The 205,645-nt window shown below is 41.3% G+C and overlaps 10 protein-coding genes and 1 long non-coding RNA gene across 20 annotated transcripts; 7 read left to right on the plus strand and 4 right to left on the minus strand.

The window, feature by feature from the left end:
• Positions 1–2,268: 2,268 nt before the first annotated feature.
• On the minus strand, positions 2,269–32,103 carry prdm5 (PR domain containing 5). Its single transcript, XM_026305113.1, has 16 exons — positions 31,845–32,103; positions 31,129–31,212; positions 30,327–30,449; positions 28,871–29,039; positions 28,546–28,723; positions 28,047–28,139; positions 27,753–27,874; positions 27,027–27,106; positions 25,013–25,097; positions 24,766–24,923; positions 24,149–24,242; positions 20,687–20,847; positions 18,001–18,094; positions 10,066–10,151; positions 5,706–5,810; positions 2,269–3,484 (listed from the first exon to the last, which is right to left on the minus strand). The coding sequence occupies exons 1-16, from the start codon at positions 31,941–31,943 to the stop codon at positions 3,320–3,322; spliced, it is 1,896 nt and encodes a 631-aa protein (XP_026160898.1). The 5' UTR covers positions 31,944–32,103; the 3' UTR covers positions 2,269–3,319.
• A 7,833-nt stretch (positions 32,104–39,936) lies between these two features.
• Positions 39,937–50,350, minus strand: ndnf (neuron-derived neurotrophic factor). Its single transcript, XM_026304602.1, has 4 exons — positions 49,951–50,350; positions 44,164–44,358; positions 43,651–43,775; positions 39,937–42,468 (listed from the first exon to the last, which is right to left on the minus strand). The coding sequence occupies exons 2-4, from the start codon at positions 44,355–44,357 to the stop codon at positions 41,072–41,074; spliced, it is 1,716 nt and encodes a 571-aa protein (XP_026160387.1). The 5' UTR covers position 44,358; positions 49,951–50,350; the 3' UTR covers positions 39,937–41,071.
• A 12,072-nt stretch (positions 50,351–62,422) lies between these two features.
• On the plus strand, positions 62,423–78,165 carry cpeb2 (cytoplasmic polyadenylation element binding protein 2). Of its 2 annotated transcripts, XM_026305059.1 has the most exons (11): positions 62,423–63,779; positions 65,145–65,414; positions 68,283–68,373; positions 70,301–70,351; positions 71,682–71,705; positions 72,699–72,872; positions 72,983–73,072; positions 73,292–73,410; positions 73,499–73,613; positions 73,740–73,921; positions 74,384–78,165. In XM_026305059.1, exons 1-11 carry the CDS (start codon positions 62,859–62,861, stop codon positions 74,609–74,611), a joined length of 2,265 nt encoding a protein of 754 aa, XP_026160844.1. In that variant the 5' UTR covers positions 62,423–62,858; the 3' UTR covers positions 74,612–78,165. The 2 variants fall into 2 exon arrangements, with proteins under 2 accessions (XP_026160844.1, XP_026160845.1); XM_026305060.1 differs by lacking the exon at positions 70,301–70,351.
• Positions 78,166–78,885: 720 nt separating this feature from the next.
• c1qtnf7 (C1q and TNF related 7) lies at positions 78,886–83,338 on the plus strand. The gene is made up of 3 exons (XM_026304817.1): positions 78,886–79,104; positions 81,050–81,286; positions 82,472–83,338. Exons 2-3 carry the CDS (start codon positions 81,058–81,060, stop codon positions 83,098–83,100), a joined length of 858 nt encoding a protein of 285 aa, XP_026160602.1. The 5' UTR covers positions 78,886–79,104; positions 81,050–81,057; the 3' UTR covers positions 83,101–83,338.
• Positions 83,339–83,550: 212 nt separating this feature from the next.
• Positions 83,551–97,905, plus strand: cc2d2a (coiled-coil and C2 domain containing 2A). Of its 5 annotated transcripts, XM_026304811.1 has the most exons (39): positions 83,551–83,619; positions 83,997–84,078; positions 84,309–84,362; positions 84,571–84,651; positions 84,761–84,914; positions 85,125–85,213; positions 85,364–85,465; positions 85,546–85,626; positions 85,705–85,914; positions 86,168–86,327; positions 86,462–86,598; positions 86,686–86,817; positions 88,394–88,603; positions 88,744–88,850; positions 88,942–89,082; positions 89,191–89,347; positions 89,509–89,777; positions 89,960–90,137; positions 90,288–90,441; positions 90,558–90,705; positions 91,079–91,217; positions 91,296–91,499; positions 91,614–91,706; positions 91,792–91,883; positions 93,195–93,362; positions 93,493–93,550; positions 93,647–93,756; positions 94,094–94,190; positions 94,294–94,392; positions 94,497–94,673; positions 95,035–95,238; positions 95,318–95,407; positions 95,493–95,606; positions 95,721–95,855; positions 95,965–96,087; positions 96,174–96,232; positions 96,318–96,495; positions 96,636–96,855; positions 97,136–97,905. In XM_026304811.1, the coding sequence occupies exons 1-38, from the start codon at positions 83,597–83,599 to the stop codon at positions 96,819–96,821; spliced, it is 4,995 nt and encodes a 1,664-aa protein (XP_026160596.1). In that variant the 5' UTR covers positions 83,551–83,596; the 3' UTR covers positions 96,822–96,855; positions 97,136–97,905. The 5 variants fall into 5 exon arrangements, with proteins under 5 accessions (XP_026160596.1, XP_026160594.1, XP_026160598.1 ...); XM_026304809.1 differs by lacking the exon at positions 97,136–97,905 and having other exon boundaries at positions 96,636–97,028; XM_026304814.1 differs by lacking the exons at positions 83,551–83,619; positions 97,136–97,905 and adding an exon at positions 83,632–83,848 and having other exon boundaries at positions 96,636–97,028.
• Positions 97,601–104,965, minus strand: fbxl5 (F-box and leucine-rich repeat protein 5). 2 transcript variants are annotated; one of them, XM_026304816.1, is made up of 11 exons: positions 104,834–104,965; positions 103,929–104,144; positions 102,883–102,978; positions 102,510–102,705; positions 102,007–102,192; positions 101,734–101,859; positions 100,951–101,105; positions 100,757–100,839; positions 99,938–100,607; positions 98,607–98,755; positions 97,601–98,290 (listed from the first exon to the last, which is right to left on the minus strand). In XM_026304816.1, the coding sequence occupies exons 1-10, from the start codon at positions 104,915–104,917 to the stop codon at positions 98,639–98,641; spliced, it is 1,929 nt and encodes a 642-aa protein (XP_026160601.1). In that variant the 5' UTR covers positions 104,918–104,965; the 3' UTR covers positions 97,601–98,290; positions 98,607–98,638. The 2 variants fall into 2 exon arrangements, with proteins under 2 accessions (XP_026160601.1, XP_026160600.1); XM_026304815.1 differs by having other exon boundaries at positions 99,873–100,607.
• A 704-nt stretch (positions 104,966–105,669) lies between these two features.
• Positions 105,670–121,325, plus strand: nek1 (NIMA-related kinase 1). Its single transcript, XM_026305330.1, has 36 exons — positions 105,670–105,732; positions 106,117–106,265; positions 106,367–106,463; positions 106,584–106,681; positions 106,904–106,987; positions 107,081–107,148; positions 107,249–107,335; positions 107,786–107,840; positions 108,121–108,321; positions 108,418–108,487; positions 108,747–108,895; positions 109,143–109,202; positions 109,481–109,540; positions 109,623–109,670; positions 109,817–109,897; positions 110,009–110,202; positions 110,309–110,428; positions 110,522–110,624; positions 111,401–111,487; positions 112,125–112,208; positions 112,314–112,391; positions 112,820–112,915; positions 113,028–113,255; positions 113,352–113,402; positions 113,509–113,749; positions 113,995–114,120; positions 114,226–114,399; positions 114,831–115,034; positions 115,153–115,258; positions 115,460–115,536; positions 115,624–115,841; positions 116,434–116,591; positions 117,148–117,530; positions 117,832–117,965; positions 118,079–118,211; positions 120,496–121,325. Exons 2-36 carry the CDS (start codon positions 106,149–106,151, stop codon positions 120,507–120,509), a joined length of 4,284 nt encoding a protein of 1,427 aa, XP_026161115.1. The 5' UTR covers positions 105,670–105,732; positions 106,117–106,148; the 3' UTR covers positions 120,510–121,325.
• Positions 121,326–125,023: 3,698 nt separating this feature from the next.
• sh3rf1 (SH3 domain containing ring finger 1) lies at positions 125,024–152,648 on the plus strand. Its single transcript, XM_026305234.1, has 12 exons — positions 125,024–125,286; positions 126,088–126,590; positions 141,024–141,299; positions 141,748–141,843; positions 142,839–143,144; positions 145,499–145,609; positions 147,005–147,132; positions 147,848–148,018; positions 148,492–148,775; positions 148,875–149,179; positions 149,596–149,960; positions 150,105–152,648. Exons 2-12 carry the CDS (start codon positions 126,210–126,212, stop codon positions 150,271–150,273), a joined length of 2,592 nt encoding a protein of 863 aa, XP_026161019.1. The 5' UTR covers positions 125,024–125,286; positions 126,088–126,209; the 3' UTR covers positions 150,274–152,648.
• Positions 152,649–155,292: 2,644 nt separating this feature from the next.
• On the plus strand, positions 155,293–158,482 carry cbr4 (carbonyl reductase 4). The gene is made up of 6 exons (XM_026304682.1): positions 155,293–155,411; positions 155,544–155,692; positions 156,183–156,303; positions 156,407–156,543; positions 157,008–157,142; positions 157,269–158,482. The coding sequence occupies exons 2-6, from the start codon at positions 155,548–155,550 to the stop codon at positions 157,436–157,438; spliced, it is 708 nt and encodes a 235-aa protein (XP_026160467.1). The 5' UTR covers positions 155,293–155,411; positions 155,544–155,547; the 3' UTR covers positions 157,439–158,482.
• Positions 158,483–158,810: 328 nt separating this feature from the next.
• On the minus strand, positions 158,811–204,695 carry palld (palladin, cytoskeletal associated protein). 4 transcript variants are annotated; one of them, XM_026304678.2, is made up of 21 exons: positions 204,525–204,695; positions 202,257–203,213; positions 186,379–186,554; positions 186,079–186,145; positions 185,249–185,366; positions 185,062–185,124; positions 183,064–183,205; positions 182,910–182,933; positions 182,178–182,297; positions 181,073–181,547; positions 168,412–169,089; positions 167,497–167,641; positions 167,085–167,186; positions 164,819–165,040; positions 164,284–164,433; positions 163,825–163,913; positions 162,841–162,973; positions 161,219–161,426; positions 160,516–160,681; positions 160,295–160,428; positions 158,811–160,210 (listed from the first exon to the last, which is right to left on the minus strand). In XM_026304678.2, exons 2-21 carry the CDS (start codon positions 203,210–203,212, stop codon positions 160,050–160,052), a joined length of 4,329 nt encoding a protein of 1,442 aa, XP_026160463.1. In that variant the 5' UTR covers position 203,213; positions 204,525–204,695; the 3' UTR covers positions 158,811–160,049. The 4 variants fall into 4 exon arrangements, with proteins under 4 accessions (XP_026160463.1, XP_026160464.1, XP_026160465.1 ...); XM_026304679.1 differs by lacking the exon at positions 167,085–167,186 and having other exon boundaries at positions 160,050–160,210; XM_026304680.1 differs by lacking the exons at positions 202,257–203,213; positions 204,525–204,695 and adding an exon at positions 192,429–192,578 and having other exon boundaries at positions 160,050–160,210.
• Positions 174,168–174,750, plus strand: LOC113129015 (uncharacterized). The gene is made up of 2 exons (XR_003295567.2): positions 174,168–174,290; positions 174,492–174,750. It is a non-coding gene; the product is annotated as an uncharacterized LOC113129015 (long non-coding RNA).
• Positions 204,696–205,645: the final 950 nt, after the last annotated feature.

A 205,645-nucleotide genomic window follows, 5' to 3' on the forward strand; every position in this document is an offset into this window, starting at 1 on the left:
CTTTATACATAGATATTTGCATATAGACGCACTGCAACATTAGCATTCAATTAGAGTCAGGTTTTTGGCCATCTTGTAAATCTAAGCTCAATAGTTATTCTCTTTTAGCTCTGTTTTTGGTCTCTACCAGCTGCAGAAGGAAAACTCTGTCTCTTTAGCTGCTAAATGCTCCACTGCTCCCACTAGCAGAGCAGTGAGAGGGAAACTATATACAATATGTAGTCATGTTAAAAATAAAAATACTAATTACAGTAACCGTAAAATTTGAATTTTGAACCATAAGGCTAAACTGTCATTACAAGCAAATCAGTTTTGTTAATTTTCTCTTAAAAATTTGTATATACAGGATGTTTTGGGCTGTGACTAGGTGGAACCGAGGCATATCTACGTGCACTTTAATGTTCCTCTCCAAATTTCCTTCTGATAAAATGTCTACTACACCTGATACATTGCTCTCTTCCCAAGAGTGGAGTCTCAAGATTAAATTAGAACCACCTTATAAATCAACAAGCAGGGCAGAAATATTGTGACAATAATGTGCGAGTGTGTGTGTGTGTGTGTGTGTTTTCTTCACACCCGTGAATTTTTGGCTCAAGCCCCATAGCCTTGTACTCAGTATTTGACCTTTTGCTGGCCGAGTGGTTTTGGTACCCAAGTGCCACAGTCTGTTTCCATGGAAATGTGGCTTTTAGAGAATGTCCATCACAGCTGAAAGGGTGACCCAGAATATCCACACACCCTGCCCCACTTGTATTAAAGTTCTCCCGGTGGACCTCTTCTCTAGGCACACACATTCCACGGTACTCTGGTCAAGGGAAGTAATAGGGAAGACTACCTGTTGCTATGACAACACCGGCCAAACACCAAGGTCAGACAAGCGTGTCCATGTCATTCCTAACGTGTCAGTGGTTTGCCATAAATCTGGGCCAGTGTGGTAATGATACTCCTGCTTGGTGGGCGGGGCTGGCGTTCAGCTCTGTGGACGCTAGTCGGGGCCCAGTCTGGCCACACTCACAAATGGGGAGGCAACACAGGAAACTGGGGCTTCCAGTAAAAACATGTAATTAGAAACACATTGACTGGGAGCTTTGGCATGATACACCCAGCAGGAAGGGAGAGACACATGCAGGCAGGGATGCACACAGAGGGGAAAAAAAAAAATTGATTGAAGTGGAGGACAAGATCAGTGGGTCACTGGGAAAGTCCCATGAGGAAATCAGATGTTATGAGACAAAAATGGAAAAGCCAGAGGTATGGATGGTGACAGGCAGGACACATTGTTACAGACTGCAGAAAGCAGAGTGGGAAACAGAATCAACACCCCTTCTGGCCTGTTTAGAACATACAAGACATGTGGCAGATAATCATACTACTATTACTACTACTACCTCTAGTACTGTTTACAAGATGCAGTATAAAGGCTGCTATACTCAAGAGAGCATTGGTGTGTCCTGGAAGTCTTGGTAAGAAAGAGCAGGCAGCAGGAGCCCAACTGGCAGCACGTGTAAGGTGGCAAAGGTCATGTGATGCACCAAGCACAAAAACAGTAAGCCAGGGAGGAGCTGACAGGAGTGCTGAGATATCATGGCATTGTTGATTTCTATTATGCTGAAATGTAATCTTACATAAATACCAGTAATAAGTTAATTGCTATACAAACAGCACACGCTCAAAGACACAAAGATAGACATACTGCAATGGTTATGTGTTTTTAGGAAGCCAGAACCACACATGGCAAGATTTACTGATTTTGAACAGCCGCCCGTTTGACAAACATCAGGGAACGGCGCAGCTCTCCCACTTCACCCCACGACTGGTTGAGATTCTCACACAGTTAAATGCTGAGATACTCTGTAGGGGACGGACGTGAGAAAGAGTCCCACAATCCACAGAGAGAAACCATCAGAGGAACTCTTTGGTGTGTGGCTGTATAGATCAGGCGAGTGGTGAATGTGGCCTCCAAAAAAAAAAAAAACAACAAAACAAAAAAAAAAAAAAAACGCTTAATTAGCCTTCACTCCCAGCACACTGCCAACCCAAGAATAGGGGTTAGATTAACAACGAGAACTGAACACTCTTAATCAAAAGAGTTTCCTTGTGCCCCACAACATCAACAGTTCACAAACATAATTAGACTGAGCAGAGGAAGTTGGTGTTTGGTAGGTGAGGAGGTTTTATACATTTCTACGCACAGAAGTGTGAAGTGACAGATGCAGAATAAACAGCTGGAATAATGAATCTAACTAACAGCAAATGGTGAAAAAACAGGACAGAACTGAACTTCTACTGAAATTCTGTTTTGAACATAGATTAATAAAGTAAAATGTAAACAATTGCAGTAATGACACAATAACCCTGCGCCAGTCATATGAAAACATACTCAACAATTCATCACAAAAGTCAACAAACAGTACTTTGGATTTTCTCTTTGTCCTTAATTTGGGACCCATTTATCCACAAATCTGCGACAGAAACAGTAACACACCACTGGTTTCCATACACCAGGTCATGAGAAAGGAAGCAACAGTTGAACCCACTCATTTGAAGTTTAATGATGTAGCTCCAACATTCAACTGTCAAATATTACCTAAAACAGAACTAAGGTCTTGTACAACAAAAACCGTGCAGCAATTTTTCTTCGGGCCATTCATAACTTTTCAAACATGAGGGAGTAGGTAGTGCTGGAAAATGAACCCAGAAGACTAAAGAAACCATGTTTATACTCTGTGGCTATCATGTAAATTGTGTTTAATGCTTCAAGAAAATGATAATTTGAAATTGTGAATTGTATTTAGAAATAAACACTGTGGCTTAAAAGAGAAGAAAAACAGCTTGGGCACAAAGAACAGGTGTCACATCAACATGTAGCAGGAGAAGAACAACAGGCCACAGTTTTACAGTACAGTATTCATATGGTTGGTCAGTAAATACTACAGTGGAAGATGTCAGGCAGTGACATTTCAAACAGTAACACTGGTTTAGAAGTCAGAAATGACTGAAATGTCATTTCTGCCATTCGGTGGCCCTGTGAGCAGACACAGCGGCTCTGGAGGCAGATCAAAAATATCTGGATTTTTGTTTGTTTGAACTTCCAAAACAATATCTAAACAGTATGACAAAAAATGACAAATGTATAGCCAATGTTTCAATTCCGAAACACTTCCCCTAATCTTTTCCATATTCTACATGTATCTATTATAACAACATCACTCCTATCTATCCATCTGTGTATGTAACGGCCATACTGGATGCATGAAGCATGACACTGAACTTTATCTAGGGAATCAGATATTTTCAGCCTGCACTTCCATAACTGGCTCTAGCTCTCTGTTTCCCCGTGGACGTTCTCCATGTGTACTTTGAGGTAGTCGTTCCTGGTGAACTTCTTATGGCACAGCTGGCACTCTGCCATGGGCCGGTTAGGGTTGTGCGTCAGCTTATGTCTGCTGAGCATCTTCTTCAAGCTGAATGACAGGTCACACACCTACAAACCCCAACAATTACAAGATTTTAATATCCAGAGTCAAAACAAATAAACACACTTAACCTCTGGTCTTGTTTAAGACACTCTTTAGCTGACTGCAGGGTTTGGTCTTATCACAGGCACAGCCGGAGCAACAGGGACTGATTTGTAAATCGCACACTTGGCGACAGAACAGCCTTTTTTCTCACCAGCAATGACAGGGAATGCGCACAACTTAACATCCATCATAAATGAGCCATTTTACACTGCACAAATGACTCCATCATCCTCTATCAATCACGCTAATCCGCCACTGGCTGGTGTTCAGCTGCAGTTTAACATAGTGTTTCGAGAATCACAGCGTGCGGCCCACTCACTCCGTCTGTGAAGATCTTCAGTGCCATGAATTACATTCAGAAAATCTGACAGTTTACATCTGCTGCAAAGAACTGCAAAGTAGGAATGCAGGCAGTAAAATGAGAAAATCACATCTGGTGTATTGATCTGCTGTAAAATATTTTGAATTGTATGAAATGAAACGGTGTCAGCGGCTGATGAGAGTGGGGCCTCTATGGCTCATTGTAACCCAGAAGTTCCTGGATGCTTGTACAACATTTTTAATACTGTTATGACAGACACATATAGAGGACCCAGAGCTTGTCTGGAAAATGTCCTTGGAACTGCGAGATCCTTTTGTCTGATTTAAGACCCACCCCAAAACACAATCCACATGTTATTTCCATTATCTTTAATAGTTTAGCATAGGATTATTAACATGAAAATGTCTCTCCCAAAGCTGGAGAAAAAGAATCCAGATGAATGTAGGATGTCACTGAGAGACACTTTCTGGTAATGCTTCACTGACAGTGAATGGGATGCTAATTCTGTGGTCTTGAACAACAACTACAAACGATTCTCTGGGGATATGAGCACATTTTCTGTTTCAGAACTCAAGGCGATGCCACGGATCGAGGCTTATTAGGATGAGAACCAGGGCTAGGCGATGGATTAGACCCAAGATGGTTTTTTGATGTTCACCAAAGAATTAAGAGATATTTGGATAATAGACCGACAGTCTGAGAGTCTGTGACTGGACTGTTAAGAACATAGGTCAAGTCTACTGGTGCAGAGGTTCTCAGGCAAGTTCTGAAGTCATAAAGAGCTTATTTTTCCTATGACTTCTAAGCAGATTAATGGACTTTTAATCATGATATTAATAATCTGGGAAACTGTAGATCACTTTGAATCTGAAAATACAGCGTGTCTATGTTTTCACATTTCATTGTTCTATTGTAGCCTAAACATTATTATTTGCCTGATTGTGCTGGTGACTGTATATTTGACTGCTAATTTAAATGAAATTATATATTAATAATTATATTGTATTATTAGATTACTGTTTACTGTGACCGTAGACCATTTATCGTGCAGAAAAACATTAAGATCACACTGTCATAGCAAAATATTTAAATAATGAATGGAGTCACCACAGTGAAAACTGCACACAGCTCATCAGTCAGTGTGGAGAAAATATCTACCTGCTGCTGTTTGACAGTCACAGCTTTTTATATAAAGGGAGTTACAGTCAAATTTGTGCAGCATTAGACAATGTCTGAAAGTGGATGTTTTAACCCAGAAGTGTGTGCTAGAGCTGTGATGTTGAACGAGATGGAGCTGAGCTCTGGCAGGGTGCCATTTGGATGTCAGGAGGTGGAGCTCAGCCCTGGTGAGCTCCGACCCAATTTAAACCCTGCTCACATCCCATAACCCTTTGTAGTTGCCTACAGCGACTGATCTTTAGGGTTTCTATTTATCCTTCAAATTGCTTTGAGTGTTGTGTGAATCTCACAGAAGAAAAATCAGAAAATATAAATATAAAGCAAATATATAGTTATTGTCCCTTTTTTAATAATTAAAACAGAACAATCAAAAGGTCTGTTCCAAACATGGGCACCATCTTCTGTCACATGTTCCCTCCCCAGTGTCTGAGAATAATTATTACTAGTACAGTTTTATAAGTGGAGGGTAATTTCTTCCTCTGATCCTCTCAGTCTGTTTATGTGAGATCAGCCCCCCCTGGCCCCTCCAGAGAAGCAGAAGATCACTATCTGGTTCTTAGTGAGCTTCCCCCAGATCTTCTCCATGTCTGGCTCCTGCCCGAGCACCATCATATATAAACAGATAAATACAAACAAGAATCAAAAAGGGAGGCGGGTTGGTGTAGAGACCAATAGATACTTACATCACATTGGAAAGGTTTCTCTCCTGTGTGGGTCCTCATGTGCTCATCTAGCCCTCTTTTCTGGCTGAAGGCCTTGTTACACTCATTGCATTTATACGGCTTCTCCTGCAATGAAGCACAAATATACACACACACTTTATCCGTCAGTGTGCAGCAGAACAATACAGAGAACAATACTTCCCCAGTTCAATCACATATGGACAAAACCTGGAGAAGACAGTGTAATGAAACACACGTGCGCACACACACACACACACACACACCCACACCCACACACACACCCACACACAAGGAAAAACAAACATGCACCACACAGTAGAAACACAAGAAGATGTGGAAATATTCCTGTAACACACACTCTCATTATCACACACTGATAGCCGCTCCCTTCACACCCTGATGTTCTCCCTTTGAGTTTATGACGATATGTAATGAAAGATTGCACAGCCCCTGCAGCAGGGAGGAAATGACTGGTGTAAGTGGCCATCAAAAACACATGGATTCCTCAAAAGAGCAAGGAAAACACAGCACAGAAAATCTCTTTGAACGTGTATCAGGGCTGTAGAGTATCAGTCCCCTGTCTCCACACCTCACCAGCTTACCAAAGAACATTTCCTGTGTGCCTTTTGGAGGCCTGTCTCAGTGTCAGTCAAAGCAGCTATGTTGCCGTGGGTGTGTTTTTAGAAAAACGCATAGTATGTGTGTGTGTGCATGCATATGTGTTGAAGGGGGTGGACAGTAGGTGTGTCCTACAGGCAGAGGGGAAATGGTGGTGACACCTAAAACACTGGAGGAGAAATAAGAAGCGCTGAGATAGTGGGAGCTGGTTCCCAGTGTCACTCTTTGCGAAGCTGTTTTTGACAAGTCTGGCTGATAGCAAAGGCTCTACCCATTTAAAGCTTAGTTGTCATGGGAACAGGGTGAATGCAGGAAGTTAGGGTCCTGGGAAAGGCGCTATCAAGTGGGCGGGGCAAGGAGTGCCCAGTGACAGAGGATACAAAAGGAGGTAAAGATCAGGTTCACTGCATGTGCACGTGTGAGCGGGAGCATGTGTGTGAGCCGCTTTAAGCATGCAACTGTTTGTGTGCATGCGACAGAATGAAGGGAACAATGGAAATAAAGCTGTGTGTGAGAGAGAAACCCAGCAGAGGAAACGGACACTGTGAAGATCTGTGTAATGCAAATTTCCACTTAAATCTCCTGCTTCAATGAGGAGCACTTCTTTTTCCACACGGAACAAAGGCTCTTGTATGACAGAGGAAAAAAGAAAACAAAAGGTCAAAAGTCAAGAAACACATGCATGGACTTAGGTGATGTGGCGTACTCAGAATGCATCACTATGACCCGGGTAACTTTGAACAGCTGTACCTGGTGACCTTCACTCTTCTGCAGCTGTTCAACCTCTCACCTTTGACCTGATCTTTCCACTGGACCTGACCACTCTCTGCAAAAAGCACATCTTATACACGCAAGGATGGACTTTGGCGTATTTACTCCAAAAGAGCCTCATGTCTCATGTGTCATGTCAGATATGTGGGAATTTGTAAAGCAGCATCCAAACAGGAAGGCACTGCGCTATTCAGCTTGAGGGCAAAGTTAAAAATCAACAGACGAGAAGGGTCTTTCATATCTAATTACGCAAAGAGAGGGCTGGGCAGCATTTTTGAATTATTGTTCAACTCTATCTGCATTGCTCTGTGTGGGAGCCAAAGTTTTTCTCTTTGTTGTAGATCTGATTTGGCGGTTACAATACTTCCTACGTTCCATGTACGTCATCACGTTATGTAAAAAAAATGTCTTTATTTGTTGTGGTTTATTGCACTTTTTAGCATTTTATTTAGTTAGTATGTAGTTTATGTTGTTAGTACATATCCTTAAAATTGCCCCTGCCTTTTACCCAGAGAGAGCTGGGATAGGTTCCAGCAGATCCTCATGACCCAAAATAGGAATAAGCAGGTATAGATAATGGATGGATGGATTTCAGAAGGTATTTGTCAAAGCTTTTAGATTTTACAAAATCGCCACATGAATTGCAGATAAATCTTAAGTGTGTATAAAGTAGTATTGTAAAGCTGAATTATTTCAATAGATTAGGCATGCACATATCTGATCCAGCAACAGTACTGACCTCATTAAGCAGATGAGATATCAGCCAGATGTGACTGTTCCCCATTAAGTCAAGTACTCTTTGCCCTTTTCTGTTATCAAGCTACGTCCTATAAATTAGACCATTTACTCCATTTAGTGTTTTTAGGCTATATTTGGGCATTTACTGCACTTTCTGTGATCAAATCAAATCACGGATAGAACAGTTTTCCATGTTTAACAAAATATATTTGATGGTGGTGCAGAAAACAAGGAGGTACAGAAGCATATGATCATGTTCAACGATGCCTTTTCTTTTACCTGCTATTTATATGGAGGGGACAGCAAGCTCTGATTGGTCTTGTTAGTGAAGTGCATCAGAAATCATACAACAGGACTGTGCATTCAAGGTTTTAGCATGATGGTGTTCAAGCATCGTCCCAAAGTCATTTCCTAAACAATCTAAATAAGTGCGGGTGTACAGATTTTCTACTTCTCCATGTTCTCTTACACAAAGAGGAATGATCTTTATCAACGTCCTTTATGATTCCTGAACACATTAAGTCCCCACGCATCCATCTCTAATTCTCTGTACATTTACAGCAAGCTGCACCTCCTTTGGCCAAATGACATTTGTTTTGCTCAGCAGTGACTTCATCCGACTCTGTTGTTTGTAACTGTTCAGCCCATATTTCACTGTGAGCAAAGGCAGATCTGGGAACATTAGGAACAAAAAAATCAGTCAGTTTAATCAGCAGCTCACTTATAACTTAAATTATACCTGCCTTTTTCTACTGAAAGAGGCTGAGCCGAGCAGGGTACCTCCATTATCAGCACAGTGTAACAGCAGAGCGCTGTGCTCTGGACAGCATTAAAACAGAACAAATCTTTGAAATTAACAGTGCTGACAGGCCCCGACTGTCACAGTCATAGCTGCATAAATTGATGATGGAAATCTATGATGAAAAACATATTAAGTCTCATTTATCAAAAGTGACACTAAAACATAAGCCCAGATGCTCTCAAAGAGCTCATGGAAAGTGTTGCTTTGGTGGAGGATTTCAGTGGGTCGAGACGTGACGCAGGAAAATGAATGGTGCCCCACCCCTGGAAATGACCTCATGATATCCAGTACCTTTCCCTTTCTTCACCATTTCCGGGCCTTAAAAGTGTCCTCCAGCTGCGTCTCAATGCCTGCATTGCCACAGTCAACAGCTGTCTGTAGAGTTCTCGGTTTCTAATAAAAATCAAACTGGTAATGTGAGCCGCCAGCTTGATGTGAGCAAATTGTATCTAATTTTCTCATCTGTCTGGATCTACACTATCTGTGTTTTGTGTCAGCAGGTATTATTAGATGATTTATGAATGAATGAGCAAGTGTGGGCATTACCTCATGATTAAATTGGTAGGGAGTGTCCCAAATGTTAGACACAGAGGAGACAGGACTTTTTTCACCAGGCGAGGTATGTGAGAATTTTTTTTATGCACCTTTTGCAATTCAGACAAAGGCTAAACAAAACAAAAAAACTGAAGCACCAGATTGAATGATAAATGTCAATGAGACACCTGGGACTGAGTAGGCATCCTTTTCACGCTTTTTCTGTCTTATCTCTTAATCTGATCTGTTTGCTTTTGTCTGAACGATCATAATATCTAGAAAGAAGACATTGTGGATGTTGCTTTCACATATCCTGTTTACTGTGGCCGAAAATAAGTTTCTGGAGGACATTAAACATCACTGTGACTTCATTTCTTCAGAGTAACCAAAGATTGATGCCGACTAACGCTGACAACAAGCCTGCAATTGACTAAATTATATCAACAACTTGTTTTTGAATTGTATGATTGAGGATCAGGCTGTGCTCATTTCCTATGATGGTATGTGGAAAAAAAAACTGTAAAAAAAACAGTGCAATTAGGTTTTAATAGTCTTTTTTCACTGGAGAAATTTTGACTTGTCTGTAGCTACGCCCTTGTCTCGAGAAGCAGAGACTGGCTAATCATGTTGATGCTGATTGATGACCAGTGATTAGGGAGCCCTCGAGGTGATGCACCAGAGCAAATACTCCATATATATATATAAAAACAATCAATATGCAACTGATTATGTTTAACTAATAAAATTGTGCTTGTTATTGTACTAATGATACAATATACATCTGAGAAGTATCTGACAGTATGTACAGAGCAGCAGTTAGTACCACAGTCAGAGCCCAGACTGAGCAGGAGCTATCGATTCTTTACTCACAGGAGAACAGAAATCCTAAAAACTTACGCGAGTGTGTGTGCGAATGTGCATCTTCAGGCCGTCGTTCTTGCTGAACGCTTTGTCACAGTAGGGGCACTGGTATGGACGCTCACCTAGGGAACAAAAAACCATGAGTGTGCAAGAGGCAATGTTGTTCGCAGACAAGTTTAAAAAAAAAAAACTACAGTTTAAACTTGAACTCAAACAGGAGGAAAAGCTTTGTAGGAACAAAAAAAGCTTTTCTGTGATTACACGATGCATATGTATGACACACATACATACACAGATGAAAAACATGGCTGTGCTAAAAAGAGTGATATCCTGTATCACAGATGGTTTCGGTGTGTGTGTGTGTGTATGTGTGTGTGCTGCTACACTAACCTACAGTACCTTTCTGTATTTCTGTATTTATAACACACATTTGACCTAGCTACTGGTAAACCACACACAGTATCATTCACCCGTTCATTTCTGCTGCCCACTGACTTTCCACTACAGAGCAAAAGCTTGTGTTGGCTGCAATTCATGAACCACTATCTGAGCTGCAACTGGCCAACAGTTTGGGAGCACATCAGAGGCAATGGGGCTTATCCTAGTTGGATCAAAAGCAGCCGAGCCAAGCTCCTACAGATCCTATCAGAGCACACATCGCTGATGACAAAGAGAAAGTGACAGGCTGTCAATCAAACAGTTCACTGACACATGGATCCGTTTACACTGTGCCGATCCACGGGCCAGATAGGAGCACCAGAGTTGATTACTAATCTATAAAAGGGCTATGAAGGAACCTATAGAACCGCACTGAAATGAAAGTTTCAGACACAAAAATACATATATCTGACAAAAAACAAATTCAGGATCCATGATTTGCTTATTTTTTTCACAGCTGTACCCTTCTGAGTCCAGAAAACTAAAAATAGAGCAGGGAATCAAATGATACTAGAAATTACTCTCTTCTGAATTTCTATATATGCCTGCAAGTGTACACAGTACAATTTAATGAAACACTGCCACTGCTAGACATCTGTGTATATTCCTTCAGTACAACGATCTAATTTCTTATCTGCGTCATAGTAATCTCTCTTCAGTGACTAATTGTTGAACAGGCAAGCAAGTAATTTTATTGATGGGGGAGATGTTTTGCCCCTTTAAGTAATAAGGTTAATTAGCTGTGTTTCCTTGGGATTCAAATGCAAAGATGCTTATTAAATCAGAAAATCCATCCAGGGAATCTATGAGGAGAGTAATATTATCCCACTGCTATAAACACGACCGTGTCAGTGGAATCTTTCGCTTCTGTTTCTTACAGTAAGTCCAAGTCTAGTTAAGCAACCGAGATGTGAAGGCTTGATTAAGGTGTTAAGAAAATATTTAATTTTTAAATATTTGATTAAAAGTTAAGTTCCAAAAACAAATGTTCAGGATAATTCAGTCATTTGTCTTGACAGAAATGAATTCTTCTTTCAAAACTCTAATTTAGAGATATTTTCCTTTTAAATGGGTTCATTTGAATATTGCTGCTCTTAGATTACTGACTAGATGAGACTGGCCAAATAAACTCATGTATTTCTTGGAGCTTTTTTATACATGTCCTGTAATCCAGCTTTCAATTGTCAAACACTTACAAAGGTTATTTTTAAAAGATTTACATCCCAAGAAGCCTATGTCTTTCAACAGAAGAAGCTGTGACAGCTGTCACGTAGCAGATATATCAGTGTAAATCCATGATGACAACCCCCCCCCCCCCCAACAAGAGGGTTTTAGAGGAGCACCAGGAGGAGTGCTGTGACACAAGAGTAATAAAACATGCACCTCATGTTGTTGTGGAGAGCGTAAGTGTAACATATGTGGACTGATTACACATACTGATACATGTGCTCAGCATTCTGTCCCAAAATCCCCTTCTGTTCAGTTTCAGGTTTTAGGAGGTCCTGTGTTGACAAACAGGAAAATCTGAATCCCAGATGTGTTTTGAGACAGGGGAGAGCGAATCCTATGTTTTATGTAGCATGTGTGGTATCAGGTTAAGGTCCAGCATTAGCCTTGGGGAGTCCTGGGGAAGGCATTAGTTTGCTAATAGCACCAGAGCACAGTGTGTACTTCTGTGGTTTGGATCACATCCCTCCCAGGAGCTGGCTATTGTCAGTTACTGCACAGCCCAGACAACCACACCCTGCTAAGTGTACACCAGTTCGCCAACTTAACCTATACACTCCCTTGTTCTGGACATGGTTGCCTCATAAACATGGTAACTTCACATACACACAGATTATATACCATGATCATGGCTTCCACTGGTTCAACCTGCTCAGAAAGAAACTACAACTCAATCACTTAGCTAAGCAGGAAATAAACAAATGCTACTTGGAAACTGATGGTCTCAGAAGATTGTTGTTCGTGTGAGAGGCTTAGTGTCTGTTCTGCTGAGTGTTACTGTAACTAAAAACCCTCCACTTATTTGCCAGATTGGGGCAGATTGTTTGGGGATTATGAGGGATGGCTGCAGCACTGAGCCAGGGCTTTATGTGTGTGGAGATGGTAACTGATTTAGCATGTGCTGAAACAGTACACCATCTCTTTGACCCTGGGTGTCTCCCCCGCCCCCTGCTGTGGCCCTCACACTCCTTGTCTGCTAATCGATCCGTTTGGCACCCCTTGTGTGTTGTAAATGTGCGCGTACAGCCGTGTGTCTGGTTAGCAGATGGTCGGCTTTGTCGCCGCTCCGCGTTCATGTTATGGAGAACGCTTTGTAGCTTCAGGGCTGTGGTCTGAAAGACATTAGTGCTGTCCGTCAGAAATTAATTCCTGGCTTCCTCCAGTTCAGCCCAGACACTGGCCCTACACTGTCCTTCCCCGTGCCCTGTGCCACATGCCGACAGGGGCCACAGAGGTAATGTGATATCAGCGCATTGGAGATGATAAGAGATTGGCTTTGATGAGTCGTGGGAACGCCCAACAACTTTTACACTTGACCTTTCCATTATAGCCCAGGTCTCAGTAGATTTCTCCATTTCCTCAAACAATTCACTTAAACTCGCCCATGTGAAGGTGCCTGTATCACCCAAGTCTATGCCCGAGCCTTGCCACACATGTAGCATATCTGAACCTGAAACGTCAGGAAACACAGTCCTCGATCCAAATGAAGCATCTGTACAGTAGCCAATAAAACGTAAAGCTGCGTTAACGAGGCAACGTTGGTCACAGGGACAGAGAATAAATCAGCACATGGTGATTTTGCTTTACTAAATTGTAACCATGACCACAGTCAAGACAAACAACATCATCTGTACATAAATAGGTTTAGTGATTCCAGAGCTCTTCCAGATGTCCATTTGAGGCCAGTTGTTCTGTCGTGAGACCACTTAAAACTGTAATATGCAGCTTTTTAAAACATTAAAATATGGCTGTGTATAATTACCATAATAAATTACACCATGATCCAGACAATTAGTATCCTCTCTCTAGTGGCAGACAGTTTGTGCATTTCTTTACTGAAGATGAAAAAAAAAACAATCTTAGTCATAAAGACCCACATATCAAATATCTCATTGGAAAACATCATTTTTGCAACATTGGTACTGTTCTCAACATCAATCTCTATTACAGAAATTTAAGGTAAAACACACTACAGAAAATGCACAAAAACAGCTACCTTGTGTTAGCGGAATACTGATGTTGAAATCGTTCACACACCACAGCACTGTAACACAAGCCTTTAATTCAGTGAGGTAGATCTATTTTACTTGTCATGTGCAGTTCAAAAGTTACAAAACCCCTCCTTATACTACATCACTGAGGAAAACCAGACACCAGATTTTAGCTTGTAAGTATAGTTTTTACTGTATTTGACCTTATATTAACAGAGTAAAGGGTATGTAAAATAATGGCCAAATTCTGTGAGAACCTTGACTTGTTCATTTATATGATGGTAATATAATATATTTTCCAAATTAAATGAACATTGATGATTCAGTCTTTCAGTTACTTAGTCATTTTTGACATCATCCGTATCATTTTTCCATTTTTAATTTTTCAAGGTTCCAGATTTGAATCCCTGGGGCTTTTCTGTGTGGAGTCTCCATTTTTTCTGTGGGTTTTCTCTGGGTACTCTGGCTTCGTCCTATAGTGTAGTCAAAGGCATGCAGTTTGGTGTTAGGGTAATTGATGACTCTAAATCCTCCATAGGTGTGAATATGAGTGTTTGTCTGTTTCTCTGTGACAGACTGGTGATCTGTCCAGGGTGCGCCCCACCTCTCACCCAGTGTCAGCTGGTATTGACTCCAGCCCTCACTGACCCCTGGATGTGGTAGATAATGAATGGAAGGATGAAAAAGAAAGAACTTGTCACTGGCTCATTCTGTTGTACCTTTAAGTGCAGTACATAAAAGAGGCTCCATTCCTTTTATAATATTTAAAGAGCTAGTTTTTGCTTTCTGAGGCTTTTTTCTAAGCTTTCAGTCATTTTAAAAATACCCTAATAACGTCAGGATTATCTCAATTTGATGATTACATTCATTTAGCAGAATGGCCCTGGGAAAAAAAAAATACATTTTTGAGTTGCAATATGGGAAATCTAGGCTCCAGGAAGTGTGTTTCTATCCATGTTTTACTCAGCATTTGTGCAGAAGAAAATGTGAGTGGAAACCAAAGGAAAAGGAAAAATGCTGATGAGTATCTCTTTAAACTAATGTCATGTTTTAGAAAAGAATAATGGTAGAAGAATAATGTGAAAGAGGCAATATATGAAGCACATGACTTCAGCTTCAATTAAAGCTTCTGCCACACGGAAGAGATAGTGGCAGATAAAAACATCAGATCTATATATTTCCATCATTTGTTTGCTGTGTCCCTGGTGCTGTTAATTACACCATCTCTGTAATTATGAAAGGGCATCCAACTGAAGGATTAGTGCCAACAACTGTTTATGTAGATGTGGCCAACCCCTAATACACATAACATTTATTTTTGCAGATTTTCTGCAAATTTGGTTAAAAATGGCCAACTTTATGGAAATGCAATTATTATGTGTGTGTGTCTCATTTTATATATATATATATATATATATATATATGCTTTATTTTGTTCCATGGTTCAGATTGTGAAATTTACAGCATTCCTGTGTTGGTTATGAGGACTGTTATGAACAATTAAGTAAAATTTATGTTCCATTCTTGACTAATGAACATGTACGAACACACTGGAGATCAACTGGGTAGACTGCATGTGGAAAATTTTATATGCATAAACACTAAATCAACCTTTTTAAGGGTCACAATGCCCCAGTTTGCTGTAAGGTAGTTAATGATGTTACACTGTTGACTATACCCAAACAGGGCACTTCCTATGATGTCAGAATGACAGCGAGACGCTGTGTTCTGTCGACATTTCCCTTGGCACAAAATTTTCATGTCCCCCCCTTCTGCTATTTACCACGTCATGGCACACATGGTGGAAAAATCTGCTCTCACTGAGCTGTGATGTGGAGAAGGACACATTTGCTCCATCATGGAGCCAAAAAGAATATTTCAGAAAATGACAGGAACATCCATCATGACTACTGAGTTCCACAATGTCTTCAACATCCTTGTCCAAGTTTTTTGACAGCTCTCATTTTATGGGTTGTCGGTGATCTCATAAAGGCTGCTCTTTGAGAAGATGCCTGCCTCTGTGGCACTACAACTAATTTGTCTGAGCTCAGCGTGACGTTCTAACCAAATAAAATGAAAACATAATCCAAACCAAGTATACAGTATGTCTTTTCAGCTACTTAATATTCTCAGGTTAATGCTGGTTTTCTCATCTCTCTTTATCTATTTTGTCTGATCTAGATAATCTATCTGACTGCACTTTAATCTGTTTCGTACTTATGTTTGATCTCCAGTGAATCCTTACGGTTATCAGAGTGTAACGGGTAAATAATCAATGCTGACTTATTCCTGCAAAACAGGAAGACAAACAAGTTCAAGCGTTTCTGTTTCCAGTAAAAGTGTTACTCTGTCTTTACCTCAGCTCATGGCCTTCACTACCACTGATAGAAAAATTTATGAATACCACATTTATCACATAATTTACATATCCACAGATGATATACATGTGCTGTGTGTCCACAAAAATACTCTTCACAGTTTGAGAACAAGATGAGTCTTGTCAGCATTATCGCTCATACACTGTCCCCCAAAGCTTATTTTTCCCCCTCACACAAAAACACAACAAACAAAACAAAAACCAGCCTATAGAATGAGGGGACAGATTTACAGCCAGTCAGGGTCAAGGGTCATCCGGCTAGATGCTTTCTTAGAGTGGCCTTTTCTCCCTTCAGTCCTTTCTTTCTTTGAGGTGTCCCCTCGGCTCCCACCCCTCCCCCAGCATTCCTCTCTTTTGTTTATTCTATATAAATACAATCAGACTGGGCCGCGGCCCACACTGGTATACATTCTCTCTTTCTGCTGGTTTGTCCTTCACACGTACACATATAAAGAAAACACACATACACAGCCCGCACACACAGATACAACGACGTGGTGGGCCTCTGCTCAAATATATTTTATTAAACTAATCTTATCTACAGCCGAAGGAACGTTTGAGGGGCTCTAGATATGAAGCTGAAATCCGTTTTATCCATATGATGTGTGGAAAAAGGTGATGCTGACAAGAGGGTCATTAAACACTGACCGTATGAGGCAACTCACTAATTAGGGTGCTCTTTGTGGGTTGATAATGAGGACATGGATCTACGTGAATTCAGTAGGAAGATCAGAAGATCAAAACGTGAGGAGGGCTGCTACTGCCATTTTTGATAAATCTACTCAGGTTAAGTGCCTTTCAGGAGGCGAGTCAAAACAAATATGAAGAGAAGACATGGGAGAGAAAAACTAAAGAGACATGTAGTTTAAGTATGACTGAGAAAAAGAGGGAGACAGCCAGGAGCAGTCAGAGAGACAGTGAAAAAGAGCGAGTGGGTGAGTGAAGGAATTTAGAGGCCAAGAAGTGTGTGTGTGTGGCTGTGCCAGGTCTCTGCACCAGTGTGTTGGTAAGGAGACGCACAGGAATGTGTAGCTTTCCAGTTTAAGGCAGTTTAATGAACATCCAGGGCTCTATTTTGTGGCTGCATCCAAAGACTGGCACAAGCAGTACTGACCACGTTGGAATGGTCTGACATTAAAAACAGTGTAATGGTGGCAGGAGAGGTGCATTAGGATAGAATTCAAGGCCAATGTATTAGCAATTAGGGGATTTGGGATTTTTGATATTGTGTAGACAACAGATGTCCAGATGTGACTTTTTCTGATGCAAGCTCATGTTGATAATATTTACCCTTTTATACACTTAATATTGGTTGTTTCCCTGTCAGTCAGTCAGGAAGCTCAGACAGCTCCCTGTCTGCTTAGGAAGATGGCTGACAGAGGGAGTACTAGTCGGGAGGGACTTCTGTGCCTCATACAAAGACTGCAGCGCAACTTGGGTTTGCCCTGCCTTTTGTTTCTCCTGTTCAAGTCTGTGTGCATACTAATTACCAGTAAGCAGCACAAGACACTGGTAGCTGCATTACCCATCATTTGATGTTAACTCAGCCGGTATCATGCAGCTCATCCGGTAGATCGTTGTTTGGTGGTCATTAATGGTTGATGCCTTAGTTATGGAAAATCATGTCTGTGTGATCTTTGCACACACTAACTACACATTCACAATCATTTATTCACACTCCCATATTTGGAATATTCCTGCAATAAACCCCAGGATTGCACTCTCAAAAATACTTTAAACTGTATATTATATTTAATTAGTACAAAAGCAAGAGGTTTTGAAAACAAGAGGTTTGTGAAGATTGTGTTGTGTGCCAAAGTCAAAATATCACAATGCTTCCATATGAGATATAACATGTTAATCAGAGAGCTCCAGAGCTCCTGGCAGATGGATTTTGTTACCTTTGCACAGGCTATTGAACTGTGGATGGCCACTGACCTGTATGGCTGCGGATGTGAACCCTTAGCGTGCCGTTGCTGGCAAACTTTTGTCCACAGTATGGGCAGATCTTCTCCTTCTCTCCTGTGTGTGTCTGGCAGAGAAATGATAAAACAGACATATGGTTGATGTTATGAAAAACATTTGTTACATTCAAGGTAGAATGTGATAGCTGGAATTCAATGTTAGAACATATGCTCATCAGAAAAGGATCAGAAAGAACCCATTTATTCTACTTTATCTTCAAACAACCATTTATACAAATCTAAAATGATGTTGGTCCTTGTTTTGTTGGGTAAAATAACTCCAGATTCTACATGCAGCACAGATCAGTAAAAGAGACAGTGAATGGAGATGCACATGTTCAAATGACAGTGGATCCACTGAGCTGCCCTGAAGGCCAGATCAAAGAACACACACAATGCAGATTTGCCAGGGTCCAAAGCTCTGGAGAGTAAAGGCCAGGGTTCATGTGCACATTCGTCTCCTCATCCTCCTCCTCCCTCTTCTTCCTCTGCCTTCCCCTCCCAACAATCCAACAGTATAAAGCGCTGGGCTGCACATGCAAAAACAGGGAAGAAGAGCATGTGGAAAGAGTGTACCACCTCCTCTACTGCTGCCCTTGCCATTTACCCCCCTCGCCCCTTTCCTTCCCACTCCCCTTGTTGAAAAGTATGCTCTGAATTCCACCTCCTGGCCTGCTGTAAATTCCCGAGAATAATCATGAGCATGAAAAGCTCAAACTCAGAGCGACAGTTTCAACAGGAGTACAACAATACAGGAACACCTCCTCACTAGGCCCTCATCCTTCTCTCCATCACCCCACTGAGTCCCTCTGACACCTCGGGTGTTTAGTTACAAAGAGTCCATCCATCCACACACACACACACACACACACATTAAGAAACACATGCATACACAAACAAATCCACATATATGAACATGTGTGTCACAGATGGAGCACGGGTGCATTATTTAGTAAGTTGTTTGTGCAACAGAGAAAACAGTATTTTACCTTCAGAAGCAGATAGCCAGGAGGAACACTAGTGACTTGTATGTAATTATCCAAGGTTTCTTCACTATCTGTGCCTGTAAATACTTAAAGCCAACCGTGTAATTTTCATTCATTGTGAATTTTGCCAGGCCAGCACTGACAGAAATTAGAATACCTTGTACAAACAAAACATACAACGCATGCACATGCATGTTGTCACACACATATAACAATCCAGTCTCCCTGAGGAGATGCACTTCACTGTAACACAATAACACAGGCTTGTTCTGCAAGGTATGCGCAGCTTTATCATTCATTTACACAAGCAACAGATGTAGTGACACATTTCCACATATGAGTCAGGATTAGAGAATCAGACATAAATATCCATTCTGCTTTTGCTTTCCCTTGTCATATGTCATCCTACATTTAATATCTTTGTGTTTTGGACTTTTGGGTGGATAAAACAAACCATATGTCACTGTAGTTTTTTCCCCCACTATTTTTCAAACTATAATTGTGATTTAAAAACTGAAAAACAAAACAGAAAATGAGTCAGCAAAGCGGCCGTATTTTAAAAAAAATCATAATGTTAGATTAATGGAAGTAAGCTTATACTGTTATCACTTGAAAGTTGGATCATATGGTTAGCTTTCATGATGTTAAAAAAGTTTACTCTTGAAACATTTACTTTTGATGTACATCATATGTGTAACATCTGCCATTGTGCACAGAGCTACGGTTAGGTACTAAAGAACATCACTGTGATCGATTTTTTTTTTTTTTTTTTTTTTTTTTTCCAGCCAGGATGGATGAAAAAACAATTGCAGAATATCTAAAGTCTACACTAAATAATATTGTCATTATAGTATGGCCAAATACTGAGTTACTCTGCACGTGTAAACACCGCCAGCAAGTTGTCGTCTCCTCGGCGACCTGACTTTGATCAAGGCCAGATCTCTCAGCGGCCTCCAGACCCCGCAAGCAGTGAGACAGTTCAACATGCCTGTCTTCAGCCCCACTGTTCCAAGACAACCTCTTAGACGTTTTCTTTTGCCGTGTGCCAAAAAGCTGTTTGGTTTCAATCTCGATCCTTAACCACACCGGACGTTGTCAGATTTAGGGCTCATAATCTGCAGCGAGATCTGTTTGGGGTTCTAAAACCCTGCGGAGCTAATGGCCTAACTGCCATTTCTAATCAACAGAGGAATTGATTTCCAAGGCTTCAGCAGGGCAGCAACGGTCAAGATAGATGTCTGTGCCAGCTTTGGCAGTCCAAGATGATGGTACACTTAGCTACCTCACTTTGTTGAGATGAAGAGGACAGGATGTGAAACAGTGGAAACATTTTGGTAAAGAAATGTCGAACTGTCATCTACTTCTTTTTAAATTTACTTTGATAGAAGAATATTGATGATGGAAAATGCTTTAGTGGAATGTCCCCCTTACTTTTACCTTTAATTCAAAATCTAGAGGTTGTACTGTATATTCCTGGTAACTATCTGAAGCTGCATGCCATATTTCAAGATCATTTTGTCATTCAAGATGATCCGTTATTTTCAATGTCTGCATTTCAAATGAATACATCCACAGCTGCGACTGAACTCAATTCCAGGACAAAGTGACAGCCCTAGCAGACGTGCAATCACTTTTTATGATTGAGGTCGTCTGGCTTAAACTCTTTTCATTTACCTTTTTGTGGCTCTTGAGGACAGAAGGAGTGACAAAGGCCTTCTCACACAGGTCGCACTTGTACTTTTTATGTCCATCATGCACCACCTGGATGTGGACGTTGAGTGTGTCCTTCCTCTTGAAGGTGGCGTCACACTGGTCACACTTGAATGTCCTCTCACCTGTAGCAAGGACAGACGTCTGTTTGTAAGAGCCATTTCCAGTTATCTATTGTTGTGACTCCAAACACACAGTCATCACGCACAGCAAGGGGAGACCCAATTTCACTGGGACAATTTTGTAGACAAAAAAAAACTATAAAGAAATATGTTCTGCTGCAGCTACAATCCTAAACAATCGTCTTTAGAGAAGTCTGTTTCTGTTTTTTTTTGGGGTTTTTTTGTCATGTTTTATCGTACATCTGTAGCTGAACACATCCCAGGGGAAACCGTAAAACAAACTGCTCTGCCATATGTTCCGAACGTCCAATGGCTTTGTTTTATTTTCTTGTAGTGCAAAAAAAAAAAAAAAAAAAAAAACATGCTCTATTTTATTAATCACGCCACTGAAAAGCACTAAAATGCCAGACAGACAGTACTTAGGCAGTAAGTTAGGGCACAGTCTCAGCTGTTCGCAGAATGAAGCCTGACGTTTTCCTTCACACCTCTGCTCCCTGCCTCCATACAACAGCCTCTATTGTTTTAGAGTAGCTGTTTCAATTATATGGAGATCATTCAATTTCCACAGAGTAGTTGGGAGAGAGAGAGAGAGAGAGAGAGTGTGTGTGTGTGTGTGTGTGTGTGTGTGTGTGCATGTTTGGCAAGAGCAAGTGGTTACAAGCTGGTGCTCATTCTTCTATTACCAAGGTCGATGATGGTCAGCTCAATAAAATGAACACCAGTGAAAGCTGAGGTCCATTGTGTCTTTCATCAAACTGAAACGTCACTTGATGATAATTAATGTCAACAGCACCCTCACATGAAGATTTCATTATTACTTGGAACAGGGTTCAGTTTGGTATTAAACTGTGCATGTACGCGCATATACTAATTTATACATACACACACAGAGTTATACTGTCCACAGCTGATCTCTGACCTCACATTAATATGCTGTACATGTTTTCATGGGATTGCAGACCTGTTGCACAAGTCATGTATAGGTAGCCTGCCTCTCCTCATGTTGGGAAAACACTCATCCGAACTACAATACCGTAAAAAGAATTAATTCAAAGTCTAAATGTGACACAGAAACTAAATACAACAAAAATGTTAAAAACTAACAGGGCTTGCCATTTTAGCAAGTGTTTTTTTTTTTTAGATCATTTGATTTGATTGTCTTATTCATGGAGACTTATAGTAGTTACAGTAGTTATCTTACTTTGTTATGACACATGACTGTGCCACCACCACCTACTGTAAATTAACTGACTACTTGATTGAACAAGATATTTGTCTGCATCTAAGATAATGTCAAATTATTCTGCCCATGTCACTGGCAGCTGTATATTTAATTAGCACCTAATTGTCTCAGGCCTCTTAATATGATTATTGACTGTGTTATGTTAAGAATGATTTACTCCTGGTGACATTCTTGTGAATGTAACTCCACAAACAGAGCAGAGAAGCCTTGTATAGAGATTTGCGTGCACCCATTTTTCTAATGAGTGAAGCTCACGAACACGCACTTCCACAGGAACAGGTGGCATTCATCAAGACATCAGACAAGATAGTGCAGTTTGGTGAAACTCATTTGGAGCACTGGTACAAACAAACCCTCCAGAATAAAGTAAGAGGCATTTAGAATAAAGATACAAAAATGTTCTTGCATGAGGGCCACTGAGTTTGAAAAGCAACTTGGTTTCATCTGAAAATGCTTCGACAGCTGTGCTTCATTTTCTCTGTGCGGACAAATCACCAGAGAGCTTAATCTAGGCCTGTAGCATTAACTCATAAAGACAGACACATTTATACAATAGCATGTTTATTCTGTCACCTACAGTGCAGTGAAGTTACACACTGGATCCCCCCCTCCTTGCATACTGTCTAGAACTTTATACATGGTATTATATAGCCTGCCTCTTGAGACAGCAGCAGGAAATGCCTTGAGCTTTTCAATCTCTTTGTTATCTGGCTCAATTTGAGGCCTAAAGCTACATCCTGCCAAGGCTCGACTGCAGTTCAACTGTCCGGGGCGAAAGGTTTCAGTAAGACTAGAGCACCCAGGGAAGACTTTCCACCCAGAATAAACTTCCCTTTCGTGAGATGTTTGATGGAGTTATGATGTTATGTTGTTAATAGAAATATCTACAGGGATGAACTGAAGGCCAGTGATATAGGATGACATATGACTACACCCTAAATAATACTCTAGGCTACTTTTAACTTCAAAATATTTCTTGTAAAACAGATTAAAGGTTTAGATCGAAGTACAGGAAGGATAAAATCATCTTTTTCAAGGTAATTTCTCCTCAAAAACAACTCCATATTTTTCATGGCTGATTTATTTATCCAAATGTATGAGAATAACTGCATGTTTAGAATAGTTTCAGATCTAAAATTTGAAAAACTAATTTGGAAACTAAACTAAATTAAATTCAAAAAACAGAGAAAAAACAATTACAGCTATAGTATGTTGTTTTTATTAATATTTCTTAGTTGAAATATGCTGCAAAATATCATTATGTGGATATTATTGTAAAGATATTCCATCCTGAAATATCTCTTCTCACATCATGGCTTTCAGCAAGTATTAGCCGCTGTAAAACGTCGCTCTGACTCACAAGCAAGTAAGCTCCCGATGAGTAAGTTGAGACGGTGAACCCAACGAATATGTAGGTGAAGGGCAGGGTGGAACAGAACAGGGAGAGGGAGCAGTTGCAGCAGTGGAGTAATTTGTTATGCTAGTGCTTGGTTAATCTCCAGAACGTGCATATTGTAGCTTTAACTTCATTCTGATACCTCCTAACTAAGTAACCTATCTGCTAATTACATTGTGACTGACTTCATTTATCATATAGACAATGAAAAACTTCCCATAGTTCAAAGCGACATCTTCAAATATCTTGTTTTGTTTCACCAACAGACAAAAACGCAAAGATATTCAATTCACACAGATATAAAGCATGAAATAATGACGTCAGGGAACGTGAAACACACACATAATTACACACACCATAACTCAATACAGTGTTGCTGCTATAATACGATCTTACTTGGTCTGGTATGACCAGTAGCTTATGTTGGCTAACATTAGCAAACCTTAGGTATATATTGCTGTATAATACTCATTACTGAGTCACTTTGCAGACTTACGGCTCCTTAACACTTGCGCTACTGATACATTGGTTTAGCATCACTATTACTTGTGGCCACAGCTGCTGCTGTTCAGTAAAGGTTAGTTATCAGAATAGACAATGAACTAATCTTTGCAGCCTTACTCAACAGCTGTATATGTATTTCCCAAGAACAAATTCATACTTACTGTTGTGGATGAGTAGATGCCGTTGTAAAGAGAAAGGGGTTCTGAACAGCGCTTTGCACTCCTCACACTGGAAGGGTCTTTCCTCAGAGTGGGTCTGCAGGGACAGCAGAGCAGCATCAGCAGGTTTATAATGTGTAAGAAGAGCTGCTGTATGCTTTACTCCAGATGAGGCCTCTTCATTTAATATGAGAGGATCATGTGTAATGCTCCAAGACCAATTTGGTTTGTTGACTTGATGAAGACATGATACTTGAGGGGCTTTACGTTCAAAGTGATTCTGTTTTTCTGTTGCCCCCCCCCCCCCCCCCCCCCCCCCAAATCCACCTACCACCTATCTATCAGAGTGACACCAAAAGTAAACATGGGGAACCTCAGGGGTGGAGTGGCCCAGTGACCCCCCAGATAACAGCCACCAACAAGACTGTGATTGATTACATCCTCACTAATCACTCTGGCTTAGCAGTGACTCTGCTTTTCAGTGAATATCTCTGCTCAGCAAGCAGCAATCAGCTGGATATACTGCTGCAATGAAAATAATTACTACACTTGTGTAGGCCAAAACATTGTAACTATGAACTCACCAGTTGATTATTCTGAGTGATAGCACATCTGCTCACCTTCTTATGATTCTTGTAGACGTTGCGGTGAGCAAACTCCTTCCCACAGAGCTTACATTTGTACGGTTTGTCCTCGCTGTGGATGATCTTATGAGCCGTCACCTGGTCCAGACGCTTGAATGACCGACTACAGATCTCACAGGTGTACGGTCGCTTCTCTAGAAAAAGATTAAAAGACAACACATTCAGGAAAAGGGGGTTGACTGAAGTGGAAAAGTGATTTTTTTGAAATGCAGTATTTTCTTACCTGAATGTGTTATCATATGGCGTTTTAACTGATTAGTAGAAATGAACTTCTTATCGCATGCGTGACAATCAAAGATTTCATGTATCTAAAACAAAAGAGCACATTTATGTTTTTAGTCTTGCTGATCATTTTTTTAAAAACCCAGGGTGAAGTGCCTGATAAAGTTCGATTGTTTTCTGCAAACGGACAACAGAACCTAAATCTTGTCCGTTTTCAATAGACTGATGTCTACAGACAGAAAAGCAATTAAAGTGATGAAAAGTTTCAATCCCTTTTCTGCTTCAGAGCATAGCTCCAATAATTGCACACTTAATGGTTCCCCGGCATACAGCTACAATAGCATATGCTAATGCAAAGCAGCTCCTCTACTGCAAAAGCTTGTTCAGCTAAATGACGATAATGGCAGTTTTAAGCTGCTTTGGACATGTCATTATGGAAAGTTTGATTGCTCTTTTGGAATAATACTTAATGCCCCAGTGTCTTTGATTGGAAAAAAAAAGAATACACTAGATTATATTTGCCAGAAATGTGCCATATTTATATAACACTTGTTTAAGTAGGACTTGGTTATTGAAAATCTATTGCTGACCTAAATTTATAGAGACATATGGTACGTTTCAAGTCTCCAATTTTATAACTGATAATGGTTAAGACAAACATTTCTGCTTTTATTAGCCCTATAATAGTAAAAGTGGCACATAGACACATAAGGAGGCCACACAGAAATATGACATATGTCTATTTTAAAACACCCTAGAGATCTGAAACTGGAGAACACAGACTCATAGACAGGTGAATTAGGTTAAATGATGCACGGCAGAAACTGTGTCACAACTTTCAGGTGACTTTAAAATGTTGAACAGTTTGAAAGTGGCTTAATGATGAATAAGCTGACAGGGATGAATTCATATCTGTTGATTAATGAGGATGATAGATGTTGACAGGGGAAAATGAAATGTCACAATTACCCGCTGGTATAATGAATGAACGAATGTTAGTTAGGGTATGACAACCAATAAGACAAACTGTTACAGACAGCCTGAACACTAATCTAATGCTCAGCATAACTGAAAGGGCTGTGCTGACATGAAGCACAGCTGAAAGTAAACTGAGGACCAGCAAAAATGTGGGCTTCAATAGAAGTGAATGGTGATGGAGGAAATATTCATATATGTAAAAAGTAATGTGACCATGCTTTTACTTTACCAACAATAATGGTGTCATTCTACAATATACTTCTTAACTAAAGAAAAAAATGAGCTAACTTGGAAAATCCTGTCTGAGTACTACAAACTGTTGTGCCGCATTCAGGTGTCTGGCAGGCCTTTAAACACATTCTGTGGTTTCAGCTGGACTTCCTGGATCATTTTTCATTGTCTCATTGGAGAGCACCCATGCAACCTCTTTTCTTCTGAGCTCACTGCTTATGCAGGCTGGTTATTAAAGTAATAGCAATTATTAGATTAACAGCATTTAATTGCATTAAAGTTACATCTTTGTGCACAATGGAGGATTGGAAATAGATGTAAAAGCTTTCACGAACTACACATAGGGTGACACCCGCAAAACAGCATCAAATCTAATAATTATTTGCATGAACATTTTTCTTTAAATAAACAAGCCCATTCACTAGGAGAGAATCTTGACACTGAGGCAAAAACCTTATTTTCTGCCAACAGAGCCTCTTAAATTTCACAAGACCTGTGGGATGTGCACGTGAAAGAAGAACCAACCCCCTGCTCTGTGACTCCCAGAATAAATTTGTAACAACCTCATCATAATGACACCCTCACGTGCAGAGGGAATAGCCGAACAGAGTGAACTCAGAAGCACAGAGAGCAAAGGCAGATGTAGAAGCAGTTGACCGTGATAGAGCCCAAGCACAAAAGAGACATGAGTGTAAAAATGAACCATGCAAAACCTCCTAAGCTGAATGAATCCTCTCACATCCAATGCAAAGTATTTGACTGGGATAATTTGAGCTGTGCATTAGAGGTTTTTTTTGTAGACTCACCTTTCTATGTTCTTGTAGATTCAGAGAAGAGGAGCATTTCCGGTTGCAAATAGTGCATGTGAGTTTCCGTCGCGCGCTCCCTATAAAAAAAAGAACTTAAGATGAAAAATAACAAACCTGATCTGCAGGACTGAAAAGAAAAGCGCTCAATTGTCACAGCAATTTCATGACAATCATCACACAGCAACAGAAAAATACCAAAAGTTTTACAGGACCTTTTGTTGTAGGGCCAGTGATCCCACCAACCTGACCCCTCCCCTTATCCCCGTCTGATTCACATGACCCACATCTGTCGTGCCTGATCCACCCCCTCCCACCCCCACCCTCGCCCATACACACACACCCCTCTGCCTTGACCACACAAACATGAAGGCCCAGATCTCAGCTCCATCAGCCTCTGAGATGGATGTCTTAATCTTTGGTGCTTGATTCATGTAAGGCAGCACAGATCCCCACTGGAAGTCCAATTATCTAAAAGACCGAGCTACCTCGTAACACACAGGTCAGCAATTATCGTGTGCAAGTAATTAGAGATGTGTCGCAACATTGCCACAGCTTCAAACTCATCAAGGTCAAGTACTGTTACTACTATTCCTCGAGTACCGAGACTGATAATGGGCAATTAACTTCATTAGATGACATGTAGAAAAAAGAAAAATGCTATGCATGTGAGTATATGAACACAGAAAGAAAATGACACATTCAGGGAGAGACAGCGATGCCCACCTGTATGAACATTTCCTTTATGCTTCTTCAGGGCGTCTTTGCTCTTGAATCTTTTGCCACAGCTTTCTGCTTTACAGATAAATCTGGCATCTCCTTTACACGCTTCTTTATGCTGCTCAAAGCTGTTCATAAAAGATACAGAGGAAGATGAAGAGGAGGAAATAGCTCTTGGTGAAACAAAGTCATACAATATTTTTTATATTACAGCTGTATGTATTAAGAAATAGGCACCACATGTGCATAGTGCACTATATTGCACAAAGATTATATTTCCCCATGAACAATGTCTGGTACCTGGATTCTGAGCTGAACGTGTTGTGGCAGAGGGAGCACTGGTGAGCTTTAGAGTCTCCTGATGCATCGAACGACTCAGAACAATGCAAAACACTGAAGGAGGATTCAAAATAAAAACAAATTAGGCACCAAGTAGGAAATGAAAAATGTCATGATAATGACTTGTCAGTATTAAAGGGAGAACGTTAATAATGGATTGTGAAGAGCAGATAAACAGGATAAATTCATTTCAGTCATTTCTACTTATCGTCAATGTATCATTTACAGCACCTTAAACTACTTCTGTATATTTCAATTATGTGAATATAATCTTGATTGAAAGCTACAGTCGGTAACAGTACAGTAACAGCTTCTCTAAGACTCACTAATATCCACTAGTCTTGGTTTTTGCAAGACCAGAATTTTTTGTTTTGTATTAGAAGTAAACAAATTAATACCTGTTTTCAGACATTTTAATGACCTGCAGATTAAAGTTATATGAAAGTAAAAATCAACCCACTGGCGCTGCAGAGCCTGTTTGATGGGGAACTTCTTGCCACAGTTTCTACATTTGAACTCCTTCTCCTCTGTGCTGGGCCGTTGATGCAGACTCTGAAGGTGGGCCGCCAGGATCTCCTCACTGGGAAAACTGCTCTCACACAGCAAGCAGGGGTAGTCCTCCTTTTTTATTACTAGTTCTACCGATACAACGAACATGTTAGCTCACATAGCAGAGATGAAACACGTAACTATAATTCCTGTGCTGTGTTGTGTTTGTGTGTATCATAAGGTCCATTATTATGATTAGCTGGGGTAACATATAAGAAAAAATCTTTTTGCCATACCCATTTCAACAAGATGCTTGGATTCTTTACTGTTTTCATCCTCGTCTTTAATGACCTCCTCCTCTTCTTCCTCATCCTCTTCCTCCATATCACTGTCCAGGTAGCCTATTAGAAGCTCTGTGTCCGTCTCTATGTCATCCACAGCCAGGTAGAAGATGTTTTCTCCATCCTAACACACAACAGCTCTTGGTTAATCACATAATTTGAGGTGCAATATTTGGTGCGGTTCTACCACTGCCCAATACATTTGAGGAGAATTTAGCTTATAAGAAAAAATACAGTTACAGCCAGTCATGGCAATGCACAGTGAGTGACTGCTGAGCCTGGCTGAAGACTGAGCTCATTACTCTCAGACAGCAGTGTGTTAAGGTCTGATTGAGGCCACAGGTCAAAAGCTCGAACCCTTAAGAATGCTGTTATTAACTTCCCTGTCCTTAGATGTCATGCTAATAAAATCAAAGCGTCACTTTGTTTTAACTATAGGATTCTAAATATACATAAATAACGATTAAGAAGAGGAAAACCAGACAATAAATGTCAGTGATGATGAAACACAGAGTTTAAACACACATGGATGACCTTTAAATGACCAATGACTTTGGGCATTTGTCTAATAGTGGCAGGAACTTGGCCCTAAGACAAGAAATACTCATCTTTTCTTCATTCCATTTCTATTTTTTTTTCCCCAGTAGAGAACGATCTTTTTTTTGTCTTTTGCACAGGAGTGCAAGGAGGTGACATTTCCCAGATACAGTAGACTAAGGATGCTGTGTTTTTGTGCTTTAAGAGGTTGTGTTTACACAATTCTGTGTATGTTTTGGTATTTGGTTGCTGTCAGTGCATTATTAGTCACTATAATAAGTAAAACGTGCTCTTGGAAATAACTCATTGAGGGTAAAAATCAGGTGGCTGTGGGTCCTGAAGGCTGAACAATCCCAAAAACCCCAATAAATATATGGATCCTAAAACACTGAGATGATTAGGAGAGCAGAAAGAAGTATGCTTCTCTCCTTGTCCAAATGCATATGCAGTTTGTTTAGAACTCTGATTACAAAGGGATCTGTGAAATGATTTGTAATGTATATGAGCAACATGCGCTATTTGGTGTGCAGTTTTGTCAGATTGATTTTATGATCATATTACAACATATTTATTATTTATGTCATCTGTAACACTAAACTCACGTGGTCATCTGGGCCGGCTCTCAGAACAAACACAATAAAATGCTGCCATCTTTGACCTACACAAAGTGACTTTTCAGCTCTTACTTTGAAGGTTTTCCAGAGTTTATCTGTCCAATTCTAAGACTTTAAATGCTAAAAATAAACTTCTACAAATACTATCTCTCATACAGGTCTCTTAGCGGTCACATTAAAAAAAAATCATTAGCAAATACTACTGCCTGCAAAATGTATCGCTGTCTTTCGTCTATGTAAGTCTGAGAGGAGAAATATACCTGTATCGCTGCCAGGTTCTTCTGCTCTTGTGAAGGTGCCTGATGGACAAACCGCAGCCAGTTGGCATAGCGTGGATTACTCGCATCCAGAATATAAAGCACATCTCCTTTACTGCCACGGACCTGGGGGGTGGAGAGGGACGGGGGACGGGGGAAGAAATGACAGCATGAGTTGTTAGAAGTCAATGATGATGATTTTTCTCTTGTTGGTTTGTTGTTCGTCTTCTGTACATCAGAGTGGGCTGGCCTTTATATGAACGCTTCATCATGTGCTTTGGCCTGTTCATCACAATCTGGCAGCTCCAGATAACTCCAGCATTTATTTCAATGCTTAGCATCAGTGTCTTCTCCACACATATGACAGTCAGTTTAAATCAGCAACTATGTTTAATTGATCTGCAATATAATTACACATCCTGTATCGCAGAAAAGCTGAGAGTGAAGCTTGGACAGGCGTGCAAGCAGCTGTGTCTCTCCCGGCAACACTGAAGGATGTGCTTTGTGCAACTCCAACTTAAGCTGCAAGGAAGCTACTGAGTTTAATTAACATCTCACATGACTGATACAGCTTTCATGGGTGTCAGAGCAGCGTTATGAGAACCATTTAGGTATGTGCTTCTCATCTAAAATAAACATAAAAGTCACATTTTAATGGCCACTGCCAAAAGTCAAGACAAACTCTTGATTCAACCTTTTTTTTTTTTTTTTTTTTTTTTTACCATTTACAGCTTTGAAACCTGAAACATGGTGTGTAGCATGTGTACACGACTGTAGGAACAAGGCAGGATGTGTGTGCATTCACCTCCCACATCAACCTGGTGTCCGAGCTTTCATCCAGCTCACTGGGCAGTTTTTTCTCACCTGCAAAGGGGCCAAACTTTTCTCCCTTAAAACACACACACACACACACACACACACATAGAGGGATCATTGGTTAAACAATGCGCCACTGGAACAAACAATGGACAGAATATATTAAAAACATTATTCACCCCAACCGAGAGCCCGAACTACAGTTTTTGCACAGTGGATATAAGTTGTTTATTGTTTAACGTGACATGAACTCATCCCTGACTATACAGGATTTTTTTTTTCCTTTGGACTTTCCAGAAGCGCCACAGAAAGGCTGGGGGCGTGGTGCTCGTTTTATTTCCATGTTCAACCTCAACCCACGGAGCCCCACGGATTTCAGTGACAGTATCCCCCCGAATGCGCACACACATCCCCACTGAAACATGACCCCCCGCATCCTCTGAAACCAGGTTTAACGTTGACGCACAGTTCGTGTGCGTCGGAGCCTACTGGCCGACATGACTGCGCCGAGTTACGGCTGGAGGTACTGTAGCTACGTGGCACTACACGTCACAGCTGCTTTGGGCTGAGACCGAGACTCTGACAGCGACTAAAAGGAATAAGACGAACAAAAACGCGTCTGCACCGCTTACAGTATTTGTTTAAAAAGTAAGACTAAACGCGTGTAACCCCAGCTACAAAGTTGTCCAGGCAGAAACAACAAACCTTTTTCACTCGCCTCGCCGTGTAAAGACCGATTCCATCCTGGACCTTTGACGATTTCAGAGAAAATCTGTCTGGCACATACATACCCAGCATTGTCATTACTCGGAAATGTTTCCTTCATTGACAATTAGTTGTCTATCGGATGTGTCAGTGAAGTGAATAAGAACTGTCGGTCTGGTTTTAAAGCAGGTAGTTTCTTCGTGAAGCGGTCCAGGTTGAACTTCTGTGACTCCTGCTGCAGGAAAGCAAAGCGGCGTCCTGATTGGTCCAAAGTTTGTAACCAGAAGCTACCTTTGCTGTCGCAGCCTGCCCGGAATCACAACACTGGAACCACACTAGCGCTGTAGTGATGGCAAGCGTTAGATCCCAAGACTCGAGAGCAGGTTCAGCATCATAACAGACTGGTTGGTTTATATTAAAACAAGGGAAAACCCACATATACAATGAAAGACTTCACCTACCCCAGGAGCTACTCCTGAGTCTTGGGATCTAACAATAACCTTGTAGTAGGCTACTACTTGAAGTTTCCATCCATCTTTTATATATATATATAGATATTCCTAATTAGGGTCATAGGGATCTTCTGGAGCCTATCCCAGCTCTCTTTGGGTGAAAGGCAGGGGTACACCCTGGACAGATCACCAGTCCATCACAGGGCCACATAGAGACACACTCACACTCACTCCTATGGGTTTTTGGACTATGAGAGGAAACCGGAGTACCACAAACATGGGGGAGAACATGTTTGTCACAAAAGACTGTGCTGGTTTTCGAACCAGGGACCTTCTTGCTGTGAGGCAATAGTTCTAGCCTCTCATCCACCATGCTGCCCTTGTCGTTTTCCTTATACACAAATTCATAGATCTTAGTAACCTAAGGCAAGAGACATCAAATCAGTAGTCAAAACCTCAGCTGAAACACCCACATGTCTCAAAGCCATCCTCTGACCACACTGAGAGCTTGGATTTGATTTGGTGAAAATATAAAGGAATTACATGTTAACTGCAATATGCCACTTTCAGAGTCAGTGATAATCTGAATAATCTGGGTAATTATTTCCATAGGTATCTGATGAAAAAACTTTAAATTGCCCACTCAGAAAATTAAATGCACTTTTTGTTAGTCCTCATGTTAGAAAATATGCATTCCGGTTTGTTTAATTTAGCCAAACAGATCCATTAATACTCCCATGCTATTTCACATTTGTCGTTTGTTTTGCAGGAGCTACACTTCCTACACTACAGTGATAATGCATGCATTTCACATAACTCTGAAAAACACTCACCATTAACCTCAAAAACCTCAGAATATTCTGATGTTCTGCAGTTTGGTTCAAATGTATCTGTTCGGCTGTTCTGTCCACTGTACCAATCAGCAGTAGAGCAGAGGTCTGACTGACTCTTTCAGCCTGAAGCAGTCGGCACAGCAGGTCGGAAACCACAATTTACCATCAGTCAAAGGCTGCTGGAGCAGACAGTTCTTCTGTTTGCCCACAGAAAACCCGAACCAAACCTTCCAGTGTGTAACAGCAAGTCAAGACTGGGATCATACCAGCCACCATTACTGCTGTCTGGTACCAGGTTAATTACATAATTATTACTTTGACATTACTGCTATACAAACTCATACAGGGCACCATATAAATTATAGGTCAAAACTTCAAAGTGTAAGCACTGCCAAACCTTCTGTGTGTGTGTGTGTGTGTGTGTGTGTGTGTGTGCGTGTGTGTGTGATTATAAAAGAAATCCTTGTACCGTTTCTTTTCCAGTGTTTCTTATTATATTTTCCATTAAAATAGTCACAACATGTTCACATTACATTTCAGTTCATGGTTTTCATAACTTTTAGATTTTTTGGGAATACACTTTTAGAAAACTTTATTATAGAAGTGTGCAATGGATATTGTTGCATAAGTATAACAATGTGTATTTCTATAAACAGATTAGGCCTGTTTTCCTACTACATCGTTTAAAAGGGAAAATGTCAAATTTCCAAATAAAAGTACCAAAGTAAAACCAGATGACCTAATTTTTTGTTTTTGTCTTAGCTGATTAAACTGTTGACTCTAAATTCTCAAGCATAGATGAGGTTTCAACTGCGTTGACGAATACAGCTTATGGATGTGAATAATCAGCCCACGATCAGACTTCACATTATCTAGAGTATATTCTTCTCTGACTGCATTCACCTTTATTTGCTGATTTTCAGCGTGCACAGAGATGCACGTCATCTCTAACCACTCTTTGTGTATATTCTGCTTTTGAACACCTCTTCAGCGAACGTCTTCCCTCTTTAATCAGACCTGTGCCAGTATTGCGTTGCTTTTGTTTACTGTTTCTGGCTCGTGTTTATGCCAATGGCTTCCAGTTGTGCTGTGGCTCTACGCTGAACTGCTTCATAATTGGTCCAGATGACCAGTGTTGGTTGATATTTGTTGAAAAGACTCAATCGTGATGTGCATGTTTACCTCAGAGTCAATGAAGTGGTGTGCTTTACTGTCTTTGTCAGACTTTCCTGACTGCTGTTTCTAAAGGGTTTTACATTTCAAAATAAACATGTCCTTCAGCAGGGATTTTTCCCCCTAGATCGCTGCTGTAGATGAGATGCTGTCATCATCACTGGCCGGGAGTCATATTCCAGGTGTATTTCAGAGAGTTAAGCCACAGGAGAGGGTTACAGGGAGACTTATTGGGTGACAAGCCTGATCACTGCTCTGAGAGGTCCTTTGTGTGTGTCTGCCCCACCCATGTCCTCCTTGGTCCATTTCTGTCTCCCCCGACCTCTCTGTCAGTGCCTTGGCCTGTCAGGGCAGGACGATTAAATGTCACGACCCCTTTCTTCCTCTGTGCCCTCTGAGGACCCTCCAACCCATTAACTTTCACTCAGCTTTCACTAAGATCTCTGGGTTATCTTCACTACCTCTGATCCCCAACACCTGCACAAAAGACACAGAAACACAGATGCATAGCAGTCCTCTACTAAACTAGAGACCCCTTTACAAGGCAAGATCACCTGGTCTGCACAGGTAACTCACTATCTTTGGTGATGTGTGGGGGGATGTAGGACTTATCGCAGGGTTGAAATGTGGTGTTACACTTGATTTGGAAGAAACTGTAGTTTGAGCTTGTTATCGAAACACGTTTTATAAATCTGAGAGAAGTTGTCATTAATTTGCGGTTGGACCAGGGGATTAGGGTTCTACAGTCATTAGGTTGGACGGGTTTCAAGTGACTACAGCATGGTGACTGTATGACGCTGTACTTGCTAAAGATGTAGTGGTGATTTAAGCTAAATGCTCAGCCTCAACATGTGAACATACTGATACAAATTTGGTAAAAAAAAAAAAGTTGAAAATAATTTTATAGTACTTTAGTATGTTCACATGTTAATATTTGGAAACTATATTCATTCTTATGGGCGCTCAGGACCAAGACGTTGAACCTGAAAGTACACAGCCATGGAAATGAGCCGCTCAGTGACTGGACTGCCAGTGGAGTCTCTGAGGGCCAAAAACTACAGAAACCACATTTAGGACATGGCAAAGGAAAGGATTGCACTGAAATAAATACTTTCAGAGTTGCTTTTTTTTTTCTAAGTAAATATTTTCACTGGAGGAAAACCTCAGTTTGGCAAACATACAAATGGTTCCATACAAGATTTTCCAAATGGAAGTGTGCATTTTTCTGAAATCTCCCAAACTTGATACTGTAGATTGAGGGGCCAGACCACCTTTTGTTTCATGTTTCACAAACCCCCACAGTCCTTCACCACAGCTCCCTATTTCAAGGCTGTTGCTGAATGGCCAACAAACCATTTCCTGAAGTTCCGAGGTCACTGGATAAATGATGTTTTTATTTGACAATCTCAGGTCGCCACTAAAGGAGGGTCTTCAGAGGGAGCCTTTTGAAATTACAGTGCTGATGAAGCATGAGAAATTACAGGCACTTAGAAGTGATTTTATGAGCACAAGAGAGCGAGGGGACCACCCCTAAGAAGCTGTGTAATAGGGAGTGATGGCAGTGAGTACACAAATAGAAAAACACACAGGCTTAACGTGTGCAAAGAGCTCATACATACACACACTCACACACAGAAGACATATAAGAGCAGACATTTCAGCATGATAACAGGAGCGTTATGTCTATATATCAGACATACAAGATACTTTTCTCTGTGTATAATAACAAAACTGACCTTGTAGTTTAACAAAATGCAGGATTAAATGAAAGTCAGATTTAGGAGTCTGTCATTGTTTTTTGCTCTGCTTGAGTTATCCTAATGGAGATCGGCTGAGACGGGCAATGCCCAAGGGCCCCTGGTCCCTCTCCACCCTTCCTGGGAATGGGCTGTTGGTCAGGATGGGTTTGGAAGGAAGCCTCTGATTTCTGCCTGCAAAATCAGAGCTATGTAGATCTGGTTTGGACCTGAAACTCAACATTGATCTATCCCTGGAATCATTTCCATCATGGTTTACTTCTCTTTAGTTCCCAGCTGGGGCTCTCCCTCTGTGTGCATGTGTGAGATTTCAAAGTGTCATAATTTCATTTCCCGCTGTTTACTTTGGAGATTTCTGAGACAGCACCACCAGTTCAAGAATGAATGATTTCATTTTACCGCCCTCGAGGACAGTGCCCACCCCATTGATGGCAGGAGCCCTTCATTCAGTGCTGAGCTTTTTAAACACAACAGTGTTTCGCTGCCTTTCTCTGCCACAGGAGTTACACTCGGAGCCCTCCCAGTGTGTCCTTCTGTTTGCTGTCTGTCTCTGTTTGGATTCTGTTTGAGCCTCTGCTCCCTTTTCACGATCTGTGTCCAAATGTGTCACTCAGTTCCAAGTTGAGCATTCACGCACACAGACACAAAACACGCTCACAAATGCCAAGTCCTAAAGCCCTTTGCAAAGACAGCATGGTGGCAGGACTCTTATTTCTGCAACTAATTACAACCGTTAAGTTTCACCAAAAGTTATTTTGTTCTGTGATCCACATCTATTTTAATGTATCTTGCTGTGTGAAAGTGATTAACTTAATGGAATAGTTTGATGTTTGTGAAAATACATGTTATATGAGAAGACTGATATCCCCCTCATATCTCTCCATTAGATTTGAAGCTGTAGCCAAGAGATAATCAGCTTAACTTAGCATAAAGACTGGAACATGGGAAACAGCTAACTTGGCTCCATTTAAATTTAAAAAAATAAAAGCTCTGAAGCTCACTAGTTAAAGAAAAACATACAAAAACTAAACTATAAAAGGACAAAATTAAACAAACAAGGTATAACATATCAGTTAATGATCTTCAGGGAGCTGGACATGGATTTTTTCTTTTTTTTTTTTTTTTACCTTTGACATAGTTATTCTAGCTGTTTCCCTGTTTCTAAGCTAATTGATTCCTTGCGTACAAAGTAGACATGAAAGTGATCTTTTCAGCTCACTCTGCAAAAAACGAGCGGGTACGCATATTTCCCTAAATGTTTAACTATTCCATTAATGACTGCAGTGTTCACATGCCACCATGTCAATTAGTTGGCTCTATCACTGGTCCCACATATTTTCCCTAACAAAAAAACTGTTTCTCAACCGCAGATCATTGCTCAGGGCATATACTGATTCTCAGTGGTATTTTATTACATAACAAAATTAGTTCAACAGTGAGGAAAACTATTTCTTCAACAAATAGTTCAATATTTTGGGAAATAGAGTGGTTCACTGTCATGACAAGAGTTATTTGATTGATACTGCTTTCATGTCTGTATACTAAATATGCTATGAGGCCAGAGCTTAGCATAAAGACTGGAAACAGAGTCGAACAGCTAGGTTCTGTCCAAAGGTCCCCCTGCAACCCTCTCTGTAGGATAAATGGAATAGATCACATATGGATGTTATATCTTGCTTATTTAAATAAATAAATAAATAAATAAATAATGTATAAAAAAAAACAACAATATTGTAAGCATTCACGATGCCAGCTTAATTGAGGCGTTATAATTAGCATGAATTTGATTTATTTGTTAGGTTGTTCCTAAATAACAGCTGTGCTCACATCAGGCTGAATCTAATCCAGCGGCAGGTCAGACTAACCAAACCAGGAATGAGAGCCAGGTCTTCCCTGTGCTGCCGTGATTACTCTACCACTTACCCAAGCATTACATATCTGTCTCCACTCCGTACTCTGCTCCATGTACACACTTATATACAGAACTCATATATCAAAGTTCTGTGTTCATTACCATGCAAAACATAAACACAGACAGCCCTGCAGATGGTTAGGTCTCGGGTAGAGGTCTCTCTGTGTATGTATGTTTGAGTGAGTGTTTGTGAAATGATGTCTGTAAATGTCTGTACATTTTGTTGAAGCTAGACTTCTTGAGATGACCAGCGAGCAAGAGAGATTCCAAAGAAATCAAGATGTTTGCAGGAGATTTTATTCACATATGCAGGATAACATTTTAGAGAGCTGAATGTAGCGGTTTATAGGGACATTCATGACACTCCCACAGCTCTGTGGAAGCTCTTCCACATTATTCTAGGGCAATGGCAGGTTAATGGAAGCCAGGTGGAGCCTCCCTACATTTCCTATGACCAGAAGCACTTGATTGACGTGGAGTTTCAATGATGAATCGGAGCACAGCTACACAGAATCAGGGTTGGGATGGAAACATGGCAATTCACAAGCAACAGCTGCTTTTCTTGGCCACAACAGAGGGAGCATTTCCATTCACCTGAGACTACTCTTAATTGGAACGTGTGGATATGTGCACTGATGTGTGTCTGGCTTTTCTCTTTGCTTATTTGTGGTTAACTGTGTCTAATGGTTAAATAGTATTGCAAGTCACCCAATTCTCCCAGATTTGGAGCCTGTGTGTTTTTTTAAGTGTATGCAGTTAAAAAAAAAAAACTTAAGGATTGGAGAGCAGAATGATTGCTGTAGAGATTGTGGCCTGCTCAGTATCACATTTTAGTTTTGAAATGGTATCCAAACCCGAAGTGCAAAAATGTGCTGTTTTTATTACTCTTGCTCTAATGCTTTAAAGTGAGACTGTGTGACTTTTGAAAGAAGAAATAACTCAGCCTCCTTTTACATGTAAAAAGCTGAACCATTGCACCACTGTGCCATTTTACTGCCAATAGCATATGGTGGTTAAGTTAGCAAACTTTGGGTTGCTATTGCTGTAATGATTTTGTTAATATTCCTAAATTCCAATTTCAGTGGTTCTGCCACAAACATCAAAACAATAAGTAAATTTTGTGTGTATTGTTAAGTTTATCTGTGAAATGTTTATCTAGGCTAAAACATGGTGTGGCAGCAGCACATGTGCAGAAATATTGCAGCAAACTGGTATATATGTCTGAAATCAGCTGCAAATAAGATTATTGAGTATACAGCCATGAACTAGGGTTTGTTTAGTTGAATAGGGATGAAAATAGTAACCCTGCAATGGACTGGTGACCTGTCTAGGGTGTACCCCTGCCTTTCACCCAAAGAGAGCTGGGATAGGCTCCAGCAGATCCCTGTGACCCTAAATAGGAATAAGCAGGTAGAGATAATGGATGGATGAAAAATTTGAATTTCAAAAGGAGGATTTCTTAAAAATCAAATAATTAAAAACCAAAAAAAGGACTTGTTTGTATATTTGATATAAAGTATATAAACAGACCATGGTAAGAGTATTGTTGGTCCTGAATCTTAGTTTGGACACATCTGACTTTTGTCAGACCTGTGCCTCCAGCCATTATGATGCTGAGATCATACATTATTTTATGTATGAAATGCAAATTCCCTGATCTGTAACATCCTTTGTAGCAACGTTTGTATTTCATCATTGAGGAGATAAGCGTATAGAGCATAAAGATCATATAACTACTAGTGACGCTTTTATACAAACCAAAGATTACAAGAGGACCCTGTGAAACAGATGCACTATCCTCTCACAGCTAACAAGATAAACATATCCTGAGCTTCTTGTATGAAAGCGGGTCTAAGTGTGCCATCTAAAAAAAACTCCTCACCATAAAAAAATACTTGTTTTCCAGCAAACAAAGAAATGCATACAAACATATACTAAGATGCACTGATTTATTTCTGTACACCTATAAAAATGCATATCAATGAGACAGTGATTTCATTGCAAAGGATGATGTAAAGAGGTAATATTTTACTAGTGGAACTTGAGCACAACTTATGTGAGCTGGAAAAAGAAAAGTTATTTCCAGCCAATATTTTATCCTCTATTGGTCTTTTCAATCCACAAATCATTTTTAGGATCAAGTCATCACTTCGATTCACTCCAAGTATCAGGTTTTGCTTATGCGACCATAATGTAGGCATCTGAGTCTATAAACACAATACGCCATGTGTTCTTTCATCTCCGAGTCACGATTGTGATGTTAACTACTTGGCAAAAGAACATGACACCCAGGGTGACACAGGGATTACTTTTTCTATATTTAGCGTTTATGTACATGAATATTGGCAGGACAGCTATGTACATGTGACACACACTCACACACACACGCGCACACTCACACACACACGCACACACACACACACACACACACACACACACACACACAGACAGAGTGATACAGTGATAATAACACAGATCTCCAGCACAGAACACATTTACAAGATGGGCTCTATAGCAAACACTGGCTGAGATACATAAAGGAATGTCTATAACAACTTCCTCTTAAAACTGGAATTTCCTTGTAACAGTTATTGTCAATAAAAACAAGCAATCAAAAACAGAGACAAACAGTATAAAATAATTTAAATTCCTCCTAAAACGTGTGTGTCATGAATATGGGGTGAGATCTACACAATACGGACGACTACTGTATCTCCTCTGGACGATGTGATTTGGAAATGAAGCAACAGACAAATCTGACAACAGACAAAAGCAAATGCCATGCAGCAACGAAGAAACATACGAGATGAAAGATGCTCTTCTTTGAAGTTCTGCCTCCTCAAGTGGCAATATGATGTCATGAGGACAAGCCTGGCAACAAAGCAGCTCACACTATGGGCCACCCGGACGTGCCACAATGAAATGTAAACATAAATATACAGGTTGATATCTCTCTCTACAAACAGTTCAGTCACTGCCACAGGCCCACGAGCTGTGTGAGTAGTCAGTCTGTATACACTCCTTAGTAGAATATCACTTAGAGTTAAATAAACTTATTTAATATATATATTTATAATAGATTTATTCTTTGCAGAGTCATTTAGCAGTATTTCCTTGTTTTGACCAGTTTGCTCTGATATTTCACTGAGTGACCACTATGTCCCACTACATAAACGTCCAGCAGGTAGGTCTTGCCTGGCACCAGCCCTGTGACGGTCTCTGTGGTTACAGCTTTCTGCAGGTTCGGGCTGTGGAAGTACTTGCACAGGACCTTTTCTGACTTCCTGCGGGTCTCTGGTCCGGTACACTGGTTTTGTTCCCGGCGGCGCTGCTCCTCGCCATAGTTGTCAGCCACCTCCTTACGGTAAATGCAGTATTTGTTGCGGTCCTGCGTGCCCAGCCAGGCCACAGTGACGGAGGAGCATGTGCGCAGCTTGTCAAAGGCCTTGATGCGAGTGTCATCTGGAAGCGAAGGGAAGGGCTGCTTGCTGCTGGGTCGTGTGGTGGCTAGCACTTTCAAAGTGGAGGCTCCCTTCCTGCTACCCCTCAAGCGGATCATGTACTTGGCTTTGGGTTTTCCCCGCAGCTGGAACTGTCGTACACCCTCCACATTCTGGGAGAGCAGCAACTTCCCATCCCGCCTCACTTGCACCTGCACGGCGTCCAGGCATGCGTGGACAAACAGAGTGACCCTCTGGTGGGAAGACACAGGAGCGAAACGCAGAAATTTGCTTCCTTTTCTCTTAATGAAAACATCTGAGACTTTGCCGTCCTTCAGCTCTACTGTCTTCTGACGAGCTTCCTCTTTAGTGCGAGCAAAAGTTCCCACATATGCTGTGCTGGTGTTGGTGGCAGAGTTCACAGCAAACACATCAAAGTAGTACTGAGTGTCTGGTTTAAGCTCTGACACAGTGAAAATGTTTTTATTGCCAATGCACACCTTCTGAATGTCTGATGCTCTGTGCTTGCTTGTGTATGCCCGTGAGATCTTGTTACTTGTGAGCCCTCTGTCCTTCCCAAAGCCATTGTCAGAGGGACCAAAGCCAAAGTGTGCAAAATCAAAAGGGCTGAAATCTCTGCCAGGCTTTGGAGCCAGCATGAAGGCGTCATCAGTGCTGATTTTAGCTTCCGCAGCACACATGCTCTTGAAATTGTGCTCCTTGTTAATCACTACACAATATTGGACGGGCTGGCCCATCAAAGAGCCCGTGGGCGTAGGTTTCCAGGCCAGGGTGACAGTGGTACGGCCCAGAGCGGTCACATCCACACGGGGGTCATAGGGTAGCTCTGGGTAGGGCTGGTCAGATTCTGGGGTTGTGGTGGCGTACGCTTTGAAGTTGCTGTCTTTCTCTGTGGACAGCAGCTCCAGCTGGTAGAGGCCGGAGGGCGTGCTGGTGGCCACATAGGACTCCACATCATTACCCTTGTAGGTAAATAGCTCGGTCCCTTCGTCTGCTGTCACCTGCTGTTTCTGCTGGTCCAAAGGTTCAGGCTCTCCTGGAAAATATTAACAAATGCACATGATGTGAGTTCTGTGCTTGAAACCACATCCGAATGGGCATTGTTATTACAAACTCTGAACATGTCAACAGAGATGTTTAATCATGACCTTTACAATCCTTGTATTCTTTTATTTTTGGCTTTGATGAAAAATCATTTCCACCCACACAAAAAAACATGTTTCGTGTGTTGTTGTGGTGAAGTCATGATGAGGCTCTGCAAGCCTCATGGACGATTAGCCCCTCACATGGCAGCCATGTTTTCAATCCAAACATCCCCAAAGATCACAGGGCGGCATTTACTCAACCTTTCCGGCACTGCTGTGCTACAAAGAGGAGCCTTGTAGCTTCTATTTGAGAGAGACAGTTCAAGCTCTTACTCCGGCTTGAGCATGAAAAGCTAATATTATGTTTGTCAGCCAGAGAGTGTGCTCGGTGGTGTACTAAAAATTTATGCTCAAAGATCTACTCCCACCAGAGGCAGTTAGCAAAAAGAGCTGCGAGGACAAAAAGGTATTTGTTGGCTCGACTATTGTTAGAAGTCAGACTTATACTAATCACAATGTGCGTGTTTTATTCAAATGTGTCATTATTCTTCCAGTTCAGGATGAATTCTTTGCTCTTTATGCATAATGCAAGTCTTCTGTGATGTAACGACCCAATTACTCATTTTGCAATATTTGACCTGACGAGGGCACGCCCAAAGAATTGACATTCAAATATATGCTCACATCACACATCCACTCTCTAAACCAGTGCTAGTCATCTTGGCTAGATCTCCTGTGTGGAACGGACTCCCTCCAGATGGAGAAAGTTTTAATGTAGGACAAAAAAAAAAAAAAAAAAAAGGAAGGAAAGTAATAGAGGAAGGAAGACAGACAGACAGAGTGCAGCAGGATTTACCTTAAGAAAACCAAGACAGCCTAAGTAGAGGGATGTAATGGCTTTGATTCAGTAGGCTGACTAGAGTAGAGCCATTCTCTAAAATTAAAGATGTCAGCTTTAGCCGAGTCAGACATCATAAGTGGTCAGACTAGACACAACGATGGTGACTTAATTGAAACCCACCAAAACACAAAAGCCTAACATCACTGTGTAGGTTAATTGCATGTGGGGAATAGTGATATTTCCACATAACGTGTCATTAACCTCTTCCACTGCAGCCTGATGTCAATTATACCTGATCCCTCTCCGCTGGCCTCTTCTGGCAGCTCCTGCAGAGTGAGTTTCCACTCCAGAGGAGCGTCACAAGGTGTCACGGTCACGGACAAGGGCGTGTTGTCTTCTTCCACCACAAAGTAGTACCTGTGAAAATAACAGGCCTGATATGAATACCAGCATTCATGTTTCATCATAGTCTGATCTTATCCTAAATAATGTGTGGGGTAAATATATAAGCAAACCATTTGAGACTGAAACGCTCAGAGCACTAAGCCACTGCCCATGGTCTTGGTCCTTCTGAGCTGACAGACATTCAATTACTCAGACACTCATCTATTATTTAGTTTTTGCATCAGCATAATAGATTCAGTTGCAGGAGAATGTCTGATGTTTCCTGTCTTTTTAGAGTCGGTGGCCATAAACAAGTTTAATATTTAGCAACAGAAGATGGACTTGTCTCTGTTTTGCATTTAACGTGAACAGTTTTTAATGACTAGGTTTGTGGAATTTATTCAGAGTGAGGAGCGCTTACCTTTTTGGTGTGTCCCTGAAAAGGTAGCCACTGATCTCAGCTCCATCCGGTATGACGGAGGAGTCATGGAACAGCGACTTGTCACTGATCTGCATCTGGAAAAGCCCCTCGTCTCTAGTGGGCAGTTTCTGGGCCAAAGCTCCCAGTCCTACCAGCACGAGCAGCATCAAGCTCCAGCCTTTACACTGCCTCATTCTGAAAGACAGAACCCCACGAAAATGGCTCCAGTTACATTTAGAGCACAATATACTTTGTAGAAACAGAAACAACCCTTGCACTGGCTGTTAATTTGACTTTAAATGATGGTTGCCAAAGGATTTCAGTCTCAGTTACTGAGATGATATTTTCTTTTATCATAGAATAATGTTTAGGAACTCTTTCTTGCAGAGATAGATTGAGATGATTAATACCACATGAATACGAGTCTAGCCATCAGCTGGCCAGCTTAGCTTGGCTTAGCTTAGCATAAATACTGGAAACAGGTGAAACAACTAACTGTTCTCATTCAAAGGTTAAAACAAGCTACACATAACAGCACCTCTAAAGCAACAAGTAATAAATTACAGCTCATTTTCACAACAAAAAAAAACAGTGTAAAATGACAACTTGCGGTTTTTTAAAGGGAGTCAAATGTTAGGGGGTAAAAAATAACTTCATATTTAGTATGCAGATGTGAGAGTGGGCTTAAATAACGCTCAACAAGATTATTTTGCAGTAAGACCAAACATCACTTTGATTAAAGAAGCCTTTAGGGGTTCTGGTAGGTGAATTGTTTTAACCTTTGGACAGAAGCAACAGACCTGTTTCCTCCTGGTTCCGGTCTTTATGCCAAGCTAAACTTACCGGCCACTGGTTGTAGGTTCGTATTTCCATATGACCAGGAGTGGTATCGGTTTTCTCAAATCACAAGAAAGATAAAAAATAGAAAACACTTCCTAAAATATCTACAATTAACTCTTCCTTTACTACATCATCAATGTGATTCATATCAGTGACAATGTGTCCAATATGACCATTTTTGCCATGGAGGTTGTAAATTGCTCTTTCCTGTCTTTCCTTTCATTCTGGCAGGACTCTTCTTAATGAGTTGTATTTGGCATCAATTTTGGCAACAGACATTACAGTGGTTTTAGAAGTGTTCTGCTTTAATTCTTTTCAACCACATATTTTATTTCATGTCAAAATGTGTTCGCTGGTCCTATTTTTCTTTCCCTTTTAGTTTTAGCTCTAATTAACGTTTAACATTAAACCTGGGTGACAACACAGACACCATCTGCGAGTTAATCAGTGAGCAAGAGACAAAAAGTAAGGGGAGAGTGAAGGCCACAGGGAGGGTGGGGGGATTAGATTTAAACACAGACGTGTGAAGGAAAAGACATTGCTCGCAGCTCCAGGGAACCATGCTATTTCATAAAACGCTTAATATAAAAATCCCCAAATCCATGTCGTTTAAGTTTTATTGACACTAATATAAAACGGTTTGGTGGTTGAGCTCACAGATGGAGACTGTGGCTCAGGACGAGGTGCAGCTGACCATGGCTGAGAGCCTCTTACGTATCCCCTGTCTATTGATTTTGCCCCATTGATTGCAGCTGATGGAAACGGCAAATCCCTGGTGATTTAATCAGTGTAATGATGGCAGATTAGCCAGATACTTTACTGCCATTTACTGCAAGCTAGATGGTGTCCTTTTAATGACCCTTCTCCCTCTCCCTTTCTCTGCTCACCCTCCCTCATCTGTCTCTTTCCCTTGATCATGGTTTTTTCATCAACAAATAATCCCTTTCTATTTCACACTTGTACACATATAGCTTTCCCTCTCTGTCCCTCATTAGAGTTAGATAAGTAAAACCAGAGGAGTCAGGGCTGGATGAATATCTTCATCTCTGCATTATGGGTCTTTAAAACCACGAGCAGGGGGAAAAGCCACTGACAGCTCCTGTCAGTAGCTCCGTCTCTGCCGTTGTCTGAGCCCAGCCTGCCATCGTACCACCAGACTTCAGAGAGCAAAAAGAAAGCCGCCTAAGTGGCACTTTGAGGTTTGACTCACACAGAGAGTGGAGATCCTTATCGCCCCAGCTTGCCTCAGAAGCGTGTCAGTCAGAACAAAGACATGTCCTATTAATACTCAAGACTGCGCTGAGGTGGTATGTACTGAGCTGTTCAGAGCCGCCTTTCATTCCAACATCCCCAAACAACGCACAGACACAGCGAGGGCCCCGTTCCACAGCCGCCTCTGTCCACCACACTGATTTCATCACACATAATGTCTGCTATCATTCATACAGTAAGGGTTTATCACCACTGCCATTAGCACATTTGATGTCTGCATTCAATGTGTTCCTCACATGTGACACCGCTGATTTAAACCGTATGACTGAGTCTAACAGGACCTCAACTTCTCCCACATGCACCGAATCACCCGGTCTTTATTCACAATGCGCTGCAGAGAAATGACATCTGAATATTAGAGCAGTTGTGACGGGTCACTGAGGTTTCATAGACCAGCACGTCGTCAATACAGTCACACAGCTTGCATGGCTCTGCTTTTCTCATGCAGACCTGCACTATTCTCTCCCCACAGCTCCCTTCCCCACCAAAATAACACATAAGAAAAACCGCATCAGGAGCAATTAAAGTCTAACTTTTAATTAAAATGGAGAAGAATGTAAAAATAAGGCAAGTTCACCCATAATCTTGTCAACTTTGTTTTGCTTTGGCTTTTTATCTATTTATTAACTTAGAGTTTTTTGTTTTACTTTTAGTGAAATTTGCCAAGTGTTTGCTTGGAAAATATCCTACATTTTCTCATTGGTAAGACGTGGACTGTATAAAGCTGTGTAATGGGATTAAAGACAAATGCTGCAGTTTGCAAAGTGTTTTGTCTTTAGAGGAAAGAGCGATGATCTTCTTTCCCATGGCTGTCAATAAGACATCTAGTACAAATCTTAAAATAAATAAATAAATCAAGCAAAAGAGCCCCACACCCTCCAGATGCCTGTGTGATCTGGGGAATGGTATGCCAACATTTAAATTTCAAGTCTAACAGCTTTGGCCCTGTTCTAATTCCAGGTCATACTAAGCAAATCATGTACAAAGCCAAAACAAAATGTTCACACTATTGTCTTTATATCTCCCAGATGGATGCAATCTTTTCAATGACATCAATCAACTGCAAAATTAAAATCATTCACCATGCACTGATGATTAAAGCCCAAAATACCAATTACTTGCAACAATTCAACGACAATCTTCAGCCACCTGATCGACCCTATATGTCAGTGTATTTGCAGCGAGAACACACTGATTAGAAGTGCATATTTCCATGCATGGAGGTGGAGCAGAAGACTTGGATGTATCCCCAGCGCCATCATATGTGTTGTGCACATTTATGGTCGTGCATGTGTGCACCAAACTGCCCCTGACCTCCCCTTTCTCCCCTCACTTTGTTTAATCGGGCTCCCTCTCCTTCCCTCCAGCTCCTTGTCAAGACGCATAAGGCTCCTGCCTGCTGCCACATGGAGCTCATTAACGGAACGGGAAGGAATAAAAGACAGTTTAATTTCAACACAAATAAAGAGACATTTCGGATTCCACCCAACAAGACGCCTGGCAGGAACTCGTAAGACCCGAATCCTGTGTGTGTTTTCTTTAAGGAAGTCTGAAAGCAGATTTATGGTGGGTCTTCAGTAGCGAGCTCCATCACTGCTGTCAATTCAGGGCCAATGTGGGGATTGGAGTGAGTGGAGTATATCAGGGCCAGGGAGCCAGAGATGGAACAACACAGGATCTGGACCTGTTCTATAGGCAGGCCAAACCAAAGCAGGTTTGGTTCTCTTGGACAGCTAAGCAGCTCATTAATGAATTGGTAGAGACTGTGGGGAGGGCGCAGATCCAAGAATGGAGATTTCTATCTGTTGTGTGCGCGTTAATATGTGTATGGGTGCATGCGTCCAAACCATCAAATTCCTGCTCTGTATTCAGTGTGTAAGTCTAAATCATCACTCAGGGCCTGCCTCCTCGCCATCCACAACATCAGCCACAGTATAAGTTTCTGAACTATCCACATCATCAGAACCACGAAAGCTGGCACAATACCGTGATGGGGAGGAGAGCCCAGTTTCCTTTCCTTCCCACCCGCCCCATCCCGTTTCTTTACAGTTCATCTCTGGAACTTGCATTTAGCACTGCATCCTGGAATGCCTCTATGAGGAGGGTCTGATGGCACGGGGTCATTCAAATGGAATCGCGGGTGGGGGAGCGGTGGTGGCTCTGACTGATGTGCTGGCATTGTGGCTCCAAGGGTGATTATAGATTACAAGAGCAAATGCCCCTTGGGAAAGTCATGCACCCACTGCCCGTCATCCAGGGGCACACACACGCACGGGCCTCGGTCGCTTCGTGGGAAATGAGTCAATCATGATCCGTTATGTTGTGCTTGCTTTTCAGCGGCCAGTGTGAGCAGGCTCTGCCTCTGCTTGTGTCCGTCTGAGGGTGCATAATGAGAGGCTTTGCAGGAAAAAAAAAATCATGAATGCGCCCGGGAACTGAGAGCGCATGGGGTGTGGATATGATGAATAATTTAACAAGGAAATAAAAAACGTGCGTGTGTAATCTTCCACCAGTGACTCTGGTGTGTGTGTGTGTGTGTGTGACAAAAGGCGGCGCAGAGGAGACTGACTGTATATACACCGCTGAAGCCTGTCACTTCTCCAGACGCAAACGCCTATAGCAACACTGGCGGAATTCATTCAGCCGCAGAGTTTTCATATGCAAATCACGGTTTAGTTACGGTATGCGACGCAGACCTTCCCATTTTAAGACTTTTTTGTTCATGATTCATTCTCCTGAGAAAGTACAAGGGAGACAGTGTGGTTTCACCCCGCTACTAAATACAGTTATTCAAATCCCCTAGTCCGGGTATGTCTCTCATTAAGCACTGACTGAGAGGAAAAACACGGCTCTCACATGGGCCGGATGAGGAAAACAACCCCCAACGTGAGCTATACTGTCATTAATCGGCCTTGAACTGTTTTAATTAAAACAACCGAGGCATCGATAAGTCAACCTTTCACTGGAAACGTATCCTCATTAAGCGCACCACTCCTATCCGCCTATAGGCTCTTACAGGTGCGTAAAAGCGCCCACGGCTGACGCGGCGGAACATTTAACAAATATTGTACTTCTTGTGAAAAACCCTGTGTTTCCTACATTTTGAAGTTAAAATCATCCCGCATGTGGAAGGTACCGCACACAGGCTGTTAGAAATAATGCGCGTATTGATAAATCGCTCTTGTTTGGGTGCCGTGTCACCCCTGGGAGCATGGGAACTCTCGGGAGGCACAAAAGCAAGAGGATTTGCTAAAGTCCATCAGTTTAACGGTCCTCACCAGCACAGTGCCATGTGCTGCGATATGCAGCACAAACCAAAATGATACGCAATTAAAAGAGCGTGCGAGTTCGGGCGTGATTGAAATGTGTTTGAAAAAAAAACTTTTAACTTCCCGGAGTTGTAAACCACAAAACCGACTCCCTCTCCTTCTCTCTCTCTCTCTGTCTGTCTGGCAGACTTTTAAGCGGCACTACTTTACTCGTGGAGCCCAGCTCTGAATTTTATATGGAGCTTTTATGTACATAAAAAAATAAAAGCAACAAAAAAAGTTAAAGAAACGCATCGGTGAAGTTTTTTTTTTTTTTTTTTTACTGATCAAAGAATTCCCTAAAAACTGGATCAGACGCACAAGAAGGCTCATGCCAATAAATACATTTTCCAGGAGACAGTCTTACCTTTTGGAAAATAATGAAAGGGCGAGGTGATCTGAAGGATGGCTCTTCTTGTTCTCAAAACCACTCTGATCACCAAGGTTTTTAAAAAAGTGCTTTACAACTAAAGCGGTTTAAAAGAAAAATCAAAACACAAGTTGTCCTCCGTAGTCTCCAGTAGTTCCCCTCAGTTTTCACTGCTATTGTTGGTGCCTATCAATCGGATTAGCCGACTGCTCTGGTGCGTGTTTGCAGTTTTCCTGCGGATTTAACTGGTCTCTAGTGGGCAGGAGTGTGTGTGTGAGAGTGTGTGTGTGAATGTGTATGAGTGGGTATCCTGAGTGCTGGCAGTGCGTCCCTCCCCTGCCGCGCCGCTGCTATTGAAACCTCCACTGGATTGGAGGCAAAACTGGTGCGAAACTTCGTCTTCCCTCTGTAGGACGACTCCAAGACACAGAACCAGCCCACTCCTTCAGCAGCAGCACAGCAGGAAAAAAAATCAAACAGGGACCAGACAGAGTTCCTCTGGCCCTCAGACTCTAAGCATAGACAACACTATAGGGGGGAAAAAACTGCCACACACTTGACTTGAATAGTTTATAAGTCTATGTCAAATCACGCATTGAACTTTTCTTTACATCACTGTGTGGGGGCCAGGCTTAGTGTTGCTGAAAACAGTTAGATGTCACAAAAGCATCGGTTTGAAGACAGCGGGGGTTCCCCTCATACTTTTTATTTCCATGCTGTTTACTCTGATGCGCCCAGGAAATTATTACTTTGGGCAGTAGCTCCCTGTCGAAGTCACGCAACCCCTCGGGGCTTTAGTGTGGAGGCATGTTTTATGATGGACCCTGATAAGTGGATATGCAAACCATGATCACTATGCAGCATTCATTGTTGCAAGAAATGCAAAGAAATGTCTCCTTAAGTTTGACAACATGCACAGTCGATCAACCGTGGAAAGTCCCGGGGAGGCATTAACGTAGCCTGTTCCCGGGTCGAAACCCAGGGAAGCAAATATTTATCCAAGATAAGATCCACTGAGTGTCTCGGAACTGAATAGCCCCAAATTTATGGCTCGACGGGGGTTCGTGTGTGATGAGTGGCCAATCTAGATTCAGGCGATTCAGGGGCCGTTTCCTTCCGTTTTCTCACCGAAGAGGGCCATCTCTCCTGTCGCGTAGCTGCCCATCTTTACGCATGAGGTTACACTCAGGTTCCTGGAGGGTCGATGACAAATTCATCCCCATGTTAACCTGATTAATTACTTATCACATATGATAAAGCCAGTCCACATTTGCACAGATGAAAACTTCACAAAAACTGAGACAGCATTTTGAAAATGTGACACCCACTGTTTTAAAAAACAATCTACATTTCAGGACATATCTAATTTGATTTGAAAAACGCTTTGATTACACAAGTTCATCTTCATTCATTATCAATAGCAGCTCTTTTGAATCGCGGACTGCTGGCACTGAGAAGCTGGACAAAGTGTTGGTACAACAGCGTCATCTAGCGTCAGCTCTAACAGCGCCACAGCTAACAGGGTATTCACAGAATAGACAGGATGAATGAATCAATGAATGATTTTATTCCAGACTCACAGTCCAGAAAAACAAAAAACATACACAGACAATAAAGAAGCATAAGTAGGCTACAATAAAAGATACCCACTTATTTAGTAGAGACACCTATACAGTATCTCCAAAACTGGGACTGGGTGAGTTTGATGGGATTGAACCCAGTGAAGCAATGATCAATGGTTCACTATTAGTGTGAAAGGATGACGTGTTTTTCTTTTGCCAACCATTTCAATCACCTTGTTTCCTGTTGTGATTTTGCACTTATAACATTAGCTCTGATCAAAATATCAGCAGTCTTTTGCATTTCCAGTTGTTGTATCAGATTAGTGTTGTATAATAAAACAGTATCTAAGTGAGTTTATGATTTATGAGAATATGTAGGATTTCTTGGCTTGAAGATGTTTGTAGATCACCTCAGCGCAGCAGATGCATGGTGAAAGATTATGTGCCGGCCTCAGCCTGTTTACTTTGGGGGATAACTCTGTTGGGGACTGTGGCCTCACCTAACTGATCTCATTACACTTCCCCAAAGGCTCAGGTATAATCCATTAATGCAGGGAGGCTGGAAAGTAATATCTTACTGGACCGAAAACACATTCACACGATGCTGAGCAGAGCTCAGAAGGTGCAATCTGCATCGCTCATCTCACATCCATTTAACGTCATCTGAGAGGCTGTTCATCACAGCTGCAGGAAAAGAGGAGGAGGTCTGCCTTTTAGCAGTCAATCCACCTAAAGCTGAGTTCATCATTAACTCAGCTAAGCTAAGAGCCTTCTGCAGGGAAACATCCACTCTGTAAACATTTCTCCCATCACTTTTACCCTCTTGTTTCTTCCTGAGGGGGGCAGGGAGGGGAAACAATGGATGGACTCTGACCTAGAGAAAGATGGTCCACTCTCACCATCTTTTGTGATAGACCCACTGGTCAAAATATGACGTACACATACTGAGTGACATGGAAGGCATCATGCCTTATGAGAAGTGCAAGATAGAGTGGGAGGAGAGTCAGGAGTTTATAGTTCAAAGGAAAGAATGAGGGAGGGAAGGATGGTGATGGGAAAGCAGGCTGTGTTAAGGACATCCAGTGCGAGTTTTACCCTATTGTGTACCCACCTGGCCTTCAGCAGATACCCCTGTCAGCTATTACAAAATGAACCTGTGAGTGGAGATAAGGCACGCCTGCAGGCTTTGTTACTTCAGGAAGGTTTCTGCTGTTTTGTTGATTTTGTGTGGCAGACAGATCTATTATATTGTAGAGATAAATGCAGATAAACACAGGCCATTCTGGTGATATGAGTGGTGCAGCATTTCTAAAATAAGCCCATAGGCGATCCTCTAACACACTCATCCTCTCTTTTTTCTTGAAAAGCTCTTTTGCCTCTTGACAGGAAAAAAAAAACCAGCCACAATTGAAACCAGATGAAAGAGAACACAAGTGAAGAGCACATGTCGTGTCAGCGTCTAACTTCCTCTCATTATCCAATAACAGAGCAGAAGTTGTCAGCCTCCAACTTCATCCTATTATTTAGCAAAGGAGCAGCATGTCAGCGGTGCCCGAAATACTCAGGGGACAGGGAGACATAAACAAGAAGCAAAGTTTAGATTCACAGTTACATAGACACACACAGAGGTGGATTCAAACAGGAGCCTTTTTAGTGAAACTCTAGAGCGCTGCAGCTCCAGGCATGGTATGCCGATTGTAAACACAGCCGTGAGGAGGCAGAGACAAGTGGAGGAGGCTCTCCTCTCCCCACTCTGTTTTCTGTCTGCTTGTTGAAGGAGGACAATCTAAAAGAAAGGCTTCATCATGTGTAACATATTACACAACTGACATTCACATGTTTATTATAAAAACAGAACTTTAAAGTGATAATTTTCAAGATTTACTTAAAATCAAAACCCCATTTTCGGTTGTTTTTTTTTTTTTAAGCAAGAGCCACTCAGTGTATTTATCTTAATATAGAGTAAAGTAATACATGATTGTTTTCATCTTAGGTGTTGGGATTTGCTTTTCCTGCCCTGGATTCAAAGTGTGTACCTGTGCACTTCTGTAGCATGAGGTTTTTGGCTGCACTGTGAACAGATACACCAGCTGCTCTGCTGCTGTATTTCTGACTATGTGGCTGCTCAGGCTCTGTCGGTTTTATCATTAAACCCTATTAGATGTTACCACGGTAACTACAGGTGTTGCTAAATATTCCAGGACTGAAAAAAAATGCATTAACTGTATGATATTACAATTTGTTGTTGTATTGACAGCCAAAACTAATGGCTGCATAAAACTGTAAAGTGCTAAAGAGGCCTGTCAGTTTTATAATGTGACTTGAGGCCGACAACTTGTCCTATTATGAGACAGTGACGTGAACTGCCCGATGTAACAGCTGCACCCACTTCACACTGTATGTGAGTGTAACAAATGGTCCCAACACATGCTTATCAGGCCTGGACAGTTAGAAATATGTTGGTGCTTTGGCAGATGTAGCATAGCAGCATCCTGTTAAACCCTGAGCTGTGTGTAAAAAAAAAAAAAAAAAAAAGTTTGGCATCTGCTTGTTTGGTTATTTCAGATGTGAGTATAACTAAATGTGAAGTTTAAAGTTCATTTTAAAGGGTACGTGTTAAAAAGGAATGCTGTATGGGTGTGCAGTTGCTAGTGAAATATCTCCTCTATCTCACTCAGCACTCTATTGATGGTAAATGGTTTGACATGCAATCACCAAAATCAACAGTATTTAAACTGGTTATATTCAGCTACTTATATTTGTTTTGAACACAGATTGGTTACTTTTGGAGTGCAGAGACAACCTTAGACAACTCCTTCTATGTCTTTTGCATTTGCATATACAATACAAAATATGATAGCTGTATGTCTGTGTATGTAACTACAGGATATCCACAAATATACACGTCAACATTTTCAACTCATCCTACCCAGTTTCATAGAGGACAGGGCTGCTGGATTATTGACAGCTACTTAAAACAGGAGTCAAATCCTCACATCCAAACACAACTAGCCAAAAACATTCTGATGTTATGTCACACATTAGATATAAATGGCCCATATTTTATTCTTTTTAAAATTAATATTACTATTTATTTTATATTATAATTACATAAACTTACACTTCAAACTGTTCTGTTTTAACAATTATGCCAGTATGAACATGAGTTAAAAATTTTCTATAACTTTCCTACTGCAACCTTATCTTATCTCTAATTAATAAGTTAACTAGTTTTGAAATGACAGCATTTTTGGGCTGTTCTATAACAAGCCTTCTATAAAACCAATATATAATATATTAAATATTTAACAGGATTTCATTTGTACAATAAATTTAGCTTGTAGTGGAAAACAGAGTTCCTCACCTCTTTCCCTGTAAATCAATGTATTTTTCCCTAACAGTGACAGCGGGTGTTGTCTAAACTACTCCTACTTATATTCAGGCATGCAGTATGTGCAAGCTGAACCTTTGGCTCAAAATACTTACCAATACGAACTTGCTGAGATGTCACACATCATACATGCACATATAGATTCAGCCAATGCACTAGATTTACATGTCCAACTCTAAGTTTCTCAAATAAGCTCATAAATAAGTACTGTAGATTATTCTTTTTACTGGATTCCTGTGTGATAGTCTGTGTTTCTGACTTCTCTGCCAGAGGATTTACTTTCATATTTTATGGTACAGCAAACCGAAACTTTTATTTAAAGTAAATTGCAAATGTAAATAGCAAAAATGTATATATGCACTTTGTAACATGCCATAATGTTGAAGTAAATAACGATAAGGCAAAAGGTCCACCAATGCACGATCCGCAGTGTCTCACAGATTTAGAGTTTCTATCGTGTAGGGAGAGAGTGTTGCAATCATCACAGAGGCCTGAGAAAGCCCAATGAGGTGCTCAAACTTTATTAGATTTGTTCTGTGGTTGTCAGGGGGAATTTCTACAAAAATACTGAAGGTCCTGACTGTTTCTTGAGGAGGATTTTCAGTCGGTCCCAAAAGAGACTTTACAGGAAAAGACCATAAAATGCTTTCAGAGAACATTCCAGCAACAATATCACAGTCTACTGGAGCAAGTCACGTTTATAACTCTGATATGAAATGTTAGACATGAATGAATGTATCCAGCACACACACTCACAGAGCCCTGGAGAAAAATGCATAGACATTAAAAGTTCAGTTTACTGGACTGAAAAACTTATAAATTAAATATATTATAAAAAATATGTTTTTCTGACTTTAATATGGGCACATTAAAAGTCAGTATGGTATTAGTGAGCCTCCAAGTATCCAGTCCCCCACTCCCAAGTGTTATGTCTGTTAAGGCAATATCTGGGGTTGGCTTTCAGACATGTGAACCATTAGGAATGGAAACACTACTCCCTCGTGGCCAGAGAGGCACACTGCAGCCATTTTGGTTGCATCACATTAAAATAAGCCTGAGTGTATTTCATATCTGGCTTTTCAATAAACCTCTTCCTCATAGAGTCATTTACACACATTAATCAACAAACTAAGATTTGGATATGTGTGCGCAACAACACCTATCAAAATGTCCAATGCCGAAAATGTTACTGTATCCAGTTTGCATGAAATATCCCAAATAATACCAACATGTATAAATATAAACACTGGATTGAGTTCTAATGCCTGTAACCTCCATCTTGTCCATTCTCTCCATGCTAATTCTGTATATTATAAAACAAAACCACGTCAGTAGGAATAAAATGGAAAATATAATCTATCTTTTTAAACAGAGATAAGACGTAAATTATAATCCACAATTTCTCCACAGTTCTATTCTATTATAATGATAATTGTTGCTAAATATGAGTTGCACTGTATGTTTTTATATAGACATTACATCATTTGCCAATACATGCTTTTCTGGCAATAACATGATTTCTGGAAAATGGAGCCAGTTTTCACTTGCTTTATCGAGGCATCTTAAACAAATGCTTCTATAAACCTGCTCTGGGCACCATCTGGACCAGCTGCCTGCCTCCATTCACCTTCTCCAACCATCTCTGAGCTGTCAAGCTGAGCTGCAGATGAGTCAACAAAGGCCACAAAAGTGTGTATCGGGGGAAGGGACTGTTTACTATATAGGATAAAGCCTGTTTCTTTTGTTTGATCTTCCATGGCTGCCATGTGGGTGGAGGATATTGATGCTTGTATATTTAAGAATATTAAATTAATGGGAGTTTGCCGGTATGAGCGAGATTCTCATGTTTGCAAATAATATCTACTTCTTTAGGGCTTATGAACATGATGGTTAAGTATAAAGTTAACCTTATATTTCATCTCAGGTTTGTTAATTTATCAAGATTCTATAATATGTGAGTGACAGCAGTCAAGCTCATGAATGGAGGAGGTCTAGTTGGGGTGAGACATATTACTGTTTACCTGTTTTCCAAAACAATAAGACAAAGAAGATTATTAGTTCCCATTTACACTCTCAGGAGATCTAAACACTTCAATAATGAGCTCATGTTGTACAGTATGATAATCGTGTCTTTTTTGAAAATGGATTTCCACTTGTAATCTTAGATCACAGGACACTTATCTGCTGTGTGTTTCTACTGTTCTGACAGAAATGGGGGGGAAAAAAAGCTTTTATGTTTTCTGCTCCAGCCATTTGGAACAGTTAGCAGAGGGAAATTAAATTAACATATTTGGTATCATGTGACTTGCCCAGCAATTACTCCAATAAACACTGGAGTAGAGACATGACATTTTGTGTCAGAGAATTATAAAGCAGTTCGATTTTGCTTAAGCTAATATATGACATGAAGTCTTTCAAAACCCAAAATGTTGACTTAGACCATTTTAAATGTCATTACAATATAACTTTAAGAATATTGAGATAAAAAAAAAAAAACATGCACCTTGTATCATCAATGCGTCATTCAGCCGTCATTCTTACCACTGGGTGGCAATACTGTGTAAAGTTTATTGTTCTAACCACCACCACAGCTGAAGTAAGGAAGAACACAGAACTCTATGCTATCAGTATTTATGGTAAAAAGCTACTTAGATGAACTATAATTATGTCCATTTGAATAAGCAAAACCTCATTACAACCAGCTCATATTTATCCACTTTGGATTTCAGTTGAATAGTTTGGTGTCATCTGGGCTGTAAATTAAATTAAGAAGATTGTAGTTCTCTGAGCATATTTGGATCTACACTAAATTATGTATATCAATGAGCAATTTTAGTGAAGGAAAATTATGAAGCTACAAAGAATCATCCTGTTTTCATTAATATCTATGCTCTTCCTACACCTGCTGGCCTCCCACAAGGCATCTGGAGACACCTGTCATTGTTGACCTCTGGCCCCAGCTGCAGTTCTGTTCTGTGGACATTTGAGATGCCCTCTGACAATACATGGAGGACATACGCAGATGTACACACATACACACGTGTGTATTTTCATTCTTTATGGGGACTTTACATTGACTTACATTTATTTTCTGGGGATGGTTAATTGTAACCATTACTTGCCTAATCTTAACCCTAACGCTCACCCTAACCTTTCCCTAACCCTACACCAAGTCATAGTCAAAATTCAGTGATTAACACTGTAGGGTCCATCTGGTCCTCATGAGGAAGGCCAAGTCCCCATAATGTGAGTATGTAAGCAGGTTTTGGTTCCCACAATGTGAGTATAACCAGGTGCACATGCACACACACACACACACACACACACACACACACACACACACATGCACACCTAATTGCATTACCTGCAATAATGCAATACACTGTGGGGCAGGTGCTTTCATAGATTAAATCAGAAACACACTGCCTGTACGTGTGCATGTGTGTGTTTCCTCTTTGTTTTCCTTCAAACAGCAACAGACATCAGACCCTACGTCTGAGACCCCTGCTGATACCTGACATTATGGTCTGTGAGTGTGCAATTCATGTTTCATATTTGTGTGCAAATAAGAAGCCTATTGAAAGCAGAAGACTGGAGCTTGTTATCTGGTCATGTGAATGTTTGCTGTCACAACAGAGCTCTGGCTTCTCTGCAACAACCAAAGGCAATTTACTCTGACATTAAGATAACACCATCTCTTTCCCTCACACACATGCACAGGCTAAAGCCTAAAGAGTAGACAGATGTGATGCTGACACAATCAGAGCACTCATGGGAATAATCAGGATAGGATTAACAACAAGAGCAGGAGAGTGCTAAGACAAAGAAAATGGGATAAAGTTGATCAAAGATGATGAAAGCTATTGTAAACTGAGCAGAGGATTGATCTTTTCAGTTAACTATCCTGCTTTGAGATCATATCCAGCCTAATCTAATGAAGCAGGATCACACCCTTGCAGACTTTTAATATGTGTGTGGAGTGTGACAGATGTGCCTGCATGGTCTCAGTCCTCCAGCCTCACAGAGACAACCACCTAATCAGTCCCACAAGCCTTCTGCAGTGGGCCATAAAATGTAAATATCTGCCACTCTGATACCAACCCACTGCTCGTTCAGTTTCACAGAATAATACCAGTTATAGATGGAAAGGTCCTTTCAATTGATTCTTGAAGTGGCTTGAAGTGGGGATGACAGGTATCAATGCTGGGGACAAGCTCCAGTTTGGATAAGAGGTTTATCCAGCCATCTGCTTTCACACTGTATGTCACTCCGTTTGTACGTCTGTGATCTAATGCGGACGTAACATCGTTACCGACACCTCTGGTTGTGCCTCTGTGTTCGTGTGTGTGCATGTGTGTGAGCAAGATGACTGTTTGGCAAAGCTTTATCAGTCAGCAACACAAAGAGCTATTCAGTGCCCACAGAGACACAACAAAGGGACAATTTACTGCAACAAAGACAGAGGCCATGCTGGGTGCATATCAGAAGAAAAACCCTCTCATGAACTAGCATTAAAACCGCACACTACCATAATCTCAGGAAGACAGAGCTCAGTGTCCCCAAGCCTTTAGAAATAGGAATGTTAAGGGGTCAGATTAAAACAATAAAATATTTTAGAAAATATTTTATTATCATGACTGGTGTCTAGCCATGCAGGTTGTTTTGGTTGTACATGCCCAGGTTTGGACACATAAGTTGTCAAACTGCACTTAAAATTCAATTAATTTTCCACATTGATTGACCAATGTCCCTTTTCCCCATTTTCATAGGGACCATTTCTACTATGGAAAGCAGTTCCAATGAAAAGCGCTCACAGCAAGGTCTGCTGATTCTCCAGGGGACACTTACACTAAAAAACGGTGCTGCAACACAAACTAAACTCTGCATGATATCATTACAAATACAGGTTGCTGGGTGAACTAACCTTTTTCTGTATGGTGGTACAAACCTGATTTTATTATAACCATTTGAATCTTGTAGGTCTCACTACAAAACTAGGTCAACCGCACCTCTGCCCACTGACATCTCTGAAACCCGACCCCAGTGTTGAGTGGCACACAGGAGGCACACTTCCTGTATGCTAAAATAGGATTATGAAGGATGGAACAAACCCCATCAATCCCAGAATAGAGTCATCACGGCTGATGGATAGGTCTGTCAGAGAGGATGTGCTGCTCAATGCCCTCCACCCAACCCTTCAAACATACAGAGTGAGCCAGGGAGAGCGTCCTGAGTCAAAACAGAGCAATCATCTGCACAAAAGGAAATGCAGATTACCTGTTGCTATGACGACTGCAGCTGCAGTGTGACAGCCATCCGCTCTGACAGAGACCTAAATAGGGCTAGTTTTACACACACTATGAAATTTGATAGTGCTTAGTGAGCCAGGTTCATCTAATAGCCATCAGCAGCAGTACACACTAACCTAGTTCAAATAAAGGGTGGTGCTGTATCATTTCTTATGCATCTACTTAATTTCACGTTGATATTTGTTCCCCATGTGTGCTATGTACAGTCGTTGTTTCCAGAGCGAGAATACGAGAAGATCCAAAAGTGAATAGAAACATGCAAAGCTATGCTCACGTCAGGCTTTATGATTGATGTGTCACATTCTGTATGTGCTAGGGCAGCTCTGAGTCAAAGAAGAGACCTAGCCCCTCTTCCTCTTAGCACCACCCCCACCTCCACCCCAACCACCCTGATTGACCCCCTCCCCCAGTCCATTACCATCAGACACCAGCAGCTGGCAGCCTGCCCCATTTAACTCCCTCCAGCACTTACTGGGTCTGGGTAATCACTGGTGTTCACCACCAACCATGGCCACCACACCTGCCCCCTCACTGGTGGGACTGTCCCATATGGGACCTTATGATGGGGAATTTCTCAGGGGGGTGTCTTCTTACTTCCCAAAACAGCTCAAGGTGGTGTGAAAGGGGAAAAGAAAATCAAGACATGCAGTGACTGGAGTCAGATCCGGTCACTGGTGAGTTTAATGTCGTGTTAAAACCATGGGAATGTAAATTTCTCATTGCCAAAACATTTGCACACGCAGGAAATGCTTTGCACTAAAGAATAACAACCTAACAATGGAAATGCTAATACATGTGATCCAAAGCAGAAACCTTCCTGTGCACACACTTGGCAGACTGCCAGCAGTCACAACAACAAACTTCACAACATTTGGTCTAAAAATATTCTCTGATTATTGGGTGAAGTTATGAAGTTGCCAGTGTTTTTGTAATCAGACTAAAAACGCCATTGTATAGGTGACAATGGAGGGTGGAAAGCTGTGTGTAGTTTGCGCTGAGATAAGCCATCATCATTAGCAGCGACCAGATGGCAGGTTGATCATGCACATTGCTCCGCTACTCTGGTATCTATCTTTCTCATTAGAAAGCACGTTTACACGCAGAGAGTGCGATGATTTATCCAACTTCAATCCGGAGACAGAACTGAGCTGTGTGTGCTTGTGTGTGTGTGTGTGTGTGTGTGTGTGTTATACAACAGATAAGCCTCTGTGTTCGCACCATGGCACCGGACAAACACATTAACAAACAAAAAAAAAAAAAAAAGTGAAACTGAAGTGTTGTTAATTTGCATCCTCCCTGCTGAAACCTGTTGCGCGGACAATTTTAAAGTGAATAAAAAGCTCCTATTTCTCAAACGCAGTCAGGATGGTGGCACCCTCAGGACTTACACTAACAATTCTTCTCCTTAGTCACACAGAAATATGATTTGCCAGGAGCCATGCTGCCTTGGTGGTGGCCGCTCATGAGCCAGGTCGTATGGTAGAGCTGCTTGTCAGCTCTTGAGTCCAGAGTGATGGAGATTCATCTCCCTTGACACGCGCTGACATACAAAACTATATTTAGCTGTTGGCGTCCGTGCGTAAAGTGACGCCGGCGCAGACGTATACGCACAATGGTTGTGGGTTGAATACTGATAGGTACAAACCAAGCCAGATTGTACCACAGCGTAGCAGTTATGGTACGATTGTCCTCATGATGCGACACATCAGGATCACATGTTTATTCATTCAGATCTGGGTCGGCTTCCAATGAGAAATCCTCCAGTCTCTTCTAGACTCTGCATGAGGCTGATGGGAAAATCAAATGAAAGCATCGCCTCTAGGATTAGGCGCTGCGTGTATGCCACGTCAGAATGAAACGTTTACCATTACGCTCATTCTACGGACTTTACAATGCAAATATGACCAAACCACCACAGGGTTGTATCCCACAGAATAAACCTCATTATAACCCTAATGAGAAACACAAACACTACCCGGGAATAGTAATGACCTTTCCTCTGTGATGAGGCTCGCAGTGTATACAGTAGGCTACTTTCTGAGGGTGTAGGCCTACTGCACTTTATGAATAATGAAAAAATGACGTAAACAATGCGGTCCTCTTTGCAGCTCGGGCTCGAGGCTCTGGGCGGGCGCACCGACGCGTGATGCGGTGGTGACGTAGGTTCAGTCGGGGATCTTTAATCCTCTGCCGCAGCAGCGCAGCCGGTAACCAGAGGAGGGGGTAGCACGGTCGGACAGGAATGGTCCGCGCAGGCTAGGATAGCCTACTACAAGGCCGGAATAGCTCGGTCTTTAGATAAAGGACAATATCGCCGAGTAAAACTGAGATTACGACTAGAACGAGTCGAGTATTTGCGTAGGCCAGACCCCCTCCTCTGCGACTCTGCCGTTTAGCCTACAGCCTATTCACAGACATCCTCCTAATAAAGAGACCTCATTTAGAAACGCTGCTTACATATATATTTTTTAAAACGTATACAGACCCGTTTGCTCCATTGAAAAGCCGAATTCGGTGTTGGTTATCCGGCTGACGGATACCAGGTCTCGTCCTGCCGGTTTCCTGCGGCCACTTTACTCTTCGCCCTTCAGCCGCGTCGCCGCGTCCCCGCTGTTCCTGTCAGCTGCTGCGCATCAGCAAAACATGCAGGATGAGCCTGTGGGGGTGACAACTACGAAACTGCCCCAGTCGACCGAGGAAAAGGACAGCGACAGCAAATCCGGGAAGCGACCGAACCAAACCGATCCCGTTCTCGACAGCCTGACGGCGGATTCTAACCGTCTGAACCAGAAGACAGCTTTCGTCTATTTTCACCGAGATCGCTTTTGCCCGACGCAGTCCATCTGTGACCTTCAGCACAGCCGAAAAATACAACAGCAGTTAAGTCAGCACACTGAGTTTAGCCCCACACAGTCGCCCCCACCCCAGGGAGGTTTCAGTCACCTGCCGCAGAGGCAGCCCTTCTCCAAGCCCGACCCCAGCGCCGCTGACCCCTGCGGCTCGCCAGTGGAAGAGGCTGAAGCCGATGCTGCGACGCCGTCGCCCACTTCCGTAAATCCAAACAAGATCCAAATGGACTCCCCTATCTCCCACCATATAAATAACGGCAATGGCACTAGCAGCACCGGCAACATGTTGGCCGGAGGTCTCGGCGCCGCTTTCCCGAACCTCCCCACCCAAGAGATGCAGAGCGCCAGCGGGGGCTCGACCTCAACTTCCCTCCCTGGGTTCGGCACCCCTTGGTCCGTGCAGACCAGCTCATCGCCACCACCCGCACCTAACTCCATCAACCCCATCCACGCGAACGCCATTAACCAGATGCCCAACACGGACTCTGACAACAGCTTCTACCCAGGTATCCCCTCCTCCATCAACCCGGCCTTCTTCCAGAGTTTTTCACCTAATCCGTGCGCCGGGATTAACGTGCAGGGCTTCAGCGGTCCTTTCTCGCCCCAGATAAATGTCCCTCAGCAGCCCCAGAGTCGCAGATCCCCAGTCAGCCCCCAGATGCATCCCCAGCAAGGCGCCTTCCTGCAGCAGAGGAACAACTACAACCAACATCAGGTGAGTTGTCTAAATCACATGTAGGTGACACAGGATGGTAGTGGGCTCTCCTGTTTTTCATGACCAAATATAGCTCCCACAACTACGTTTTTTGTCAATCCAGATGTTAGGGTCCCATAAATTTTAAGTGAAAACCACTACCAGGAGTTAAGGGGCATCTTGTGATACTGCTGAGATAAAAACATAGCCTTAAATATTCAGTGTGTGTAGACATTTTTGCAGCCATAGTTCTTGAAAGATAAATAGTCTTTTTTTTTCTTCTTCATAATGCATTTGCCATGTTCTCTGAAAGGGCTGAAGTCTCTACTCTTGAGGCTAAGGGAGGGAGGGGTGAACAGGGGATCAAGAGAGCATCTCTGAATCTAGCTGTTGTTCTCTCCTGGAAGCTGGCAGTAGGAGGCAGTCACATGGGTCTGGACCGTCCCTGTCTTGTGGTTCAGTCACTGTGAATACAAAGGCCTGCAGGGTTGGGTGTCCTAAATGGACGCTTATTTGGGTGAAATGAAGACATCTAGTCAATTGGTGGTGTGTGTATGTGTGTGTGTGAGAAGAAAGACAAACAACATCAATAAAAGCTTACGTGAAGGTTTAGATTATGCGGTAATCTTTGGCCTGTGTGTTATTCGACTTCAGCTTCAGGTTTCTAATGTGATTTGCACATTGGGCCTGTGTGTGTGTGTGTGTGTGTGTGTGTGTAAGTGTGCGTGTGACTGGGTGTGCTTAAGTGCATCTGAGCTGTGGCTGTTTTGCCGGCCTTTAACCCCTTGCTTTGATTGCCAGAGCTACAGTATGCAAATCGTTTGTTTTTTTAAAAATTAACCTTCAAAGATCAACCAACCACAATTGTCCCACCATCATAAATGGAAAGATTTTGAAGGAAATGCACCAAGAACCAGTGGGATAACCTGTTTATTATGATTTATTATTTAAAAGACTTTTGTACAAGAGTAAAAAAAACTTTTTTTTTTTATAGATTCATGTAGTATCTGGATGCACGTAGTTGTGTGCAGTAGAGCCAAGGCAGAAAGGATTTTAGATTGTATTACATTTGTGCACAAAACAGAAAGCTGATTGTCCCCTGCAAAAGATTTTCACGTGAAAGCACGCAAGATTAAGCATGATATGATTCTATGTATGATTAAGAGTAGACACAAGGTAGAGAGAGTGTGGTGGTGTTGCAGCTCACAGGGTACTTAGTTTAAGTCTTAAAGCTCTAAATCTTCTTATCTACCCACCCGTTACAGGAGCAGATCAAGCAAGGCTGTGGCGTACTGAAAGAAACTAAGCAAATGTAAATATTATATAGATACTGAAAAATGTCCAACGTGTTCATCTAACCATACCCTCTCCCTGGTCTGTGTACAGCCTATGGTGAAGCCATCTCCCTGGGGAAGTCATCAGGGGAACGGCTGGGGCTCCGGGGGGATGTCGTGGGGCCGGGACCACCGCAGAGGGAGCGGCATGAGTGTACCTGGCTCAGTCAGCCACGTCTCGCCCCTGAAGAAGCCCTTCTCCAGCAACGTCATCGCTCCTCCCAAGTTCCCACGCTCCGGAGGGTCAATGGGGCCGAAGTCTTGGATAGAGGAGAACATGTTTCGCACAGACAGCAACAGTAACACCCTGTTGCCCCTGCAGGTATGTGTTTTCGGATTGTTCATGCATTGGCTGGTGTTGCTGCTGTTGTAGGATAATTGGTTAGGTGTGTGTTGGTGAGTAGGTGGATTTTGTCTTTGTGTTGCAGTCTAAGAATTAGTGTAAAGGTAAAAATAGAAGAGGGTGTACTCACTATTTTAATTTCAGGTTACACAAAGCTAATGATGAGATGCCTTTGACATAGAAATGAAATGAGGAAGATATATTTTTTTATCAATAGGGAAACTGAAAGCAAAGACTTGTTTATACATATCTGTGTGTAGGTGTAAACTGATATAAGAGGCACAACATGGTTAGCATTTCAGTCAGATGGGAGGAGTTGTAAATTATTTGCTCCACAGGTTTGCTGAAGGTGTAACAAAGTGGGGGCTGGGCAGTAATCATTTTCAGGTTGCTAAGATCTTGTAGGTGAGATCTGTTTCAGGTACCAGGGACAGTAGAAATAAAGGTTTTTATGTGTATGACTAAAGGAACCAGAAGCTCGTTCCCTCTTACCTTTACTAATAAAAATGCTAAAGTCTAACAGGTCTGTCAGTGGTTCTAATATAATATTCTAATTGATGACTGCAAAAGAGGGAGTAGATGATAATTTATTAGCATATCAATTACCATGTTGTGTATGTATATATGCCATATATAAAATTAGTTTCATATTTTTTGCTTGGAAAGAATTGTAGTGATTTAAATAACTAGCTGGCTGATGCTTTCTGTCTGTGGCTTTTTTGGTATTCATGTATTTAATCAATACATGGGATACAGTTTACAAATGGCCATTCTGACGTGTGCCTTGTGTGCAAAAAGACTTTCACTCAACCAAGTGCATTTGATTTCTGAAGGTTTTGAATCATACGCAGTGTAATACAGCTAGCACATGTTTTATAGGAATCTAACTGGATTGTTGTATTTAACGATAATGTGGCATTATCTCCTTACGGCGCACAGTGTCATTGTCATTGTTTAATTTATCAGTAGTTTCTAATCGCCTTCAGTGCTGGCAATTAGACTAAAATGGGGTTGTAATTCTCTTGTAATAACAGTCAGTCACAGACTGGTGAGCCTGTATGTAAGAGGCTTTCGCTGCTTTAGCTCTTCTGTGTATCTCTTCATTAAAAGAGACTGTGCCATCGAGTACAGTTTATAATGCAGTGTCCCCTAAGGACCTGCCCTATACATATTTAATAGATAGTAAACTCCTTAAAATGACAAACATCGATTACTTTACCATGTATGCCGGCATAGTCTCTGCTTGTTATTTATAGACGCTAAGATAATAGCAACTTTTAATAACTTCCAGCAGAATATATATATATAGTCATTACGGTGACTCATTCAAACTAAAATAATGATATCACCTAAATATTGGTGTCTAAATAATTCCTGTTGCTATGAGCTAAGATTATTAGTGATATCAGTGCCAAGAAGTACAACACTTCCTATTCCAGGAAACAGGCCTGACTCCATGGATTGTTAATTTCCATAAACAGTGTCAGACACAGAATTTTTCAGATTCCAAGCCTTTTCCTTCCTTCCTTTCTGTTTAATGTTTGGCAGTCAGTGACGTACTGTATCTCTGCTGTGTCATGTTTTTAACATCACCAGAGGTAGACTGAGGAAGACGGGAGATAGTCTGGTTACGTGACATTTCTTTGATTTGTTCTGTAATACATTTTTTTTTTTATTAATGCACATTATCACCTTTAAACACTATGTTTTTAAACTAAAAGAGAATATTCACCTAACTCCAAGAACACCATCCATCATAAGATGATTTATTTGCCCAGTTTTTAAGATATTTTATTTAAGATTTCTGCTGTTAACAACTTAGGGTTTCAAATTACATTTCAAAAAGCGGTGTCTTTTTTTTCTTTTCAACATCATCACACTGGATGTTCCACAGACCTCTCAGTTTTTATTGGAAGAACTTTTACTAAAGATATGACAAGGATGACAGTGTGTTTACCTAGAGTAAAACGCACACCGTCACTGGAAAGCATCACACATGACATTGTGTTCACCTCCACGGTATTGACAAGATGGAAGAAATATCGGAATAGCTAAGACATAGCTAAGACAAAAGGATTCTGTTAGAAGTAAATGCAAAAATAATTCTTTGTGCATTGGTTAAACTAACTAAAATACCATCCAATTAAATTCTTCACTCTCCATTTTTTTTACTAAAAATAAACATGAATACAACACATATGCAGACTACAACCCTTCACTATCTAAGTGTACTGAACAGCTGTTAACCTGCTATTATGTTGGGTGTGATAGGTTAGGTTAGATGCTTTGTGGTATGCTTGTCATCAGAACAAAACCATATGAGTGTGTCATAGTTGGTCATTAAGGATAGGAAGAGCTGATGAGCTCATAACCTCCATCTCAGCTCTCCAGCTAAAGGCCTCTCCTGGTTTTGGTTCCCATTCTCTCTCTCTCTCTCTCTCTCTCTCTCTCTCTCTCTCTCTCTCTCTCTCTCTCTCTCTCTCTCTGTCTCTGTCTCTGTGAGCAGGTTGAAATATCCTGGGGAGTCTTCTCTATAGGCCAGTCACTCACATACCTTCAAACTCTTGAAGTGAATAAATATGGAAAGAATGTTAATCCAAGTGTGAGCAGCTCACACTGTTAAATTTCTTACATGTTAAGCCAAACACACATGCTTCAGCGGCTTTGTTATTGCTAAGCTAAATCATGAAAATCTGTTAGAAATATGAGAAATTAGATATACATTATGACTTGGATTTGTTTTTTCAGATCCAACTGTGGATGATATAAAACCTAACATCTGTTCGTGTGTGTGTGTGTGTGTGTGTGTGTGTGTGTGTGTGTGTGTGTGTGTTTTTTTTTTCATAGGATCGGTCCAGAATGTACGACAGCCTGAACATGCACTCCCTGGAGAGCTCTCTGATTGACATCATGCGAGCTGAGCAGGATCCGATGAAAGGTAAGATTGCCTTTCCCTTTCTCTTGTATCTTTCTACGCTGTCAGTGGGAGGGTGATCATGTTCGGAGAGGAGGCCCAGCATCGTGCAGGAAAGTGACAGGCCCATTGCTCCCAGAGCTGTGTTGTTTTTCCACCCACCATCTTATGTTCTCCCTGCTGAGAGCTTAATACTTCTGCCACCAGCTGCACATTTACATGACCTTCCAGCTCTGATCGCGTTGCTACTTAACCTGGGCAGCTGAGCTGAGTAAGGAGTGGAGAGGAGAGAGAGAGGGAGACGAGGAACCGTGCTACTTTTCTATACAACGCCTCTAATTAGTTACAGATGTTTTCTGACAGATCAGGCGCACACTTATCACACATGACGTGATGCGTAAATAGTTCTCGCTTTCTTTGCATTTATTCCTCGTAGCAGTGGAGAGGAGAGAACGTCCTGTAGTGTGACACTGTCCTGGCCTCCTGGGCTCAGCTGCTGGACATCAGAGGAGCAGTGTCAAATGACTGCACCTCTCCTGGTGACGGCTGCTTGTAGCTCATTTACAGCCTGCCAGTCAAGCTGCGCTATGAGTTTAAAATATAGGCCAGAGCTAACAAGACTGGTAAAAACCAAACCATGCATGTAACTGTTGCATGTGTGTAGGTCTACCAGAAGGCTTCAGTTGGTCGGGTTGTTAGTAGTATTCATTAAGACCCTGCCGAAAACAGGACCCAACCTGCGCCCTCCTTTCTTGGGCAAGTTTCTTGTTTTTCCTGCTGAAGCAGATGGAGAGGACATGGGCCAGTGTGCACAGCAGAGAGAGGGGGATCTCGACTAATTTTAGATGTGATCACACTTTCACACACTGTGCATGACAGCCAAGAGAGGAGACGAGAGAGAAGGAGGGCTCGCAAGGGTCAGCGCTGCCATTTATAGCATTGCCACATCTAACACAACGGTGTATTCTGGCTAGCAATTCCCAAATATAGCACATAATACACAGTAGTAATTATAATACAAGTGGAAATTTAATGCAATGACAAACACTTGTTTAAAAAAAAAAAAAAAAGCTAACAAGGGTTGCAACTTTAACATCTTTATATCCATGTGTATTTTTAATATCTTTTGTAGCTTCTTTTGCACAGTACCTGCTTGTGCTAAATAACATTTAAAGTTACGGTGCAAAATTTTTGAATTTCAGACTTTAGCACCACCCAGTGTTAGTATGAAAGAAGTCACTGTGCTAGAACACACCACAAGTTCATTTTGGGGATATTTGCTTAAAAATGACTTATATTGATTATCAGTTATCAAATTTGTTTTCGCTTTTGTTGTTTCAGCAACAGTTGACATGGAAATGTTTAAATAGAAAACTGCAAGTCAATGTGACATTTCACTGAATCTGAACTACCCCGACCTCTCTGGTAAACATGTGATTCCTCATGACTGACTGGCAGCTTCAACCCCGGCCAGTAACAAGATCGTGTCATGTTTCTGGTAGAGAAGTCTTTCACGGTTCTCTTCTTAGAGCTGAAAAGGAAATGACCCATTTTGTTTAAATAATCTCATCTTAGTGTTGATCAGAACACAGTTTCTGGAGTGTGTCAACTCAGGGATTTTTTTTTTTGTAGATAAAAAGAGCTTTTGTTTCTCCTTGTGCTGACCGTGATGCTCAGAACAGACACGTGACAAGGCTGATATAACACATTCATAGGCACAGTAGTTGCATATGTGTGTGTGTTTTGTGTGTTCTCACTCCCTTTTCCCTTGCATTGGCCTCGCCCTGTCGTCTCCATCTGCTCTGTTTCATCCCTACTTGTGTGTGTGTGTGTGTGTGTGTGTGTGTGTGTGTGTGTGTGTGTGTGTGTGTGTGTGTGTGTGTGTGTGTGTGTGTGTGTGTGTTTGTGCGCGCGTGCGTGTGTTTGTGTATGTGTCTGTTTCTCATGTCAGGCCGTGTGGGATGCCCTAACCCCGGGGCTGACGGCCTACTCATGCTCAATGGTAATTATCTCTTAGCACCATCATCTCCCTCTGTGTCTCCAGCTCTCATGATGTTTCCACTCTTGCTCTTTAGCAGTTTGTATTTGTTACATTTAGATCCATGTAGTACATTTTGCATAAAGTATCATTTGTCATAAGAATGCCTGTGTAATTCCTCTGTGCTCTCTACAAGTATCATTAAATATTTTATGTTCTGCCACTTTACCATCAGTGTGGTAGTTCCAATGCTCCAAACTGCCAAATGTTACTGTGTCCTGAGATTTCTTAATTAAAAGTCAGACTCCATCTACTAATACTAATGTTATCTGATGGCACTCACATGATGAGGGGTGTTTCCATTGTTATAGTGACTTACACTAAGGGACTTTGAAACAGTTGTTTGTTACATCCTCTCATTAAGATGTACATTTTTGGTGCCACTTATTGTAATTGTAGCCCTGCAGACCTTTTTTTTTTTTTTTTTTGGACACACCACATGTTGGTGTCAAAAATAAAATCTTGTTTTATAACAATCTCCACGGGACACAAATCTGGGTCAGGCAACATTTGCAAATAATTACAAGCATTTCTTTATTATTTCTGGTGTCGTTTGGTGTTTGCCGTTTCCTCCTGAGAGCCAGCAGTGAGAAATGAGAAATTTTTCATCCTCTCTTGGAGTCTGTTTTTGGCTTGTGTTACAGAGTCCCTGCATGTTGCTGTGATGAGGCTTGTTGTTGCTGATAGAGGACATGCAGGGCTTTTCAATGATGTAACATATGTGGAGTTCGACCTCAACAAGTTTATTTTTTCTAGTCCTCCACCTGGCTCCCTTTTTTTGGAAAAGAGGAAAGATTTTAGGATCACTAGATTATTTTCGGGGTAGTGAATTAAAGGCGACATACCGTTATTTGTATGTGTCGTCTGTGGCACCATCAGTAATTTCTCTATCTTTGTTTTATGCTTTAGTATAAAATGTTGTAGATGACAGGCTATGAATCGCAACCTCGAATGCCTTTTATATGTCCCCAACAAGGGACATATGCTGGGTTTTGTGGTTTTACTATATATTTATTTATACAAAGATGTAATTTACGAAAAGGAAAAAAACATATAAATCTGGATCACAGGAGGATGTAAGCAAAGCTGTTGTTTAAAGTCAATTTTTTTGTGTATTTTTTTGGGGTCTGACAGTTTATTTAACAGTGGCCAACCTGATGTAATTATCATATCTAATTTGGATAAAAGGGATGATAAGGTAAATGCAGATTTTTAGGTTTGTAGATGTTAAAAACAGCCTTTGAGAAATGTTCACACAGCTGAAACTTGTTCTCTGTACTTTTTCTACATGCAGCCAGGAGCTATGGAAGACGTCGAGGTAAAGTCAGCTTTCTACAACATGTCTTTTTCTTTGTGGTTTATTCTGTTGTGACATGCTTGCCTGCTTAAATGGAAACCATACTAGTGAGGCCTTCAGTTTGGAATAGTAGATCATGTAGCAACACTTTTTATACAGTTGTTATACAATTATTAATGAATTATGAAGGCCATTGATTATCAAAAACAAGAGTTGCATTGTCTTAGTATCCAGACATGTATGACGTCAAAGGTTTCAGGTTTGGTCACGTTTAGCTGAAACACTCTGGCTGTTGTGACTTTGCTCGGTGGAACTCAAGGTGATCAGAATTTAATTTATTAAAATACATTATGTGTACATGAATTGCATAAAATACATAAATGAATCCACAATTTGTGAAAATATTGAAGAGAAATTCAGCTCTAATATAAAATGTTAATTCATCAGTAATTTTTGTTTGTTTTTGTAAATGCGTAAACATGTTGAAACGTTAAATTATCGATTATTCAGCTCTGTGGATTTATTTTTATTGGGCATATTGTTTCATATGACCATTTTATGTATTTGTTTTTGTGTATTGAATATTTAATATTGAACACTCTGGGGTTCCACCTTCTCAGAGATATCATTCCCAGCTTTGTTCCACACAGCCTGCCTTTCCACACTTGCTTTATCTGCCACAGCACTCAGAGCAAGCACACAGGATTGCGTGCCCCGGGTGTCAGACCTGTAAAAACTAAATTGGACATAATCCTCATTTTAAGCTGGTGCTCTCACAGGCCCTCACTGTGGAACTGCAATACAAGCAGATGTGTTATTTTATGGACAGCCTCTGCTCTGACTGTGCGTTTTGTCATAGCAGAAATACAAAATTCCATACAGGAGAGGCAGGTTCTGTATTTAGGCCAGGCTTAAGACATGTGTTACTGAGTTTATACTTGTGAGTAGATAAAATAGATTAGATAATAGATTACATTCGCTGTAGCTGCAGATCCCTTTTTTTCTCTCTACCAGGCCGATCCTCCCTGTTCCCTATTGATGACAATCTCCTTGATGATGGCCACGGCAACCAGGGCGTCCCAGGAGTCCTTGGCTCCCCCAACTGCTACCCCCACCAAAATGGGGAACGCATTGAGCGCTTTTCCCGTAAGGTGTTTGTGGGAGGTTTGCCCCCTGACATTGATGAAGGTGAGGAAAACTATCATTTTATGACTGCATGTAACTCTGGTACATGTTCTGTCAACCATCTCTCCCTCTCTCTTCACCTGTGTTTTGTTGATTATCTCCTATTGCCTCAGATGAAATAACCTCAAGCTTTCGCCGCTTTGGTCACCTGGTGGTAGACTGGCCTCACAAAGCAGAAAGCAAATCCTACTTTCCACCTAAAGGTACTGGCAAAAGCAGGAAGCCCATAGTAAACACACGTTTATGGCCGTTGAGCATTATTTACATTGAGCTTGGATGGTGAAGCTGTGATGAAAACGAATGAGGCATCATTTGAATAAATCAAGGCGAGAACATATGTTGTGTGTTTAATGCTCACTGTGTGTGTGTGTGTGTGTGTGTGCGCGCGCGCGCGCGTGTGTATGTGTGTGTGTGTTTCCTAGGATACGCGTTCTTGCTGTTCCAGGAGGAGAGCTCAGTGCAGGCTCTGATTGAGGCCTGCATGGAGGAAGATGGGAAGCTCTACCTGTGTGTCTCCAGCCCCACTATTAAGGACAAACCCGTGAGTTCAACAGGACCAGCTCACACAAAACGAGACAGTTTTTACACTGAAATGTTTCTGATTTAATTTAGCTTAACTCTGACTCCAGGTGCAAATACGACCTTGGAACCTGAGTGACAGTGATTTTGTGATGGACGGATCTCAGCCCCTCGATCCCCGCAAAACCATCTTTGTGGGAGGCGTCCCTCGTCCCCTGAGAGCAAGTAATTATACTCACTCTCACTGCCGCAGTCTTGACACTTTCTCCCCCACTCTTTCACATCTTGTTGTGTGACTTCCCTCAGTTAAAAATTCTTCGACTTTTCTTCTTCTGTTCACGCTCTGACTAGTTGAGCTCGCCATGATTATGGATCGTCTTTACGGTGGAGTGTGCTACGCAGGAATTGACACCGATCCAGAGCTCAAGTACCCAAAAGGTGCAGGACGAGTGGCCTTCTCCAATCAGCAGAGTTACATTGCTGCCATCAGTGCGAGATTTGTCCAGCTGCAGCATGGAGACATTGACAAGCGGGTACACCCTCCCCTTCATGACTAATTCTCAGTTGCCCTATTTACTAAAGTATATATGATTCAGTCATCATATAATGGATGTGTCTTTCACAAAATATGTGAGTACATGTTTTGAGTGTGTGTGTAAACTTTGTGAAGACCATTTTGAGCATTTCTCTATCAGAGTGAGGACATTTTGGCTGGTGCTCACATTTTCAGGATTAAGGTTATAGGGGTTATATAGGGTTAGGGAGAAAATGAAGAGAGTGTGTGTTTGTGTTTGTGTGTGTGTGTTTGTGTGTGTGTGTGCGCATGTGTGCATGTGTGCATGTGGTGATGAGTCAAAGGTTATTAGGTTGATTGAATTACCTTCTTTTACCGTTCCTGCTGCTGTAAGTGTTGACTTTCTGCGAACATACACATTATACTTTGGCACTATGTTTTTATGCACTTTCCATGTGTTCTCCAAAATGTGTGTATGCAGGTTGAGGTAAAGCCTTATGTCCTGGATGATCAGCTGTGCGATGAGTGCCAGGGGGCACGCTGCGGAGGGAAATTTGCTCCCTTTTTCTGTGCAAATGTCACCTGCCTGCAGTACTACTGTGAGTTCTGCTGGGCCAACATTCACTCCCGCGCTGGACGAGAGTTTCACAAGCCCCTGGTCAAAGAGGGAGCCGACCGCCCGCGCCAGATTCACTTCCGCTGGAACTAGAAATGCGACCACAGCCACGCTGACACAGTCAGAGGGAAGGGAAATGAAACACCGGCTAACAGGAAAAAGAGCATCGCTCTGCCTCTCCTGCTCTCCTAAGCAGTATAATCAAGTACATAACACTAAACAGTATATACTATATATATCTATATATCTTTTGTAGCAGCCAAACACCACAAGCCTCAGTTTTTCACCAAAACCCCGCTCACATCTCAGGCTCTGACAACTCTACAACTTTTTTGTGGTACTTTCATCTTTTCTAAGAGGAGATTTAAAAAGAGATTGATTTTTGTAGGTTTTTTTATTATTATTATTTTTGTATGTGAGATTAAAAGTAGATATGGGAATGTTTTTGCATGGGGGCAGCTCGTCTGTCTGTCTGCTGCTAGCCACCCCACAGTGCGTGTAGTTCACGCTTCTTTCTGGGAAAACCTTGATTCTCTAATGTTGATGCCTGCCCCAGGTCATTAACCAAAGGTAGCAAAAAGATAGGAAGCATAAAATTAATACATTACTGCTGCAAAACAAACAGCTGTTCTTGGTTTTTTTTTTTTTTGGGCCATGGGCTCTTTCTTCTTGTTAGAGAGTTTATTAAAAAAAAAAAAAAACAGATGATAGGGTTATCTCTGTGCTCATACTGGTCCATAAAGTAATACCTCAAAATACAAAATCTGGTCTCTGCTAACTGTATTCAACATTTGTACTTAAGCTATTTTAGAAGCTTTGCTGCTATATATACATATATATGAATAGATGTGTAGGTATTCTATTTAATGCTGATTTATAAACCAGAATCATGTAAAAGGAAATGCAGTATGCACTCAACCACTAATGGCCCCCATTGCTGTGGAAAGAGTTAAAGTGCATGTTATGAAATAGCTCCACAGCTAGCATGCAGATTAGATGTGAGGAAAAAAAAAATACAAAAATAATAAAAAACAAACCACTGAAATCATAATTAAAGACATGAAATTCTCTAGTGAGTAGCATGACCATCTATTACAGATGCCTAAGAGGGAAAAGATCAGATGAAGCTAAATAACTAAGAAAACCATATTTAAACTTGCATGCATTGACGTTTCTCTGTTGTTTGATCTGTTTACATACTTAACGATACAAAAAGTGATAACTGGTTCTAATGTAGACTTAGTGGATGCCATCATTTTGTGACATGGTGGCCTGTATGGCAAAAAAAAAACAAAAAAAAACAAACAAACAAAAAAAAAACAACTCCTGAAGCAGAGAAGCAGAGTGGTGTTCAGTGGTTTGTGTTTGTGTGCCGTCCCTGTGCTGTGTGACTGTTGTTAGTGTAGACTGAGGCTCTAGTTTAGTTACCGACAGATCATATAGAGGACAATTACAACATCCACATGACTCTGCCTTCACCCTTCCTATCCCATATCTTTGTATGGTTCCAAAGGTTAATTAAGGTTAGCATCATCACTCCGGCAGACCAAATGCAAACAAAATACTTGGTCAGTTGGGAGATTTTACTGGGAGAAATGGGCCGTAGTAATAAACATCCTTGGAACATGTTCACTTCACTAGTCTGCTTATTTTGTAAAGACTAGTTGAAGCAGTAACGCTGTGTGGCTGCAGCTACATGAAACTCTGGCCCACTTACTGGAAGATGAAGTATCTCGGAATTAAGCTTTTATAATGAATATGATAACACTTGGTCTTTTGGTGTGCTAAAGATGAAACTCTCTTCTCTTTGTTTCTAGTGTATGTCTGTTGGATTTCCACCGTGACCCTTGAAATACTTAAAACGCTTAATACTTTAAAAAAAGCTATTTAGGGACAATCTTTCTGTGAGGATGGCGGTACCAGCCGTCCGTTCGGTACTGTACAATTGTGTCGCTTTCGTGTCGTCGTGGTTTTTGTGTTCTATGCCCTGGTGTTTGCTCCTCGGTATCAGTGTTCAGGTGTGTACTGTTACAAAACCTTAATGAAACTGATTATTTATAGTCGAGTCATATGATTATAATTCATTTGTGTCAACTACTTACCCATCACTGGTCCTTCAATATGTTTTTGTAATATATATTATGCACTACTTTTCTATATCCTCGCTTTTTTTCCTGCTTATTCAGCCCCGATATCAGTGCAGATGTGGACTCTGAAACCTCCACCTATTTATAATTCTACAGAGGATTTATTAAATTTTATTTTTTCATAATTACTTATTTAAGATGTAGTGTGAAGCAGTGGTCTTAAGTTATGTTCCGTATGAGTAGAGCAGGAATCCAATATTTTCTAATATATTCTATTGTAGTGTGGTTGCTGTGAGGGCAGGGAGTCAGAACGGCGTTGCAGTTGCAGTCAAAGAAAGAGCTCCCCGTCGTCCCCCTGTGGCTTTAGTTCTCATGGTGTCCGATGCGAACATGTTTGAATATCATCACCTGTAACACTTGACTCGTGCTGTTTTTGTGAGGTTCTCTTTTCTATGTTGAACACTGTTACTTTGTTCTGTATGTGTCTTTGTTTTTGTAAAAATCATATTTATTTCACTATTTTTGTAGACAAAAAAAAATACTATTTGATTTTGATTGTATTTTTCTATTTAAATAGGACTATTATACAATTTATTTCCCCACTCCCAGTGCTAATTTTCTCCAAACGTTTTGTTCAAAGACGAGCAATCATGTCATTAATACCAACATCAAAATTTTTGATATACATTTGATTCTTATTTTGATACACGACCCATTTTCTTTTGAAGGAAGGAAACGTGAAGGTTTTATCATATTCTTAGAAGACACTTGAGATTCTCCCCGTTGCATCGAGGCCCCAGCTGCCTGTCCTCGTAGATGCTCTGAAACTTGAATATTAACACATTTTGAAAGGCTGACTAACCTCGAATCTGTGTTGTGATGTGCAATACTGTTTCTAATGTTTGTATAAAAGTAAGAACAACAGTGTAAACCTTTTTAATGCAGATTTATTTTTTTCATTGCATATTTTGCAGATTTCTGATCCACAGTGTCATTTTTTACTGTCAGAAAAATAAACCCCGTTTTTTCATTGCAACTATTTTTAAATCCAGATATCTTTGTACTGATGTAAATGATTGTAGTTATTTTGGATAGTGTTTTGCTAACAAAAGGAGAGACTTTTTCATGCATATTTCTATTTCATTTCATCTTGTTTTATCCCACGTTTTTATTTAATTTAACAGTAGCAGAATTGTTGGAATAATTTTTCATATTTAAATGTCATTGGTATTATTTTGTATTTTTATGTGGAAATACACTATATATAATTTTAAGATGCTAATTGCTAAGATATTATTTTGAGTTTATTTTTAAAGCTAAATATTTGTAATTTTATTGTTAAAGTGACTAATTTCTAAATCACAGCTCGTGTATAGATTCACAAAAGTGGTTTAGGAGGTGTTTGGATTGTAATTATTACTGAATGGTTCTTTGATATGCAAAATGAATATCATTTTTATGTTTATTTTTGTTGGTTTTGTATTTAAATGGGGTGTTGATTACAATCTTTTTTTTTTCCCTTTCACTTCCTGAATAAAGACCCATTCTGTTTGGACACAACATGGCTGCCACTTCATATATGTTCTCTTACTCTAATGTCATCAGGTGCAGCCTCCTTAATACTTACTTAATACTCTCTTAAAACTTAATACTTACACAAGATATTGGCCATACTCAAAAAATAAATATGTATGTATATGTGTGTGTATATATATATATATATATATATATATATATATATATATATATATATTCATATATATTACTGTGATTGTGACGTGAAAAAGTTCACCTTCAAAAAGTAACCGGTAGTTTCTTTTTTGACATGCAGCCTTGCACAAAAAAAACAAAACTGTGTTCCAGATGTATTTTTACACTCTGGTACTGCTCCATTCCTAGTTCATTTGATTTACTTTTCACACAGTACCTATAAAAATGACCAATGGGACAGAACAAGTCCAAGAAGCCCCGTCACTGAATCACTTTTGGCGCCACCTATGGACGAGTGTCAGAAATACACCTAAGATCAACACGGAGGTCAACATGTCATTTCTTAATCTGATCTGATAATCTTTCTGTTAATCTGATGATGATCCAAGCTATTGAGTTCACCCCAAACTGAAAGAGACTTGATCCATGACATAATGGAGCTGATTCTCCATGCACATACTGGGCTTGCCTGGATGATAGCTGTTTGCCTTTGGACATTCAGGAGGCAGGGAGAAGGGAGTGGATAAGGGGTAGAAGGGGAAGGAGGAAGAAGGAGGGTTAGATGGAGTGAGTTCATTCTGCTCCTGCTCCTGCACTACAACACACTTTTTGCAGCAAGGGCAGCTGAACTCTGCACACAGACGTCTAACAGCACAGCAGAAAAAGGCGAGTAACATGTTTACTAAGGACTCTCAACATGAAGAAGACTGGAATCTGAGCAGATAGGACCAAGACACTCAGCAGTGCCCCTTTAATCAGTGTCGAAGTTGAACAGCTGGAAACTGTTGGGTAAGAACACTGGTTGCATACTCCTGTCTGCACTGTTTGTTGACTGTCAATGATCATCCTTCATTCAGAATATTAACTAAAGGGAGTGATGTCATGCAAATGCAGCTGTCTTTAAATTTTCAGGATTTCAAAGTAGAACTTTCTGAACAAATACTGTGAATATACAAATACCTGTGCGAGCCAGTGTGTGTGTAGAGTTGTACCCACATGTGTGCACACATGGCCGATTCTGATTTGTGTGTGTATAATTATATGTATCACAACACTTGAGGTAAATGATCTCCCTAAACGAATTTAGTTGATTTAAAATATATAACTGGGAGACTTGTGTCTGGCATAAATTAGAAACACCTTAGGGGCCACTAGAGAAGCTGACATAGCTCAAAATGGACCAGGCATTTTCAGTGAAGAATATACATATACAGTATTTTAATTATATCCACTTTCGCCTCATCTTCACAGGAAAAAAAAAAAATACAATGAGAACCATGAGTTCATTAGGTACATAAACATGCTTATACTGTCACTGTTTCCAAAGATGACCTGCAAACTCTTTATTAAAAGTGTAGCTTGCAGCGTACTGATTGTGCATAACAGCATGTTTGTTTGTGAGGTAGGGAGTGCATTTACTGTATGTCTTCATGCACACGCACTTGTGTGTTTAAAAAGAGGACCATGTCTTTAATAGATGCTGCTTTACTAATGCTGACATCATTGCTGCAGAGGGAAATTGGCGGGCGGGGTTTCTCTCTCACAGGACCTTACACTGGCTCTGTGACCATTTTAATTCCCCTCAAAATCAAAAACATGCTACTCCAACGGTGCAGCTTGTTCACATCGTGCGTGTGTGTGCAGAAGCGATAGAGTGTCCTTCCTGTTTATGTCATTACGTTTACAATCTTGTAGCTAATACGTTCTTCTTATGTGCAGCCATCTCCCAATGTGTCCATGGCAAGTACAACATGTCGCAATAAAAAGTTATTTTTATAGACAGACAAGGGGATGATCCTTCTCTGTAAACCTGACACACATGTTCCAACACCCCCACCTACCAGGGACAGCCAGCCAAAGAGCAGATTCAAAACTCATATTCTCACACCCACATGGGCAAATATGGAAAGAACGAGCATGCGTATCAGTCAAATCCCCAAATCTCACTCTGAGCTCTCAGTCACACTGCCAAAAGACAAAAGATGTTCCTGTAGAAGAACTGTGTCAGTGTGTGTCTATATGATTCAGTTATTAGTTCATGTTTATTATCCAGCATCTGAAAGATTGGATTTAAGTTGCCAAATTGCATTTGTGTAGTCCCTGATTCACCACTGCTGGATCCAAATCAGTGTTATTCCTTTTGATCTTATGGTTACGTTCTATTAGTAAAATACATGATGAGATCATGTCTCAGTCTTTCCCTCTGTTAAACACAAACGTCTAATGACTGTGTCTGTGCAAGTGTCACTGCTTTTGTGATTAGCTCCCCTGACAGAAAATGTTCTGGATGTTATGTCATAACTTGGGAATGTTTTGGCAAAAAAACAGAAGACTTGGAACAGAGACAAAGGTTTCGTTTGAGGTCTCACATGCAATCCTGTGGTGAAAGAGGGATTTCACTGTGTGAGACAGAGGCAAATAGCAATTGCCTTTCATTAACCGAATCACATCTGGCTTCATGCTGTACATGATCACTATGACCATGACAATACCACTGTAAGTGTTTTCTATTATTATGAAAAATGAGAACAGGTTTTCATTTCTGGTCAGAGCCCATTTAAGAATCTGGCAACACAACTATCCATGTATGTTTTATTACTTCCCTCTGGCTCTATCTATCTGCAAATGCAAAAAAACATTACATGTTCTGGTCACTGGTGGGCGCACACTAGAGATGTCCCTAAAAGGATGTTAGAAGTTAATGAAGTTCTTTTAAAACTGTTTGTATTCACAGATTTGAAGATGTGGGTGTTGATGGGAGTAGTCTGTATATGCCACTGTGTCTTTGGACAGCTGTTTGAGACCAGGCTCAAAGGAGCACCACGTCTGATCTGTAGTGTTCCCGGGTCACCAGGCCTGCCTGGCAAACCCGGTCCCAGAGGGGCTCCAGGAGCAGATGGGAATGTGGGTATACCAGGAAGAGATGGCAGAGACGGCAGGAAGGGTGAAAAAGGAGAAAAGGGAGACACAGGTATAATATTAAATCTAAATGACTACAACATCAGTTTTTGTGTGCCATTAAATAAACACTACCCACTCTGTGCATGAACAAAGCTGGCATAGCAAAGTTTTCTAATTTAACAGCTGGCTTACATGGGCGAGAGGATTAACTGAAGAATTCCGCTGAACAAAAAAACTAATAGTGTTGTGAAAGAAATGAAAGAAGGAAATGTCAGACAAACTATGTAGCACCTGTTTGAAATAGCACCCACTATTCTAAACAGAAATGACAAGGCGACGTAAACACACCTCGGGTCATCGACTCCTCCTAAGGAAGATGTTCTGTAGTGATGATCACCATGAAAGAATTGACAGACAAAAAAATTTTGTTGTGTAGGAGAAAACATCATATTTACATTTCACATTTACCCTCAGCTAAAAATATCAGCATTTGTACTGCTTCTTTCCATTTGGCAGCTGCTCTGTCATATTTTATACTACACACTCACTATTACTGGGGGAGGTGGTGTTGGCTACATTTTTGTAAGTAGTGGGAAGGGTTTTTACCTTAGGTGCATTTGAATGTTGTTTTATAGCCATCTTACTAAGTTATCAGATGTGATCCACAGCTAAGGTGACTGTTTCTATATGCAAATGTCATCACTGTGTTCTCCCAAACTTCACACTTTATACATCGTTTATCATAGCTGTTCATAGTCTGGTTCTGATTTCTTTTCTAGTTTAGACAATTCAGAAGATAAACATTTTATGTGGATAAAGCTGTCAAAGTTGCAAAAATATTTAGAAGGACTGTATCTCTTCATATCTTCTAGCAGCAATACTGTATTGATATTATTTACACAGTTTGAACTGCAGTAATTCTGTCTGTGATGAAGTTTATATAGGCCACCTGTGTTTCCACTATGTGGTGATTCAGACGCACGCCTTCATCTAAACATTAAACTACTCATTCAGAATTACCCACTGATTGCACAGTTTGTGTTTCACAGAGTTACCAACCTCCAGGGTATTTTCTGTACAGATGTAGTCAATTGGGGTGACTTGGGCGGGGAGCTGTGATTCCATTTTCAAGTAATTTAATATGTTCGACAAGTGGACAGCAGAAACAGAATCATATGGCAGGGAATTAACAAAAACACAATTTTTTAAAATAATGGTGCATAAATGATGATCCCAACATGATTTTCCATTTCAGGGGTGAAAGGCAGAGTTGGCCCAACAGGTAAAATTGGAGAACGAGGTGATCGTGGCCCTGCAGGGAAACGAGGCCCTTCTGGAGAGAAAGGGGATCTGGGCCCACATGGTCCTCTGGGGCGTGAAGGAGAGAAAGGGCACAAGGGTGAACGAGGGCCCCGTGGGACTGCAGGAATTTGCAAGTGTGGCAGCCTGCTGCCTAAATCTGCCTTCTCTGTGGGAATTACCAACAGCTACCCTACAGAATACACCCCCATCAAATTCAACAAGGTCCTGTTTAATGAGGGTGGACACTATAACCCGCAGACAGGAAAGTTCATTTGTGCATACCCCGGCATTTATTATTTCTCTTATGACATTACACTAGCCAACAAACACCTGGCTATTGGTCTGGTGCAGAATGGCCAATATCGCATTAAAACCTTCGATGCCAACACTGGTAACCATGATGTGGCATCTGGGTCCACTGTGATGTACCTGAACCCAGAAGATGAGGTGTGGCTAGAGATCTTCTACAATGAACAGAATGGTCTATTTGCAGACCCAGCCTGGACTGACAGCTTGTTTTCTGGCTTCCTTCTGTATCCCGACACAAACTACTTTGATGCACTTGCAGAGGACTATGCATAGAACCTAGAAAACACACAAAAAACCCCCAAAACTTCTAGGCACTTTTTTTTGACAGTTTTATTGCACCGATTGTATGATCAAACTATATTTTTATACAGAGGTTTGAACTGGTAGTTATATTATTGCTATAAAAACTTATCCACTGGCTTAAAATGATATTTTTTGATAAGCTGAGTTTTTTATGTATTTGTTTTAGGTTAGAGTTGGAGCAGTAATAAATAAATATTGTTGACATGTAGAGTTTCTTTGGCTATTTTCCTTCTACAGAGGCAAAACTGACAGGTGAAAAAATGATGTTGCAAAGTGTAAGATGAAAGGTCAGCCGTATTGGTTTTTTTGGCAACAGTGCCAAAAACAGATTGAGAGGAATTCAGGTTGATATTGCGCATTTGTAGCTTGTGAGACCCCGTAGTGGGTGGACTCGTTGAGCAACATGTTGTTTGATTGACAGTCCAACGAACGAATGGGAATACAAAACAGTTGAAAACGTGTTTGGATGCACAGGCGCTTATGTTCAAGGTAGGTGGAGAAGTAGTTTATCTCGTTACTAGGCAGCGATAACGGTGCTCGTTTTCTAAGTATTGAAGAAAAAGTAACTCGCTCGTAAAATGATAAGATAGAAATACAAGCGCAGCGTTACATACACGCTAATCAATTAGCAGTTTATAACACAGACTAGGGCACAACAACAGTGGTCATAACGTTAGACCGAAAAGAAAACTATCATCGCCACCCTGGCCTCCTCAAGGTAACAGTCTGTGCTGTGGTCCAGTCTGTTTCTGTCATAAGGTTGACCCACCTTGATGGACGTAACGCTGTGATATTACGTTTCTGAGATGCCAGCTTTCACTACCTAAGCTAAGCTAACGTTAGCTCTGTTTTATATCATCTTCTAGTGACTTTCGAGAAAACCTTCGAAGAAGGGGACGTGTCTTGCAAGAAAGTTTGGCTAAAAACAAAAATGAGGACGACGTTCAGGTAAGTAAAAGTTTTGAGGTAAAAAAAAAAAACAACAACAACGTTGTACTTTGCTGTCAGTAGCCCTGCCATAGACACCTAACGTTAGCTAGCACCAAACACGCTCCCTCCCTGACAAGACTCAACATGACTTGGAGGAGAGGCTAACTTTATACACACAGTCAGAAACACACACAGGAACACGGAGAATAGAGCTGCTAACGCTGTGGTAATGTAATTACACTTGATAGGCTCTGGTTCCATCTGCCAAGTTGAGCAAGGAGAAACGACAAACTGCAATGAAGGTTGGTGTGTGTTTTGTAGCTTAGCCTACAGGTTTCAGTCCCGTCCTGTGTATGTTGCTGGCTGCTCATTCCTCTTTTACTTTCTTCTCCCTGCCACTGAACCATCTTTCAGCTTTAGCCTACTATTTAGAAGTGTAGTTGTGCTGTTTGTGTATGCAGTATTACTGTTGAGTTGAGTGTTCGAACTGTGTTGTTTGTGCTACACCAGGAACCCCCAGGCAGTGAAGAAGATCCAGGAGAGACACTGAAACGCACCTTAAGAGCTCAGAGACAGAAGCGGAAGAAAAGGGTAGATCTTCCTCTGAGACCTCTTAATTCTCATTCTCTGACTAATCATATACACTTATCAGCTCTTACCAGAAAAGTTTAAATCACTGCTCTTTCTTGGCATATATTAGCTGCTTGAGCAGTCTTCAGCCCAAGAACCCCATGATGATGATGATGATGTGGAGGAGATATTCACCATTCAGCCCCACAGTGAAGGTGAACAATCAGCTGAGAAGGGATCTGACCCAGTGGTTTTTTCAAGACCTCCAACTGGTTCTCAGAGAGGTTAGTTTGGCTCTTCTGCGGATGGATATCCCTTAAAGTTTTCTGATACTGATACCAGAGTCATGCAGTATTGTATTACTCTTATAATAAACAATTGCTTTTCCTCACAGAATATTGGTATGGTATTAGTATGAGATCATTGGTGTCAGCAGTGACATGATACTAAGTAACACAAGCAATTATTGTTTGATGATGTACTTTGCCTTCAAGGCCTCAGCTCAACTATTCAGAGTCCCAGCCACCAGACTTTGGATGACATTTTGACACGGCAATTGGAAGAGAGACTGAGAGCAGCCAGGGTAAACCCAGTATCTTTTTCCCCACAAACAAATTCTTATATTTCAATAACATTTCAAATGATATGCTTCCCATATGTTAATCACTCACTACAAACCTATAGTTGTCAGCTTTTGATGAAAGATGTTAATGTATGGCTTCTTGTCCTCCAGTCTAAAGGTGAGAGCCTTCAGCAGGAGGAAGCATCTCTCAAGCCAGTCAGTCGCCTGCAGAATCTCAGAGACAGAGATACTGTAACAAGGTTTGACAGAGAGGTGAGCACCTGCTGCAATCTAACCATAACTGTAATGTAATGCAGTGCAGCAGTGAGGGTTTAATTTTAAGTGTTTTACAGGTTGATCCCGACAGAGCCAGAAGACATGATGTCTCCCTGGCCCTCAGAACCAGGGTCAAGTTCAGAGAAGCAGCAAGAAGGGTAAGGCTTAAAAAAAGTAGTTATTTTTTGTGAAAGTCATTTATTTTGTGTTTATGTATATATTCTTTGCAAATACAGGCAGAAGGCCTACCAACTTCTGAAGAAGCATACAATTTCTTTACATTCAACTTTGAGCCAGATCCACAAGATGGTACTGAGAGGATTAGCAGGAAACGACAAAAGCAGAGAAGAACAGCTGAGGACGGAGATGAAGATGGAGGAGATGAAGCTGAAGAACAGGAAGATGGTGAAGTGGAAGAAGATAATAGGGAAGAAAATGAAGACCAGGTTAAGACACCGACAGTAACAATAGTTACTTGTAGGGTGGACCTTTCCACTTATGTTTGTGATATACATTAAAACTCAGGATTTTGACTTTATTGTGAATGTTAGGACCATATTCATTCCAGGGTTCAACTCTTTGTCTATGGTCTTCTGCAATGTGATAATTTGCATGTATATGTAAATCATCATTACTTATACCTGCAGTTACATAACACCAGTACGTTCCAAATGCCTCATACTGTTCATCCAACCGCAGAGTGAAGAAGCTCCTCTTGTTCAAGATGAAGAGGAGAATTTATTTGTCATTGCACAGTCATCCCAGGACTTCCTGGAAATAAAGAAGGCAGAGTATATAGGGTACCGAAACCTTATTCAGCGACAAAGTGAGCTCCTTTTTACACCAAGTTTTCAAACAGGTATTCTATACTATACTGACTCAACTGATTCACAGCCACAACTTTCAGACACTGTAATGACATCTTCAGTGTTCTGTTCAGTATATTCACTATCTTTTTAATCTTTTAACTGCCTTCATGTATCATTGTCACAGTTCCAACCTCCGTTAAATTGCCTGACAATGTGAAGCCTCGTTATCTGGAAGATGAGGGTCTGTATGTGGGTGAGAGGCCCACTGTATCCCTGACCAACGAGAACATCTTGGAGAACCGTATTTTGAAAATGGAGGAGGTAATATTATTTGACACACTAGACCATTCAGTAGTGTCACTGGCTCATTAAAGGATGTGTGTTAACATGTTGATTATATTTTTTAAGGGAAAGAAGTGGTTTGGTGATGATGGTAGGATCATGGCTCTGCCTAACCCCATAAAGGAATCATCCACTAGACCCCCTCTCTTCTATATGGAGGACGACCTGGACCCCGCACTCCAAACTGTGTTTAGGAAGGTCAGGCGCCCACCGTGGCCCTCTCTTCAATCTTCCCATTTGTTTGTCATGTCTACCCACACTGAAAGCTCTGTTGGCACCATCCAATATGAATTTTGTTAAACCCCCTTTTTTTTCTAAAATTCTTCAAGCTTTTTGGCATTTCTAATCAGGGAATAGAGCAGAGGTGGAAGCTGATACATCTGCAGTATGATCTTTACAGGCATACAGCTACATCAAATTGCAAATGGGTATTCTGGGCACCAAAATTAATACTTCCTATGAAAATACCTACAACCCATACTCATTATGTCTGTTTTTTCAATAAACAAGACAAGTTAGGTAGCAAGTACCGTATTTTCCGGACTATAAATTGCACTGTATTTTTGCACTCCTCTGGCTTTTCCTGTGACTTATACAGGAAGCTACTTTTATGTATATATTTACAGCAATTTTGCAGAGTAGAAGAAGTAAACATGTTTATGTTCTTATAAATTCTGACTCCTAGTGTACCACAAGTGAAAATGCCACCCAAAAGAAAGCTATACTGCAGCCTTCAAAGTGCAGGTAATAAAGTTTGGCATGAGTGTTGGCATTCAGAGAACCTGAGAGAGGAGGAGGAGAGGCAGTTTCATCTCACTCCACCCCAATATTTGCGCAGTTGTTTAACATTTTTTGACACTGATGAATGAATATCGTAATGCACTTCTGCTTGTCATTATGCCTAACCTACATTCTTCATAGCTGTTTAAAGGTATGGGACTTATACACCAAAGCAACTTATATATGTTTTTTTTTCTGTTCAACAAGGCTGTTTTTGCTAAAAGCGACCTAGCCGAGAAAATAGGGTAATTATAGTATTTTAGCACTGCCCTCTTCAATGTACTAGAGTCCTTCAGATTCATGTTTCTCATAAAGAAATGTCTTCTAAAAGAAGACTAGTCTGTGTGTACTTGCATATAAGACAAAAAAGCTGCAAAGTTTGTATATAGGGCACCAAAACCTGCCATTGTCATTTGACAAAATGGAAACATCAAATGTTTGTTTTGGAAGAATTACAGTTACTTCATTATTAAAATACTGTAGTTGCATTCAATGGGTGATAGCATTCAATAGCTAATGGTTTCACTAATTTCCACTGGTTTAGGGTGTGTATTACTACTCAGTTTAGTCCTTGTAAGAAACAGGCAGTTCTTGACTCCATTCACTGCAGTGCTATGACTGGCAGTACAGTGTTCAGTTCTGGTTGACTGGATGAGAGAGTCTGAGTGGGAAACAAGCGTGCACCAGCATGCTCAAAGATCTCTTGTTTTCCCTGTATGTTTCATTGTGGAGACAGGAACAGCTGTTGTATTTGATCAATTAGAAAACTCAAGAATTCACTGTAGTTTTATTGGGTGTTTATTGCACATTAGTGTTATGCATGACTCTTCATTACAGCATTTCAGCTATTAATCTTGTCAACTATTTTATGCTTCCTTTAGCTTGCACGCACTGTGGTTAGATAAATGCAAGCAAAGCAAAAACACTGAGTGTATGTCATAATAATTATTATTTTCCAGCACATTATATGATGAACAATGTTATTTTCCCCCAGGCGGTGAAAGCCAAGTATGCAAATATGTACATTTCTGCTGCAGCGGACCCTGAGGCAGACTACCAGCTTGATGTTGATGTCTCTGGGCTGATCTTCGCCCATCACCCACTGTTCAGTCGTGAACATGTCCTCGGTGCCCGTTTAGCTCAGCTGTATGATCAGTACCTCACTAGGCAGCACAATAACCTCACAGGGCATCTCACTGACAAGGTAAATTCCACCAGCCGGTTCTGTCCACTTAGTCACAATGACTCTTTGAAATATCCTAACATTTCTGAACATTTCCTACATAATTCCACACACAGTATATGCAGTATCTTGTGTGTTTTGTGTTTCCTTTTGTACTGCAGTTGAATGGACTGAGGAGTGCGCTTCGGAACATTCTGGAAATTCACGGAGGGCAGGGCCTCACTCAAACCATGCACCAGAGGATATCTGAGTACAGTCTGGAGGTTCGGTAAGTTCCTCAAATGGTCTTCTATTCTGATCCAGTTCAGCCTTGAAACATTTACAGTACCTTCTTCTTTTTTTTACCTTGACTATAATAGGAACACTCGGCAGCTGCGAGACAGTGAGCAGGAGAAAGACAGGACTTTGCTGAAGAACATAATTAAAGTGTGGAAGGAGATCAAGTCCCTTCGAGAGTTTCAGCAGTTCACCAACACACCATACAAGCTCTATCTCAGAAGGTCTGAGTGCCCATTTACCTGATGAAGTGTATATTATCTTGTTTAAGTGTTATATATATTCTCTTATCCCTGCCATTAAATGTTGTGTTGTGTCAAACTTTGCTTCAGAGAGAACGTAGACCGGGCATCAGATGAGCAGGAGTATGAAGATGAAATCTTGGCAGAGGTTGTAGAACTGGAGGCAGAGATTGAGGAGGACTACCAGCAAAAGCTGGCTGAGTACATGAAACAGCTGGAGGAGTGGAAGCTAAGGAGAAGGAAACAGGTGCCTACCTATTTACTTTTTTTTTTTTTTTTTTAGCTTACATGTACAAATAACTTTTGTAATTAAAAATCACAGTAAAAAATAAAATTAAAATTCAGATCATGCCAGCCTTGTGTGCATATACAGACCCACACCTGTATCTTAATGTTTACTCTTTTCAGAGAGCCAAAAAGAAAAAGAGAAAAAAGAAGAAGAAAGGCCAGGCACAGGATGATACAGAAGAAGAAGATGAAGACAGGGAAGTGAGTGAATCAGAAGGATCTGTTGAAGAAGGACCCTCAAAACCAGAGCCTCCTGAGAAGCCAGACTTTGACTCACTAGAGCAGCAAGTCAGAGAGAAAGCCTCAAGGATTCGCAGGAAACCAGGAGAGCCCATCCTGATCCCTGAGCTGTCTGCAGCTGGAAATATCACCACCTCTGGATTTCCCAAGTATGAGCAGAAACAACTGGATACGTTTCTTGAAAATTATACAAAACAGATTTTGTATTTGTAACTAATGATTTTATCTCGCACCAACAGATTCTTCTCTTATTTTGAGAAATGTACAAAGATGCTCTGTATTTGTGGTACTGTGGATGGTTTTCATAGTTTTTGCTTATTTCTTGTTCTAGAACTGAAAGAAACCGAAGGCGGGATATTGCAAAGCGCAGTCTTTTCATCAAGATTCTATACAATGACAAAGAAGTTTCCCAAACTGATAGGCGCTGCCTGAACACTGATTTCAGAGTGCACTTTGGGCAGATTTTCAACCTGAAGATAGTTAACTGTCCCCAAAGCATCAATTTACAGGTAGAGTACAGAAACTCTTAGTGTGCTGCCACTTTGTCTAATCCACACAGCTTCTTGAGCGATGGATATGGGAGCTATATTCTTTTCTAAACATTTCTGGATTTGTCTGGTTGTGTGTGCGTGCGTGCGTGCGTGTGTTTGTGTGTTCAGGTGTTTGAGGACTTTGGACTTTCATCTTCCCTCCTGGCTCAAGTGTTTGTTCCAGTGCCAGAACCCTCAGTCTTGACTGGTAGTGCACCTCTTGAGGAATTTGAGTTTAGCAGCAACCAGAAAGCAGCATTTGAACATGAGGGCGTTGGAAGCAGTAAATATCCCTTTGCTGACACCAATATAGTCCTGTACTAACAATACCTTATATATCATATTACTTCACTTCTCAGTTCCTGTCCTGTCTCTCATCCTTTCTGGATGCCTTGCCAGATATCTCCGTCTCCTTTGAAGCCGATGGCAGTAACAAACAGGTCCTGTTAACTTCTGGGAAGCTGTCATGCTGTGTGTCGTGGGGGATTGGGGAGGATGGTGTGCCACTTGCCCCCCCTGTGTCTCAACAGCCTGGCGGCATACACAGGTACTATCACTTTTAGAACAGTATAATTCTTGTATAATTTTCATCTCTGCTTATCATTTTCCAAACCATACCAGGGGTATTTATATTAATGAATACATTTTCCCTGCACACCAAGGAACCTGTGGTTTCAATAGAGTTTGAACCTTGTTAAAATATATATACTTATATGTCAAGTGTAACATATTCAAATTGCCATACAACAAATGTTCTCATGTTGTCTTATATATAATATGTATTCAGCTGCTGTATAATGTCTAATAATATTAATTTACCTCAAAATTCCCAAATTGTTGATGGTGGAGTAAGTGAAATAATCTGCCCAGCAGAACTTACTTTTTACTAATATGAATCACTTTCTGTGTCTGTGTTTTAGTGGCTTGGGCCGTCTTGATGCTGTCACATATATTGGTGCATCTGGACTATATGACATGAAAAAAATTGGGGAGTGGGCCACACAGTCACGACTGGACCCAAATGATCCAAAAAATGCTTCTATCATGCAGCTGGCAAAAGTAGGTACCAGAAAATGGTACTGTATGGTTTAGGTTTTTAGTTTTTAGCTTGTATAATAAAAACATGTGGTTTGTCAGGTGGCCAGTAGTGGAGAGGTGACAGCTCCAGAGTACTTCCGGTTAGAACAGTTGCAGGAGGAATTTAACTTTGTGACTGATGAGGAGCTGGATAGATCCAAAAGATTTCGCCTGCTTCGGCTCAGGAACCAAGAAGTTGCAGAGTTTCGAAATTACAAATGTGTTCCTGCTCTGGAGAGAGAGGTCACAGATAAGGTGTTCCAGGTCAGTGATCCAAATATTTCAGTGTTGCAGAATATAATGGATATGGATGAATGAAGATGCATTAAATCTATGTAAGGCTAATCCTTTTATTTTTGTGGCAAACTTTTATTCCAGGACTATGAGAGAAGACTGAAAGAAGGAGAGATAATTGACACCAAAGAACATCTGGATTCACACAGAGCTTTAGTGGCAAAATACCTTCAGAAGGTGAGCAGATACATCTGATGTAAACACGTTTTACTCCAGTCTTTAGCACATGATAAGTGTAGTATGTTTTGGCATTTCCCCACAGATTCGAGAATCAGTGATGAACAGATTTCTTCTTGCCAAGCATCATTACCTCCTGTCTGACTTGGTGACAGAAGAGGAGATACCAAGCATTGGGTAAACACACCCACAGACATAAACTCAGTAAATAGTCAGCCTCACATTTAATCCCAATCCGTCACGTACGACATTATTTCTTATGCATGTTATGTGGTAAAGTAAGAATATTTTTTAATGTGAGCCACAAAATACTAGTCTAAACACAAAGCGCTACTTTATTATTTGATGCTAAATTCTCTTGTCAAAATACACAAAAAAAAAATTACAAAGGTTGCCTGAACTCCCTCTTCTGGTTCTGACAGAAAGGTTAGATAACTTGGAATAACTTGAACTGTGGGATCAAAAGCCAAATTGGAGGAAGTGGCAGGGCCTATATAAATCACATGCGGATCTAATTATGTTTCTTGGCCTGATGCTGCTTCGGTCCATTTGATATTGTTCTCAACACTACATTCCCCTGTCTGAGTAATACTGTTCTCTGGAACTCCTCAGGGTAGGGTTTTAGAGGAAGTCTCCCAACATGTGGACATGATAACAGAAAATCAGAAACAAATTTCAGTCTTTAATGGCATTTGAGCAGAATCACACATAATAATGTACATCAAAAACAATCATGCAGTGGGGTGTGACTTTTTTCATCATTGAAAGCGAATGTTATAATTTTTTTTTCCTGTTGCATTTTCCTGCTTCTGCTATTCATTTAACAGTGGTGCAGGTGCTGGGTATGTGCTTAGTTTCTTTCTTTCTCCCCATCCTCTATGTCTGTGTCTCTCCACTAAATCCTGAATACCATATAGCAGTGAGAGTGAACTTTTTGTAGCGTTCGCTCTTTTTGAGAGTTTTAGTTACTGTGTGTTTTGTTTTTTGCTTAAAAATCTTAAAACCTAAAGAATTGGTAAAAGTTAGTCAAGGCATAAAAAAATCTGTACGTTTTTTTTTTTTTTAACCTTTTTACCTTCTTGTGCAATAATTTTACAATATACTAGTTGCTTATAAGAACAATAGCATTGTCTGTATATTTACTATGACACTGAATGGCAGCTTACTGCAAATTGTAACAAAACAGAGCTGGTTCTATCATGACAAATTATAGCAGTAGATACATATAAAGAAACGTAATAAAACCCTACTTGACTGGTTTTTAACAGCTCTTAATATCAAAAATCACATGAATATAAAATATTCAGGTAAACTACACAGTAGAACTGTGATTGTAAAAATCACTGGGGGGGACTCACTACTGTTGGTGGTAACAGTCCCATCCCTTACTTTCTGAAAATGTTTATGATTAGTCAGTAAATACTTGCATTCAGTCTGATGTTAAACGTTTAAATGAACAGTTGATGAAAGGTTTTTTGTGACGATTAGGATTCTGGGAATAAACCTTTTCAAGCTTGCCGAACCCAAGCGGCCCCTGAAACCCCAGAGGAAAGAAAGAAAGAAGGTAACGGCTCAGAATCTGTCTGATGGAGACATTAAACTTCTGGTCAACATCATCCGGGCCTACGACATCCCTCTCCGCAGACCCCAGAACAAGTCAGTGCTCAGTGCACCGTATCATATTCTTTATAAGCTACAGTACAATGAAAAATCCAATTTGCTTCAGAGACATTGTGTTTCCACTGTTGTGATTTAGCATACTACATTTCAATGTGTTTCATTTCAGTAAACCAGGACAGTCGTCTCACAGTGCCATCCAGGGCAGTGATTGGCTCCTAAGTCAGGTACCATACACCTCAACTTTACTTTAGAGCTGACCACCAGCAAAATCTTCATTAGCGTTGAGCTACATATGTGTTTTTGTTCTTTGTGTGACATAGGTGCATGTGAGGCCATTTGTGGAGGTTTCCTTCCAGCGCACAGTACTTCAGACAACAACTGCTGATGGCCCAAACCCATGTTGGAACGAGGAGCTGCAGCTGCCATTTAGGTAAACAGCAAGTGTTTCATAGCTTCAACACAGTCAATAGCATGTAATGCCTTTATACTTACTTTAGACAGCTTTAATCTGAATTATTAATTGTAAATTGTCTAAATTTAGACACAGCATTAAATACTGGAATTGCTTCCATGAAAACAAATTCTTAGTCTCGCCAGACTATTTCAGAATTGCCCTTTGTGTGTTATGGCTGCTGGCTGCGAGTCAGCTTTATCTATTTGCATACCTTCAAATCATATACCTCTTTCTGGATACTGTGGATAAGTGCACTTACTTTAGTTAGGTAATACTTAACAAAGTAGCTGAAATGTAAAACTCTTCTCTGAAGCGCCCCAAACGGTGACTACAGCACTGCCAGCTTGCAGTCCGTCAAAGATGAAGTCTTCATCAACATATTTGATGAAGTGCTTTATGAAACTGGAGTGGTAAGTAAAACCCTGTTCATTTCTTCACACTACTCATGTCAGTACACATGCCTTTATTTCCTTTTTCTAATTTCTTCCTGATTTAACATCTTTTGCTCCTCAGAATGATAAAGACAGAGGAAAATCAATACACACCCGCATAGAGAAGCACTGGCTAGGCTCTGTCAAGATTCCTTTCAGCACCATTTACTCTCAGTCCAGGGTTAGAGTCCTTAATGTGTATTTATTAAGACATGTTATGCCCTTGTTTAGAGAAAAACACACTTACTGCCGGCTGTTATTTGTTTTTTTAATTCCACCTGGCAGATTGATGGTACATTCAAGGTGAATACACCAGCAGTGTTACTGGGCTACAGTAAGGAGCGGAGCTATGGCACTAATGGTGGTTACGATGTTTTGCGGAGCCTGAGTGAGGGAGCATTTATCACACTGTTCATCACTATCGAGCCACAGCTGGTGCCCGGAGAGACTATTAGGGAGAAGGTAAGTAATGCCCAAGTGCTATCCTGCATCACTGTGTACTGTTTTTCTCAGTTCATTTATGTCTTTAGATTTTTACTTTTACTGTATGTTCACATCCAGTACATTGATTGAATTGAACCACATAGTTAATGTCTGAGTGTATTATTTTCGTCTAATTTTTCACATCCTTTTGTGTCAATTATTTGCTTTGCTCTGCTGCATGTACTAGATAAAGGAAATGAAGGTAACGGTCCATTAGAACACGTGTTATTCTACACACCTAAGCCTCAAGTCATAACTGCATCATTCTTTAGCCCATATTAATGCATACATTGTGGTGACATGTATTCATCTATAGCTAAGATTGGACCATGTTTTGCAGTTTGACAGCCAAGAACCTGAGTATTTACTCCAGGCTTCAGAGAGATTTGAGAGAGAGGCTGCACAGAAATACCCAGACCGGCCCTGTATTACCACCGTCATTGACCTCAACGGGAAGACGGTCTTCATCACACGTTATATTCGACCGCTCAACCCCCCACAGGAGCTACTGGATGCATTCCCCAATAACCCCCAGGAAGCCATGGTCAGTGTGACAGAACTGAATGTAAAAAGTCACCTGTATTTCTTATTTATTCTGATTTAGCTACTCTGTCCATTCACAGGCCCTGGTTGCCCGATTTGTCTCACTCATCCCTTCTCTGCCAGACAGAGTTTCCTTTTCTGGTGCCTGTGACCTGTGGAGCACCTGTGATGTGAGTGAACTTTGACATATTGTGATTACAAGAGGAACGAAATGCTCATCTCACAGCCCCTTATTTTACCTTTATTTGTTTGTAGCAATTCCTCACACTCCTAGCAGGAGATGAAGAGGAACATGCTGTACTCTTGTGCAACTATTTTCTGTCTATGGGCAAGAAAGCATGGCTACTTATTGGCACTGCTATACCAGAGGTTGGTAGCATTAATTTGTGAAACATGAGAAAATGTTCACGTAGTATAGCTTTAAAAGTGATGAAATGATGTGATAAAGAAGTGGCAGCACTAAGCTTTCCGGTCTTTTGTTAGGGACCCACAGCGTATGTCCTGACGTTTGAGCAGAACCGCTACCTGATCTGGAACCCCAGCAGTGGTCAGTACTATGGCCAGTATGACACCTTCTGCCCACTGCAAACAGTTGGTTGCCTGGTCAATGCTGACAATGTGAGTCAGGACAGACAGCTCCATGGCAATAAAATAATCCACAATGTGTGATGTTCTTGAATATTTTCTGATTGTTTGCTTTACTATAATGGTCTCTAACCTTGTTTAGGTGTGGTTCAACATTCAAGAGTATACCTCACCAATGAGGATCAGGTTTGACATTGAAAAAGCCAGTTTGTGGAAGTCCTTTTTCTCCCATTCCCTCTCTCACCCTGGGCTGTCTAGCGTACAGGTGAGTATTTATTATTTCTGTGTATTTCTTACTCTAGTATGACTTCAGGTAATATTCATGTTTTTGCTGAATATAACTATCTTTAGCCAGAGGAGCTGACATATCAACGCATAGACAAAGCAGCTGCAGCGGAGCTTCAGGACAGGCAAGTGATGGCAGCTGACTTAGTTACCTTAAACATTGTGTCATTCAGATTACACATTACATAAAACACAACTCACTCCTCACAGAATTGAGAAGATCCTGAAGGAGAAGATCATGGAGTGGCGCCCTCGTCACCCAACCCGCTGGAACAGGTACTGCACCACCACACTGAAGCAGTTCCTGCCCAAACTGGAGATGAGCGGGGGTCGGGACATGGCTGAGGGGCACCGCCATGAGCTGCAGAGCCTGCTGGGAGACAACAGGGTAACTCAGAAATGGGTTTATCTAAAAAGTGACTACATCTCTCATCTGCATGCATCTGTCATTTTCACAGTATTTTCTCCTCTGTAAAAGCTGGCAGCAAGTATATAATCGCACTTTCACAGACATTAATTTCTTTTCAGATTTCAGGATTCCCCTTGCACCTGCCATTCTCGGAGATTCGACCCATCGTAGAGGCAGTGTACAGCACTGGAGTTCACAACGTTCAGGCACCAAATGCAGAGTTTGCCCTGGCCGTGTATGTACACCCCTACCCTAGCAACGTCCTGTCTGTGTGGGTGTACCTGGCCTCACTCGTCCGCACGTGATATTGTGTGTCACTGCATAACTGCTTTTTTTAAGGTAAATGAGCTTTATTTCCTACAAAGCTTATGACTTTATGTAATTCAACTGAAAACTACTGTACAGCATATATTTTATGTATTTAATGTCTATTGGGTAAATGTCTGTATATTTAGTAGAAAATCTGCACAAATCCAGTCACCTTGTATTAAATCCCACCTTATGAACAATAACATGCTGCTTTTTTTTTTCTTTTTAAAGAAGAGCCATTTTGACATTAATGATACATGTTGCTCTTGTATTGGACAATAATGAAAGATGTTTGTTTTGTTTTACACAGCATTTACATACATGGCTGAATAGAAGAACACCTCACAGTCAAAACCAACAGCAGTGCTAAAAACAGCCTCTCAAATCTTATTGTAGTTCTTCAATCCCAAAATGTTGTTTATGAACTGAACATTTCCATTAAACATAAAAGGCCTTTAAAGAAGCTGCTAAGTCCTATGTTTAGCAAGGTAATATTTTATTGCTTAGTTATCTCCAGTTTCAACAGAAATTTGAATAGGCCAATTAATGTACTCAAGAGTCTGTGATGAGGTCAGACCTACAGTTTCATTACAGAAAGAGCCAATAAGGAAAAGCCCCTAAATTTAAATGTCTCCATTGCTGTAATTAATGCTGTAGTTTAAAATCTAACCATATTCTCTACAGGCCAACTTGTAGTCATTGAGTGGAAAGTGAATAAATACAAATTAAATTACATTACAGGCAGATATTTTTGTCTCATGTACTCTACAAATGCTCATTCACTGAACATGTTTATTACAATGATCATTGTAAAGTGGGACACAGGTCATGTGATGGTGCCTTGATGAGTCAGTCTGAGTTAAAGGTCTCTGAAATGTAACCATCAACAATATGACAACTGATCAACTGTCAGGGCCAACATAAGTGGCTGCTTCATCCTGGTTTAATCTTCCACAGCATCCTCTCCATTCAATGACAAAGCCTGCAAAACGCTTTGTTTTGAAACTACAGTCACACAGTTAACACTATGGTGATTAGCAATGGGTCTATTAAACAAGGGGAGTCAGTACAGTTTTAGTGAAAAAAAAAAAAAAAAAACATTGGATAACTACAGAAAACACTACAAACTTGGTGTTCATGTGTCTCTAGTTTTACTTTTTCAAAACAAACAAAAAAAAAAAACACTGTACATTTGCAGACAGATCCTTCCTCACCTCTTAATGTTTTCATTTTCTAAAGGATCGTTTCCATTTACCATTGATTGAAACTGAAATAACATGACAAAAATTACAGTTCCACCCAGAAACATTTTTAAATGACACAAAATAGAGCCAATGGTATTCCCAGGATAAAGTGCAGTAAAGGAGTCAGGGCGTCGCGTGGCAGGATCACTCTCCAGATCGACAGCAGGCTCTGAAGCCACACTGCAGGTTCTGGCAGCCGCTGGCAGTGTCTGCATGGGGACCTGGAGAGAAACACCACACAGTGGTCATCTACAGAACTGCATGCCATAAGACAAGTAAAAAAAGCTTTATACCCAAAACAATCTTATATTTCTAATTTTATACACACACACACACAGCTGAGCCATAAAGCCCTGACAGTACCTTCCACATAGGCACCACTGCTAGGACACATGCCATGCCAGTGAGGTAAGTAATATTTATTAGCGTTGCCTCACATTGTAACATATCTATTCAACACCTTACTAGATCATAAGGATGTACAATTTTGTGTTTCACAGGAAAATACAAGACCCTTGATGGTTTCACTGGTATTACCATTGATGTTGTCGCAGTAATAGAAGTGTTCATCATTGAGGGAAGGACAGGCTGACACCAGCTCTTGCAGCCCCACCTCTGTGATTAAGAGACAGCCAGACAAGTTCAGATGGTCCAGGACAGGAAGCCCCCCATGCTGAGACAGCGCCCTGAAAAACAGTACAATGGAACCTCATTTTAGGTACAGCAGTATGACATCTTCATGAATACTAATAATCTGGTTTTAAGATAAAAAGAGCAGTACTGTTGACTAGCAAATGTAATGTACAAAGTAGAGGTCGACCGATGCGGGTTTTCTCTGGCCAATGCCGATATTTAGAAATCAGGGCAGCCAATAGCCAATATATGATGCCAATTCTTTTGGCTGATTTGTTTGGCCGATTCCCCCTTACTCCTTTATCTCACAAGGCATAAAAAGTGCCCAGGAATAAAAAGTGATTTCATTGCTAAAATTAAACATTTATTGAGGATTGATTTATTGTAGGGTACCTGTCACAATCTTATGTTTGTTGACAGACACTGCTATAATTCAAAGGGCCATAGTCTAAGAATATGCGTAAACAAATCATATGTGCAACAAGTCATTTGCATGTGAAAGTAGAAACACGTGCAGTTCAGACAAAACTTCAGGCTAAAACGTGCACATTAACTTTCCTCATTAAAAGTGTATTTTTTGGTGGGAGCATTGTGCCCGTGTTGCGCGTGTCGGACACAGACACATTTGAGGAAAGTTATCCTGCGTGTTTTAGTAAGAATATTCGTCTGAATTGTTTCTACTTTCAGATTAATCGGCTTGGCCGATAGATCGGTCGACCTCTAGTACAAAGACTTTCTCTCCCAGCAATCTATTATAATCTAATTATCAAATCTAAATTAGATAACTGACTGAAATAAAACTTTATAAGCACATCTGCTTTTCTACATCTCAATTGTCTTTGGCCATGTGAACAAACACCAACACTGGACATCCCCAATCTGTGTACGTGAGAAAAGTTGCAGGGAGGAGTTTCCCCAGGATAACTGACAGTGTGCTTGCAGACATGACTACACTCACACAGGTTATTACACCATCGTCTGTGCTCACTGGAAAAAACAACTACATCTGCCACTAAATGTTGCTATAAAACTACATCAATGCAATCTGACAAAATGTGGTGTTTTACAGTTGATCACAGATGATTCATTCATCTAACCATATCACAGTTTCAGAAGAGGCTAACCTCCAAATGAAAGTGTGTTTGAAAAACAGCAATGCATGAGCTTTACCTCAAGCCCAAATCAGTGACTTGGTAACATCCAGAGAGACTGAGAAATCTCAGTGAGCGCTTCACCTCTGACTGATCAGTCCTGTTTTCAAGCTCCAGACACTGCAGGCCCCTAGATTGGGAGCATTTAGTCCGAATTTCTGCAGCGCTGTTCCTGGTGATGCGTGATTCGCACTGCAGCCCAGTGAAAGTCCTGAGGGCCATGTCACTAGTGCAGCAGGTGGAGTGACCACAGAACATTTCCCCAGACATGGCATACTGCTGATGCAAATAAGAAGCACTTGAGCCAGTCCTGTGCCCACGCCTCCTGCTCCTCATGCAACAGCATGAACCTCCCACAAGCTGCGTCTCTACAAAGCCTTCCATGTTAGGAAGAGACATCCCACCACGGTGACTCCACTCTGCAGCATCTTCAATATCAGCGAGGTCTGAGGGGTCCAGAACCCAAACTTGTGTGGGTGTGCAGGCAGGACCCCAACGACCCATCCCCTGTTTGAAAATGATGGCCTTTCGCTTCCTCCGCACAGGATGTAGGTTCCTCTCATCCATGAACGTAATGGGTATTGAGGAACTTTTAAGAAGCTTAGCTCGTCGTTCAGAGCATTTGTCAAAGCAGGTGGACAACATGAGGTCGCCCAGCCCAACACTTAGTTTCTTCAGTGTGTAATCAGTGATCTTCTCACAGCCTGACAAATCCAGGTGCTCCAGAGAGAGACAAGCTCCAAGAGATGACCAGCTAGAAGTGGGAGGACCGCAAGAACACAGTGATGAGTACTGAGTTTCATAACTTCAGGCAGATTTCAAACTAATCTTAATACACTGTGCAAACACAGACACTGTCAATCAGGAATCACTTTATGGTATAATGACTTATATAACATTTACCTGTCAAATGCAAAGTCTGTGACAGCAGTTTGAGTCAGGTCCAAGTGAGAAATATTTGGGCAGAGACTTAGGATCTGGCGCACCTGAGAGAGAACAAACATATAGTCAAAATTCCTTTTCACAAGTTTAATCTAACAATCTTCTTAATCAGGTACTGTGCTATTACAGTGTCAAACTGGTTTTGCAGGACACACCATTTTACTGGAGACTGTAGAACTGTATGCCAGAACAATGGATTTGACAGATGCACCCACAGCTGGCAGAAGGTTCTGGATAATCCCATTCAGAAGCCTCTTCTCTCTCTGAGCAGTGTTAATTGCCAGGGAGCCCTCTGTATGGCTCAACACATCTAAAACAAACAAACATGAAAAACACAATTTACTTAACTTGGGTGTAAAACACATTTTAATTGTGCCCTTTAAAGCATGGACTTCTAAGCCAATCCTGCAGCTATATTGCAGGTTTACAGCTTTTGAGGCAGTTTTGTGGCTCCAGTACAGCTCTTAAGATGGTGAAAAAAGGTGACAGAGGAACAAACATTTCATGTGACCAAATGTGGAATAGTGAGCCAAGTCGATCTTGGGCAAACACATTTAGATTTTATCACACTTTTCTACCCTGTATCAACAAGATAACCAATCAGAAACCATTGTGCATTCAACTATAAAAACCAAATATTAGAAAACCACACAGCTGATTCCTTATAATACCAGACGTACAAAAATACTTAAGACTTGTTTTTACATCTCTTATAACTAACTTGTGTAAACAAATATTTGAATGTGTTACACTTCATCATAATAGAAACATTTGTCATTATGTGACGTTTTTATAGCCTGACAAAGACAACGTGAATGGGTTTGAAACTAGCAATAGCACATTCATGAATATGGCTTCTTTTTTTTTTTAAAGATTCTTTCTGAAACAATCAAATGTACCAAATCTGACAGATTTGTGCATTTAGGACAAAACCTCACCAGACTCGTCAACATCAGCATCCTCATCCCATTCCTGATAGGCCCGTCCCTCATTCAGCCGACTTTTCACCCACTCCTCGTCTGGCTCCTGGTCCAGATCCCCGGGTGGCCCACGATAATAATCACCTACATTAGACACAAATCAACAAACAAAGTTTTCACTAATACGAGGCAACTGCCAAATAAATGTACTTCATAATTGCACATAAAATTGAGCTAAGTAAACATACATCATTCCAAAAGCAATCATCAGCTACAGTATAAACAACCTACCTCTGGCCCAGTGCACAGGGTAGAGGTGTCTCCACAAAGAGCCAGTCTTTGCTAGTTCTGACCAAGAGCTGCAAACCTGACTGCAGCGACACAGATCGTCAGGGCCCAGATAATAGAACAGCCTCAGCATAATTTCTGCAGGGAGCTGGGAGATGTGGGCTGAAGAATCCTTTTTCTTTTCCAGCTCTGCGAAAGAGGACACCTTTTACAAATATTATCCCCTTTCTAGTAATGTATCCTTGCAAAAAGGTAATGATGCAATGTTTTATGTCAAGATATTCCTTTTGAAGGGAGACATTTTTCTTTCCAAGAGGAAAAGCACAGGTCTAAATAATAAATCTTTACTTATTCAATTTAACTGTTTTGAGACCTTTAGTTCTGTGCATGTTGACTCACAGTCATGGTGTAATCAGTGTTAATGTTGTTGACTGATGTATTGAATATTTGCACTTCACATAGTAGTAATAAACAAAGTGTTGACATTTGTGGAAATGCTCACTAACCATAATCTGTCTTCTCGTGATCTGCATATTTAAAGGCCTTCTGCAACTCCTCCGCCTGGCTCCACAAAGTAAAGCCTTTCAGCACCTCAGCAGCACAGCCCCACTGCTGCTGGCTGCAGTGCTGTGCAATCACCTGTTTCTTGATATCTTTGAGCTCCTCATAGGTGAAGTACTGCATGAGCATAGGCTGAAACACCTGCAATGAATCTCCTCGGTTTACAAATAGCGTGCAACAGCAACACAATTTTAAATATGTTTCCTCTACTATAATATTTGATGATTTTACCCTGAGGACAATGTATTCTCACCCACTCTCAACCATTTATTTAAAAGATGTTTGTATATATAAAAAAAAAAGAAGAACATCTTATACCTCCTCTTCTTCCTTCATGTGGGGCAGAAAGTCCTGTGTGAAAGCCTCTAGTCTCTCCTTCAGCTGCTGGGCATAGTTAAGCTGCTCATATTCACTCTAAAAACACAGTTATTAATTCACAAATTCTGTTAAAAACATGGGAGATGAACCTCCTTTAAAATCCTTTAAACTCCTCCACTAATTTGCATGACTCAATATAGTTAAACATCTTTTTTGTAGCTGGACTGTGAGAAATTCTAGCCCTCTGAAGTTATAAAATAATAAATGAATAACCTTTTCCAGCCTAGTAGTCTGTTCATGTCCCCTAACAACAGAAGGAATTTCAAAATAATATCTTCTAACCACAAAAACAAATAAACAAACAAAAAAAACAACAGAGCTTGATTTATCTCAGTACCAACATCTTTCCCCTGGCACAGCATGCAGGATCTTACACCAAAATAACAGAAAGCCTCTGTTTTACACACTGGCTGGGGCAGAGCAGAAGATAAAATTTACACAATTGCATCATTGTGGAAAAGCCATATTTTGATTTGGCCATGGACTGAGAGAGAACAATAACTTTTGTCTCCTAATAAGCTGATCAGAAAAACAACTCTGCCTCTTTTATACAAGTCTGTCCAGTCCTTTCTCTGTCTGGCCTTTTCTTAATAAGTAAACTCCAAACAACTGAAAAACAACTAGATTTAACTAATTTTGAAATTCCTTCGAACATATTACAACATGACATGTGGCTTTAGTACAAATTACTCTGTCCTTAAGAGACACAGCATAATTTTCTACCTTACCTTAAAGGTAATGTGTCCACATAAAAAAACAACCATGTTAATGCCGTGGCTGGTACAGCAATCCTTGTGTAGCTAACATAATACTTATTCTAATGACAGGGTGTTACCCCACAATTGAATGTTGAGCATCAGCTGAGCGCTGCAGAATTCAAGTACGATTTCCCTTTAAGTAAAGCATAACGTTATTATTAATATTCTTGTGAGACCTACGGGCATGACAAGCTATTATTTAAACCATCTACACATATGCACGTTTACCTTAACGCTGTGCAGCCCTTTCTCAAAGAGGGACAACATCTCGGAGAGCTTGTTATCGGAGTGCACATTGTATACAGTGCAGCAGCGCTGCTGCAACAGGCCGATAATGTACTCATTCTCTATTTGTTCATGCATCTTGAACTCCTTGAAGGTGGCGCACAGGGACTGAAGAAATGAGCGGAAGTCATTGTTGTTGGAGAAGTTGGTTTTTGACAGCTGTGGAAAAGCAAACCAATAAACAAAAAAAAACATTCATTCCAAAATCAAATGCAAGACCGTTCGTGTTTATCCTGGGATCCGTGTGATTATATTTGACCCCCAGTACCTGTGCTGGACGCGTTTCATAACAATAACTAAAACAACAACAGCTGAGGACGTAACGCTGACGTTATATACGCAGCATACTTTAGCACACACACGCCGTGTATTAGCTAGATCGTGACTGTTTGTCGTACACAAACATCCATCTAATAGGCAGATGTTGAACAAACCGGGAGCAGGATGGTGTTACACAGTGGGTGTGTTAGTAAAGCATACTACATAACAAGCTGTATTAGCGTTAGTTAGTTTAACTAGCTAAACCAGTTAGCAAGCCTTAGCTAGTTGGGCAGGTCATGTGTTATTGAAAGTTTCTAAAAAAAAAAAAAAAAAAAAAACCCAATATATGTTTCAAGCTGTTGTCTGTATCAACACCTCTAAGCAGTGCTAACGTGACGTCCATGCGTCTAACCACGGAACCACCAAGTCGTCCCAGAGGACCCGTGAGACAGTCCTCACTTCGTCTGCTTTGGTTGAGGCAGCTAATCCTGGGTGCTAACGTTACTAGCTAGGTCCTAAAAGCCGTGTGTCCACCGACGTTTCTTTGTAAACCTTCAAATTATGCACAGACTTTTATTCATACACACCTTTTCGCAGTACAGACCCACTAGCTGTTTCATTCGCCAGTGCGGGCCAGTGAAAACATCCACCTCGTCTGGAAAGGGAGCCATCTTCACCCACTGAAGCTCAGTGCGTCACGATCTGCAAGGTCTGCGACTGAGCCGAACAGGAGGCGTGTGCGCCTCTCACGTGACCACGGTTTATTAACGTGATGCAAGGCCCAGGAGTACAGACACCGATTTGGGATCAGTGTTTCCACAAAATGTTATAATCACTGCATCACCAGGAGAGGTACACATTTAAAAAAAAAAAAAAGCTTCTTATTTTCATATAAACGTACCTAAGGTACATATATATCAACCTTCAACTTTTAATAGAATCGACTCTGTTAATCTGCAAATAAAATCGCTTTCTTGATTAAAAAATACTGATTGACAGTTGTGTATAGCTACAGGGGCATCTGTAGATGCACTGCATATATGACCTGAAATAATTATTCTCTTGTCATTTACCATAAAGTCTATGCAGTGCATTACTAATGTTTTTCACATTTTTTCTCTCTGTATTCCATATTTTTCCAATAAAAGTTAAAACGAGGGCAGAAGGAAGTCCAGATATCTCATATAGTATAATAGAATAGAATATTATTTAGTATAAGTATTATAGTATATTATTATTTTGTAATATTAACATATATTTATGTGGTAGCTAGCTACCCTTCCACAGTCGGCTTGTGGTTGCTATGGTAAAAGAAACATCCACATCAACCAATGAGAGATGATTGACATCTGTGAGAGCCAATTAGCGATCGAGAAACAGGAACTGTCCAATAAAAATGCGCGATAATATAGGCATAGTTAGATAGAGAGCGTGAGGGTAGTAGCGGTTAACAAAACCTCTGTGAGAGCAGTGGAAAAGACTAATGGTAAGTCAGGCACTGTCCATCTTATCGTATTTGCATGCTGTTACCAAGTGAGGCATGTTAGTCACATTACTCAGCGTTTATTGCACTCGCGGGGCATCTATTTTCTGTAAGGAGGCCTTCTATGTAGTTAGTGTAATGTAACGTTAGCTAACGTTACCTTGCTACCACTTGTGTTGTATGTTGTGTCCCAGCACCGCAGCTCGTCAGGCAAAATGCAGCTACTCCTTCATAGAGTAGATATTATTGTATATTTACAGGGTGACACGAGGGGATGAGGAAGTTAACAGCAGTGGAAGGAATATTTGTTTTGTACCAAATCAACAAAATTTCACTCGAAGCTTTATAATCCGTAGCCCTGCAACGTTTCTCTTCATCTCTTTGCAGTCCCAGGATGAGGAGCCCATCATTCCAGTAACATGGACAAGTACGAAAAGGTGAATAAAATCGGGGAAGGTTCCTTTGGAAAGGCCATCCTTGTCAAATCAAAAGAGGATGGACACCAATATGTCATCAAGGAGATTGGCATATCTGGAGTAAGCTCTCATGTGTTATATTGTGCACCTCTCACATGTCATTATTAGCCTTAGCTCCATTTGACCACCTTCACTTTCTCTTCACCCTTTTACGTTGCTAGATGCCAAGTAAAGAGAGACAGGAGTCTCGGAAAGAAGTTGCCGTTCTTGCCAAAATGAGCCATCCCAACATTGTCCAGTATAAGGAGTCTTTTCAAGGTATTTAAACAGTCCAAAGATGATAGAAATAGTTAGAAAGAAGTTGCAGGTATACTTGGGTTCACACAATATAATATTTATAAGATGACTTTCTTGAATGCATTTTACTTTTGTTTTTAGAGGGGGGCTGTCTGTATATAGTTATGGATTATTGTGAGGGTGGAGACCTCTTCAAGAAGATCAACTCTCAGAAAGGAGTTTTGTTCTCAGAAGAGCAAGTAAGCCAATAGCTCTTTGAATGTCCATGATTGTTTAATGTATATATGAAACGTGTTAAATGTGTAGAGCACTACAGTTTTGTATATTATCTGCTGTTATTCCTTTTCTTTGTACTCTTCTGTGACATATATTTAGACTGTATTCCTCCTGGGCTTTTTCAGCTATTGGAATTTCATATGATTTAGACCGTGGAAGGTGATACTATATTCTCTATTTCTTAGATCTTGGACTGGTTTGTGCAGATCTGCTTGGCACTGAAGCACGTACATGATCGAAAAATCCTCCACAGAGACATCAAATCACAGGTATTGCTTCATGCAGCACAAGATATTTGAGTCTAAATCGTTTATTTGTCATGTATTGCCTTATTTACTTATCTCTCTGTATTGTCTGTGTAGAACATTTTTTTGACAAAAGATGGTACTGTACAGCTTGGGGACTTTGGAATTGCAAGGGTGCTAAACAGGTATAAATAAATTTATCTGACTAGACCTGCAAGTATCTGTTTAACGAAGGTTTGAGAGTAGTAATGCATAATACATGTAAACACCCTCTTCTATTTCCAGCACCATAGAGCTGGCAAGAACATGTATAGGGACACCATATTACCTATCACCAGAGATCTGTGAAAATAAACCATACAACAATAAAAGGTAACAACTTTGTGCTTTGCAATATCATGTTGTTATTGTTTAGTTTTTGGTGTAAATTTATATTTAGTTGTAATCCAGAGGGTAAGCACCTTCCCCCACTGAAGTGTGAGACAAGCAGGAGTAGTTGGTGGCCTGTGGGTGATTTCAAGATATCATGTCTCCTCTTTATTGAGTGAACCAGCTTGTGGATATCAACAGCAGGAAGCTAGTATTGATTTTCTGTATGCATGTAAATAATCCACTTTAGTTAAAAGCAACAAATTAATTTTAGCTATATGTCAGTGTTCATTCTGAAGTTTTCTCAGCAAAGAAGTTCTTATTTTATCCAGTGTATGATTAAAGAAGGAAAAGCTTTGTGACATTTTTAAAAGAATGTAAACATACTCTAGAACTTATCCCTGCTTTATATGTTAATCCCTCTCATTTCCCTAAATTTCTCTCCTTTTGCAGTGATATTTGGGCCTTAGGTTGTGTCCTGTATGAAATGTGCACTCTTAAACATGCAGTAAGTATTCAGTGTGTGAGCTGTTTACTAATTAATGCTGATTTAATGTATCCTATACAGCATTGCGATGCTCTCTTGTATTGATCTCATCCCTGTATGTACTGTATGCATAATGCTTGGCAAATTATGTTTCAAAATATGGTTCAGCTTTCCTATTTGTCATTATCAAATCTGTATTTCTTTATGTTCTCAATGATGTCATTGTTTTTATATGTCCCTGTATGCTTTACCTTAGTGATTTCTTTGACCTGGTTATAACCATACACTTATTTCTTCTCAGTTTGAAGCCGGCAACATGAAGAACCTGGTTCTAAAGATCATTCGTGGCTCATACCCTCCCGTTTCTGTCCATTACTCCCAAGAACTGCGCTCTCTCTTGGCACAACTGTTTAAACGTAACCCTCGAGAAAGGCCCTCAGTCAGCAACATCCTGGACAAGCCTTTTCTGTCCTGCAGGATAGAGAGATTCCTCACACCACAGGTACAACACAATGTGGTCTTTGATATTGTCTGAATTTTCTTAATCCACATCATATTCAGTTATTACAACATATGGTATATTCTTGACTGATTCCAGCTCATTGCTCAGGAATTCCGCCATAGTTTTCTTCACAAGCAGCCTAAAATTGGTGCGCAGGGTCCACCAGGTAAGAAAACATTGCTAAATGAACTATAGCATAGATAACATTGCCCAGCTGAATTTTAATGATAAAATGGTTTGTTATTTGTTATAATGTGGAGACCAGTGAACAGATCAACTAGACAATGTAAGGTAATTTTCATGTTTAGTTTATTTGTATTATTTGCACTATTGTACCTACACATTATTGTTGTTGCTGATTTTGTTTTTTTTTTTTTTTTTTTTTTTTTAAATATATATATGTATTTTTAAATTTATGTAACTAGCCAAGCGTCCTGCCCCTGGTTCCATACCTCTCACCCCAGCCCAGAAGATCACCAAACCAGCAAGCAAATATGGAGTGCCTTTAACTGTGAGGAAGGCATCAGATGCAGCCAAGCCTGCTGAGAGGAAACCAGCTGTAAAACATAAACCGGTTAGTAGGCTGTTGATGCTCAAGTGCAGTTTTGATCTTTACATAATGTTTGTTTTTCCAACTGTGGATGTATTTTTTTTTTTTTTTGTTTGTTTTTTTTTTTTTGTTTAAAACACTACATTTGGTGTTGAGCCCATTGACTGGTATGTCACAGGCCTCTGTCATCAGTGTGTGTGTGTGTGTGTGTGTGTGTGTTAACATCATTGTGTGTTGCAACCTCTGAACCCCAGTGTTATATATTGCTCAGGCCCCTCTCCCAGCAGCCCCCCAGAGAAGAGAGGACGAGGAAAAGAGGAAAAAACATGAGGTACAGCTGAGAGCCCCACCTAACTTGTATTGACTGTTAGATTGCCCTCCTTTTTATTCCCTCATCTATTCACACATGAAGGTCTGTTCCTTTCAGTATTTTAGTTTTCCACTCTCAGATCTATTGCAATCTTTCTGAGTGGTTTCTCTTTTAACCAAGTTTTCCCTCCTTTCTCACCTACTTGGCCAGTGACAGAGCAGTCCTGTTGCTTCTTACCTCAAAGCAGGTTTATTTAAGCTGTCTCTTTTCACTTAAGATACTTTTTCCTCGTGCTGCAGGATGGCATCAGAAAGAAAAAGATGGAGCTGATTGAGAAAGAAAGAAAACAGAGAGAACAGGTAAGTTCATTCTAATATCCATATGTAAAGTTTCTAGTTGTTCTTATGCTTTTAGTGGCTTACTAATCTGTCTGGCCTTCAGATGTTTCTGTTGAAAGCGGAGCAAATGAAGAGATATGAAAAGGAAAAGGTGGGTTGTACCAGTGTGCATGCATTCTTTTATCAAGACTTTAAAAAGTGTGAAATCATCACAAAGGGTCATTGTACTTTATGTCTCTATCTAAAACTATAAAAAAAAAAAATAAAAAAAAATTATGAACCTGGGATCTCTTACAGCTTAATCGTATAAACCAAGCCAGAGAACAAGGGTGGAAGCATGTCCTGAGCTCCAGCGGAGGTAGCAGCCCAGAGAGGAAGGTAATGGATGGATATCCATTTCCATTTTATAATGCAAAGAGTTACTCTAGCTACATTATGCACTGTACAGCTCCTCTTTCTAGCTCATAAACTTTTGCCTTGTAACTTCAGTGTTTTATAGGTGGTGGAAAGAGGGCTGCCGGTGTTGGCCCCTCCGTCCCAGACTCTGTTCATGGTCCTACTCCAGTACCTATCCTGAAAAGCCCATATGAGCGCTACCACGCTGCTCTGGACCAAATGGCCAAACCACACCCTAAAGACTACATCAGGAAGGGTTCATCTGCAGGCTCAAGCAGTCCCCTTCAGTAACTTTCAATTGCTTTCTGTTTTGTTTTTGTTTTTTTTTTTCTTTTAGGCACTTTATTTATGTTAAGTAATTGTTTTAACCCCTTTGCCTCTGTGTGTAATAAGTGTACCGGCTGCCGCTGGTCCAGTGCTGCCCAGTGGTACTGCCCGACTCCTAAACCCAGATGCAATCAAGAGAGAACTTCAGAGGCTACAGCTGGTTTCAGTACAAGCTCGCATTAGTAGGTCAGTCAAGCATCATCTCTCTACACTGTAAATGCAACTCTTGTCATAGCATGAAAAGTAGTTAAAGCATTTTGTGCCTAATTCTGTTTTCAGGCAGCGTGGTCAGATGGCTGTTGAGCGGGCTGATCAGGTTGAGGAGTTTTTACAGCGCCGGAGAGAGGCCATGCTCAACAAAGTGCGTGCTGAGGGACAGCTGGTATGTAGTGTGAATTATACTGGAGTTTTAAGGGTAACGTGCTGAGTATGTAGCCTTGCTACAGTGATTACAGTGATTATTATCCCTCACATACTGGGTACTGGCTTTGTATGGACAGTCTTGAGATGTCCTCTTTCCAATATTAGGAGTGTTAGAGCTCCAATAAGCAACAGTTCTTATGTTAATGCTGAGTCAAATGGCCGTGCGCATTGTAAACTAGCTATTGCTATTGCAGCCCTACTCAGAATGAGCATGCATTCAACTCATCGGTTCAGTTTGCTGCTCTGTAAGGTTGAGACCCAACAGTACTCAGTGCCTACCCAGTGTGAAGCGATGAACACTACTGTCAGTCTATTCTTAGCTTCATATGTCGTGTTTCTGTCTACCTGATGAGTTCTATTTTTACTGGAGCTGTTTGGTCTCAACCAGTCCAGGGGAAACACTTTCATTTCAGCTTGCTAGATGCTCAACCTTCTTCACTAGCTACTGTTAGCTTGCTTTTTGGCATGCTAGAGCTAGGAGGAAGTCTGTTTATCAGCATTGTTGTCTGAAAACAGCTGCTGATATAAACCAAAATGAGCTAAATAGACCAAACCGCATTAGGAGAAGAGGGTTTATCACAATGTGTACACAGCTAACTTTTTATATTTATATCTGATTCAGTATTAATATAAAATTATTGCTTAGTGTTTCCTGGCCCCACCTCATGACTGTTGTGGCAGTTAGATATGAGGCCTGCGTCCTTCTAAAGTGTGGTTAAATTGAACGGTAAACAGGGTACTCGGCAAAACCTGGCTGCAATCTATGGAAGTCGGGCTGGTTCGGTGCAGTGCAGTCGACCAAGAGTCAACAAAGAGGAGGAGGTAGGAGTCCAGGCCTGAATGCCCTGCCTCATACTCCACTCATGGCACGTCTGGCTTGGCACGTCTCGCATGTCTGCACAAAACTCCCTTTGACACACCCATAATTCAACCCAGCAACTCAAATCCATGTCCACTCCTTGCATAATGTGTGGTGTTCCACTGTCCAATGTGAGCTGTTTTAATGTATTTATTTATCCCAGCAATGGCTTACTATGCAAAGCAAAAAAATTCCATTGTTTTTGTTTGTTGATGGTGTATTTTGTTCCATTTTGAATAACCTCACCGTCAGTTTTTTTTTTTTTTGTTTGTTTTCTTTTTCAGCTTTTTTTTCCCCTGTATAAAATGTATACATTTTTTTGCACTGGCATCTGCAAAATGTGCTCTTTAAATCTGGCTGAATGTTCTAATGTATAGATGCCAACGTGTTTGAGGAAACCTTTTTAAATTGAGTGCTATGCAGTGTGTGTGTGTGTGTGTGTGTGTGTATGTGTATGTATGTGTGTATATATACTTCTTATTTGTTGTTGTTTGAAATGTAACTGTAAATATCAGTGCTGCAACCTACTCTTTTATGTATGTATGTGTGTGTGTCTGTGTTCACCATACAGTACGTAACATTGGAGTATTTGTTTCTCAGGAGTACTTGAAAAAACTGAGACAGATCCGCTTGCTGAACTTCAATGAGCGTCAGCAGATCAAAGCCCGACTCAGAGGGGAAAAGGTACACACCTTCACTCACATTCACTCACAGTCTGAGAGTACTGTTAATGAAAGTGTTCATGAGTTTTATTTGACATTTTTGTCTCGTGGCTGGTGTGTGTTTCAGTATGATAGTGATGGTTCTGACAGCCAGGAGTCCAGTGAGGAGGCAGAGCTCAGGAGAAAGAAGATAGAGGCTTTAAAAGTAAGTCTGCAAGAAGCAGAATCCATTTATTTTTTCCAAATATAACTTCTAATTGATGACTATATTTATACAGCATGTTTTAAATGTATTTCACAGGACAACACGAATTCTACAAATTACACATTCACTAAGTAAAATGATGTACTCTGTAGGTGTGCAGTGCAGTCCTAAAATCAATCCTACAGTTACCTGGCAACAAGTGTAGAGACAAAAGTACAGACTTACTGCTGTCACACTTTTAAGAGGGCCAGGTCTTTTTGCTGTATTCACTAATTGCAGTGTGTGTAAACACTTACAGGAAAAACAACAACCTAAATAGGAAAAAATAGTAACTCAACCTCATATCAACTTTTCAACTACTGATTATCACAACATGTTTGGCCATAGCTTCATTAGTCTTTATTTGTATGCGTGTATATACCTGCCAGGCACAAGCAAATGCTCGTGCTGCTGTCCTAAAAGAGCAACTAGAGAAGAAGAGAAGAGAAGCATACGAGAGAGAAAAAAGAGCTTGGGAAGACCATGTAAGCTTTCATTCTTTGTTTCACGCCAATATTTCTGTCAGTACCATCACTTCGCATTGCACGTGCAATTGTTTAGGTATGGTGTAACCAATGGCATTGTGTATTGTGGAAGCTTGCAGCTCGGGGGGTGAAGGTTGGCATGGCAGCAGGAAACACAGCAGTGGCAGCAGGAAACGCAGAAGTGGCAGCAGCAGTAGCAGTATCAACTACCTCTGACGGTCCTCTTCCACAGGCTAGTCCCTCTGAGCCAGAACCAGCTGCCAAAGCTCCAGCCCTGCCTGCGTTAAAACCGTCCACCCAAGTTATTTCCATGACTGCTGCCCTAAAGAATGTTGGAGCAGTTAGTATAAATTTACTAATTTTCTTGTGCTACAGCATCAATTTCTTAACGTATGCATTGCTTGGCTATATCAGTTTTGCATTTTGTGTTTGGCAGATTACTCCAATAAAAGAGAACTTACCTGAGCCAGAAACCACTACGGTAACGGTGAGTTTATGAATTGTCAGTGGTCATTTATTAAAGTAACAGTGTGCTAAAATTACTCATTTATTATTTAGAAAGATAACACAACTTAATGCTTTTCATGTAACAGAGTGAGAAAAAGCAGATACTGCGCAGACTTAATCAGAACCTAAAAGCCCAGAGTCCAGTGGAGGATTCTAAGGAGTCACTTCCACCCTCTGCAGAACCAAGTCCTGCTCCCCAGCAGAAACAACCTGACATAGAGGAACGTCCCTCCTCCAAAGGAGACCGAAAGAAATGGGGTGCAGCTGGACTTCCTGTACTTCCTGTAGCTGAGCAAACTCTGGAACAAACCTGTGCCAAGACTACTAGTGAGTTTCTGTATTATATGTTGACAGAGTTTGTGATAACATTAACTTTTTCAATAATGGTGAATTTTCATTTCAAATAGCCACTTTCAAAAGTATTTAGCTTGTCTTTTTGTAAGTAATACTACTACTAATAGTATTTGTGCTGTGGAATTTTGTGATGATTGTGAATTTGACTACAATGAATTTCATATACTTTAATCTAAACTGTTTTAGCCAGTTTGTTCTACCCAATATTCTCCAACTAGCAACATCAGTGTCTCAGGAAGATGGATCATCTTTTGGTGGAGACAGAAAGAAGTGGGAGGCAGGAGTTCCACTTGTCCTCTCTGTAGCACAACAAACTCTAGAGGAGACATGTATCACAACCATTGGTGAGTTGTCTTCTCTGTTAGTGACATGCAATTTCCCTGAAAATGGAAACAATCTCAAAAATGTAAGTCTCCCTTCTTTGTGTGTATGTATGTGTAATGTCTCAGAGCAAACAGCTGGTGAAGTTATACAAATCGGTGTGCTACAAGAAGAAGGTCCTCGGAAGGTGTGGGGAGTGAGTCCACACTCTGAGGTGCTGAGAGCACTTCAGGAAGCAGAGCTTCAGCCTCTCACCCAGCAGCTGGAGAACATTACTATGTGTGAGGAGATTTCTAGCCCTGGTTAGTCCTTATGTTCTTCCCATCTAAACAAGGCTAAGTTTTGATATTGTGGTATGCAGTCAAAAAAATAGGTAGGATACTGTAAACCTTGAAGTATTACTCATACAACTCCTGGCTTTCTTTTGGCTGTTATACCGCCATGATTACATGTGTCAAGAATTTTGTCACTTTGTTCTGTTCACTGGAGGGAAGATTGTTTCCCTCCAGTGGGAGCTCTAACACAGAACTGTAACTTAATTGAAATGTTCCAGATGTTTTGTTTCGCCAAACTAATTAATTACTTACATTGACTACACATTCAGTTATAATGAGACATGGTTAAAATGAGCATTGATGCAAGTAAGTTGACCAAATGCAGTATACCTAAAGAAAAATGAATTTTATAAACGCAAGCAGATTTTAGATCTCAAAAGCAAATGTGGATATTATAGATAAACCTAACCAGGCCGTGGTACCTGAGACTGTAAGGACACCTAAAGAAGTGTTGATGTCTAAGCCAACACCATCTGCTGAGGTTCAGAGTCCTGAAATTCAAAGGGAGTGTACAGCTCCACCAGAGACCTCACATCAGGAAATTTCTGTGGCCAGCACAGTCAAAACAGCAACACTGCCGCCTAATCTTACTGAGGCTCACGGTAAGTATTTTACTCAATCTGGTATTGGTCAAGCATTTAATCTCGTTGTTTCCATGTCTATTTTCACTACAATCTTATCCTATGTCGCCTGCACTTTTCTTTTTTTTTTTTTTTTTAGATCCAGCAGACATAGAGGCACTGGTTTTGGAAGAGACAACAAAACATGCCCCACATCCCCCAGCTGGTGTGCTGCAGGCATGGGAGCAGGAAGCCCAACAGCCAGTGTGACTATTCTTTATTGTTATTTATATGAACAAACAAAAGTGCCATTTAACATCACTGATTATTCACCAAAGTATGAGGTCAAATACAGTGTAACCACCAAGACGTTAAGGCTATTGATTTATTGTGGTGTGGACCATTGTTTAAATACACTTTAAATTTGTAATTGATGTTTGTGAAGCTGAAGTGTGTTTCACATACAGGCCACCAGAGGACAGTACAAGACCAACAGGCAGTGTGGAGAGTGAGAAGAGTGCACCGAAACCAGCAGATTCTACTGGTGAGAAGAATGGGTAATGAATCAAGTCCACTTTCTTGTTGAGTATGATTATCTTAATTAAATCTGCCCTTGCCTCACTCTTCCCAGGTTTAGCGCAGAGTGAGGAGCCTCTCTTTATTAAGTTGTCTTCCCCGGCCCACCGACGCACTGCTGCCCTTGCAATCCTCTCAGCTCAATCCTCAATGGATGAATCATCCTCCTCTCTGGCCTCCCGCTCACGCTCTGTCTCACCTCTGCGCTCCAAACACCACAATGCGCTCCTCATTGGTCTCTCTACCGGCATGTTTGATGCCAACAACCCTAAGGTGATTACTGGCTGAGCATTAAACTTGATTTTTTTGTCTATTAATTCCTGTATAATTGACTAATAATTGAATAATTGTCCAATGGAAATTATCTGTGTTAAGTATCACAAGATGGTACTGGGAAGCAACTGTGTCACACCTGTTCTTCTTTCTGCTGTGATGTTGAGACTTGTGGTATTTTTAGGTAGCGTTTCAGTCTTCTTTATTAATGAGGGGGTCTGGAATGGACCCAGCAGCATTCATCACATAGCCTGAACCTGCAGCGGGTCTGATAGGACAGAAAGACTATCCATCAACCTATATCTCTCATAACCCTCATCAGGGAAACTGGAATCTGCAGAACCTAATTCAACAATTTCGATATCTACACAAGGAATATAAATGTTGTGGGTTTAGTCAGCAGGCTTTTTTTAGGTTTTGGTTGTCCTTTATTTACTGTTAATAGTTGCTGGTAGTTTAATTTTCTTATTTATCTCCATACCATTTACTATTGCATTGTGTATTTACATTTGATTTAATGTTAAAAGTTGGATGTTTTGCTAAGTCTGAGGTCTGCCAAACAATCACTGTTTGCTTTGTATTGTGTGTTCAGATGCTGCGGACTTGCTCTCTACCAGACCTCAGTCGTCTCTTCAGCTCTCAGCAGGACTCTGCAATGACTAGTGATGCTAATGTTGTCCCAGACAGCAACCTGGAAATTGAGGAACTGGATGAAGAAGTGAAAGATGATGAGCAATCAGAGACTGAAGAGTAAGACACACAGACACAACTGAAATCTTAAATAGAGACACTCTAAAAGTCAAGGTTCTGTCTTATATATTAGTAGTACTTTGGTCATAAATGCAGGTATCACTTATCTCTAGACATATTGCATATTCTTGAGCAGAAATTCTCACAAGACATTTTTTGTTTGCCAGGAGCAAGCGTGGACATTTGGCATGTTCATGAAACTAATACAAGTTACTGCAGTTTCCAGTCACCTGTGGCAAGGCGCACCACAAATGGGTTGTGCTGACTACTATAGCAGTAAAATAAAGTAAATGTATATAAAAACATTCCCAGTGCAGTCCCAAACATCAAGCCTGAGTCGAATCTCAAGTGTTTTGAGGATGAGCCTCAAGTTACTGTGTGTTCAAGTTCAGTGAGACGCAAGTCGAAGTTGCAGACTTGAGTCCCCCATCTCTGGTCTTAAAACAGCATGGAAATATTATTGTAATTATTAAATGGCATATGTCTCTTTTTTGGCAAAGAAAATGCTAGATAATGGCATGCAGTATGTGATTTAAAAATATGCTCTGTTCCCTAGTGCGTATGAAGATGAAGACCTGCGAGACATCAGGGCTTCCATGGAGAGACTGCTTCAAGAAGAGGGTGACTTAATGAGAAGCCGTCCAGAGGTTGGAGCAGGAGACTTTAATGGGAACCCTCCTGAGAGTGAACACCATGAACTTTTTAACAGGATAGCAGCTGAGTTCGATCAGGACAACAATCAGATGGCTGTAGATGAAGATGAAGATGAAGATGACGATGAAGATGAGGATGAGGAGGAGGAGGAGAATGATGATGATGATGAGGAGGAGGATGAGGATGAGGAATGCTCTAATGATGAGGAAGTAGGGGAGTTGCTTACCAATGGCGTGGGAGAGGATAACAGCGTTAATAGCCAGCTCAATGAAGAGTGGCAATCAGGTAGGAGGAATCCTGGACTCCCAGTGTTGTGAAAATATATGACCTTTTTAAAAAAAAAAACATTCTCTTTTTTTTTTAATGTAGTTAGTTACCAGTTTTGCTTTTTGGTTGCTGATAAATGGTATTTTGGAGAAAGCTTGCAAGCTGGAATAAAAAAAAAATATATTCTATACCAGTTGATTTCCTGCTTTAATAATTGGTAATGTAGAAGTTCATTTTTATCAACCAAGAATCTCCTGAGTGATCAACACCCAGAGTGTAACGGTATTATGCTAACTGATAAATTGTGCTATCCTCATAGATGGCAGTGGAGAGGACCAAGGCATGGAGGCTGAGCACCAAGACAGCATCTTCAGTCGTCTGGAGGAGCTTCGCTTCAACCTTGAGCAGCAGATGGGTTTTGAAAAGTTCATTGAGGCATACAATAAGATTAAGGTTTGAAATTCTAATACATCTCTCTAAATTTTGTGACTGCCCATGAAAAGTCACAACTAAGGACCAAAGCATAAAGCTGATTGAACAGATGTCATGTTGTGTTTGTGCTCAAGGCTATACATGAAGATGAAGACGAGAATATTGACCAGGGCTCGAGTTTGGTCTTAAGCATTTTGGGAACTGAGCACCAGCATCTGTATTCCAACATCCTTCATCTGGTGATGGCAGATGGTGCATATCAAGAAGGTCTGTATATGGTTTTATTTTGTTCATTGTGTCTCTGAAAATCAGCCTGCTTTCTGTTTAAGTTAATCTGCACCATAACAACTGGTTGGTATATCTTTTCCTCTTCCTTTTTTTTTCTGTTTTCCACGTCTGAGTGTTTTGGACATTACTGTAAACCACTAGAATACATGTTCATCTCTTTTTTTTTTTTTTTTTTTTTTTTTTGTTGTTTTTTAAATATTTTGGTCAGCAGCTGCATCCAGTTGTCCTTGTCAACAGCTGTGTTGAATTGTTCTTGATGTTTTTCCCACAGTGCAGAGCTGTGCCAAAGTAGAGGGAGTGTTTAATCTAATCTCCAAAATCCTATCTTCCTTTCTCACATAGCTGCAACTGCAACTTCGCGAAGGGACTAAACACACTCTTAACCCTGTCTGCCTGTTTGTCTTTGTGCCAAGTCAGTTGTCTGACAAGGGCCACAGCAGATACAGCAGTGTATGTGTGTGATTATGGGTCAAAACTGACCATAATGTTTATTTAAAATTATGAACTGTTAGAAAACACGAAGAAGTGGTTAACTTTCTTGATTCAGTGTAAAAACACCCTCCCCAAGATCTCAACCCCCAGTGCTGAATCCAAATTTAGGCCTACGGTGGTATGTCTTTCAAGTTTGACCTGCCATCCCAATCTAACGATGTTAGCAGACCTCAGATATTTTCTCGCTGAACACTTCTGTGTGACAATTCTTTTGTTTTATATTTTTAGTTCAGTAAAACTTTTCAGGATGCAGATGTCAAATATCATGCTGGAGGATTTACGTTGCATTCAGAAATTATTCAGACCCCCTTCACCTTTTTCAAATTTGTTATGTTGCAGGCTGAACCTACAATTGTTTTTAAATGCTTTTTTTTTTTTTCTCATTAATCTACACTCAGTACCACTTACTGACAAAGTGAAAACAGAATTTTAGAAATGTTCCCTCTTACTAAGGCTCTTCTCTTACGATTGCTCAGTTTGGCCTCCTGTGAACCTTCAGTGCAGCAGAAATTTTCTTGTAGCCTTCCCCAGCTCTGTGCCTATCAACAATCCTGTGTCTGAGCTCTGCAGCCAGCTCCTTTGACCTTGTGCCTTGGTTTTTGCTCTGATACGCATTGCCAGCTGTCATGCCTTTTATAGAGAGGTGTGTGCCTTTCCAAATCATGTCCAGTCAATTTAACTTACCACAGGTGGGCTCAAATCAAAGTGTAGAAACATCTCAGCAACGATCTGAGCTCATTTTCACGTGTTGTTGCAAAGGGTCTGAATACTTATGTAAATGTGACATTTCAGTTTTCCTTTTTCATACATTTCATACATTTGCAAAACTCCTAAAATTCAGTTTTCACTTTGTCATTATGATTTTAAACAATTGCAGTATCAAGATGCAACATAACAAAAGGGGGTCTGAATACTTTCTGTATTTATGCTATGACTTTGAAACTAGAAGGGCTCTAGGTTTTAGATCAATCTGATTCCTGTTGTTCCCATTAACATCAAGTTACATTTATGTTTCTGCAAAATAAACATCATAATCATGTTGTCATTGGTTTGCAAAACCGCCATGCGCTATAAGAATAACAAGACTACAGCATTCTGCCATCTTTGTAAGGCTGTTCCTGTGTGCAGAAGTGCTTTCAGCTAAATGCTAACATCAACATGCTAATGTGTAGCAGGTTTCATTCAATTTATGTTTGCTCTCCTTGTTTAGCATAATAACATGCTTACATTTGATAAACCAAAAGTTTAGCTGAGACAAATTTAGGTTTGACCTGATAGTGGTGCTATCCTGAGGCTGGCCATGAATGTGCATACCAAATGTCACAGTAGTTCATCCAAAGGCGTTGAAACATTTAATTTTAAAAATTCTAGGTGGTGCTAGAGAAAAAGTCAGGTGAGCACCAGTCCCAAGTATGTGTTTCCCAGAAACCAAGAATATCTGGGCCAAATTTTGTACCATTTTCATCTAATGGAACTACAATTCAGTAGGATATTCATTTCTGTTGATATTTAAATGTAGGCCACAGTGATGGATGGACTGACTGGCTGACCAGATCCGTAGAACCATATTTGGTTTGGTGTGACTAACTGTCCACTGAAACAACAGTGTTTTGGACAGTTCTTAGCATTTTGAATCATCTACTTCTCTTCTGTCATTTTCTGTTGTCTACTCTGTATCCTATTTGGAGGAGACATGTCTAACCAATGAACTCTGCCTATCTAATGAATTATTTATGCCAACATGATTATCTTTCTCCTCTATCTCTTGCAGATAATGATGAATAATGTTTTCTGCAATGGAGCTGCTGGCAGCTGTGACAATCTGCTAGCTATCTAAGGTCTTCCCATGATGTACATCACTGACAGAAGGATCTATGCATGAAGTGTTGCAGCCATGCATCTAACAGTGTTTCAGATACACTTGCATGATGAATAACTTGTTCACTTGAGAATCTTTTTCATACTATTGACTATCAGCACCTGACAGAATTTTCAGTGTTCATGAAAAGCGCATTATCAAAAACATGCTCTTATTAACCAAAGTTAACGTCATGGTTCTGTCAAATGTTTATGAAGGTCTATTAATGGATGACACATATATTGTAACATTGATTTGGAGTATAAACTCTGTTGTGTTTGTGTTTGTTTGTTTAGTTAGACATATTTTGAAAGGTAAAGGTCTGGCCCTCTCAGGTGCTCTCACTATTTGTCACACACTTAACCATAGCTTCCAAACATGAACCAGGTCACCCTCAAAACAAGTGTACCATGATTTATTCAGAACCAGCTGAACCTTTCTTTCTTACAACTCTTTGCACCAAACAAGAATTTATATATAACAATACATTTTCCACATCTCTCATTGTTTCATTTAATCCAAATTTATTCGAAGATTACTGTGACTGTTGCCGTTGCCACAGTTCTGTAGCAAGACTGTGGCATTGAAGTGTTGGGTGTGATGTAGTGAGCCACATCAGGTTTATATTCAGTGCAGTTTCACTGATTATATAAGCAATGGTACAGATGTTAACAATAATTCATATATTGTTATAAATTAAATATTGTAAATATTTATATGAAATAAACACTTTTTTTAAGGAACTGAGAACTTATGTTTCCATTTAAATGAAAATCCATCTACATTTCATGGGTCGTCAGACTGTGGTGCCACTGCAAAAACTATTTTTATCCAGACCACTCACCCTTCTGTCAGCAAGCTTTATTTGTAGATGTAATCTCTGTGGAATAATATAACATGAGCCTCTAGTGTTTTAACACCCCTTCTGATTTATTCTGACAGATGTGGGTGTGTTTCCTCTAAGTTGGAGCATAACCAAGTAATTGACTGTAGCATCCTTCCAATGAGAATAAACAAACCAGTTTGCTTATGGAGATTTACAGGTTTTTATGACTTTGATGCTGGAGTACTACAAGAAATTGTAGCTGTATCCCTCTATTCAGCAGAAGTTCAGAACTGCCATTACTCCTTTGAAAGCATTTAGACAATGTGTAATTAATTGGCCGTGATGTATGACATAATTCAAATGTAATCATCTGTTGTGATTGATCACATTTGTTCTTTATTAAACACCGGCATACATGAAATATGAGTTAGTTATCCCTTTTATTAGCAAGAGAGCTACTCATTTTAATTATAACTGTAAGCCTGAAGGATAAGCAGTAGATGATGGATGGATAGATGGATGGATGGATGGTGTTGGAGGCAACGAGAAGCAGAAGATAAAGTAGATCTTGGCAATGTGCATAAATGAGTAGCACTAACTGATTTTACATACAAAACCTGGTATAGACCTGCCCTTATTGATGTGAATGCAAATGCATTTTGCATCTCTGCTTAAGACATTCCCTATTTCAATGCAAATGTAAAAGCCCAGCATACATTTAAAGGTGCAGTTGCACATTCTGTGCCCAACTGAATATTGCAATGGATTACACTGTAAATATGTTTCATATAACATGACGTTACATTGCAGAAATGTTGATGTCAGCCCGATGTGGCCTTCCATACTTTACACGACCAACCCGTTCATTGCTGTTCATATTTATGCTGCACTATATATGTTTCATTTCAGATTCAGTATTTCTGTTTTATGTCCTGCTAAGTGACTTGGATTATGTATATGTGGGTGTTTATTCTGTCACATTTACTTGTGAGAGGCGTATATAATACAAGCTAAAAGGAAATGAGATGAGATGATGATCATTTGAATAACACAATATATATATATATATATGCATGAGAGGTTCTGCCAAAATGTTCCTGGCTTTATTTTAAGCATTTGCTAAGGAAATTTTTGGCTTGGTTTGAAGTCAAGTTGTAGCACTAATTTCATCTTTATAGAAGGAATGCAACAGACTTCTTCCTTTTTTTGTGTGTGTGTGTTTTGTTCATCAATTCTGTTAACTTAACAAAAATGAGATTCAGCTATGAGAAAAACAAAAACTCAAATCAGGATTTGACCTGTGCTACAGTATGCCATACATTTGTATCTGTTATACTATTATACTTGGAATGAAATCAATTTAATCCTTGTTTTGAATATTCCATAAGGCATGTGTTTAGCTTGATCCCAGCTCTCAAAGGGAAAAAAAAAAAAAAAATTCACCCCACAGAGAAATATATGCACTGAACCGTTATCAGGCAGCACTCATTGACATTCAGCTATGGTCCCTAATCTAATTTAAAGGCAAGTTGCCTCAGGCTGAGTTAGTAAGTTTGAAAGCCATATCATAGTAATATAAATGGAGATCACTGGATGTGAATGTCCTAATATTAATAGCATATTAAACCTGTGAGATTTTGGTCAGGTTTCAGTTAAGACATTGTTCTGTAAAATAATATTCTCAAATTGTGATCAACCTATAAATGATTTTGTAATATGCACTTTGCTTTATTTTTTAGTGTTCTTACATTTTGGTATGTGCTTCATTTCAATATATATTATATATCTATATACAGTAACATCGTGAACAAGAGAGGGCAGTATTGTTGTCAAGGTCCATCCCTTCATGGAAATTGGGACATAAGTCTTGTCATGTCCTCTTTTGCTTCCCTTGTACCCATTTATAGGCAGTACCACAGCTGTCACCTCCATCATATGAGGGTGTGTATGCTTCTGAATGTGTATATGAGCAGCGTTGTTGTTTTTACCCTTAGGCGCAATCGTTTTTAAAGATTATTGCCTTTCAAAGGCAACAAATCATCCTCACTGCCTTTCTTAATAATGTTAAATTGGATATTCTGAACCATTTTGACAAAATGACACTGAATGTGTGCAGAATCGGAACGTGTGGTAATACATAGGGGTCAAGCAGAAAAGGAGGACAGGGGCCATTGCCTCAGTCAAGGTGGAGGGGTGGAGTACGGCCTCTTCACAGTGAGGAAATATGACCTGAGGGCTCCTGCCAGCTCCCATGAGATCATATGTGACAGAAGAGAGCCACCGCCATATAAATCTCCCCCTCTTTATTGCTCTTTTCTTCCTCTCCTTCATTTCTCCCTCTTGCTCAATATGCAGTGTCCTCAGAACCAGATAAAAATAAATCACGTTTACTGTCTGATTGTATCTCACTTCTGCTCCTCTCCTTCAAGTTGTTTTGTGCTTCTGCCTTTGCTGTGAAGGTTATTAGGAGTTAAAAGTTTATGCAAAATGTATTTTTGGTAATAAAAGCTGCGCCTTTGGAAAAGAGCTCTCCATTCCCTGTGGGCTCGTCGTCTATTTTTATTTCTGCCAATGACAGCTCCATCAGTTCGCTTTTACCTCAAGAACAGATACAGGATAGTTGTAGTATTTTACAACTTATATTAGAAATATCTATTTTTGTACTCTAAAGATCAAACTGGGTGAATCGTAATTCCATAAAACACAATGTATTTATAGCTGCTGCCATTATATTGAGATTTTTGTCAAGCAGGACTGAAACTTCTAAAGCATTAAAATCCTTTTCACTTGAAAACACTAAAAATGTGACCACCAGGTGTCCTAATTCACTCTCCATTTAGCTACAGAATATAAGTCTACCTTAGAAATTAGACAACTCAATGCCATCTAGTAGGCTATGTCCAAAAGAGACAGCAGTAGGCCTACATTAGCACGTTTCTTGATTTTATATGAGGATAATGACGTATAATGGAACAGTATCTTGCTGAAATCTAATATATTGAAAAATATTAGTGATGTAATTATGCCATAATCGTTGTGATGCCCAAATAACATAATAGTAATATTCAAAAAGTAATTTTTCACACCCGCTGGGAAAAGGATGCTGTTTTGACACATCACTGCGTGTCATCAGAGGATTCAGTTCACGCCCTTTTGACAATGCTAGACGTCGCCTTCTGGTGCACCTCGGAAATTCCTTCTTTCCGCAGTGAAAATCCTCGAGATGATATGGATTTCCGCGACTTTTGGTAGGAAGTCTTACATTAAACTATAAATAATGACATAATGAAATTGCATTAGTTATTCGTTTTCATTACGACAAAACGATACCGAGTGACAGTGTAGTCCAATACTGCAATATCAGAATTCTGAGGACATGCGTTTGTTCGCATAACATAGAAATCAGTGGTTATTTTTCATCTGATCAATCATGATATCGATTACTGACACTGTGCACAACTTTGGGCTCCCAAACCTTACAGCTCAGATCATTTGCTTTGGTGTTCGTGCGTACTGCCCCCTGTAATTTGCCAATTTCCTGACAGCCCTTGAAGCCCACGCACTCCCCCCCCCCCCCCAGCTCGTTTCCAGCAACACGGTCCCGCAGAACAGAAGTAGCGTATTAGCATGGCGCTCGGTGCGGTTGGAGTTCCGTTGTCTCGCCTCTGTTCTTCTCATGTTAAGTTTTACCTAAGTATCTGACAGAAGTATCTTTATACTATCCCTTGTAATCAAAAGCATCATTAGTATTTGTTTGGGGAACACTCTGGTTAGCTAAGTGGTTAACTTAACTAGTAGATTCCAGGTAGCTTGCTAACTAGTAACGTTAGCAGGGAGGCATAAATTGTGAGATACGGAGGAGTCCTGCTTTGGAAGAGGTAAGCAGAATTGTATTTAGTGGTCGAATTACTTTGAACTCTTATAGATAATTTTCTTTCTGTCGGAGAAGTTGTAAAAACATTTTCTGTTCAGTTACGACTGTTGTAAAAACTTGTGGTTAGTTACTGCAAAGGTTACAGCGTTAGTTAAAGTAGCCCTGTCGCTAGCGAGCGACCTTTGTTAACAAAAATACTTTAATTTGTGCGTCGGTACTTTTAATTTCTCTCATTAAACGTCATTTAAGTATCTCTACACATTGTCCACGCTCTTGAGTGTTACGTAATGTTGACATTTTCCCCCGAGTAACGTTGCACTATTGCTGAACAAGCTTGAAACCTTTGGATTGTGTCACTGAACTGTGTTCTTGTGATGTCAACATCAAGCAGATTAGTATTTTATGCTGTTCACCAAACAAAGTGTGCAGACTACGTTGTTTATAGATCCCTCTAGAAAGATAAATCACAGTCTCTCACTCCTACACCGCTGCAGGTAGGTCTCTCCCTTTATTGTCGCCTTTTTATGGCGTTTTGACCGGGCAGCACTTCCAGAGCCCAGGGATCCAAGATCAATCAGCAGGTGTAGTTATCCTCTGTGCAGTAAATTAGATTAACATGGCCTTAAATCCCCTATTCGTTAATCTAATGGAAGACAATAGGACAGGAGTTTAATGTTGTTAGCTGAAACCTTAGCTGCAGCATTAAATGTTACGTGTTTGTGTCAGTATTTAATTTCATTTGAAATGTAGCATTTAACATAAATGAAGTGACACTTTTTTAATTTCTTTTTTTTTTTTTTTTAAGCTGATGCTGATGCCATGGCCATAGCCAAGGTATGGGTGTGACGTGACAGTACAAGTCCTCTTCCAAACAAAAACCATCAGCATCATGTTTTTCTGCTGAAGTAGAGGCAGAGCACGCAGAGAATGGACGAGTCAGTGTTGTTGGATTTGCTTGAGTGCCCTGTATGTCTGGAGCGCCTGGATGCCTCAGCGAAGGTTCTTCCCTGTCAGCACACCTTCTGCCGCAGATGCCTCCAAGGCATCTTAGGCTCACGCGGAGAGTTGCGCTGCCCAGAGTGCCGCACGTTAGTGGAGTGTGCCGTGGATGAACTCCCCAGCAACATCCTCCTTGTGCGCCTGTTGGATGGCATCAAGCAAAGGCCGCGAAGGGCTGGTCCAGGAGCTGGAGTCTGCTCAAATGGTACATCTGGAGCCATAGCCAGAGCACACGGTAGTGGAACCAGGGACCAAGGCACTCCAGGAGCACAACCCCAGCGAGCTCAGGCTAAGAGCACCCTTGTCCGGGTCAGTATACTCACTGTGACTAAACATGGATCAGTGAGCATGAATCTGTGTTCCCCATTGTTAGGGTCAGTCTGAAACAAAACAGAGAAAATCTGTGTGGATTAAAAGCAGCATGTTGCATTACTGGCTCTCTAATCTCTGCTGTTCCTTGACTGTTACCATGATCCAAAAGCCAGCCAGTTGACTAGCAGCCCAACATTACTAATGGCAGTGACTGAGAGCAGTTAAGAGTTGAGCCAACAAATGATTCTGCTCTCTGCACCTAATCCAGGCTTTTCCCTTAAGAAGGGTTCTCAATTTTTTCTTACTTGCTGACAGTGCTATATGCTTTTTTTTTTACACTTGAGATCGCTTTTGTAGTGTTGTTTGTAAATATACTTGAGAAATGTAAGGTGGCACTACAGTTTTGTCAGTTTATCTGCAGTACTGGGAGTTGTATAGTTGTAGAAGCAGCAGAGAATTGTATGGCCAGCAGCCTGTTTTACAGCAGTGTTACTTAAACATCGGGAAATAGGAAGATAACATCTTTCAGTTTCTGAAAGCCTATTGGAAACACAGAAACGTGGGTTGCTATTAATGAATCATTGGTAACACAGTATGAAAGGAGGTGTTCAGGCCAACTGATGTCAAGTCTGGCTTTAGTGCTTTGATGCCATTAGAATGTAATTTATTGAACCTGTATATCTAATGCTGGTCATTAAATACTTTTTTCCTTTATTTACATTCTTCTGTTGCAACATTGATGCCTAGTACATTAATGTTGCTTTGTGTTAGTTGTAAAGCTCAAAATCGCACTTGTGTGCAAATGAGGTACTTTCTCTAAACTGCCCAGATTATTGACATGGAAATATAATACACACTGAAAGAATAAGAAAAAAGAAAAAATACAATAGGTTATAAGGTTTTTTACACTTGAGTTGTTAACTTACTGTAATTTTATCAAATCACACTTATGATGCTGTATTTCATTGTATTATTATATTAACATTATTTCAGCAAAAAATGAGACAGCAAACAAAATGTGGGGCCCTTGTTCAGCATCTTTGGTCTCCACACAGGGAGGACAGGGTAGATGAAAAGATGTCAAGGACCTGTGTAGAGTCATTGGAATGTCAAAGTGCTGATAATGTATCTGCGTAGCTATGCAGGTACGAAGATCAGAGACCTTGCTGTAAATCGCTACTGGGGGACCCGCCTCATTTGCCATAGTATCACTTCAGAGGATTCATGCTCATTTCAAAGCGGTTTGTGCAATGTGGAATTCCCCACAGTTCTGAAAAGCCTGCGACCACACATCTTTGCACAGTGGAAATTACCACATTATTTTACCTATCTCATGTTTTCATGATTGGCAGGTGATTATGATATCACTGTGTGGGCAAGGAGGGTACAATGCTCCCTTATACCTACACCACAACACAAGTGCTGTGTGACATTGTATACAACACTTTGTTTGCATTTTTTTTTTTTACAGTTAGAACTAGTTTGTAGGATGTCACGTTGCTGACTAATCATGGCTCAAGGCTTTACTGCAGTCCAAAGACATTCTGCTGATGACAAGAAAAAACTGCTGAGGACAAGAAAAGACATGACTGTGCAGGTGTAATATTTTCAGACCAGTAAAGACAGAGGTCAAAACTCTTGCTGATTGCCCAGCCTGATTTCTGGTCAGTGCTCAACAGGGATTGAGCACTTCACTGCTTCTGGGTCATACCATCAGGCCTGATATATATAAAATATATATATATATATATACATATATATTTTTTTTTTTTTTTTATTGCTTGTCACCTGCCTTATAACTGTTTGGGTATCTCAAGAATTGAAGCAGATATGCTGGTATTGTGGCCCTGTTCAAGCTGAGCAGATGTACAATAGGGTTTTGTTTGGGGTTCCCGTATAATCTTGCTGAGTGACCAACACGTGGAGAGGGGCCAATAGAGTGTGTATGGAAAGCTACCAGTAACAGAAGCTGATGTGTTAAGTGAAGGCTTCAGGACCAAAAGGGACAAATGTTTACTGAGTAACCTCGCACAGTCAGCTTTCTGCCCCTCCTCTTACCATCTCCAGGGTTGCAGCAGTTGTTTGACACTCTGCCCTGGCATTTCTTTGATGAGGGGAATGAAAATGCTTGTCTTGAATGTAGCGCTGCGGTTGTCTGGCCCTTCACAGTCAGGTCAATGACTCACCTCCATGGTGCTCCATTACATGGCTCTTTTGTCTTCCTCTTACCCTTGTTAACTCATGTAACACTGTATTTTGTTCACACAGATTGAAAACAGAAAGCTAGTGGTATTTTTGTATGAGTGAGTAAAAGCCACTGGAGTTGTCTGGAAGTCAAAGGTCAGGGTTCAGGATTCATGGCAGTCCGGGGTTGGAGCCACCGAGGAAGAGGGGAGATGATTTTTGCCCTTGTCGGAAAAGCTTTCATTTTCATTTTAAGGGTGTTGTAGATTAACCACACTTTATAGTTTAGGTTACATACATGAGTCTAGTATCTACTAGTGCTTACATGATAAGGCCTTAATTAGCAGTAATACCTTGACTTAACTCCATATTGGACTGGTACATGTATGTGTGTCTGTGTGTTTAGTTGATGTGAAATGAGACACTATTCTTTTCTAAGATCTTGGGGATTTAATTAGGTCATTGTCTCGTCTTCAGTTGTGAAAGCTTTATAAAAAGAACGTTTTTTCCATTTATAGGCCTCTCTGTGTGATAGCACCTTCCTCCTGTCATTATTTTTTATTATCTTCAAATCCCCCAAATTGATTCTAAACACACAGGAAGCGAGACTCAGCCTTTTAATCTGGTATTATTTGCCACTGATAGAAGGAAGTTGTTTAACTTGTTACCCACAAGATACAGCAAAGTCTCTTGTTTCTGCTTATTTTTATTCTAAAGTTGTGGTGTGTTTTGTCCTGTCCCTCTGTAGTTGATTTATTTCCTAAGGGAAAAAGAATGTGGTGTATGGGTTTCTTATGTAGAAGTATCTCATTAAAATTCCTGTGCACCTCCCTTGTCTGAGGTCGATGAGTCACATTGGCCCTCTTTGATGACATCATATTGTTGTTGGAGCTTTTCCTCTTGGCTGGTTGGCTGACCTCTGCCTGCACGACAGAACCCCATCATTACACCCTCACACTGCCCACATACTGGCAAACACATACTTACTGCTGTCCACTGGGAATTTTTCAGGAGGGCTTTGGTCTATTCATTCCTGCTCTCTCAACACACTGACACTTTTCTCTTGCCTCCTCTGTATTTCCCACGGAGGTCTACAAGTAGCCGTGACCCTCTGGACAGTATGTGTCAGGGATTTTAGTGCCACCTGTAATTTTTCTCTCATGAGACACTGACACAAGCTGTATTTTTTTTCCCCATATTTCTGCCATGTCCCCCCTCCCTCCTCACTGTCTAAATCCAGGCTGGAGCCTGTGAAAGGTCTAATGAGATTAGAGTTTATTAGACAGTGAGTCGACACTGCTCCCTGGTCTCCCCTTACTGCTGACTGCTGACTCTCTAAAACAAAACACTTATTTCATGAAGCAACCTCTGCCTGCATCCCTTGTTGCCATTATGTTTTTTTTTTCATACTACAATACCTTTTGACAGTCTTATGACAGTTCTTGTTGAAAAGTAGTTTGTCAGTGTCAGATTGTAAATTAAAATTGTAAATCTATAATTTCTGACTATGCTGTTAACTCAGCTATGTAGAAAGCAGGTAGATAATAATGGGTTTTCACACTGGCACCTAGTAAATGGCACATAATGATGTGGAACCCAAAAGGCTGCAAATCCATCCATCCACGCATTTTGTAAACTTCCACTCCTGTACATTGAAGTTGAGCCTATCCCATCATGCATTTAACCAAGAGCAGGGTTACTTGAACAAGTTGGTCAGTCTATTGTACGCTATCATACACAGCACATTGACATTCACTTCTTTATCATGTTATGGATAACATACAGCAGATGAAGTAGCCTGTTATGCTGTGGGAAATTATGTGTGGGTTTACATAATTAGCAAAGAGATTAAGATGTGATTAAGGTACAGCTATGGGCTTGTAATTGTAGTTTAACGCTACTCCTGTGATGTAGGGTGTGTACCCGTCTTTGTCTTATTAGGCTTTCAACGTTGTCCAAGCCTTGTTTTGTTCAGTCTGCTTTTAACCTCTTTCCCCCTGACAGAGTAAGATGTTTTGTGTCTGTGTGTCTCTGAGGAATTCCGTGAGTAGTTGCAGGTCACTGTTTCTCCTCTAAACACTGGGCTTGTCTAGTCTCGTTCCACTTGCCAGTTCACGTTTCGCCTTCTCCGCTAAACCTTCGCAAAGTATCAACACATATTTATGTGTAGTTTGCTCTTCACTGTTGAATATGTACGTCTGTTGTATGACTCACAGGTACATGTGATGATTTGAAAGAGCAGCAGTCATATAAATGAACTCTGTAGTTCTGCTGATGTGCCTCTGCACCTGAAAGCCCCAAGGCACACTCAGCTGTAGCAATTATATCCTGTTGTGAGAGACTGTTTTATATTCATACGAGGTGCTAGCCATCAGGCCACCATTTAATGGATAGTTTGGACTGTCTTGAAGTCTATGTGAGGTGGTGATTACATTTAGCTTGATTCTATTAGTTTTCTTTAGCTTATTATTTACACTGTTTTTAATCGTAATTTCTGGGTGGTCCGTCAACAAAAAATGCCCCATTTGTCAGTGGCCTCCTACTTCTTCTGTCCATATCTCACCTCCTGCCAAGTCTCTTGGCATAACAGTAGTAAGGGAAGCAGCCATGACCTTCTGTACTATTGTCCTATCGCACCTGTGAAAGCCTTGTTTTGTCTGTGGTCCAATGGTTAAGATTCCCTTGGAAAAATGTCTTGTGGACTAATCACTAATAAATAATCAATTGTTTTTTCAGACCACTTTGAGTATGCTTGTAGTTGTCTTAATAATTTACGCTATACCACTAATATAAAATGTTTTATATCAACCAGCCTCTTGGCTTGGGTGGTATGTATAGATACCAAATAGTTTTACAAGTGTTTTCAGTGGCATTTATTCTTTTGACTGTTTTGTCAGCTGTTTGACAACATGTGTCCCTGCCTTATTCCCAAGGTGCCACTAGTACCTGCCTGGCCTTAACAGAGCAGTTTGACCTCTCACCCTGTGTTGTGATTGGTGGGCCAGGATTGGTCATCCATGGGCCGTTTGACTGCTGGCATTTTAAGTGTTGAGTTCCCATGCCTAAGGCAGAATCATAATGTTCTGGGAGTTTTCTTTTTCAGTTGTTTGACCTCTGACCTGCACTATTACTGGTCCTAGATATACCTTCAAGCAACAGTGAATGCTTGTGGCACACCTTGCCGCTGCATGAGAGATGTGTGGTCCCAGACCTCCTTGTGAGATGGCGAAAAAAGGGTTAATCTCCTGTTGTTCCCTGAACAACATCTTTGCCCGAGCTATGAGATGGCACTGGGTATCTGCTACTCAGTGCAGAGTGAGCTTTTAGTGATCATGGTGGGTTAATCTTTTGTAGCCAGGACAGTATGAATGTTATTGTCCAGCCAGATCTTAAGGGATGCTATATATTATACAGACTACAACTGATGTCTTAAATGCAAAAAAAGAAAAAATTTAAAATTTAAAACAACAATGATAGAAAACAAAAAATCTGAATTACTGCAGAAACAGAACAGAATTATTTGGCATTTTTAATTTTAAAAAAAAAAAAAACAAAAAAGACTTGAATAATACCATTTTGGAGGGTGGGTCCTCTGTCATGATGTGTTTCTTGCACACACATTCCACTGACTAGAGAATTCCCTTCACACTTGCATGCCCTCATAGCTGTTTGAGCCCAGTTGTCACTTTAAGCCCACTTGTTTTACACACACACACACCTAGCCATCTGTGGCTTTGACCAGGGTAGTGTTTGTTTTAATGAGTCACACAATGATTTTAGATCCATGAGGGCCTATTATACTGTGCACACCCACAAAACCCAGATGTGTAGCCAGTATACAAACACTGTTGAAACATTTGTGGTTGGAGCCAACCAGCCCTGATTTTCTCTTTTCCACTGTAGAAAGGTGTGACATTCATGCTAATTAATCAAGTCGAGACCCATTTGCTTCCAGTCATTCTGATTAGTTTTAGAAGCAACTGTCTCACTCTCTCTGCTTTTTCCTCAGGGCATGGTATTACTATGGGCTCCAGCCATGACTTTCTAAAAGTGTAGCGTTGCGCCATTGCCTTGAGATGACAAATGTGGTAGCTAATGACTTAGCACCACATTGGCATAAAAAGATTTTTTTTTTAATTGAAAATACTATTTTTATTGTATTAAGCAGAACTGAACTTATAACACAAACCAGTTCAACAGAATAACCGCTGTGACAGTGTAGTACAGTGCAATCAAGGCTAATCATACAGTCTACCTTTGTAGAAGCTATTTAGGATCACAAACCTAGAGTTTCTCAGATCTGCTCCTTGGAAGTCTCTACAGCACATGATGTATCACGTAGCATTGAGTGGAGCTGAATGAAAGCTAGCAGCTATATGTTACATCTGGGTTGAGTTGAGAGTAGAGTGGACAAACACACTCACACAGTTAAGAAAAGTGAAAAATGGTCAGTGTACTGCTTCTTTAGTTGGACAACAGAAGCAGTGTGCCTTGGCCTCTTCCCAGTACTGTGTCAACATCCTGGCTTTGTTTGTCCACTGCAGAGGTGTACATATACCAGCCAATTCAAGCAAATGTTCTTCAGGTTCCCACTGGTCTGACATGCAACACTTGGACAGTTAACAGATAAACAGACATATGAAGTACAGTCAAACGTCTAATAAAGTTAACCAGGAGACAACATAGCAGTTTCTGTTGCAGGTTTTAGGGTTTGGCAACATACAGAGTAGGTAGCTGTCCAGTCCCTACGTAAATAAGTCAGCCTGAGCAGAGCAGGTGGCTCGCCTTGAATGACTAAGAGGAACAAAAGGCCACAGATACTGCACGCTTTCACCAGCACAGTGGGGAGTAATGTGAGGAAATGCTTAGTATTCAGCTCGTATCGACTGGTAGCCAATACACAGATACTGTGACATTTGTGAACTAATCCCTCTGTAGCTTGGATACAAGCTAACTTCCTATGTGTGCAACACTGCACTTAGTGCTAATCCAGGGTTATTAAAGACTTGAAAAGTCAATGTGCTCCTACATCTATGATCTCATGTCTACTTTTGAAATGATGCTTTTCACCTCACTGTTCTATGGATTTGTGAGGTTTTGTCACTACTAGCAAATGAAAATGTGTTTCAGTTCTGTTGTTGGAGGCAACACTGATGCGCCTCCAATCCTGTATATTTAAAAAGCTCTTTAGCATTGTCAAAGGTTTTGTAATTCAGAGTGTTACAGATAACACCATAATCAATTCTCTCCCACCCCAGTTGTTCTAGATTTACTAGCTTAGCTAAGGCTCCTGGTTCAATGTCTGCCTGTGTCATAGACTGATATTGTACGTTCATGGTGGTAAGTCTTGTTTCCTCTCTGCCTTATTTTTTCAGTCCTTTGATCTCATCCTGTTTCTCTGCCCTTCTCCCTCTAGCATCCTCACTCTCTCTGTCTGCTCTGAAATGTGAGTGGGTTCCTGTGAGAGCACTTGTTAAGCCCAGTGTATGAACTGGCACAGACTTAAAGAGTTCTGTTCCTTCACTTTTTAGTCAGACAGGCAGGCTGGGTGATTCCAGGGCCACCCAGAACCAGCCTTTACCCCTCTTCTGAGGCCAGCCAGGTAAAGAAAACCTGCACATACACTTTGAGCTACACAAAGAAATATGCCAGTTCATGTGCAAGTAGTTTCATGTACAGCCAGCGCATACACCCAAACACACAAGAGCTTCATGAAAACCGCATGTGTGACAGCTCTACATTGTGTGTGTGTGTACGCTTTGTTGTAAATCCACTCCCTCCTTTTTGAAAAGCCTTCTTTCTGATTGCTAATCTGTATCTCACCAAGTGCACTCAGCTCCAAAACAACTTAACTGCACAGCCATTGTGTTGAATGTTTTTATAGATCCCTTCACCATCACCACCACCTTAAATCCAGAAATCCCAGTCTACAGTTCGAGGTTAGAGACTGACCCCAGATTGTTCAGGTCAGTGGTTTGTTACTGCTGAGATGTGTTTTGCAAATTTCACTCAGGGAAGTGAGTGCCTCTTATAGTATATAAGTATTATGCTAACTGCAAGATGCCTTCACTGACCTAGAAATACGGGAGAACATCAGGAGGAACAGGAGGAAGGGTTTCTGAAAACTTTTTGTTATTCTCACATGAGAGCCAAGCTTCCATCTGGCCTGCAGACTGCTCTGAGTGTTTTTGTGCCTGTAGACTAATGTGTGGAACCTCATTTGGTATGTAGTGAGGGAAACAAACAGCACAGTGAGTTGTCATAAAGCAAAGCTCTTGGAAAGCCTGAATGGTTTACTGCCTCTTTCCCTCCTTACAAAATGCAGTCAAGTAGATAAATGATTCTCACCACACTAGGCCTCAGTATCATTCAGCTTGATTTTGTATTCTGCTTGTTAATCCTGTTTATCGAATAAGTGGTCCAGCAGAAAAACATGCTGTTTTTAGGAAAAAACTGGCATGGGTCAACATCCACCCACACTGAAATGCCCACGTCTGCCTAATCAAGTAAAATTGATACCTGACAAATCAAGTAATTCATTACATTGATTCAAAAATCCCACAAACTGGTCCTGGAATGGTTCCCTTGGTATTTAAAAATGCAGGGGTTTCTGTACATTGTTTTAGTAAAGGTTTCATAATGTTGAAAGGATTTTGTTCTTTGCATGAGTAATTCATAGTGGTTTGTGAGCATTGTATGTCCATTAGAGCCTTTTTTTGCTGAGCCGCATTACTTTTTTCAGACTTCATGCTAAGCTAACTGGCTGCTGGCTAACCTTTGGTACACAGACAAGAACGACAGTGAACTACTCTAACTCTTGGCAATTAAGCAAAAAATGATATTTCCCAAAATGTTGAACCATTTTTATGAGGCGATAGCCCATTAATTTCACAGCTAACCTGGGCCCCGTCATTGCACTTTCTCTCAGAACTGGACACCGGCTGAATGACTCTCTTTCACAAGATTCACTGCACTGTCAAGAGACCCATAAATAGCCAAAAAAGTGCTCCTGTGAGGAGTTTCCATAGAAACCAGGGAATGGAAGTTTTTCTTTTGTCTCAGACTGAGAGGGAGACCACAGCTCCAGATGAATAAGCAGTGTCAGGAGGTTCGGCTGCGACAAGAGCTGCTCATCTGATGGTCCCAGTCTGACAGCGTTATTCAAATGTTCTAGTTTGTTTCTTGATTGAATGTTCTTGGTGGTCCTCATGTTTAAGCTTGTTGGACTGGGTGCTAGATACAGCCCATTTAGTTCTAGCAGGACACTTTCAGAATCAGAGATTTAAGAGGAAATTGGTGAGGTTAGCTCTTATTTACCATCATTGTTTTGCCCAGCAGTGAGGAAATGGCAAGTGAATACACAGATATTTCTCAGCAGAAATCAAGACCCATTTGTCAGAGTGTAGCAAAAAATATATCATAAATACAGAAATTTCTAGCATCAGTTACATGGCTCTTTAGTGCATTGAGATGAGAGAGATATAGAAAACATTCAGTATATCAGATAGACTGAGGAAAAGACAGTTGATAAACAGAAAACATATAAAAAAAATACAAAAATGAAAACAGCTCTATGTACAATTTCTTTTTTTTTTTTTTTTGAAACCACAAAACCATGAGGTTTTTAGTGTGTAGAGATGGTAAAAGCATCTTGCTTCTCTGTCTCTCTTATTATAACGACCATTAGGAATCACTTTAAACTAATGCAGCTCTAATGGAAGCAAGATGGCACACACCTTCAGTTTCTGCCCTCCCATCATGTGTCAACGCTTGTACTATGACTTTGGCTCAAGATCTTTATTAAAGAGTTGACTTGACAATGAGAACAACTTTCCTATGGCATATACTGCTCAGGTTTCCTTTGATAGACTTGTCTTGGCCTGTTAATGTTTGTGGAAGGACACACCAGACAGAGTGGCCCCTCTGCACACACTGTTTTGGCAGTAGTACCCCCTGCTGAAGGTGTCTGAGTTGAAGTGGAGTCTTGTCTGGCTCTTACACATAAGAGGTAAAGGTCTCTATCTGCTGCCATTACGCACAACCCTTGAACTGCTGACAGATGCAAAAGTTACCTTTTAACTGTGAAGTTTTACTTGCAAAGAGGTTGCTATTAGAGTGAAGGATTATAATTTATTGTTTTTATGTTGTGTTGGGTGGTTGTTGGTTCAACATTGTTTTAAAACTCTTCCTTTAGCAGTCCTGCATGAGGCATATGTTTTGTCTTAAATTGTCTTTTGCAGACACTGTTGCATACAGGTACAATGTTAGCATTATTATCCCCATTTTGACCTGGCCTTACCTCATACCAATATGTCTGTCTGTTCACTGGTTGTTGACATTTGGCTGTGCTGTAGAGCAGAACACTTTGTTAATTCAGTTATAATCCAATACTGTGGGAGAGAACACTGTAACAGCCAAATCCCTATAGCACACAGGTGTAATTGAATCATCTCCCATACAGGATTAATGGCACACACCAGCTGATGCTCTGCACACTGGGCCTAATCGCTCTCTTTTCCTCTCCGGTTTTATCTTTGTCTGTTTAACTGTCTGTCTCACTCACGCACACACAGGTAAGTTAACATCAGCACACAATGTTTCAACTTACAAATATAAATGTAATGATGGGTGCAATAGACTACTTACTACTACTGCACAATGGTTAACAAAAGTTTCAGTTTGTTCTTGTATTCTTAAATAAAACTGGAAAATGGAGTCATTTCTGTTAAAATAAATGACTGTCTTTTAGTTGTGGTCCCTATAGGTCTAAACAACTGAAGTGTGATGTGAAAACAGCTGTCTGCTTAATTACCTGTTGTGTGTTATTCCCTGTTTTACCAGCTCATTCAGGGTAGTGGCACATTAAATGCTCAAAACATTGTTAAACTGTTAATATGCTTTACTACACAGAATATTTTTCACTCTGTCAAGTGGCCCACAAACTAAAATAATGCTGTTTTAGTCACTAGTGCACATGCTGGCAGTTAGACTGTTGACTTACATATTCACGTTTTATTGTTATTTTAGGTGCCGTCTAAGCGTATACTCACACTAGGCGGATTCTACAGTGACAGTGCCCGAGTGCGTTTGACCCCTGAAGTCCAGTTTGTTCAACTAGTTTAAGTACTCCGTCCTATGCCCAGACAAAGTATGCTGAACCTACCGTGGCCCACTTGAAGAGGTGGTCCTGGGCACAGTTCAGTCGGACTGTCCAGAACGTTTCAAGTGCAGTGTGAGTGCAGGCCAGCAGGGAGAATGGGAGCAATTGGGCTTGGTCTCAGGCACGGTACAAACAGGCTGTCCCTAGTCTGAGTGTGCCCTGAGATTTATTTGTTTGTTTATATAAAGTATTTTGCTGATTGTTATAAATGTGAATTATAATCAGAACATGCTCAAAATAAAGAACCACAGGCCTCTTGTGGCCTACAGACTGCCTCTTGGTTGCCCAGGGTCTAAGTGGGGTGTTGCTGCAGTGTGGGTACTCATGTACTTTAAATCTTTAAAGGGGCTATAAGTCATTGGATGCTGCTTGCAGACTCTCATTAGAGTAGCAACAGTGATAAAGCAGCCTAACAGTGACTTATGCTACTGTATAATTACTTTGAATGAAGATGATCATTTAGAGAGGAAGAGTGAAGGGAAAAAAAAAACTTGCTTTCCCCTGTTGTGATGTGTGTGATGTTTGTCTTTTCTTGTAGTCTAGTGATAGACTGAAAATCTGCCCAGGGTGTACCCCGCCTCTTGCCCAATGTCAGCTGGGTTTGGCTCCAGCCCCTCCTGCAGCCCTCTGCAGGATAAGCATTATAGCTAATGGATGGATAGATGTCTTTTCTTGTGGCTTTCTGGTGTTTTCTGTGGCAAAGATTGATGCAGAGATTGAGCTTATTGCAGACTCACCCTGCCCCATGGGAGGGCTTGAAAACGATAATAGCAGGAGGTTTGTGTGCGTTTGTGTTGCTAGCAGCCTGAGATGAGACCTTTATTTATAGCATGTACTGTATGTGGTAACTCTTTTGCTCTCTTCTGTACATTCCTGTTAGAATCACAGTCAACCCTGGTTTCCAGAGGGTGTGTTCAGTCAGGACAGGTGGTGCTCCTTTATGAACCTCCACTGCAGACTGCAGTCTCCATGGACACAAACCGGATATTAACTCTCGCGGCCACATCACCAGCCCCCAGTTTTACTTTTTATACACCCACACCACCTCTTATATCCATGTGCCCTTAAAGTCAGTCCCTCTTGATGTTTGTACTTTCTGTATGGTAAGCTGAGTGAAACATGAAAATGTAACTGCTGACAACCCCTCTTTACAATGTCAGGATGGGGACATCAAAACGCAGCTGAGCAATAGGCAGAAAGAATGTGGCACCAAAACATGTTACACAGTCAGGCTCTGAATTTGTTCTGTGCTGGCGTTACAGAACTCCATCAGGAAAAATGTTCATTGCTAAACTAATTCAGTATGAATCAGTAAGGAAATCTTGACACCTCACCAAGCCACTCAGAAAGAGCATATTGTTCTAGTACAGCATTTTGTACATGGACTATTTCTACCATTTACGAGCACAGTTACTTTTAGTGTGTGCAAAAGCAGTTACGTAACAATGCTGACTTTTTACACTGTGCTATTACTAAATGTTTTAGTCTTGACCTTGGTGTGCAAACAAGTGCTTAAGAACTTCAGTTTCAAGGGGTACGTATTTTATATTTGCCATGTGATTAGAGCCCATTGGCTTTGTGTACCTTGAACCCGTCCTGTCATTTGAAATGAAAATGTTAAAGCTTCCACTTTCATTTGCAATTTCATCACGAAACTCCCTGCCAGGCCTGGGTGGGCTCAAAAGCCCTGTTTTCCCCTGAAAGGAGGCCCAGTTCCAGCGCACTGTGCAGGGGGCTGCAGTACTCCTCCTCCCCCTTCTCTCTCACCACATGCTGGACGAGCAGAGGCGTAGTCTGATAGGTTGTGTGATTCTCTGCAGCAGGATAATGTCACCCTGGCTCACCATCACGGCTCATTCCGTATTTTATTCTTCTCTGAGCCTTTAAACGGTTCATTAGCCTTTAACAGAACTCCAGAGCCTGCTCCAAACTCTGCTTTAACCCTTCTGTCTCTGGCTTACTCTTTCACTCTATCAGTATCTGCCTGAGGTCTGCACATTCTTCTGTTTACTATCTATGTTCTTGTCAACTTCACAGTTTCAGTTCCAGAGTTGCAATCAAGTCAGCTGGTAGTGTTTGTGATTCTGATCACTGCAAAGGATGTCTTAACAGCAGTGGGATAAATGGTGGGGGGTTGGTTGGGACTGAAGCCCTTCTCATGGACACCCACCCTGAATGGAGAACATTGATGCTTCTCTATCCTGCTACTCCCCCCTACTTGCTCTCCCTCTTTCCCTGGATTGTCATTCCCTGAATGAGCCTTTCTGCACTCTAGGCAAGCAGTCTGAGATACAAAACCTTCCTCTGCAAGATAAAAGGACAGGGCCCTGGGCCTTCTGAAGGCGTTAGTCAGCTAAGCTTATCACACTTACTACTGTGAACACACAACATTTAGAGTTTTCACTATCAGTGCACACAGGACAGTTTACTTCCTCTGTATAAACACACACACACGGATTCACTTATGTCATTCCCCATCCAGCCTGACTTCTAGTTGATTCAGGAGTTTTTGTTCACTGAAGACAAACCGTGTAACTTTTTGGTCCCTAGCTTGACTATTTTCAGTTCTTTTGTTCTGTAGAGGTGCTACAATACATTTCTGAAAAATGTGCTTTCGATCTTGATTAATTTTGCATGAATCCTACATCTCAGCTGTCCTACTTCCTTGCCATAAACCGATTATAACTACACAAAGAGAAAGCACTTTTTTTTTTCAAAGGTGCAATAAATGAGTGTTCTTTCTTTCTTCTTCTTTTTTTTTTTACTAAAAAGGAACGAGTTTATTCTTTATTTTTAACCATGAAACCATCTGATTTATTCTTTGCATTATGTTTTTGGTTTATTAGATTTCCTGGTGTCACCACTGCAGTTTAAGTTTTTAAAGCTGTAAGCAGTTCCTTCACTTTTGTCCTGTTTATCAAATGCACTTGATATTGTGACTTTCTCAGTTTGAATCCACTATGCACTGATGGCCAGTTAAAATTGGAATGTAGGAAATAATTGAAAAAGAGTGCAACGCTGCCTTTATTCTTGTCAGCTCTTTCTTTTAACCCTGTCTTCATCTTACCCTCACTCTCTCATTTCAGGGTGTACCTCAGCTCCCTTGTGCCAAGGCACTCTACAACTATGATGGCAAGGAACCAGGAGACCTCAAGTTCAGCAAGGGCGACATTATCATCCTGCGCAGGCAAGTGGATGAGAACTGGTACCATGGTGAGATGGGTGGAGTCCACGGTTTTTTCCCCACCAACTTTGTCCAGGTCATCAAGCCACTGCCACAACCACCACCTCAGTGCAAAGCTCTCTATGACTTCGAGCTCAAAGACAAGGAAGCAGATAAAGACTGTCTGCCGTTCTCGAAGGTGAGGCACCGCAACACTCAAAGTTCTGCCACGCGACAACTGTAGAACAAAAATACCTCTCATTAGAGTGACACTCTTATAAACATTCATTTTGTCAATTGAAACAAGAAGACAAAGTGTTGTGATTTTGAGGCAGGCTTTTTAAAGAACAGCTGTAAGCTGCGGCGAGTGCATGTCATATAAAGTTAGGCGCAGTTGCTCTACAGTTGTGGTTATATCTGTTCGGCTGTTTGGGTCATGCTTTGATGTTTTTGTATTCTGACACAAGCTTACTAAGTAGTTTTCCAAACAGTATGCCATGCTGTAGACCCTAGGGTATGTTCCCTTTAATAAAACATTGCCCCTCCCTAATTATTGTTTAGTGTTTGTTCCTTCAGGATAAGAAACTCTTAGTTAGCAGCATCTTTAATTAGGTTCTTCCTCATGCAGTGCCTCTCTCTGTTTTCAGGATGATATTTTGACTGTGATTCGTAGAGTGGATGAAAACTGGGCAGAGGGAATGCTGGGAGATAAAATTGGAATTTTCCCCATCTCGTATGTTGAGGTAAGAAAACTAACTAGATTCTTTAAAGTCAATATGGATAACATAAACGGACAGAAAACATGTCAAATCTGTTTGCAACAAAAATAATGTTTGCCTTAAATAAGATATTGGATTGAATCATTGCAGAAATGTGTTGATGTTAGCCTGCAGAAGACTATAATAGTTATGTTTATTACTTTCACATGCATATTCTATCCCTTCAGGGTAGGATATGTTATTTAGAGAATAGGACATGTGTTCCCCACTGTTGTCAACAGAACACTTTGGTTTTCTCTGACTAATATAGTATGCCGTCATATTCGCTGTTCATGGACAAATGCTGTACCATTGGAAATGTATAGAGGGCCCTTTGGTTTTGCACAACCACTGAATATCTAGGTCATAGTGCTCTCATTGCCTTAGGAGCTTTTGTTGCCTTTACTCTCATTTTCTTTTCAATAATCTGCAGTTGCTCTTAGAGGTGGTCTTAAAATTAATGAGATTAGGCTTCCTCACCTGGTATTTTGTTCTTAATCCTTCATGTCTGCCTTAATGTGCTGACATGTCAGTGATGAACTTGCACAGGCTCCCTCCTGGATTGCAGTGAAATGCTCAGCTTTTATGTCCTAAGCGGAGGGAGCTGCTAGAGGCAATGTGTGAGAGCACCCTGTGATTAACTGAAACCTCTTTAGTGTTCCTTCTTTGATTTCCACCTTACAGTCGCACATTATGCTGCCTGAAAGGGTAACAAAACCTACAGTTTCATAGCTATCTTAGAGGCATCAACTCCCACTAGCTATTATGTCCAGTGTAAAGACCTGATGGATCATTCTACTGCTCACCATCTCAGCTGACTAGATAAAGATAGAGGTTTTCCATGGTAATCAACTTTATTGTAGAGAGTGACAGTTTTCATGATCATTTTAATACTCCTGCTGCCGTCACTGCCAACTCTAGCTGTTATTTCCACTTTACTACTCTCTTCATTGCCCCCTGCCTCTCTTCGTCTATCATAGTTCAACTCGGCAGCTCGGCAGCTTATAGAGTTGGACAAGCCGTCAGACTCCAGTGGAGACTCTGGGGAGGGTGCCTCCTCGGGGCCCCAGAGCAATGGTGCCCAGCGGGTAGGGGAGAAGAAGAACAGCAAGAAGCGACATTCCTTCACTTCTCTCACCATGTCCCACAAACCCATGCTAGCTCCTCCCCCTCAGCGCCACTCCATGGAAATTAGTGGGCCGGTCCTCATCAGCTCCAGCAACCCCACAGCAGCTGCCCGAATTGGAGAGATCAGTGGGGGGCTTTCCTGCAGCGCACCTTCACAGGTGAGATAGTGAAGGAGAGTATTTGCTGCATTGTAAGAACTTGTACTGTTGAACCAGCTTTCATAATTTGTCCCCAAGAAGTGGTAGTATTGCATGTGTTGCGTGTTGCTTTAAGGCTTCAGCCTTTTTTAGCCTGGTAGTAGTGCAACACATGTTCTTCTGATGCTGTCATAAAGGAGAACGGTTTTGCTGCACTGGACAAAAGACAATATATCCATATGAAAACAGAGTAAAAGTAAACAACGATCAGCATGTTATTGGCTTTATTTTAGCCAAAACTTCTGCCATTAAAATATTCCTGACTCAGACATCTCTGTCCACCACATTAGTGTGCTGTATTGCTTAACTGTATAGTGTTTGCATCCTGGCATTCTTTAATTCAGTGCATCGGATGAGACTTTCTTAACCGTCTGATATTCCCTTCAGTGCTGTTAAATTGCATAACTGAAAACACAGAACACAACCATGCAGCTGGAAAACAGGTCCAGCTTCAGCTCTTTATGTTGTCACAAGATGTTTATTGTTTTCAAAGACTCTGCTCTCCTTCTGTCAGCAATTAGGCTGACTTCCCTTTTCCCCATAACACCAAACAGGCCGTTTCTCCACCCAAGCTTTTGGAATCACGGATGCGTGACTCCACTTGTCCGCAAAAACGACTCCAGCTTAGCCCTGAAGGTTTCCACACCAATGCTGACATGACAGCAGCTCACAGCTCACATGCTTAGAGCTGGCAGCCGCTGGAGATTGGCTGTAACTTGATGTTAGATATTCTGTACAGTAGACATGCAGATTTACAAGACACGTATGCTTTTCACCATAATAAATAAATTAACTAATTGATAATAAGTGGACCATGTATGCAATTCAGTCAAATAGTTGTTGACCATTGTACAGTGGTTCAGAATTATTCAGAACTGGTCAGAGTTGCTGACTCTAATTTCTTTTTTAAATCAAAACAATATAAAGGCAGCCGTTAAGGAGTGGTGTGTTGACAGTATTTTCGGAGTGATTTCATTCTTCGTACATTGACATCCACATTGTTTTCCCACTTCAAGGCCCTGTGATTTTGTAACTTACTCTGTTTTTCTGTTATTGTCTCCATATTCATATGCTTTTTTCCCCCCTCCTGAATGTACTTTGGGTCAATGTGAAATGTTATAAGTCCAGAACTTTCTGTTACGCTATACTATTAATCTTTCATCCACAGCATTATGTTCTTTGTGAGAGGGAGACGAGGAGAGTGGTTGTCTACGATAAAGTGGATCTCAAGGATCTGCTGTCTCTTTTTTCATGAACTACAACCTTTTCATGATTTTATGATTTATGCATTATCAGATACTTCTATTCTTGCAGTCATGTTTTTAATGACTCCAGACTTGGTGTCTACCCAATAACCATTGTCAGGATACTTTAAGAATTAAAGAAGCTTCTCTTCAAACTGCTGTAAACTGATCCTCCCTCATGACAGCACTAAAAATACATTTGATTTACAGGTCATTGTTTAATAAAAACACAATGTGCTCTCCAGGCACTGCCTGCACAGCCTCTCTCCTCTCCCTCTTTTAGTTCTACTCATCTTCTCTAACACAGACAAAAACAAAACAAAAGAAAGGTAAGCCCAGGTTGCCTAGGGGCATGAGTAATCTGAACTGGAAATCTACCAGTGTACAAGATAAGAGGAGGAGAAATTGTTAAGGAAAGAAAACTGGCTGCTGTTAATGGCATTCTTCCTAATTTCTAAAGGAATTGTTTGCTCATTTTCGAGAATCATACCTGCCCTGTACTTCATTGTTTGTTTCTAGGCAGCCATTTTACTAACAGTATCACCTTTGAACACAGTTACATTTTGCGTTTCTTTGCCACACCCAGTGTACAATACATAAAGAAGCAGTGACTGAAATCTGAGATCAGCCTGCTTTCTGAAAGGTTCACCTTAAGAGGTGGCTCTGTCTGGAGCAGCCATGCATGGAGAGAGACTGCGGGCTACAGGGAAATATTGTGTGTTCAACAGTATGGCCTTGTTACCGGGACACCAGTACGACTCACGTGAATGACTGAGAAAGCAACTTCTCTTTACATACCCAATAAAATGCCTTGCTGGGTGGTCACCTGGCTTCCACTGACCAATCAGGCCAACAGTCCACCATTTGTGGCTACACCACACTGTGACTGCATTAGGGGAGCATTCTTAAAATGAATTTGTACCTTTCAAATTCTTTGTCAACATCTCATATAATGATGATGATTATGATATGTCGATTATATTTTTATTCTTTATTTAGGAGTGTAGCTTGCCCTCTCCAGTGAATTAGTTACTTTGTATTTAATGATCCCAATTTCTCTTTTTTTGGCAGGTACATATTTGCACAAGTGGATTAATTGTGACCCCACCCCCTAGTAGTCCTGTTACCACAGCAACAGTCTTCACATTTCCCTCTGAGACGAGCCACACATCCATCACTGTGGTAGGTGAAATTCTCTACAGGTGTTGTACATCTTCTGACTACTAGACCAAAGCATTTAGAAAACATTCAACATCATTGCAGTAATGGGTTCAAAGTTAGTATGTTCTTTCATCTGGATTACTAAACAGAATAAATAACTAACCAAATAATTTACATTTTACTATGGCTCAAGGCAAAGAAAAGTTTTAGCTTTATGTTTCAACACTTTGTCAACAAATTTCATATAGTTAGTTAGACTGAGGAACCTTTGAACTAAGATTTTACTTCTTAACATGACACATTTCTCCCGAGAAGAATGTCAAGCGATCCCTGCAGCCCACACAAAACAGCATGCACACTTCCCGTCTGTCAATGTGTATGCTCTGGCGTGTGGAGTTTCTGAATGAACAGGAATGTGTACACAAAAGGTTGAGCTCTCCGCTTCACTTGGGAACCCTACATGATGTTTTTGTACAGATGATTTCTCTAGCCTGCAGGCAACCTAATTATCTCAACTCAAGCGTCAGCAGTGAACCGAAACGCACATCAACACTCACACATTCACATAGGCCTATACACATACCACAGGGCTGTCTGAGTGCCACTCTCCTCCCCATTGTGTCATGGAAGCTATTACTCTGCTGCTCATTGCTGACAGTGTTGAGCATTGGAAGACTCATCTTGCTCGTAGGTATAAGAGTTGTCTTCACCATCTTTTTAGCTCTGTGTAAAGTGCCTTTACTTTCACAGTTTCCAAAAAGTGTTTAATGTTCCATGTTGTTTTAATGTGCTCTGCTGATTTAGCAGGTTGGAGAGCTGATTTTATTTGTGTAATATAGAAGCACCTAAAGCATACAGAGCAAACCTCATGAAAGCATGCTGCTGTTACTGGTCTCTAGTCAAAACCTTGAGTCTCTTTTGACTTTATTGACATTCAACAAGGGAAAACAAGTGAGTCAAGATGAAGCCGTGCATGGTTGGTTTGAGGGTTGCTCTGAAGTATGTCTACAGACATGTTTTTCATTTCATATGGTCCCAATTAAATACTGCAATGGCTTTAACATCTAGCTATGCGGTCTCCTAGCAACAAACAAACAAGCAGAATAGGAGATTCTCAGTTGCAGGGGAAGTCGGGGACAAGGCTATGGTGTCTGCCAAACCAGACTCTCCCTTAGTGTTGGCAAACCGGAGGGAATAACCCAGATGACAGATGATCTCTCATTCTCTTCCCCTCTTTGTTGCTCATAAACAAATGGGTTTCTCTGCTTATGTAATATATATCTTGGTTTTTGAGGCTCGTGTTACTTTTTTTGTTTTTCTGCATCATACTGAGACAAAACGAATAATGAATTGTTGTGAAATTGTAATTAAACTATGGTTTTGTCTGACTACTGATATAGTTCTCTTCTTTCACAGGATGCTCTCCCACCACCCCCACCTCCTCCCCCACAGTCCTCTCTCGGTGGAGGTGCATATTCATTGGCTGCCGGACCGAGACCCTCCCCCAGCATAAGCGACCAAAGTGGGAGACAAAGACCCACAGTGTGAGTTATGAAAACAGTCACACAAAAATATGCAGTCTTCTTAAATGTGCAGTGAAATGCCAGAAGGAGTTTACTCACCAATGGCCAAGGGCCTCAACGCACATGCACAGTTCGGATGATAACTCCAGGTCAGTGTCAGCTGTCAGTGTGAGGCTGCAGAGTATGAGCTTATGCACAGGTGAATGGGGTCATAGCCTGTGGGTAACTGTCTCATGGGTCCCATTGGAGATACTCTCCGTTACCTCAGAATTTTGAACCCCTCACCTTTACCCTCGGTACTCCCCCAAGACAAAAAACACCTGATAAGCATTAGATCCACTCATGCCTGCTCACCAGCCGTCATCTGTGTCTGTGCATGCACGTTAGGCTCAGGCATTTATGTTCCCTTCCCATGACGACACTGAAATGAGATTGAAAACATCCCAGCTGAGACTCGTATCTTCTTGGCTGCCATTCCAGGCCTGTTCCTACTTCTGTAGAGAGATGACCTGCAAGTTGTGTTGTCCACCAGTGTTGATTTTCTCTGGGTCAGAGGGCAGAGTCTCTGCTGGAGGGTCTCAGAGGAGATGACAACAGATGTACAGCTAGACAGCGCAATAAATCCAGAACATATGGCATGCTCTGGAAAATGTTAAACAGTTTTCATTTCCATATTGGTAAAAATCAACCCTTTCTGCACATGAATACTTCAACTTCCCTTTTCCCCTGCATTTAGCTATGTGGCAATGTTCCCCTATACTCCCCGTAAAGAGGATGAGCTGGAGCTCAGGAAGGGAGAGATGTTTCTGGTGCTGGAGCGCTGTCAGGATGGCTGGTTCAAAGGCACCTCCATGCACACTGGCAAGATTGGAGTCTTCCCTGGGAACTACATGAGCCCAGTCAGCAGGTCAGTCATTAATTTGTGGTGACTCATTATTGGTATAATCACTGGTATAATGTTTTTATTTCATTCATTATCTCAGTTGATACATCTGTTTCATCACAGGTACATTCGAACCAAAGCATTCTCTTAAAGGTTTGATTGCTTTGCAGATGCATTGCACCTTTGCTGTATTTTCTTAATTTTGGGGTTCAGAAACTGTCAACAGTGGGTTACAATCAAAATGTCATAGTTTTTATGATAGCTGTGTAATCTCTGGTTATCCCTACCAAAAATCTTGTGACTGTCACTCCAGGAATCTAGTTTGTTAGTACTAAAAAAAAAATCATATTGATTTAAAAATCCAATCTGGGATCACTGCAGACTTTTTAAAAATGAAAACATTAAAAAAAAATGCTTTAGGTGTAAAATACATCTTGTGGTCGCCTGTTACCTCAGGGTGCTATATCTTAAACCTCTTCGCATTTCTCTCTTTTCAGGTCAGCGTCAGGGAGCACCCAGCCCAAAGTGCCAATAAGTCTGTGCACTCAGGCTGGAAGAGGGGTCACCATTGTCAGCCCATCTTCTGCTCCCATTGGGGCCATTGTTCCAGGTCCTGATTTCAACAAAACCATCACTGTGTGCTCCAATGCTCTACCTACCAGCTCCCAGCCTGCAGCTGTAGTAACAGCAGCTCAGACAGCCACAGGCCAACAGCCAAAAGTCCCATTGCATGTCAGCTCCCAGATGACTGTGAATCAGGCTCGCAATGCTGTCAGGACAGGTACATTAAGTGAGAGGAAAATGGTTTGTGAATTTTATTTTGTCTCATTATTTGAAGTGGGTTTTAAATATCTAATGCTGTTTTACATCCCATTTGCAGCTTCATGTCACAATCAGGACCGGCCCACAGCCGCAGTAACACCCATCCAGTCTGCAGCACCTGTAACCTATCTCCCACATCTTGTAGTGTGTCAGCAGGCCTCCTCCAGTCCTGCACAAGGCTGCACCCGGGCTGGAGTGGCAATGGGCTGTGCCGCTGTCTCTCTGACCCCACCCAATGTCTGCGCCGCATCACTGGAGGGTGAATCCCTGCGACCTGTGCCAATTGGCCTTGGGACCAGCATTGCTCTTAATCCTATGTCTAATAGTGCGGCTTCTTCCTGCAGACTGGACAAGGATGTCAAGGTTGTTTCAGTGTTTTTAGAGCTTCTATGAGCTTAATTATCACATTGTGTATCTATTGCTGCTGCTATTTATAGTAGATGTTTGCGGAGAATTCATCTTACGTTCAAGCAGACTAAAGTGCCTTGTTTGGGGATTTAGAGTATCTTATTATAATGCTAATACACTGGCAGAATGCACCAATAGTAATCATTAAGGAAAAGTTATTACTGTCTTTGTGTTTTTTGTTCTGTCTTAACAGCGCTAATGCCTTATCACATTTAGAGTCTGCAGTTTGTGAAAACAGGAATCTCTCCACTGCAGTTATGTGGCAGGCGCTAACAGTTGAGGCAACAGAATATGTTTGTCTGAGTTACTTGTTGCCTTAAGAGTTGCCACAGTTGTCTAACATGAAAAAATATGTTGTCTTTATGCTGCAGAGAGAAAAGAAAAGCCTTCTGAAGCTGTTGTCCTCCAATAAGAAGAAGTCTCGTCCTTCACCCCCCTCCTCTCCTACCCTTGAGGCAGAACAGGCAGCTACTGGAGAGGTGCTACATGGCGCCGTGGGGCATGACACCTCCCCTTCCTCTGGCTCTGTTAGCTGCCTCGAGCCTGAATCTGCTGCTGCTGCTGCTGCTGCTGTTGTGCCTGCCTCTTCATCCTCCTCATCTTCCTCAGTTCCAGAGTCGTCCTATCGGAAAAGCAGTCCCCTTGATGGATGTGCTCCCATCGCTCCTCCTCCTCGCCAGCCATGCTCCTCTCTTTTATCTCAACACCATGATGCACGGCCAATCATATGTGAGAGGTACATTGATGTACATCTGTTATTTCAGACTATTTTGAGCTCTTCTTATCTCACCTGCGCACAGAAAATGTATGTAACACAAGGTACCATGACTAATGACTTGTCACTCTTTGCACTGACTATGCTGTCGGTTGTCCTCTCCAGGTACAGGGTGGTGGTATCATATCCTCCCCAGAGTGAGGCAGAGCTGGAGCTTAAGGAGGGCGACATTGTGTTTGTTCACAAGAAGCGGGAAGACGGCTGGTTCAAAGGCACGCTGCAGAGGAACGGCAGGACCGGACTGTTCCCTGGGAGCTTTGTAGACAGCATCTAATAAACACAGGACACTGAAGAACGGCTACCACCACTATCATGAAGCAGCTGACCTACTGTAAGCCCTGCTACATTGTGACACCATACAAACCAAACAGATCAGCACGGTGACAGGACACTGGACACACTCTAGTCACAAAAAAAGAATATTAGTGGCACATGAGAGAGAGCTGCAGAGAAGAACAGGATATGAAAGCACAGTGGACAGTGAGGAGCACACTACTCAAGAACTATTTCTTTTTGGTGGTTATTTATATCTTTGTAACAGCTGTTAAATGTGTGCCTTGTACTGTTCCTGTATTGTATATAAGGACACAAAGATGAATAGTCCTAAAACAGCCAATATGAACTGTTGATATAGATATGTTACACATTTTAACTTATTCATAAACTGGCCTTTTTTTGTTGGGCATCATATTAAGGGGGTTAAGCTGGCACACGCCTTATATCACATTTTTATCAGTTATACTTTTTTTTCCCATTAGACTGCTGATGTAAGTTTTACCTTTATTTTAAACTGTCAGCTGAAAAGAGAAAGTATATAAGATGGAGCAGGCCAGAACAAATGAGCAGTGTCCTCATCACCTGTGCTGCCATTAGCAAAAAAGATACTTCCCCAGCTCCAAAGGCATTATCTAAACCTGAGCATCATACGAGAGATCTGCCATATTGCACGTTCAATTACTCAAACTACAGTTCACAGTCATGTGAACCTTGCACGTCAGAAAATATTCCTCAAGGCCTTTCACAATCCTCCACATTTTTCTCCTTGTGCGATGACGCTGAAGCGCTAAGGACTGTTACTCTACCTGGAGTAATCAAGTTTTTGCATGTGGTCAGCACAGCCTTCTGCAGGAGACAAAGTTGTGACAGATGTGTTAGAGGACTTTTTTTTTGTTCATGTGTTTTTAATATGCGAAGAGAAAAAAAAAAAAAAACACTCCAAGATGGGCTTTGCAGTCAAATGTTGCTTATTTTGTACCTTCTTTGTATTTACTGACAAGTAGCTGCTCTCCTAACCCCTCGGCAACAGCCAAACCCAGACGTAGCTCTACACCACAGGAGCGACAACAGATTTCAGTAATTGTGCACAACAAATTCTTTTCCGTGTATATTTATGTTCGTTACCAGTTTCACAAAGGCTGATATCTGCTGCTCTTATCAAGTCTGTCACATAACTAGACCACACAGTCGCCCTTCAACAGGCTCTGTTTTATATACTACAACTCATTCCTAACGTGACTTGTGGCAATAAAACCAGCTAGCTGAAACAGAGAATGTTTGCCTAAAGTAACATATCATTATATCACTCCACAGGAAGAGGGAGTCTTGTAAATTCTGTTAATTTTTGAAAGGTAAGTTTTTTTTTTGTTTGTTTTTTCTTTTTATTGAATTGCTTTAATGCAGGATGATTTTTTTTTTTTTTTTTCCATCTATACAAAATTGTTAATGTTAGGTGCATTAACTTGAAGTGAATCGTTACTTTGAAGAATGAAAACCAGTTGTCAGCATGTAATTCATCTTTTAAAGTGTTCTCAGAAATACTTTGGATAATTAAATGAAATTCTTCAAAGTAAAAGTATTATTAGCATTAATGACTGTCCTCACACTCATTCAGACTCTGGAGAGTGTGTTTAAATACTAGAGGCGATCACTGAATCGTGCTTTAATTGGCTTAGAGAATGAATTTACTAACTGAATTGGTCCCGGATTTTCAAGTGTATTTTTTTTTTTAGGTGCTTTGTTTTGTTTTTTTTGTTTAAGGATATCACTGTGTATCTTACTGCTGGAATATGTTGTAGGTTGTTTGGGGAGAGTGTGAAAAAGGAGGGTACAAATCACTGTTAGGGTCTTGTTTTGTCTTTCTGGTACGTATGTAGAGTTAACCTGTTGTCGTCTTGGCAATCACCACACCAACCTCAGGCGCTCTGCCGAAACTGCTCCTCTGAGCGTCTTTTCATGTCACTGGTAAGCCTTTAATGTACACCTCTGATTTACAGTACTCCAACACAGATGGACACATTTTTGCACTATCACAACCTTTCCAATCATACTGTCTGTCCTCCACATTTTACATGCAAAGGCTGCACAGTTTCAGATTCAACACATGAAGCATTACTTATCATAGGTGCATTTATTGGGACATGTGGCATTGTAAGGTTGTTTGATTTAATAGGTATTCCTCATGCCAAGGCGACTTACTTGATTTCTTTTTTTTCTTTTTGTCTGTAGTTAGTCTGTTTTATGTCTGAAAGTGGTGAACTGAAATCAACCTATTTGGCACAAGTATACTGTCTGAAAAACATTTGAAGTATTCAAGGGAATAGCACAGTTTGTGAAAATCTCTATAACAATAAAACCTAATGGTTTCCAGAATTTCCTTAGGCTGTTTCATTATGTTTCTTTCCCTGTTTTTTTTTTTTTTTTTTTTTTGTTGTTTTCACAGCAACCCCTTTTTTCTTAAATGGCATTAATAAAACCAAAGGTGCACAGGTTGTGAACAAATACACATACACATCACCACATCTATCTATCTATGTATGTATGTAGTTAAATGTATTTGGGGTAAGTCATTAATGTCTGCAGGAATGAAAGCTTTTACTGAAGAGGAGCTTCTCCCATGACTTACAGCAGAGGAGCGTGGGTGAACTCTCCCAAGTGTGTTCAGCTGGGAAACACTGACAAGAACTGACAGGCACCCAGAGAGGTCATTGTGCTGTACACTGTTCCCTGCCGGGGATGGATTACCATGGAAATATGTTTTTCCATTGTATGAGCACGAGGTTAGGAGAAATTAGTACATGTATTTGCAAAATATTTATATGTGGGTAGTCTTTTTTTTTTTTTTTTTTTTTTTTTTTTTTCCCTCCTTCAAGCTCAGGTCCTCGACCAGAGGCCTGGGAGCTTAAGGGTCCTGCATAGTATCTTGCCAGTTCCTAGGACTGCGCTCTTCTGGACAGAATTTTCAATTTGTGGGAGCCACTGTCCCAGTTTGGGGGTCACAGCCCCGAGTGTTGCAATTACCACAGAGACCACTGCCTTCACCTTCTGCATCTTCCCTAGCTGTTGTTTCAGCTCTTGGTACTTCAAGTTTCTCATGTTCCTTCTCTCTGATTCTAAAGTTCCGTTCAGACAGCTGGCTAACTTCTCTTCATCCTGCCTTGATCCAAGCTGACCAACAGCTTGTTGGTCTCAGTGATGGTAGTCAATAGGAATTGTTTGTAGGGCGTTCACATCTTTTTCACATCCACGACTTTTTGGAAGATGCTATGCTTGGTGTTTGTTATCACCACTGAAGGTTCCAGTTATCAATTATCTTGGTCTGTGATCTTCAATATCAGGTCAGCTGCTCTTGCCTTAAGCTTGCAAGTTATTATTGGGGCTTGGTGCCCAATCTCAGAGTGCGGGGATGGTGATCCCACATGAGCCGTCATCCTGGCTCCCTCTCGCCACAGCACTTGTGCTGCACCTCGTCAGTTTCTAATTGTCATAGTAGGTGCTTCTTGTGGATGTTGAAACACTGAGCTACTAGTTGTTTTGATGGTGACCCCTCTAACTGGGGTTACTTATGTTTTAGCATTCCAGTAGTTCCGTATTCTCAGCTCTCGTTCATGAATGTCTTGTTGTTGTTCCAGTAGCCCACTTGTTCCAGATTGTCCTGGTTCCCGGCATGACTCCGTTAGTTTAGTTACTTTGTTTGTTTTCTTTTGGTGGATGACATGCATATTTGATATAAAACAACAGTGCTGTCTGACAGAAGTTTGCATTGCAACTTGACAAATAATCAGATACGATAAACTTTATTTATCCCCATGAGATGAGACAATAAACACAGGAGCTGCATGTGTTTAAATACAACACAAATGTATATTAGTATTCAAGTATTCAAAGCTTCAAGGACTATGGTGAGCTCAGAAATCAGAGGTCAAGAGTCTCCTCATAATGTTTAAGCTCTAGGTGTGTCAGTCATTTCCAACCACTCAGTGACAGGAATGTCAATGAAGTCTTTGTTGAACCCTTCACTGTGCTAAGGTAACTGACCAGGGTCATATTTCTTTGAGTAGGTTTTGGAGTACCGGGTGTGTGTGTACCTCAGGAATGAAATGTAAATATGTGCATAAGCACAGTATGCAGGGCCTGTTGTAATATGTGATAGCTAATATTGTGTGTCTGAGTGCATGTGTTTGTGCGTGAGAGAGCTAAATCGAGCTCTGCTGGTGAGCATCATTAGATCACCAGTGTGTGAAAGAGGGGGAATAATGTCTTGGTGTTCAGGAAGGTGATCTGAATACAAATCAGGTCATATTTCTCTCTCTTTGACACATAGACAAAACACAGGTAGTATTAGTGAACGTTAGAACATTTTAAGCAATTTATACTGTTTGGCAGTGGCTGTGTGTTGTTGTCCACCATGCTCAGGCTTACAGGTCCACTAAGGCGCAGGTTGTGGATCAGCTAATCAGTCCTGTCTCAGGCTGATGGATGGTCCAGGTGTACGCCAAGGCCACCCACTCTCAACATTATTCATGTTTCAGTACATCAGTGACAGTTTTGCTTTATTGTCCATGGGGGATCAATGACACATGAAGTAAAGAGGAGAATGAATGACTGTAATCAGCATTTTGGGCTATTTCACGGTGAGGAAATGTGCTGTTATGAATAGAAATCAGAGTGCAGTGTAATTCACGTGAAATAAGTGGAAATTTCCCTGTAATATTAACCTTGGTACTGAAAATACACTGCACAAGTACTAATAAAATACAAGTATAGTGTTTGGGTACTCCACTCTCTAACAGCAGCAAGTTTTATATATATATATATATATATATATATATATATATATATATATTAGTACAATACTTGTGCAATGTATTTTCTGTTATTTATATATATATATGTATGTGTGTGTATTAATAAACTGTGGAAGTTCTCTGTGGAGATGTGCAGTTGTAAAACAGGCCAAACCACTAACGGTACAGTCACAGCGCCACCTTCCGGCTGGTGATGCGCGGCGCATCAACACGAGAGCAAACATGGCGGCGTGTACGAGCACGCACTTTCCTGACACCGAGTCGTTTGTTTCACTCATTACGTTTATTTAACGAGCTTTTGTGCTACGGGAAGTGCCAGTAAAGGAAGGTAAGTGCCACGTAACGTCGTCTGTTTGAGCTTTATCACAAAGTCCTAGTCGTTTAGATGTAACAACTGATGTAACATTACCAGTCAGCACACCTGTGGCTGATGACCTGTGTCCCCCTTCCCCATTTGCAGGGTCATGTCCAGGCTGGCGGTGGTGTGTGGGGGGTCCAGGGGCATCGGGAAGGCTGCGTCCCGCCTGCTGGCCGAGAGGGGCTGCAGGCTGGCTGTTGTCTCCAGGAATCAAGACGCTGCCCGGGCTACGGTGGCGTCTCTGCAGGGAGGTATAGTGTTGTATTGTGTGCATTTATGCAGACAGACAGATCCACACATGCACATACTATCCTATGTTTCAACAGATAAGATGGAAATCTGATGTGCTTTTCCTCTTGCTCCAGTCACGGACACTATGACACCTTTGGTTCTGTTGTTGTTCCTTTGAGCCATACAAGCAAACACATTACACACACCACATTTTATTTGACGGTCCACGCCGTTTCCTGCACGCCTTTCTGCTGTAAAATAACATAAATACATATAGAGCCCGACCGATATATCGTTTTGCCGATTTTATCGGCCGATATGAGCCTATGACAGATATATCGCTATCCGGAAATATGCCGCAGATATGCAGGTATATACATTGATAGCAGATTTTTTTTCTTTTAACTTCATAATACCGGTATCGGCCCCAAAAAACCTATATCGGTCAGGCTCGCATATATGGACATACAATATCCATTAACATACAGACCGTCTGTGTCTGCTCTATAGCTGACCATTTGGCTTTTAGCTGTGATGTTTCCAAAGTGCAGGAGGTGCAGAAAACTTTTGATGCAATCCAGAAAACCTGTGGAAACATCTCTTATCTTGTGAATGCAGCTGGCTTCAACAGGTGAGCTGACACTTACAGTATTATACTTCGTATTTGCAGTATAAATGGGTAAAGATTTGACATAGCACCGACCTTTGTACCCAACCTGTCTCTGTTTGTTTAGGGATGCTCTGTTACTGAGGACCAAGCCCGAGGACATGGTGGCTCTGCTGGAGACCAATCTGCTGGGCACCATGCTATCCTGCAGGGCAGCACTGCGCAGCATGCTGCACGTCCAGGGAGCAGCCATTGTTAATATAGGTGCTAATTCTTTCAGAGGAAGCCAAGATTAGTGTTATGTTGTCAGTTTGGTCACTAGATGGCAGCGTCTAACACTACTACTTTCTTTAGTTTCACTGCATTTTTGAAAGTGTCACTTTAAAGAACCAACCACTAAACGTTTTGGAGATTTTTCTCAAATTAGGGGCCTCTGTATTATTAAAGACAACACTGAGAAAACACAGGATCATGTTACTGTGGCTTCCAGGATGACATGGACATATATGGAACCTTGAGTTTAAAGTCAAGATTAAATAGAAACCAGCGGCTATAGGTAGTAGTGTTGCACTTAATGATGCTTTTGAATAGGACTTATGCAGTGTGTTATTTGCATTAAGTGGGCTAAAGCATTCCTGCTATGTGGTAATTGAAATACAAGGGCTTTGAATACTGGTTTCTCGTGTGTGTACAAGGCGTCTAAGTGGATGTATGTTTCCTGTTTGCAGGCTCTGTTGTGGGCCTGAAAGGGAATGTTGGTCAGTGTGTGTACAGTGCCAGCAAAGCCGGTCTAGAGGGCTTCACACGCTCTTTGGCTAAAGAAGTAGCTTCCCGAAATATAAGGGTCAACTTACTGACTCCAGGTACAGAACAACTGCACCGTTTTTTCTTCATGTCCGCTTTCTCAGCACCTTATCTGGAACCTTTTTTTTTTTGTCTCGGTTTCTGTTGTTTTATTGTCTTATGTCAATGGCCACTCTCGTTTATAGGTTTCATCCACACAGACATGACTGTGGGGCTGAAAGAGGAAGACAGAGTTCCCCTGGGGAGATTTGGCACACCGGAGGAGGTAGCCCATGCTGTCCTCTTTCTTTTGGAGACTCCCTATGTAACAGGACAGGTGCTGGTGGTGGATGGAGGGCTGCAGCTGGCCATGTAGAGAACGAGACTTTCTGGACTTCTGCCACTGACGCAAGCTGTTTCTTATGATTCTGTAGGTCCGTTTTAGTTTTTTAACATTTCGGCCTCTGTGGGTTCTGTGTTACTCATGACTGAGGAGCATCTGAACTTTTGCACTTTAGAAAGCTCCATGGCTGAAGTTCAATGTTGCTGTGTGGCCATATTAAATTATATACCTACCTGCTAAACTGTAGGAGTGTGATTGTACATTTATCATGTTTTATGGATGTTTTGTGACCCAATTCTCATCATAAAACCCACTGGTTCTGCCTCATGAATAAACAAAGTTTATGCACCAGCTGCAAAAATACCATGCAGGCCCATCTGCCCGTGCATCACTGTCCTGCTTTCTGCTGAGTCACTCTATCCAAACACACGGGCCGTGGCCAAATGTGTGATGGTCGGCCATGACTAACTCTGCTGACTCCAGATTGTCTGGCCCAGTCCAGATCTCAGTGCCCTGAGGTCCTTAATTTGATCAGTAGATGTAACAGTGTTGGGTTTTCCATGACTGGAAGGTACCCCACAGTTGGAATTTTTTTTTGTGTGTGTGTCATCACCCCTGGGAGGCCCCCCTCACAACCAGCACACGCTGCCCAGTCTGCCAGCAGCCTCCCTCAGCTCACCTCTGGACAGGCCTGTTGAGAGGCCTGGCATGTCGGCCTGCAGCTGGAGGAAATTAGAGGTGGTGGGATATTTTTAGCTCCAGAAATGTTTTGAGTGTCTGGTTGCAGCGCCGATCCTGTAGTGTGGATGGATGGGACCAAGGTGGACTCTCATGATCAGCGAATGAGATATGACTCGCTGCACTGCCTGTTGCTTTCATTGAAACTTACTTTTAAATTTCGACTGCTCTCTTTCACTCTTTATGTGCACTTGTATTGTCTGTTTAAGGACTGGGTCACATGATACCCCTGATTTGCATTGGTATTTCCACTGCGACTGATAATGTGTTTCTTGGCGTTCTTGTATTGTTTTAGGAAGAGTCTCCCAGTCTATAAAAACATGTCACGCTGTCTGAAGAGTTTAAAAATTTTTTTTTTATTAACTTTCATAACCTAAAATAGTATCAGGAGAACAATCCATATACAGGCATTGATTGGCATACAAATGTGCAAGCACAGAAACTGTCAACTGATGCAAGCCGCAAACAGGCACCGAAAAAGATTTCCACTTTGTATAGTATTACAGAGGTGACAAAAATAGAGATAAATATACCTTACTTTTCACTAGCTTTTAATGTCTGCTACCCCTGAATACTGAAAAAAAGATGTGCTTTTATATATTCTGGTAAAAGTTGATTGACGCCATACAAGTGTCCAGAAATAACATGCCAAACAGATTGTGTTTGCTTTAAGCCTGAAAGTGATTTAAGGCAGTAAATACATTTATAAAACTTCAAGATACAGAAAGGATTGGTTTTTTGTTTTTTTTTTTTCTTTTCCTTTTAGCTTTTCAGTGAACAAATGGTTGCTGATATAATTTATGTCAAGATTGCTGGGAAAGTAAACAGTCTTTTTTTTTTTTTTTTTCATACAAAAATAAACTGGAGAATCTGTGACGTTACACTGAAACCTTTCACAGCACCCTCTCCTGAGTGAGAACATCTCAATTCACACGTCTAAAAATAAACCGTCAAAGTGAACTCATCATAATGACCCGCCGTCCTCAAAAGCTTTTTCGTTTTTTTTTTTTTTTTCAGCACCACGACTGTCATCACCGCCGCCACCGTTCAGTCACATCCCACTTACCACATTAAAGCTGACGTCCGTCACGAAACCTTCTTTTTCCTTTGTCTTTTCTTTTTAGCCCCAACCTTCTTCAAGTTCTGCTGCACCCACATATCTCATCCACGTGTGAACCTCCTCCCCTCCAAACAAAACAAAACACTAAACATACAGTAAGGCCCGGCCTTGTCCTATAATTGCTGACCTGACAACACTGAGACTGCATGATGCTACTACAATCGATTACTGTTTATATCAGCACTGTGCTACACAAGCCCACATATAAAAGTCTATCTCCTTCCTCAAAGCTACGATGCTTTGAATCATTGTCTTTTTTTTCCTCCTCTACACGTAGTTGGTGCAATGCTGCTTCTGGATACTGTATTAATCTGTGTAATTGCAAATGGCACCACTTAAACATGCATAGTAATTCTGTTTCATTTTTAAACTTCACAGAATTGAGAGGCACTTTAACAACCAGCCCTTCGTGAAACAGTCCATGAACATGAGAAAGCACAGTTAAAAGAACAGTCTCTGCTCGTGGTGAAGACTTCAATCATTCTCCAGGTCCAGTTGATAAAATGAAGCTTGGGGTATCAACTTGATGAATTCTGTACTGTAATTGTGTTGTGTCATACTATAAAAATGAAAACATAAGGAAAAACCACAGCTGCACCATGTCTGCCCACTGACCCTTTGGTTCTGTATGCAGTTCAATGATGGTGAACAAGGTTATATTCTGCCCCCCCACGCTGTCATAATGTATTTGTCACAGGAGTGCTGGGAGTTGGGGGCAGCTTTCAGGGCTTCTTTGTTTTGGGGAGGGGGGGTTGATGTTGCAATCCTCATCCCTGTCTGGTGTCTCTACAGGTCATCGCTTTCCACCAGGCCGCCAGGCTGCAGTGGGCTGGAGTCGGGGAAGAAGGCCGCCTTCACGTCCAGCCCTCTCTCTGTCAGTGCAGCGTAGCGGCTGGTGGAGGGACGCACCTTCTTGGGCTTGGTTGGGTTGGGCTGTTGCCACTGAGCTGAGGACGGGAGCACAGAAGGGTCACAAAGACAAGCCCTTAAATGATGGAGCATCATGTGTGTGTTTTAGAGTGTGAACTTACTGTGGACGTCGAGGCGTGCAGTGCTGGATACGATGCCAGCGTCATTCTTGGCTGACACAGTGTACCAGCCCGCGTCCTCTTTCATGGCTGGTTGGATGATCATACACAAGTAGCCACAGTTGTCCTGGTGCATGCTGGAGGAAAAAAAATGAAAGTGAATGCAGGTGGACACAAGCATCAAAAGTACTATTTTTAACTGGTAGTTTTTATACAGTGTTTACCTGATTCTGTCAGTGTTGTGAGTGAAAGACTCGTTCTCCCTCTTCCAGAAGATTTGTGGATAGGGAACCCCTGTGACGCGGCACTCCAGTCGCACAGGGTGACCCTCTGCCACGCTTGTGTTCTGTAGCTTCTCGATGAATGACGGAGGCTTGTGCATCTCTTTGGCTGTGGAAAGTATGTGTTGAAAAGCTTCTTCTGCATGTATATGATGTACTGTAGTATTTGGTTCGGTATTTGGACAGTTACATGTTGTTTTTGTTCTTCGGCCTCTAGTGCCCAAAATCAAAGGGTTCAAAAGTAATGGGACACTTGATCACTGTATCTTTCCTTTGCATCTGTGTGTCATTTCAGTGTTAGTTCGTGCATGCAGAGATCACACGTGGCTCAGAGCTGATTGAGATTTGAGAATTATCATTTAAATGCAAGAGGTGAAGAGCATCACCAGGGAAGCGGCTGCTGATGTGTATGGGCCCAGTATTTTGGACTCTCACTGACTGCAAAGGGTTTTCCCATTATTTCTGAACCTCTGAACTCCCATACTGGTCTTTCTGTATCACCTACTCAAAGTTAAACCTGAGACTTTGCATGCTGAAATATTATTGTATTTATTTCAAGTTAAATGTCTAGAAGCACTGATCCTGAAGAACAGAAAACATGTTACTGTCCAGTCACCTGCGATTTGCATCAGATGTACTTATTTACCTGCAACAATGAGTTCCAGGTTAAAGGAGTTTTGCCCAGCTCTGTTACTGGCGATGCAGGTGTAGATTCCCGCGTCCCGGCTCGTCACGGGCTCGATCACCAATGAGTGCACACCGTTTTCCCTCACCAGCATCTTATGGGCGGAGTCGGGGCGGATGGTTTGTCCATTCAGCTGCCAGATGAGGTCAGGAGTGGGCAGGCCACTCACCTATAAGTTATGAAAGAAATGTGATGAATGAATGTGTGAACGTTTGGACTGCAGAGTGAAGGTTGCTTTGGGTTTGTGTGTTTTTATTGGAGAAAATGAGTATGTCAGCTGCATGTGTGGACAGTATGTGTTTATTGGAAGTATAAAAACACCAGTGTTTGGTCAGTCTGTGTTGTGTTTGTCTGGAGGGAGCATGGGAACAAACTGCACTGCCACAGAGGAGATATAACAAAGGGGACCATAGTAAGCAGCGATAAGTATTTCTGGAAGTGCCCCCGTACAGTTTTAGAACTTGGGGCATTTTGAGCATGGAAAGTTTTGAAAGCTGAAATAAATATTTGCTATAATTATCTTTGACATTAAGGACTCAGAAGGAGGGGACACTGAGTTTATTTCTAACACGCATAAAATGACATGTATTTATAGTGAGTTAATTGTGGGTCTATTTTATTTTGTTGCATACACAGGGTTTCAAAGAGTTTGTAAGTGCTGCAGGTAGATGAGGTCGAGGCAGAAGGAAAATGTGCGCAGGTGGCGGCAGTGGTGCAGTGGGAAAATAATTGTAGAAAACCTGATCCCACTTAATCCCCGTAAAATGACGCCTCTGTATTCATCTTGTCTGCCGTGAGTCATTCCTCACGCAAGGAAGTGATGAAACGTTTTGTCTCTCGCTACTTTTTTCTACTCCCTTAAAAGAAAAAAAAAAAAAACAAAAAGAAAAAACTGGAACACACGGAAAGGGGAAATGTTTCTTTGGCACTGCTGAGATGGAGCCTCCCTGAAAGCAATACAGACACTGAATTAAAGGGCAGTTCTGAAATGGCTTTTTCTATTACTATGATTAACATATTCTCTTTGGTGTGGGCATTTTTTTTCTTCCAGTCATGTCAGTTATTTTAAAACATCTCTCTTTACTGTATCAAAGAAAGCAGCATGGTGTTCACCTAGAGGAGGTTAAACTGAAGAGAAACTAGATCACTCACAGAGAGTTAAAGTAAAAATTGGAAGATTCTGACATAACCTGTTTAAAAAAGACCCTTAAACCACGGTCATGTATAAAAAAAAAAAAGTTTTCTTCTTAAAAGTTCATAGCCTGACATGCAATGCCAGCCAAAACACAGTGTATAATTTGTTTTTTTCCCCTTTCAAGTTTTAAAAATGTCCTTTAGTAAGCCACAATGTCTCAAAGCTGGCTTTTTTTTTTGTTAGAGGAGACCAAAAACACATGTTGGATTTTTAGAATTCATTTGTCATTTCTCCGTGATCAATAAATTATCCTAAAAATATATATAACGGCCTTATGTAGTAGTTTTGGACGGGGCCATCACAGGTCAACACATCAATCTTCCACCGCACCACCACCACATTGTGCATATCCCATGTTGGCACAGGTAGTAAAGGGCCATGCAATCACCTTGCAGTCCATCCGGCACAGTCGGCCCTCCTGAACAATGAGGTCACCGGGCGCCTGCAGGAAGTGGGGGCGGAAGTGACGCTCTTGGATGTTATCATTCTCATCGCCGCTATCTCTAGATCTGGACCTGGGCCTGGTAGAGAGATTGAAACATACAATATTTGTTAGAGAATATCAATTAATTCAAGTTTTTATAAGTACTTCTTAATTTTGATAGATCCTATAAAAACCAACTCTCCAACCCTGTGTCCATATTCATGCTGACTTTTATATTTCCTCTATCATGGAAACAATGTCAACTTTCTAGGCCTTTTTTCTGTTAGTTCGTGCTCTGGCATCCTCCCACCTGCTCTTTCTAAATCTATAAGTCTCCTTCAACTCTGCATAGAAGGTCAGGACCCATAGGTGTTCTTGTGATTTTGTCCTATAAATATAATGAGATCACCACCCAGTCTGCACGTCAACCAGGGAGGGAAATAAAGAGAGTGGGAGACACCGTTTGTTATCATGACCTCACTCTAAACATCTCTGAGCTCTTATCTAATCAGGGAGTGGGGATCTAGATAACAGATTATAGGTGTTCTCTTTTATGTTCTGTGATCTTCTGTGCGTTCTTCAATAATCTGGGCTTGGATGAATGCACACAGTATATATACAGGGTCATTAGAGCAGTGAAAAATAGTGCAGTGCAAACAGGTGTTCCCTCACAACAACACGGAGCTTTTCCCTTCTAAAGAGACAGCTCAACAAAGAAGAAAGTCTGCTTCAGCTTGCAGCAAATGTTTGTGTAAATGGCAGCTTCTTGGAACCCTTTACTTCAGAACAACACACTCTGAAATGAGTGTGAGCGAGCGCAGGAGTCGTGCAGATGGTGAGCAGCCTGCAGCACATGTGCCAGCCAGCCATTAGAGCGTGTGATTAAGACACCGACAGATTTTGTTTGCTTCCTCGCTTCCCCTGTCCTGTGAATCAGCGAGGCCTCACCTGCGTGTGTGTCCGGGTGTCGAGCGTTGGCTGCGACCTCGTTGGTTCACCGCCTGGACCATCATCCTGCCGGTGCAGCTCACCCTGCCCTGTGAAGGGGAAGAGAGGCACACAGAGAGAGAGAGAAAGAGGGATGTTATGAGGCGTTGACACCAAGGCCAGAAGTCAAACGAGGTGAAGGAAATGAATTGTGAGTGTTGGAGCTGGAAAAGACTGTTAGGAACCCTGTAGTGCCTGAACTTTTGACCCTCATGAGAGCTTTAGTGATTTCCTTACTCATTCAACGCCCTCTTCCTCTTCAAGCTGGAGACCATTATCTTAATGTGCATTATCCTCTCACTAATGAGCACCAACTTGTCCTAGAGGCAACCACACAGCCGTGTGTGTGCGTGTTTTTCTAGGGAAAGGTGCAGACCTTTCCATGATGATTTAAAGGTGTGTCATGGGGTGGGTGCTCACCTCAGGGTTGCTTGCCATGATGGTGTAGTTGCCGTCATCATCCAGTGAGGCTGCGGCAGTGTGCAGAGAGCAGGTTCCATCAGCGTCACGGCTGATCCTGTAATGCTCGCTCCTCTTGGAGATCTGCTTGCCATCTTTAAACCAGTAGACCTGTGGTTTAAAGATGGTAGTCCAGGATTTAAACGTGATATTGACACTGATAGGTTGGTGACAGTAGACAGCAATATGACTGGAGCAGATTAAATGCTTACAGTTTTAACTTTGCAAAAAATGTTAATGTAAACACTTCTATCTCTCTGCTCCCTCTTAATTTCATCAGTCTATCCTGAGGCCTGTCATCACCATGGCATTAATGTGGACACAGCGAGCCCAGGCCAGTGGGTGTTCTTTATCACAACACAGAGCATATGTACAATGTCTACACCCTGCCGGTCAGGAAACCGAACCATCATAAATGCCTCAAAATCCCATCATTTATATAACAACAATAGTCCACTCAGCTGATGTACTTTGAGCAACATGTAGAAGCTCCCACCTTTGGTTTGGGGTCTCCCTTCACCTTGCAGGAGAAGGTGACTGGCATGCCCTCGAAGACTTTGTAGTGTTTGAGTTTTTGGTCAAAGGATGGTGCCACTCCCTGGCCAGCAGTGTCTTCATCATGCTGCACGTCGTCGTCTGACTCCTCCACAGGAGAACGCTCCAGACGGAATTCAATCTCACTGATCAAACGCTGCTCGAAGCTGGAAACTTTGTATTCCTACATGCCATAGACAGATAGGAAAAAGGAAATTAGAGAGAGACCAGGACAGAAGTAACAGTTTTGCATGATCATGTGGGAAAGGCAAGCGTATATAAAAACATGCAACACGCCCTTAATAAAACCTTAACCTTTGCTTTTTTTTTTTTTTACACACTCATTGTCACACAAACTACCAACTTTCTCCCGATTTTCTAACTGTCTCTGCCCAGATGAGTCACTCCTCCTTCCCCACCACCTCCATCAATCGCTTGTCTGTGCTGGAGCAGGCGAAACATGTGCAGGGCAGCACAGTCTGATGACACATCACACAGATAATGACAGGCTGCAGGCACAGCTGCAAAAGCAGCATTTATCCTCATGAACTCGCTCTGCAGCTCCCGATGTACTGAGGCGTGCTGCTGCAGGCTGCAGCGTGTTCTAGCACTTTACTAAGCAGTACTCTGTCCACGGGTCCAAAAAGTCCTCAAATGTAACTTAATTGCTAATTCAATCTCAAATGCATGTACGATTGCAGCATGCTTTAGGTGATGACTGCTGATTAAAGAGATCTGGGTAAAACCAGACCAAGCTGATGCTTGTGTTGTAACCAAACTAAGATGTGCTTTAATATCAGACACATTGAACAACAAAAGTTGCAGAGACCTGATCTTAGCCGTGTTCAATCTTCTGTAGAGTTACATAACAATCAACAAATATACACCAAACCCACAAATGAAGTACACAATGAATGTGGAATCACAGTTGCTAAAATGAAATTCTGTATTTTTGTCTTTTCTGTGCCATTAATTGTCTTTTCCACTAATCCCTAGGATTGTTCCTGTTCTCGTCACATCCGGAATTGAAAGGTGAGTTTCCGCACACAGCTACAGACAGTGAGAGCACTGTTTAACAAGTGAATTAAAACCCCAGAAGGTGACAAAAAGAAACAGAGGTTTCAGTAACCTTTTGAGGGAAAGGTTCTCTATCAGATGACTTGTCTTCCTGTTGAGAGAAAAAAAAAAAACACAGGTTCTGTCTGTGTGTGGGCAGGAAACACAGTTATATGTGTGTTTCATTTTGTGTTCTATATATTATCCTGCTCTTAAAACACGACATTCTCAAGCACATGCTACACACACACACACACACAGAGAATCAAAACACACCTTGTCCCTTGGCTGATGCATTCCCAGTCACATTTCCAAACTTGTGCTCAGAGCCACTCGGTGCTGTGGTGCCACAACCAATCACATTGCTTCTCATGCCAATGCCACACATGTGGTAACTCACCATTCAGTGTGGACAAAGTGTGGAAAAACTTGTGATGTTCACTACAACTGCACTATGACTTCACTTAATTAGAGTGTGTTTTCTCCTAATCTGAAGCCAGTTAAACCTGTTTTTATAAGTGCACTTCAATGCAAACTGTAAATACACGGTGATGGGACCTTGAAAACTTTGAAAACCAAATTAAGATCTAATCTTTAGTAGTCAGTGATTATCTGATAACAGTTTTAAATACAAACATCCATATACACAAACTGTTCTACCTTAAATGCCAGTTCACACATACAAACAGTGAAGGTCGAGGTCCTGCTCTGTCTCACTCTTCCACAACGTTATTTTTTATTTTATTTATTTTTTGGTGGTTCACAGTCAGACAGACAAATGGCTCCATGAGCCTCCAAACAGTGTTCCTCTCCGACATGTTTGCAGCAACGCTGGTTTCTGCTGGTTTGGATAAACAGAGCTTTTTATGGAGGGCTCTGTGGGGCTTCACGGTGTTTAGACGCTGCTTTCATAACTCGCTCGTCAACAGTGTTTACAGGAACTGAGGGTGAGGGTGATTTAACAGTATGGAGAGGAAAGCCGGCGTTCATGAGAAAGGAATGACGGCGGTGGAAAGCTGCTCGTGTCATAAACTTGCAGAACTGGGAATTGTGTAAATTAAGTGAATGAAGCTGGTGTGGACATACTGATCATACGTTTTCATGCCCTTTTGATTTCACGTGTGTGTGTGTGTGTGTGTGTGTGTGTGGATCCTAATGGAGAGCCGCCGTACCTGTGTGACTGGCTCCTCCTCTGTGTCCTGTGTGTTTAAGACTGTGGCGGCGTTGTCAGCACCCAGCAGTCTGCGAGCCATCTTCTCCTCATAGGTTAACCTCTGGAAGCAGGGATTAATGGGATCAGTGCAGGTTAGTGTGTGAGTTGCAGAACACACACTTTTACACACTATCAGCTTGCTACTCTAAGGCTTGTGTTAATTAGGGATGTCATTATGTCTGCACAAAACAACCTGAGTTTATCCCCCTCTCTGGGTAGTAAACCTTTCCTTTCACGAATAGCTGTATGACTTTTTCAGATGCTTGTTAATCTGTGTTAATGACGTGTTACTGAACACGCTCATTCTCTAAGAACCTCTGAACACACTTTGAGTAATTGAATAAGACTACAACACACACACACACACACACCTGTTGGCCATTGCTTATGCGCTCCTCTTTAAAGCGCAGTTTTCTCTCCAAATCCTGGATGACGGCGTCCTTGGATCCCTGGATGTCCGAGTCAGAGGCGATGCGAGTTGTTTTGGTGACCGAGGACTTCCTGGGGAACGCTTTGCTGAGAGGAGAAAACAGAAACATTTTTCAGCATTAATGTCGTTAGCACACACATTATCTCAACTTCTCTTTCCTCTCTGGCTCCTTGGCTCCTTCTCTGGCCCTCTCATATCCACCCTTATCTGGAAATGTCCAGCCATAGCATTCCACCGTGGGTCTTCTTATCTTGCACACATGCAGCAGGAATGCCAGGGTGAGAGGGGGAGTGCTGAGTGAGCGAGGGACTGATGAAAAATAACTGGCAAAAAGTTGAAGGTGGAATGTCCTTTAAGGAGGGAAAAATAAGCATATTTCCCTCTTTAGGGCCACATCACACATCAGCAGCTTCTTATCAGCTAAATCAATGTGCAGGGCCCAGAGTCAAAATCCAGCAACTTTGCAAGTCCATATTAGCTGGACGCAGGACTCTGAAGTCATAGATCTAACTATGATCCTGAAATGTAAGTGTTTATTTGATTCTGACTCACCCTCCTCTCTGAGATCCTTGTGTGTATTTTCTAGCCATTTGGTGCTAAAGCTGTAGCACCTTGAGATCAGTTTGTGTCTTTGTGCGTGTTTAAAGGGGTTCTTTTAGTTCTTTAGTTTATTCTATAAACATGTGTACAAAAATGTTAACATGTCATCATGCATCCTCCTGCCTCCAGGGCAGTGCAGGCAGGTTTATCTGACTTGGAGCACTACTCGTCCGACACTTAGTACAAAGAGCATGCAAGATGTGACATGACTTGATGGAAAGCTCTGTCTTTAAGTGCATAAGTGAGAGACACTTACACAGTCCCGTTGCCTTTAGGAAGGCCCAGGGCGTTGACCGTCGGACTGCTGGGTGTGGAAGCTGTGGAGGGCAACACCGATGACAGGAAGCTAGAGGCTGGAGATGGTGGAACAGAGGAGAATGGCGAGGACATATCTGAGTAGGCTGGAGACATGGAGACAGGTGGAGGAGGAGGTGGTGGAGGAGGAGGGAAGTCTTGGGCAGGGCCTAAAGGAGAGGACAGGTTACTGGAGCTGAAGAAGGGCGGTGGTGGAGGCGGGAATGAGGGAGAACTTGGAGACTCCACGCTGCCGGTCTTGGTGAAGGGGGGAACGGTGACCCTACCGAAGGGCTTGTGTGAGGTGGGAGGAGACAGGGGGGAGGACAGGCTAGACCCAGAGGAGCCAGAGGACTGGGTGACAAAGCCCGTCCCCCCAGGGCTCTGAGCAGCAATGAACTGCTTGGGCCGGGCGTAGTTAAAGGTGCTGGCCTGCATGGCTACACTGCTCTCCAACTCCTGGAAGGAGGGAGGAGGGGGGAGAGGTGGTGATGGTGGAGCAGGTGGAGAAGCTTCTTGAGCGTGTTGCTGGGGTGGAGGCAGGTCTTCCTGGTCTTGCTGCTCCTGCTGCTGCCAGTTAATTGCTTCCTGCTGCTCCAATAGAATCTGGTCCTGCAGCTGCTTCAGCTGGGATGCGTTCCTGCAAAGAAGAACCAGTTATCAGTTATTTTCATTCTTTATAGGGGAACAGGCTCTGTCACAAAGTAAAAAACCTAAGAAAAATGTTAATAAAGCATGAGGCTGTTTTCAGTTTATCCATGACACCATCGCCTGATCTGTATCCAACTCCAGTCAGAACACAACTGGCAGAAACATTGATGGACAGTTAAAATGCCAGTCAAAGCATCGAGAGAGCTGACTGAGGCAGAAACACAACCAGTATGAAGATTAAAAACACAAAGTATTTTGAGGATGACATCAGCTCGCGACAGTCAGTCCAGCAGTTTGCAGCAGGAGTTAAACTCAGTAAACTGCTTTTCCTCTGGTCTGAAGGCGACAGACTGTCAGGCCTGGGGCTCAGTCAGAGTAGTGGTATGTGCACAGCTTAGTGTATGGGAAGGAAACCACTGCACCAGCAGCATGGACTGATAGGTTATCTGCCTCCAGCCTTTAACAAAGATAGCGTGTTGACAAAGCGTCAAGTCTGGTAAAGAAACCAGGGGATAAGTGAAGAAAACAGCACTATTACTGCTGTGTAACAGCAGTTCACCCTGACACACTGCAAACTGGTCTGCTGCAGAGGCAGATCTCAGATATGACGTGTTTCTGTCCGTGAGGTGTGGCTTCTGGTGTTTGAATGGCATTGTAAAAAAAACACACACACACACACACACACACACATAAATGTAATGTCATGGTGTGTTTTTTCCACCAGGGAAGTGTCCTGATGATGAAGTATTGTGTTTTTCACAGACGCGTGGTTGTCCAGTCACTCCCTCAGCTTGGTTGATTCACTGTATTGTCACATCACCGAGGGAGAGAGGGAGTTCAGGAATTGTGTGTTGTTAAGAGCCGAAGTTTCTCTTTTCTTGTATCGGTGCTGAAACCAATTTTACATGCACCAGGAGGGTTTTAAAGAGGACTAACTCTGAAAGTCTACTCTCAGAAGCTCTCCTTGAGGATGAGGGGTAGTCTTCGGGAAAATCATAAACCTTCGGAGTCTACACATCTATGTGTACGAGAGACTGATGAGTTCTTCGTAGGCTGCCTTTTCAGAATATACTGTACATCCCAGTGGTGCGTGTTGTTAGGGGTCCACCAAGTTCACATGCCCAAATCTATTCCAGATGTTGAATAATCACTGGAGTCTTTCAACTATTTTTCATCTGAGAGAATGCAGAGAAAAACCTCTCCCTTCAGCGTTACTCCCTTATACATTTACAAACATCACCAGTGAATATTTGAGAATACCGACAGGGTAACAAACCAACCACAATATCCAATCCGGTTGGTCTGTCCGAACCAGTTATTCTGGACACCCGCTCCCCCCCAGAAGAGACTTCACATGCCTGAATAAATAGCCATTAACTCAGAGGGATCCATTGCAGTCATTCCAGCTTGTTGCTTGTTGTGCTGTCCTTTTACAGGATTCACCGACCACAGCAGCACCTGATCAATGTATGAACTCCCCCCCACACCACCAGCAACAAGCCACATTATTTTTTTTTTTACATTCCCCACACGTCTCCTGTTTAGGCCTCCACCAAAAAGAGTGCTTTTAGAGGAATAGTTTGGCAGCTCGCGAGGCTAGCAGCAGTTTGATTCCTTTTTTGGCCGTGTTCTCGGCGTGTCAGGCAGAAGCCCGTCTGCTCCAGCCGAGAGGAAACACACTTCATTTCCTTTCACATAGCTTTACTGCCTCAGCATGAGCGACCTCAAAGACTTTTACCGCATTTTCATATGTTTCTGACAACTTCCTATGGAGAGTTTTTTTATTTTTTTATTTTAGTAGATTCTTGTAGAAGGTTTGTTCCCTTTTCTCTTCACCTTCTGTTTACGTATGAGCAGGAGACGGACTGGATGTTACCCAGCTGTGACATCATCTCATTTCCTTAAAAGGTGCTTTTTACTTTGTATGTAAAGCAACTGCTAAACAAGCACCTTCATTCATTACAAGTCCACTCTGCTGTGCAACCGCAAAACACACCGTCTCTTAGTAAGGTCAAGAACTCTAAACATAGATAATACACAATGAAGTCATTAGTCTGAATTAAAGTGCGAGGACATTTGATGTGACATCTAAATACAAAATCAACATAATATCATTCTATTTTTGTCATATTAGACATGAATCCTGTTTAGATATTTGGCTTACTTCATATTTGACAGTGCATGAGAAGGTCAGCTTGTGTTATTTGCAGCTGCAACACTTTTATGGCCCACTTAAGGATTTACATCAAGCAAAGAAGAGGACTGGGGAGGAGCGGGGGGGGGCCTTGGGTCATCCAGACTCTGTGACCCTGCAGAAGTGCAGCCTCCAGCTCTCATCATCCAGACAAGGCTGCTGTACATATACTCTGTCCTGTCCCAACCCCTGCTCAAACCTGACCTGGGCCCTGTGTAAATGATTATATCTACAAATTTCGTGGGAAGCTGAGCGGCCATCTGTCAGGCCTCCATCACTTTTTGTCTTTGCGGTGAAACGGAGCTGAATTAGGAGGGAAGTGTTCCTTTGTCGTCATGCCAACGGCTCTGTGTTTTGCTGCTCTGGTCAGAGCCAACTGGCCCACAGTGTCGTGCTTCACTGAGAGAAAACGCTCCAGCTCCTCTGTCTGTCATTCCAACTGTAACACTCCAATGTCTCTCTCTCTCTCTCTCTCTCTTTCTCTCTCTCATTGCCTTTTTTTTTTTTTTTTGCCCCTTTTCTTGCTGGTATAAATAGGCGAAGCAGTCATGTGTTCCCACTCTCATCCTGAAAAATACTTTCCCTGGGCTGGATCCTGTCTAAAATGTCTCTTGCAGGGGGAAAGAGACAGGAGAGGAATAAAAGGAAAGCAGGAATCTGGACTGGAATAAGTTTGTCTCTGGTTTCTCCATGAAAAAGTTCAGTAAACAGACCCAGGAACAGCTTGACGGTAACTTAAGGGAAAGTGTGTTTTACAGCCCCGTGTTGTATGAGTCCAGATCCAGCTAAGCAGTGAGACGTGCCAGACACAGTGGGGCTTCACCAGCAGCATCTTGCTTTAATAAATGAAGACCTCAACATCTAAACTCACTGTGTTTACTTGGTGCTGCTTGTTTGTGCTTCCTGAACAGTAATGACCCATGATGTGTGAGAAACTCCTTCAACTGTCTAGCGGAGCAAGCTGGGAGCCATCCGCACATATATCTTGCAGCCATCGTGTTAGCGCCGCAGCTGGCTGAAAAGGCCGAGTCGCTTTATTACTGCCGGACAGCTGATGACAGGAAGTGTGCAAGGGGGAGGACAGGAAGTTGTTGAGTGCACCTCGGCTGTAATGAGGAGTTTCCTTGTGTAAATAACAACATGAGAACCGCGCCTGTTTGCTTTTAAGAGTCTGTAATTGTTTAAAGACAGAAGAGTTTAGATGCTTGAAACAAGGCGTTTTCTGGCAGCGACACATATGAGAAGAGACACTAGTTAGTGTTCTGGCTACTTTCAGCCAGTAGGCTCAGTGAGTGTTTGCATTACACCACCACATTTGTTTCTGTAAACACCTGCAGCTAAGTAACTGTGTGACCTTGTCATACGTAAGTGATTTATGTCTAAACAGTCAAACTGAGCTCCGGTATCACACCTACAACACAAACACAGCCTTGGGAACCAAGACTTAAATCACCACAGCTCTGTGGGAAAACATGCACTTGACCTGTTTAACTCTTTAACGCTTGGATGTCTATCCCCTCACACACGGTCACACACAGTATGTTAGTTTTGTGCGCCTACACACACCTGGTTCACAGTTTGCTCAACTGCATTTGCCAGCGAGCATCATCATACTACATTACGTCATCATGTCTGACAGACCATCAATCTGACATGGTGACTGAGCTGAGGTCTGAGTGACAGTGTGTGAGTAAGACTGTTCGCTGGTGACTAGAGATTTCCTGATTAGTACAGAATATCAATCAAATTTGGGAGACGTCAGAGTGCGAGTGTGTCATGTTGGGAAATTTTCTCAAGATTTAATGTAGGCATGAGATTTTCCATGACATCGATCCATAAAACTCATCCATTGTGAAATTTTGTGATTATACTATAGTGTTGTGTGAACACAGTTCACTGGAAATACTTTAATAAGAACTACAGTATAAAGTTACACACAGACAGTATACAAATGAATCATCAGGAGGTAAAGAAGCAGCTTCAACTACAAATGAACAGAAGTTTTTAAGCATAATGATATTGGGCCTTGTTTTATATTTCACCTCTCATACACACATTATTCTGCTTACTCCCCCCTCCTCCTCTTCATGACTGCCTCCCTCTACTTTCAGAAACCAGACTATCCAACAGACCATCCAAGTTTCCATTAACATTTCAATATAATCTCACAGGCTGTCTGACCCCCAGAAACCAGGCTGCTGCTACAGGGAACTATATGCTATTTGATATGTCACACATATGAAAAAGCGTTTCAGTCCTTGTCTGCAGCTTCCATTCATTCACTTCTTCTCTGTCAGCTGACATGTTTTCCCTCAGCCTTTGTCCTTAACTTATTTTCAACCTCTCTCCTCCCCAGGTACCCCACCCACCCCCCTTTTCTCTCCCACTTCTACTTGTTCTCTATGGCTCTAATTGCACACACACACACCACATAAAACAGAACCAGACTGTTTTCCTTTCCCCCTCTCTGTAAAACGGAGCACAGAGCACTTTTTCTTATTCCTGCCACACCAACAGCTCATGGCTGCTCCTTTCACCCACTTTCTCCCTGCCCTACTTTCGTCTTTCATCTTCTTATACTATTATTTTCCTTCTCCTTCTCCATCTGGGCTCATATTTCATATCCAAATGTAGGTGAAGAGGGCTCTCCACGATCAGCAAGCCCCACTTTTCTCAATACACCTCCAGCCATCCCTCTCTCATCTCCCCACTCCTCCGCTTTTTGTGTTTTCTGTCCAAGTAAGATTGTGAGGTTTTTTCTCTCTCTCTCTATCTCTCTCTCTCTCTCTCTCTCTCTCTCTCTCTCTCTATAGCTGGAATGTGAAAGACATTCTTCTCTGAATTGGAGTGGGAAAGACATCACCATCAAATGGGATTAGCAGCAGGAGCTGAGGGGAGAGGAGGAGGAAGAAAGGGAAGGAAGAGCCAGAGAGTGAAAGAGAGGCAGAAAGTGAAGTGTCCCAGAAGAAATCCACCAGTAAAAGAGTTCCAGCCAAGTAAGACACATGCTTTTCTCACCTTACAGACTCTATTGTGTTAACTAATCCATCTGACTCCACTGAGGAGCTCTGCAAACAAACAAACCTCGCCGCATAAACACAGTCGGTCTGCATCACAGATGCAGCAACTCAAAAGAAAACTACTAACTTCTGTGTTAAAGTCGCTCTTTTTTTCTTCTTTTCTTTTTCTCTCTACAGCCAGAGCTCACTACCTTTCTAGAGCCTCCAGTAAATGAATGGGTATCACACCCTGGCTCAGTGTGCTCCCAGGAAACCACACACCCATCCTGAAAACATATGATTTAAACACTGCCTAGCTGGTGAACCAAGAAAACCTAAAAAGAATATTCCTTATCCTGTCACCATATTTGTCATCTCATGTCTTCTTTCCCTTAATCTGGATTTGTTGACAAAGTATTTGGCTCCAGAGCATTTATAGATAAAAAAAATACAGTGATGTTTAAAGTTTCTGCTGTGAGAGCTCAGGGTTTAAAAGTTAAAGAATCCTTCGGTAATCTTTTATTCATTTCTCCACTGTGCATCAGTCCCACCTAGTTTGTTTAATTTGAATGAGCTGTCAGTTTCCATGAGAGAAGAAGACAAACTTTTACCTTCAGTGTTGTGGTCTTGGTGTGTAGCAGCTCTGATATTCCCCTGCAGGACAGCGAACCACGTCTCAGTGCTGCCCTGCCAGGTGAGAGCAGCATATATAGAGCACTGAGCAGCCAGACCGTGACACAGCCTCTCTCTCTCTCTCTCTCTGGCTCTTGGCATTAGTCTGTAAGCTCCTCCTCTTCACAATAAAAGTTTGTCTAAGACAAATCCCTTTCACAATAAGAGCTCAGCCCTATACTTTGCTGCAGGCTGCCGATCAAGGAGCTTCCCTCTGAGAGTTAGGAAGCAACAATAACATTTATAACATGTATAAGAAAGGAAAACTGAAAGAATGAGAGACACCCATATCTAATTGCTTTCCTGTCCAAATTTATATTGTTATATAAACATTATATTGAATGATTGAAAACTAAGGAGATGTGTTGATCAAGGAGAGAGAATCGATGATAAATTGAAGAAATTCATCATCTGAACAGCTCTCTCTCTCTCAGGTGACACAAACGAGGCTCGTCCATTGTAAGGTAACATTTGAAACAACGCCCTGACTGGAAATCAAACCCACATTCAGTGTCCTCTTTATGCCCACACAGAAACACTATCTATCGTTCACATGCTGACAGAGCACAACAACTTTTATCTACATGCCAAGCATATGGAACATAATAGTTTTATCTGACACATATTGTATTGGATCTTTGGAACAATTTGAGTAATGGACCAACTCCCAGTGTCACAATATGTCTAAACAATCCCCACTGCAACCACGTAAATCTGGTTTTATATCCTGAAATATGCTCACAAATATTCAGTTTCTCAATCAAAGATTTCCCCCTACATTTCTGTGGTATGACACAAAACCTTTGAAGAACTTATTGTTTCTATTTTTGTGTGTAATGTCTCTATTTTTAGAGTTCTTTTCCAGGCTGCTGATGAGTCATGGCATGTTGATGGGTGGTGGGAGGCCAGAGATCTTATCCAGCGGGGTGGTTGCATTTGTGAGCGTGTGTGTAATAAGTGTCTGTATATTGTGGAAAGGTTAGAGAGCCGTCAGGAGAGGGTCTTCCTTTCTCTAGAGGTGCGAGTCATTCCCAGCGCACTTACAGGAGAGTCAGAGAGAGTCGACTCTTGGTGACAGCAGTGTCATGAGGGTAGAGTGTGTGGACGTTATTACACCCTCTAATTAACATCCACAAGTGGAAGCTGTGTGTTGGTCTGACTGAGAGTGTGTCTAAAGGGAGACACCATCTGTACCACACATTGCAACCACACACGCCGCTCACACACCCGGGAGCGGGGGTGGGGCTGGTGGGGGGGTCAGGATCCAATCAGAGGTTGATTGACCTCATACGGAAACAATGTGAATCTCTAAGTGTGTGTTTGTGTATATAAAGGATAACATGTATTTGTGTGCTTCTCTGTGTTTAACATACCAGGGTGCTCTTTCCTGGGAAACACAGTCTGCGTTCTGTGAGGAGATCACTGGGGCCGGTTAGTTTCCATGCTGTCCCTCTCTGGCTTCATCCCTCTGTGTGTCTTTTCAGCACTCCCTCTCCCTTTGCTCAACCCCCTTTCTTCCAGCCCCCTCTCTGTGTTATGAAGGTCAGCTCCGACAACTCTCTTCCTTATTTGGAAAGTTTCTCCATTCCATGCAGGTCATTCTAGCCCAACCAACCAATCCAGTGGTTAGTTGGTCTGGTGTGTCAGCCAATCCTGTTTCTCCCATATCCTTTTAAGGACTGCCCATCTCTGATTCTGAATGTTGATGTGAAATTATCTGCTTCTCTTGTGTGTGTCTGCTGCTGACTTCATTTTGCTTTTTGTTCTGTTGCACAATCTCCTCTCCCTGATGACAACTGACTTTCCATTTTAGCCTTTTTCCATTTGCTGATAATCAAAAATCCCTGTGGCCTGTGTTCACTGAAGTACCCATTAGGGAAGTGATCCACATCAGTGTTGTAGGTAATTAGACATTTCATGATAATGAACTGCAAGCAAAGTTCTAACTGTGTAGCCAGTACCACATGTGGTAATTTAACATGCGTGTTTCCCGCTTTTCGTAAAACAACTGGCAACACCTCAACAAGAAAGGGATTGTTAATAGTTCATTAAAGAGTTCATGACTTGCACCTCGTAAACACAAACACATCTCTGAGAGGAAAGCTTTGAGTCACTGCGCAGATATGAGACAAATCCTGGAACCCAGGAGCTCCTTGCTCAGCAATGCAACGCAGAGACACATGTATTTCTTACATGTATTTGGATATAATATTGACCTCTGGACTGTACTGTAACAACAGAAAGCTAATTGTTTCAGTGTGATGAGTCGGAATCTGTCGATTTCCACCTTTCACAGAAGCAGATGTAGCTTAACTGCTACGCTGCTTCTTCAGGCTGTGTCTGCTTTAGCTGTACTTAAATGATCAGTTTGGTCTGTGCTGGACTCAGTCTTCACACAACCTTGACATCACTAACTTTGACACAGAATTGGTTTAGACTTGTGGCTATGGCTCTAAACTGTTTTCCACACAAAATATACTACTACAGGCCTCGTAGTCCCTTTTTGCGCCAAAGGGAAAAAACAGTTCTACCATCTTTGTGCATCTGTAACATTAGTTCAGTATCTCTTCCACTCATTCTGAAACCAGGGTTATGACTGTAATCAAAAGCATTAAAAAATTAGAACCTTTTAAAATTTTGGGAATACTATTTTTGGGCTTCTTCACAGAAATGGTGGTGTTAGGTTAAATTTGAATGTGCTATTTCTGTGTCTCGTTTTTCTCTGTCTTTATGTTTCCAACCTACATTGGTTGCCCACTCTACAGTCATTATTACACCATCTCTTTCAGAAGCCAAAGATAAGAAACTTGAATTAAACTTTGGCAAATCAGAGATCGGTGTAGTAAGAAAAGGCTAATTTGAGGTCCTGCTAAGTGCTGATGTGCGCCTGTTGTTCATCATCTTAGCACATTTGCTAAAAATGAAGATACTGTATTCTAGAGCTGCATAAAGAAATCCACACTCTTTAGTAGTGAGAGTTCAGCTCACATGTAAAAAGCACTTTATGGAAATTCATGCAGTAGAACAATTTCACCTAATTCCTGGTCTTATGAAAGAGAGATAATTGTTGCCTCTATTTGTGCTTGGTGTGTGACACAAAACACAGACATTATCCCAACCTATAATATAATGCTTTGGCTATGCAAGTGGCACTTTTGAGTGTCTCCTCCTTTGTCTTGTAGTTTTGTTTTTCAAACTCAGATAAGCGGAGTCAAGAACTCGTTGCTCCTTACGGAAACTTAATGTTTCACATTATCAAGAACTTGGTGGTATACTACGTAGGTGCCTTGGTAACATGAGGCAAGAGATGAGATTATTAATCTGGACATGACAGTGAATGAATGTAAGACTCAAAACGCAAACCTTTCTTGTGAAATGTCACACTAAGGAAGTGCAAACTTTTATCTTAATAAAAAAGCTGACACTGCACACAAGGAGATACCGACACCTCATTCATCAACACACATCATACGCACACAAATTTATAAGCTCCAGGTGTTATTAGTCTAACATGATAGGACTTTACACATGGCGTGTGTACAGTTAAACCCTGCAGAACCCCGAGCAGAGAGGTTCTTGAAAAGAGAAACCGTAACTCTGTCCACCATGGCAATGACCTCAAGTCTCATCCACCTGAATTATGGCTTGTCTCAAAGTATTAGCTTATAGTACTGTTTGTTCAATAGCTACAGTCTTAAATCCTTTGAGACATTTGTTTAGGCTTCAGGAAGCCCAGTTATCTTCAATAGCAGCACCATTGCCAATACAACTTCACATTTTAGAAACAGTTTGTATGTTTTGTAGTGCCACTAATATTTGTTTTTCTGCATAGAGTCACTTTAAAAATGATGAAAAATTCCACAAGAGTATATAATGAGTAATCTATCTAATCTGCAATCTATCTAATCACAGCCATGTGATAAAAGATTCTGCTTTCTGTCCAAACCAGAGTCCTGGTACCGATCCCAATAGGCTATTTGTGCTGAGCTCTGCTGAGAATTTCCTTCGATTATTGACGTTTGGCATCAACACCGGCTGGCAAACCTAAACACCTACCAACCCTGCTCCCTCTTCCTTTGGTGCAGAAAAACAGTAGTTTTTTTTTTTCACAGCTAAGGTCTCCTGCAGTCCCTCCTACCTACCGAATCACACAACCACTTCCTCCATCTCATCAGCTTTGTGTTATTTCACAGGTTTGGTTCCAGTATGTTATTCCTTTGATCTAAAACAATTTACTCTTGATTTGTGAACATGGAAATATCTCTCCAGTAGTTACAAACACTGATCCCCACCTTCTTCCTTATGTAAATGCATTGTTGCCCTATTTCAGACATTGAGGTCATAGTTTCCAGTCTTTCTATTGAATTTATAGCATTAACCAGATTGTTTTGTTAGGACATCTTGATGCTTATTAAAAAGAGCTCCTGTAAAATATAAAAAAGCAAATAAAGAAACAAACTTGGATTGCAAAGGCCTCATGTGACCCGGTGAGAAAAAAAACATATTAGTCTGTACGGACCGTGTCGCGCGACAAACAGGATACAATGCACTCCGTGATAAGCTTGGGGGCTTTAGGTTGAGCGTGTTGTCACCCTCTGTTCCTGCACGTTACCTGAGGAAACAGGGTGCAGTCTGGCAGAAACATGACCTTTGGATAATGGCAGGGCCGCTGTTTTTATTGTGTAATTATAGAATTTATAGGGAAGGAGGCAGGAGAGGGATTACTTATACTTTCTAATGGCTTCGCAGTTGGGAGCTGATGTTTTTTTGCAGTATTAATGTTGTTATGGTGGAAAAACTCAGAGAAGTGGCTTTACTGTCTCCCTGCTATTTAGATAACCCAAAACATAAGCAACAAAGGAAAACCAGCATCCCTCAAGTAGATCAAGCTATTGTACTGAATCTGATCTAGAAGCCTAGGTCTGCATGAAGCATGAAATGCAACATTAGGTCAGATCATCTGTTCCAACTAAAGAATGTAAAATGCCTACCTCAAATAATCATTAATTTAATAAATTTACAGTTTGCACTTGTTAAATGGGCAGTCAACCTCTCATGAATTGTCTAACCCCTCCCTTTGAGTTAACCATCAGTGTGATTATATAAATGAACCTGAAATATAATGTGCTTTAATATTATTTCTAATGTCAGTTCTGTGTTAACTGCCATGATAACATAATTAGTAAAGGCTATTGAGTCTGCATGCAGCCTGTCATAATGCACATCAACCCTGTTAACCCTCAGCTCTTAATGGGATACACTGCTCACACTATGACAGCTATCACTTTGCAATTGGGAACCTCTGCAAAAATATGTAAGCTTTGCCACACTGTAAGGTGAAATATTGAGTGAGAAGAGAAAAAGAAAAGAACGACTTCAACGTGTTTAGCCATGTAAGCAGCTCTGTGAGACTGATGTCTTGAACCAAAACTTTGGATAAACAGAAATTTAGACCTGATTATAGTTAACAGATGAAAGTCAGGGGATAAAAGATAAAAGTTCAAATTCATACTCTGGGGAATGTGAATGTTTTCTCGTCAAGATGGACCAAAATTGCAATCTTTAGGCTAAAAAGCTAAACAAAGAGAAGACTCAAATTGTCTCAAAATCAACCACGAAGTAAAATAATACATTAGAACATTTCATGTATGGTCTGCTATCCACAGAGAGGAACCTCCCTCCTTTTTTTTTTTTTTTTTGCTAGTTCAAAACTCAATGTAAAGCCATTCAGTGACCAGCTCTCCTCTAATAACAGTGACATCCTACCTGATCCCTACAGAGCAAACAGAAAGGTGCTCTGGGAAGAAAAACAATGGGCTGGGCGTGCAGGCCGAGGTCAGACAGAAACAATGGGTGTCATCCAGCAAAAGCCACACAGATCTGTTTACAGCCGCAGACGGCAGCTGGCAGGCTCACCCTGGCACATATGATGCCACACTGACACCAACATAAAGGCTGGGGAATGTGTTTGTTCGACAGTACCTGGGATTCCACTTTTTAACCCTTTCACAAAGCTGAGACAAAACTTTTCAACCCTTATGTCTCTCTTCTCAAGTGACCGACCTGCTCACCAGGCGCAAACACATGGGGACACGACAGATACTTACAGCTTTGGTTTGGGCTTGGTGGGCAGTGGAGGAGCGTCCTTCCCAGGGGATGGAGACAGCTTGCCTGGGGTTGGAGGTGAGTCTAAGGCCACCTGAGCTGGACTTTGGGCTCTGACTGGAACAGCTGCTATAGGGTCAGACTGTGGCGGTGGTGGCGGTGGGGGTGGTGGGGTGGTTATTTTAGGTGGGCTTGGAGGCAAAGGTGGATTCGGTGACTGGCCATTTTGTATAGAACCTTTCTCCTTGTCTTTGTCATCCAACTCTGAGCCTATCTGTACTGGAGGCAGCACTGACACGCTGGGCCAGATCTCCAGCTCCTTGATGTGGAAAGCCTCAGTGCTGGGCTGAGGCAGCGTCTTGGGTGGCAGCTCCAGGAGGCTGATCTCTGTGGGTGGGGGTGGAGGGGGGAAGGCTGCTGCATCCTCTAACCCTGAGCTATCACCAGACATGCCATTACTGGATGAGTCCTCAGATGCTGAGAGAAACAAACAAGAGGAGAGTGGAAAATGTGGGGCTTTAATGTTTTGTTTTTTTTTTCCTGACCACCGCATACCTCAGTAGATGAAGATAACACACACACATACACACACACACACACACACACACACAACTGGTCTGCTATAAAGCGGCAGCTGGGTCCAGTCAGGCTGATGCAATTCCTGTTTATTCAGCCTTTCCTGTACTGTTCTGTCTGTGAAAATACAAAAATCAAATCCCACCTCTCACCTTGATCCCATACACCTTTCCCAATAGCAAGACAAAAGCTGGTTATTTTGCTTGTTTGAGACATTTGCCATATTATCTTTCTTCTGGAAAAAAAATGTTGGTGAGCAAACAAAAAAAATTAGATATTCGTCTATTGATTACATATGAGGGTTTTAACATGATATGCTGGTGATCAGTTTTGCTTAAAATGGTCAAAATTCACCTATTGTTTTTTTTTTTGGGGGGGGGGGGTGATCTATTTAAATTCTTATTTATAGTAAAAAAAAAAAATTAACTTTGTTTCTGGGTATAATATGAGTCATTTTCTTAATGATGTACTAAATATTTTTCATAAACAGGAACTGCTTCTGAATGATCTGCCACATCAGCTTCAACGCACCTGCAGTGACGGTGAGTTGGGCTGTGCTTTTTACGGAGCCGTACAGGTTGGACGCTGTACAGCAGATTAAACCTCCATCCTCTGGAAAGGCTTCGGCTATCACCAGGGTGCAGATCTCCTCTAAAGAAAACCACGAGACATTAAATGGAAAGGACAAGTTATGTGCATGGTAGACTGATGAGGATGCTTCATGTAGACTGATGAGTCAGTATTCTTAGTCTGACCCGCGGAGGGAGGACAAACACGCAATGGATACAGCAGTTCAGGAAGAACAGACAGAGAGACAGATAAACACTGAAGCACAGATGTTCAGGGGCTGCTGAGTGACTCACAGCCAGGAGGTAACACCTGAAATGCCCCCCTGACGCACGCAGGTGGGAAATGTCTGCAATACATTAGTATGTGTGTCATTGTTTATCTGTGTGTGTTTATGTGTTAGGAGATTTTGTGGGTGGTGAGGTTTTTCAGACTTTCCCAGGGACTCCCTGTGACTGTGGAGGGAGTGTCGCCTCAGAGATTTATTAACCTGTGATTTGCTGCAGTCATAGCCAAGTCTACACTCCCCCTGAGGCTGTGGCTGCGGCTGCTAATAAAACCATCAAACTCAATTTAATCCCCAGACAAAACCAATAATTCATTACTAATTTTAACCACAGAGTGTGTTTGGGAACATGAAAGCAGAGTGGTAAATGAGAGAGTGTTATAGACCTGGGAGGAACCGAGATGACATACCTGGCTCAGCTGCAGATCGAGGCTCTGATTCACAGGGATAAGGCGAAGAAAAACAGAAATATTATAGTTTTTTTTTTTAGATCAGTTGCATTGACAATATAATAAATGAATAAGGCTATAATGAGCTTTATGATGACTGAGAAAATTGTCTCACTTTTTTGGAGAATACGAAAATCCGGGGAGTCCTGGATCTCCTCTCCCTGGCGGTACCAGCGAACCTGCAGCGGGGGGCTTCCGCGGACCCTGCACTCCAAAACCACCACCTGACCCTCGTAGGCCTGGGCATCCTGCAAGAGCTGCACAGTACCTTTATTTCACCAACTGACATTAGGTTGGTGGTTTAAGTTTTTTTTTTTTTAAGTCTGGCGACCATCGACTTGTTCCAACATACCCTGGTCACCCAAGAAGGAACTTAAACTAAAATGACCACCTGTTTATTCACTTTTCTTATAACAGCTTTTCAGGGTAAGGAAAGAATCACATTCTGTTGGGTTTTCTTTGTCTAACATGATTCTTTAAAACAGCAGAAGTGTTTATTTAGAATACAAAGATACTTCCTCCAAGAACCTGACGTCCACTGACATTTTATTGGACCTGTCAGGTTTTGGGCAACAAATAAGCCATAAATCTGGACTGTTCACACAATCCATTTGGTTTAGTATAAAAACAGCATGTGTTTGGTTCAAATAGCTGCCACCTATCACTTCCAGTTTAAAAATCCATCAAGGTTACTTCAACAATTTCTTAAATATTTGGTGAACTAAAAGTGAAAGTTATATTTTGACAGGTTGTCAAATACAAGTCGTCCTTTTCAAAAATGTTTTCATAATCAGCAACAGCTTAATACCTGCCTTGTGGACATCTATGAAAGAAGAGCTCTCCAAGATTTTTATGGGATCATTTTCTGGTTCTGTGAAAGTATGTACAGTATGTAGGCTAAGTAAACTAAACAGTGCAACACTACAGAGTAAAATAGCTAAGATTAGACCCTACAGTATGCTGATCATTATCACACAGACTTATCTGTTGTAGTGACAGTAAATCCCCCTATAAATGATGTTTTCAGACAATAAAACAGGTGAGGAGATGACCCACCCTCTATGGATGCTCGAAACTTCAGAATTGGAGGACCTCTTCCTTACAAATAATAATGTAACTCTTTTTTTTTTGTGTTGCAGAACTAAAAAAAAAAACAACTACATAAGGCCTGATGGAGAAGCCACTGTCAACACTGTATTGTCTCCTCTTCTAGCTAACCAGGGCCAGGGAAAGATAGACTGGTAAATCCATCAACAAGAGGCACTCAGTGTCAGTGTAAATAAAAGTGCCTGTGATCCTGGGCCTCTCTCATTCACTCTGACTAAGTGTCTTTGGCATGAGTATATTCTGGGACAGAGAAGGGTAAAATGTTCATCATGGGTCTGACAGTGCATGTGTGTGGGTGTGTGTTGCACGGGTGACATCATGATGCTGACTTCACTGGAAGCGAACATCTCCTTATTGATGAGAAGATGATTAAAGCCTGCGGCGGGGTGGGGGGGTTGAAGAAAAAACAAATGTCTTTTTCTAATGAAGTGGAAAATGATTTAGGGCCTGACTGGCTGAATGAGAGTGAGAGACTTGACCCTTGTGGGTTTGGCAAGACTGTTTGAAGTTCTGCCTCAGCCCGTCTCAGTCCTGCCATCACAAGACCACAGCCACAGGGGAGAGGGAGCTGGGTGGGGGTTGCTGGGGGAGTGTTGAAGAGTTGAGCTGTGGCAGGGTGTTGTGGAGCTGGAGGAGCAGTTCTTAACTAACCATGTGTTTTATCTGACCCCCACTGCTAAAAGCCGCAGCACTGCATACTGTTATTATGGGAAGGCAAGGATTCTGAGTATATGTGTATCATGTTATATGCATGTTTTATATACATGTTTGCATGCATGATGTTCTGTATGTGAGCTATAGTCCCTTAGTTCAAATTAGCATACAAAATGCTAAAGGTGAATGGGAGCTTCCTGCAGAAAGTTTTCAAAACCTTGTGGAAAATGTATCCACACAAATCAATCGGCAATATATTTGACAATGGTTATGGACTCACATGTTGTTTGAGCATCCACTAACCCTTGGCCATGTGGTGTATGTATAGTATGTTGTGTGTATGAAAAGTTACCTTTGTGAATACAGGGGGTCCTGACACCTCACCAGTATACAGTGATGATACTGGGCTCTGCATCTAGAAGACAACACAAACTTACTCTGAACAGGTAGACATTGTTCAGAAATATCACTGAAAAGAATTTTCCACCACTTTTGAACACATATATGAGCCTTCCTGGGTCTGCAGTCCTGTGGCTTACCCGCTGTGGCGGCTGAGACAAGGACTGGACCAGAGTGGAGCGATGAGGAAGGACCTCTGAGGTTTTGGGTGATGAGGAGCGTATTGTCAGGGACATTGAAGTAGTCTTCTTTTGAACTCTAAATCAAACAAAACATAAATTGGCACACAAAAAACAAGTGAAATGGGACTGCAGTATGTGCTTTCAGTTAAAATATGAAACCTAAACCAAAGAAATATGTTTCAGCAGCAATTAAGATAACATCAGTGATCTTGGCTTCAATGTGTAAACAGAAACAGAAACAGAATCAGGAAGTTGACCAGATGGAGTCAGATAGATACAACAGATAGAAACATTTAGAAAACATTTAGAGAACCAGAAAGCACTCAGATCCAGCACTGTTTGTTCAGGTACACCATCCCCCAAATACATTATTTCGATAATTTTTGTTGGAAAAATAATAAATGAAAGAAAAAAGTCCTTTACAAATTCACATTTGCATCTATGGATTTGGCCCATGGTCAAATTTGTCACTGATTAACATTTTCTCAAAAACCAGAGGGCAAAATTGGGTAAAAGGCAAAGAGTTTAACATTTAGAAATAAGTAAAGGGGACAACCCTGACAAGGTGATTTTTTTACCACATTAACCCTCTGCACTTGTCATTATTTATACTGTGGCCTGTGTGCTGGCTCAGGCTGCTAGCTCTGGGTTATGGCTGTTTGAAGGTCTAATTAAATAGGAGCAGGCGGCAGACAAGATTAGCTGCTGCAGGGTTCAATTAACCTGCTCAGGGGTTCAAGGTTCATTGGGTCATGGGTTCACAACAAGTCATACTTAAACACACATACTGAGGCATGGTTCCTGATCTGGACTTCGAGGCGGCTCCTTCACCTTCTGAGTCTGAAGACGAAGCGCCTGCAGTGGAACATTAATACAAACAGTGATTGTTATTTCTATATAATACAGGCATGATAATAATGTAAAAATACCAATATAATATGTGATTAAGACAGATCAATAACAGATATTTGTTTTAATCCATGTACTTGCTTATTTTGGTTGTGCTAAATGTATGTCAGTTGTACAGTACAACTTTAAGAACGTAACAATTTCCTGATGTGAAAATCACTAAAAACCTTATTGCTTACCTTCGATGTAAACCTCAGCAGAGGTGTTGTCAACTCCGAGACTGTTGGAGGCCACGCAGGTGTAACGGCCTGTGTCGTCCTCAAAGGCTTCAGCGATCACAAGCGTGTGCAGGTCACCATCCCTCCAGATCTGGATGTCAGGAGAGTTGTGCAGCTCACGGCCTTCACAGAACCACCTGGCAGAGGAAGTGAAAAAAACAGCTTAGATTACTGAGCAAAGTCCAACTATAACTGGACTGATAGTTTCAAGAAGAATGACACACTAATCATCAGGTGAGTGAGGACACAGAAAAGAAACCAAAATCATCCCTTTAGGCGGCTATACATTTCAGTTTAGTGTGATCTGATTAGCTGTTTCATTGGATGACTTAATAGTTGTGTTGTATTTGTGTTTCCAGAGAAACTAAGTATGAATTTATTCCACTTAGGATATGAAACTTACAGTAAAGGTAAAAACCTCCATTATATACCACAAGCAATTGATGAAATTTATGTCTTTTTAAAAAAAACAAACATATCTGACAAGCAAGTGTCCTCACGCTTCCTGACAAATACATAAACTTAAATATACCTTCACTGGATATGATGGAGGCCTGCCAATCTCACTTCAGTAATTACTCATTCACCCACTCACACGCACACACAAGTTTCCAAGTCAACCAATTGTCAGCCACCCTGAGGCACTGACAGGATGCTGTGTTACGGGAAGCAGATACACCCTTCCCCTCCTTCCAGTCTGAGACCTGTTGTTGTCTGGGCATGCGCTGGGCTCTGCACAACGCCCCCGGGATCTGCTAACATCATCTTTGTTCCTTGATTTAGGACCCAGGAGGGGATGAGAGAGTCTGCAACACAACAAGCTTCATCTGTCTCAACTCTCTTCACAGAGTTATGATTAAAGCAGACCCCCCAGCATCATGTTACCACATCAAACAACGGGGGTCACATCAGATAGCTCCTATAAACGCACAGACACACTCAAATATGGCCTCAAATGTCTCCAATTGTAGGAGTCTGTTATTTTTATCAGTAGTAATATCCTATCTTCTTTTCAAACTGCATTATGACACATCAGATCAAGATAACTAGAATCCCATGACACACTACACGCTGTACAGCCCATCAACACCCTATTAAAAGAAAGGGCATGCATGTCTTGTTTGCTTCTTGACCTCTGCATTGACAGGAGGAGGGGCAGGAATTACTAAAATGCGAGAAGAACAGCTGTTCCAACTGTGTCCATACAGACCCCTGACCTAAGGACATTCCAGCTATTTTGAAGAACTGTATAAAAATTCCCAACTTCCTGCTACATGGTCATTACTTGATTTTATACACTCTGGTGTGTCAGTCAAAAAGCAGTCTGACTCCTGTTCCAGAAAACAATCCATCAGCCAAAATGCCCAGGCAACACTTCATACTTGAGGATTTACACCTGTCAGAGTGGGTGTGGGAGCACAGACTGAGACAGAGAAAGTGAATGAATAAATGATAAGTACAGGAACAGGAGGTGAATGAGCATGAGTCAGGCCGGGTCAGACAGGAAAAACTATACTCTGTCATTGCCGAGACGGATCTTACTGAGCAATTCATCAGCGGCAGTGGCAGGTGGAGTAGTGCAGAGACTTGTCACTATGTTTCTGTTTTCTTGACCCCAGACACCCCCAAAAACAATAGTCTCCTCACGGTGGCTCTTCTCTCTTGGCTGACTCTAGCATGCAGCCAAAGACCCAGTGTTTTAAAAGGATAGGAAGCAGATTGACAAATGAAGAGCTCAGGTGAGTTCATGGCACAAAGCAGTGACACCTCATCACTTGTGTTTCAGCCCTCGAGGCACCACAGGCCAAGATTCACTGACCACGCTTCAGACACCCCAGCGGCTGTCTGCGCATCAAACATATGATCCAGACAGAGAAAGCTCAGGACAACACCGGGGTCCTCTGTGACTGGATTGTGTTACATGACACAGGCCAAATACAAAACTGCCAGAGAATTAAAAAATGTGATTGTTCGACCAAACCAATATGTCTGTGTGGTTTTGAAATCCATTTTTCCAGATTATAACCAGGCAGAGAAAAAGGGTAAACAATATGTTTGGGTGACTGCCATGTCTGCTGGGAATTTACTTGAGGAAGTTCAGGTTTCTTTTGTTGGGTGAACAACTCACTGCTTTCTTTTAAGTCACTCACAGTATTAATCAAACTAGTGGCAACTGGTGGGACCCATATGTTCGAAGTTTGATGTGGACAAATACAAATCCCCTTCAATACAGAAAAATCTTTTTTTTTTTTTTTTTTCAACACTGCTAAATTAAACACATACAGGAAAGGGCTTAATGTAACACATGACATCATTAAACTAATGACTATGGTTTGGAGGTACTGTAAGTGAGTGTTTTGTGTATGTGTGTAACTATAGTGAACAGAGGCTGGCAAACATCAGGGAATTATATTTTCCACAGGCTGGATGAATCTGTCTAGATCCAAAAAAAAAAAAAAAAAAATGCTGTTTCCGTGCAGCAATACGTGTGAACAAAGATAGATTTGTAATTCCTAAGAATTCATTGGTGGGATTATGAGTTTTTTATTTCAATTGAATGTCTTCAGTGGTTTTCCATTCTGTTTAAAACACAAAAGCCTACTCTCCTGGCTGAATTTAAAACACAGACCATCTGCTCAGTAGGAGCACAGGAATGGAAATGGAAATGGAAATTTGCTCGGGCACAGTTTGACAAAACACAGAGCACGGCACAAAGATTCATCAGCCTGTGTTTCCCTGAGGGTCGGCTGAGCATTAACTAGGAAGCACAAACCATTCCCAACAAGCACAACAATAAAAACTCTTATTAATCAACGATAATGATCAACCATTATGCATAATTACTGAGTAAACTCATTTAGAGACAGACGGTAATGTTTATTTAATCCTCTCTTTCTGAGGAATGTGCTGAACATTGTACTATGCCTAAATAGCATGTTGTCTCCAGTGGGGAGCGGGGACTTTGTTGAGTCACATAAAGTCTTGCAGAAGGAATTTACCCATCAATAGTATAATTTGGAGGGGAAGCAGGGTGTGTTATAAAAGCAGAACTCTGTGTTCTCAAGAAAAGTGAATAAAGGTAGATGCCTCTTGGCAGATTGTAGCTTTACCACCCATTTCCTCTTAACACAATACCATTACAGAACACAACTATTCGGAACATGCATGCAAAGTAGCTAAAAGTAAATAGGCTTCACGAGCAACGCCTCACCTCTTCATTCATCTCTCTCACAGGCTGTGGCACCCAGCCAAGATGGTGATTAAATGTCCTACCATCAACCAGCCTGTCTCCAGCTCGCTGAGTAAAGATTGCATGTCAGAAAGCAATCATATGCGTCTGACTTAAGACAACCGAGGCCAGGGGACATGTCAGACATCAACATGTTGCAGTTTTTTTTTTTTTTTTTTTTGGTGCTTCCTACCCTTACCTATTCTCATAGAGAAAAGGGGAGAGAATTTCATGGCACACACCAGAACAGAGCGCGGTGCCCTGGCCCCTACGCGGCGTGTTGAGGGCCGCACTCTCCTTGTCTGACCCTGTTGTTATTTGCTGCTGTTGATGGAATATTTTATGAAGTAAGTCTCAGTTTCACCACAAACCCAAATGAGTGTAGGCCAGAGCACGGTGGGAAGAGAAATCAAAAGAAGGTTCAATCAAATTAATGGCCGTGTGAGGATGCAGGAGTGACAAGCTTGCACAAACACACCTACACATCAATAAAGTATCAATATGGGATATGTGCCATGGGTATGCTAGAAGCAGAAATGTTTATCTTTGATTTTACTCTTTGGTTAGCACTCAGTGTTCAGTTTCAAGCCTATGGACCACAGAAGTCAACCACAGTGCAACTGGACAAAAAGAGCGGCATCAAGGCTGTCTTTATCTCTAATTACAAACTACAATAGAGGTCAACTGAAACTGCCCAAACTCTATAGCAAACAATGTTGGTTTTATTATCCACAACACAGACATCTCCTAATTCAAGCACACAAGATGGGAAGCAGATTGAGTTTCGTCTTTCCCACGGATGATGACTGAAAAACAATGAATGCAGCTCAAAAAGGCTCAGTAAAAGGTTTAAAAAACACAACCTGACTAAAGCAGCAAAATATTTATTCCAACCACAGCTATCATTATGAGAGCAATTTTACATAATAACACATAATGCATTGTTTACCTGCCCTCCAGGTATGCAACTGTACCAGTATCGCTACAGGTAAATGCAACATTTACCTGATCAACAGAAAATCCCCACGATTCAACTAGGAATGTGTTTATATGCCAAAAATGATTGCAAGTCCACTGTAGCTATACCATGAAAGAAGTTACAGTTCCTGTCAGCCTACACAGTATTTCAGTTTCCAAACCACTGGCTCTAAAATCTCTCCCTCATTGTACACTCAACAATTCACTGAACCGTGAGCAGTAAATTCAGTTTTCAGGGGTTTATTAATCAATGTCAATTTGCATCACCAGTGAGAGTTATTAGTTCAATTTATAAAGTACTGGAGTATCATAAACTACTTTTTTTGTTCTACTGTGGAGTATTTAAGTACACTAAAACAGATAGATTTACACACTAGTGACACATAGCATTATATAGGAAAAGGGAGTGATTTTGGACACAGCCACTGTTTTGATTTTGTGGCCCACAGCTCTCACTGCCTTCATTAGCATCTTTTTCAAATGCAACAGGCAGCTGTCTGAACTGGAATCGTTCTGATGAATCTGCTGTTCCTCTATCTGCCAGCACCAAAGAGCAGATAGCTATAGTCTCTGTTTACTACAGAGGGACATATAGTGAGTTAAAGACCTAATTAAAACCTTGGCTTATTATTATTTTAAACATTTTAAACAACACTGATTTCTTTAGAATGTATGCACTACTGTGTTGTCAGCTGAAGGGAATAGGAAGTTAATTCAAGTGTTCTGCTGTGTGTCTAAAGTACATACACACACACACACACACACACACACACACACACACACACACACACACACACAAGTGTCTCGATTAAAGATGACACATGCAGGAATCAAGCTTATTAAGAAAGCAAAAGCCATCTGATGATGGAAACTTGTTAATCAGGGCAACGGAGCCCAGATCAGAGTTCATTGGAATATACTGGACAGCAGACAGCTGCACATGACACCCAGGGCTCTCCCGGAAGCAGCAAAATCTATTTTTTTGCCAGGAATTTTAATCATGTGGGAGGGCAGCCTACACTCGCAAAGTCTCCTTTATGTTGTCCATCAACAGAAGCTGTCCACGGATGCCTTTCAGGAGGGTTGACTTTATACTTGGTATGACAGGCAGACAAATGGTTCAGACTGAATCATCATGGGTATTAATATGAAATGTTAAATTCATAGTCTGTTGAGTAGAAATGTATTAGTGTCTACACCAAATGCTAGTACTAAAGGCACAGTTTAAATCATCACACTTGACTGTGTGTGTGTGCAGGAATGAACTGAAAGTGTGTGTGTGAGTGAGAGAGAGAACAGAGACTCACTGGCAGACATGTGCAGCAGCTGAGCGACAAATGCACACTGATGGGGATGACCCCACATGTACAAGCCACATTCTTCAACTTAATTTTAGTCTGTTTTGTCAAACAGGTCAGATAAGTCATTAAATTTAAAAGAGGGGACAAAATTAAAAAAATATAGCATCATTGTTTTGTTCAGATACAAATCACACACATTTATTCCATCATCTGTCATTTCAGAGAACACCATTACATTTTCCTGAGTATTAATATAAAAAGTTATAAATGTTCTACAAAATAGAGCTAAATCCTCAGTTAGGTTCAATGGCATGTCAACCACATGACTGGTCTCTCACTCAGGGTGAGTGTGTTCTGATTCTGATAACCCATCTTGTAACAATAATGTGTAGCTACACTATGAAGATCAGAGTAATTAACTAGAAATGTACCATCTAACCTATACCTGAGCATACCAACAAATGACCTCACTAACCAAAGTGGCCGTTCAGGCTGTAACTTACCTGAGCGCTTGTGCTGCTTCCAGTAAAGTCACTACTGATCTCCTTGATTGCACACAGAGCTTCTCCTCCTGGCAGCATGACACACACTGAGCCACCAACACTCTCGCAGCAGGACAGCCACTCTGAGTCACACACACACACAGACATACACACAATGCTCACACTGAGCAGAGGGTTGAGAGGGAGGGAGCAGCCCAGGGCCGTCAAATTCCACAGGAGACAGAGGAGCAGAAGAATTACGTTTAAAATGTGTTTAAAACACACACACACTAAACATTTCAGAGCTGCCCACACTGAATTCATTCATATAATTTCAGCGGTTGGTTGAATTGTCTCCATGTTTTCTTCTTCTTCATAACAAAGAAAAATCCTACCCGTACTAGTCAAACTCACTGCAGCTCTAAAACCCTCAAAGCTGGAGGCAGGTAAACTTCCCCTAATGTTATATAGTTTGTGGGATGCTGTACAAACATTAGAACAAGCAGATCCATGGTTCTAGCCATTTCTTTGTGTCTCCCAAACAAAAAAGAAACATGCTTTTTCTGCTCCTATGTAAGTCTGGGCCACAGTCTGCTGACCATCAAAAGCACCACAGCGAACTCTGGGTTTTGGCCAACAACCCCGTCACCATGGAAACCCCTGGAGCGCTGATCTGTGACCGCAGGGGTATTATGAAAATAAAAGATGACAGAGCTACAGTGCATAGGCTACTACAGCGCTACATAAGAAGAGACGGTACTAAATATACTGGCCCTTAGTTAATACATCCCACATGCCAGAACTAAGTAGGCACTGTACTTAAAAAGCCCAGTTGGGCCTGAACAAAAATAGCTTGGATAAATCAGGATCTAAATAGACCACTTTGGGTTGGCAGCACCTGGCAAGTAGAGGACAGATGGCTTTGGCTACTGTTTGACCATGCTCTGTACTACACACACCAACACACACACACACACACACACACACATACACACGCACACAGAACGAGACCAAACACTCCTAGAATTCATCCTGGTCAGCATATATAAATCTAGTATTTGTGGTTTATTTAGAGGTGGACTTTTGATGTCTGATGTGCAGTGCACAGCACAATAAAAGGGGCGTGGCATTCTTTGCTCTCCACAGGAGCCTCATTCAGGCTTTGAAACAAGCAGAACTCCAGAAATTTTGGCTGCTGTCAATGAAGCGGCCTAGAGCCTGCTACCGAGACACTGCATGGGATTATCTGTGGTGCTTGCTGTCTTGTGTGTATATGTGTCAGCTTGTACATAGTAAACGAGTGAAGAAAACACTGCTGACGACGTCCTGTCCAAGTGGCACACACTGCAATCATGTGGTTCTTTTTCATTTAAATACTTCTGGCTTTTGGACGGGGAAACACTCCAACTTGTAGCGATAACAACATGAAAGGCACCGTACTTCCCCTAAGTGACTATAAAACATGGGTTGGTAAGAGGGAGGGCTTTTTACAGTCTCTAGATGTTTCCATTAATTACTGAATGATTGACAGTGGCCTTCTCTGACCCACTGCTTTGCCTGACCAGCCTCTTAGTGAATGAAAGAAGACAGAAGCATACACCCACAGATACACAATCACTTCTCAGTCATACCACAAACAACTAAACAGTTATGTGTATTCAGTTGACACCCTCTTCCACATATTACACTGTTTCAAGGGTCATTCAAGGGTCAGGTGACATCACAAAAAGAAAAAAAAAAATTGTGGGCTTGTTGTCATGGCAACCTCTGTTTTCGCTCCATGGAGACCAAAAGACACTAACAAAAACAGTGTTTCCATGTCCTCTCATGATGTCATACTGTTGAGGACAATATATCTTCCAAAACTGTCAAATAAATCCAGCATGAAAACCAACAAAAGCAACATCCACAAGAGTCCAAAATGAAACATATCAGCCATATAAAATAAACGAGCCCACAAATTCAAACAGCAACATGAAGCTTGAAGTAGAAGTGGACTGCTGGACCACTCGGATCATATGTCTTATTGGCCAACTGCTGAGACAAACAGAGAGGTTACATGTGTTTTTTGGCATTTTTAAACTATTTGTTAAACTAGCTGTGGCTGTAAGTGTCTCTAATTCAGACTGGTGCGATCATTAGAGGAGGTTGTTTTTTAATACGCAAGAGTCACTGGCATATTTAAATCAAACTCTGTCCTCAAGTATTCATTAGGCTTTGACATTCAATAACCCGATTGGTCATACCTATGTTTGTTTACGTCAGATCCTGCTTTTCAACGAATTTCATCAATTTACAAATGTTTAAGTTCTTCCATAACCACAATCATCGATCTTCCTGCCACTGAGTAATTACAGCTGGAGACAAACCACATAATAGTCTGTGTCAGCGCAAATTTGAGGTATGTATCATAATTTTCTGGGAACAACAATTAGATTGGAGTTAATGTGAGAGAGAACAGCTCTGTGGTCACATGTATGGTTACTGTATGTGCACAGTCACCTACTGCATGGCTATATCAAACAGTAATCACAATATTTACTCATTTTCCCTTCACAGGCCCAGTACAATTTCTGATCCAGAGGAAGCGGCGTATTCCTGACCATCTGTAGGCTCAGACACGTAAATATACTGAAAACAACAAAACTACACAATCCCCCTTCTTCCCGCCACCCACGATCTTGCCACAAACACACAAACATCTGCTTCCATGACAGCCAGACCACCTCTACGTGCATGTGGGAGTGGATAGTGGACCTCAACAGCAGAATCCTTGAATAGTTACTGTTCTAAAGTCAAATCTTACTGAGTTTTAAGCGATGCATAAGGCAGAATATAGTGAGCAACACCCTGATAAGACACTTCTCAAACTGGATGCATACTAGAGAAGAGGGAGTCAGTAATATGTCAACTGTTGATAACTGAAAAAGACAAAAAAAATTACTGTAAAAACTACTAATATAAAATAAATGGCTTTAGTGGCAACAGGGATTGAACTCTGTGACCTTTCCTCCTCACTCAGGATTTATGGACTTAGATCTGATCTCTGATCAGACATGGACCATCTTTTTCTCTTCCTCTTCACCTTTCCCCCCTTATGAAACAGAATCCTGCAGACCCCCCCACTCCAACGACTATCCACGACATCAGGCGCCTCAGGGCTAAAGTGAAAGGAGGGAAGGCAGGGATATTTTATTCTAGTGAGATGCAAAAGACAAACATGGAGAGACTGAGGAACAAATCTGCATATGTTGAGCTTCTATGTAAGACAGTTTAACATTCACACATCTGTTATGCTGTCACATGTACATGGGAAGGAAGGCTTGAGCTTGTTTTTATGAGTCCTGTTTGACCTCTTCTCTGCTCGTAAAAACAAGTATCCTTCAATTTCACATAGCCAAGTGCACAATGCATGTAAACACATTTTACAGTTTTAAGCAGCAGCAGATTCGGCTGCTAATTCCACATAGACAAAAAAACCTTCAAGACACACAAACATATACAACAGCACACACTAAATTCCACCATTTCAATATTGTCAGAGATACATAATTGAATTGGGCTCAACTTCAAACGCAGCTTGTTGGCAGCCACATAAGAATCTATGTCCAGGAAAAATAACTGCCTAAAATATCTCTTCAAAAGGCAGATTACTCTAAGCTGAATCTAATGGCCATGCCTTATCAAGCCTGATGAATAGCAGAGAGTCATTTAACAGGTGAACAGAGGAATGTAACCCGGTGCTTACTGTTCACAGCCCAGCTGTAGAACAGACATGAGGCCCAGATGACTCTAAACTATAAACCTTAACCAATGCAGAACACACAGACAGGGCCCCAGTGTCTCAGGAGATGTCTGGACTCCTTGCTCCTGCAACAGCACACTATGGAAATGTTGCTCAGTAATTTCTTGCCCCGACATCCCCGGCCCACCGCCAGACAAGTTTATCTGGCCAAATGTTCCAGTACTTGAACTACTGAAGCTTCTGGCAGATGACTGATGTGAGGCTTAAATCATGAAATCAATTGGAGGATTCGTGTATCATGTTATATGTTGAGCCTGATGGTGCTGGTTAATGGTAAATGTGGTAAATGTGTGCATGTTTACCAAGGAAGTCAAACAGCCCTGCTGACGCCTGGTTTTACTGTAAGGTCCAAGATTTATAGAGTGTCCTCTGCCCATCCTGCTGCGGAATTTGTCTTAGATTACCATCCTCCTGCTGTGTATGACTGCTGCCTTTGTCCGCAACAGACATGCTCCATATTAAATGTGGTATTTCACTTCTTCCAAGGACACTAATCCACTTATATAACGCTGTACAAATCTCATTTCCCTCTCTCTTACACTACACCCTTTCCCTTTTAACTCTTTCTCATTGTTTAGTTTACTTACTGTAATGGTGGTGGCCATCTACTACGGAGAGAATTAAAACATTCCCTCTTATAATCTATGATCTATCTTACAGTAGATCTAAACTACATTGTGTTAAGTTATTTAAAAAAAAAAACATGAAAAATCCTTTTTCATGGAGTAAAACACTCAAGTCAGTCAAATGTGTGTTAAATGTGATTTCAACATGGTGCTGTCAGAGAGCCAACAGTCCTTTTGGTTGGTTTAACATAATTTATTAGACATTTATTCTCTGGATTAAAGCTGTAAATAAAATAACCTACTACGGACTAATATAAAAAATGAAACAGACACATCACAATTTAAGCTTTGTGGCCAGGGCCACATTTAACAGGATAAGATTAGCATGAATTTTGGGCCTGTACATGATGGGAGGTCACGCTCAGGAGCCTCCTAGACTCTGAAGCTGAAAGAGGAGCAGTACAAAGTCTCACCTCGTTCGGTGAAACTTCACACTTTGTCTCCAGGCAGGCCGAGGCCCAGGGGCCACTGCTGAGGCTAAGACAGGATACCTCTATTCGTCACAGCTACCATTAACATGCCACTGAGGAATACCACTGATGTATGTCCATCTGAGTGTTTTACTGCTTATATCACAATGTGTATCGTCCACATGAAGCCAGGTTTATCATCGGCAGCGCTGCTGTGTATATATAGAGCTGAGTGGTGATACAGATTACATGAAATAACTGTCTTTTTATGGTTACCTCATGACATTTCTTGGCAGCCTGTAATGAAGAAGCCCAAATGTACTCCCACCTTGAGCGCATCTTTGCACACATATAACACGCACAGTCAGGAACACAGTTCAGTTTGCAGCATGGTGAGAACTATGTAATACGTCAAACTGACTACCTCACATCAACTTGTAAAATTTCCATACAGTGTTCATTGTTCAAAGTTCCACCTTCGTAAATGTTTTCATGTTTCAGGAATGTCGAGTTTATGTTAAATAGCCTGCGTATAGTATTAATTTTGAGTCTGAGTGCACCCCCTCAGTCCGTCCAGGTTCGCTCATTATTTGGAGCTTAAATATGAAATTACATCATGCTCGCAAAAATTCCACTAAAAAGAAAGCAGGTATAAAAATACCAGTGCTCTTTCCTTTTCCCTGCTCCTGCTGAGATCAAATGAGCCCATGAGGGAGCATATAAAATTATAGCCTTCCTGAAACGGGCCAAACAGTCGGCATTACAGTCTGGCTACGTCATGAGTCAGTAGTGGGTCACCTGCTACGACCTCATACAAAGTCTGCTTCACACAGTGTATGAGGAAGAGCTATTGACAGTGTTAGCTGGTAGAGTCACTACTACTGCTACAACTACTCCAACTCCTACTACTACTACTACTGCAAAAACAGGCTGGCATGCTAAATCTGCTTCTTATCTGTGTGTGAAAGTGTAGGAGGTTAAGTCTGTTAGAAAGACAGAAAAGAAAACAGTGAAACCAAAATTAAAATCTAAACTGTTGCCTGGTCTAGAAACCAAACCCATGAGAATTTATTGATTTACTCTGACCATTCTTTTTTTTTTTCACAATTCACATAGATCGAATTTAACAGATTTCATGACAGATATGAATGGTTGGAATTCTCTTACTCAAAGGTTTAGTTTCTCTTTTTTGATGCTTTTATTCTTTTTCTTTCAGACTTTTGGGTCTAAAATTGACAGTGTCATACAACATCCCAACAAAAAACTAAATCAGCAAAGGCAGCGATGGTGACATGTTAGGTGACTTTCATGATAAATAATTTAATAACTAATAGCAAGACATACAAAGCCAATGTGGTTTGTTCTTACAGGACTTATTTGGCCATGGATAATATAAGAATTAAAATACAAACCACGTATTTTGAATCCAAGTAAGTAACATAAGGAAGGAGCAAAACTTTCCTCAGGCCTCAGGCACTGGGACAAGAGCAATTTGCTAAGTACTTAGATTACATGTTTTTTGTGTGTCCTTTAAAGTCTGTGTGCCTGCTGGCATAGATCCTGTTGGTCGAATTTGGCTCAAACTTTGCAGCATGTTTAAATTTTAACAAGGATCATACTCTATGCATAATACGTAGGATATCATCGCCTCCTGATGTTGGAGACGCCTTGTGTAGATTTCAGAGCAGATTTCATCGAATGCCTCTCATCTTCCAAAACTTCCCCTGTGGTTTTGTGTATTCAGTTGAAACCAACAAGCTGAGGCTTCTCTGTGCTGTAACTGCCCATCTCTCTTCATTCAGCTTCTTGTCAAGTTTTGAAATGCACAGCTAGGGTAATGACATGGAAGAGCATCAGACAAAATGTTTAAAATAGCACACTGAGCACACCACAGTTGGAAGGACTTTTCTCCGTCTGCTTTGCAGTGCACTGACACAGTGAGAAATCAGTCATCAGACACCCACAGCATGTTTGGTGTTATGCTCAACCAGACCTCACACCATCAATTTTGTTTAGAAATGCTCACTTTACAAACACAAGCACACACACACACAAGGGTTTCACATTGACTGCATACATTTCCTATCCCTTCATGCCAACATCTAATCTTAACCTAAAACTAGCTCCTTGAGGAGGTAAATAAAGCCCGGAATGACCTCAGACCGCAAAAATGCATTAAGTGGTTTCCACAAGGTTATAACAAACACGCATCCCAGTACCAGAGATGCATCATTATAAACAGAACACTGCAGAAAGCATTGTGTGTGAGAAGCATGAGGACATAAAGAATACCAGGCGTTCAGCACCGTAAGACTCTTTGGCTGAGACAAATTGTGGTTGACTATGGAAGACCACACCCAGCACCCAACAACCAAACCACCAGGAATGTCTCTTTCACTGGCCGTGTAAAACGCTGGCATCAGCTCAGCACCAACTCATTAGCCTGGGAGACCAAAGAGGTGAGGAGGTGCATCACCTGCTCCGACTGGCAATTGCATCAAAGGCACTGGGGAAAATGAACACCAAATGGAAACAAAGCAACTAAATTCAACCTTTATAAAAGAAGAAAGGTATAAAAAATAATTTTAAAAAGAACACTCTCACATCTGCATGCGTGTGCATTTGTACAGACACATAAAAATAACTGCTTGCAAACTTTGTTTGTAAGGAAAAGATGAAGCAAAGTCCACAGACAAAAGACACATATGTGTCTGATAGTAGGTCCACCTGCTACCATATAGTGCATCTCATAGACCTACTGCTTTATTTTGCTGTGTGCTGGTGATTCATTGAACTGTTCTGCAGGTTAAAATTTCCAACATGACTTTGAGATGTATGTGTTTAAATAATATCAGTCTTAGAGCAGGTGGTTACTGCCATATTCACTATGGACACTGGTGAAAATTTTGAACAGGTCCTGTAAGATGCCAGTATTTTAGGGTAGTGTTCTTTTAATTTTACAGTTCAGCTGAGCAAATCAATGTGGAAGTTACTGCATTTGTATTCATCACATAAAACTGCAGTACAGAAAGTTCAATCTTAGTACCCTCTTTGCTATTGTACTTCTTGGTATATCACACTCTGGACATCCTTTAGATTTTTAAGAAACTGATGCACTGATTTATTTTTGTTAATAAGTAATTTTCTGCCATCTAGTGTTCCTAGTAGCCAACTGCAGAAAAACAATACTGGGAACATCAAACACTAAACTACTGTGCAAAGTTGTACTCAGTTCCAAAATGATATCACCTCTTTCTGTCATAAAGACTAAATACACTTTCAGCTTTTTGGAACACTACATAGATTATAAAATTATAGGGGGAAAAGGTAAAGTACCTTTGTATTTTGTAGAAATGGGTTTTCATTTTTCACATCGTTACTCTCAGCTTTCTGTTCATGTTCTCTGGTATATAATGCCAGTATGGCCACAGCATCTGGGCTCTCCTGTTTCCTTGTGGTTAAACATGTTACACACTTCATATTCCCCAAGAAGGTGTGGGGAGATGTAGATCCTGGTGACTGAAAGCGCCTTGTCATTGCATTGCCTGCGTTCCTGTGCCTGGCTCCTGTTGGCCTGAAGACTATTTATACAGCCTCAGAAGAGGCCCCTGACAGGCCGCTGGGGAGATACACGTCCTGGGCCACTGACTTTATGTCCTCTGATTACACAGACACCTAAAAACATACCACCTCCCCTAGACTCCCTTTGACACACTCAGAGGGTCTATCACTGTAACTCAGAATAACCGACTGGTTTCAAACAAAACCAAATCGGTCAGGCTGAAGTATAATAAAATGCTTATAAACTGATGCAGAAGATATCCAAAGTAATCATTTCTGTATATTGATTAAATAAAATGCTAGAGCATATAGACCCCACATGTAATATATGTGGAGTTAGTAAATGCCATAGTTTCAGTTTGTTTGGTTTAAAGTTAAGTTTTATTTGGATATTTTGGTTTGGATATTATGGTTTAAGTTTAAGTTTAAGTATTTAACATATAGAATGAATGAATAAATGCCTGAATCACTGGAATTCAGCCAGAAAATCTGGACTATCAGAAAGAACATGCAGGGCAGAAAGTCTGTCATTACAGCCATGAAATAATCGTATTCATATACATTGATACTGGAATTAGTGCAGGTATGTCTCTAAAGTAAACAGCAAGCATGGTGACTGAGCCGTGAGGTTGGCATATCTAGAAACAAGAGAGGAGTGTATTCTTAGTTTGCTCGAGAACTGGTGCAAATTCTCAGAGACAGGGGGTGCTGGGCTGTCCTCTCCACTGGAATAACAGTTCAGGCATAAATGGGACAACTGGCACAGGTACCATCAGCTGAATCTGCTTACACAGAGCAGAAGTCCCCCTATTCCAAAACCAGGTGCTCTGCTTGTCAACACAAGGGTGTATTCTCACCTCCTGACCGCCTCCCACCTCACTCACCTTATCTCAGGCAAGGCCTGATGCCCACTCTGGTCAGTATCACTGACACTGTGATATAAGGGTCTGTTCATTTTTCATTATGTTATTTTGTTTGTTAAAAATTCACCAGCATCGTGCCTTGGCTACTCTGGATAATCCACCAAGTTTAGAATCACTCATTAATAAAGGTCCGAACTTTTAATGTCATGAAATCTCTTGTAAACCAACAAATATGCTCAAAATGAATCCAAGACAGGAGTAAATGAATAAGGCATTTTGTCCATATGAAAACTCCTTAATCACCACAAGGGGAATATATCAGAGCTGCTTTGTGCCACTTAAAAAATGAATCACTTAATCAATCAAAACAGTGGTCAATTAATGACTCAGCTGAGAAAAGTGCAAACTCATGAACAGAAACAAATACAACAAACAATCATAAAGAAACAACATGTGAAGCATTTGCTGAAAGAGTAATTTAAACATAATAAAATATTAAAAATAAAGTCATTGATTAATCTCTATTTAAAAAAAAAACAGTAGTACCTATTAAACTCAATAAAGGCATATCTAATCAATCGTACCTGACAAGGGGCGGGGGGTTTCCTCTGACTCGACATTCCAGCCGGATAGGGCTTCCTTCTGCCACCTCCTGACTCTTGAGTTTCTGGAGGAACTGGGGAGGAGACAGGGATCCAGGTGTGGTTGGAGCTCCAGAGTTTTGGTATCTTGCAGACAGTGCCACCCCCACTGGGCCTCCAGGCTGAGAGGCCATGTCTGGCTGGCTGTATTGTGTCTGTGCTTGCTGGTTGGGAGGCACAGAGGGAGCTGAGACTGCGCCCTGAGAAAATGGCCGCCTGCTCCCGGGAGACAGATAGCCACTATCAGGGGAGGAGGAGTCCTCCTCCACCTGTTGCTCCAACTGAGCAGAACCTTTGAAGATGGATGACAGCTCCTCAATGAACGTAGCAGCTCGGCTACAGAACTCTGTGGCTGAAGCCACTCGGTCATTCAGCTCCAGGCCCTCATGAACCAGCCTGGGTTTATCCTGCTTATAAACTGGTTGGATGGGTTTGTGACTGACAACCTTCTCAGAGGAGAGGGGGGAATTCTGGCTGGACGAGACTTTAATTGATGCATTGTCATCTGGGCAGGGGGCTTTGGTCTGATGGTGTAGGTTTGGGCTTGTGGTGAGGTTTTCAGTATTCTTGGTGTTCTCAGGGAGGGTGTGAATAGTTTGGAGAGCCTGCTCTTCGGGGGTAGGACTAGAGGGGTCTGGCTCTTCAGATTCACTTACTTCACCGAAGGACTCCCAGGCCAGGTCCAAGCTACGACTGATCTCTTCTGCATTTAAGAAGGCAGTGAGATCTGCAAAGTTCCCAGCTCCAGAATCCAGCTCTGTCACAGAGTCCAGGTAGAGTTCCCCATCTGAGGATGCCTCAGAAAACACAACCCCATCTCCCTCCAGAGTCCCGCCTGCTGCCCTGTCCTGAAGCAGCACAGAGATGGGGAGTGGCTGATTCCAACTCCCGTCCTGCATTCTGAAATGTAGATCAACTCTCATGAACTCAATGCCATAGATTTGTGCACGTTTGAACATGTAGTCTATTTATATGACATTTCTGTCAGTAAAAAGAACAGAAACGACAGTTCTCAGAGAGGTCAAGCTTAAAATACAGACTTGATCATACAGGCTGATTTGCTCTTGCAGCCATAGCTGGCATGATGACTCAGGCCAGTGTTGTCTAGACACAGTTGGTGCGTATTAGCAAAGGCTTTTTATCGAGGTCATAGTGAACATGACTAGCATTTCTTACTCACTCTGTTTGTCAGGACATTTTAGCCCATCACTTCTTTGTCACTTGTGCTTCACCCTATATAAACTGACATTAACGTCATATGACAGTAAGAACTGAAAATGACAAGTACATTAACTTCTGATTAATCCAGTGGTTGAACAACTGGGCAATAAATAAACAAAATGAATGCTTATGATATCACTGTACTAAATTAGTTTGTCTGTCAAAAAATTAAATTAAGTGAAGTGACAAAATACTGAAACCAGATAATTTTCAAACGAAAATCATTCAATAATCATTTAAATCAAATATCATTCCACTCAAAGAATTACATATATATACATTTATATATATATATATATATATATATATATATATATATATATATATATAAAAAACACTGGACCAATTTGTGACTAGTCTTTACACAGAGGCCAGTGCACCTTAAACCATGATCCTAAAATAAATGTGTGCCAGACTACATGCCGTATGTGCTGTAAATTCATGCTACCTGATGGACTCTTACATTTGACTTTCTCAAAAACTAATACTCTCCCTTTAACTGTCCATTACAATATGAAACTGGTATTGTAGATACATATATGATGATATGTGACACTCGGCCACTCATAATGTCCTGAAGAGCAGCTGTTGTTATTTTTAATCCCATGGGCTGTTTTACCGAAGTAGTGCAACCTCACCCAATCTTGAAACTCATTGCTACCTTCAAACACACAGGTAGAACTGGGCACAAACATACAAACATGCTGACAATCATTAGTCATTCAGCATAACTCAGATAAACTAGCACATTCTTAACATAATGTTAACAACTGTCAATGCTGTCAAAGTTTCCACTATGCCTATTCTTTCCTAGATTTCATGAATATTATTACTTTGCATACCATGTTTTAAGTTGACTAATCTCTATAAAGATAACGTTTAAAATAGCTGTACTGTTTTGTTAACTGAATTAGGTCATAATCTTGATAAACAATTAAAGACCAAGCCATAAAGTGTAGCTTACAGTATCAACAAAAACAGAGAACTTACTTTAAAGTGGGATATTTGTCCAAATGTGTTGTCCTGGTTTTGTGGTTCCAGGTTTGACTTGTTTATTAAGCAAGAATGAGCGAAAAAGAAGCTTCTCTATCCAGAAGAGCAGTGTTATTGGTCAGACAGCCAGCAAGATCTCTCAGGTTCAGGGTCCAATTGCGTACTGCCTCTGCAGTGGCCTGCTGTCCCATCTGTCCCGGTCCCTAACTACTCACTGTGTGGGGCTATATTTGGCCAGTGGCTCAGGTTTCACAGCCAGAATACTGGCATCAAGAGAGTGTGTTAAGGTAGTCCAGGGAAACAGAAGGTAGTGGTGACATTTTTACACAACCAGCATTTGTTAAACACAGAAAACAGTACTTCAAGTACATGTGCTTGTTGTAATATTTGACACCACACACCCGCAACATGCACTAATAAGCCAGTACAATTGGGGTTAATGCAACATTCATGTCTCACTGGCAGCAGTTATGACCACACGTTTGGGCCCTGAAGACATACCAGTTATTGGCCGGTGTATGGTTTGTCTAGTGAAGACCCCAGTGACCCTAGACCACCCACTAATCTGCCTTTGTTGTGGTTATACCTACATCTAAGTTCTCTAAAATGAGCCTGGGAGGATTTAATAAAAAATGGTGTTTATTGCCACATGAGCAGGTCAAGGTCAATGCTACATGTATATGAAGGTTTACAATAGGGTACTGATCTTGGCATTTCTAACTCTTTGATGAGTCAACAAATTCTGGTATCTTATTTAGTATACCTGAGAAAGATGGCTCACACTAATGCCAATCAGTGGGTGATAAGGGGCCAGACAGTGGAGGACCATGCAACTTCACTTGGTCTATTTCTAGGCCACTATCACATTTTGTGCTCTCGAGCTATTCTGGTTCTTCATTAATCTACTGACTACAGTAAAGTGCCAGTGATATGTTTGGTAGGAATTTCCACTGTATGTATGTACGTATGTATGTATGCCACACACACACACACACACACACACACACACACACACACACACACACACACACACACACGCACTAATTATAATCAAAATTCTACTTGTTGTCACTCTACCTTCAATCAGCAACTATATACATGTAAGGAATCAATTAAAA

Source organism: Mastacembelus armatus, chromosome 4, assembly GCF_900324485.2.
Source record: "Mastacembelus armatus chromosome 4, fMasArm1.2, whole genome shotgun sequence".
In the NCBI taxonomy this organism is placed as follows: Eukaryota; Metazoa; Chordata; class Actinopteri; order Synbranchiformes; family Mastacembelidae; genus Mastacembelus; species Mastacembelus armatus.

Bases quoted from the DNA above. Each gene is read 5' to 3' on its own strand.
- prdm5 (XM_026305113.1), bottom strand. From the start codon at position 31,943: ATGACAATGCTGGGTATGTATGTGCCAGACAGATTTTCTCTGAAATCG. The intron at 31,213-31,844 runs GTTTGTTGTTTC...GTGTGTTTTAAG, and splicing joins CGGCGAGGCGAGTGAAAAAG to GGAGAAAAGTTTGGCCCCTT. The intron at 30,450-31,128 runs GTGAATGCACAC...TCCACCCCCCAG, and splicing joins ACACCAGGTTGATGTGGGAG to GTCCGTGGCAGTAAAGGAGA.
- ndnf (XM_026304602.1), bottom strand. From the start codon at position 44,357: ATGAGGCAGTGTAAAGGCTGGAGCTTGATGCTGCTCGTGCTGGTAGGA. The intron at 43,776-44,163 runs GTAAGCGCTCCT...TTATTTTCACAG, and splicing joins TTCAGGGACACACCAAAAAG to GTACTACTTTGTGGTGGAAG. The intron at 42,469-43,650 runs GTATAATTGACA...AATATTTTCCAG, and splicing joins GGCCAGCGGAGAGGGATCAG to GAGAGCCTGAACCTTTGGAC.
- cpeb2 (XM_026305059.1), top strand. From the start codon at position 62,859: ATGCAGGATGAGCCTGTGGGGGTGACAACTACGAAACTGCCCCAGTCG. The intron at 65,415-68,282 runs GTATGTGTTTTC...TTTTTTTCATAG, and splicing joins ACACCCTGTTGCCCCTGCAG to GATCGGTCCAGAATGTACGA. The intron at 71,706-72,698 runs GTAAAGTCAGCT...TCTCTCTACCAG, and splicing joins GAGCTATGGAAGACGTCGAG to GCCGATCCTCCCTGTTCCCT.
- c1qtnf7 (XM_026304817.1), top strand. From the start codon at position 81,058: ATGTGGGTGTTGATGGGAGTAGTCTGTATATGCCACTGTGTCTTTGGA. The intron at 81,287-82,471 runs GTATAATATTAA...TTTCCATTTCAG, and splicing joins AGGAGAAAAGGGAGACACAG to GGGTGAAAGGCAGAGTTGGC.
- cc2d2a (XM_026304811.1), top strand. From the start codon at position 83,597: ATGCACAGGCGCTTATGTTCAAG. The intron at 84,652-84,760 runs GTAGATCTTCCT...GGCATATATTAG, and splicing joins GACAGAAGCGGAAGAAAAGG to CTGCTTGAGCAGTCTTCAGC. The intron at 86,328-86,461 runs GTATTCTATACT...TCATTGTCACAG, and splicing joins TACACCAAGTTTTCAAACAG to TTCCAACCTCCGTTAAATTG.
- fbxl5 (XM_026304815.1), bottom strand. From the start codon at position 104,917: ATGGCTCCCTTTCCAGACGAGGTGGATGTTTTCACTGGCCCGCACTGG. The intron at 101,860-102,006 runs GTAGGTTGTTTA...TGTCTAATGTAG, and splicing joins CCCTGTGCACTGGGCCAGAG to GTGATTATTATCGTGGGCCA. The intron at 101,106-101,733 runs GTGAGGTTTTGT...TGTTTGTTTTAG, and splicing joins TGCTGATGTTGACGAGTCTG to ATGTGTTGAGCCATACAGAG.
- nek1 (XM_026305330.1), top strand. From the start codon at position 106,149: ATGGACAAGTACGAAAAGGTGAATAAAATCGGGGAAGGTTCCTTTGGA. The intron at 106,266-106,366 runs GTAAGCTCTCAT...TTACGTTGCTAG, and splicing joins AGGAGATTGGCATATCTGGA to ATGCCAAGTAAAGAGAGACA. The intron at 111,488-112,124 runs GTAGGAGTCCAG...TTTGTTTCTCAG, and splicing joins GAGTCAACAAAGAGGAGGAG to GAGTACTTGAAAAAACTGAG.
- sh3rf1 (XM_026305234.1), top strand. From the start codon at position 126,210: ATGGACGAGTCAGTGTTGTTGGATTTGCTTGAGTGCCCTGTATGTCTG. The intron at 147,133-147,847 runs GTGAGTTATGAA...CCCTGCATTTAG, and splicing joins GGGAGACAAAGACCCACAGT to CTATGTGGCAATGTTCCCCT. The intron at 148,019-148,491 runs GTCAGTCATTAA...CTCTCTTTTCAG, and splicing joins TACATGAGCCCAGTCAGCAG to GTCAGCGTCAGGGAGCACCC.
- cbr4 (XM_026304682.1), top strand. From the start codon at position 155,548: ATGTCCAGGCTGGCGGTGGTGTGTGGGGGGTCCAGGGGCATCGGGAAG. The intron at 156,544-157,007 runs GTGCTAATTCTT...TCCTGTTTGCAG, and splicing joins AGCAGCCATTGTTAATATAG to GCTCTGTTGTGGGCCTGAAA. The intron at 157,143-157,268 runs GTACAGAACAAC...TCTCGTTTATAG, and splicing joins GGTCAACTTACTGACTCCAG to GTTTCATCCACACAGACATG.
- palld (XM_026304678.2), bottom strand. From the start codon at position 203,212: ATGCAGGACGGGAGTTGGAATCAGCCACTCCCCATCTCTGTGCTGCTT. The intron at 183,206-185,061 runs GTAACTTTTCAT...GGTACTGTGCAG, and splicing joins GACCCCCTGTATTCACAAAG to CTCTTGCAGGATGCCCAGGC. The intron at 161,427-162,840 runs GTGATTGCATGG...CATAACTTATAG, and splicing joins TGTGCCGGATGGACTGCAAG to GTGAGTGGCCTGCCCACTCC.